We start from the raw sequence: 260,093 nt of genomic DNA, 5'->3' as shown, positions 1-260,093 counted from the left end.
TTCAAAGACAAAAAGGCAAAGAACTCCATATCATAAGAACACCAATTGAAGCATTGCAATAGATTTCTATAGCAAAATAAAAGGAGGAAAAAATTGAAATTCCAAAATTCAGATCCATATACAAAGTTCCAAATAATATAACCACAGAAACAACATCAGCAATATGGTACATGTGAATAGAACTGCCAAATATTGTCATACTATAGCCTAACCGAAAAAGTCCTTGCCAAACCATTGATAGCAACTAGAAGCTCATGGAAAGTGAGGAGGAAATCCTAGTGACATAAAGCTTATACTAACCACTCTCAACCTGATTTAATCTATAAGTCAATAATTGGATTGAGTCATACACTAAGTTAAGTGAATCATTCAAATCCATTTCATTTGTTATATATGGTAACCATATATTTGAGGTGTGCTAGACACACAACACTGCAACTAACCAAACTCAACCTAACTTTATCTATAAATAAATCGTCAGTTGAGTAATTCACCAAGTTAAGTTACTCGCATTTCATATGATCAATATACAAAATTAATTTATTATTTACAATAAACACATTCAAGAGGTCCTAGTTATACTTCACTGCTCCTAAATAATGACACAGATTACAAGACTAGCATAACGTCTATTCTATCACATCTGACAATAATGGAAGTTGTGATGTAGGACACTTATGGATAAGCCACCTGCAGTTTGTAGGTCGTAGGACCAAAATTGTCCAATGATTTCTAACAATGATCACAAATCAGATATTAATTCAGAAAATAAATATGTCACAATCAATAATGCGGCAAAAGTTAATTAAGGCTAAACAAGCATGTATGTAATACAATAAACAAACAAACTTAACAACTAATAGATTGTGGAATATCCAAATTCTTTACGACCACTAGTGATGTAGATTCTGGCCAGAGGAAGAGACAAAGGACCAGGCCCTCCTTTGGGCCAGAAATGGACCAATTCGAGTTAGCCTAGCAGGGCCAACTCGAGCCAGCCAAGCAGGGGTCCAAGATGCCCCATGATTATTACAAGGATCCCCCCTTGTCCAGTCAAAGATGCTCTCCAGTTTTGAGAGAAAGATGCTCCACGATTTTGGTAGGATCCTCCTTTGACCAGTCAGCTGGATTTGGTGCACCTTAGTAGTTTCCATATTTATTAGTTTTTAATTTGTGGCTGAAGTATAAGCCAAGTAATTTTAATTTAGTTAGGATTTGGACTAGGTTTCTATTTTAGATTAGTTTATTTTTGGGAAGTTTCTATTCTATTGTAAGCTTGCCTAAGCTATTAAAAGGCATCACTTCTTAATGAAAAAAAATAAGAATTTTAGAGAAAAGAATCTCAGGCCAATTTAGCCATCGAGTATGGGAGTTTTCCCTGTGTTACGACAGCTAAGATAGCTGTGGGTGAGAGGCCCAGGCTGAGAAAGCCATTCCCCCTACCCCCTTCTTCTATCTTCTCTTCTCCCCCTCTTCATTACCCTGTTCGAGCTTCTTTAGTGCTGCTACCACTAATCTGTGTGATGCAGGGAGAAATTGGCTCACAAGGTTAATTGATGTAGATAAGTCACATAATAGGCTTATTTTATTGGAAATAAACCTTTGGTGGGGTTATGTATGCATTGGGCCTTTGATTCCATGTGTTTTATTTGTAATAGACCACTTTCTGGGCCTCAAATTTGGGTACCAAGAAGGCATACGGGATTAGGCTTAGTAGTGCTTATTTTCATATTTCCTAAGTTTATTTAAGTATCTTTTCATATATCTAGGTAGTTAAGTACTTAAGTGTCTTTTTATATTCCTAGGCAGATTTATTGTTTCTAGTTCCTAGGTTCTTGTTTATTGTTCCTAGATGCATGGGGGGATGTTTTCTATGGAATGGGTACTCCACTAAGTTGGGAATACCAACAGTCCATTAACTAATTACATGTATCTAAGGGGTTTTTGGAACTTCTTCCTCCCCTATAAATTCAAATCGTGGAAGGCTACTTTGGCCCTTCCAGAATTCTTCAAAAAAAAACTTAAGTCTTCTTTCTCTTTTGAGAACATGCTTGTGAGTTTATCAAGTGGCCTAGGTGGGACTCCTATGGTGAGACACACTCTAGTTGTCTGATTTATTTATCCTTCTAGTATTTCAGTTTTAAGGCTATCAAGTACAGCAGTCCATCTTCAAGTAAGTTCTTCAAGCTATCCTTTAATCAGTCCTTACACCCTCTTCCATTTGTAAACCTTTTCTGCCTTTAAAACCCCATCCATACCCCTTTAGTCATGGGCCACATGGCCCTTCTTACCTTCCATTAGAACCAGCAATCAACCACCCTAATCAACCCTAGCCTAATCAAACCAAGCTCAGTTCAAAACCCTATTCCCTACCAGTTTTCAATCTTGGCATACTAGACTTTTAGGTCTGCACCACTGTGACTGCAATAGTTGCTGCTGCTTCCCCTTAGATCAACATAGTTGCTGAGAAGATCCATTGAAGACTACTGCTGCTAATGCACCCATTCGAGTGAGGCTGCTGCTGCTGCTCCTGAGGCTTGATTTCTGCAACATCAAGGCTGTGAATCTCCACTCCCCTTCATCTAAACCTGCAGAGTTTTGGAACATCATCTGATGCAGATCCTAGCCTCCTCGAATTGAAGAAGCCACCCTAAACCTAGGGTTTTAGTAGGAGCCTTAGTTTAGTTTAGTTTACTTCCATACTTAGTTTTTATTTTGTGTTTTTAATTGAACCGGGTTAAATTGGTTGCATCCAATTGGTTCAATTGGTCTAATTTAAGTGAAGTGATCCTATTGGCTAAGAGGTTCTTATATCCTATTGGCTAGTAGGGAATCTTCTTTATTTTAAGTAGTTTAAGTTGTTTTTAAGTCATTAGGGGTAGATGAGTCTTTTCTTTTAAGTTTTTTATTTGTTTTTAAATTGGTCCATCTCTCCACGATTTAAGTGGGAGATTTAAATTGTAATAGATTTAGGAATAGGCCTTTTGGCCTCTTATTTAATAAGAAATGTGGGAGAGGCTCCCCCACCAGTTTTATGTTTTAAAAAAATCGTTTCTTACTGTTAGCCTTTGCTGCTGCTGCTGCTTCTTCTCTCTTCAGAGACTGTCTTGTGTCATATCAAGACCCCTTGTGAGTCGTATCAAGGGTTAGGGCTGGTGGACTCCGGCAACTCCTTGCATCTTGTAGATCGGGAGGTCCTTCTTCTTCTCCAATCAAGTTTCTCCAAGCTGCCATCGAAGAACCTGCATATTCTAGTAAGTATTTTACAGTTTATTCATCCCCTTCTTCTCCTAATCCTCTACAGCCTACCCTAACATCCCCCCTTCTATTTTATTTGAATTTTCTGAACCCTAGTTCACTTACAGCCTTAACCCTCCATCAAAATCCATTTAAATTTTGATCACAGCAGCTGTGTATCCATCCCTACACTCGATCTCAGTTGCAGCCCCAGTTATCCATAAAAAACCCTAAATCCCTCCTTCACCATTAAAACCCAACAACCCTAAAACCTGTCTAGACCTAACCAGCCATCAAAATCCAATCAAACTTCAGTCGAACCACCCTCTCACTGCCAGTAAAATTTGACCTGAAGTCCAGCCCTGAAATCCCATCCTAAACCCTAGTTTTCAACCTAGATCTTAAAACCTAAAACCCGAAACCCTAACCCTAGAATTTCAGAATTTTAATTTTCTATTTAAACCTAATTCAACCTATACCATTAGCTTCCTAAAAACCTGCATATCATTACTATATAAAACCCTAACTCAAACTCCTAGTCTTAACCCTAATTTTACCCTAAACAGCCCACACTTATTAACAGTTCCAGAATTCTGATTTTACCTGGTTCCTATTAGGCCTTGCCTATATAGGACTACATTATCATCTCAAAACATCATCCCCCTCCATTCGATTCCCACTTCTACTCCATTCCATTGGCTGGAATCCATCAAGAACTCAAACCTTCTATTTTCATCCCATCTCCATAACTTCACTTCCATCCATCAGAACTTCACCAAAATTGCAGCCAACCCTCCCTTCAATATGCCCTACACTCGATCCAACTTGAGTGCAGTGCTGGTTTTGCAAGTTTTCTCCAAACTTTCTAATCTGGGGTTATCTTCATATCTCAACTGCTAGCCATCAGAATTGGCTAAAATTTGGAGTGCAGCCCCTCTTCAACCTCCTCTCCACTCGACCTGACTTCGGAGACTTTCTACAGACTGGTTTGGTTTCCACACCTAATTCTTTTACTTTTTAATTTGGTGACCCATTGTTTCTGGTCATTCAGATCAGTCCCTGTTCTCAGGGTTTGCTGAGCATTCTCAGCCTTCCATCCGGCCCTAGTTACAGTCCCTTTTAAGTGGCTGAAAGTTGTGTTTAATCTGAATCCTAAGTCCTATTTTCGGGCCTGGTTTGTACCCTGGTGTAGGGTTAATGCTGGTGGATTTCTGTGACTTATTATGGGTTAGTTGGGGCTAATTCTGACCTAGATTTAGTCTTACATTAACTAGATTATTGAATAACTAAATTCTTAGACACTAAATAAATCAACTCATAAGATAAAACTAGATTCTTCAGAAAGTACAAAAGAAAAAAGGGATAGTTTCTCATCCTTAGTTTTAATAATATTTAAAAAAAAAAACTGAAAGAAGTAAACCAAGCTCCTTGTAGCCTCAATAGGTAGATACAGAGAGAGAGAGAAAGAGAGAGAGAGAGAGAGCGAGAGAAGAAAAATAACTAAACTGAACCTTGTTGCAATTGCTTCCATGATTAAGCCATTTGTTAACTGTAAGTCTGATACTCAAAGACACACCATCTTGATCAACATAAGATGATATGAGCTATGTTTGTTCAAATATTTTACAGGAATTGTGAATAAGGGAATAGGCATTTGTATAGGATTAAGCTAACTACAAGTTATTTATTGAAATGCAAAATATTTATGCTACTCTATTAAGGGAAGGGGGTTCCTACAATTCTGCTTGGTATAGGAACCCAGCTTTTTTTTCCTAATTCCAAAAGCATGTCATATACAAGAGAAAAACATATCTTCTTTATCAAAAAATAAATGGCATCATTCTAATTCCTTAACTACTTGAGGATTAGACAGTCAGTTATATTACTCCCTTCCACACTTCTTTCTCTATGTCACCGTCTGACCTTCCCATTTGCAATGTACTCTCTCTAGTTTTCAGTATATTGAAAGGGAAACAATTGGGCATTAATCACTCAGATTCTCTCTCTCTTTTAGGGCCTTTGAATATTTTGGTATGAACTGTGCTAACACACATAAATGTGAGAGAGACGCAGCTCACATTTCCAACAACTGATTGGCTGTGTGACTCACATTTATGCGAGGTTAGCATTGTCACACATTTTAAAGTTCATGATGTTGTTTCCCCAAAAAAGTGGTGGTATCTTGATGGTTGACACGCTTGGCACCCATCGAAAATATCAACACCATTAAAGCACTTGATTTTTTCCTTTCACTCTGGTCCCAATTCTACCTATAAATGCTTCCATGTCAGGTTCAATAAAAAATGACAAGCAGAAAAATATAAAACTAGTTTTCTAGATACGCTCAAGGGAGATAAAATAAATAAATAAATAAATAAAAGGAAACAAGGTAACAAAGAGGTTATGGAGCTCTTTTTCCCATTCATTGAGGAAGAAGTATGAGGAAAAGAGCAAGAGTTGCATGAGAGAGTGAGAGAGTGAGAGAGAGAGAGAGAGAGAGAGAGAGAGAAATGGTTCAGACTGCAAGCCCCAGCCAATTAGAAGACAGCATTTGAAAATGTCACTGATCGGTCCTACCTAGAAGGGTTTTGTTAGCGTGAACCTATAGTGGCATGGCACCTGTAATCCTCTCACAAAGTTCAGGACATGAGAGAAAAGAGGAAAAGGAAAAGTGGAAAACACTGCATTGATATGAGGTCCTTAAATTCCAAGAGTTATGACAAATGATGGAAACCTATATAATAAATTTGATGAATAATACTAATTTTCTCTAGAAAATATTTTATTTTGAAACAATTGGAGCCTAAGTGTTGATAGGAATTGTGTACCACTGTTGATTCATGATTTCACTTTCATTCCGCTAAACCAGCTGTCACGTTCCATTGATGATCACAAACCTTGTCTTAAGCCTTACACGTAGCTTAGTCAACGTTAAGAAACCTCATTTCTGCTCAACAACGGACGGAAAACAAAAATCCAGAGTGAGAGAGAGAACTGTACCTTGATGAAAAGCTTGAAATTTCTTCATCAAATTATTCTGAGTTTCTGCATGGCAAACGTTTTACTTCAACGAACCAAAAATTTTTCCCTGAACCTCTTCAACGAAATTGGACCCTGGCTTCTGCTGGTACCGTAACTCAACATGGAAAGTGCCTAAATGACTTGCTGGTGAGCAGAGGGTGAAGGGAATGCCGGAATGGGCTTGACCTCATAGCTCCTTACTTCCTGAGAATTAGAAAAGTGGCGGGTCCATATCCTCTGGAACGCCTGTACTTCCTGAGAAATAGGAAATTGGGGGGTTGGTATCCTCTCGAACGCGCGTAATTCTAGAGAAATAGGAAAATGGTGGGTCCATATATACTCTGTAACGCGGATTGTGCTCGATGTCCAATTAAATTCAAGTACAAGATAACTAACCGAAACGCTGCAGAAAAGGGATCATTCACGGACACGTGAAACTCAAATTTAGACAGACCGGTCAACATAGAAAATAGTTGATACACCTTACTGATTCTGGTGGATTCACCTAAAAAGTTGGGAATTTAGGGCTTGGGAAATTTAGGGCTGGGATGGGAAATTGCCCAACAGTTTTTGTTCTATAAGCTCATATCTCTGTATCCTTGAGTTCTGAGGAGACAAGAATATATGACTGCGCAATCAGAATGTTACCTGTGGTACTCCGGATCCAAGTACCCCGGCGTTCCCTGCGGCCCCGTCCACACGAACCCTGACGATTTTGACGACTATGACTCCGTGAACACCAGTAGCCTCGATATCCCAAAGTCCTCCAGTTTGATCTTCATGTCCTTCTCCACGAATATCTTCGACGATGTTTTTCCCTATAAACGAAGCCGAAGTCCAAACTGAAAACAAAGAAGCCATCGGAAACCAATTACCCAAAGTTCCACGCCTTTCCTCCATATCGTTCTCTTTCTCTTGGTAATGTCTCCCCCCCCCCCCAACTCGACTCAGACACTCAAATTTAGGGCATCGAATGAACAGAATTCAGATTCCAAGTCCGACTCTCCGACTCAGTCCTCACTCCTCACTCCTCACTCCTCACTTATTTTACGGCCAAACAAACGGAACAACCCGCTTTGTCCCCGCCGACTCCCTGCCATGCGTATATTTAGCAATAGAACATATACTTGAGGAAAGGGCAGTTTTGTAAATTGTGTGCAAATGTATTTAAATATTACTATTATTTAATATTTAAATTTTAAAAATGATTTGTAAGTGTTATTGCCAATCAATTGTTGAGATTCTTTGTATTAGGTACTTCGATGGATTAGGGTTATCGCTAATTGAATTTTTCTTACTTAAAAATACATTATGCGATGTTGCTAAAGTGAAAAAGACTTAAAGTGATGTTTTCTATCACTATAGAGTTTACTAGTAGATGAAAATTATACTCAACTTGTGCAACCTTAGTGCTTATAGAGTAACACTATTTTGTTGGCACACTTGGCATGGGAGACTGTTTAATAGCAACCTACAAATACATAGTTAGGGAAGAGAGAGAAAAACTTTCTCACTAGTATTCAGCTTTCCTCTTCCAATTATTCTTTCTCATCTCTCTTCAAATTTTGAGAGTTAGGATTTGTGAAACCCTAATTCAAGAAGAACATTTGTGTTAATCTCTGTTGTCTGTGCAACGTAGCTAGTCCAAGTATTGCAATCTTCGAAGAACCTGTACTTGTGGGTTTTGAGGTAATCCTAACCTCATTGTATATTCTCTTTCAAACATGTATTACATGCTTCTCGATATAGAAAGCAAAATTTTGGTCAGACATTCCCACTTCCAACAAGTGATATCAAAGTCTGGTATTGTAATATAAGCTTGAGTATGTCATTGATTTGTTTTTAATAAGCAATGTGTACATCAACAAAAAAAAAAAGGGCCAAACCTACAAGAATTGCAAGTCGACATGGCAAATTTTTTTTGTTATTTTAATAGTTTTTTTATATTAAAGAAAAAAAATAAAAGAATATGGCAATAACAGGCACCCAAAGAATTGAGCATAAAGTTTTTAACTTACCAATTAAACCCCCGCCCCCCAAAAAAAAGAAAAAAATCTTGGTTGCATCTTATGGCCCCACAATGGAGAGCAATACTCTTGTCATTCTCTAAAGTATAAAATATGAAACTGCCTATTACATGACATCCCATGAATCCGAGCTACATAAAGGACTAATCTCCATCAAACTAAGATGCATACTTATTTCTTGGTTTAAATATGATCCTCATGTATCAAATTTGAACCATTATATTTTTTTTCCTACCAAAAAAAAAAACCATTATATTTTTTAGCAACTGAACCTAAGGTCTGTATTGAACCTTGGCTTATTAGGCAGTTGAATCAACCGGATTGGTGACTATCATTCCTTTTGGGGTTGGCCTCTTTTAAATTTAGAGCTCCAATATCTAGTTTTTTTTTTTTTTTTAAATCAAAGAAAGTGGAGAAACTCCTCGATTTATGTTTGCTTTTAATAATTATTATTATTTTTTTAATCTTAATTGTTTGTTCCCACTCGGAGTTGGAATAATGCGAAATAATGTCTAAGAGTACTGGTATATACAATACATGCATGGACATATACAAAATGGAGTATTTGATTTAATTAGACTTTAAAATTCTAAGATTAACTGTATGGTATTTTGAACATGTCTGTCTTATTTTTTATTAAACGTGTTTCCAAGAATGGTTAACTGTATTAACGGTCAATCATTCAATGACTTTTTAAACTAATAAAATAATATATTTTTTTTTGATAAACTAATAAAATAATGGAAAAATGTTTTTCAGGGTGTAGGCTATGCCCAGACACATGGGGTGGGCAAAATGACCACCCTACCTCCTGAATGGCTAAAATAATATCCACAAACACTAAAAACTGACGTTGGTGAAATACGACCGTTAATTTTAAGATCAATTTCCTATACCAATAACGCCCTAGAAGGAAGAACAGCTCGAATTTTAAATACAATCTTCAAAATAAAAAAAGGGTTTTTTACAAATGCCCCTGAAAATGTTCATTTGTCCAAATGTCTCTTTACAAATTTTCTAATTGTAAATTCCCCCCTTTTTTCAACAAATTATAGCATTTTGGTCCAGTCCGTTAATTTGATACATTAGACATTAGTTTTAGGGAATGTAATGATCAAAATACCCTTGTGACAAAAATCAACAAAAATTAAAAAATAAAGTGACCAAATTGCCCTCATCTTCCCCAAATGGTTTAGGGTTTGAAACTGAAAATCAAACCCTAAACCATTTGGGGAAGATGAACCCTAAAATCAGATACATCTGGCACTTGATACTTCCAGTCTGCTTGCATTTTATGATTTTTAATTCAATAAACCAACCAGGAACTTTTCTAAATGTAGAAGAAATTAACTGCTATCTTGATTCATCTGCTTAAGCCATGGTGGATCCAAAGAGAAACCATTGGTTTCCTTTATGATTTTATTAACCAATTGGTCGTTCATGACTATTATCACAGAGGACCTTAAGAGGGACAGACCACAAAGGGTGAACACGCCACATCCAGCCCAACCATTTGGGGAAGATGAACCAAAAAAGCAGATACTGGAATGGAATGAATGAAAAACATTTGAGGAAGATGAACCCTAAAATGAATGAACAAATATTTGGGCTGCGAGTTGTGTGCGACCAGGTTGGTCAATCCCTCCCAATCTCACATCTTAGTCCCTCTTTTCCTTTCTTCGTTCTTGTCCATCGTAATGGTTCTTTTCCCCAATTCTTTGTGTCTGCGGTATTTGCTTGTTTGAGAAGGTTGTTGAAATCCCATCAATCTCTCTCTTCCTTCTCTCTTTCTCTCTAATACTATGGGTGTGAGTATCTTTGACTTAAGCGACTATAACCCTAGAGCCGGCCTTGCTATAAGCTGCTTTGTTGAGAGGAATCCAGTTGAAATCGAGACCCACTCTACTGTTACCGCTTCTCTAGGTTTCAGAAAGCCATTGACGACATAAGTTTTCAGATTTGGGGATCTTGTGGGTCGTAATCAAGGGGTCTGTCGATGTGAACCTTCTCTTAAAATTTCCATTAATTTAGATGCTTGGAAGGATAGTTCAATAGATCTCCTGATTCTGATCTCTGTGCGTAGGGTTGAGGAGTTGTGAAGGTCTTCGATTTTTCGATTTGCAGAAAAAATTACGATTGGATTGATGGGTGCTTATAGGGTTTGATTTTAGGGTTCATCTTCCCCAAATGGTTTAGGGTTTGATTTTCAGTTTCAAACCCTAAACCATTCGGGGAAGATGAGGGCAATTTGGTCATTTAATTTTTTTAATTTTTGTTGGTGTTTGTCACAAGTGTATTTTGGTCATTATATTCCCTAAAACTAACGTCTAACATCCCAAATTAACAGACTAGATCAACATGCTACGATTTGTTGAAAGTAAGGGGAGTTTACAATTAGAAAAATTGTAAAGAGGCATTTGGACAAATAGGCATTTTCAAGGGGGCATTTGTAAAAAACCCATAAAAGAGAGAGAGAGAGATATCTGAGTTCAGAGTTCTTAATCTTAACAAACCCATATACCAATAACGCCCAAGAAGGAAGAAAAGCTCGAATTTTAAACCGACTCTTCAAAAAGAGAGAGAGAGAGATCTGAGTTCAGAGTTGTTAATCTTAACAAACCCATATACCAATAACGCCCAAGAAGGAAGAACAGCTCGAATTTTAAATTGACCCTTAAAAAGAGAGAGAGAGAGAGAGAACTGAGTTCAGAGTTCTTCATCTTAACAAGCCCATATACCAATAACGCCCAAGAAGGAAGAACAGCTCGAATTTTAATCTGACTCTTCAAAAAGAGAGAGAGAGAGAGAGATCTGAGTTCAGAGTTCTTCGTCTTAACAAACCCATATACCAATAACGCCCAAGAAGGAAGAACAGCTCGAATTTTAAACTGACTCTTCAAAAAAAAAAAAATAGAGAGAGAGAGAGAGAGAAACCGACAGGCAGAGAAGGAAGAGCAAGAAGTGAGAAATGGTGGATTTGCAGAAGGGTTTTCCTCTTCTAATTCAGCAATACAAAGCCCTGCTAAAGAAGAATTTCATCCTGGCATGGAGACACAGGAGATCTACGTTGATACAACTCTTCTCTTCCCTCTTCTTCATCTTTCTTCTCTTCAGCATTAATCTAATTTCTAAATCTAGTTCCAAGATCAACTACGATGATCCGGAACCCCTCATCTCTCCCCCAATCCCTCCCTGCGAGGATAAGTTCTTCATTATGACTCCCTGCTACGATTTCGTTTGGAGTGGCAACGGAAGCGCCAGGATACGATCAGTTGTGTCCAATATCATGGCTAATAACCCAGGAAGGCCTATTTCTCCCAATAGGGTACGCATTTGGATTCAAATTTTGGTTTTGTGAGGGTTTTTATGCTTCTCTTATTACGAAATAGTGTCAATGTGGGTTTATTTAATTGAATGAATTGAAAACTTAGGGTTCATAGACTAGAATTGGAGATGCATTATGTCCTGTAATTTGATTATGACCTCTTACTTGCATTGTGCATTATTTGTTCGTTTTATTCGTCTTTTTTATTTTTATTTTATTTTTTTTAATTAAGAAGTCTTAATGTTACTTCCTCGTTTCTTAAATTGCATGACAAGTTTTTGCCTTTTACAAACCACTGAATGATCATGTTATTCTCCCTGTTTATATAGGTCAAATCGTTTAGAACACCCGAGGAAGTAGATGACTGGCTTTTCAGGGATCCTATGCGTAGTCCTGGAGCTCTGCATTTCCTTGAAAGAAGTCCTGCTGTAATCAGCTATGGTATTCAGACTAACTCTACCCCTGTAACCAAGCGAGGCCGATATGAGGACCCTACTTTTAAATTTCAAGTACCACTCCAAATCGCTGCAGAACGCGAAATTGCTAGGTCTTTGATTGGAGGTGCTCAACTTGTTTTATTCTCTCTCTATCTCTCAAACAAATTTGAGAAACCAATGATACTCAAATACCTTGTTCTGTTTTTTCTCTTCCCACTATTTTTTTTTTGGGGTGGGGGTCGTTCCATGTACAGATCCAAAATTTAGCTGGGACGTCGGGCTCAAGGCATTTGTACATCCTTCCGGAGAGAAATTTTCTACTATGGAGACTATTGGACCAACATTTTTCCTTGCCATTGCAATGTTTGGTTTTGTCTTTCAAATGAGTTCTTTGGTCACAGAGAAAGAACTCAAACTTCGCCTGGTATTATATCCTCTGGACTTTTCATCATTCATCAAAATTAGTATGTAAGGCCTTGCATCATTGTTTACAGCCTATTCATAAGTACTTCTGAAACTGCAGGCAATGAATATAATGGGTGTCTATGAATGTGCATATTGGTTTTCGTGGCTCACTTGGGAAGCCTTGATTACATTTCTCTCAGCACTTTTCACTGTTCTATTTGGAATGATGTTCCGGTTGGACTTTTTCCTGCACAATAGTTTTGCAGTTGTGTTCCTCTTGTTCTTTTTATTCCAATTAAATATGGTAAGTTTCTTCCTGCAGTGGACATCCTGATCCTGATTCCCATTGCCAGTATACACATGGAAGCCTCATATTGTTCTTAATAAAGCAAGCCCAATTTTGAACTTATTCTTCTTTTAATATTGTCTTCTGGAAAATGATAGGTTTCTTTTTCCTTCTTGCTGTCGGCTTTCATTAGCAAATCATCATCATCCACGATTGTGGGTTTCTGCATATTTATCATTGGCTTCGTGACTCAGGCAAGATTCCCCTGTAAATTTTCTTGATAGCCAGTCTATATGCAGTCAATTCACAGTTCTCTTTTTTGTTGCAGCTCGTTACAGCATTTGGATTTCCCTACAGTAGTGTCCATCCTAAAAAATATAGGATCCTTTGGTCTTTATTCCCTCCTAATCTCCTCGCCCAAGCACTTTCTCTGCTTTCAACAGCTACAGAAACTCCTGAAGATGATGGGATCAGCTGGAGTGCACGGGCAAAGTGTCCACCATCATCGCCAGATTGTGTGTTGAATATTGTATGGTTACACCTTTACAGCTTAGAGTACCTAAAATAAATGGTTCAGTCCATCAATATGGTCTACCTTGTACTCACCTCCACTTACCTGTTCTTTTCCCAGATAAGATAAAATGATTAAGTCACATTTTTACTCATAATATGTCTCTGTCAGGATGGTGTATATAGATGGCTTTTGTCAACATTCATTCTGTGGTTTTTTTTGGCTATCTACTTCGACAATATAATCCCAAATTCAGCAGGTGTGAGGAAATCATTATTTTACTTTCTGAAGCCTGGGTACTGGACAGGAAAAGGTGGAGACAAGGTTGAAGGTAAGTGAGTCTCTGGATTCAATTAAAATCCATTCATTGTTCTGTGCCCGAATTTATGACCATTATTTTTGTATTGTTTCTTCCAGAGAGTGGCATTTGTAGTTGCACTGGTTCAACTCCACCAGTGGAACCTTTTACTCCAGATGATCAAGACGTTCTTGAAGAGGAAAATATTGTAAAGAAACAATTCAATGAAGGTACAGTTGATCCCAATGTTGCAGTTCAGTTACGTGGTCTTGAAAAGACATATCCTGGGACAACAAATATTGGTTGCTGTAAATGCAAAAAGACTCCACCTTACCATGCTGTCAAGGTAAAGAACCATTTTGCCTTCAGATATTGAAGAATGCCTCTCCAGTATGAGAAGCAGAAGCCACTGTTCCTACCTCATCTGTTCTTACAAACCACCCTCATGTAGGGGCATCAAGCCAGGATGAGGTCTCACTGGAAAGTGGACAATCTCAGTGTTCCAGTTTTAAATTGTTACAACTGAAATGATGTGATGAATTAATCATACATGTAAATGGATAGATAGCCACGATTATCCATTCTGATGACTTCATGGGGTTTGAATTCTCATCCTATTCGTATGTGAGACGCTAGCTAGCAAGTGGTGGGCCACTGCATTCAATCATGTGCCTAGTTTTACACATGGATAAATTTCTAGTGTTTTAGTTCTCTTAGACATGGAATATTGCAATTCATTTCAGTCATCACTTAGTTATAGGTGAATGTTAGTTTAGACACTTGAAAGAAAGAAGGGGGACGTTTGATTATAGTATAGGGTTGCTTCTTGTTATGATTATTGCTGCTATTTTTAAAATTACTTCCAGGGTCTGTGGATGAACCTTGCAAAGAATCAACTATTTTGTCTTCTTGGACCTAATGGTGCTGGAAAAACTACTACAATTAGTTGTTTAACAGGCATTGCACCAGTGACAGGCGGAGATGGTAATACCGTCAGCTTCAGGTTCTTAGGCTGTACATACAGTATGGGTTTCTTAATCACTTCATAAACTGCTTTGTTTGCAGCACTGATTTATGGACATTCTATTCGAAGTGCTGTTGGTATGTCAACTATCCGAAAAATGATAGGACTTTGTCCTCAGGTATACTATTTTTCCCCTTCATTTTTCATTGGAAGACATTAATGAATCTCGTGTGGCATTTTGCAGCAATCGAGGCAGAAATGGAGAAACTAAGTTTTGTTTCTACTTTATGTTTTTCTCTTTTGTAGTTTGACATTCTTTGGGATTCCTTAACTGCTGAAGAGCACCTCCATCTCTTTGCTGGCATCAAAGGCCTACCCCCTGATTCAATCAACTCGGTACGTGCTAGTCAGGCCTCAAAAGAATTGTATGCCAAGATGGATGAGTTGCTGTTTCTTATTGCATCATGCTGAATAACAAAATAAACTGAAAATTTTTTAAACTTACAAAATTGGTATATTTCATAAAAATAAATAAATGTGAATATATCAACACTTGGCCATACCTTAGCTAAAATTCCAAGTTTTCATCTGAAATCAGCCACGATGGATGATAATTTGATTTCATCTTATCCATATCTGCTCTTAGAAAAAATTTATTTTACTGGCTTTCCAGGTTGTTCAGGATTTACTAGAACACGTGAAACTTGCTCAAGCGGCCAAAAGGAGAGCTGGGAGTTATAGTGGAGGAATGAAGCGCCGGGTTAGTGTTGCAATAGCCCTCATTGGTGATCCAAAATTGGTTATCTTAGACGAGCCGGTATGCACACTGCACAATATTCCTAACCTTGCTTCTGTTGTTTGGCTATTTCATTGTGTACTTGAAGCCTCTTTTTTGCATGCAGACGACTGGCATGGATCCAATCACCAGGAGGCATGTATGGGATATCATAGAGGATGCAAAGAAAGGGCGGGCCATTGTCCTAACAACTCACTCAATGGAAGAAGCTGACATTTTAAGTGACCGCATAGCAATCATGGCAAAAGGATGGCTTCGTTGCATAGGTACCTCAATCAGATTGAAGTCGCGGTTTGGAACAGGTTTTATTGCTAATGTGAGCTTCCGTGGGAGTACTCCTGGGCATAATGTTAATGGGGATGCAGTTGATATGATCGAACCTCATCATAAGGCTGTGAAGAATTTTTTCAAAGAAGTATATCAGATAAACTTAGCTCTTAAATCTTTTTAACTAAAAGGTTTGTTGTCTGACTCAATGGATTTATTTGACAGCATTTGAATGTGGTGCCCAAAGAGGAGAACCAGGCCTTCCTGACTTTTGTTATTCCTCATGAAAAAGAGGAAATGTTGGCAGTAAATACTCATCCCACTTTTTGTTTCATTATTATCTGTGCATGTGGACATACATTGACACTATATTGCAATGGCATGGTTTAATGGATTTTAATAGACCTATCTGTTTTTTATTTTACTGGTTTGGTACATGACCCTATAAAAACAGTGGTACCATGATCGTAATTAATTTTCAAGATTTTTATTTTTTATTTTATTTACTGAACATCTTCAATGCAACATAAAATATTTCTGATCACAGTTCTCATTTTGAATTTATATATATTATGCCAATAAGATTTTTCTTGCTTATAAGATGTGTTTCTGTTATTCCTTGCAATCATATTGCTGTGCAGGATTTCTTTGCAGAGCTTCAAGATAGAGAAAGCGAATTTGGCATATCAGACATTCAACTTGGCCTTACAACTCTAGAAGAAGTGTTTCTGAATATTGCAAAGGAGGCAGAACTAGAAAGTGCTATTGCTGAAGGGGCCTTGGTAACTCTGACATTAACTTCTGGACTCTTAATTGAGGTAGGTTCGATAAATCTATATTGATTACAGGGAATTATCAAAATTGCTTTATCAAAATTGTGACCTTCATGATGGTTATGCAGATACCCAAAGGAAGCAGATTTGTTGGGATCCCTGGAACAGAATCTGCAGAGAATCCTAGAGGTTTGATGGTTGAAGTATACTGGGCTCAAGATGATTCAGGCAACCTATGCATTTCTGGTCACTCACCTGAAACTCCAATACCACCAAATGTTCAACCTATGTTGGTCCATTCTACAACCCCTTCCGATTCAACTTCTGGCAGAATTGAACCCATACTTGGATATATTATTGATCATAATCAAATTGATCGGCCAATTCTATATGGAAAGATCTGAAAGGATGTCCAAAAAAAGATGCAATGGCTTAATAAAATCCCTACTATTCAGCATTCTGATCTACGAGGAAATCTCTTCAACCAAATGACCTCTATCATGCATGGGTTTTTTATTTTTATTTTTATTTTTTTTAAACAGTCCCTACTAGTCACACAGTTCCACGAAAATTTGGCATTTTCAAATTTTTTTTTTTTTTGTTTTTTGGTAAGAGATTTTCAAATAATAATGGCATGTGAAGAAGTTAAGACTGTTTTGAAATCTAAGACATGACCAAGAGATGGAGTGGAAAACATGTCCATTAAATATGACACCTTATGGTTTCAGAAAATGGTTGGAGTTTATCTGAAAAATTAAGTTTTAAAATTGGTACTAGTTTTGATAAATTAAAATCCTCGATTTTCTAAAGATAAAAAAAAAAGGGCAAAATAAGGGGGCTGAAGTTCTCTGTGCCGCAGTGCAGCCCTTGCCCAGACACATGGGCTGGGTATTCCTGCCATTCAGGGGGCAGGGTGGTCATTTTGCCCACTCCCCATTTGTCTAGCCGCACAGTCTACGCTCCAATGCAGAGAACACTTGGTCATAAGATAACTAGAATCGTTATCCTCTCTTGTAACTGCACGGTGCGGTACTGCATCATGCGACGCAGCAGAGGTCATGTGGCACAACAGGCCTCACATGGTGCACATGGCCTCTGCAACCGCCGCATGATGCAGTACTGCACCGTGCAGTAACTGCATATGATAAAAATTCAGATGACTAAGGTTTGGAACATTTAAAAAAAAGGGAAAAAGTACTTTATCAAGAAATGTGGCCAACGCCACCATTCTCATGAGTCTATCTCTCTCCTCCCCATATGAAAAGACACCTCTACCTCCATTGTTTTGAAGAGGAGAGAGACAGACACATGGAAATGCTGCCATAGGCCATTCCCTGATAGAAAACTTTGAACCGGACTTTTATTTTTAAAATCAGTTGGTGTTATTTTAATTATAATAGTCTTAGACTCTTAGCAGTTTTACATCAAAACCGAACCAAAAACAAAAAAAAGGGGTAGCTGCCGTAGCTCGAAAGTTACCCGACCAAACATTTTAGGACGAAAATGTCCACGAGAATTGCAAATTGATTTAAGAAGATGAGGAAGTAGAAAGATTTGAACTTTGAGAACGGCCCGATAGGACCATTTTGCCACTCAAAATACCAATACAGCGGTTTTTGGACTATTTTGCCAAGAGGCTATACCTGTTCTGAGTTCGGACACCCACAGACAAAGTATCGATTAGGTATCAGTATTAGCCATCGGCCCAATCCGATCCCGATACCTAAAACCATGTTAATTGGTACTCAAATATTTGGGAAATATTGTCAACTTCAGCCTGGTGAGTTTCATCTCAACTCATGTATGTACTCCCATGATCCCATCCCCATTGGTCATACCTATCAGTTGCTTAAAGCTTTATCCACATGGACTTCACCCCTCTGTTTCGTTAAAGGGAAGGGCCCTTACCCAACCTTATAGGGCAAGCCGGTATGGGTTAAGGCCCTCCAAGCTCCTTAAAGAAAGACCATAGGTCTTCTAAGCCTATCATCCCCATTACTAGTCCTAGCAGTCATATATGGAACAGGTTTTCAAAAAGGCCTGAGACTCCCTGCTTACATTCAAACTTCTGCAAAATAATTAGGAAGCAATGGACAACTTAAAATATAAATGGAACATGCCATATGCCCTTGACTTGAAATACTTTTTGACTCAATCCCCACAATCAATTGGAGCCCTTCTCCCTTCCTATATAAAATCTCCATTAAAGTTGACGTTCCAAATAGCAGGCTAAACCAAAAGGCATTAACTGATCTTATGGACACAAATATGTACACAGATTAAACCAAAGAACTATGGTCACAAGCCAAACATTCAACTATCGGTGAGAAACTGTATAACAATAGTTTATGGCTCTTACACGGTTGGCATTCCTATTATAAGTAAATCTGGGAGAGGGAAAAAAACACAAACAAACCCTAAACGAAATCAAACCAGACTATACAGACCCTGAAATACAACAGTAATAAGAGAGTAGAGCACTCCAGGCACACCACACACCAGTTACTCCTCAAGTCCAGCTTCAAGTTTTACAACTGAATTTTATACCACGAGAAAATATCCCTTAAAAAATGCTGGCAACTAGTCACGTTTACCTCCTTGAGGTAACCTTTCTCCTTGAAACCCAAATTTCTGCAAAATCACCTCCTCCACTCTGCTTGCACAACTTTATCTGAAAATTCCATATACAAGACATTAGACACACAAACAAATAACAAAAACACAATGAATTTTGGAAAAGGATAAAACCAGTTATGATTTTGAGAAAAGGAAATGTATCCCATGACTCAACTATGAAGCCCAACATGGCAATTTGACTTCGTTTGACCATGTTTTCATCACCAGTCCCTTGGTCGCCAAATCTAGACCAAAGCATGCCCAATTTCATGAGTCAACTCATTCAATCATACCCATCTAAATAGCTGTTTTGTCAATTGAAATTTCAGAAATGGAGCATCTTGTTGTCACCAAGGTGGTGAAGTTAGAAGTTCTAACCTTCTTTTGATTGCCCCTTGTCTTATTCCCAAAAGTTATTTAAGTCAAGGGTAAGAAGATAATTTCAAAATAAGATGAAAGTGACTTATCATTATGTCATTTTCAATAGTTATCATTCTCCATGTGAAATGACATGATTTACCCTCAAAGAAAAAAGAAGTGTTATACTACAAGGGCAAAAAAATAAAGTTCAATCTTGTTGTAACCAATCTTGGTTAAGAAAATAGATGGGCATGATTTCATGAGTCAAATCACAAGAAAATGTAAGTTTATTTATTTCGATGATCAGGTTTCTTAGCCTGAGTTCTAGACCAACAAAAAAGGAACATTCTAAAAGAGAAGGGGTCGTAGCCAATTTATCAGAAACAGTAAGATTAATAGCTGTCCAGTGGAACCAAATTCCCTCCCCAGTCAACCTAAATCCTATGCAGTCAGCCATGTCAGAAGACTAAATTGCAAAAACCACAGTTAAGCAACTAGAACAGTAAATACCCAATTAACAATGAATCATCATCCAGAAAAGAAAAACTAAGTCTATCAATATAATCAGAAGTCATAGAGAATATATTAATATCTAAGAGATTTCTGCATAGAATTTCATAATGCTTCAGAAGTAAAATGCAACCCAACAATGAAGATCAACCACTTTTCACACACCCACAACACACAGAGATCAGGCAAACCATAAGGTTTTAGGTTTATTACCATTACCATTACCATCCCCCGAAGACAACAGTGATCTGTCTCTAACTCCACCTTTTCCACTTCCATGAACCAGTCTCTGTGTCCGTGGTGAAAGTGAGTTCAATTTCCCATTGGTAGAAGAAGGCAGAGAATGCCGCCTTGTTAAACCATCCTTCTCAACCCCATCTTGACTAAACCTAGGGGAACCCTGCGCTCTGAGCTTCGCCTTTGCAGATGCAGTTGCTGCCATATAACTTGGCAATGTTGGTGTGTTTTGTATGCCATTCTCGGGATATTCCTGCTTTGCTGGAAAGGAAGCTCTCCTCTTGCTGCTTTTCTGGTTTCCATTGCTAGTGGGATCTTCCTTTGAGTTTAATTCCCCATTTGCTGCAGGAATATTCTCACCTAGCACACTTCTCTCCAAAGCTGGCATATCCCCTTCATCATGATTTGTCACAGTATTATTCTCAACTGGCTCACCTGAGGTCAATGGTGTTTGAGTTGCTTCCACATCAGGTATCTTTGGTGCCTCTACTATTGGATCTTTCCTTATCTTCTCAGAAGAATTCCCCATGCCTTGGTCTGAAGTATCAGCAGCTGCAGGGCTTGACACTTTTCGGAGAACACGCTTTGGCTTCTCAATCTCAGCCTCCACCCGATCAGAAGCCTCAGCTGTGGAGGTAGAAACTTTTCTTAGAGTGCGCTTAACCTTTTCAAGCTCAATTTGGGGATGTTCCTGCGCTGACTCTACAGGATGGCTTGTAACTTTCCTCTGGCCACGTTTGGGTTTTTCAGATTCAGAAGTAGAATGGATTGATCCATTGTCAACATTTGCAGCAGGGACCTTCCTGACACTACGTTTTGATCGACCTGGTTCACTGTCTGCACTTTGATGATAACGCTGCCTTGCCTGAGGTTTAGCATCAGCACTCTTCTTTGCTTGTGGAAGTGGTCCCCAAAAATGGGTAGAAGTCCAACGCTCAAGCCAGTTCCAAGCTGAATTAGGTTCACCCGGGCCATATTGAAGACGAACAGGCATTGCAGTGGATATAGAAGCAAGAAGCTAAAATCAAAGTAGAAAGCATACTCACATCCCCAGTATAAGTAACCAGCCAAAATAAACAAAATGAACAGAAAGCAGCACAGAATTGCAAGTGGAATCAAAGAACGTCCAAATTCAGTAAAAACCAAACAAATCATTTTTACGATTGTTTATCAAAATGCGGTGTTAATAAAAAGATCAGCATAGTAGGGAAAGCATGGGACAAAGCTGTCCTAGATACATGTATGACTGTGAGAAGACATTCCATAGGTTACATCAAAGAGATTTGCTAGCTCAAGAGTCAACAAAACAAGATGTTTGTAATCCTTAAATAACTCAGATATGTATCCACACTGTTCCATTCTCACTCCCACTAATTATACATAACAATGCACTAGGCAGAAGTAGGCTACTAATAGGGCATTTTGACTCATGAGCTCCAATAAATTGAAGACAAGGAGCCAGCTGAAGGGTTGCTCCCAAAACCTTCTTGAAGCTAAAAAATACAGCATGAGAAAGGAGTTGCTCCAACATCACAATCCTCACATGCATACTCCTAAGACCTATTGTAAAGCACGTTTTTATTATCCTTCACAAAGTATGGAGAGGAAAAATGCTTTAGTGTTTGTGTCTCATCAATAATCTGTTAAAGCAATGAAGTAACAACACCTATAGGTCCAAACTAATCATCTCACTGGGTAAAACTACAAAGTCAGTTCATTCATGCATTTCCAAGGGAATAACTGCTTATCCATGAATATCATTATTTAAAGTTTGTGTATAAACCAGGTCTGAAAATAATAACCAAGATAATCATCTCAACATCTTCCCTCTCCCTAATGAAAGAGGTAAAATTAACAGAATGATGATGGAATAAAACCCTTTTTAATCTTAAGATGCAGAATGCGCTGCCTCTGTTTTAGTTTTCCTATGAAAAATCCTAACAGCAGTGGATTCATCCTCTCCTTCGGTTTACTTTTAAGAGACCCTTAGCCAGAAAGATGAGTTATGAGGTGTATCTAAAATTCAGTCCGACAGAAGCCAATTGGACGAACGGTTTGGACAATACCAACTGCCCGACTTGGTTTCCCCCCCCCCCCCCCTCCATTTACTGCATTCCTGGCTTGATATAGAAATGGACATTTTTTCCAAGTAGTATGTATTTACCAGTTTGATATTGAAATACTGATCCAAGTCAGATTATGTGCACATTTCAAGGCCAGGCTTTGTTCCCATCAATCCCAAGCATGGAAATGAAGGAACTTTGAGATCAAGGTGGCCCTAATGAATAATGCCATTGCAAAAAAATACATAGTTTGAGCTTCCTTGTATGCAATTCACACATTTATACATAAAGACAAGTCCGTCCTTCTGAAGAACCATATCTAAGGCAGTGCAAGAAATAACTTACCTTACTATTAAAAGCACTTGCTAACAGCTTCTCTGTACGTCGATCTATATTCACTCTAATTGGTTCCAAGTGCTTAGCCTCCTGATGGAAAATGCAGGCATATTATCCATTTAAATACAGGGTAAGGAACAGAACAGCTAGTAAAACAATTCATTGAAGAAGCAATGACATTTTCTGAAAGGAATGATCAAACAGTGGGAGCACACCACCTTTCTCGCTGGATGTAGCATAAGTGCATAGGTGGAGCCCAGCACTTTTTCAAATCCAGCGGTTGTGAAAGGTTCCCCCGGGAAAAGAACTCAAAAGATTTAACATATCTAGCAGTAAATATATCCAAATATATGAAAAAGAAATGATGGAGTAAAGTGAAATAGATTCACACTACAAAAAGAAGAGTGCAAACAGTAAAAAATGATTTCAGAATAAATTAAAGCATTAGAATATCTTCCGGAAAATTGCCAAAACATCCTCCGTTGCAGGCTGATATCAACTTAAACAATCCTAATTTCTACAAATCTATTTCTTACTTGAAATATTTAGGGAAGAGAAAAACTAGCACAGAGTTTTCCATTCATAAGCACAATGGTAGCCAAGATTATGACTACAATGAAACTACCAGGCAGTACTTCAAATTACCAGAGTTTTTATCTCATTGCATTTGCTGTGCACCTCAAGACCAGTATCAGAAATTCTGACTCTTCGACCACGAACTACTGCCTGAAACCTTACAATCCCCTTCATACAGCGTAAAGTAGCAACAGCTTGCCTCCTCACAAGGTGCCCTCGGATAAGTGCCTGCAGCCTTATGATGCCCTTTAAAGCTCGAAATGCCCGACGAGCCTTCACAATACATTGCTTACATGAGTACAAATCATATAATTGCCCAAATTGTAGAATTATACAGAAACTGAGTTGAAAGCAAAAGGTGTAGAGGAAGGGAGTACTAAGGAATTGGCAATTATTTACTTTATAACAAAAAACCGATAAAGCTTCAAAAAAATAAATAGAATAATATTATAAAAGCTCATTAATTTTATATCAACTCAATAGACAAGGTCCGCAGCCAAAGCTGGAGATTGATGTCTGATTGTCACTTGACTCCAAAAGAAGGGCAAGCAAGGGAGATGAAAGGAGAATTTCTATAAACGATTCGTGCTCAGAGGACAAACTTTGGTACTAAGACCAGTGGTCCAACCAAGCTATGCCTTCATGCTACATGCATATTAGTCTTCACTACTTTCAGAACCAATTATGCTTAGTCTATTCTAAATTTTAAATTTGAGAATTTTCATAATTACTTTATGGGCTGATGTTCTCTGTGCCGCAGCGCAGCTTGCGCCCAAACACATGGGCCTGCCATTCAGGGGGGCAGGGTGATCATTTCGCCCACCCCCATGTGTCTGGGCGCAGCCTGCGCCCCTGGCACAGAGAACATTTGGCCTTACTTTATTTAATTTTTAAGGCTTACACCTCAAGTTTTGCAAAACTCAGGTCGGGTCCATCATGGACTAGGCTTAGTCTCATGATAGACCAATAATGCAGAAAGCACAAGGAACTTGAGTCAGTCATCGAATGCAAATACACAATCTCAATCCAAAATGACTCAGTGGGCCTCAACATAATGAAATAAGAAAAAGGTGGGTCGGGGAGTATAAAGAAAAATAAAATAGTTATTTTCCTTAATATATAAAGAATAGTACTTACACTCACAACCCAAGGATCCCGAAAGAAAAGCAAGAGTCACCAACCCCAAACCTTTTGGCCCTCAATCACAAACCAAGAACAAAACTTACTTCGAAAGAAAACAAGTATTCCTTTCCAGTTTTTGCATCCATATCACCTCAATTCCCTCATGATAATATATATATATATATATATATATGTCATCTTCTGTTTCCCTAAGACGTTGGTTCTACTATATAAGACAAGTTTAATAAATTCTAAAATTGTATTTCTTCCTAAAGGATTCTATGACTGAAAATGGTGTATATAAAGAAGACTTTTGTCTTTCTTCAAAAAAGTAAGATAGTAGATCGAGAAACCTCCGCCTCATACAATCACATATATTCATTTATTGATTCACTTAAAAAAACGCATATGCTCTTTATTTTGTTTTAACTTGGGATTCAACATTTCAATGAGCCTAGCCTAAAAACATATATGTTATCTATTTTCTTTTAACTTGGAATTCAACATTTCAATGAGCCTAGCCTACACTAGCAAACTAAATCTCATGCAGCTAAACAATCTATGCCAATGCTTGAGGGCTCAGCTCATCCCACAAGACATTGCCAATCTTCAGATGCATGGTTAAAGAAACAAGTGCTAGTCAAAGCCTCCAAACAGTAGTTTCATGAATTTCATGTAGCAGTGAAATACATGAAATGCCGCTACCAGAATCGAATGTCAAATGAGAGGTTGTAGAAGAACCGAACTGGAAGCATAGTTCAAAAACTCATATTTCAGTGTCGTTCGGTTAGACGGAAATTAACGAAATTTACAACCGAAACAATGCATTTTTTCCGTGAGTTTTGCTTGGCCATTTCGGGGGCAAACGGATGAAATGACCAAAATGGTCAAAATTTCAACAAAACAGTGCATTTTGGTGATTGAAATTAGTGAAATTTTGGCCACAATTAGTGAAATTTCGACCAAAATTATGCTGCTTCTGGGTTTCGCAGCCTGTTTCGTCTCAGGCATTTCAAAACTAGCGAAATTCAGCCGAGATTGCGGCGAAGTTTTGAACTATGGCTAGAAGTTACCAAGAAAAAAGCAAAAATTACCAAATAACCCTTTAATGCAGAAACAGTAAATTACCAAATAACCCCTAAAAGCAGCCTGTGCCTTTGTGGCCGCTTGTTCTTGCCTGACTCTTTCTGGATCATTTGCTGCCTCAGGACCTGCGGTTCTGTGGGAATCTGGATCCTGATTTCCGGGCAATACCTCAGCATCACACTGTAAATTGGAAGGCACCCCCTTTTCCAATGTCGAGTTTCCCCCATTTCCGTCAGTTGTACCAGGTGTCACATGTGAAATCAATGGAGGATCCACAGCTGCTTCAACTCCTGAGGCCTTGGCAGCAACCCAAGACCCATTCTCATTTGCAGTTTGCTTCACATAATAATAAAGTACAATTAGAAATGTCACATTCTCAGTCAAAGTATTACTAATCATACACAACGAAGAACATCAGTCAAACTGAACGCAAAAGCTTGATTTAAACAACATTATTTGACAAGAAAAGCAACAGGTAACCAATGGAAACTAGTCACAGCTGAATGAGAAACGAGTTGGCAAAAATGTGCAGAACCTCAATACTTCAGCCCCCAAAAAAATTATTCAGGATACCACTGTTTCTGGTAATTCAAATTAACGGTTGACATAAAATTAGTCTATTAAAAGGCATAGATAAAAGCTTCAGCTCAACAATATATTCAATATTGTCACTATCATCAATGTGGGATAGCATAACCTTTACAGTAGTCATCCAGGAACTTGTCAGGCAATGCCATAACAAAATGAACTGAGGAGTTTTCACCGGGTAACAAAATGAACCCGTGATTGCATCACCATTACTGCTACACAAGGTTTTTGAATTGATTGTCCGACAATGAGAAACGAACATCTGTTGTCCATTAAACAGGATCTATCAACTATCAAATAGGAGTTATCAGACCTGAGACCACCATATGTTTGGTGCACCATCCTAATGGGTGTCCACCACTTGGTCTAAATTGATGCATCAGCAGACAAATGTACGATGTAGAATGAAAGCACAACCCATATCACTTGCTCAGTATTACAACCACTTATCCCAAAAGCTCAAGCTGTAAGGGAAATAACGATGTATATCAACACACAACAACACTCAAGTACTCAACACATCCCTGCAACTTACACTGCCGACTGCTCTCTAAAGATATATATAACACATAAACTTCCTCAGTGAACATCACAATCCACAAGAATAGAGAGTGAACATATGTGTGTATGTGTGTGTGTGTGTGTGTGTGTGTGTGTGAGAGAGAGAGAGAGAGAGAGAGCATCTCTTGACCACATCCAAGATGGCAGTAGTAAAATCAGTAGTCCAATAGGATGGCCAAACAAGAAACATCAAAATAAAGGCTTGATAGAAATTCACTTATATCACATCTAATCAACTTTACAGGCGAAGTTGCAGTGTAGAAAACACAACAATCAGTATTGTAATATATGAGACGAAAACAATAAATGTAAGACTTTCAGGAGTTTGAATCATATTTCTCAAGAACAAGTACATATACTTTAAAAAAGTAAGTGCATATAAGAATTCACCAACTTCTCAATATTCCTTAATTCCATTAGATGGGCCACAAATTAGCTCTTTATGTAATATATCATCCCTAACAAAATGTAAGTTGTTCAGGAGTCGAATCTTACTCGATAACAAGTGCATATACTTCAAAAAATGGCACAAAAAAGAAGTCGCCAACTTCTCAAAATTCCTTAATTCCATTAGATGGGCCACAAATTAGTCATTTATATAATAAATTATTCCCTTATTCAGCAAGGACCTCTCTCAAACCGCACAAGTGACAAGCTTTATAAAAGCATGGTAATTCACAGCAAGGGGGGGAAACGGAGACTAGCAGTACTAGTAGAAGCAGCAGTACAAATTAACAATGATGACGACAAGCAGCAGATGAAAGAACTTACCAAAACCTCCCGTCCTTTTGACAAACTAGACTTTGATGCTTTCTTTCCAAATAGAAGGGTCTTGATCCATTTCCCCGGGGACTTACCCATTGCAAGTAGCTGAGATACAGAACTTTTAAAACCTGATTTTCAAGCCCTGCATGGTGTCACATAAATTAAAGCTCAGGAGTTCCATTACTACAAACAGGCTACACAACAACCTCTGACTTTTATAGCAAATCGCCTTGATCCAATCTAATCATGTTGGCTACCACAACCATGATATCACATACAATCTCTTTCAAAACATCAAAAGTCCCACCCAATGAAATTTTCCATTCTTTTATTCTTTTGGGAACTCTCACCCAAGGAAATTACTAGTCATAAACCGGACATTTTAAATATCTTTACACCAGCTTGAAAACTCCCCCCAAAAAAATTAAATAAAAAAACCCTCAAGACCAAACAGTCCACCGAACAGAAATCTCCTGTACACACCTTGAGATCGAGTAAAAACTTGCCCATTGATTAATGAACAGAAGGAAACCCAATCACAAGTAAAACCAGCTACTTGCAGGCACCATCATGTAAAATAACACTTAGAATATCAAAAATTAATAAATAAATTCATTAAACTTTAGTAAAGTCTAAAACAAACACACCCACATTCCACTTAAGACAAAATGCAGGGCTAGGGAAATCCCTAGCTATGAACAAGCGCCCAAAACAAATAGACAGATTACTCCCAAACTCCAAATTGACCACAAGACAATTCACGGCCATTATGATCATACTCACCGGACTTAAAAGTGAAATTTTAAAACAAAAAGCACCCCCCCCCCCCACCCCCAAATTTTCTTTACACAAGCTATAAAAAGAAGGGCTAAAACATTTCAAAATCCCGCCGACATCAGTTCAATAAAAAAAATTTGGGTTAATGTACTATTGAACAAAACCAAAGGATTAAAACTCAAACTAGAAAGAGATTCGCTCCGACCAAAATCAACAAATCTTCCACCAAAACCAGGAAGGAAAAAAATCAAAAATCAGAGGAAGAAAAGGAAATTGAAGCATCAAAGAAAGAAGGTAACAGAAAGCGCACCAGATCTGAAACTTACCAGACAAATGAACTCCTTCGAAGCTGTAAATCTATCATTCCTGGACTCCAAACCAACATAAGAAATGCAGAGGGAACAGAACAAACATTGTTATTAAGAGATCTGAAGAACATGTTACCAAATATTACGAGCAAAAAAACAAACACAACGAAAACAGATTTCTCCGAGTGTCCCTGTTTTATGTGTGAGTGCGTGTGAGAGACACAGAGAGAGAGAGAGAGAGAGAAAGAGGTTTTGGTTTGAGATGGAAGCGAAGTAAATGTACCATTAATATTGTATTAGCATGCAACCGGGGAAGAAGGGATGGATGGACCACTCAGTACTCACTCACTCCATCGCTCCTTCTCACCGCTTCACTTAACTCTCCTCTCACTGTCTCACCCCCGCCCACCCTCCACTGACAATGATGAAAGACCCAACAAAAAAAGCGCGTGGATCCTACGCCCAGCTACATGTGGTGTAGCAACGCTTACCAACATGGGTTTTTTAATTCATTCTCTTAAAGAAAGAAAAAAAAAAAAATTCAACAGAATGTTGCTTACTCACATAGTTACATGCAAATTTTCTGTTTTTTTTTTTTGTTTGCAAAATACTCACATGCATAGTTGGAAAATCAGGTTTTCTAACCCACTTGTCGTTTAGAATAATCTGGTTACTTGGTCTTGTCAAACTCAGTCAAAGTGTGTCACATTATTTTTTATTTTTTAATACAATAAATATGTATAAATTAGTAAAAAATCAGAAAATATGAGAAAATCAGAAGAAAAAAAAAAGTAAAAATCAAATAATCATAGTTCAATGCATTTTAAGTTTATAGTATTGAACAACAAAAGGAAATTGAAGAGTTGAGGGTTTTTTACTGTTTTAGAATATAGATTTACCATTTTACTCAACTCAATTTTTAAGTGAACTTTAGTGAAGGGTTTTATGATTTTTTGAAAAGTGACTAAAGCCAAATTTGTCCTGACTATTTGGCTCAAAGGATATTTGACCAAGTCTCACCATTTTTTACTCTAGCGGGCCTAGCTTAGTCTATACTACTCTTGACCAAGGTTTCCAAAATTTTGACTTGACTCAAGTGATTTACCCTAATCAAAACTCGATTTTCCAACTATGGTCACATGGCCTTTGTGCCACATGTCCACCATGCATTGGACAAATTGGACACACGATCATCATGCAAAAATCAAGGAATTAAGCTACAAGATGAATCAGGATTGGGATCTGATTCGACAAGGTGACAATTGAATTCGACTAGAATTGACAATCCAATTCCAATTCCTCGAACCATTACTACAATAGAAAGCTCAAAAACTAAGCGTGGTGATCCAAGTACATATGCTAACTGCTGCATAATCCAATTCGAACCGTTGGATGTTCGAATTGTTAGATGTCGACATCTCTACCCCGAACTACCGCTGCACATTTTTAGGGAATTGAAGGGGATTAAAATCCATTTGGCTTTCATCGTTAGTAGCCTATGGGCCCTCATTATAATCTGACAAAATAAAAAATCTTCTCTAGCCCTCATCAAATACAAATTACATGATTTGTCAACATCACCTTATCACCCCGTTAGTCCTTTTCAATCCCAATTCTCAACCCCCCATGATATCCTAATTTATCTACAGAATTCTGCATCTCCTTTAATTAGGTTCCAAACATGAAAATGAGAGAGAGACAGAGACACCTAACAACACTTGGATCTTTAGTGTCAAATAGAACTTAAATTAAACTTGTTACCAAACTTACTTTCACTAGTGTTCTTGATGCATACTAGTATTGTCTAAATCTAAACATTTAAAACCTAGACTATCTGTTTTTTCAATTCTTGCTATTTGATTTTTAATTAAATCGTTTTTAACGTATCGTACCGAACAAATTTTTTTCCATTTCCGTTTTACCTAACTATGGGTAGAAATGTAACATGAAACAGGATTAGCAAATCAGATCCTTTATTTTGTAATTAATTTTCTTACTCATTTATTTTGTAAATCATTTTCTTATCTTGCATATCTAGATAATTTAGCCCATTTTTTGGTGGGGTGGATCCTCAACTAAATGGGAAACAAGAGGTTTCGAGCGACCTCTTGAGGGCTAGGCTCTGCACTAGCCTCAAACCAGCTGCACTAGCAATTGCGCTCAGTCTAGTTGTTTGATTGTTTCGTTCCACTAGTGAATTGTATTCTCTACTTCATTGCCTCCTATGTGACTCATTTCCGTATCAATGTCATCCCTTGTACAGTTGTACATGGTTGCATATCATGACTTCATTAGAATTTAGTATCATTAACATGCCTTGTGTATCCATAAACCTAAAATTGTTATTCTTTTTCCAAAATTTTCAATTGTTTACAGTTGTGCGTACAAAAGATGCCAACAAATTTTATCTACTTATTTTTTATAAGTTTAATTTAAAAAAAAAAAATTCCCATCCGTAGCCATCAAGTCGTTAAAGTATCAATTTATAATTAAGAATGTTAGTAAATTTTTTATTTTTTTTTGGGTAGAATTATGAATGTTAGTATTGAATTGGACAATATCTAAGTATCTAACTGGGACATGGATGTGAGTAATGAAAAATTGTAATGTAATCGTTTGGTAAATTGGATCGAGGGTTGCCATCCATGTTTGAAACAATGGAAAAGTGGTAGTTATGAGGGGTATTATATATTAGGTTTCACTCTCATTGCAGTATATAAAAGGATATTAAGTTTATAATTGTATCCTTGGAAGAAAGAAAAAAAATAGAAACATCAGATATAGAAATAGAAATAAGAAAGAAAAACCAAGATTTTCTATCAAATGAAGAAAAAGGTGTCCTGATAGATTTGGAAAAATAACAAAAGACCTTTGACAATAATATTTCACTTTAGGGTGCAAGTTTGGCTTTGCCGACTCGAATCCATCTTGAGTTCGAACAGGGTTTGGACTGAGATTTAAATATCTTTTATTAGTTGGCAGTCAACTAATTACTTAATTTCACGACCATGAGTTGGGGATTAAAGACAATTTATTTTCCTACAATCTACGCTTGAATCTCGTTATATTTACAAATGTAAGGTTGAACATACTTTTCTTTACTTATATATTTATTTATTTAACACACATCTATTCGAAAAAGGAAGAAAAAAATTTGTTATCTCAAAATATTGAAACTGTTCATGAATGTGCATATAACTTGCTGTTGCTGATGGTGACTTGTGGAACCCACAAGGCTGTGGCATTTTACCCGGATTTTAGTGTCATTCTCCTACTCCAATTCATAAAATAGGCAAGAGATTGCTGCCTGGTCTCCTACACTATTATAGGGTCAAAGAAAGTGTATACCGGCCATTAAAATGAATAAGATCTTTGATTTTAGAGGGGGTGGAGTGGTAATTTCAAGTACTCCTATGTTTGAGCATAGGAATTATAGACCAAGCAATGCTTTTTTCCCTAAAAAATGTGTCTTTTATGACACATCAATGACGATAAAAAAATAATAATTCCATTTACATAAGGCGTACATGATCATGGTAAGACCATAAGGGAGAAAAAACAATAGAAGAAAAACTCGGTGAGAAGGTGATATTAACAATAATGTGGTGGAACATTTTCCTAAAAATAATAAAAATTTTAATTCTTCAATAAACAAAGTTTAAAGACCAGTTGGTTTTAGGAGACCGAATCTCGTCGAGACGCACAAACAATTCCAAATGGTAGTTTTCCCACAATCCAAATAGCTTTCGCAAGCCACATGTTACAGCAGTGCTTTGAAAAGCTTATTATTATTAAAGGGGAAGCTGATTTGTCAGTAGCATCTTCCATATTACAATAAAGAGGTATTATCATATGATCGCATAAAATATTGTAACCGGATTATTCGTTATATTAAACAAAGAGTACTATGACATCCGCTTTATTAAGGATTAAAATTAACCTAGAGCTGTATATGGATCGGATTCGACTCGGATAGTGCTATATCCGCATTCGCATCTGATTAGCTATCGGACGGATTCGGATAGTGCTAAACAGATACGAACACGGATATGGATCAGATATTTTATCTGTTTACATGTAAATATAGCTTTTCGGATAGCTATAGCCTATCTGTATCCGCATCCATTTAGCTTTCGGACGGATTCGGATAGTGCTAAACAGATACGAAAACGGATTTCGGTTATTCATTTACACCCCTAAAATTAGGACAAGAGGGTCGTGTAGCACCTGCATCAGCATGAGGCCATTGAGAGTGCACATATGAGTATCAATATAAATGAAACTTTTTATTTTAGAATAGGCTAAGCAGTAATTTCGAGCACTCCTATATCTAAGTGTAGAAGCCATGTTAGCATTAAGAATTGAGAGTTTGAGGACAAATATTTTAGAAAAAGGTTGATCCAAGCTTCATCTACCAATCACAAGTCAATTAATCTAGCAAAGTAAAGAGTTTAATGGCCTCCTTTTTCATCTTCCCCCTATCCAATGGATTTGGACCCTCCAGCTATCGCCACGGTTGGAGAAGAGCCAATTGTAAATTTTTACCTGGGAGTGTTTTCTTTCTGGGTCAAGGATGAAAGTACAAAATAATGCCACATGGACTACAACTAGAATACTTACAGGGGAGCTACAACTTTAAGGGGGAAGAAGCAAGGATGATCCCATTCGGAGGTGAATAGAAACTCTTCGCATCAAATGACTGGCTTGCAACAACATCTACATTGCCTCGCTAGTGTAGAGAGTTAGTCTTCACTACAATCAGATGTGAGAATTTCTAAGCAAATTAAGTCTTTTGAGGTGCATGAATCCGGACTTGCTTTGATGCTACAAGCCACCTGAGTAAAGAGCCATTGGCTTTACAAGTTTCTTCATTTAAGAAAATGATTGCGTATGAGCTTCTAGCTCAGTGGAGGTGGCCAACTAGTGATATTGGCGTAAGGCTAGGGATGTCGAGTGATCGAGTCGTACCCCGCACCATGTAAGATATGCTATCCCCCATCCCCTTGGGCCCTGTCGCCCTATAGGCGCCCAATCCCTCTCGGGGGCCACCACAATGGTGTGTGGAATGTTTAGTGGAAATTCTTATCCAAACGTGAGTCTGGATCGTTGTCTCCTCCAATTCTCTGCCTAACCCAGTTCCCCAGCATTCCATTCTATGTTATTATCAAAATTGACATTGTACATTTTTTGAGGATACATGTGAAATGATAGTTTTATCTTCTTTAAAAAATATATATATATTATACTAAAAGGATTTTTTTAAAAAAATACAATTTTATTGACACCATAAGGGTTGTCAATAAGAAAACCCTTTGTTTGTTTATTTAAAAGACCCTAATAGACTCCAATTATTATGTATTTACACAAATGACCCTCAAATTCCTATCCAAGTCGAGCCCCCTACGGCTACAAGTTCATCCAATTGTGAGTGTCCAGCACCTTACTTGCAAGTGTAGAGTCCAATGTGTGCACGCTAGCATACGGTCTCTTCCTTTCTAGCCCCACGGGTTGCTCTCACCATGTCTCATTTGCTATACGTTTGTAACAAATAAACGTCAACAGTCAAGAGTTGACCACCTCTGAACTCGTAGAGTGGATGTCCCCCTATAAGATGAGCTTAAGTGAACAAAAAAAAAAGGGGTAATTCTGCATCAATACTATATATAAAACAATCCCACCTCACCTAATGCTTATTTTTCTTCTTTTTTTCAACCTGCCATGTGAGCAGGTATTGCTGATGATATAGGAGAATATTTGTGCTTTATTCCATTTCCATCTTTAGTTCCTCTTCTTCTCTCCATCTTCAATCCTTAAAAATATCTTTCTACCAAAAAAAAAAAAAAAAAATCCTTAAAAATATCACATATCTCTCTCCCATCTACGAATTATTCAATTGAGTTTATGACATGGTTCTCCAATTTCACTCTCTCTCGTTCTCTGTCTCATCGTGTTGTCACTTGATTTTGATCACGTTGAAGTGGATGACTTGTAGGAAAGATAGAAAATGGTCGGACAAAACCGAGGTAAACTTGTGGTAACTCTGATGATTAAATTATAATCAGGCAACGGTAAACATAAGTAAAATACAATAAGAGTAATAAATGTCAATATCTACCTCTGTCAGACACTGTTCCTTCTATAGTTCGGATCGATTTGTATCACGATCATCTTGAGGGAATGATGAGTTGTTATAGCCGACTGAGTTAGATCGATCGTATTGAATCATCCTGGAAGAAATTAGAAGACTTGATACTTTAAATACATTAATGATGGGAAACACACATGGTCTTATGTAATCAAAAGACCTTTCTATCATACTACCACCTATACAGGTGTTGCGTCAAAAAATCGTCGAACGGTCCTGCGAGTGCCGTCACCTGCAAGTGGACCAAGGGGTCAACAGAGAGAACCGGTGTGGTTCCGGCCTAGGGCTCTCCGATGCCAAAATTAGATCTCCTGAGCAAACAGATGAATAGTGATTATTCAATATGAGTTCAGATGTCCGTTTTAAGGGTGGTGTACCTTTCCTTTTATAGTAGTGTATGACAGTGTGGAGAGTCCCAGTTTGATGGCGAGTGTGCCGTTGAGTGGATAGAGGCCCTGGGTAGTATGACTCAATCCTGATTAGTCATCTCCCCGGAGGAAGGAGTGTCCTGGTGGTATCAAGATCCTTGGCGGATAGATACTTGCGTGTGATGATAACGTCATTGGTGCTTGAATCCGTCTGGGTAACGTGACCTCTAAGCGGTGGCCTTGAGTCCTGGTGGTGGCATAAGTCTATAGTGACACGATTGGGTCATAGATGAGCGGCCTCGGTGTCCGTGTAGTGTACATCACTTCTGCGTCCACGATGCCGCGCCTGGGTGAGGCTGCGCCTAGGTGAGAGGCCACGCCTGGGGGTGAGGCCACGCCTAGGTGAGGCCGCGCCTGGGTGAGACAACGCCTGGGTGAGGCCTGCGCCTGGGTGAGGCCGACTCCTGGGTGAGGTCGTGCCTGGGTGAGGCCGACGCTTGGGTGAGGCCGACGCCTGGGTGCAGGCCGCCACCTTGGTGAGGCCGTGTCTGGGTGAGGCCGGTGCCTGGGTGAGGCCCGCACCTGGGTGAGGCCACGCCCGGGTGGGACCCCCAGTTGGTTCTCCTTGGTTCTGAAGCGGGTCGCTTTATGACACGTGGCAGCCGCTGACTGGTTCGATAAATCTTGGATGTATCAACAAGTATATTTTTATGTATACCACACCACATCCTTTATTTTTTCCACTGGAATCTATTGGTTCCTCTCTCACTCTCACTCTCACTCTCATTGTCCCCCATCCTATGTCTCTATCTATCTATAGAGCAGTGTCAATCTTTCACCTTCCTTACTCTCACATCCCCTTTCTCTCGGGGCCCTCTCTCTCTCTCTCTCACACATAGATAATGATCACTTAGATATTTTTTCTAGTAAGCAAGTGGAATTTAATGCCAGTGATGGCGTTCAAGTGTTGAACATTGGCAAAAGGAATCAATACATCAAAGACTAGCTGTAATGTGAGGAAATGATTGGTGGTTTTATTTGTTAAATAAATGCTATAAGCTAATAAGCATAATGATTAAATACAAAAATTATTTATTCTTATGCTTATTATTTCTCTTTTTCTTTGATGTTTAATATTTAATATTATAAACTAAATAAAAAAGGCGAAATTTCAAGTCTTCCAAATTAAAAATTTTGAAGTATAATTGTGTAAAATATGGGTGGCATTGTGGTAAATTTATCAACATACAAGGTCATTTGTTTGGAATTTGTGATGTAATTCAACCAGATCTTCTCAATTTTTTTTTTCACTAGTGTCATGGTTCATGAACCATATGTGACCCCGAGGAAGAAAAAGAAAAATTGGATGTCACCCCTAACCCTGTGGCAGGTATGGTTAATTAAAATAGCATAAGCTAAAGCCACCGACAATGCAGAATTTAGAAAACAACTTTCAATCAAACTTTTGGATCAATGGAGAATGTCACCCTCATTTTATATTTTGGACTTTCCCAGACTTCCTTGTCAATAAATAGAAGTAGATGCCTTTGTTTTCTTTTTTACCGTAAAAAATAAAATATTTTGTTTTATTAGAGAGAGGGTTTTTCTCGTTGCCCAGCATGGGAAGGAATCTGCATAGTACACCACTTAGAAGGGAAAAAGGTATCATGCATGTGGAACTCATATTTTCAAAATAAATAAATAAATAAAATTTATATGAATGGAACACTAACTTCTCGTGAGAGGGTGTGCAAAAGAATCCACACACAAACAATATGTGAATTTTTTTTCTTTTCTTTTTTTATTTAATAAATTTTTATGAAGCTTTGAACAAGTAAAACTTGGGGGTAGGGAGGCAACAACACCAACAAAGACAATTCTACGTAAAATAAGAGAAAATGAACTTTGCCCAGTCACCTTGCCCCTGCACTAGCGCAGGCTCAGGCATCGGCGAAATTGGGATTTTTCATTTTATAGAGGGAGGGGAGTCATTTTAGGCATGCGACCAATCAGTATTCTTCTTTTCATTAAAAAAAAAAAAAGGAATATGCTCAAAGAATTTCATGTAAGTTGATAAGAGGTGATTGGCATTGATATGAACCTCAAGGTATTTAAACATTTGTTCTTAGAACTTCCAGAATCAAATCCACGGGTCCATAAAGTAACTGTTTCCTTAGAAAGCTTCGTATAAAAAGTTCTCAAACCCGTTCTAACGGACCAGAATCCTCTACAGTACCGGCGGGGCAGCGGTACACATCCTACGGCACAGCAGAGGCCAAGTGGCACACATGGTCTCTGCTGTGCCTTTGGATGTGCACCGCCGCCCCGCCAGTACTACAGAGGATTTTAATACTGTTCCAACTGGGCATAAACTAGTGTTGCCAAGACCTTAACCCAAGCCCATAACAAAGGGACCTAAGTTTTTTTTATTTTTTAATAGCCTAAGCCAAAACCCAAAAGGCCAGCCCAAAAACAGTCAGATCAATGCGACAAAGGCATTAAGGGTACCTAGAAGCAAGGGTGTTAAATGGTTCGGTTTCGATTAAACGGTTTGGTTCAAATCATTTAAATAGACATGCGCATTTTTTTTACACCATAAGCGAACCATTTGTCAAACGGTTTCATGGTTTTGATTTTAAATGGTTCGGTTCGATTCGGTAAATGGTTTTGTTTAAATTTGGCACATTTATGTACAATTAATGGTGTTGAACGGTTTATTTGGTTCAAACCGTTTAACTAAACGGCCTCAATTTTGTAATCACAAATTCATTTTTTGGTTTAAAAGGTTTCGGTTTGATTTTGACACCCTTACTTAGAAAATGTATTAAACTGAATAATTCTAAATAAATTGGATGAATTTTTTTTTTTAATTTTATCGATTTCAGTTCCAATGAATCAATCCTAGAACCTTTATGTTTACAAACCGTCCAAAAATTAGGATCCAATCTCATTTTAACAGCGGGATTCCAATTCTTTAAACTATTAGAGGCATTCAACGTCTCAAACACTCAAAATGTCCAAAATTCATAGTTATACAAATATTTTTCACACATACAAATAATTGAGTACATATTCCTAATACAACTAATCAAAATCAATTCTTAAGCAAACAAACACTCATATAAGTCCAAAATTCCACACTTCCATACCACCAAATAAGTAAATATGCATGTTAGACACGTCTTAGGGTTTTGGACCAGTTGGGAAGCCATCCATCCGTTTAACATTTTATCTTAAAACAAACTCCAACAACCAGGTTTTAAAACACGGAATTGGGGATGGAATCAATCATTAACGATTCCAATCTAGATTGGAATCAGTCCGGTGCTCAAGAACCCCAGAATCACTCCTAAGATCCAAAAACAAGGAATTTCTATGGGTTTTAGGTGTAAACGAGTCAAATTGATGGAAATTAAGATCAATCGATAATAGCCGTTTTTTTTTTTTTTTTTGGGTGGTAAAAAATCATTTTATTCAAACTCACGGTAAACATTTACAATAGCATCCTATTGACACAACTCCAAGGTGGAAATAGGCCATTCAATCTTATTTGCCAAAGAAATGGCCTTCCTAGCTAGAACATCAACGGTACAGTTCGTTTTCCTAGAAATCCAAACAACTGAAGAAATACTAAGGCGACGCATAAGGTCCCGTATATCGTGCAAAATATTGACAACAGCTAAAGGGGGGTGAAGTGAAGTGTTGTTGAGCAGGTCTACCAGTCCAGAATTATCACTTTCAACTTCGAGGCTTGAACAACCCAGATCCAGAGCCGGTGCAGGCCGATTCAATGATCGGGAATTCGGGACTCCTTCATATTGTGGGTCCCAAGGTACGTGTATGAGAAACGGAAGAAGATTGAGGGGGCATGATATAAGCCTCCCATCAAGAGATTCTTTTCCATCAGACGGCCTGGAATCACCTAAGAGATGGCAAACTTAGAAAAAGTGGACCCAACAGTCAATACCATGGTTTGAAATTTGAAATTCGAATTTGGTTGGATTAAGTGGGACCCAAGAGGGACCCAAGACGCGGGAAGCGCTCAACATTATAAGTTATTTTTTTCGGTAACCACTTACTTAGAAAAAGTTAAAAAATATATATATTTTTCCTAATCGTCTACCTATTTTTAGTCGTTTTTGGACCGTTGATATAGTGGGGTACCAATCTCTCTTTAGTTTGAGTTTGTTTTCCCGCCCAAAGTACATCTGGCGAAACCACCGTTTTCCTCTCTAAAAACTCGTAACTTACTACTCTTTCTGTATTTATTCTCGTTTCCACTCTGTATCTCCCCATTCTCTCATTTTTTCCTCTGTGTTTCCTTTTTCCATCAGAGCAGAACCATGGACGCTACTAAAGCCCAATCTTCTTCCACTTCTGGTAAAATTTTAGGCTCCACTCTCTCTCCCTCTATCTTTATTCATTTACGTTTCTTAAACATTTTTTGGTTTTATAGTCTCAGGAAATACTTCGTCGAAGTCGAAACTTCGATATCCTCTACGATCTGCAAGCAAATCTAAGGATGAAAAGCCAGCCATGGCGGAAATATCGAGCGCATCTGTTCCCAAGAGGTACCTTCCTTACCTTACCTTATTCCCTTTTGTGTATCCTTTCACTTGCTGCTACAGTTCACGCTATGCTTTTTTTCTTTTTCTGTTTTGTATTTTCATACTACAATGTAATTCATCCTGTCGACGAATGGAGATTAAAATTCAATTCTGAGAGGCGATCAAATTGGTTTTCTGATTATTCTTTTTAATTGATTTATTGTGATTCACTATGTAATTTTCTGGAAACCCTAAGAATTGAAAGGGGGAAAGTTGAGGAATTAACTACGAAGAATAACAGAAAGAGTACTTAAATTGTAGTAAATCTACTAACCCAAATGAAGTCTATTTTTTCTTTTTCTAATTTTATAGAGATTCTACACTCATAATGGGTGGGTTTTTTTTTATATTAATTTAGACACTTTCATTTTTTTTTAACCAAGATAAGTACAAGAGTAGTTCAATTTTACTCCTGGCGTATTATGGGAGCATGTGGTATGGGTTCGAAATCTGGATTGATAGAATGGGCAATTTTATTTAGTTTTGTTGTGTGAAACTGTGAATGGCCAACCACGGGTACAATTTGTACAATTGAGTTGTGATAAGAGTGAATTGGAAGTATGTAAACTTCATGGCGATGGGATGCAGTCCTCAAAAATTAAAACCCTAATCACGTTGTCATTATTATGAAAGTGTATGAGTGTTGTTTATGAGTTTGAGATTGCTAATTAATCTAATTTCCGGTCTTACTGAAGTTAAAATTTTTGGTAAACCATAAATTTCCAATGAACATATACTGTTTAACTGTAGAGAGTAGCTTTGAAATGCTTGAGGGAAAGATGAACATCTATTAAGAATTGAAACATCGGTATAGGATAGGAGATTGGGAGGCTTTTATCTCGTTTGATAAAGCATGAAGGAGAATTAAGTTCTCATTAGGATTTCATTATTCAGTTTCTAAATGTAAAAACCACAATAATTCAGATAAATCAGGCATAAACAGAACATACCAAGCAAAGGAGTAAAACGTCAGGGTGAAGGGTATGCAAGGATATTGTATGTTTTATGTTATTACAGGTTCACGATCAAATTTTCAGGCAAGCCTTTCATGTTATAATCATTTTTCAGGCTCATCTTTCCCGTTTAATATATAAAATGCAATACTCTCATTTTCTTCCAACAAGAACCATGACACTATTATTCTCTGAAAGCACTTGTAATTTACTTTTTGTGAGAATGTATATTTTCAGAGGGAGACCTGCATCCAATGTGAGTAAAAGTGTGAGTGTTCTTGATCTTTCTGGGAAGGAAAAATCTGCCAAACCAGCTAGAAGGCTCTCCATTCCTGCTAAGTCTGCTATCAGTCCTCTTCCAAGACCAGCAGGAACCATAACGCCAATATATGAGAGCAGGGCAAAGAGATTGGGTAATAGCAAAGGGAAAAGTGAAACACCAGTTTCTGAAGTTTCCAAATCTTTGAACCGAAAGAAGTTCAGTGTTTTATCCTCAGCTTCATATTGGTTATCACAGATTAAGCTATCTGAATCGGCTGCTAAGCATTCCATTTCACTTGGCTTCTTCAAGCTTGCTTTAGAGGCTGGGTGCGAGGTAACCTTATTTATCTGCCTCCCTCTCTCCCCTGAAATTGCAATCCATTGCCTATTTTGAATGTCTCAAGCTATGAATATATGTAGGTGTACAGCACTGATAGCTCAGATTCTTTGCTTATTTCAATATGTTATGAATATATGTGGGCATGTAGCACTATCCATATTTATTATTCAATAAGCAATGGCTGCAAAGATTGGAAAAAATAAAAAATTCTTTTCAATATGCTTATTTCTCTCAAATTTGCAGCCTCTGCAACGTATGCGAGATGAGTTGAAATCCTATAAGTGTCGACACAACCTTGGTGAACTTGGAGAATTTGTGAAAGAGCTACTTGGAAGCTATGATATCCGGGAAGATTTTGAGCAGTTACAGGTATCAGGGACCTGTTCTCAGGTGCCCGAAGAGGGGACTCGGTCCTCTGATGAAGATGCACACAGCTCTGTTTCTAGTACAGGAGCTCGGAAACCAAGACCCAAGTCCTTGAACCCCAGAAATGTTCAAGCTGCCAAAGATGAAGAAGCAATAAAGGACAGTACTTTGAAGAGATCTCATGCTAGCAAGAACAGGGCATCATTGAACCGAAATTCTGCAAATTTAAGTTCTGTTACCAACATAGATTCTGGCAATGCACAGAAGAAGAAATCCCAGAGGCCAAATAGGCAAGCATTTACCAAAAAGGAGAAAATAAAAAACCAAGCAAAGCAGGGAGCTCCTGAAAAAGGTGAATACTCATGGAATACAATGGATTGTGTCAGAGCCTTTTACTTTGTTCTTTAATAGGCCTTGGTAGAAGTCTTTTATGATCCTCTAGACTTCGGTTTCCAGTCCTTTATTAATTACTTGTATACATTAACGCTGTTAAATTTTGGCTAGTAACTCCAAATTTGTGAGGTGATCACGAACATTGGGTTATAATATTTGGGAAAGTGAATAATTCATATTCGTGTTTATTTTTTCCAGATGTAGCTGATCCATTGCCTACTGAGGGGACACTGCAAGAAGATAAAGAAAACATGGTAAAGTACTTTATCCTAACTCGCTATGGAGAAAATATTATGTTTCAAATTATTTGGATGCTCAATATCCTTGGATATTTTTAAGTATTCATTGTTCATTTGAAATAAATCTGTTAAATGGTTGAGGAGGAGATGGTTACAATATACTAAGGAAACTTTTGTTCAAGGCATCTTCTACCATGACCAAACAATTTTATCCTTTGATGGGAATTTTGACTGAACTTTGTTTTTAACGAAAAAACAAAGAAACTTGCAGATTTTCTTTCATATTGAATTTTAGTTATTGTAATAATTCTGGTATATTTGTCTGTTTCTTATTTTAGGAGGCCCAACAGATGGAAGAAATCAACTTGACCGAAGAAGTACATTAAAGGATCATGCGCAAGAAAAAGAAAAAAAATTACAAAATCAAATTGATATAGATGTTTGCATACTTCATTGGCATTTTTTTCAGTGGGGATTTTGCTTGTAGGAGATATTTACTAAAGAGTTTGAGCTTGGTTTGACTGTCATTTACCATCTTTGTGGTCTGTTTCTTCCCCATTTTTCTTCTTTTGCTGGGCCAACTGGGTTAACTTGCTGTCTGGTTGAATTAAAATGATGTGGTTGCAGAATTATTATTGTAATATATTCGTGTTATAAACATTTATTATTGTATTATATTTGTGTTATCAAAATATCATTTTTCTCCCCCCTCCCGCACTTCTTTCTAGTTAATGTGTATATATATGTCAGTCATTTCTCTTAGATTGACAGACACCCTTCTTCCATGCTGAGTTACAGAACAGACAGTCTTATGAGAGAAATTCAGCAGTGATGGTTCTCTAAGCAGGCAGCTTGGAAAGGAATCTCCAAATGGTATTTGATTGAATTAGGTTTTTAAATTTGACACATGGCCAATCGATTTCTCATCCATGTATAAACTCAGCTGCCTGCTTGGATGAACATTTCCCTTGAGATGTTTTTCATTTCACTATTTTAATTACTTCTCAACAGAGATACCAAGGAATATATGTCCCAGTGAGTATTATATTGCGTCAGGCTCGTCTTTAATGAGAAATCTGCCCAATGAGGCAGGGATGTGTGCCAGCCAGTCCAACCGTTGGATGCCTCATTGCCCATTCCCTGGGCAAAGGGCTCAGTGGAGGGGAGCAATCATTATTACGTCTAGATATGACTAACTCTTGCAATCATAAAGAAGCTAAATAATTGAGGATCTTCTAAGTTTCTTTGGGTCTGGCGTTTCCAGAGACTGGTAATTCTGCACATGATTTGGCACTGAATAAATTTTGTACCTAAGTTTTTAAACCTTCTGTATTGAAGAGTTTTCTAGCTACCTGTTCGGTGGTGACTTGATGCCTCAAATTGAGCAGGCGGCAAGTCTTTCAGGAATGAAATCACTGATTTAATTCCAGAAAATTATTGTACAAAAGACAGGGGAACAATCATTTTTGTGGAGCATAATGGTACGTACTACTTGTAAGGTTTTGTTTGGGTTTTTATTGTTAAAGCTAAGGTTATGTATGGTGGGTTGTGTGGATGTGGGACGCTTTCTGTAAAAGCATCCAAGCATAACGGAGTGAAAACGCCGAGCAATAAGCCGACAGCTAGTGCAAGTCATGTGGTCGACCAAACACAGCCTAGCAATTCAAGGCCTTCCATATGAGCCAAACCAGAATAGGATAAGTGACCAGAGATTTTAAAAGGGAAGTAGTGCGGATGGGGCCAGCTAAGCAAGGACCATAAACGTCACTAAATTACTGTTTTAGTTTATGGATTAAGGAGCCCACACTTATTTTATATTTATTTGTTCACATTTCTAGGTAATGCAACTGCATGTGTTGACTTGTTATTCTAGTCTCGCTACGTAAGTGCTTCGTTGTCTCACACTTCTTTCCAAGAACTTTAATGCTACAGCTTCACCGACACAATTACCCATAACCAAGACCAATAGTACAGATCAACTAAAAGGGTTGATTTGGTAATTTCAAATAAGATTCAAATGATTCAAATGATTCAAATCATTCAATTCCATGATTTTTCCCCTTATTAGTTTCATCAATTAAATTTGTCTTCGCCCTTTATTCGATCTGAACCGTCCACCCCGTCTTCTTCATAATAGGCTTAGGATAACCGCTCGATTGAATTACTCGGCAATTCAGGGAATGCACGTGCAATGGGGCACGTGATTTTGTAATGCTTGCTGGGGTTTACCTTGTTATTGTCAATGCCGTGGTTTTCGATTACACGGACCACGGTGCTCGAAGTTTTTAATTAATTGATGCTGGAGCAGCAAGCAAGCACTCAAAACATCCTCTGATCAGGATAGATCAACGGTTCCCAATACTCGGAGCAATTTCCAATGATAGTCTGTAGCTACTAAATCAGATCCTTTCCTCTTCTTTGTTTCCCTCTTCTCTGATAACACTCTCTGAAGTCTAGAGATAGAGATCTCTCTATACTCTGCAATCTTTGCTGCTTCATCTCTTTACATTCTCAAACATCATTCCATAATGAGTATTTTTTTTTCCTGTGAAGGACTCAATCCATATTTTATCTTCGCATATCTCCTCTCTAAATTGTTACATGTAGACATTATTTGAAGATGGGAACTGAAATTTGAACAGTTTCAGTTTCAGTTTCAGAGTTCTTCATTTTCTTTGACACTTGACAGAAAGCTAGAAACTGAAATCTGAAAATTCATCATCTTCGGTTTCTTTGACCTGTCAGTTATCTTTATGAGAGCTTCAGGTGGAATCATGGTTGGTTTGTTTCTTCCTCCACTCCATTAATGGCAGTAATAATTTCACTTTCCATTCTTATGTGGAAGTAATTACTTGCAGAATTAGCCTTTAAGAAGCAGTTTAAGCTGTTTCATCTCTTCCTAGTGCAAAACTTGGAAACCAAACCAGAGCTGGTTTTTGAGTTTCTACTTCTTAAACAATGGATCGTCACAGGTTCTTTTTCTTGTTTCCAATCTTCATATTAGTTTTGATTCCCCTTCACTCCTTCGCTCAATTGTCGCCCTCTGAAAACCGAATCCTTTTTGAAATTCAACAAATCCTAGAGTTCCCACCTTCCCTTGAGGGATGGAACAACTGGACCAACTTCTGCTATCTCCCTCCTTCCCAGTCTCTCCAAATCGTCTGCTCAGGTAACCATATAACCCAGTTGACTATCGTCGGCAACAAAAGCTCCCCTTCTCGGTCCCCACAATCTGCTCGAGGAAAGTTTGCTGTTTCTCAGCAAACTCTGTCTGAAGCATTCTCCATCGATACGTTCTTCACTGTTCTTACCAAGCTTTCCAGCTTGAATGTGCTGTCACTAGTATCCTTGGGCTTGTGGGGTTCACTACCTCGCAAGATCACTCGTTTCCAGTCACTTGAGGTTCTCAACATGAGTTCAAATTTCTTGTACGGAGAGATCCCTGCAGGGATTGCTTCCTTAAAAAATATCAGGAGTATTGTATTGGCTGATAATTTGTTAAATGGAACGGTTCCTGATCTCTCCAGCTTAATAGCACTAGAAGAAGTAGATCTGAGTGACAATCTTCTAGGACCCAAATTTCCTTCTCTTGGAAACAAGCTTGTGAGCATTGTATTAAGAAACAACAGTTTTCTGTCTGGGATTCCTTTGGAGTTCAAGACCTTCAATCAGTTGCAGAGATTGGACATCTCCTCCAACAAGTTGGTTGGACCGATCCCATCTGCTCTGTTTTCTCTGCCATCGATCCAGTACCTCAACTTGGCCATGAATAGACTTAGTGGAGCTCTTCCAAGGAATGTATCTTGTAACCATGGGCTTGCGTCTGTGGATCTTTCTCACAACCTTTTAACTGGAAGATTGCCCTGGTGCATTGGATCTAATTCTTCAGACTTGGTTGTGTTTTACTCATGGAATTGTTTGGCAAGTGGGAGCTCGAAGTACCAACACCCTTTCTCCTTTTGTGATAATGCAGCATTGGCTGTCAAGCCTCCGACTGAGAACCAGAACAGTGAGCCTAGAAGCAAATTAGGCCTCATAATTGGTATTGCAGTGGGTACCGTGGTAGGTGGTATTGCAATGGTGGTTGTGTTCTTGTTAATTTTTATGTGGGCTGGAGTGAGAACATCTGCAGACAATAAATTTGAGAAGTCTAGAACTGGAAAACCATTTTTTCGCAGCTCTACGGTACTCCTTACTGATACAAGTAAGGCCTTCTTTCTATTCCTTATGTAACCAATCTAAACTCCTATTTTTTCCTTATTTTAGCTTGATTAACAAACCACAATTCTTCTATCTGCAGGGCATGTGTCCCATGCAATGAGGATGGGAGCTTTTGGGCTCCCCCCATATCATGAGTTCACCTTGGAGGAAATAGAAGAAGCTACAAATAACTTTGACCCAGCAAATTTGATGGGACAAGGATCTAAGGGACAGGTAACGCAATTGGTCACTATCACAGGTTTGAGAATTCTTACTCAGGAAGGGAGAGAGAGAGAAAGAGGGGAAAAGGGGAAGAAAGCTTCATAATTCACCTAGTTTAGGTCATAATTCATGTCATAGTTCCAGTCAAAGAACCAAAACAGGATTCAATGTTTCAGTGTCTTCAACTCTTCTCAGGATCTCTGCGTTTTTTAGGTCGAACAATATATCGCATTTTTGAGGTTCTAAACATGGTCATACTTCGTTTTTTTTCAGTAAAACATAATTAATACTTTGCTAAGGAGGTGTTTAAAAAATTATTTTGTAACCGATATGTATTCAATTGGTTTGTGCCAACACTACTACCTGAGTGGGTTATTCAGATGGTAGGGGTTGGTATCTTTGAAGAACACAGTAAGTTTTAGCTCACTTGACAAAGGGATGGTCATCTGTGTATTTGGCCATGATCCCTCGTTGATCCTTGTGTAACTTATGCTTGATGTTTTCAGCTATACAAAGGTTGGCTCAGAGACGGTTCCTTGGTTGTGGTAAGATGTTTGAAATTGAAGCAAAGGCATTCACCTCAGAGCTTACTCCAGCAAATGGAAGTAATTTCTAAGCTCAGGCATCGGCATTTGGTTGGTCTTCTTGGGCACTGCATTGTCACATACCAAGATCACCCCAATGTGTCTAATACCGTCTTTCTAGTCCTTGAGTATGTTTCAAAAGGGACGCTGAGGAGTCATCTTACTGGTACAGAAAATAGTTGTGATCATTTTGCTTTCTCAAACATTAATTTCTAAGAGATTATAGGACCAATTCTTGATTACCTCTGATTTTGCAGACTGGAGGAAACGAGAAATATTGAAATGGCCACAAAGAGTAGCAATTACTGTTGGTATCACTAGGGGAATCCAATTCTTGCACACAGGAATTGCACCTGGCATTTTCGGAAATGATTTAAAGATTGAGAATATTTTGTTGGATGAGAATCTTACTGCAAAAATTAGTGGCTACAATCTTCCCTTGCCAGTCAGGGTGGGTTCAAATTAAGTTGAAGATTTCTGGGTTTTACCCAAAGGTGCTTTTTATTTGAATTGGACCTTTTTCATTAATTCTCTCGCAATTCTTGAATCTTCCAGGTAGGTTCAGAGAGCGCTTCCACTGGAGGAGAAGCTCTTGATCATCATGGCAGGTAAGTCTTTCCTATTGATCTAATTTGATAGCTGGATCTGAGCCTCATGCCCAGATGGCTATAACTAAGCTACAGCTTTGTTCAACATTAACATCATGATGTGAATCATAACACAGAGAGCCAAAGCTAAACATATTAAAACTAGTCAACCACTTGACCCATGGCCTTACAAGCAAAGAAGGGATTGATTATGTTCATTCACATAACAATCAATCATCATTTCGAGTGTTTTATGATTTTAGTTTTACATGCAGTGTTAAAAATTCAGAGAAGGATGATGTTTATCATCTGGGTGTCATTCTACTAGAGGTAATCACTGGTAAACAAGTCAAGTCCGAGGACGATGTGAATGTGCTGAAACTTCAGGTATATATTCATCATCTTCCTAACTCTTTGTTTTATCTATTAAATTGTTCATCCCTTGAGCCTTCTATAATACAAAAATCTTTAGAATTATGTGGAGTAAATTTTAGTTGATTGTACTGTATTGGTCCACAGCTTGAGGAAAGTTTAATGGACATTCCATCAAAACTACGAGGTGCAACAGATCCTTCCATGCGGGGCACCTTTGCATACGAGTCTTTAAAAACAACAGTTGAAATAACCCTCAACTGTCTATCCAAAGAACCTAGCCAGCGTCCATCGATAGATGATGTTCTCTGGAATTTGCAGTATTCAGTTCAAGTTCAAGATGGATGGAACGGCAGTGGAAAACTTAGTGGAAATCTCAGCGGTAAACTTAGTGGTTTCCTTGGTGGGAGACTTAGTGGGAGCTTTAATACTCAATGATAAGGTTTCAGTTAGCACTCTTCTTGGTCTTCTTAAATCTTGCTGCAACTTCAATACATGTTAATTCTTTGTTTATCTTGATGCTTTGTTTTTTAAAAGGTTTTTTTTTTTAATAATAAAAATGCTTGTGAAGTTTATGTCCATTCCAATAAAACCCAAATTCAAGAGCATCCTTATTAACAGATTCTTAATGGAGTTTATATTCATGTTCTTTTCAGCATGGTCACAGATCAACTGTTAACCATTTTAAATGTAAGAACTATCAATTCAAACTATAACCTCTCACTTCAAACTAACTTCCTCCACCTTCTCCTCTCCCCCCCCCCCCCCCCAAAAAAAAAGGAAACAGGTTTCCTACAGGGTTAGTGGAGGAAAATTTTTCCTTATGGACATCTTTATGTCCAGATTGGTCTGTTTTCAATATAGATGGCATGTTGTTTGCATCATCCTCTATTTGTTTGTCACATTTCAATTTGAATAGACTGTACATATGTCTAAATAAAGTTTCAAAAAAGTTCAGAAATTAGTTTTGCCAAAAGTTTTCCTACATTGACAGGTTAAGGGTTTCTAAATTGGCACCTAGTTTTGTCATGTGGCAATTTCAACTATTTGGAAATCAAGAAAATAGTTTAGATTGGCAATGCTAAATTTCAGACTCATATTCAACCATATGTCCTCTCATGAATTGGTATATTCCCTTGTATTCTCAGTTGCCTATTTCTTTCCAGAAAAGTGTGTTTTTTTCTATTGAATTTTTAAAGTTTTATTTTGTCAAATACCCAACTTCATTTTGGTGACATATACTACTTGTCCACAAAATTGCAGTTCGATCCAACGTGCAACATCGCAAATATTTGGGCCGGTTGATAAAGATATTGATATCTTTTAGGGCAAAACTTGAACTAAAACCCTGATTATAACAGCCAAAAAAGGTCGCCAAAATGTATGACATGGACCACTAAAGCACTCAATTGATCAATAAGTAGAGCCATGCGTTCACTCCCAACTTTTTGTGCAAAGATGGAGAAAACTTTAAAACTCATGGATACAGAGAGCAGAAGCAGGCTGTAAAGATGGAAATCACTTTAATACATCGATACCTGGAAATCCCCACCCCAGTGGATCGAGAATCGGACTAATAAGACTACTAGAAAAAGCCATTATTGCATGGCCAAGTTATGGGCCATATCACTGTTCAAGTGGCGGGACAGACAAGCCAAATACACAGTTCTTAAATATTGCTGCCACATGGATCTCTACAACTAAATAGACTTCAATGAAATTCCAAGCGTCACTTCACAGGTGACCTTTTTACGAAACCATAGCAATCAGTAGCGCTTCTTTTAATGGGAGGGCACGATCACCCAGGTAAGAACACGGAGCTTGGTTAGTTAATGCATGCACCATTAGTACCAATACATTCTTCTCAGCTATTTACGCCCAAATCTACCTCCGTTTGTGTTTGATGAGCGAATTCCATCAGATTCGCTGAATCTTAAGTTTAAGAAAGGGAGGAGGTTTTACCCAACGTCAGAGTGGGAATGGATAGGTTTCATTAATAAGGGCAAAGAGAGACTGCGTGTCAGAAAGGATAGACCATGATGGGGGAAAGGATAGAGAAGCGAATTTGGATGTGGAATTATTGTACATAACATTACCTTATCTTTTAAGGGACGTTATCGTCGATTCATTTCAAATCAGAATCTTTTCTAGGCAGCTCTATCCTATTCCAAGATTTTTTCCGGCGACAGATAACCCTTTCCTAGTGGTTTGCACTCTTGCACCAAGTCGCCCCCTCCCGAATAGTCAACCACAAAAGAATGGATCAATGAAAATACCAATTGATACAATTGGAAGAACTCACCCTCATCAACCGGTCTATAGGGGGAGGAAACCCAATATTATATTTGCACACATCCAAGCACGTACAGGATTCCAATGTGCTTATATACTGTATTTTGAAGATATCAAGGCAAGCAATTGGATGAGACATGTGTACCAGAATCGATTTCTTTTTTTCTTAAATGATACAATCCATTTGATCATTTTTATAGTTGTTCCTTTCAAGATTTTAGCTTAAAATCCAAACAGCGTTTGTATTTTTTTTTGACAATGTCCAAACAGCGTTTGTAGAGAGAGCTACTTGGAGGCAAGTTTGGAGAAGAAGTTCCAGCAGTGTGTAATTTTTACTTTTTTAATTCTCGATCACCTTCGTGGATGTAGTCCATGGTATTGGCTCAAGTATCGGTAACCAGTCATACCAATACTGATACACATCAATCGAATTGGGCTAACACTGAATAAAAACTAAAAAGTCATTTTTTTAAACCCAAAAATCTAGTGTTGAAGACGATTTACCAATTCAGCGAATACCGATTCTTAAAACCATGATATTCATTGCATTGGCAAGCAGTTATAGTCTCCTAGACATGCCAAAAAAATCTTTTCCACGGCCGGGCACCATTCATGCTAGGTTTTATCATCAAGAACAAAATCAATTTGACTCAGAAGTTTAACTAAAGATGTAAAAGAACTGGCCAGAACAACAGCCAATGATGGAGAGATCTCAAATAGGACATCAATAACCTAAACTAGACCAAATTCTTACCTAAATGGAGAGAGGTTAAAGTTAACTCTACCCATCAAGATCTTTCCTTTTATCCTCCCTAGTCACAATGCCCAAATTTCTCTTCATTTCCTTTTCTTTTTTCTCCTGATCACAATGGCTAACTTGTTTCCCTCTTGTGTAAATAATAGTAAAACCACCACAGCCTACACCCAAGTGACCAAGTCTAGAATCTGTCGTTCCTGTTGTGAAGGGATGATGCTAACAGCTAAACATAGTCAACCAGCCCACTTCTTCAAAATTCAAGACTGCAGATTAACATATCGACCCACTATAGCAGTCCAAGGCCCCAAAATTACTTTTGTTAGCACTGAGTTTTCCAGTTGCACAACTTCACAACCATTCCACCACGAAGATTATGTCCAATTGCATTTACAATTGACCAATCACGTTACGATGTTGCATATTAACTATTAAGGAGTTTTCCCAGGTCAAGCGATACAAGGAATGGTATATACATGAACTGGAGAACACGTGCAATGCAATGCGTTTTTGGCAAATATAGATAAGGAATGAAACATCCATCCCTCTGGGGTAGCAGACTGATAATAAGTTTATCTTAAAGAAGTTTATGATGCAACAGTCTTTTAAGTGACAAAATTACTCCAACAGTCCCCCCAAACTTCCAGAAAAATTCAAGGCATCCTACCATGAGAGTTAGTCTGCTGTCCAGCTCTGCTCAACAATTTCACGTACTCTCCTGTTGTATTCACGCTTGTTCTCACTAAACATCCGTGCTGCTTCTGAATTTGCAGGTGAGTTTGGGTTTGGATCACATAGCAATGACTGCAATTAGAAAGATAGCATAGAACCATAGTGAGGATTGGTGTAGGAATAAACATTATTATATTTACTTACCAATCATGTAGTCAGAGAAATCCTCATAATCCATCAATGGATCTATAATGACTCATAAAATGACAACTTCGAATATTAGCTAGAAATACTTATCATTGGGAGAACAAGCAATCTTAACTAAATAATAGCAAGGAAATACTAATCGCCTACAGATCAATCTAACAACTCAAATTAAAGAGGCAGACAGAATGAATCTCATAGACAACAAGAAAATCTGACAAGTTATTACCTTACTCCAACCTAACGTCTGAGAACACAAATTATATCATTTTTACAATGAATTATCATACAATTTTAGAGTCTTCCTTACAATTTTAGAGTCTTCCTTCCCAAGAACAGTATATGATTTAGAATGTTTCGGACGTCCCTAAAACACAATTGGGATTATTTTAATGGATATAAGCTTTGGGTTGGGTTATATATGTGTTGGGCCTATGATCCAGTGTTTTCATTGTAATGGGCCTAATATGGGTAGAAGCTAGGCCTACGAAATTAGTGCTTAGTTGCTTTTACTTTTAAGTTGTTTTATATTTTTTAGTCTTATCTTGGAGAACTCCTTTACCTTGCGTGGGGGGGTTTCCTTTGAGGTTACCTTTTAGTTTTTGATTCCCTAGTTGAGTTGCTATTGTGAGTGGACAGTTTCCTACATTGTTTTGGAGTTTTTCACATAGCTTGTCAGGGCCTTGCCCACGATTTTATGAAGTTTAAAGAATTTGGCTTTTATGCCTTTACTGCTGAGAGAATCAGTGAGCTGTGAGAGACTGTGAGGGAGTGAGGAACTCTGTTTGATTGGAGAGAATCTGATCCAGGCCTTTGGTGAGAGATCAAGGTCATATCCCATTGTTATTGCTCTATTTTAATGCAAGTAAGTTTCTGTTTACCTCTTCCATCGATTGGCACTGCTGTATTGTGATATTAATCCTCAAGTTATCAACTGATATTCACAGCAGATCCGTAAGTGACTGCCATATATCAGAAACTCTATAAGAATTACCCAGCGGATGCTCTGTTTTGGGGCATATTTGGGCAGAATCGATATTCATCATAGAGGGAGATACTTTGGGGCAATAAAGTACTTCCCTAGACTTATCTTCAACCAGGGTATTGAGCAGATCAGAGCTTCTGATCTGTTGATACATAAAATCACCTAAATGACGAAATCTGGAATTTTATTTTTTTGATTCTGAAGCTTTAATTACTGTTTTAAATCCAGTGGCTGGGAGACTCAGCTTTGTTAACCAAGTGGATGCTACAGGGAGGTGTAAGGGAGGAGGTTTGCTTATCTGTTTAGGTTGTTAGTTCTTTTATTATTCACTTGTTTGAGACTCTCCAACAGCAGGCAATGATTGGGGAGTTTAAGACAGTTTAAAATCTATTTTATTTCACTTTTCCGTTCAGTTTTACTTAAACATGTAAAGGCTATTAGCCCCCAACGATTTGATATGAATGACACAGTTTGGCTTTACCTTGGGTTCTGTGTTGATTCAGAGCTCCTGCTGAGGTCATTTAGTAGGACGCCTGGTGGTGATTCCAATCTGAGGATCAGGTGTTGATTCCTGATTCATCTTCCTTCCCTTCTTTTCTGATCTTTCTTATCCTGCACATGTTTTACTCCTCTTTAAGATTCTTTTTCTGTTAGTTAGGTTCCTGCCTTGGATGATCTCAGTTTATTGTTCAACTATTTAGTGGCTGTTTTCTGTTTTCAAATCCCTAAATTTCCAGTCGATTCCAAGAGTCCTAATTGCTGTCAACTACTTCCAAATCTCGTTCTCATGGACTGATTTCTCTGCTTCTGATTTCTGAATACTGATTCTGGTTTGAGTGTGTGCTAATCATTAATTTCAATACATAATTTGACCTGAGATTTAAATCCTTAAACCCTTTATCGAATTCTTTGTTTTGGCCTGGGTCTGAGTTTCCTTATGCTGGTAGGATTCTCCAGTATTTTAAAATCACACCGTTGGATAGCTGTTTAATGCTGAACTGTTCTCCACAAACAGATCATTCAACTAGTTTTTTTGGTCTCGACCATATATGATATACTTTTACTGCATTAACTAGTTTTCTCCTGAATTGGGTTCCTTACTTTCCTGCGATTCTGGACTTTTTTGGGATTGCGGACCTAAACCCTTGGGTGATTAGAATCTCCATTATCTTTGCGCAAGGAGAGAAGCTCTAAACTGAAGACAATAACTGAATCATTGATCATCTCTTCCAGAATAATATTTAGGAAATACCTACCAACAATGATTTCTTTTTACCAATCATGGGTATTAATGCTGAAATCCTTGTATTGACTTGTTTAATCCTTTTGAGCTTTCACTACAACAACATCATCATCATAGCCTTATCCCAACTTAATGGGGTAGGCTACATGGATCTAAGAAGAGACAGTAGAATAATAATAAAGAAGTAAAGGGAGGGGGGCATCATAGTTGTCAAGGCGTCGCCTGGGCGTCCAGGTGCTTTGGTCGACTTGGGCGCCTTGGTCGCCTACTTGGTGTCGCCTTGGATTTTTACCCTCTCCACCGCCTTGGGTCACCTAACCACCATGACAACTATGGGGGCATACAACATCAACACAAACTCAAGGGCATCGACCCTTCTTAGCTACGTACCACTTCTTAACTGCCCAACATTATGTTCTAGGCCTTGAAATGGAGTTTAAACAGTGTAATACAAAAACAACATCACAGCATCATAGTCCAACTAAATGGAGTTGACCGCATGGATCTTTGTTCCTCAATCAGCTCTATTTGAGGTCATTCACCTAACCGCCGTGACAACTATGGGGGCATACAACATCAACACAAACTCAAGGGCATCGACCCTTCTTAGCTACGTACCACTTCTTAACCGCCCAACATTATGTTCTAGACCTCGAAATGGAGTTTAAACAATGTAATACAAAAACAACATCACAGCATCATAGTCCAACTAAATGGAGTTGACCGCATGGATCTTTGTTCCCCAATCAGCTCTATTTGAGGTCATACTAGGAACAAGGCCTAAGCTAAGCATCATAGTCCAACTTTCACGGCGTATCTCATTTGATTTCTTGCCTCTGGGGCATGCGTATCAGTGTTCCCAAATTGGTACCACAAGCTCTACCCTCCTTATTTGCCTTTTTGATGACGACAAGGGGGGGGGGGGGGGGGAGGAAATAGAGAGTAAAGATGGTATCCAATGGTATCCTGAAAAAGCCAGTGGCAGTGGTTTCTACTTTCTAGAGACCAATGACAATGGTATCTAGAAGATGGACACCTACGGAATCATCAAGTAGTATGCATGTATTTTTGAAAACTGGGTAGGTTAAGCAGTAGGACCGGTAGGCAACCCACATGTCTCTTTTGAACATAGATGGTAATACATTTGGTAACAACAGTCATTATCCTATATCCGTAGGCAACAGTCATTACCGTTTCGAGCCTCGGCGCAATGGGAAGTTTGCTCTATTGCAATCTGATGATCATGGGTTCGAACAAGGGAACAGACTCTCACAAAAAGTGGGGGAAGGATGCGTACATATGCTGATATGCCCCTCCCCAGACCCTGCAATAGCAGGAGCCTCATGCACTGGGTGCGTCCTTTCTATATCCTATCAATACAAAATTTTCATTCAGCCAACAGATGAGATAATGAATCCAAATTTTCATCCAATAGAGGTCACCAGAACAACTCTATAGTCCATGTCAAAACCCATACCCAGTCAAGTGTTGAGAACAGAAGTCACTAAATTATTTTCTATTTATAAATAAAACAGGGCTTTCCTTGTAGACATGGTAGAGGCCTCGGGAATGTCATGACAAGATGTAAGGGCGCACCTCAGGTTTGCCCATGAGAAATTACGGCTCTTTTAGAATTAAAGTGGGCAGGGCTTTGGGCTTAGTCCTTCTCAAAATCCAACAATTGCTCAACCCAGCCTGGCCAAGTTGCACCCCTAGCAAAACATGTTACTGAAAGTAAAATTTACCATACTTTATGAGACAAAATAACCGAAGAGTATTCATATACAAAATATAAGTTGGAAAACATATTCAAATAATGACAGCTTAAAAATGATTATTTATGCTAGAATATTTAACTAATTCAATTAGTATGTTTCATAAGACAGTCATGTCCCCATCTGGTTTTGGAGAATTATTATACCTAACAATCCAACATAGAGAACAGAACAAATACATCATAATTCATAGGGACTATCAATCTTAATTCACTCTCATAAAATTCCAAATGCATCATTATAAATGGAAGCAACAACTATACCTGGATAGATGTAAGTATAGCAGCCACATCATAGATGGGACTCCACTGGTTCTGCAGAATATCCAAGCAAATGCTTCCATCTGCATAAACTGGCAACGTTCAAAGAGAAGGATGTTAGAAGTTGGAAGATCTGACAAGCTATCCCATCATAACCTTTATTATTAAAAATGAATTAAATTTTTTCAACACCAAGGAAGGTGGGGGGGGGGGGGCAGGGGTAGAGAGAGAGAGGTTATGCAAGTCAGTGAGGATCAACATGAAGTTGACATAATTCCAGGAGCATGCAAGCCCAGTTGCAAGCTCTCACCTACAGCCTCCCCTTCTACACTAATTTTAAGGATTTAAAATGGATAAACTGCAAAGATATTTAAGTGCTATCTCAATCTATAACAGAAAAAATGAAATATAAAAAGCAATCAATTTAAAAGTATAATTTTTCTACCACTATAGTTTCTGATATGAGAATTTCTATTTTTCTATCCTGCTTTTCTCTGCCCCAAAAATATTATTATGCAGGGATCAAACTAACTTAAAAACAAGAATATTCACAAAAGAATAAAACCCAAAAATAACAATTATTTTTAAATTTTCACATTTTCTGTACCCAGAGAAAACATACCTACTTCCTAACAACTTCTTCCCCCCCCCCCTCCCCCCTCCCAATTCAAGATTTTATCAAAGCCCTTCAATTCTATTCCTTAAGCTTTCCAATTATCTCCAGTTGTTAGAGCACGTAAATGGCTGGGCACACCTCCATGATCACAATTTAGAGGCTGTTCAAGGAGGTACTCCCCCCCCCCCCCCATTTCGTAAGCTTTGAAGGTTGGAGAGCTGTAAGAAAGAGGTTGGTTTTCTCTTTCGTGGTTTGTTTGTGTGCTGCATCCAAACTACAGAATTGTTTTTACCTTTTCGGATATAATGTTTTTTTTAAATATTTGTGTTCCCATATAATCTTCTCAAAACTACAATTTCGGTAGCAATTGCAACTTACTGTTTGGATGGAACATTCGAGAAACGAACCGCACTGTTGGTGGCTTATTTGGATAATCCTCTGTAAACTGAAGTGTCAACTTAAATGTACCTGAAGGACTCAAAAGAGATTCAAAATGTCCGGTTGGATAAAAAATGGTGGTAAATGTAAAATTAAACAAATAAAGGCATTTGTTTTACATAGACAATAAATTTTGAGTTATACAAATTGGCTAAAAGAACACAGATACCTCTATTATACACTTCAAGAGATTTTTTGCCAACTGGTGGGGGAAAAAATGCCACTTATATCTGGGAATGTGAAGTAGGTCACCACAGAGTTTCAAAAGTATGATGAAATCAATCTAACAACTGAACTCTTATCGACATGTTACGGATATGGCATCATTTCTATGAGGAATTTAATAGATATATTACTAAATAGATTGATCTCATTATGCAGTATCAAATCCATGATGAGTACTGGTGTCACAAGTCATCTCTTACATGTAAAGGTTGAGTAAGACCTCTAACCATTACACACAGGAATATTTTTCTATGCAACAAATGCACTCACAAACATGGAGTACTTACAAACATCTGACACACATTATCCACATAAGACAATGGAGTATAGTGACCGGAGCTGAAAGTTCTCATAACAGTGAAATGTGGCAAGTTACTCATGTGTGTTATTCAAGTATGCAATTGAACTGAAAGATTTAACCCAAGAAAAGAACACAAGGAATAACTCCTACGAACAAATCTACAGAAAATAAGTAAACATAGAACACACTGAACCACAAATAAAATAAATTTTCAATGAGATCAATCTATCCACTATAAATAATCAAATTGTGGGGTAAAGTAAACTAAAATCAAAAGAACAATTTAAACATGACTTAACCATCTCACAGGTTGTAAGAATTAGCTTACCTCCGTCCCAGGGGGTGTCATCAGGACTGCAATCCAAAGCCAGAAAAGAGTGTTAAGACCAGTCCAGACCTATACTGTCCCACAACAAAACATACCAGGTGGAGAAAATTTTCAACCTGTAACTTACCCAAATATGACAGCATTCCAAAGCGTTATATTATTGTCTTGGGGTGCGCCACTGATACCTGCAGGAGGATCCTGTTGCAACCTCTTGAAATCCCTCATCAGTCTTTTCCTTGCAGGAGTCGACATCCTCACTGCCTTCACATTCAAGCAAATGCCAATCAAAACAGAACTGAATCATTATTAATCTTCTCCAAATATACTAATAATCAGAGTTGGATTTTAGTCCAATGATTCAGACCAACTAAAATGAAGACACAATTACAGTTCAAACCATTCTAATTTCACTGACACAAGAGCTCCAATATCCACAGAAACAACAAATAAAATAATTACTGGGTTCCCACTTCAATGCGGCTACTGATAAAGCCTATTTATCAAAAATCCACATTAACAATTGAAATTTAAGCCCAAGAACAATTACTTACAATTCATCGGCCCAATTAAGTCCATGGTTACAACAACAATCTATCTTGTAGGTATTTTTTTTTTCCCGAGAAGTAACTAAACTCCTCTCATTGGAAACAATATATATCAGCTAGTTTTGGAGTTACATCCCCAACAAAAAAAACAAAAAAAAAAAAAAAAAACTTTGCACTCAACTGGTTCTGAAATCAAATAATATTAAAATTTCTTCTCTTTTTCCTTTTGGGGGGGAAGGGGGAAGGGGGAATTGGGGAGCGGTGGGAGGACGAACTGGGACTGTAAACTGTTTAACTATCATACAATGATGATTTAAAATCCAAGAGTCAATGTAACATAACCCATGAGTATTAATTCATGTTAAGCCCACAAAACATTCAAAGAACCGGTGATCACATAATCAGTATATACTACAAAAAAATGCTGACGCTGATGCTGACGTCGATGATGATGATAATGGCAGACTACAGGTTACAGTCCATTCTATATTCCATGAGGATGACATGCCAATAACACACAAAAATCACGCAGAGAATTGGAATTAATTTCTCAAAATGGCCAGACTAGGTAGCACAAAATCCTAGCATGTTATCTACTCTGCGCTTTTTCCATAAACTAATCTGTTAAATCTGGAGGAAAAGAAACATACTAATCGGAGTCAGGAAATCCGAAACCTCATCACAGCCCAATGGCCTTTGAGCAAGATTATTCCTCTAATTGGCACCAAACTCACAAAATTCAAGATCGGCAACTGAAGTCCCTTACCCAATCTAACCAACATATACAATAGCTAATATCTGCCCATAATTCATTCAAAAATCTGAATTTAACATTACTGTGTTCGTATTTCTTCAATTTTTTTCCCAACTAAACTACAAGGCAAAGCCCAAAGATATATATATATATATATAAAAGAAAGGAAAAAGTCTCGAATTTCTTTTAACGAGATCCATGCAAAATTAAATCAAGCAATAGAGAAAAGGCGTACATAAAAATAAGAAACACCCCCCTCCCCGGCCGGGGAATGGGGAAGAAAAGTAAAGTACAGAAACCAATCGATAAGATGTCTCACCCAAAATTAGACGCGGCAAGAAGCCCTAATTCTTCAAGGGTTTCAGAATCTCTGTAAGAGCTAGGGCTCTAGTTTCTGAGCAGTTTTGAGCTATCAATTTTAACGCAGAGAGGGCAATTAGATACAAGCAGAGAAACCAGAGGAAACCTCCTACGACAGATGATCTACGGCGCGGAGAGAGAGAGAGAGTTAGGGTTTGGAATTCATGGAGAAGTCACCACGGCTTTTACTGGACAGCCTTTCCCTGCTGTGGTGAGCTTGCTTCTGTTAGCCCCTTTCTCTTTCTCTGGTGAGTTGATGATGACGACAAATCCCCCATCTCCCCTCCCACTCGCGGTTTGCCGGATATTTATATGTATCATCAACGTATCAATAATCAATAATATATATATGGCGTTTAATATTTATGCATCACTGAATGGGCTTATGGGCTAATTTTTTGCATGGTTTGTTCGTCTGACTCGCGTTACGCAGGAGCATGACTCACTCATGCTCATGCACTTGTCTTCATGTGAGGCCGATCTCTGACACTTGCGAAGCTGGAAGCGAATGACGCACATGCAGTGCAGCCCACCTCTGTTTTTTGGGGAATGACCCCCCGCATGGGACTATATTGATAAGGGTCGGTGTTATCTTTGGGGGGAGCGTGGCCTTGGATCTGTTTATACAAGGCCAATGAGAGTGCTTGCGTTGGCATCTTGATGAATGCGGCAATTCAAGAATACAGTCACATGTGATAGGTCAACAAGGTGAGCTGATAAGAGGGCCGAAGTAATGACAAAAGCCCCACCCACCACAACAGATAAGACGATGAAGTGATCAGTAGCAATCAAATGGAGTTTCTTCCTTAGATTAAGGATCATACAACCAACACCCATAGTCTTGGGCCGAGTAGCTGAGGCCACATCAGTGAAGATGTGGAAGGATTCACCGATGTGGGCAGGGGGGCCGGAAGGGAAATTGGCCAGTGCACTAGCGCATGCATGCCCAAAAGAAGAACCTGGAATCAGAGAGATGGCCTCCTCCACATTTCTGTTAACCACGTACTGTCACCCAAGAACTAAAAGAGAGGATGGAAACTTTCAAAACTCTTGCATTTCTCAACTTCCAAATTTTCAAAACAGTTACCACATGAATAGTAAAGAAAATATGTTGATACTTCTTGATACAAGTCTCCCCGCTTGACAATATATACATTAAAGGAAAATGTAAGACAATAATAAAAATAGAGAATACCACCTTATCAAATACATAACCCACCTTTGTTTTACAAAATATATACATATACATATCTCTTGCAACTCCCCCTATATGTTTCCACCATAATTATTCTTGTTTTTTTTTTTGTGTAAACATTATTACTGTTTCAAGTGTGAAGAATAGATAATCCTCGTCAAACCTAGTCAAGACTAGTGATCATTTTTTATTTTTTATTTTTTAATACAATAAATATGTATAAATTAGTAAAAAATCAGAAAACGATATGCATAAAAACGATCCAGTTATGGTTGTTTGACATGTGGCTTGAGGTCTAGTTAAAGTGGAAATTTAAGGTGAATATTTCTATCATCCATTTAAGCATAAGCCTTTGGGTCATATAACCGCCACTGGGACAAGAGACCTTACACGGGGGAACTTACTTTACTTCATTGACATGATACCCAATTCTACAAACATACATTCTATATATGAGGGCTTTGTACAAGGTAATAGGATGCTTAATCGCATTTATTACTCTTACCTAACTACTCACTTAGTTCCAAAATCTTTTATTGTTGTAGCTTAGATTACTGATTTTAGCATCGAAGAATCCACTTTAGAGCCAGCTCCGACACTTTCTCTTGCTCTATATTTATCTTGTGGTGTGTAGTAGGTCTCCCCACTTATGTGGTAGATCAGATTCTGGCGGCAACAGAAACATACAGGAAAAAAAAAAAAAGGGGAACAGCAGGGGAAAACAAAATTCAAGGACAGAGCAAAACCTGGTTATATATACGACGTTCTGGCCCAAATCAAGAGGTCGAAAGCCGGCCCAGGCCCATACTATTTCCACTCGCATGCATCTGCGAGACTGCGACTCGCATAGATAGTTATCAGACTTCAGGGCAACACTAACGCAGACATCTCAATTTGCAATCCAGAGTTCAGCCGAGCCTTCTCTTTAGTCTTTACCCAAAAGCTTTCCTCTTAAACTTCACAAATGCAACTCCACGGAAACCCTAAATCATCACCTGGCTAAGGTCTCGTGGAAATCAACAGATGGGGTTTTTGAATCGAACTTCAAGGACACTGCGACCGCTGGGGCTCTCGTCGTTGTTATATGGTTCCTCTGCTTTTAGTCCATTGTCTGATACATTTAGAGGAAATTTCTATGGGTCTAAGTTAGATTGGCGCTATCTTGGTTGTTGGCGTGCCTTTTGTTCTCATTCCCGCCGAACTTCCAAGGAGAATAACGTGGATTTGATTCAGTATCCTTCTGAAAGGATTCGGAATTTTTCTATCATTGCCCACGTTGATCATGGGAAGTCTACACTCGCTGATCGTCTTTTGGAGCTCACGGGCACGATTAAGAGAGGTCACGGTCAGCCGCAGTACCTCGATAAATTGCAGGTATACCGCGCCCAAACCGCTCCCCCCCCCCCCCCAAAAAAAAAAAAAAAAAAAAAAAAAAAACCTTTTTCTTGGTCGAACTGGAAGCTGAGAGATTTGATATATGATGTTTCCTTCGTAGCCAAATGAAAAGGGTCATGGTTGGTTTTCTTATTGCTTCAAGTAGAACCTGCTTAAAGGGAAGATGGTTCCTTCTTATTTAAAGGGAAGATGATTTTTTTGAGAATCGTGTTTCTATAGCTCTGTACGACAGCTAATTTATTTGTGAGTGTCCATTTGTTGGAATGACGAAATGAAATATCAAAGGAGAACTGTAGTAATCCTTGTAAAGTGTTTTCTATATTTTCATTTAGGCATCATCATTATTATTGTTATTGTAATTGTTAATTTTTGCAGCCTTAAGTGTTAATACATTAACACTTAACTCTTAAAATTTTAATTTGTAAAAAATGGAACTCATTGATTCATCTCTCTCCAATAAATATTTCTTTCAGAAAAAAATAGAAAAGGCAAAGGAGTTCTTTGATGTGACTTTAAGTAGCGCAAGGATGCAGAAGTACAAGCCTTTTGTGATGTGTATGATATGTATTTGTCCTGATACAAAACTGTGCAACAAGGACACTTCATTTTTCTTTTTATAAATTCTGCTTTGTCAGATAACCCATATCAATATCCATGCTGAGCACCAACACTTCTGTTTTCTGTATGGAGCCCTATATAATTTTCCCAGCAGGTGCCATTTTGTATACCGGTATCCTTGTTACCTAGATATAAACTAGAGAAAATAGAAGCAGCCAGCAGAACTTGTTCTTCGATCATCAATTGCAACAGATGACCAGATAGCTCCAAAAAGAGGCTTTATAAGCTGTAAAATGGCCAAAAGCTCTGTCTCTATCCTCCCACCCTCTCTTTTAATTGGCCAAAAGCACCATTCTCCACAAAATTTGACCTTGGGGTGGAAAAAAGATCAGAAGCATCAAGCAAGAAGTAGACTACATCCATGTGTCTTGAGGAAGTACCCAAAAAACTCCAAATAGTCCAATATATATTAATTCCAGATATGCTTTCCACCTGCAATGCAAAAGTTATATGATCATTCTTGTGCTCAATTTCATGCATAAGGCATTGCATGAAAGGTCACCAGCCAGTATCAGCTGCACGTCTTAACCTATTCCACAGAAAACCAGGAGCCTGTCTGTCGGTCTTGGGCTTTTTTTTGTGTGTGTGTGTGTGTGTGATGGTTCTGGGGGTTCTGTCTTTAATAAACCAAGTGAAGTTGAAGCATTAAGAGGCAGCTAATCTATTAATTTGTTGTGATAAATAATAGCTGTAAAGGCCATCCGCCCTATTGTTGTACAGTTTTTCCTTTTCTTCTTGCTCACTTTGATTTGTTTCATCATCCACAACCTACAAAGTTTCCTTTCACATATTCCAACTAAAGTCTCCTCTCCATTCCTTTCTGCATTGCGGCCATACCCTGTAATTAACAACCATCCAAACCTTAGTCTTTCTCATAGTCTTAATTAAAACAACTCATCTCATTGTTTCACTAATCCACTGTAAGTCTGTAACAAAGGTTTTAGGACTAGGAGCTGTTAACTCATAAGCACTCACTTAAACCCAGGTCATCTTCAGCCTGACCCTTGTCCTTCTACTACCTTCGGTTTAACCTTTTATCTGTGGTCTTTGTTCTGCATGCCCGGATCATCTTAATTAACCTTCCTTCATCCTCGTCTATTGGTGCACTTCTTAAGTTTTCTCGAACAAATTCATTTCTATTTCTATACTTCCTTGGCTTGCCACTACCCGTCTCAACATTTTAATCTGTACTGCACTTAGTTTATGTGGCAGAGATTATGAGTTAGTTATAATTTCCATATGTGATCTCTCTTAATACATTAAATGATCATCTTGCTTAATATCCTATTTTCTCTATCTCATCTCATTTACTTGCTTATATAATGACTCTTGGATTATCTTCTAACACTTGTAGGTAGAGAGGGAACGGGGAATCACAGTTAAAGCTCAGACTGCAACTATGTTCTATAAGCATAATTTTCAATGTCCTCTGAATACTGATGCACAAGATTCACCATATTTCTTACTAAACCTAATTGACACACCTGGTCATGTGGATTTTAGCTATGAAGTATCAAGATCTCTTGCAGCTTGCCAGGGTGCTCTTTTGGTTGTTGATGCTGCTCAAGGTGTTCAGGCTCAGACGGTTGCTAACTTCTATCTTGCTTTCGAGTCTAACCTGACCATAATTCCCGTTATAAATAAAATTGACCAGCCAACCGCTGACCCTGATCGGATTAAGGCCCAGCTGAAATCCATGTTTGATCTTGACCCTGAAGCTGCTCTTTTGACTTCTGCAAAAACTGGTCAAGGTCTGGAGTATGTTCTTCCTGCTGTCATAGAGCGGATACCTCCACCTCCTGGGAAGAGTAGTTTACCTCTAAGGATGCTTTTACTGGATTCTTATTATGATGAGTACAAAGGAGTAATCTGCCATGTTGCAGTTGTTGATGGTGCTTTGCGTAAGGGGGATAAGATTTCATCTGCAGCAACTGGACAAGCTTATGAAGTACTGGATGTCGGGATTATGCATCCCGAACTCACATCTACTGGGGTGCTTCTGACTGGACAAGTGGGTTATGTTGTTAGTGGTATGCGTTCAACCAAAGAGGCACGTGTTGGAGATACTCTTTGTCACACTCGAAATGTTGTAGAGCCTCTTCCAGGTATACCTATTACTATTTTTAACTGCATTGCAACAACAACAACAACTCAGCCTTATCCCTAGTAAATGGTGTCGGCGTATTTTTAACTGCATTGCAGTGTTCAATTATAATGTTCAAGGTTTGAATGTGATTTGGGAGCTGGAGTCTGGAGCTACATCATCTAATTGGTTTATTTTATTTCGTTTCTTTTTATAAGACTGAAAGGATTGAGCAGTTGAAGCAGTGGAAGCTTAGGAGGCAACCTGTCACTGGCTTTGCTGTTCATCCTTCTCCCTCTGGTTTCTTAACATGCTTCCACATGCTGTTTATTATTTACCAAATAAAATTCAACTTGCATTTCCTAATGGTTTCCTTGAGCAGACTGGAAACTCATGAAGTTTCAAGTTAGATTTCATCAAATCCATTACATAATGAAAGTAAAAGTTGCACTGGATGTCTTGCATCTCATTGATACAGGTTGGGGCCATCCCAACTTTTTTCTAGCATAGTCCTCAACTGTATTGGGTTATGTTAGTACATGGAAGCTTGATTCCAAAATATATTTTCTTTTCATATTGATCAATGGTCTACATTTTCGAGTGACGAAAGAATGTGCTCTCTTCTGAATCTGAAATGAACTTAAAATGCTTGTCTTAGATTTGGACCGTGAACTCTTTCAAGGGATTCCATGACTTCCAGTGGAGGTCAAATGGCAGGGATTCTTCAGTCACGTAAATTTTGGAGCTTGATTTTGTGTTTTCATTTTTGATGAGGTATGGTAACCTGAAACAAATCAACACTAGCAAACCTACAGAAAACAGAATTGCAGTGAACCTAGAAGTTGCCCACGATGAGACCCTTAGTTGCTGGAATATTGATGGGCAGGGAATAAAAGAGGAAACACAAGAGAGGAGAGGAAGAAAGGAAGAAGAAGATGTTACCAATAGGTTTCACCACCTATGGCCTCCGGTTGGGTTTCACCACACTCCCTCCTAGGCTTCACCACCTAGGTTGTGACTGTATCACCACAGTTCACCACTCTCATAGAGCAAGAAATAGCTTCAACCCAAATTGTGGGCTCTTGTGGCCCTTCCACTTTATTTATAATGAGCATAAAAACATTACAAGAATAGAAAATCCCTATGGCGTGGGGTGTAGATTGGCTGCCAAGCATAGTTGTCAAGGTGTCGACTAGGCGATGCCTAGACGTCCAGGCGCCTAGGACGCCTTGGTCGCCTAGGGCGCTTTGGTCACCTAGTTGGTGTCGCCTGAAATTTGGACCCTCTCCACCGCCTTGGTTCGCCGAGACACCGTGACAACTATGCTGCCAAGCAAGTTTGATTGAAAAAAAAATTAAACAAGGGAAATAGAAACTCCTACTTAGCCTAGCTAATAACTAAGTAGCAAACATGGAAATAGAAACTAATGGAAATAGCAACTAGATAAATAGAAACTCAAAGATCTTGGCAGCTCCCAACTTTCCCACGCCACCTGTCCATATGGGGCCCTCACTAGGCCATGCGAGCATCAAATCTGGTCCACACAGCCTGGCCTAGTTAAGGACCAGAACCAGAACCATGGCTACTGTTGTGGCCTTGTGGGCCTGGTTCTAGCCTAGGACCTTAACCATGGTCTGCTGGCCTGCCTTCTTCCTCCTGTACTTGATCAGCTCTCCCCATCTTGAAAAAACTCGTCCACGAGTTTAAGTCTAGGAATAAGTTTGGTGTGGTGCACGTCCAACTTTAGCCTATACAAATACTCTGGCAGCTCACGATAGTTAGGGATGTAGTCCTCAAGACATGGTTTCCTCTCCTCGAAGAACATGGGTGGAATTACAAATTCGATGTGTTCTACTTCTGGCTCGGTTTCGATTGTGAAGGGTGTTTCCGTAGAATCTTCCGGAACTATAGCGTCAACCTCCATCACAATCTCTCTAATGGTACCAAGCTCCTTGCCTTCTTTAATGTCGCTTTCTTCCTTAGTATTAGTGGTAGTGTCAAGAAATATAAGATTGACACCTTGAATGTCCTCGTCACAATCGTTAGCATCATCATTAAGTGGATATGGCTTGGTTACCGCCACTTCATCGTCCTCCTCAATAGTGTTAGTAACCACTGCATTCAATTGTTGTTTCAAAGGGCAGAATTTTGAGACATGTCCAAACTGACAATGGAAACATCGGGTCTTGCTACCCCTGATCATGGGGGCCTTTCCCTTGTTATCAGTGTGATGGGATGTAATAGCGGGGAATGGTCGATCTGAGGGCCTATCAATTATAGGGTCCCTTCTACCTCCCTAGCTTGAAAACCAAACTGCGTAGTTGAAGACTTCAACAATTTCTTTGACCATAGTGCTTTCTGGAAACAGTCCTGCAAATCAAATACGTCAGCAACCCAATTCTGTCCCGAATGTCCGGTCTCAATCCCAACCTGAAATGAGATTTCAGCTGGCTCATCATGGTCCTCAACTCCTGTCCGTGAAACGAGGGTGTCAAGCTGATCCATGTACTCAGCTACTGACATGGCAGTATGGCACCTTGTCAAAGGGAGTTCAGCTTGTCACGTAACTGTGCCTTAGAATTTTGGAATAAGTATCTGTCTTTCGAGGCCTCTTTCATCTCTCCCCATGTAGTGATGGTAGCATCAAGTCTTTGCATTTTCCTTTCTTGGTTCCTCCACCATTCACAAGCGGGACCGATCGACTTAGCATGAGGAAGTTGTAACTTCCTGGGCTTTGTCAAACTAAACCAGTCAAATTAACCCTCTAAACAACACAACCAGTCATAGAATACCTGAGGATCGTGTCGATCATTGTGTTCTTTCAACTCTAACTTTGTGGTAGTCATCCATGATATGTCGGTTGGGAGTGCCCACCTCAAAGTAGGCACACACATGGTCCTCAAAAGTAGGCTGCGGCTGTGGAGGAGGTGGCTGTACTACTATCTTTTGAGGTTCTCGTTGTGTCCTTGTGAAGGTATTTGCTTTAGAATACACATGTGCATCATCTCGAGGTCTAGCACTAACATTATTAGGCTCCATACACTGCTTCTCTATGTTAGTGACACGTTTTGTAAGTTGTGTTATCATCTCTATGAGGTGATTGAAATTGTCATCAACACTAAAGGGCTGGGAGGGCTGTGGATCACTACTGCCCATAGCTCTAATACCAATTGATGAGGTATGGTAGGGTGAAACAAATCAAGACTAGTAAACCTACAGAAAACAGGATCATAGTGAACCTAGAAGTTGCCCATGATGAGACCCTTAGTTGCTGGAATATTGATGAACAGGGAATAAAACAGAAAACACAAGAGAGAAGAGGAAGAAAGGAAAAAGAAGATATGACCAATAGGTTTCACCACCTATGGCCTGCAGTTTGGTTTCCACCACCCTCCCTCCTAGGCTTCACCACCTTGGTTAGGACTGAATCACCACAGTTCACCACTCTCATAGAGCAAGAAATAGCTTCAACCAAAATCATGGGCTCTTGTGGCCCTTCCACTTTATTTATAATGAGCATACGAACATTACAACAATCAAAACTCCCTATGGTGTTGGGAGTGGGTTGGCTGCAAAGCAAGTTTAAAAAAATAAAACTAAACAAGAGAAATAGAAAGTACATGGAAATAGAAACTCCTACTTAGCCTAGCTAATAACCATGTAGCAATACTTGAAAATAGAAACTAATGGAAATAGTAACTTGATAAATAGAAACTCAAAGATCTTGGCAGTTCCCATCTTTCCCACACCACCTGTCTATATGGGGCCCACACTAGGTCATGCGAGAGTCAAACCTGGTCCACACGGCCTGGCCTAGTTAAGGACCAGAACCAGAGCCAGAACCATGGCCACTGTTGTGGGCCTGGTTCTGGCCTAGGACCTTAACCATGGTCTGCTGGCCTGCCTTCTTCCTCCTACATGCATATTTGTACTGCATCAATTTTCTTATATCTCTTTCATCTTGGAGTGTGTACTCTCAACTTAACTAGCAATGTAGATTCTATCATGCATATGAGCATAACTTAGCAAGAGTTTGTTTTTTTACTCCGGTTGTGCAGCCTTGTATTTGATTAGATGTCTGACTATCCACTGGAGGCAACAAATGGGCTGAGTTCCATTAGTTTACAACAACTTAAGTTTACAACTTTGTCTCCTTGATTTTCTATTTGTCTCTGTTGCGTTTGAATGATTCCATTGGTGAGGGCTCTGTATTGGGAGCTTATTTTAGTGGTTGGCTATCCATTTCTTTCTTGGCAGCACCTAACCTATGTATAAAGAACATTTTTAGAGTGAGTGTATTTCCTTGAATATGGTTGTTGGCCATTGGTTTAAGACTGGTTAAGTTGTTGTGTCTTGGCGCTAATACAATCTCATGTGTACCTCCAGGTAATGGAAGTTATGGCATTGGTAGTGTTTCAAACAATTACTTTGTAACTAACTACCATCTGCGTGCTGCGTCATTAATTCTATACATTTTCTCCAAAGAGAGAGAATTTACATAATTACATGACATCTGGATGACTCGTTATTGATTTTCATAAATGTGACGTGGTTATGGAACCAATTTTCAATACTTTTATTTGGTTGTTGCTGCTTTGTGGACCAATAACGATGAGCAGTTGGTCCTAAAACTGTCACTTCCATGGCATTTTCTATGTGGTTTATATGCACTTGTAATATTTCAGGTTTCAAGCCTGCAAAACATATGGTTTTTTCTGGTCTTTATCCTGTGGATGGATCTGATTTTGAAGCTCTTAACCACGCAATAGAGAGACTCACATGCAATGATGCCAGTGTCTCTGTTACTAAAGAGAGTAGCACAGCACTCGGCCTGGGTTTCAGGTATGAATGGCTGCTTATGATGGAACCTAGCTTTAATTATTTCAAAATTTCAACCTGTTTTCATTTGAAAGAGCTGAGGATTGATTAGGCTTACTGGCATATCCTCTGCAGGTGTGGTTTCTTAGGGTTACTTCATATGGATGTCTTTCATCAGCGGCTTGAACAAGTATTCACTATCTTTTCTCTTGCATTTGAATTTATAATTCTGTTCAGATGATTAGATAATTGTAGCTATCCAGCAGTATGCTGAGTGGTCAGAATATGTTGGTCGTTTAAATCATGTGATAACTTTGGCCCACAAGATCTTCTTGGTTTCAACACTTAATGGATCCTGGTCCCTGTATTGTGGTAACTGATGCCAAGGATTCTCAAGCAAGCTTTTTCTTTTTTGATAATTAGCAATTTATTGATGAAAGGATATGGACAGTACAATATACTGTTGCAACAACATAAGTTAAACAAAGCCAAAGTCCCCAGACTCTAAACCCTACAACTATAAATGAATCAGAGTACAAAGGAATATCCTCCGCAAAACATGAAGGACATATAACCCCTTGTATGTCAGTCAATAAATTTGGTGACAAGATAGTTGGGCTCAATCAACTTACAGTATTCAAGATCATGCTCTTTAATTTCTACATGGTGCAAGATTTTGGGGTCTGAGACTCTGAAAGTGGCTGGTAGATATAAAATGTAGTAAAAGCTGAACTATTACAATCTAATGGACATTCATAATTTTGATTAGTTTGAACTCATAACCTATGGCTTTGAGAACCCTTTTTTTTCCTTGGCTACTGATCTCAATGCTCATGTTATGGAATGATAGGAATATGGAGCTAGTGTCATTTCTACTGTTCCAACTGTACCATATATATTCGAGTATTCAGATGGAAGGTATGCCGATGGATAATTTTGTTTACTCTTTTGTAATGATAAGGCTGAATTCTGCTTCATTTAACAATACAAATTTGGGACCCTTGCTTAGCAAAGTGCAAGTACAGAATCCAGCTGCTCTGTTATCCAATCCTGGTAAACGTGTAACGGCATGTTGGGAACCAACTGTTATGGCCACCATTATTTTTCCTAGTGAGTAAGCTCTTTCACCTTTCTGTTTGACATACTCATTTAGAGCAATACGCAAAGACTCCTTTATTCACCCCTCATTTGTTATCTGCTTAAAGGTATGTGGGACCAGTTATTACCCTTTGCTCTGAACGGAGAGGAGAGCAATTGGAGTATTCATTCATTGATAGGTACAACTTAACAATTGATACTTCTTTTTAATGTCAAATATTGTAGACATTGCAGTTTCTAGACAAATTATGGATACTTGTGATGTGATATGTACGGGGTCCTGATGCACCATTTGATGGTTTCACTCATCTGTTCTACCTCTCTCTGGACTACATTCCACGTTTTTGACTAAGGAAGATCAGATATTTGGGATATTTCGATGTCATGAACTCTAGGCTTAGTTAAGTTGATGTCATCTGATTTCTTATTTTTGGGAGATTGCCTGTTGGAGCCCATTCAGTGGTGGAACATGATCCTTGCATGTACACCTTGTTTCCAGATTTTTTTTTTTTAGGAAGGAACTATTGTCTGTATAACACCTTTGCCATATCTTTATGCTTTTGTAGACTGTAAGATGACCACCATTTTGATCTTATCCGAGTTTCATTATGCAGTCAGCGGGCTTTCATGAAGTATCGGCTACCATTGAGGGAAATTGTTGTGGATTTCTACAATGAATTGAAGAGTATAACATCTGGATATGCATCATTCGATTATGAGGATGCAGAGTAAGTGTTATCTCTCTCTCTCAGGTCTCTGTCAATGCACACACATACCGCATGTCAGTAAGTTTCAAATACTGAAAGTGTAGTAACATAACAATGGACTACTCTAGATGAATGTGGTGGTTGAACTAAGAGGCATACGGTTTGGGTTCTAACAGTTATGAAAGTGATGCCTTCTGATCTTCCTTGGGTTTTCATGTGACGACTCAAACCCCTGAGGTAGATTTCCTTTATGTGATATTTCAGAGGCAGCATTAACTGTTGGTCTCCAATGAAAACCAGGGAGGACTATGCATTTGAAATGTTCAAATGTGTACTTAGATTTCTGTATCTGCTGACTTTGAACCTTGTTTTCAGTGGTCATTTTTTTTTCTGTGAACACTCAAGTTGACACTAAGTTTGTCAATGTAATGTTTAACAGGTATTTAAAGTCTGATCTGGTGAAGCTTGATATCCTCTTGAATGGACAACCTGTTGACGCTATGGCCACCATTGTTCACAATCTGAAAGCACAGCGAGTTGGTCGTGAGCTGGTGGAAAAACTGAAGAAATTTATAGACAGGTTTAGCATGGCTATGCCAAGTCAAAGTGGAAGCTTTACACTTTTCACTTACTCTTTAGTAGATTCTTTTGGTGAAACATAATTTCTTCTGATATTTATAGTTTTGAAAAACAGGCAAATGTTTGAGATTACAATACAAGCTGCTATTGGATCAAAGATTGTAGCAAGGGAAACGTAAGTCTTTAGTTTTCTGGAAAAGCTTGGAGTAAGCTCTATCTTCACAGTTGGATTTAATTATGTTGTTCAACAAGAAATTTAGAACAACTATTCTGTAGATTGTAAATATGGTCTTGCAATGGCAAAACCCACCTTGAAAATCTACACCAAATTTGAGTTGTTTGGCAGATTTTTATTTTGACAGTCACCATTGATGTCTTTAAGACCTTTTCCATTATTGTCAGTGTTGAAAGAATGCGCTTTATTTGATGGTTATGATCAACTGTTTGCTCCCAGGTATCATGCATAAGCCAGTGGGTCTCACCACCCCCTGCATTTACTTCACATCTATGGTTCCTTCGTTTGGCTAATGATCTTTACTGTCTACAAGATGGTAGCTTAGACTTTTTTTCTTTTTTTGTAATTTTCTATGGATTAATTTGGATCTGTTCTTTCAGAACTGGATGTAATGGTTAATTAGCTTATGCAATTTTTGTTGGCTTGCTTGCGAATCAATTAAAGTAAATTTGTAGATGAATTTTCCATGTGTTCAAAAAGGTGCTTCGTTATGCTTCGCATGGTGAGGACCCATAAATTACTGGTCAGAGAGGATGCAGAAGCTATCTGATGCATACAAAATACTTTCAACAGAAATAAATAAAACAGACCTAGGAAAAAGAGGGGGGCGGGGTTGGGCACAATTATACCCAGGTCTGAAATGTGGATGCTTAGACAGCAGATTATTAAATTTTAAGCACAAAATGATCAAACAAAGGATGAGATAAGAACAAATTAGGTCCTGTTCTTTATGAGATAAGAACACCTTGTTGATAAAGAGATGTTTTGATGTTGGAATTGAATAACAAATGATGTTAAACTAAAAATTAGGTAAAACTAGAAATATGAACTGTCCGAGAAAATCCAAAAGAAAATGATGGGGAAGTGTTGAGTGATATATTCCTTCGGAATATAGATTGAAGTAAAGGTGCTGTTTTGACCTATGAATGATATTAATCTCCTCCCTCCCCTAGGAAAAAACAGAAGAGATCACTGATGAGAAAATGAAGTGGCTTTAGCATATTAAATAATGTCCACATGCTACGTTAGGGGAGGATGGATTCTAAGTTTGCTGCCTTGAAACCATAGGAAATTTGAAATTGTGACGAGAGAGCTGGTCCAACTGAGGATATTGAGGGTATAGTTTCTCTCTGATGGGGTAGAAATGGACCGGAAATTTCTAGAGATGTCTCTCTGTGCTTCTTATACCTAACAGTTACTCTGCTTGAAGAATGGCTGCTGCCAATCACAAGAATGAAACTAGATGGAAAGATGGCATGAACCATTTCTCACCAGACAGAGCCTCCTTGTGCTTTCTATTTGCTTCTGTGGTAGCTGACGATATATGGTGAGTACCTGGAGATACATGTAGAGCTTGAGTATATTGATCTCCATCTTTGCTGATGTGGACTCAAAACATAATCTTCCTTCTTTTATGACCGAACTCTTCTGAAGTAGTGTAGGAAGCAGGTGATGAGTGTGTGCTTTCAGTACTCAGAAACCAGAAAGAATTCATAATTGTCTTTAAAGGAATTGAAATTCTGGAGCAAGACTTTCTGAATCCAGGCCCGAAAGCATACACACATGGGTACACACACATGCACTGAAGCAGGCAATATTCGTGCTATTTATTTCAAGAAAAACTAAGGCTGGAGAACATAGACCATGTGTCCACCAATTTTTTGTAGCAAATCTGGATTCAGTTGCTTTCATGGACATTGGAATTGTAACAAATATATACTTAATGTTGATTAGTTCTGTTATATTCTGGATTCAGTTGCTTTCATGAACAATGGAATTGTAACATAGCTCCTCTTGTTTTCCAGGATATCGGCAATGAGGAAGAATGTTCTTGCAAAGTGCTATGGTGGTGATGTTACTCGAAAGAGGAAACTGCTGGAGAAGCAGAAGGAAGGAAAGAAGCGCATGAAACGTGTAGGGTCTGTTGATATACCACAGGAGGCTTTTCACGAGCTTCTAAAAGTGTCCTGAGTAGAAACTATCAAAGTAGTGTCTTTTGCAGAGGTACCCGAAGGGATTGTCAAATTTTTAACTGATCTAATTTTTAGTAATTTCTGATTCTTTTTTGTTTATTGCTCTATTCATAAAGGCTATTGTATTTAATACATTGTTCCTAAGCCGCCTTCCCCCGTCCTTTTGATGAGGGTATTCAACAGAGGATTTAGTTATTGTGCCAAGAACTACTATTCGTTTAAGCAGTGGAATTCACAGAATCCATTTTCTTCATACTCTAGATAAATGTATAGAAGGTTTTTGCTTCCTGATCTCCAGAGAATCACTCTCGTTGTTCTCTCAATTGCACTCTGCTGACAATTTCACATATCCCTCTCTCCTCAAAGCCTGTGAATTATGGAAAGCTCAACACTGCCACTCTCAGGGACATGTACATGAACCTTCACCTCTCGGTAGATGCTATCATGGTGTTCAAAGAATTGTCTCAAAGGATTTGGCTTTCCTAAACGCTATCAAATTTGGATTTTTTTTTTACACAAAAATGAGTATTTGAGAGAAGCGTTATGGTGAACCGTGGTGCGCTTCATACCCATGCTCACTAGGGGGTCTTGAGTTCGAGTCTCCTGGCTGATACCTTTCCCCCTCTCTATCCCCCCTCCCCCCTTGTAAAAAACGAAGTGTTTCACTATACTTGATGTGGATTACCTTTGAAACCATGGAGCATAGCGTGCAAATCCGTTGTCCTGGCTATGAGGATGTTCAATGGGTTTCCTTATAAGAATGTTGCGAGATTCAATTTTCTGATGTCAGGTCTCCTGCAGGTGGGCTGACTCGTATAGTCCTCAATGTGTTTAAGAAAATGAGGGAATCCTGGGCATGGAATCTAGTCCATTTACTTTTGTTTGCATTCTCTTAGTTTGTTCAGACCTTTCAGAACACCGATTAGGTAGGCAGGTTTCATTGTCTCCCATGGGGAAAAAGATCCATGGACACATAATCAGGACTGGTGTCAACGGTGATCTGATGAAATGACCTGCACTGCCCTAAGTGATACATATGTACATGAAAAGTGGCTGTTCTTCTGGGCTCAATATTTTTGATCAGGTAGGAAGAACTGATGATCCAAGCATCATACACTACAAAAAATATGATTTTTCGCGACGGTAATAAACCGTCGTCAAAAATAGTTTTCTGTCGCTAAAAATATTGGCGACGGTAATTTTAACCGTCGCCAGTCCGTCGGCTAAAGTGATGTCGGGGAAAATAACGACGGTAAAACTGCTCCCGTCTAGCAATATTATTTTTGGCGACGCTTTACGTTTCCGTCACTAAAAATATCTTTTTGGCGACGTTTAGTGTTTCTGTCGCTAAAAATATATTTTTGGCGACACATACTTTTCCGTCGCTAAAAATTTATGTTTTACGACGGTTTTAATCGTCACTATAAATGTAAATATTAGGTGACAGTCTTTGGTATACCGTCAGGAAAAATCTAATTTATATGACGGACATTTAAATAACCGTCGGTAAAAATGAATCTTTAGCGACGGTCATATGTTTACCGTCGCCAAAAAGCCTCTTTTTTTTTTTCCCCCCTATTTATTATAGGGTATTCATTGCTTGTAATTCAGAAAGGGAAATTTTCACCTGTAATCTACATCTATATATAATATTCATTCCCTAAAAGAAAAACCATTAACTACAAAATCCATATAAACATTGCATTAATGCATTGCTTTCCATTAACACAAACTCAAAAGGATTCCTTTAAAATTCACTTTCAATCAACTCTCCACCAATGTTGTTATAACCAAAACACCAACAAAAAACAACCCAAAGAGAAAAAGTTTCTAGCCAAAGGAACATAATAATCTAATACTCCTTCCAATAAAATACTTCATCACCGTTGCTCTCCACACTGCAGATCAAGAACATCATAATCTAGTCCTCCTTCCAATCTCCATCCTTTCGAATTTCATAGTTGGAACTTTCTAACTTCTAACTTCATTGCACCTGAAGGAAACATAGATGAACAAATTACAAATAAGTTAAAATCCTTTGAAGGACTAAAATAAACAAAAAGGGATCATCTTGACAAGTCATCATCTTGACACTAAGAAGTGGCAAACCATATCCACCTATGAAAGGGCTTCATATTCCTAAGATCTGAGAAGGGACAAGTAAGGGAGGAGAAAGATCAAAATTAAAATAAGGGTACTGTTAGTACCACTACAACAGAGTAGGGTTGAAGAAAGAAGAAGAATAGAACAGCTAAGATGGCTAGAGAAGAAGGAGAAGGCAGCCACACAGCCAGTAGATGCACCACACCAAAATTCTATCTTTCAAAAAACTGCAACTTTCATTGGTTACAACCTTGTATTTAAATAGGAAAATAAAGACTCATATCTAGACTAAAAATGAAACAAACACTAAATCAAACTCTACCACTGCCTAAAGTAAAACAAAAGATGACAAGAAATCCAAATGATAAATCTAGATCTACATAAATAAATAAACTTTGATATCCTACTAAATGAAAACTAAATTTGGACCCGATTCATCTCCATCTGGGCTCCCCATCGAGTTTGGGCTAGTCCAAGGAAGTGTTCCTGCATCAGATATCCTCTACAAACACTCACCAACAATCTACGATATATAGATACACAAGCACTCAAGCAGCCATCCTCTCATGTAATAAACAAACCACAAACTAAAATAAAAATATCTACAAGCTACATATGTCACTATTTTGTTAATAGAAAGGTCAGCATATTAAACCATCAACAATCATCAATAAGACATGAGAGTGCGGATCAAAATCCTCACAACAAAAAGAATGGAACAGTTCCTAACCCACCTCTCTGCATGTTTTGAGTAATTCACTTTCGTCCAGCCTATCTACTTTAACTAATGCCTCAACATATTCAGCAAGTGCGGAGGGATTGGAATGTAGTGAAGGTTGACTTTCAAATAGTCTTATCACTCCTTCTGGATCACTTCGGCGGTAAAGCTCTTTAAGTAGTTTGGCATCAGTTGCTCCATCTGCTTCACGTGCTCTCCAAGCTAAAGTGCCAACATAGCTTGACAAACGCCTTTGATGCACATCCAAAAGTCTACTCTCTGCAGGCAAAAGGAAAAAATATGATGAACAAGAAATCAACAAAATAACCAACTATTAAAATAAAAACCAAAGCGACAGCTGCAAATATGCATGGTTTGCTTTGTACAGAAAGAGTCATGAACATCTCTGCCTGTTAAGAAGTTTAGCAACTATTTACTATTCAGTCACAGCAGGCAACCATATAAAGGTTGGTAACCCAAGCAAGAATATTAGTATCAATAAATTGTTGTGGAGTCGGTCTCTCTGTAGGTGGATTCCTATTTCCTAGGCATTATCTCTTTTCTGCTTATCTTGCACTTCTAGTTTCTATTTACCATTATGGCAACCTAATCTAGGTTCCCAATAACATAATCAACCATCATTCCCCATGTTGTCTCCATCAAACCACTATGCAACAAAACCCCTAACCTGCTCACATCAACCTTAGACACCGATTGGAGTGTTTTTCACCTATTTATTTTCTAAAACCCAGTTCATGAAATTATTCAAGTCCCCTAAACCATTGTTGTTATTCACCTAAAGCTCTAGTTCTACCATCCAAACTTACCCATCACCCATCATTAATTCCAACCCTAGCACTAAACTAATCCTACAACCCTCAAGCTACTAGTCTTCCCCTGCAAAACAGCGCAGCTTTAGAATATTTTTACCTAATCGACTACCTAGTTTGGTCGAGGCTGCATTAGTTGCAACTATTGGAGATACTACCATTGTGGCACCCTATTATTAGATCAAATTTCTATCAAATTTGGGTATCCTGTGATTGTCCTACATATGGTCAACACAGAACAAGGTTTGGGCAACAGAATATAGTAAGACTTTAATTTTTCTTTCCCTCTATATATTTGCTGATGTTATTATATAATAAATCACATTAAATGAATTAAGACATGCCAGAACTGACATTCAACCATACCAAAGAAGTGGCTCACTGCAGGCTAACAAGCTTACTAATCACACAGTACATTCACCCACTGCGATAATAAAATTGAATTTAACTATGCAATTAAAAATGGTATATCAGTAATCATACCTTCCCAAGGCCCACATGCACAATGGCAGTTTTGTCAATTTTAAAATCAATACGACCACGTCTCACCTTCTTGCACGCCCCAAGAATATCACCGGTCACCGAAACTAGCTATGTAGCAGGAAGAAAATAATTAAGGGCATTGCGATCGATCCATATGTTTACATCCATTCAATATCAACAAGTGGATAACTCACTTTGGGGTTTGGCATCAAACCACGTGGTCCAAGAATTCTTGCTATCTGTAACAGGAAGATCAAAACCTTTATTTGAAGAGAAGTACTAGTTGATTTGGTTATACATAATATAAATAGTATAAAAAATCCCATACCTTTCCAAGACGGGGCATGAAAATGGGCATCCCAATACACTTATCAAAATTGAGTTTCCACCACCTGCAAGAATCCAAGTTGAGAAGTTTTATAAGTTAAGATATAGTTCAAATTAGAGAAAATATTATATAGTGAGATAACATGATAAGTAACAGTGACTTGGTGATAGCCAAAAAACAGCAAATTTTGTTTTCTCTCTACATGGTCTCAATTCTCATTCTAGATCCTACTGGTATGATATCGTTTATCGTAAGGATGTAAATAATAGTGTTAAAAAATTAAGGCAAGGTATTATGACAGTCATAATATATAAATTGAAAGGGAAAGTTCTCCCTCTCAGTTCTCAGTGGTTTATTTATCAGAGATCAGAGATTTCATATATTGGAGTATGCAAATTACTATTTTTGATTCCCTCAATAAGCTCATCTGCTCCAACTATATCAACCCTTGCAGCTCTAGCTTCATCTGCAGCTGCTCCTTTAGCAAACACAGCTATCCGGACAATCTAATAAGCAATATATTTCCTTTTAATGAACAAAGGAAAATTGAAGGTCACCTGTCCAGTACCATGTGGCAGACTTGCAGCACCATGCACCATCTATGGCCAAGTCAGATACAATCAAAGTGTAAATGCAAGTTGAATATCCAATCAATTTAAACACTGAAAATTCTAGTAGCAATAGTTGAAAGACATTAGAATTAAAATAGTTTCATACAACTTGAAACAACAAACAACTTGAATAGAACTTTTGATTTCCCATCTCACAAATATAGGGTTGAATGTGCCGCTATAAGAGCTACAACTTATGCCTGGCTTGTATTTCTTTTGGATAAAAGAGAAGAAAAAAGCAGCATATTACATAACTGCACAGAAAATTTGATAAAGCTTGTCACTCAAAGCACTCCAGGGTAATGAAAATTGGCAAGCATAACTGTCATTCAAATAGGATTTGATTTTCTGTGAACAGAGTTTTATGAAATCTATAAAATGCATTAAAATCTGGAATATGAGAAAAAGATTAAAGGAGACACATAGACACCAAAGTATCTCAGATGATCAAAGAACAAATATAGCGCAAAAGATTTCCCCAGAACTCCGTCTCTCAGATGATGAAATCGCAAAATGCAGAGTGAGGCTGAAATCTCCAACTCTCACAGCGTCGGTTCCTCGTCTCCTTCTTCCCCTGATGATGAATAACAAGACATTAGCTATTCAAAGTCTTCTACTCTTCTACTCTCCTCTTTTACACGGGCGATGAAAATGGGATTAAAAATAATACCTGGTACCGATGCATTCAACTTCAAGCCCGCCGGTTCCGTCGTTATCTCCTTATCCTGGTGGAGCGGTGGAGCAATGGAATAGAGATTGAAAGAGGATTAGAGCGATTGAGAAAGATTTGAGAGAGATTGAGTGAATAATAGAGCACAGGGATTTTCAATAGAGGGGGAAAATAGGGTTCTGAACTTCTGATTATGGCTATAGAGATATTAGGGTTTGAGAGATTGAGTAGTGAGAGAGCGTAAGTTCGGGGGGAGAGTGATAGGAGAGAATGGCGGGATTTTGTGAGGGAATAATGGGTGTTGTTTGGGTTTAAGAGAAAGAAAAGCGGGAAGAGGAAAATTGCCAAGTTAAAAGCTACTCCTCGACGACGGTAAGAATCCAACCGTAGTCTAAATTCTATTTTCCACGACGGATAACTAAAAAACGTCGTCCAAAATATATTTTCAACGATTTTTTTTTTTTGGTAACGTATTTTCAACGATGGATAGGTATAAAGCGTCGCCCATATTCAATTTCAACGATGAATAGTTATAAAACGTTGCCCCCATTATATTTTCGACGACGGTTAATCCGTGAACGTCGCCCCAATTCCATTTTCGCCGACGGTTAAATGTAAACCGTCGCCCAATATTATATTTTGCTACAAAAAATTATAAACCGTCGCTTAATTTTATTTTTACCGACGAATAAATATAAACCGTCGTTCTATTATATTTTTCACGACGGAAAATTGTACACCGCCGCCCAAATTATATAGGGCGACGGTAATAAACTAACCGTCATCGAAAATCATATTTGGCCACGAAACTCTATTTCTACCGTCGGCAAAAATCATATTTCTTGTAGTGATATGCAATGATTTCTGGGTAATGAGAGGAATGGGAAATAGAATCTGCACTTAAAATATTCAACATGATGAAAGAAGTGGTTTTGGAACCAAATTTGGCTACTTTAACTAGAATTATATGCAGCCCCAATAGCCGTGTTGGTGAGGACGCAAAATCTTTAGGACCATCAGTAGGGATTATGGTTTGAGCCTGACTACCATACATTTTAGTTCCATGATTGATCTTTTGGGTCAAACAGGGCGACGTGATGAAGGTAGAAACTTGATACAAGAATTGCCAGAACAACCTCCTGTTTTTGCTTCTCGGCTTGCTGCTGCTGCTTCTTGTCACTCAGAAACTAAACTGAGTGAAGAAATCAGTCTAATGCTTTCAGAATTAGAGCCCAGGAACCATACTCCTTTCGAAAGGAAGCTGGGCATATCTAGAAAGGATAACAGAGATTATGACGAGTGAACATTGGATAAGGAAACTTCAAGGTAATTGTTTGTTATGATTGAAAGAAACTAGATGCAGATAATACACTCACGAAACAATTGAAGTATAACACCTTCCCCTGTCTTTCAACCACAGTTATTATTGACCCAAAATATATAAGTATTACTGGTTCAGCATTTCTTTGGCAGAAAACCCAAAGTAATCCTCAAAATAGCTAGGAGGTTCAAAGATGAAGCAAGAAATCACGTCCCTGAGAGTAATGACACCGACAACTGCATCGTCCTCGGCAGCCACCACATAAACCCTGTGAACTGCTTTGGAAGCAAGAATTTCAATCACATTACCGAGGAGAGCATCAGGCTTGCATGTTATTGGTGTGACAACATTCCCAGATTCTTGTGTTGAAGTGAGGGTGTTAATGAAGTCCTTTGCAGTGAGTTGCCTGCAATAAAAGCAAGCAAAAAAGGTAATCAATATTTACACACAACAATAGCAAGTAATGATAACAAGCACATTCACAAAGAAATGGTGAGTGGAACCATAATGCTTCGTGATTTCAGATAGCTATTGATGGTTCCACAAGATTAACTTCTGTGATAGGAAAATTTTCTTACTCAATCTGAGTGTTATAATCGAACTATACAGTTCGGCAGGACAAGACAATATAATTTCAAAGTGTGTTAAATATCCCACTTGTTGCCTGAAATGAGTACCTGAAATTGGAGAAAAGTCCAGGTTTGAGCAATAGGTGCCTGATGTCTCTAATGCTAACATTCCCCACGATCTTCCTTTGAGGGCCCTCAATGACAGGAAGTCCACCAACTTGGTTGTCTTTCATGCGCTTAAAAGCTTCCAGAATCAGCTCATCACTCTCGACGGTAATAACCTGACCACCATAATAGAAAACATCCTTTTTTTTTTTAATTCCATATCCGATGGCAAAGCTGAAAAATGTTTTCCACTATATGGCATCCCCAAACATTTCTTTACACTCATCTCGGGTAGATATGAAATGGAGAAATAGTTTAAGGAAAATTGTCAGTGTTCAGTACATCTTTCCTTGTGTTTGAAGAACAAGATAAGAGAGAACTACAAAATAATGATGCAATTATGCCTTGTGTAAAGAACTAAGGACAGAAGTCACAAAAAAAGTTAAGAATAATACCAGATAAATATCATGGCAAGATTTACCAAGACCCCCCCCCCCCCACTACACACACACCCACCCAAACAAAAAAAAAAAACAAGTCTTCTTCATTAGAGGTTTAGAGTTACTTTTCCAAGAAAAGTGGGTTGGGTTGTTTGCTGATGGTAGCAGGTTTAACCACTACAGTTAAAGCAATTTGGCTTTTTTTGTTTTGTTTTGTTTTTAGGGGGGAGGGGGGGATGTGAATATAACACCATATTATATATCTGTACAAGAGATGGCAATCTCACCTCATTATAAGACATGAAAGGAAGTCCAAAATCAGAGATTGGACGTCCAGAAATGCAATCAAACCAATCTCTTCCCTTGCACTCTTTAAGGCCATGTATAACTGCTGATTGAGTAATGAAATTCTTCATATACGGCTTGCCAGTTTCAATTACAGGTACATTCCTCATTCTGTATTTTGAAAGCAGCAATAACACGCTCAACATGGAACTATGAGTTGCAACAGGAAGAAAAGGAGCCCAACGGAAGGATTTGAGTATTGATCTCACCTGAAACAAGAGGTCAAACCAAAGGTAAACTTACTTAGTTTCAAGAACAAAAGCTGGGACCAGCATGAATGAGGTAGCTACTAGAATATATTCATAGCAGACAAGCAGGAAACTCGGTAAATTCTATTTATCAGCCTATAAAAATGGATCTGTAGATGGAAGATGCTTTCCTTCATACAGGTTCTGCCCACCTACTACATATCAAGTTCATATATCAGTGAAGCCCATTCAGCGGAACCCAGACCCCATTTGTAGTGCAAAGGTACAGAGATCTTTCTTCAACTCTCTTGCAGTGATGTGAGTTTAAGTGCCACTATTACATGACATTTGTAAATGAGGATGAAATGACAGAAAAATTTCTAAAAATGGCTCCTAGCTTACTTTTGTTGATTTAAAGGGTTCTTCTTGAAGTAAAACTTTGTAAAAGTCCTCTCCCAGAGCATCAGCAGCAGTGGAAGCATCCTTTCCCATCCCCTTATCAGCAGCAATACCACCAGCCACTGCAGCCCCAACAGCAGCAACAGTGAGCCCTGCAACAGCCGCAGGACCAGTTGCACCCAAGGCCACTGCTCCAAGAGCTCCAACAGCACCAGCACCTACACCAGTGGCAGTTGCAGAACCTGTTGATAAAGCAACTGCCGCGAGTTCTGCGGTCTCTAAAACCCAGAGAATGATTGCAGAATAGTCTACAATTCCTAAATAACAATTCCTCCAATCAAGACTACCCTCAGCATCTGGGTTTGTCACAGGAGCAGACAAAATGTTGCATTCAGATAAAATCTTGACAGCATCACCAATGGAAGTATCAGCCGGAATTTCGACCACTGCAGAAATTAAAGAACAGATTATAAATGGAACAGAGCAATGATCTGATGGGGTCATGATCAAGAAAGTAAAAATCACAAGAGAGGAATCACCTTTACCCCCTGGAACCTCTGGGAAGGATGAAACAGGAATCCTTGCAAATGCAGCGGTTAGAGACTCCTGTAACGAATAGGGCAATTTCTTCCTGGACTGGATTGTCTCAAAATAATCATCGCAATTTGCAAGTTTCGAACTTCCCTTTTCTTCTTGTACTTGTGCCATAACCTACACGGTTTACGGTTATACATTAGATTCACAGCAGAGATTTGCAAATGTGGAACTGATCCATCATTCTCTGTTCATCAATATACAGAAATCTAAAGAACTTATGCCATTGATGAAGAAAACCCAGATGAAATATTTGGATCCATGATCATGATCATGATCATCATTGAAAATCAAACATATCTAAACATTAATTTCTGTGTACCCATTAAGATTTTAAAATAGATAAAAATGTCTATCAAGAGAAAACGAAAGATGGTGATCTAGTACCTCTTTCGTTCAGATACTGAGGATTTCAGTCGATTCAACAACAAAGACACAGACAAAGACGGGCTTGTTTGTGTGAGAGATAGCTTTATTCCACTTTGAAGAACAGCTGGTGTGGGTATCCGTAACTTCTGGCTTCTGGGTTGCCAAGTGTAAGTGAATGAAGAGTTATCTTCCACAAGCATCGAGTTCCAAAGCAACACGTGGCATTCCAAAAAGAGACACGTCCTTTTACTGTTTACGGTCTCCATTCTCTACACTCCACACTCCACACTCCCACTCCCGCGCCCAAGTTTCGAATAATCGACTCACTTGTCGATGATCTGGTCCGAGTGGATGAGAGATCCGGTTCCATGGCTCTTATGGGTCTATATGGGTTGTGGGTTTTATATGGGCCTGAAGTTTGCTTGGTTTTTACCTAAAAATGGGCCTGGGAGAATTAAACTGATTTCCTTTTAGAGGAGAAAGTTCCATGGCTTTTGTTTTAGCTTCCATTCATAAGGTTATGCCGGTGTTGAGGATAAGAAGATGATAATTTAGGAAAAGATTACGTCACCCGCAGGTGATCACCCATCCACTCAAGTGAGCATAGTAGGGCTGTAAATGGATAGCTGAAAATTCAAATTCGATCCACATCCGTATCCGTTTAGGGGCATCCGTATTCGATTAGAGATATCCGGAAAAAAATCCGAATCCGAATACTTAATTTTAAAAAATTAAGTAAATAGCGATCTTGAGGGTTTTTGAAGATTCAACAGGTTCTAGAATATGAGGAGAAGAGAATCATGATCTAAAACTACGGATTGAGAGTGAATTGTATCCACTAGGGGGAGGAAGGTTCGGGTTACACAAGGCAGAGGTGTAAACGGATGGTCGAAAATCGAAAATCCAAATTCGATCGGCATCCGAATCTGTTTAGAGGTATCCGTATTCGATCAGGGAATATCCGAATTCGATTACATCCGATCTGTATCCGAGCCTAATCCGATCCGTTTACAGGCCTACATAAAAGGTATTTCGTATTGGCATAAATATGTCGAAAATTCATTTAATATGATCCCATATGGGTGGTCCAATCATTGTCCTATTATATTTTTGAAAGAGGGTTCTCTGGGCAAGCAGCATAGAGGAGCACACCAATGACATGCGACATAACGATTTCATACATAGGAAGGCAGTGAGGTCATTTCATAGTCTGTGAGAGAGAACCTCGATCTAAAAGCAGCATATAGTAGAAAGATATTACAACCTTGACGTCTTTGCACATACGGGCGCACTGGGCCGAGCCTTTTTCTATTTAACATACTTTTATTACATGGGCCTTGGTCGCTTGGGCTTTTCTTTTTGATGGGCTATTTGAGCTTATTCTTAATTGTAAAGGATAGGTTCCTTCAATATAGATATATCTTTTTAAAAATACATGTCCATACAAAAGGATGTGTTGAAAATCACAGATTTTCGAATCCTTTCCATTAGATTTAATCCATGCCGTTGAAGTCCATACATTAGATGCATCATAACTAATTCCTCATTTGTTTCTCTCTCTCCTACCCCTGCTCTGCAATAGTATTTTTTATTTATTCTCTTAATTCTTCCCATCGAGTTCTTCAAATTGTGTTCAACCCAAGGTATCTTGACAGGGCCTAGTCAGTGAGTGCGCGTGGACTAGTGGGCCTATAAGGGCTATTTTATCTTTGAAGACTAGTTCACACCAACCCAGTTGCACCAGTAAGGGCAACTAAGATTTTAAAGAGACTGATCGATGCACGAGTCAGTCCCACCATTTTTTTCTCCTACCATTGTCCGAATTCTATTATTGTTAATGAAGGACGTGATACACAAAACAATGAAGGACGTGACAAACATACGAGTGCTTCATCAACATTGAGTTACAGTGGTAGTCATCAACAAAAAAAAAAAATAAAAAAAATCAAGTCTGTATTCTATTTGAATATCATTATTACATGTACGCATAACCTCTTTTGTATATCCAGGTATTCTGCGGTAGTCGTCCTTAATTTTTTTCATTGCTTTGTTTGGCCACTTGGTAAACTTTGATTTGATTGAAACTCGAGATCTGAACAGAAAGCCTTTGGATTCATCTAAAGTAAAAAAATTCAGCCTCACCTAAACTAACATTAAATAAAATGTAAATCTGAACAACCATGATAGGTGAAAGAAACATATCATATAGGCAAAGACCTACCTAAGCAATATCACACGCCGGGAAAAGAGATCAAGTTTGTATCTATTCAAGGCATGAGACGGTTAATGATACCTTCTAATTGGACCACACTATAAGAGTTTTATTTTAATTTATTATATCCTCATGCATCACCACTATCCAACGTCCGAGGTATCATTAATTTAATAACATAAGTTTCATCATCTCTTGTTCTTAAACCATTGGTTTTAAGCTTTCATCTTCAAATGGAAACCTTAATTAATCATTAATCATTAAAAAAAAGGCTGTAATTGACTCATCAAATGTCACCATTGACTACCCAAACCAATTGAATTAGGAGATTGAGATTTTGACCTCTTTTACCATGACGTTTACTTAATTTAGAGTTTAGATTACACAATCTTCTTTGATTAATCAAATTAATGGCATTTAAATGAAGATGGGTGATGTAGATATTGGCCGGTGATGATGGAAGTAGGGGAAAAAAATTAATAAAATTTTTGTGTTTATTTATATTTTTTGGCTGATGCCCTAGACTTATAGAGTCTGGACAAGGCAAGCAAACAAATATCAATAGAGAAGGCTGACGAGAATCTTATCTTAATATGTTTACCGACTAAATGAGAAGCCTCCACCCATCGTGGACCCTTTTTTATTTTTATTTTTTATAGATAATGACTTTATTAGAAAGAAAGAACAAAGACAAAAGATCACTTGGTCACGTATATATATACTATGAATCACAATTACATGGACAAGAAAAAATATCTAAAGGTAGATTGAAAATTTGGATTGAGATCATTGTCTGGTTGCGTGGTCAGTACTGTACCAGTGTGGGGCCAATGAGAACACTCACAAGAGCATTAACATGGATGAAATTTTTTATTTTATAGGGATGAGATGGTAATTTTGCATGCTCCTATGTCTGGATGCATGTGTCAAACGACTAGGCAGCGATCCTTTTCCCTTGAAAATTACATCCTAGGGAAAAAGAGTCCCATGGAGTCACTACACTATTACCTTTACACATGGGTTCTCTCATTGTTTGCTCTCAATCTTTTGCCTCAACCATACGGATTTCATGTGGATGATACTCTTCTCCATGCCACCAGTAGCGTGACGTGGGAGATTCCTCCCCCCACATTGGTGTCGTGGGTAATCCTCTTCCTTATATTTATCCCCCTTGTAAAGTATTCACATTGATACCCCTAATAAGGTTTTTCATATTGAATTGATGGCGGTGTAGTTGGGTATTGGGTCAAACATCCTCCACACAAGCATTCGTAGTGAAGGTAATTTTTTAATGAAGAGAGGTGCCAATTAGGACTTGGAAGAACCAAAAAACGATAGGCGATGTGAAAGAGTTTTGTGAATGGGAAATTTGTCTAGATCTATTAGATAAGAAAATAAATTATCTAAATAAATCTAAGAAATCGTCTCATTTGTGAACTCAGGAGATAATATTGTGAGAAAAGGTTCTATGAGCCTGGCAAAGTATGCTAACAGCTTGATCTGCGTCTATCTCTCTCTTCCTCAAATAAAATGATCTCGTTATCTTCCATGTAGGTATCATTTTGTCACACCTCATCGATGCATTCCCTTACGCTGCTAGCTTAGAAAACTCTCTCTCTAATTTTTAATAATTCCCATGCATCACAAACAGGTTTGATGTCTCGATTAATTCTAACGGACCCAACTGTATGATGAAAGTCAAGACTACTTACAACTCAACAACGATATAATTAAGCCTTTGATTGCAAAATTAACCCATTAATCAAAGGCTATCACCGTCTTTAATTCATTGTTTATTATTAACTTTTAACTTTTATGGGTTCATTAATTAAAAAGTGAGAAACAAAAAAAAAAAAAAAAAACCTCTATAAATTGACTTTGTCCTTTTCCATTTGTACAAAAACATCCTTATCATACATTAATTCATAACCTTGATTACACTATTATAGGCTAAGAAAAAGACTATATCCAATGATCAAAAAGAGCTTAATTTCAATGGCTTCATAGCCAAGTCAACCTATTCCTTAAAACCCATTTTATCCACACACAACTAAAAAAAAAAAAAAAAAAAAAAAACCCCTAAAACTTCCAAGAAGGTCTCTTGCTTGCTATTCCCTCCATCAGTTGATGTGATCTCTATTATCAGCTGGAGAAGAAGAAGGACTCTTAGATGAGGTAGAAAATGGCAATGGAGGTGGAAGAAACATCAAACTTCCTTGTTGAGCATTAGAAGATGATCTAGTACTCAAGTAGCTAGTTGCACAACCATTCCCATTTGCAGTTGATGAGAAGGGAGGAACGGCAGTTAAGTTCTGATTGAAATTCTCACCATTACTACCTTTGTTTACGATCGACGTGATTGCGGCTTCTAGTACTGATCTGAAGCTTGGATCTGATGTAATGGCCTTGGTTGCAGCCACAATGGTTTCAGATAAAGATTGTTGTGGAGCAAGAGGAGGAGGAGGAGCTATTGAATTGTTCTTTTGCATGTAAGGTTGGTAGAAATGTTCTTGAGGTTGTCTTCCAAGAGTTAAAGACCCAATTTGGCTTCTGTTGTAGGTTTGATTTCCATAGCTTTGATACCCATTGCTCCAAGATGTTGGTAGGGCATTGGATTCAGAGGAAGAAAAATTGAAATTTGTTGAATATCTTGGGGTAGTGGTATGGAAACCTGAATTTAGCCTGTTGAATTGGGATGAGGAGGAGGAGGTTGACGACGACGAAGGCGGTGCAGTAAGGTCGAGAGTGATGGTTGGGTATGAGGGTGAAGATGAAATTGAGGAGTTTGGTAGGTAGAATTGCCTTGATCTTGTGTTATCTGTGAAGTTGAAGTTTAGTCCATGGAGATCAGCAGAGGTAGTGTTGGTAGCTGATGGCCCAAGTGCTGATCCAGAGTTTGATGAGCCAGACATGAGCATGGAAGCAGCTGCAGATGTAGTGGAAGCCATGGCTGTGGCTGAAATTGGTAGAGGGTGGTTGTGGGATCCTTCATAGGTGGTGATCAAGATAGACATGTCCTCTGCACATCTTTGCACCTGAAATTCGAGACAAACAATGTAGAGTTAGGTCAAAGAAATTAAGTGAGGAAAGCTAAGGATTCCTGATCTGAAAAGTGGAAATCGAGAAACTAAAACGATGCAGAAAAGAATGGGAATCGCAAACAAACAGTCACACAATCGAATACAAGGATTTATGTGATTTGACAAGATTGCCTCCGTCCATAGTGAGATGAGATATGCTTCACTATCAATGGAGAATAGGGTAACAACCGCTTGTCCTCACTCCTCACACCTCTCTCAGATTGCTTACAACCCTGACCGCCACAAATTTTAGTGAAACCTATACAGATAATTTACCGAAATACCCATATAGCCCTAACAAATATTCTCAGGGGCTGCCACCCCGAACCCCCTTGCATGCATGGACCCACTAGTAACGAAGATAACACGCAACGTGGGCCAATACCTCTAGGCCTTGAAGCCTATGGCCCTTTCAAAATCAGCCCACTTATGCAAACGACAGAATACAAGACATCGTATCTGAACATTAGAGTGCACTAAAATTAGGTTTCTTAACTACCACCTTAGAACTTCATTTGAAGTCTAAGAGAGGAGAATAGGGAAAAGCTCAGATCAATGTTCTTTGCTGAGGTGTTTAGGTCTGGCCTCCATAACCATTTCTTATGGTATTTGTTGATGTTGTTCACCTAGGTATCCAATTCAAATTCACAAGTGACCCAGACATTAAATATATTAGACTTGGGAAGAAATTAATCCGATGAGATATACCTGCTTTCTTACTGGGCATGCAGGTGCAACTGTGCATCGATAGTATGCTCTAGGGCATGGATTGCCTTTCGCAATTTTCTGTCCATATTTCCTCCACTGGCAACCATCGTTCATCTATAAATACACAAATAACCTATATTAATCTCACATTTTTTCAAAGAAAACCCATTTAAATTAAGAAGAGAAGAGATGGATAGTAAAATTAAAATTTTGATACTAACCGTGGGGGTATCACATCTTGCTCTAACAGAAACTCTTGCTTTCTTCACATTGTTCAGTTGTGAAGCTTCATCTTCTCCACTTCTCACAGTCTTGAGAATTTTACTAGGTGGCCATGTTTCACCAGCTTCTTCTTCTTTAGGTTCTTCAAAGCTAGTTTCAGGGCTAGGGTTCGAAGACCCTTCAAATTTGCAGTCCAACCGAAGTGCCAAACCTTCTTTTAATTCTTCATCCTCTTTATCTTTGCTGATGGAGTTGTTATTCTTTTCATCCTTCTTGGGCTCACTCGAATTTCTTCCAAGGCTAAGTGAAAAATCTGGTTCTTCCATTTCTTGATTGGTAGGAACTGTATCTGTAGATTTCTTGGTTTCTTCTTGTTGAACCATGTTTGTGAGATGCATCTGTAGGGATTGGTATTCTTTCATAATTTGTGATAAAGTTAACTTCAATATTTCATTTTCTTCTTTCACTTTCCCCATTTCAGCCCTGGCAGATTCAAGCAGATCCACCTAGATATCAACAAAACCAAAATCAGAAAATTTAAGAGGAACTGAGAAATTCTAAATTTATAATATATTTCTTGAAGAAGCAAATGAAAGGAATTCTAAATTACCTGATCTGTTTTTATAGCAGATAATGCTTTTGAAGTGCTGTCCATAGATGCTCTTTCAACCACTGCTGGTATCTGCAAATTAGGGCTTTATCAGCTTTTCTTCTTTCTTTCTTTCTTTCTAACAATCAAATAAGTTTCATCAGGGTTGTCAAGTGGCACAATTGATGGCAGCCCAGATTGACTTTGTGGGCCTATGGCAGGAGTCATGGCTGAAAGTCAACCTTTTTTTGGTCAACAAAAGAAAAAAAAAAAGATGCCATTTTGGACCAATACCCAAAAGATTGATGACCATGAACTTTCATCCATTAATGATTTGGACTTTGGATCTATCATCACTTACTGCAAATTTCTTCATTGCAAACTATTTCTATAAAGTTGTAAACTTTGGTGACCTAAATTTTGATACAATAACAAAAGAAAGAAGTTGTAGAGAAAATCATGAAATCCTTTGTTGTTTAGCTAGTGGATGTATTATCAGAGAATAATACCAAAGAATTTTTTTTAAAAAAAAACAATTACTAAATAAAGTAAATTTGCTTACATCTTAATCTGTAAATTCTTAGCTGTTTACCTGTTTGTTCATGTTTGTATCCTTTTGATTAGGTGAGGATGGCTTTGAACTGATATCATCATGGATTTGTCTTCCATTTCCAACCTGAAACACAATAAATAACAAAATTAGTTGAGCTTTGATGAAGATTAAAGGGAAAAGAAACTTGAGGGGAGGATTAAGAATTAAATCTGCAGAAAGCCAATTAATTAATTGGTTCATATGAGCTTCAATTCTAAAGAATAAACAGAAATTAATGGAAGAGAAAGAAAAGAAAGAAAAAAAAGGTTCTCAATCCAGAAGTATAGGAAAAGAAACAAGACAAGCTTTACCTTTCCAGTTTCTCCTGAGCTTTCACCATCAACACTAGATTTCTTCACTCTTCTTCCTTCTTCCTTAACCATAAGGGGTCTTTTCAACTTAGCCTCCATGGATCTCTTTGTTTGCTCTTCTAAAGCTTGTTGTGTTTGAGATCTCTGTTATACTGTGTACTTATAAGGGGTTGGTTGGCCTTCTCTTTCTAGTTTCTGACTTTTAATTTTTAAAACAAATTCAAAAACCCAAGTGGTATATCTTTAGCCCATTACAAATCCACACACTCATAAATATGTCAACAGCTAGCCCACCAAGTTCATTCTGACAAGCAAACCAAACCTTTCTTTTATTTTATTCATTTTTTGTCAAATAAATAGAAATAAAAAGTAGAGAAGAGGAGAAGAAGAATTCAACTTCAACGCTTGAGAACTATTTTTATAAATACATAAATGGAGGTCTTTTCTGTCTTCACCCAAGCAAGAAAGAGAGAGAGAGAGGGGTTTAAGGCGCATTAGGCGGTCCACACTAGTAGATAGGATCGTTGAAGGTTCGTACGTACAGGGTGATCAACGTCACATGGAAATTAACCGGTTTACCTGTCAAAATTGCTACCGCCGACGTACCTGAGTTGCCTGATTCCGGTGATGAGAACCTCTTACTACTAGAATCTGGTGCCGTCATTCCGCTTTCATACTTATTAATGATGCCAACGATACCGGTCAAAGCCGGTGTTTCAATAATAGGGATTGGGGGTTGTCGTTGCCATTGACTTCATCACCTCCCCAATCCAATTGCTTGTTTTTAAACCAAACAAAACGATTCCCTCTTATCTGCCCTCTCTCTTTCTCTCTCTCTCTCTCGGGGTGTTGGGGGTACGGATATAGGGTTTCCTGGAATTTTGATAGATTATTTATATAGGGTTTCGTTATATATTTGTATCAAGGATTCTTCCTCTTCCTGTAAGCAATTTGTGAGAACAAGCTGCTATAACCTCTTTTTTTTTAATAGGTTCTGCTCTATTCCATAGTTGGAAAATCGGGTTTTGATTGGGGTCGGTTGCCCGAGGGTTGATTCAAAATTTTAGAAAATCTGGTCAAGTGTCATGTAGACTAGATCATGGTAAAAAATGACGAAATTGGTATATTCAGGTTTTTCTGAAAGACGAGTTGAGTTAAAAAACCTGATTTTCCAAGTATGCTCTATTCTATTCTAAGGGGAAGGGAAGGTGTGAATCAGGAGGCCTGAACCCAAGACCTCCCGGTAGCAATGGGCTTTTACGCACCACAAGCTATCAAGTGTGCTAAGCACTTGTTCATAAGCGGCTATAACCTTATTCTCCATTGATAGTGGAACAGATCTCATCTCACCGTCGACGTAGACAATTTTGCAGAACCATGTAAATTCTTTGTGTGGTGCGTTGTGTGTGATTATTTATTCTCGATTTTCATTATTATCTACATCGTTTTAAGTTCTCGTTTTCTACATGGGGTTTATAGAATGAGAAAAGGCTTATGTTTAGCACCCTGCCCGGGCTGCATGTGCAGCGCCGGACTTGGTGAGGCGTGACAAGACCACCTCACCCCTTCTCGGGCAAGGCACTCGGGCAGGAGTGAGGCGATCTTTTCATGACTCACTGTGTCCGACGCTGCACATGCAACCCAGGCAGGGTGCTGGACAGGAGCCAAGTCGTATAGAATGACCCATCCAAAAATCTATTATGGAAAGCCATAAGTCATAACTATTGACCTTAATCCGTGGTGCTTTGTATATATCATATAATTTCGTACATGGACAATAATAATACGTTAGCAATACTGTGTCGGGAAACTCTCCACATTTATTGTTGAAATTGAAAGACATTTTGGATCTGTTGGATAATAATAATATAATATGGATCAATATTATTAACATGTTTTAGGGAGGGGAGCAGGATGAGGGCATGATACATGGTGTTCCTAAGTTTAAACCTTCTTCATAAGAACATGTAGCTCATACCTTCAAATACTACCCGTATAGTATTTATCATGTGGAATAATGTACCTACGTCATATGAACAGCTTGTGTTTCAACTTTCCACCACAACAACTCAACATTATCCTGACTAAATGAGGACAGCTATATGGATCCGTATCCTCCAATCAGTTCTGTTTGAGGTCATACTTGATACAAGATCTATGCGGATCTTTGTCCCCTTCAGTTTCCTCTCCGGCCCAGTTCCCCCAGTGCCTGCATTAAGGGGGAGGGCAATGACCACCCTACTCCTATCCGAACACTCCGTCCGGGTGGGGCCCACCCCCTGGGGGAACTAGGCCAGGCAGGGAACTGCAGGGGACCCCAAGCTCTTTCAATTCCTTAATTTAATCCGAATCAAATCATTCCTCCGTACTAAAGCATCTAAAGGCCTCCGTTACATATGACCATGACATCTCAAACGACTTTTTAGTAGTTTATCATGTACCAAAGCTACTCCCAAATTTGCTTTAATTTGATCATTCTTGTTTTATCCTTCCTAGTTTTGCCACACATCCATCTCAACATCCACACCATACATCATAGCCAGTCATATTATTGTCCTATAAATTTTTTTCTTTAATTTTGAAAAGAATACGTTGATCAAACAACACTCCAAATGCACCTCTCCACTGCATCCATCCTTTCTCTATGAGACATCATCCTCTGTGTCATCCTATTAATTTATGATCGAGCCCCAATACGTAAAACAACCACTTTAAGGAAACAACCACTTTAAGGAATTTTTCTCTGATCAATATCCATCACCTCATTATTTGTCTTAGTCTAACTAAATTTACACACCATATACTCTGTATTTGTTCTACTTATCTTATTACCTTTTAATTCCAATGTTGATCTCCATAACTCCAACTTGAAGTTAATCCCTATTTTGGTCTCATCCGTCAAAACAATATCATCAGCAAAAAGCATACACTAAGGAATTTGGTCTTAAATATCTCTGATTAAATAATTTATAATAAACGCAAACAAATCAGGACTTAAAGTTAATCATTGATATGAGAATTCACTACCTTGACTTTCACAATTCTTACATTAGTTACCACACTATTATACATATCTTTAACCATATCCACATTAAACTACTAATTAGAATTAGCAAACAATTGAAATGTTCCTGAAAAAACCTTGCACCAAACCGATCCGTCTACCTTGGAACCAAACCATTTAACACCCTTAGGGCTATCCAATCCGTTTACCTTTTCAATCAAAGTAACCTATTGGAAACAAAATTTGAAGTGGACGTACGGTATTTACTAAGTAGGGCTGACGTGGAAGAAGCCGCACTCGAAACGCAACCAACCAACTAAACCTAGTTTTTATCAAAAAAATAAAAACCAACTAAACCTAGTGGGACCCGTTCGTGCCTTTTACGGCTCAATTTTAATCTATAAGACACCGTGGTAGGAAAAAGCATATCTCCCCCATAAAACTGTAGAAAGTGAACAGACCAAAAGTTCGATTTCATCAAGAAGAGACCAGAAGTTATATTTGAAAACTCCAATATACATTTGGCATGATATGTATTCAACAATTTCAGACTTCTCCTGGTCAGATATTCAAAATTTTATTTGAATTTGGAATTAGGGTTGGAATAATATTCACTTAATTAAAACATTCCCAAGTCAAGGATTTTCTCCTACTGTTTAGTTACAAGGAAAGTGGGAAAAGGACTTGAAGAAAAATATTATTTGCCTTTTTTTATAAAATATATTTTACTTTCTATGAAAATATCTATATTTCCCTTACAACCAAACGGAGCCTACTTTTTTTCGTATACTGATCACTCTGCAATTAACCTAATAACCCTTTTATGGTTTTCTAAATAAATATAGGTCCTAACCTTTGTAGGCCATGTTTGCTACAAACCCATCACATGGTTCTTTGTGCTAATATTCCCCTAACAATGAATCTGACTAGAAAACTTTCAAAACCTTGTAAGATGAACATTGCACGCTTATATGGATTTCAAACCTTTCTCGAAGTTGAATAGAGAAAAATGATTCATGTAGCCGACCTCATTGAGTTGAGATAAGACCGAGTTGGATTGAATTGAATTGAATTATATTGTGTGACCACAAACTTAATGGATCCACAATATGGACTTGATTAATTGGATCCCACTTTTACTTCTATCATTATATTGCTATCACATGGATGCTTTGATTGTCTAGCAAGGTCAACTGATCATCACAACCATGGACCACATTGATGCATCCAAACACATACAATCCCTCACAAACCTACATAATAATGATCAATCCATCTTGACTTCCATCACACTAATGAGAAGAGCAAGAATAAATTATATTACTTTTATTGTTCAAACTTATTTTCAAAAATAAATTATTTCTTATTTTTTGACATGATTAATATTTTAAAATAAGATGGTTTCAAGGGTCGGTTTGTTTTAATATAAAATATATTAAGAATTTTTCAAAAATTTGTTAATTATTCGTTTTTTAATTTCAAAATGATGTGTAGTTGAATATTAGGACTGTTATAAGTTTTCTTTTTACAAGTAATGACATGTTCAGTAAAATTAATAGAATAAAACCAGTTGGCTTACAAATCATATTTTATTCACAACGCTGAGTGTTATTTAATACAGTATTTAATGCATAAGGGTTTTCAAAAATTAAAAGTTATTTAATGTAATTTTTATGTGAAATGACTGAATTTATCCTCATTGAAAAAAAAAACGTATTATACTAAAAAAGCAAAAAAGTAAGATTACAATCTTGTAACCAACTTTGGTTACAACAAAATTATATATATACTTTGTTTATTTGTGGAAATTATTTTCAACATGTCATTAAAATAAAGAAAGATAAATGTCATTTCGAATTCGGTATTTGAGCTCAAACTCATAGATTAGATTTGACCCAACTCTAGGTCCTTAGTTCAAATATAACCTTCAAAAAATAATAATTAATCTTGTCTTTATAACATGCCATATAGTTGGCTTATTTCAATAATAAAAGAATCAAGTTTCTTTTAACCAATTGTGAAGGGAGAATCCCTTGCCCATGGTCATTGACACCATTAGATGATCGAAGTGAAAGGGTATTTTCATCAATAGGAGTGAGAGTTGTTAATGGGACAAAAATCTCATCCTATGGTCACATCAGCAATAGACAAGGGATTCTTCCCACTCGATGGCTGAAGAAAATTTGTTTACAATAATAAAAAGCCGGGTTACAGTATTTTCAAGATTTCATTTTCAGTAATTTCAGCAAAGTTGAAATGTCTACAACTGTTGGTGATATTAAAGTCATATATAGGTCAATAAATAAATTGTAAACACCAAATTAATGCTAATTAGGGTACTTAATTGGTTGAACTTAAAAGCAATAAATTAAGTTAGTTTTCAAAGTAGCTGTCTTGGCTACCCAAAAGACATTTTGCCCATTTGGAGACAAAGTAATAGTTAGTAGGTCAAAATTTGAAGGGAAATGTTATGTGTTTAATGGGGCCCAATCTATTGTATGGCTGTTAGATTGAACCAGCCTAGAATGAAATAAATTAAAGGATTTGATTTAACGCGTTCCATCAGCTCTGAAGCTTTTAGTGTATCGATCAAGTATCTAACAAAAAACTCTTAATGCAAACTTGCAAAAATTCCTAAGAAGAGAAATAAAATAAGCATCCAGAGATGAAACGTGATCCAAGTCGTCATAGAGTCTGCAAATTGTGTTCTTGGAGGAGACTGCTTCTCACCTCACCATTGCATGTGAATCTCGAGGTGTAGAAGAGTAGAAATTTTGGACCAATCAGACTTGGTGAGGAAGGTTTTTCTTTCTTTACTTTTCTAATTGGATTTCAAAGTTTGACGAAACCAATGACTTGAACCATATAAATATTATGGAATCCCAGTCTATATTCCCCTGTAATTATATTTTTTCCCTTTTTCAACAGGGTTCATGTGCTTGTTAATTGTGCCATGGAATAGGACCCATGTTACAGTGGGACTTACTTAAGTAGTATTTAATTAAGGTGCAAAGGGATAATTAGAGATAAACATCTCCCTCCTGCATTCAATCCTCGCACGATTATCATTTAATTAGACTTGGAAGGGAAGTTTTTTTTTTTTTTTTTTTTTTTTTGAATAATAAGGGGTGAGAGTTTATGATGATATAGGAATCCAATCAAAAGGTCAAATAAAAATGGTGAACGGATTTTTTCTTCTACACGGGTGAAGGAAAAACTTTCATTATAGACATTTAGATGCTTAATTAAACATACGAAGATCTAAGCATGGACTAAGTCTATCTAGTGCAACCAAACGGAGAATCCCACCCTCCATCGATTGTAGATGATAATTTTTTTTTGGTTTAAGATCATAAATGATATGAGAACTATATAGCTCTCATCTTTGGGCCATTTTTCTTGGTTCAAGGTTATGCATGTATTCAAAAAAGCAAACAAGATAACAAATTGTTTTTGATCTGGTGAATTTTGACATTTGAGAAGTCCCTTGTCTTAGGCCTTAGTTTTGTAACCCTCTATGTACCCTTTCTCCCTCCCCCCCCCATACCTCTACCGCCCCAAAAAATAAATAAATAAAAACAATTTATATTGGACTCAATTTCTCTTCAACCATTGGATCTGATTCTATTATTAGACTAAGAAAAGATATTTTCAACCTCATCTAATGGAAGGGGAGACTTAATAATAACATTCATGTGGTCAAGTGCCTAGTGCATTTGGTAGCTAGTGGTGCGTAAAGGCCCATTGCTACCAGGAGGTCTTGAGTTCAAGTCTCCTTGTTTACATCCTACGTCCCCCCTTACCTATAAAAAAAAATAATAATAATAACATTCATCCTTCGCAGAGTCCAAGCATAATATAAAGTCACAAATATTCTCTTTTCACCATAGGCTGTATCCATCAAACACACATGAATATCAATTAACTAATGGAATAGTTTCAAACATCAACCCTATTGACTTTAAAATAAAAAAATAAAAAAAATCAACCCTCATGGATATTTTAACACTGAGGTTGCCTGGTTGATGAATGCCGCCAAACCAACCGAATTTTTATTTATTTATTATTATTATTATTATTAATTTTAAATGTCTGCGCAATGTTTAATTATCATGTAAATCACAAAGGATTATTTTTTAAGACTGAATGAGATGTTGAGGGGATGGTGTGGTGTTAGTTTAGTTTTTTTCTATTGAAGGAAGGAGAGAAAGAGAAAGAGAAAATTAAACAAGGGTAGGAAATGGTCACTTGGTCTCCTCATGTCCTTTTTATTTAAGACTTATGAAGCTTATGTACCATGTGATTAAGGTAAGCTTTCAATAGCAATCTTCACATTACAGATCCACTTGGTGTGGAGAGACATAGACAGGCTTTTTGACCTTAAATATTTATGTTAATTATTTGCCCCCTTATTCCATGTTCCAAGATCATTGAAATAGACAACAATTAATATTTTATTTTATCAAGAAAAAATGGAATTGGAAGTACTTACAAATGACATATATAAGTGAGACTCTAAAGAGCCCGAGTACAAAAGTAAACCCACCAAACAAGGAAAGTCACAAAAAAAATAAGAAGAAATAAAAAGAAACGCGGAGCAATACAATACAGACATGAAGAACAAAGGTAAAGTTAACAGGCAAATCTTCCAGGTGATGTTGATGAAGATGACTCCATTGTTGTTGATCTAGTTGAAAAAAGATGTTGAGCCGAGAGACTTACAGGAAGCCCACAGTGGGTGGAACCAAAGTAACCAATTCCCATATTATAGAGAAGTGTTGTTTTTTTTTTTTTTTGGTAAAATTTATCGTAACTTGTTAATTGTACTAAAAAGTCTAATACGTATGTATATTTTAATGTGTTGTTTTGGCTTACTTAAGATTTTTTTTTTCGCAATTAGTCGTGATTAAGAACATGGGGTATAGTATGCATCATAGATATATATATGATATTACAAATAATCAATGATATTATGACCCAAATGTTTTAGATTAGGAAGGAAAATGCGCTTTTAAAAAAATTTCACAACCTTGAGACTTCCGCTAGATTTTATTAAATTAACCCAAGTAGTACCTAGTTTACTGAATTAGGTCAATGCTTTTGATCAAGCATTGAATTGAGTTGATATATATATATAGTTGAGATGTATGTTATTCTATTTTTTCTGTAAACTCCATACTAAACAACTTCAAGTAAGATTTGGTTTCTTGTGGGAATAAAAGATTAATCATCAGCTTCCTCAAATGAGACACCTAGGCATGTTAGTTTTTTAAAATTCTAAGTCACCTACAAGCTTAGCTAATTGGTTTATCAAGTTAACTATATTAGTTATAGGAGAGAGTTTCCCACGACGCCAGTGTATGAAAGAATTTGCACATTACATTAAAGATGGCCCACATGGGACGTCTACATGGTCAGAATATGAAAGAAAATGTTAATGTGGGCCCCATTATTTATCATGTGAGAAGAGTATATATATTAGAATATGCATAAGAGCAACACATGCTTTCTTTTCCCATTAGTTATATATTGTGTTATCATTAAATTTTTATATGGCAATCTCAAGAAGTCTACTCTCTATTATTTTGGAATCAATATCTTTACATTATCTGATTAATGAATTTGCAATAAAACATAGCAGTAGATATTTTAACCGTGACTTAATAATAAATAAGCAAGTTCATTATAGAGAGAGAGAGAGAGAGAGCATATAACATTGCAAAAGGTGGGAGTCTCCTAATAGGCTTTGTTCTTGTATCTGTATGGGTATGCTTAGACGTTAAATCTTGTACTGTTCTTCGTTCTTTTTAATACAATCTAACTTTCTAGCATTAAAAAGAGAAAAAAAAAGAGACAGAGAGAAAGAGCAAATCTAAACACATTCATGAACACTATTTACATATCAAGTGCGACTTGTGACCTAAAGATGTTATATTAATAAAATGCATTTGTACATCTAAATATGTTCTTCTGCACTGACTTGTGACCCAAAGATGGTAAAGAAGTAGGAGCTTAATAAGTGTTATTTATTTGTTTATTGGTATACAAGTCTAATGGGTATTTTACTAATTTAGATGTAAGGGTGGCAATTAGTGCATTTAATTAAAAAAAAAAAGAAATGTTAAATTAATTAATTCAATTAAGTTTGGGCCCTAAAAACAAAAACTTTTATTTAACTTGTTTATCTGAGTCGAGAAAATCTAAGATAAAAGGCCAAACTTGGAAGACCAGCCATTATATAAAAACAAATTGTCTTAACAAATTCAAAAAGTTTAGCTAAAGAATGATTTAAAAATAATCTCAAGTCAGCGAATTAGATCTTGCTTTGGAAGGCAACTAGTAACCACATGATTAGGTGCTGTTTAGATTTTAGAATATTAACTTGTGAATAAGTCAATTTCTCCCCAAATGAAACCTAGTAGAAATAATTTTATTTCAGTTTCAGAAATAAAAATTGTAGAACTACAATGGTTGAGTCCATGTTCTAAAATAATTTTAGAATTTTATACACATTTCGTGTAATATGGGCTATGAAAAATTAGAAATTTTTATAAAATTTGTCAACTGATCTCAATCGTACGGCCACCATTATGAGACTTTCTAATTTGTTTTTTCCATAATTCCTGTACTGCTCCTTGTACCAAACTAAGTTTTTTAGACTATGTTGACTTGTCATCTTTGATTGCATCATTATTAATATACGAGATGTCCATGAGGGGTTTTTTTTTGTTGCCCTTTTTGTCCCATTTGTAAGTCATGGATAAGGTGGAAATTAAAATAAAGCATTGAGAAATCCAAAACTAGTAAGAGTATACTCACCAATACTTGGACTAGATGCATGCCAATGTGGGGAGAATACATATATATGATTGAATTTGAGGTTGTGTTTGGTATGCTTTCTTGGAATAGATTCTAGGTCTAAAATCTATAATAAAATTCAATTTTCTTTATTTTTTAGATTGAAAATATCGTTTTAGACTCGGAATCTTTTCCGAGAATGCATATCAAAGTATGAGTCTGAAATTTTAGATATGGCTAATTGAAACCATTCTAAGATATCTAATAGTCAAAATTCCTCCATCACCCTTCCATGTGGTACAACTTGGTGTGCAATCCAAAGATTCTATAATAGATTGATAACGTAGGAAATCTCTACCATTTAATAGAACCTCCTAATTATGCTAAGGGGTGCTAAAACCCGACAAAACCAGGTAACCCAACACGAACACAATTTGATAGTTCTTTTGGATCATGTCCCTAGATGCAGGAGCGACTGAAATTACCACCTGCCTCCAGTGAAATAAAAAAAGGCGGCGGACCCTGAATTGTCGACTTCGGACTAGTTTTTTATACTAAAACCAACAGCAAGGCCGGTGGGTTGTGGTGGCGGGTGGGGAAGGAGAAGAGAACTCATAAATTTCATAAAGGGCAAGAGATTATTGCCCGGTCACGTAGCTCCTACACCAGCGTAGGCGAACAATGAGTGCATACATAAGAGCATCAACATGGATGAGATTGTCATTTTTAACTCCACAAATAATGACTAGACTTAATTTCTTAGGTCTATACATTTATAAAAAGATTTTGTGAGAATTTTTTGGCTATTCATTTTAGTTTGATGAAAAATGCTATTCCAAAGGAAGAGCTTAACCAAATAATCTGCTATAAGGATTGACCCCCTGGAAGCACTGAATGATTTTCCAGTTAATGAAGGATAAAAATGATTGCAAATAATTCCAATCTTGTTTCACAAACCACGGGACATAATTGGGTTGGACTGAAACTAGCTACTGAAGCATAATAATATTCAATCTAAAGCTTGACATTACCCAACTCCATGGCTTTAAAAATGCCACACATGAGGGTCGCAAACTCCGCTTCATAGTTTGTGCTATGACCAAGAAATTCTTTAAAAGACGATAGGACATTGCCCTCATGGTTCTTGAAAATACATCCCACACTAACCCTGCCTAGGTTCCCCTAAGAGCATCCATCTATATTCAATTTGCACTAAAATATTCAAATTTCACCAAACCCACCAACCTAGGACTCAAGTCCCTTTAGATCATGGATCACCACGGAATAGATGAGATTTGCATGTCTCCCCTTCCCTTCAAACCGCAAATTATACGGAATAGTGCTATTCTAGGCCAAGTTTCGGTTGGGGGGAATGAAAGAATTCGGTTATCAATTCCTATGCTTGCAAGCTACTTATTCTTCGTCACCAACCATTTCCGGTTATTCAAGCATAGCATCTCTCCCCAAGCCCTTGTCATTGCCAGGATCGGCAGTTCCATCTCCTCCGTCCAGTTCTGCTTCGTATCCCATCGATACCTCAGGCAGGCATAGGAGAGTAGTCGATTAACCCCTACCTAAAAGTAGCCTTGGAATGGGAGCAAACGTAGCTGGGTCGGATTACTCCTCTCTCTCCCTTGAATAACAACTATCTGGGCCTGAGTCTGGGCCTACTTAAAATGTTAGTCCATGGATAGCCATATATATACCACCTGGATTGGCCACTTGGCATGACACGTGGCTAAAATCTGAAAACCAATCGTTACATTTCCTCTCTAACACCTCCATTTTACCCATTTTGTATTTGCTGCTAATTGAATTAGTCTAGATAGAGCTATCGTTAGAAATGTCTATTATGATAGGTATGGATTATGGACAGCATGGACTATATGGGCTGGGTCTTTGCGGCCGTTCAACTTCTTCGGCCTTGACTTGGAGTTGAGCAACTCTTCAAAATTTGTACCTAGTTGAATCTAAGGAGAATCTAAGTCTGGACCTTAATTCTGAATTATGAATGGTGAGGGCTATGGGTGGAGGGAGATGCGTGTGGGATTGGTTTGCCAATTAGAGATAAACCGTAGCTTTACGAGGAGATGATAATTAGTCAGAGCTTCCACTACTCTAATAAAGAAATTATAAACCCTCACACACATTTCCTTGGGAGATTTGACCAATTACAATATAGAGAAACCCTAATTACAGAAACTTAATAACTTCCCCATTAAAAAAGTCAAGTTGAGGAAGAGTGAATAGTACCTTCTAAATTATATTGAGATTAGACCTCACCGATAACACATTTCCCTCACCAATATCATTATTCTTCCTTTGACCAAAATTGAATGAAATCCAAAATACCTTTAGCACTATTCCAAAAGTCCAATCTTGGATTAAGAGATTTCTCTTCACTAAGGGTGAGGGAAAACTCAAATGAGAAAAAAAAAATTGTGCCTACTCCCTCCATGCCAAGGTGAGTAAGACGAGTAATCAAGGAAAATTTATTAAGAGGGTAGAAGTGTTACATGTGCTCCACCCGTCTAGTTAACCGGGCAAGGTTTCCTCACCCTTACCCTCCCCATCAAGGGTCAGGTAAGGCAGGTAAAGTCGGGAATCGGGGAAAATCGCTAGCCCTACTCAAAATCGGGTTCAAAGTGACAAAAATAACATACAAACTACTTAGATTTCATAATAGTGAAATGACATTCTTGTAATTTTATAGAACTCTGAAAACATTAATTTTTTATCAATTCTCATACTTGTTTTAAGTTGAAATTTAACTTAATGGATGGGTATAGGGTTATGAGGTTATCTATCACTTGGACCCGCCAACATTCATCTATATGCATGTGGTAAGTGATGAAAAAATCTAAATGTCACTATTATTTGGTGATACCTAGATTTCCCGTTGATGCTAATCTCATTATTGATAGGGCTATGGGCCTATGGCGCTATGGTCTATAGTGGAACATAAAGCCCATGGGCTAGTATAGCTTCTTTGGGCAGATACCCACCCGACCCACACGATATACTACGTGGCCCTCACATTAATAGGCCTCGACACCGGATTTTTTATTTTTTTATTGTGATTCATATGGTTTTTTGTATTTCTAATTAATAACTGAGAATATTGTTTACAAAGCCCCACGAAGATAACCTTATCTCTTCTTTTTTTTGTGGGTCTTTGTAAAAGATAACCTTATCTTGGGTTGTTCATACATAGTATTTTTTTTTCTTGGACAGATCCTATCGAGGGCCCATAGGCCACTAGGAGTTGGCTTCCCAACTCAAGGAAGGGCGACTAGGGGTGGGGGCGGGGGGGTTGTGGAAGGGAGGGGGAGTTGAACGGATCAGGATTGTCTCTAGGGAGCAGGGAATGCCCAGGGCGCTGCTAGCCGTTGGGCTGTGCCGCACACATCCCTAGGCATGCGTCGAGATGTGCGGGGCACAGCTCAACCGCTAGATGCCCCCTGACAGCACCCTGGGCGCATGCCTCCCTGGAGACGAGCTAAATACGAGTTGAACAAGCAATCTCTCCTTAGACTTAGCCCAACGCTCTACTACTGGCAACTACCACCATGCTAATAGGGGCTTCCCCTGAACTTTGCCCTCCCTCATATTTTTAACAATGAAATCAGCAAAGGGCTGATGTGGCACTTGTAGTTGTTGGATGGATAGCCATATCTAGAATTTGAAATCAATCTCAAATCACATGACCGACTATGTACACAACTTTTTTCCTAAGACGATTGTTTGGTCAATTGGTTAGTGTCTTGTCATTAGAGTACAGTCTCCCATGAGGTCATGGGTTTGACTCTCCAATCATCACCTTATGCTTGAAGACACCCCCCCCCCCCACTCTTATATTTGTAGTTAAAGTCCCATGGAGCAAGATGGATAGGTAGACAAAAAAATTTCCCTATGCATCATCAACCATCCAATCTTTACCTAAATTGGCATCTTGCTTGTGTTACATGGTTTTTGAAAGAAACTCATCACAATAATCGAAGATGAAGCTATCCCAACCCAACCTTAAGGCAGAGCCTAGCCCGACCCAATTGCACCCCCCACATGGACCTTCTTGGTAGACCCAAGATATTTTTTAGCTGACCCTGGCCCGGCCCAAGAACACACACTTTTAGAAGTCCTACATAGTCAATTCTATTGTTTTATCACTTCGACAATTCTATTTGGATGAAACTTAACCTGTGAACAAGGGACCTTGGGATCATCTGTCCACAAGATTTCAACACTAATTCAAAGATACCCTTTGTGATGGTACACACGAAGCAAGACAGTTCTCTTATTTTTAAGAGGGTATCATAGTTTAGGCCAAGTAGAGAGAGTTAGAAAAGAAAATATTACATATAATATTATTCTTAGAAAGTAGAATAAAGGTTACCCACATTTGTTTTTTATTTTTCTTTCTAACTTTCTCTATTTTGATATTATTTTTAGAAAATAGGAAATATGGATGAACATGCATTCAACTACCACTTCCCCAAAACATAAGATTTGAAGGATATTTTTTCAAAAATGATAAGGGGACCATTTCCAAATGAGTCACGAAGGATATGCATTGTATTGGGATCAAGGACAATTAAAAAAGCTTTCCTTGATTCCAACATAATTTAGGTATTTTGGGGACCATTCCTTAAAAATGGTTCCTCAATATCACTCACTATAAAATAGAGACCGTTGAATTAAACGTTTTAAATCGAATCAGATCGTTTAATCAGAATAAACCGTTCAGCACATTTATATTACACAAATGTGCTAAAAGGAAACATAAACCATTAACCAAAATCGAATCTAACCATTTAAAAAATAGTTTAGTTATGGTTTCAGAATTGAACCTGTTCAATTAATTGAAACTGGATCGTTTAACACCCTTGAGAGAGATAAGCAACAGACAGAGATGCAAAGAATTCGGATCCCCTCCCCTGCAGGTAACCACCCTATCCTATCTCACACCGTCAATAGAGTGTGAAACCCAACTCAGATGCAAAGAGGGGGAGACAAGGGGGGGTGGGGAGGGAAGGGAGGGGAAGTAGCAAGGTGGGTTGCAAGAGCAGGAGAGAAGGGTATAGAGAGGGTGCAATTGTTGTAGACAGTACGATTTATGACAATGAATGAATTGAACAACTAAGATGCAAAAAAAAGACTTTAGCAATAAAGTATGGCCCCAGGGGATGTGGAAGATTCCACCCCAACCCATGGGTAGAATTAGGAGTGTCAAAACTTATCCATAACCTGAATTGAAACGGTATGAGCTTATTGGATCATGTTCTGGATTAGGGTTTTGTGACATCGAATTTAAATCGAACTGCATCGAAACCAATAAGACACCAAAGTGAACTAAAAAAATCGACCTGAAACCGATATAAGTTGACAAGAAATCGATGCCAACCTAAAATTCATAACAATTACATTTTTTTTCATACCTTTCAATATATTTACATGGTAAATCAAAACCAAACCGGTAAAAGAAATTAATAAGAAATCAAAACCAAATCGATTACAAATCAATTAGAGAAACTGATAAGAAATCGAAACCAAATCAAATCCAAACTGAAATCAATGCACCTTTCTTGGATCATGTTTTGGACTCACTCATTCTCACATCGAAACCGATGAAACCGAATCAAATGCACCTTTATTTGCTCATGTTTTGGACTCACTCATTCTCACACCTAAACTGATGAAACCAATTCAATTTTGATCGTTTCAATTTGATTACATTGGTTCTAGGTAACCAATAAGATAAACTAATAAGAAATCGAAACCAAACCGATAAGAGAAACTAAAAAGAAATCGAAACCAAACCAAATCTAAATTAATTAGCGAAATTAATAAGAAATCGAATCCAACCTGAAATCGATACATACTTATTGGCTCATGTTTCAGAGTCACTTTTGAAACAGAATGGTTGCCATACGTACCCTTATTCTCATACCTAAACTGGTAACTAAACCGAAACCCATTCAAAGTTACTGATTGACACTTATAAGAACCTTTTCCCTTTTCATAAATAACGTTAGACGTCTTTTTCTGTCATTTTCAATAGAAAATAAAAACTTTTTCTTTCATTTAATTTTAATTTGATCTAGGGAGAGACACCTATGAGTGACACAATCGCTGCCCTTTTATATGTTTATATCTTTCAGTTGTTTAACTTTAAGGATAGAAGCAAGGGAGGGATGGGCAGTACCCGGGATCAGACATAAAGTAGTTTGTTTGTTTGCTTGCTTGGGCTTTTTTTTTTTGGGAGGGGGGCGTGGGGGCGCGGGGGTTAACACATAAACTAGGGACTCGGCTCTTATGCAGCATCTTGTCCTGGCTGTACGTGTAGCGCTAAACACAGTGAGGCATGAAGAGATCGCCTTACCTTTGCCTGAACAGGGGTGAGGCGATCTTTTCATGTCTCGCTATGTTCGACGCTACACGTGCAGCCCGAGTAGAGTGCTGCACAAGATCCTTTTGCATAAATTAATAAATAGTATAAGGATCTTTATCATCTCCATTTATCCACCCTTCCATTTCCTCTATTACATCTCATAGGGGTGACAGAAATGACTCCTATCCCGTATCCGAACACACTATTCGAGTGGAATCCAATCCCCCTATTAGATGTAATGAAAGAAATGGAAGAGGAGATAATTGAAGACGATAAATTCTCTCTCTCTAAAATCATTTTATTAATAAAACGGAAAGTGCAGATCGGGGGTACTTTACCTTCCTTAAGCCTTAAGGGCCCACCAATTGTGATGCGGATAACCTGCAATGTGGGCTACACGCCTGCCCCTCGTCCTTATCAAGTTACAAACACCTCCTTAGCCGGAGTCAAAATTTTAAGATCAAATGGTCAAAATCGATTGCTAATGGAGAAGATACACAGTCTCAATAACCCATCTTATCGCATCTACCAATTGAGAATAAAAAATTCGTTCTTGAATGGAAACATGACATGGCAGGTAGTTGCAGATCCCACACCTCTCGTGGTTTTATCGGCGGGACTAGAGTGGATTGGGCTGAGCTGGGCACCTCTTTGACACTGTCGTTATTCCAAAAACCAACTCACCTCAATCTCCATGCTATGTTGCCTGCGAAAAAAGAGGGATATTTAGCTATATACACTTACCAATCGTCTAGTAGTTCTTGTTTATGCTCTGGAGAAAGGATTTTAGGGTTCATAGCAGTCACTGTGAAGTGCTGACGCTATGCATAGGTTTACAGTTTGTAGGGAGATGAGAGCCAGTGCTCCTAAATTGGCTTTCAATTGGTTTATCTCTTCATACCATCTCTCCAGGTACGAAGTAATTGCATTGATTGATTTTGCAACTTTACTAGATTTTCTTTAATGTGTTAGTTGTTGTTATAAACACAATCTCAAATGGTTTTTGATCTATTTGTTAAGATCATCAGCAACTGATGATGATCTTGGCCTTCTTCTATTCTCTATTCTCCTCTTTGATGTTAGAAATGTGAGCTGATCAGTTTCAGTAGATAAGATGCTGCCATACTTGTCGTTTCTAGATTGGCGCTTTTTTAGTGCTATAGTTGGTTGAGATCAGCCTAATATGGGATTTCTCTATATCTGGAGACGATCACTGTTTCATTTGGTGGAATAAATTCTCCTGTGGGCAATATTTTCCCTGTGTGTTGAGTTGATCTTATCGGTTCAACAGTTCAATATGATCTGCTTTTTTGGGGAAAAAAGAAGTAGAAGATTACATTCTAGAAAGGTGATAAATTGTAGTTAGTTGATGTTAGCTGCTCATGGGATTCACTATTTTTTATTGCAGTACAGGCTGTAAACTTCGCTAAATACAAAGCTTACAGTTTATACTGCTTGCTCATTGCTTTTTTCAGAGGATGGTCTGCTTCATGTTGAAAATTTGGATTATAAAATTTCTTATATGCTACTGTTTCACTTCGGATAGAAGCTGCTGGGCCTATCTGTGTTCCTCCATCATGCTAATTAATTCAGAATCGGTGTTATTGCATTTTCTAACTGTTATTAAGAATCAGAGAAAACCTAAATTAAAACATTCAGACCAATTCCTGTTTTACCTTCTTATCCAAAAGAGATTCCTCAAAATTCAATGGTCCAAATTGTTCATTGGGATGTATATGCCTAATTGTTTTGCTCATTTAAGTAATACATTGGTTTAAAGGAGATGTCAGAATGGTTGAAGCATATAGTTACCATTTCTTATTTGTGTTTGATATTTTTACATCTTAATAGGTGTATTGGTTATTCTCATACTCATGATTCTGTTTTAACACCTTTCTTTTTTTCAATCACTGTAGATCTGTACATTCGCTGACTTTTGCTACTCTAGAAGCTGAACGAATCTCAGGATCCCAACCTGCTGAAGTACAGAACTTGGGTAGGTATTGCAACCAGAGTAACATTTGTTGTCTATGGTATGCATTGTTAGATACTTGGGGGATCCAAGGTTTACACTATAGCAAAACAAAGGTAAAAAGAAAATACAGTTATTATCTTCATAGGACTTTTATATATTTTTAAAAACTTCTCTACACTTTGCGACTTTATTTGTTTTAGGATATTAAAGAATATTTATGTCTATTTAATGTAAAATATTATTTTATGTTTACTGTATTGGATTTGACTAATAAAAGACGTACCCAGTGCACAAGCGGCTCTTGCCACTGCAGGGTCTGGGGAGGATCATAATGTATGCAGCCTTACCTCCGCTTAGCGGAGAGGCTGTTTCCTGACTTGAACCCATAACCACTAGGTCTCAATGGAGCAACCTTACCGTTGCAACAAGGCCCTTTGTATTGGGTCTGACTAATATTAGGTATTTAAACTTAGTTTGGTTTCCACAATATCTTAAGAGTTACCCCCTTAATTAATGGTGTTTTTTGGGAGGTGTTCTGGTTTTAGGCTCGTTGTTTTTGGCAATGCACCACAAATTCAAGTAATTATATAACTTGGGATTTTGGTTACTTTTAGTGCAGGGTAGGTGGACAAAAGCGTCCACTTGGAATACAGTTGTGGATCCATTAAATGGAGAACCATTTATTAAAGTTGCCGAAGTAGATGAAGCAGGGATAGAGGTATATATTGTGCATTTACTAAACATGGTTTTTCTTTCATCTTCTTCATATGGTTTACCTGTATCTTGGTTGCAAAAAACATGAATTAAATGTTTACTTTTGTCATATTTCACATGGGACTGCTCACCAAATTCTCATTTATTTCCGCTCTAGCTTTCCTTACAATACAAAAGTTGGCAACATTACATAAGTCTGTCTTCTCTTAATGGTATATGCCTCTGAATAGTTTTCCATTTACATTTTATGTAGCCTTTTGTGGAGAGCTTGTCCAAGTGTCCAAAATCTGGTCTTCATAATCCTTTTAAAGCACCAGAGAGGTTTGGTTTTCTCATATCCAGCTCCCCCCTTAGGTTTTTTTTTCGTATTATGAAATCTTAAAAACCATTTAAATTGCTCTCCATGTTTATACCATGATGGAACTATATCTGCATATTTATTATGTGTCCAGTCTAATTTCTGTGATTTCTGTCGTTTAATTTGATTTTAATATTTTAAGAAATTCCATATAAATTGAATGATTGTGCCTCAGATATCTTATGTATGGTGACATATCTACGAGGGCTGCACATATACTTTCTCAACCTGAGGTAATGTGCCAGGGAAGGGAAAGATTAATATCCCCCCCCCCCCAATTCTCATATTCTGAAGGTAGCAGCGGGAACTAATTTATTACCATATTATATCTCCATGTTCCTAGTTTACAATAATCTAGCCTTTGTCAGGTTTCGGATTTCTTCACAAAGCTAATTCAAAGGGTCTCTCCAAAGAGTTATCAACAGGCCCAAGCTGAGGTTTATGTAAGCCGCAAATTTTTGGAGAATTTCTGCTGTGATCAGGTAGAAAAATATATTTAAATCTATATGATGATGTTTATAATAATGCATTGATATTTGTAGAGATAAAAATAGTATGGAGGATAAGAGGGAATCTCTGAGTCATTGCCCTGCAATGATACATTCTATGAACAATAAATCCTAACGAATCTCTTCTCCTCATCTTTTACATTATGGCTGTATTCATTTGGCATTCAAATGTAATGGCCATACTGATGAATGGTCATGAAACATTATCTCCTCATGTTACAATTCTCAGGGAGTAAGAAAAATTACTCTATTTTCCATGTCTTTATAAATATAGAGTGCTTGCATGCACAACCAGTTGAGGCTTTACAGCTGACAACATATAATGAATATAGGCTTGGAGAAAACTTGTTATAGTTTCCCATTTTGTCTTAGGTTCTAATTTCTATTGATGTTACTTGAACACACCAAAATAGGTGCAACACCTTTGTCTGACATTTATGGATACAAAGCAGGCGCCACACCTTTATAGTTTCCCATCTTTCTCTTCTCAGTTAGGACTTTGGTTGAGGTTATTCAACAAAATGAATGAACTGGATTACTATCTTTTCAAGGTAACTTTTCTTATATGTGTGTTATGAAGTAATCTTCATCTTTTTTGCCCTACTTGTCTGGCAGGTCCGTTTCCTAGCAAGGTCTTTTGCTGTACCTGGGAATCATCTTGGACAACAAAGTCATGGTTTCCGGTGGCCATATGGTCCTGTAAGACCTCTATCTTTCTATGTACTTCCAAAGTAACTGCGATGGGCCCAAAAGTATTACCATGCACCAACTTTATCTACTAGCATTTCCATTGCAAGACCTTGAAGTTGTGCTCTCTCTCTCAATCCTTGGAATAATCGATGCTCAAATTTATACAAATTGAAAAATCCAAAGTCTACTTCATGCATAGGAGTCTGGTCAGATGTTTATCATCAATTCCTTTTTTTTTTTTATGGGTGAATAAAAATGCATTACCAAAAGGAGAGAAAGATACAAGGAGCCCCAGGAAACGCAAAACAAGGAAGAACCAGGACCAACCCTCAGATAGTGGGGAGGGGGGCTGAAGCAAAGATAGAGGGACACCCCAGGATAGAACAATAAGCTTGTTCCTTGGGGTGTCGGCACACCGAGAGGAGACCAAAGAGGCCTTTCTTCTAACATCAAAAACTATAGACTCCCAAATCTTGCGTACACACCGAGATATTGTAGCTTCTTTTGTATCGTCCAACCTATTGATGGAAGAACGATCGTCAAGAACATATAAAACACATAGAGAGGGTAAGAGTGAAATGAGAGAGAGAAAGGAGGAAGAGTAGTGGAAGTGGATGATCGATCGATGCTGGGTTGCCTATTTGTATATCTTGATTACTGCTGTTTTTAATTAATTTGACTCTTCTTTAATCCCTTTTTTTTTCTGTTTAAACTTTTGAAATCCCAAAAAATTATAAGATGCATTGTTTAATCCTATTAATTTAGCTTCCTAGCTCTTTCTATTTCTTTTTCTTTTTAAATAGGATTATATATTTATTTTTTAATCTCTATTTTATTTCCTTCTTCCAATTCTTGCATGCATGGGAGTTCCTTTTGATTGATATATAATAGTTTGCTTAAATATATATTAATTTATACCTTATTATGACAGTTTATATATAAGGTATAAATTACACATTGGAGGTTTAGAGACTTGATTATCATAATAAGATTTTCTTTTTCTCTGTTTGAAATTTGGGTTTTGGCAAACACAATACAACAAACACAACATCTTTAATGCCATGGCCTAGCATCATTACTGGGTTGGATCATATGGTGAAGCATCATCATACATATAGCGACCCATTGTATGTTTCCTAGAGAAAGGGAAAACAGTAAAATGAGGTGGTACCAGGGTCCGAGACAGTGATCACTTTCTTGATTCCTTGACACTTTGACAGTGACCTTGTTTCCATACTAGCACTATTACTCTCAGCCAACCAAAGGGGTCATCTGGCAAGAGACAATGGTGGGGTTTTGCTCTTATCAACATAATCAATGCCAACGGCTTCAAGGATCTGCCCTTTGAAAAATCAGCGATGCAAGTATTGGTCATGACAGGGATGATGACAGCCTGCCTAATGTTCATGATGAGGCCAGGTTTCTTGGCCATTTCCACCAGTATGAGAAAGAATGGAGCTTCTTAGGGGAGTGGAGGAATGAGTGATGGAATAATTAGGTTACCCCAGTAGCCACCCTAACTAAGGTTGGTTCTCCTCTTCCGCCCAAGAGTTCCTTTTTTGGGAAGGGAGGGACAGATGTTCCCAACGGATTTGTCACACTCCTCTTTTATGCATTTGACAGTCAATAGTGATGCAGTAGCCATCAATTTCCCTCCCTGCAACTTTGAGACCTCATCTCAGAATACTTCCCTTCTCCTAACCGGCCCTCCACCAAATATTTTTTTGGCCCCTATCATACGTGTTAAAGGCCCATGCAAAAACAGCTTTTCTGTATTATCCATTTTTTATATTTTATTTGGAGTTTGATCATTATTGTAGGAGAAAACAATGAATAGACAGACGTTTCTTTTATGGTATGGAGAAACAGAAAAAACACTGGAAAAAAACATATCCAAATCCTGCCTAGTTTCATTTGTTTGCTTTTCTTATTACGGTTACATCAGAAGTTGTTATAATGGATACCTTATCTAAATTGTAAAATTTAGGCATATCTTTAGATGACGCTGAATGCACTATGTACAGCGACATAGCCCTGTCAACATTGGGAAGCAAAGCTTGTAGGCTTAGCCTATTTTATCTGTTATTGATGCTTAAAACTCTGTATTGAATTAGTGAATTATATTCAAAATGTTGAAGTTTTATCAAGTAGACAAGTAGTTGGGATCAGATTCTGTTGAGCTGAATTGATTTTAGGATATTAACATATGTAAAACACGCACACTATCTGTTTGTGTTCATGCGCATCTCTTTCTTTCTCTCTCTCTCTCTCTCTGGGGAGGGGGGGGCATGTTTTACATAACTATTTACCTTTTCCATACATTTGCAAATCCGTATTGAAAAGGTCATTTTTGCAGGTGGCAATAATCACTCCCTTCAATTTTCCTCTAGAGATCCCTATACTGCAAATGATGGGTGCACTTTATATGGGCAATAAGCCTGTTGTTAAAGTTGATAGCAAGGTATGCTTGTGGAAGTGTTAGCCATTGTGAAGTATGAATTTCATTTTCCCTTGACGTCAACTTATAAAATGGTTCATAAGGCACTATAAATCCTTGGTTGCAAAAGGGTGCTGATTTATTTTGATAAATTTCAATTGTGGCTATTTCTGTACTATAACAACAACAACAACTCAGCCTTATCTCAACTAAATGTAGCTATTTCTGTACTACTGGGATATAAAGGAACTGCCGCAGATTTTGGTCAGAGAGATCTAGTATTGGTTCAATGTACACTGTTGGTGGATAAACCAAAATATACACTGTTGGTGTGTAAGCCAACAGTGAAGCTCCATTTTAGCTTCAGAAATAGGAAGGATAATGTTAAAAACATGAACATATATTATTTCAAAATGATGGTTTTGAGCTATTTTCCATTTGTAATTTTGTATTGTCACATCTATTTCAAATCATCATTCTTTCCCCCCCCCCTCTAACTGACTAAAAGGTATTTGTAGGTCAGCATTGTAATGGAGCAAATGCTTCGGCTGCTTCATGATTGTGGCTTACCGAGGGAGGATGTTGACTTCATCAATTCTGATGGGAAGACAATGAACAAGCTGTTATTAGAGGTTGACTCTTTTCTGAAGAATAATATGACTTCTCTATGGATTAAATCTTCAGTATTTATTCTAATCGATGGTGTCATCTGATGGTTTCTTTTTATTTAATTTTTTAAACCCCCTCTCTTTTTTCTATTAATTCGTTTAACAGGCAGAACCAAGAATGACTCTTTTTACTGGAAGCTCTCGAGTAGCAGATAAGTTGGCTGTGGACCTTAAGGGACGAATTAAATTGGAAGATGCAGGTTTTGACTGGAAGGTTCTAGGTCCTGATGTGCAAGAGGTCTCTCAGATAATATCTATCTTGTATCGCAAATAAACATTCAGATACTCGTTTTAGAACAAATGTTGACCTAACAGACTGGTTTCTGAAAATGCAGGTCGATTATGTTGCCTGGGTCTGTGATCAGGATGCATATGCATGCAGTGGTCAAAAATGCTCAGCGGAATCAATTCTGTTCATGCATGAGGTTAGTTGCTCCTTATTTCAATTTAAGATTCTATATAGATTGTTTTCTGCTACCGATTTTCTATATAATCACCCAATATTTTTGTCAGATCTATGCATGAGTAATGAGTTATCACTCATTACTCATGCATATCCTAGGATGGGAGATATAACAAACTTAAAAATAGGATAAGCAATATTAGACTTTGAATGCAAGTTCAAATACCTTTATGAAGTGCAATTGGCAAGTCAATGGAGAAAGAATCCCCAGGCAAAGAGTCTGATGAAGTAGAGGGCAGTAACAAAGGATCAGCTGGAACCGTTTATGTCGACTTGGGACGATGCTTGTATCATAGTTTTCAAGGCGTCGCCTAGGCGTTCAGGCACCTTTCTCTCGCCTTATTTTCTGGTGTCGCCTTGGAATTTAGACATAAATACCCCTGCGTTTGTGAACACAACTTAACACTTATAACATACCAATAATCAAATTACGAATAAGGACTGATACACTTATAACATACCAATAAACAAATTACGTCCAGGCACCTTTCTCTCGCCTTATTATAATATACCAATGCCATAATAAAGACTTAACATAAACTCTCCTATGCTATACTGTTTGACAATGATAAAATAGGCGGAAGTGAATAGGGAAAAGGAATGTAAAAAGTTTGTCTAAGATTTTTTCCATCAGAAAAGGAGCCCACTTTCCAAACACTAAAAAAAGTAAGGTGGGTAAAATATTTCCCCTAGTTTATTTTGTTGGGGCCTTATGGGCGTCGGTGAAGCATAGTTATCAAGGCGGGAAAGCGACCATGGCGTTTTAGAGGGGCAAAATTCAAGGCAACATTGCCATGGCGGCAAGGCGCCCGCCATGGCGCCCAAGGCATCCAAGGCGATCAAGGAACCTAGACGCCATGGCGACGCCTTGATAACTATGCGGTGAAGGGGGGCAAGGTTTCTCTGTTGTGTTGTTTCTTGGGTGGGAAATTTGGGGACAGGTCGGCCCTTGGCACGTGCACAGGCTGTTGGGCCTGTTCCTGTATTTCTCCCCATCTATTGGCCTTTTCTTTTAATATATTCTCTTTCTTGTTGTTGCTGATTTAAAAGATAAAAATAAAAAATAAAATCTGTTCCACAAGTTAGCCAGAACTTGTCTTCACAAATCATGAATTTGACATCACAAAAGTTGACTTTTGTTATCATGAAGTTTTTTGCCTGCTCTTCTCCAATGCTGTTATTTTTTAGAGACATATCACATTTTACGAGGGATTTAACTTTTGAATACATCTCGTGCCTTATTTATCTTCTTACGCTGATACTTTCTATATCCTTGTGCAGAACTGGGCTAAAAGTTCACTTCTTTCCAAGATGAAAGATCTCGCTGAGAGAAGAAAGCTTGAGGATTTAACCATTGGCCCTGTTCTTACTGTAAGCAAGTTACTTTTTTGTTGTGGTCATGCATTTTCTCATTCTGCTATAATACAACAAAACGTATCTCCAGGGCCAGATTGTTTCAGCCTTTAGTTCGTTGGTGGTAAATATCCACTCTATTACAATCTCTATATTAAAAGACATACAGTGCTAAGGAGAAAGAGAAACATGGGGGGTACAAGTACAACACTTAGATTGTATCAAACATTTTAGGTTACATCTTCAGATGCAAACCATGACATTATGGAATTCTTTTTTTTAAAGTAATTCTGTATAGCATACATCTCTTTTATACATACTCCAATAAAAATTTTGTCTCAGTATCCTAAATAATAATTCAGTTTTGAGGTTTATTCAATTATTGTTTCTCTATTTTGGCAGTTCACAACTGAAGCAATGCTAGAGCACATGAATAAACTTCTTCAGATACCAGGATCAAAGCTACTCTTTGGTGGTGAAGCTTTAGAAAACCATTCTATTCCAAATATATATGGTGCTATAAAACCAACTGCTGTTTATATTCCTATTGAAGAAATACTGAAGGACAAGAACTATGAGCTCATCACAACGGAAATCTTTGGACCATTCCAGGTAAAGAAGCAGAGCCATATCTCAAATCTTGTCCCATTGAGGATGTTAGAGGATATATCCAATAAATTTTCACTCGTTCTAGAAGGATTTGCTTGCAAGAAAAGACCCACTTACAGTTCTAGCATAGTTTGATAAATCTAAAACTGGGTTGTGTTTGATTCTAAAGTCAATAAATATTCCCTTGTCAAAAAGGAAAAAGTCCATGATTATCAGTTGACACAGAATCTAGACCTCCTCTGTTATGTTAAATGAAGTAACAAAATATTTTCTTGATTCTTGAAGTTGACAGTCCAATAGTTGTAAAACATCTGAGAGGAAAAAATCATTAAGTGTAGATTTTTAATCATCATTGACTATTTGAGGAAAAAAGGTGCAAAAAGGTAACTAACACAATGGCAACTTACTGAAAGTGAAGTTTTCAGTTCTAATTATACCTCTTTCTCATTAGTTTTTTCATAGCTGGGAACTAAAAATCTGCTACTGATGGTTTTGTGCTTGGTCGTAGGTTATTACAGAGTATAAACAGGATCAGCTACCAATGGTGTTGGCTGCTCTAGAGAGGATGCATGCACATTTAACAGCTGCAGTGGTTTCAAATGATCCCTTGTTTCTACAGGCAAGAGTCCACAATCATGATCCTTTCGCTTTAGTTCAGTCTTCCATTCTTGTCTCCTCTTACTGTTGAATAGCTTTTGGACAATATCTCATGATAGAGTTTGTAGATGCAAACCTTCACCTTGACTTTGCGTCCATTGCCATGGCTCTTGGGTTTAACCACACGTCTTGTTGATGGGGAGGGGCATATTCATCAGTTAAAAGCTTGAGAGGATAGTTTACCACATGGTGTAACAAAATTGTCAAAATAGGTGTAGAACTTTCATCAATTCTCTTCAAACATTTAGGGAAGATTGGGACTAAAATAATGGCAAGACAATAAACTATCCCTGGTATTATTTTTTAAGTTGGAAAAGCAAAGTGGCAATTGGCCATGCGCTATTTGAACTTCAATACATGGATCTCTAACAAAAAGCTCAAAATATTTAGTATGATACAATAATCGAAGAAGGACCTCTTCCACATGTCCAACAGTCTCAAAATTATGAAAACTCCTTTCGCAGAAAGTGATTTTTTTTTTTTTTGGGTGTATTTGTAGGAAGTAATTGGGAATTCTGTGAATGGGACTACATATGCTGGACTTCGGGCACGAACCACAGGAGCTCCACAGAATCATTGGTAAGAAAATGTCAGTGCTGATGATTTCCAGAGGTGTTCTAAAATTTCAAGTAATATGACATTAAATTGATGAGTGTGCAACAGGTTTGGACCATGTGGAGACCCCCGTGGTGCGGGAATTGGGACCCCAGAAGCAATAAGGCTTGTCTGGTCTTGCCATAGAGAAATCATATATGATGTTGGTCCCCTGCCTCAACATTGGGAGACCCCACCATCCACCTAACAAGGAGTAAAGGCTGGTAACACCAATTTTTCATAATTTTCCCTCTGTTTGAATTTAATTTTTGGAAAGAGATTCCTTAATTACTTTCCTTCAAATAATTATGAAGCAAAGAAAACAATATTGTATGTGAGAAAGAGAAGGAGGTGGGTTTTCTAGCTGTCAAGTTTCATATCTCAATGTTTCTTATATGTAGCAGGTCAACAGGCAGAAGCTGAGATGGAGTCCCTAAGCCCTCATGGTCTTTACTCATTGTAGACAGAAATGCTAATGTGACCACTTCATCTGGCCCCTTGATCTGCCTTTGTATAGCACAAGTTCAGTTCTAGGGTAACTCTCTGGGATTTGTAATTGTCACAGATTAATTGCTGGGTGGTCTAAGAATGAAGGGCGATCATAGTTTCAAAAATAAATTACAATAAAAGAAGGGTGGTCTCCCTGGGACTCTAGTAAATTTTAGTAGATACCGAAAAACAGATCTTTCCTTGGTTTCCTTTAATTTGAGAAATCGAAAGGCTGCTTTTCAAGGTTAGATTGTTATCAATATCCCTCCACCTTCATAAGCTTGAGTATCTTTTGAAACTGCTCTGAACTTTCACTAGGAAAATTAGTGTTTTCCTTGGTTCATAAATTAGGGATCTAAAAGACAATATGTGATCTACATGCTATCTGAGTGGAATGAACAACTGAGGGAAGACAACTTTCCCAAGTCCAATGTGACATGCGATGTGACGAGAAAAAATTGCATTTCACATTGTTTGCTGTTGTTCATTGCAAACAGGGAATGGAATTTTGCAAGATGGTATTTAACAAGGATGGCATCATGTCTTAATCTCTATAAAAAACATTATGAACTTTGGGTGGATATGTAGTTTCCATAAGAATTTCCACCATCTGATTGGTAGCTGCCTGTTTTGACCTGAGTTCATATGTGACTGGTTTTGAAGATACTTCGATGTCAATTTGGTGGAGAAAATTACAAATGGGAATAGATTGCACCGCCATTTATCTACCCCAGAGGAGAGGGGGATATTGGAGATGGTTTGGGCAGTGGGGAGGGGAAGGTGATTTAGGAGAAGGTTTGTGTTCCATTGGAGGGAATCAGTGAAGTGGGAGATTTTTTGGTTGGGGTTGAAAAGGGATCGACATTTGATGGATGAAATTAATGGTTTTTGTTGAAACCAGGGATCAATCCAGAAGAAAGTGTCATTTCCGAAGGTTATCTTTCGAGAAACCAGATTTTTCAGAATGGGTAGGATGCTTGCAATGCGGTTCCATGTCCAAGATCTTCTTTTGATGGTGTTTGATGGTGTATGGGTCAACTAGAGATCTGTTGTGAGAGTGCTTTGGCTCTCAAGCATTTGGTCCAGAGGGATTCGGTGTCATTGAGGAGCCTCTAGCCCTCTTTTAGAAGAAGGGTTTTATTTTGGGTGGTAGAGCTACGTAGCCCTAGACCTCCCTGTGCCTTGGGGTAGCAAATCCATTCGCACGAAATGAGATGCGTTCTCCATTTCAAAATCTCAAACAAATGGAGTCAATAGCTTTACAAATTCTATTAGGAAAGGCAAATCAAGACATAATAAGATAATTATGAATTATTGAAATACTGACGGAGTTAAAATCTTACGTCCTGCATTGGATAAAAGTTTAGTTTTCCAATCTGTAAATCTGTTTTTGACTCGAAGGATAATATGCTGGAGACTTGCCAATTTGGATTTGTTATGGAATAGGTTAGTGCCCAAATAAATTGCCTTCTTGGACATTTCCTTAATGCCGAGAATCTTGAAAAATCTTCTGCGATCCTCAGTTGGAATATTTCTACTAAAACATACACCACTTTTTTCTAAGAAGGCATCCTTGTCTGATTTCTCTTGAGGGGTCAATGAAATTAAAGGAGCTTCCTTCTAATTCTATGTTTTTTTTAAAACCCTTTTATATCCTTATCTTAAAAAATTTTTGAGAATAAAACAAAAGATAATTAAAAAAAAAAATACTGTCAAGTTCTAAATATATTCATAAAAAAAAAATAATTCTAAATACATAGGTGTCAGCCAGACACTCCCTTTAAATAAATCCATATAACATGAATTAGAGTGAGTGATGCATCCATTAATATTAACAATATGTGATATCTCAATATATAAATTGTGAATCAAAATCAAGACACTGAAGAATCTTAAATAGTAAAAGATTGACATGGTTTTATTGTAATAGAAAATTGAAAATCTAAGTGAACACTAATTTTCCAAGGGGGAAACAAGATATAAAGAAAGACCCTACAAACTTCTTTTTCTTTTCTTTTTTTTTTTTTTCCTTACAGTTATGAACAAAAGAACAGTTGATAAAAAGAAAAAAAATAGATGGGACAAGCCCATACCCATGCCACAAGACAATGCTGCAGCAGCAGCAGCTATGTATATAATTGGATTGGAGGGGGAAAAGGTAGCAAGAAGAAAGATGGGGAAGAAAATGAAGACGCAGAAAGTATAATCAGTTCTCCACAATTTTGGGGCCTCTATACAAAGCTCCCATAACGACAAAGTCCTCAGGTTTTTCTCTCTCTTGAAGCCATTCGTATCCTTCCCTTTCATCTTCAGGTACCAAATCAGTATCACCTGAAGTGAAAAAGTTAGTTAATATATAAAAACACTATTTTTTAACTGTTTCTTGAAGAGTAATTCTTCTTCTTCTTCTATAATCAGAATCCAACAACGACAAATGATCCAACAAATCCCAACATATAAACCTACCCCCCTTCCCCCTCTTCTACAGAACAGTCCCTTGTTCCCACAAACACATATCCATCATTAATAAGTATAAAAACAAACACTGGTCCCACATAAGAAGGCAAAACTATAACAAGGGTCTGTTTGAATCTTGCAAGGACTCCGATTTTAATATTAGATGGATTGGTGGAGCTGCCTGACATTTCGGGAATCGACTTCCCATATCCGAATTAATAAGAGTTGAGCTTCTCTACACGTATGAATTAGGTATAACACCTATCTACATTTGATGCCATTTAAAGGATGAAGAAGGTATTTATGAAAGCAAAAGGGAAAATGTTGGCACCTGACCCATATGTGTAGAAAAACTGGACTATCATTAATAAACACCATCGGAAAATGCTGGAAAAGTTTCAATTCCCACCATCCAAATAAGAGTACGGCTCAGCTCCCCATGTGGTATGGTTTTAATGCACAGGATGAGTATCGATCACCTTTGAAATTAATACAATACTGATATGGCCTTGACCGTAACGGGTGATCTGATATCACTACCTCAAACCATGGCACGTGAGTACCCTCCTCTAATGAGTGATCAGATACTGATACCTCAAACCATGCCACATGGGTACCCTCCCCTTGGATCTCACACCGTCCATAGGATGGGGATCCCGCACTCTAAAAATGGGTTACACACTCCATGTACAATATAAGATACAGGGGAAGGGTACCCACGTGGGGAGAGGATCCGAACTCAACCAATATTGCCTAGAATGAATGACGTAGCATTACTTAGAATATAAAAGGTAAAGTAGAACCCCACCAGAATAACTTAGTTAAGATTATCAGTCATAATAAAGAGGTCATGAGTTATTCTCTTGAAGCCTATCTATTAACCAACAAAAAAAAGGAAAAAGAAGGCTTACAAGTTGTGTGTCTACTGTGCCCAAACACAGAAAGGGAGAAATGACCGCCACACTACCGTGAAATAAAAAAATCCCATCCCCATTAGATGTCGCCACATGCTCTCATTGGCCTAGCACTAATGCAGTGGCCATGCAGCCTAACAACAACCCCTCTCCTCCCAATTAAGGGTGTCAAAACCAAACCAAATCGAAACCGTTTACCAAAACCAAATCGAACCATTTAAACCGAAACTGGTAGACCGTTTGGTTAAATGGTTCGGTTATGATTTTAAAAATGACACCCTTTATTTAATCGGTTTGATTCGATTTAGATCGATTAATCCAACGATTTCAAACCGTGTAATCCAATTAAAATCGATTATAACCAAACCGTCTAACCATTTAAAAACCTAACAAACTATTTTTTTATAAACAAAACTTCAAAACTTAGCAAGTAGCAACTACTTAACAATCACGTATCTTCATTAATGATTTCCTTTTTACAAAAAAAAAAACTTAGTAATAAGTAATAACTATTAACAAATAACTAGTACTAGTAAATAGAGTAATAAATGTGTATAGAACCGTCTAACCAAAACCGTATAAAATCGTATAGAACCATTTAATCGAAACCGTTAACCAAACGGTCCAGGTTTTGATTATGAGACCGTTTAGTTAAATGGTCTAGTTACGATTTCTACCCTCAAACAGTCAAAATCGAACTAAACCGAACCGTTTAACACCTTTACTCCCAATGGACTATTAAATTTTCTTTTTTACCTTTCTTTGGAAAAATTCAAATTTACGGTTTTAACAAAATTTCAGCATTTCAACTCCACCCAATCCATGAAACTTGCACCTTTTTTTTGGGGTGCAAGAGGGGAGAGGGAGGTTATAGCAAGCATATTTGACAATGGGAATGGCCTCCACTGATTCCGATCAAATTAGAATCGACTAGAATTGGCTGGAACCCTAGGTGGGCTGCTTTGGGGGAGGGGGAGTTGCTCCTATGGTTTATCTAGACTTTCTATCGACTGTGGGACTAATATCTCCCTGATACCGTTAATGTCAAATTACTCTTTGGGAGAATGTTTCCTGTCCCGTGGCATGGCTATCTTTATCCCCTGCGGTTCCCTGCCCAGTACAGTTCCTACAATTCCTCTCACAGGGGTGGAAATGATCATCTTACCTCCTGCCCGAACACACTGCCCGGGTGGGATCCACCCCCTCTTATTAGAAACACTAGGGAACTGTACCGGACAGAGAACCGCATGAGATCATTTCCTCCCCTTTCTCCCTATCTCTCTTCTCCCCCAAATGAAATAACCTCTCTGCCCTTTATTGATTGAACTGACAGCCGACCAGGTGGGAACACCCTCCCTTACGAAACGGTCAGCATCGATTTCAATCCAAATCCGTCAAAAATCGGGATCTATGACCACCGATTCCCATCTGAATTGGGGGACTTGGGGGATTCGATCCAATTCACCAATTCTTGAAAGCATGCTCTTTATACATTGCATCAGCCTCTACCCAATCCCTAATGGATAAAAATCCTCTGCAGTACTGCCGGGTGTGCACTGCATGTCCTGCGGCAGAGCAGAAGCCATGTGTGCCGTGGTCCATCCCTAATCCCCAAGAACTTGGACATACACACAAAAATAGAATTCCAAGAGAGTCCAGTCCGTACCTGAGAAGTTGGCATAAGGGAAATCTCTATAGTATTGACAGTGCCGGCCTTCAGCATCAGAATACGGTGGGCCCAGCACATCCAGCACAGCACACGATGTTACCGCAGTGAAACAGTGCATGTTTCCTCCTGCAGCTGGGTAAAGTATGGATGTGTTGCATGGCACAGTAAAGATTGAGTCATTCTTTATCTTTACCAATCGGATCCCAGAAGAACACTGGACTGCAACCATCATCATCATATTTCACACACAAAAAAAAAAAAAAAAAACAGTTTGTGATTAGAGAATTCTTACTACCAAACTACTAAAGCAAATACTCCTAACTTAACACACAAATGACTTTCCAGGGAAGCATTGCAGCTTTGCTATCTCAACCATATGGTTTAAGATAATGGAAATCGCTTCCATGGACCCCGATTTCAATTCCAATTCAGCTGGAATCGGCCAGGGATCAGCCTGAACCCTAGAAACTTGTTGATGTTCTTCTCTTTATCTGTAATTAGGTCTCAATATCACTCCCTCAATGTGGGTTTACAACAAATTACACAACTTCTAGCTCCCAAGTCCCAAATCCCAGGAATTCTTCCAACATGAGAACTTCAAAAGTACTATGAATCACAAGAAACCCTGGGTAAAGCAGGGGCGTTTTAGTAAGTACAACAAACACCCAGAAATGTTACTTCCCTTCCACATAGCTAGTCCCCTAAAGACAGTTCCTACAAGCTGGGTCCTTGAGGATCCGAAAAACCAGAAAGCTAGCACTGATCAGGACAATGCCCACAGTAAGTGCACAAAAAAAGTACTTACAATGAGAAGGATTGAGATTCTCACTTGTGTTGTGGGAGACATCAGTTACCCAGTCGTATGATTTGATGTGCATAGACCCAAAGAGGAGCTTACTGAAAACAGTCATGCCTGGATGATTATGAAGAGGAATAACACCAGATTTCGGCAAACAGAATATCCCAATCTGCAACAATGCAAGTGAGAAAATCCCACACAAGAAACAATAAAAACAGAGTTTGTCACAAGTTATAGTTCTTAATGTTTCCACTTTCTATGATAGGAACAGATCACCTAATGTTTGCTCATACATTATCTTCACCTTCCCAGAGAAGCTAACATACCGAGAATCTGTCACACTCATAGAGGTGTAGGTATGTTATTGGAGGGGTGCCTTCACAGTCACTCGTCCTAAACCAAGGCATGTCTTCACTCAAGCCAACATCCTCTGGTTTCATGCCATCTACATGAAAATTTCATATTATTACAGGATGAACACAAAACTAAACAAACAACGGAAATACACAAATCTATCAAATTCTAATGCATCATATTTTAGAAGTTCAACTCATCTTTAAAAGCTAGCCATTAAGTAGAGGGTGCCAAGTGCTTATAGGGAGGAGATGTATGAATTGAGATCTTCGATTTTTTTCAATCCTCAAAGGCACAACGGAATTGTCACGGGTTAGGACTCGGGTAGAACTCACCCTTAAAAGCCATCCATTAAGGAGAGGGTGCCCAAGTCCTTATATGCCTCCATACCGGGCAATTCACATCCCATGTGGGATAATTGCTTTCACATGGAACCTAAACAGTCTAGAAATGGAGATTATGATGGAGTATGAGAACATGGTGGTGAGTTCTTTACTCTTCAGTTTACTTACAGGACTCTGAACTCGATAAGAAACTAAATTGGATCCACAAGGCCAGAAAATAACTGTTTCCACAGAAATGAGATTGAAGGCCAACTATTTAAGAGGATGGAATTCATTACCCCAAAGTTAAAGAACACTTCGTGATCAGGGAGTGTAATTTTGACCATTAAGATCAGATTAAACATTGACATGAATGAGAAAGCACAAGCGCCAATGGGTGCATTGTGAGGTTCATGTTTGGGTCTACATACAATTAACACGTGATGGGTACGTGCACATACATAATACAGTACATCTGCCTCAACCCAAGAAGCACAAAACAGAATAAAAGAAAAGCACAAACGCCAGAGAATGTTAATAAAACAAGAAAAACTAGACAACAACAGAAGTACTATAAAACAGTCATAGGAAAAGGTAAGAGAACTCCATTGTTACTTGCCAAGTACACTGACTAGAAAAAAATGAAGAGGTTAAATTATTTATGAGGAGGGAAAAAAGAGAAAGATTCTTCGATTGAATTTCCAGGAAGAACCATGGGAAATTTGCTAAGCTCAACCAAATCATTTCAATCCAGTACCGAATGCTTTAAGGAAATTAAAACCCATATGGAAACCCAAAGTTCTTATTCCGACCTGGGAACACCAAAATTCAATACGAATCGAAATTTGGAAATTGGAGTTCGATACTCTTCAGCAAAAAGCTTTTGTTCAAGATTGGAAAAAACCCAGATTGGAAGGGGAAAAAAAGAAAACACTAACAAGGCATAGGTGTCAAACCATCCAATTCAAATTATTACAGCAAAAACCAGAAGAACAAGAAAGGAAACAACATACCAAGTTCCGAGCGGAGACGTTCGATATCACCAGGGGATGGAACAACCCCAGCACCACCGGTGGCGAACACTTCCTTGCAAGTCTCAAAAAGCTTCTGGACAACGTTTGCCATTGATTTCTTATTACGTTTCCGGTTTTTCTTGTTCTTGTTGGACTTCTCCCTTGGCAATTCGCAAATATCCTGCCCTTTTCGATCTACCAAACCCGATTTAACCCTCATTCAGACAAATCCACTGATTCGTAGATGGGTATCTACAAAAATTTGCAGAGTTACGAGATGAGTATGGAGGAAACAAAGAGGAAAATCACCGTCTGCACATGCAAGGGAGATGGGTTTCCTCTGTGTGTTGCAGCGAGAGAAGATTGTTAATATATTTTTTGATTTTCCTTTCCTACATTAAAATTTTTGGCTCGTAGTTGTGGAAAAAGAGAGAAGGAAAGAGACGTAAGGATTTGATTTTGTTCCTCTAACCCCTGTTGAAGGTGAAGAAGTGGTATAAAAGGAGACCAACGGGCAGGGTTTTGCTTGAGAAAATATTTGTTTTTTGGGAACGAAAACCAGGGGCCTTGCAAAAGTTTCCAATGGGCTCTCCAAACAGCGGATTTCATATCTTCCTTTTTCTTCCATTCCCTCCTTCTTCGCTCTCCCCTCTGACCCCTGACCCACTCTGGAAAAGAAGCTCTGGTTGACCGTTGTAGGTCCCACCCAATTGTCCTACGTGTCTTTCCACATGTTCGTCTCTCAGACTCTGAATTCCAATCCAACGATGGATAATAATGTCTGCCTAAAAGGTCAAGGAGGGTAGAGAGACAACTGGGTCCATCTGTCTCCAAGGGGAGGGCCCACCGAGATCTCTGAAACTTGACAGTTAACACCTTCGCCATGGAGAACGAAATCTACGCGGCGCGTGGGCTGGGGAGTAGGGGACCGGGGAGGTGGGGGAGAACGGGAGACCACTCTGGTTTTGAAATGTGAGGTTTCGTGACGAATACCAAACGTCACCAACAACTATTATCTAAAAACCATTTTTAACTTGGGTTGGTCACTTCACCTAACTCTTCTTCCACATGGTTGTTACCATTTTTGTTCTGAGTTTTTGACCTTTCAATCTCTGGTGAATTTTTAGTCAACGTTCTTTGGGTGCACAAACAAATCTGGAAAATAGATGATTTTAATGTATTCTTAATTTTTTATACTAAAAAAATAAATGGAAAAAAGATCTCTATTTGGTGGTGTTTCCTATGCCCTCTCACATGGCACTATGAGATGACGCCTCTGCCCCTGGGTAGATACCTAACCGTACTCTCCTATTGGCCTAGACGCTTGTGTAGAGACCATGCGATCAAGTAGATTATTTATATTTCCATGATAAGAAATATATCTTATGGGGAAAGAATGTTACGCGGTCAAGCTCTAGGCATCCAGGCGCCCCAAGATGATTATTTATCTAGACATGGTCGCTACGCCTAATGCACGATTGGGTAGCGTTGTATTCCCTTGATCTTCTTTTTGTGTAATGTAAATTAGTTACTAAATTAAAGAAAAATTGTCCTCTTGGTGCGCTCGCGCGGGGGGGGAGTGCACAGGCCATGTAGACCTGGCTTTCCTCCAACCATGGCAGGAGAGGAACCGAATACGATAACCTTTAATGCTTTTATATATTATTAATTGAGCCTCTTCACCTTAAAGCTTAAAAATAAATGATACCATAACAAAGTAAGTATTAAAATCCTCTGCAGTGCCGTCGGATGTGCACCTCCTCTGCAGTACCGCCGGGTGTTCGGTGTACATCCAACAGCACAATAGAGACCATGTGTACCATGTGTGCCACGTGGCCTCTGCTATGCCGCAGGATGTGAACCGCACACCCGGTGGTACTGCAGAAGATCTTGGTCCGCAAAGAAAACAACCAAATGGACCACAAGACTAGAATTTGTACAAACAAAACAGCTTGAATTATTTCAACCTATGAAAATATAATGATTAAAAGACAAATGTACAATTCTTCAATAATCTTCCAAGGACAATCCTCTTTGTCGAGAGGAGTTTTAATTTCTTCTTTAAGAAAGTGTTATTGCCTTAATAGGTGCTATATACTAATTATAATATCTAATTAAATAGAATGCAACAATGCATGGTTCATGATAGTTATAATTCTACAAGGAATGCTAACACCATGCGCCTGGTAGGAGCATGAAGGCCTAATTAAAGCTTATAAAGACTAGTTTGGCAATTTATTCCTCTTTCTATATTTTCATGATTAGTTTTCTAGAAATCACTTTCACTGTAAGCTTTATATTCACTACGGCGTCAATCATAAATTTGATTACATCGCATTCAGTTCGAACTAGGCGATGAAAAGTTCGCCTTTAATTTTTATAGTAAAACAGACTAGCAGTGGACTCTTTCATTAGAGAAGGGAAGAAGGGGCCTAAGCACGACAGATACCATAAAATTGAATGGCAAAGGAAAGCGAGACCATACCTCTTTTTCCTTTAAAGATCCAGACTGTGCCCTATTTTGTTTACAAAGAAAAAGGTAAAATATTTAATGATACACATACAAATCCATCCTTATCGGTTTATCCTTCTTTTAAGATATCTTCATTGAAGGAACCTTAAAATACTTGCAAGCTATATAGTAGGATGGCTTACAAACAAATCAAGAGATGATATGTGTGTCATTTCATTTTCATGAAATGGAGAATCAAATGGGAGATTGCATGCTTAATTTAATAGCTTAAAAGTTCATTGGATTAGGCACTATACCATCAAATGATACGATTTGATCTACGTAGTTTAAACCAATTTTCTCTCCAACCTAATCCAGTCTTATCCCAATCAAATGAGGCCGGTTACGTAAATTATTTTTCTCCAATCAATTCTATTAGAAGCCATACTTGTAAGTAACCCTAAGTTTGTTTATATGTTTTTTTTTTTTTACTGACAACATTCAATTCTATACATCATTGCTAGTTGTAAATCTGCTATATAAATTTTTTTTTTTCTGCTTCTTTTAGTGTTAAAGGAATATGTCGATTAAATAGCACTCCAGGTGCAACCCCTTTATTTATTATTATATTTTTTTTTATTTGAGTAACACCATCCTCTTTCTTTATTTATGATTAAACCTAAATACTTAAATGGTTGATGTTCTCTGTGCCACAATGTAGTCTCCACCCAGACACATGGGCTGGCCATTCAGGGGGCAAGGTGGTCATTTTGCACAACCCCATGTGTCTAGGCCTAGTCTGTACACTGGACATAGAGAACATTTGGCCATACTTAAATTTCATTTAAACAGATCCTTTTATATGCATTTTCATTGGCCCTGCACTAGTCTTTCAAAGTTCTATTTTACCACCTGACTAACTCTATTTAAGCTAAAATTTGAAATGTGAGCAAAGAACCTTGGGGGTCTACCCATTCGTAAAATTTAGGCCCCACCTGTCATATAACAAATATTTAGATGGCTAAAAAATCTCTTTTAGGTGGATTGTGCAAGTCCACACACTCTTTCTATCTTATCCTGTACAGTTATTCTAACGAGAAGTATTCTGGCCACACATATATGAATCTCCAAACTGGTCTTTTATTTTTTTTCCCTTTCTTTTTTACTCATTGAAATATTTTTTTAAGCAAATCTGTTATATTTTGGTCCTAAGAATCACATCTCCAATTTTACCAAAAAATATATATTTTTTTGTTTTTATTTTTATTTGATTCATGTGTTTGGACTTCTATGAGAGATTTATGAAAGTTGGTGCCACACTGCCACATGGTGTTTCTGCTAACAAAACCCATTAAATTAAGCACTCTCCCAACAAGATCAATTCTAAATTTTTAATTTTATTTGGGGAACTTGCCTGTTTCAAACTAAATATTTTGATTCTTGTGAAAGAAAAAAAATATTCTGATTTGGTCAAAAAAATGTTAGAAATTGCTGTGGAAGGAAAAAAAAAAGGGTAATGAGTAAAGTTCGTACAAAGATTCCATGAAAGCATGCGCAGTGGTTGATCGTTCCTTACCAACCATTTTAATTAACATTATCTTTGTTTTTTAATTAACTCTTCTTAGGCACGATTACGAATAATAAGACTCGTGTACATAGCAAGTATGTGGCCACGTAGCAAACATGAAGAGTTAATAATAACCACTTAAATGATGATTAGGAAAGCAAACACCTACTTGTCGTATCTTATTATCTTATGTGATTGTTATGTATTTTATGTGTGTTCCTTTTGCTAAAACACCTACCTAATTCCTATAATAAACAAACAAGAATGAGAGAAACAATATATATAGGGATTCAGCTTCAGTAGGGCCTAGAGGGAAGGCCTACCGTACCTGATGGCGTTCGGGGCTCCAACAATGCATTTGAAAAACAATTTTTTAAAAGAGAAAAGAATGTTAATTGATCGCATGGTTCTTGCACCCAGATACAAGATCGCATGATTTAACTATTCGGTTTCAAGTGAAATAAAAAATCTCACTTAAACAGATCCTTTTATATGCGTTTTCATTGCCCCCGCACTATTCTTGGCACTACATGATCAGACAAAGATCTCTTCCCTTTTTTTTATTAATTATTCTTAGAGACGACCTGTAAAGATCAATCGCCATGTTATGTCTATGTATAAAGGACGGTGATCAAACGTTAAATTAAGATATTTACCAAAAAATGTTATTTAATTAAGATTATATTTTTGTAAAGAAATTAAGATATTAAAAGCAATCAAAACACTTCATACGTTGTGATCTTATTCTTGTGATAAATTTTTTTTGGTAAACATTTTTTGGGGTAATTACTATCACTCGGGCAGAGGTGAGGAGGCAGTCATTGCACGCCTCGCTGTGTCTGGATAACATGATCCTACCGAACAGGTCGGCAATAGAGGATCCAAATTGCTATATGTTTACTCAAACCCCCTACCCAATATATGTGGCACAAACTGATATAATAGTGATACTGTAACATATTTGGTGCTCATGTATATAGAACAACAACATTAATTTTATCCATATATATAAGCAAAAGATTCCATGGACAATTGTACACCGTGCAAGATCCTATCTCTCCTCTCACAAGAGAGTGCCAAAATGATAAAAAGCCACCCTATTAATGAATTCACAATCCCTTTCCCCTCACACGGCCGTATGGAGCCAATGAGAGTGCATGCAAGGACATTGATATAGATGTGATTTTATATTTCATGGGGGCATGATGATACTTTTGCACACTCTTATGTTTGGGTGCAGGAGCCATGTGGTCAAGTAGCATTCTTTTTCCCACATGCATGTATGCGTGTGCGTGTTGGGGGGAGGGATCTTGTTGTAACACAAATGGGTTGAAAAAAAAATCGTAACCTTACTTTTTTGTCTTTTAGTATAACACATTTTTTTCAATGAGGGTAAATTCTATCACTTCACATAAGGGAAAAAGAACACCACCTAATTGCATAGCCAGCGTGATTGTAGACACAGTACTACCCTGCCCCCATGAAAAGACAAAAATTCCACCCATGTCAATGCTTGCACGTGCGCTCCCATTGGCCAGCACGAGCACTAGAGGCCCAATCAGCGTTCTCTCCCCTTCACGTGCATAAATACTACATTAAATACTGCATTAAATGACTTTATAAAAAATTGAATAAAATAAGTGGTAAAAAAGTAAATGATGAAAACCATAAGCAAATGATGAAGGATTTAAAAGTCAAAAACATGTAGAAGGTATTTGTTTACATTGGATTAATTTGGATATCTCTCACTCTCTTTAATGGAAAAGGGACGCTTTACTTTGAATTCCTCCACACAAAAGAAATAAATTCTTTCTCATATGCGTTCTTCGTCCATAATTGAATGAAAGAAAATTTTCGTTAATAGCTAAAGAAAGGGAGATATGTCACATTAACACACTTTTTTTTATCACTTTCTCCATAATAAGAGACACGGATTAGACACAAGTAATGTCTTATTAAGACATGCAAAACCACTTGCTTCTCTGTGAGAGTGAGAGAGACACTCTTGAGTTTCAACTTTCAATTATTAAGCAAGTCTTGTTAGCTAGCTTAAATTGGATTATGGATATTATGATTTCATGTCTCACTTTTGATCAAAGCTGCGCTTGATGACAAAGATGCACTTAATTATATTATAATCATGATTCAAGTAGTGGATTGGGTTCGGTTTAAACAGATTCCGATTCGTCTGGAATTGGTCGGAAATCAATCAAATCGGCCTGAACCCTAGAAACAAGTACCAATCAATCAATTTGAATCGGAATCCTCCGATTTCAATTCATCAATGGCTCAAACCATGCTTTAGAATGCTTACATCTTGATTCCTAACCTGCCAACGAGGTTGGTCATTGGGATAAGAAGCTCTTAACTAAAATCCTTGTGATAATTACTATTATAAGACCCTTTCACATACAAACTTGGTTACTGGTACCAAATAAAAATTAGAGTGTAAGGCACTTCTTTTAGTCTTGATGATTGGGATTAATGTCATTTCTTTTAATCTTGGACTTCAATAAACCTCGGAGAATATGTGCATGTAAGACTGGTTGCTCACAATCGAGCACGATATATGGGTTAATCCATGTGATAAAAGATCCCACATACATCTCAGTGGCCAAATGCATATCAAGATTCAAGATTAGGGACCATAACTTGCCCGGGCAAGCCCGAGCCCAGCCTGAGTTTGGGTCTGTCTATCCTTAAGTAGATGGGCTGGGTTCAATAAAAACTTATATTTATAGTTGAAGTGAAGTTTGTTTTCAATCATAAATTGACCCAGCCCAAGCCCACCTCTGTGGAATTAGGCATGGCCCAAATTGGTTTTCCTAAAACTGCACTATATCTTAACTTTCTTTTTTTTGGGGCGGTGGGGGGGCTACCAAGTCGTGTGCCACGAGTGATCCCTTCGCTGAGACACAGGGCCACACGAAATGATCACCATATCCTCAGAAATTTCCGCTTTTCCATCGGGGCTCATCAATCATTTCACGCAGCCCTATGACTCGCCACAGGGCCCATATGTCATTAGGGGTTGGCCTCCCAACTCAAGGAAAGGCAGCCAAAGGTGGGGGGAGGGGGGACAGTCAAACAAGCGACCTTTCCTTGGACTTAGGCCAACACTCTACTGCAGTGACAGCCACCACCATACCCAAAGGCGCTTCCCCATTATATAATAATTCTAATATGTTGATGTGAATATTAGCTTTGTTCACTTTTATTATTAAAAAAGAACGCCCTTCTCATTCTATTTGGGCCCAGAAGGTCAAAAACCAAGACTGTCCCAAAATTGAATTTGCGGGTCTAAGTTAGGACCCATGTCTTTAAGTCCAATAGCCCAAGTCCATACCTACAGGCCCATGAATCCATAAAAGCCAAATGTCAACTATATTCTCCTATGTCTAAATCTATAAAATTTTCCTACACAAACACTGTAGAATGGGCTCCTAAACTCATGCCACGTGAGCAAAGTAAGATATAAGTGTGGAAATGGCTTCCCACACTACTGGTGTAGGAAACCCACTCCATACATTTAAACCTTTCCCACTAAAATGATGGGAATAAATATCTCTAAGGTCTATAAATATGTGGACCACAAAGAGATAAGCTCTCTTTCTACCCAAAAAAAACAAAAAAAAAAAGACTTAAGCAATACAAGCAGATCAAGTCATATATAAGTCTCCCTCCAAGTTATTCTTCACTAGTAAATTTGAATATTCCAACCGTTTCAACATAATCGATTCATTAGAAATAGTGCAACTCGTGCTGGTCCTGGTCCTGGTTCATGTCCCATGATATAAATTTAAGCTAAAAAAATATCATAAAAATATATCCAATAATCAAGCCCAGTCCAACAGAAAGTTAATGTCATTAACCCAATACATCAGGCCCAGCTCGACAGAAAGTTAATGTTATAAACAGATTTTGGTCAATAAATCAAACAGGGCCCAAGCCCATAGAAAAGTTTACAAGTTAAAGGGTCAGACTAGGTCGGGCTGTAACCGGTCGGACTAGGTTAGACCTGAAATCGGTCAGTCCGTTCAGGCGCCCGCCAAGTTAGGACCATACACTGGGATCACCTAGTTAGTAAATGTGCCAGACCGGACTTTATTTGGACGGGCTCAATCGGGTCTGCCAGGCCGGACCTGAAATTGACACCCCTACTACAAGGTATGATGACGTCGTTTTAGGCTTGACCAGAAAAAAAGGTTGTTTTAGGAGGAAAGCCCTTCCGTTTGTGTTGGGTCAGTAAATCGGGTCAGACTTCCGGACCATGGACCCACACCGTTAACCGTTAGTTACGTGCGTAGGAGCAGCCGTTGAATAGAGGACTTAACCGTCATTTATAGAAAGATGAGGGTTATCTTCGTGATTGTAGGAATAAAAAATTGCCCAAGAGATCTCTCCCTCTACGTTGCAATGAGTTTAATCTCTGACGGATGCTCTATCTGTCCATTCCCCCTTCGTTGCTGTGACCCTGCATTTTGCTTCTCTGCATCATTGGGGTTTTAATCGGAGGGGTTCTCTTCAGATCTCTGTCGCATTTCTGCGTCATCATTTCATTTGCCTTAGATCGCCTGGTCTCTTGCGATCCTTTTACTCTTTCTTGTATTCGTTGATCTTCGAATCCACCTGAGAAAATGTACGGATTCGAAGCTCTCACTTTCAACGTTCATGGCGGATATCTTGAAGCAATTGTCCGAGGTCACAGATCTGGCCTTCTCACAGCTGCCGATTACAACAATCTTTGCCAATGCGAAACCCTAGACGATATCAAGATGCATCTCTCCGCCACTGAGTACGGTCCTTATCTGCAGAACGGTGAGTCTGTCTTGTCCGCTCTTTGATTTGAATTTTGTTTTCTGAAATACATGTATTTTCTAATTTGATGTGGTTGAAATTCTGTTGGAGACTTGGAACTTTATATTCAATTCCATGGAATTCTCTCGTTTTTGCTGTATATGATATGACCTAATTGGATTACGGGAGTTCTCTAACCGAATTATGAAATAATTTACCTTGTTTTTTTCTCTTTAGATACTTCATTTCTTAGTGACTAAGGAAGTGGGAATTTAACTTGAATTACACCTTTGCGTCTCTCTATGAGTTGATTCCGTTGTCAATCCAGTCTATTGATTTTTACTTAATTTTCCGTCTTGAACATCTCTCTTACACATATTCCAGGGGCTTTTGTTTGTGGATGCAGTTAGGGACAATATAGAAGACTAATTAAATGTATTAAAAGAAGGTCAATTTCCAGCCTCATTGATTTTGGCAGCACGTGTGTGAGAGATTGACGAGACCTTGATGTTAATGTTGAATATTTGAATAAGAGAAAGCTAGTAATCTCTAATCTATATTGGAAGTTGTGTATAATGATGTGTTAAAGTTTAGCTACATAATGTGCTCATAATCACTTAGAGGAACTTGATTAATCTGTGACTTTTTAATTAACCTGATCATGTTGGATAAAATCAGTATCTCCTGGGTCCCTAGTCCATACATTCATGGATCTTGCTACAATTATAAAGCCTCCTGAAGTGATTCCTGAATCTAGTACACTTAAGTTAAAGCCTACCCAAACTTAACATGATTGCTTTTAATAACTCCTACAACTTCTATGTGTATAAATCTTATTATCATTATTCATTAGGTTTATAAACATCTTAGCTTCCCTTTTGCTCATATAAATCACAAAATAAACATTATTTCTTTATTAGAATTTTAAATTATGTGACTTTTAGTTTACTTATGTTTTAAATATGAGTTCTTTTTTTAATACATCCGTACAGCATGTCCAGATTTTGGTCCCTACCTTTTGGACTGTGAATTGCATCCATAAGGGTGGGCAAACTCTACTCTGACATACACCTTGCAGAGTTCCATTTTGAGAGTGAAACAACCTTTTCTCCCCCCCCCCCCCCAAAATAAAGAAAAACTATTTAGGTAATCACCTTTTAATCATTTGTATAGTAGACCCTGCAGTAGCGGGACGCTCGCGCACTGTGGTGATGCTCTTTATTTTTTTCAAGGCAGATTTGTCTTTCATTCCCAAAATCTCAGCCGATTTGTTGTATTTTGAACTGTACATAATGGTGCAATTCTTGTAAAACATACTTGTCTTACATTCATATTAAAAAGGGCATACTCAGTGCACGAGATAAATAGGCAATAGCATTGAAGAAAAAAGGGCAATATTGCTTCCAAGCATTACCAAGTGACTACAGATTGGTTTGTAGATAAATGAACTTGTTAACTTTAGTTCCAACGGATTTTGATATTATTTGTTAACACACTTTCAAATACCGAAGGCACCCACAATTGGTCATATTTTCCCATTCTAGTGTATTTGATATCACATTTTGGCTGTTGTATACTTCTTACACCATCTAATACTCACAGATGTTTCTTAGAACCTTTTACCTATGTTCAGTGTGTTCAGGTATGGGTATGTTCAAGGAGTTGGATCCACTTGTCTCCCATAACCTAGACCATGGGATATGTGTTAAAAAACGGGTATAGGTGTGTGACTCGGAAAAAATGTGTCAAGAAGGAGGGTTAATGTGTCAAAAGAAGGGAGCTATGCCCAATTGTCCTATTTGGGGGTTCTTTTCGTTCAATTATTCCCTGCCCACATCCATGTCATGTTGTGTCAGCAGGGTAACTGTGGGGTACATGAACTGTCCATGTGAAAGAGATTTTTTAGATTTAGACACATGCTATTTAAGCCTATTGGTTTTCTTTAAATCTTCTTGCAGAGCCTTCACCCCTGCATACAACTACTATTGTGGAGAAATGTACCCTTAAATTGGTTGATGAGTACAAGCACATGTTATGCCAAGCCACTGAGCCTTTATCAACCTTTCTAGAATATATCACGTATGCCTCTCTCTCTCTCTCTGAGGGTTCAAATCTCTGGGTTTTTTTTTGGGGACATCTAGTCTTGATCATCCAACTTTTAAAGGTTTTATAAGCTTGGATCGATTACAGACTGAACTCTGATTTGTACGATGAATTTAGTTTTTTGTTGTTCCTTGCAGGTATGGTCACATGATTGACAATGTTGTCCTTATTGTTACTGGTACCTTGCATGAGAGAGACGTGCAGGAACTATTAGAGAAATGCCATCCTTTGGGTATGTTTGATAGGTAATATCTCTGTCCTGCTGTTTGTTTACTTGTGATGCTTTAATGTTTCATATGAACATTTTGCCTTATACGTTTCCCTTCTCAGTATTGCTACACTTGCAGTTGCGCAGAATATGCGTGAGCTTTACAGATTGGTGCTTGTTGACACACCATTGGCTCCATACTTCTCTGAATGCATTACGTCTGAGGTGCTGACATTATCGACTGCCTTCTTTTCTAGCGTGAATTTTTTCTGGCAGATTAGCCATGTGATTCTGATACCAGAAAAAAAAAACTTCATTTCAACTGCCTCTGTTTTTTTACCAGAAAATTAGAGTCTTACATCTATGGAAGGATGACACTATTTCTAATTGGCTCCATACTTCTCTGAATACGTATAGGCAGATTATTTGCATATTTTTGTTTGATGTAATATTCAGAAATTAAAATATTTTCAATTGAAGCCTTCTTATCAGGTTTTCTTCACTAGTTTTGCTTATTGTCTTGCTATCATGACTCCATTCATTAAATGTTTGGAATCTGCTATCGCACATTGTAATGAATGCCATGCTTATTTCCTATTTTGTTTGGGAGAGGATTTTGTTACTTCAACAACCTTGAGTCCTTACAAGTAGTTTGTATTTTTATTGTGATGTTTCTTGATTGTCTTTCATTTGTGCTTCTTAGGACTTGGACGACATGAATATTGAAATTATGAGGAACACTCTTTACAAGGCTTATCTTGAGGATTTCTACAGGTTTTGTCAAGTGAGTTTTAATAGCTCTCTCTCTCTCTCTCTCTCTCTCATTCATGCAGTTTAGACTGCTCTATTGGGCTTAGAAAGTCCAGATTTTGGGCCATGGATAGGTTCTATGGGCCTTGGACTACTTGTTTATGGGTTATTTGGTGTAATGGACCTAATTTATAAGGCCCATATATGGGGGGATTAAGTATGCATACAGGAATAGTAGTAGAAAGAGTCTTGGTTTGCTAAGTTAAAAGACTTGGATTTTGGTTAGGATACTTATTAGCTAGATAGAGTTTTGTTTTGACTCCATTAAATCAGTTTCAAAGAGTGATTATGAGTCCTTTTATGGGTTAGTTTAGGAAATTTAAATGGTTATACATGTATGCAAACCCCCCCCCCCCTGTTGAATTGGACTTGATTTGATAATAGCGATTGAAGTTTTTCAAGAGTTTTAGAGTTGTTGAGCTGTGCATACGGGATTGGTATTCTAGATCTGATCTCCGTCCTCTTAGTTTTATTCATCTTTTTTCTTAGGTGCGACCATTCCTTCCTCTCCTCTTTCACTATTCTTCTTCCTCCTACTTCTGATTATTTACTTCTTCTAATCTGTGGTTCCCTTATTTTCTTTTAAGGTTGTTTTCTCATCTCTTCATACATTGATCTGTTTTACTTCAAATTTCACACACTGGCTTTTGATTTCATTCTCCCTCTGATCAATACTCAGCTCTAGTTCTGCTACTTGTTTACCTAGTAGCACTAGGACTTCTGCATAACTTGTTATTCTCTATTATCAGAATAGACCACTCAACCAGGTTTCTAGACCATTCTGAATATTCTGTTCTAAGATATACACTTCTTCTGCTGTTCTGTTTCTATGCTATTTAGTGATTTTGTAAGTGCTAGTCTCTTGATGGATATTCTGGTTTGGGATTTGCCTACATTACTCTCTTTCTCACAGTTTAACATGACATTTTCAAATAGAAACTTGGGGGTGCTACCGGTGAGATCATGTCTGACCTCCTAGCTTTTGAAGCTGATCGAAGAGCTGTTAATATCACAATCAACAGGTAAAATCATTTTATGGTATTTTTTTTGTGTGGTTAGTTTCTGATATTGTTCTCTTGTAATGTTGCCTTATTGTGTTTGGATACCTCCTTGTGTTGGTAAATTCTTCCCTGTCATCTCATGTGGTTTTATAATTTGTGCAGTATCGGCACCGAACTGACACGAGATGATCGCAGGAAGCTTTACTCTAGCTTTGGTTTACTGTATACACTTCTTTTAGTTCCCCATTCAACGGTTGATTTGCTTCTTCTTTTCCTTTTTTCCCCCTTGAAATACCTTTCTGATGATCGTAGTTTTGATTTACAGCTACCCCTACGGCCATGAGGAACTTGCTGTATGTGAGGACATCGACCAGGTAAGTTTCTTTAATTAAATTGGAAAAGTTAATCATTGCACATTCTGTGTTTCGAATCTTGTGAGGGATGTACTACTGCTTGATGAAACTAAGTGTTTGCAATTGCAACCATGGTTGTTTTCCTAAATTTGACTGGGTATGTTACCTGTCATTCAGCATTGCACTTGATACCAATTTGACTAATTGTGAGTAGTTGAACTCTAATTTAAAGGAAACAGAAGGAAAGGTTACATTCTTAATGTGTATGTGTTCATGATTATATTAGAAGGCTTTATTTCCTTTGTCTTTACTACCATATTGGTGGTTCTGTCAATAGTCAACACAGGTTGATTTTAATATATTTCACAATGAAATCTTCATCTAAATAATATTGTACCAAGTGCTCTGCATCACATTTTTAGAGCTTTTTCTTTTGGGAAAAGCTACATTTCACCATGCCTAGTGAAGCATTATGCTTGTCAATATGTACTAAGTGCTCTGCATCATATTTTTAGAGAGCTTTTTCTTTTAGGAAAAACTGCATTTCACTATGTCCAGTGAAGCATTACGCTTGTCTATATGCAACATGGCGGTACTTGGGTGGGTCCACTTGATGAAGAGCCAGGTGGCCATCTCATTGGTACAATTTCAGCTCAAAATAAGTAGAGAAGTAGCTAAAATTACAAAGATGTCATTTTGTATTTTTATAGGGGAGGGGTCTACGGTGGCGTGTAATGGAATCCCCACACCCAACCAATTGGGGCATGGAGGGGGCACCTACAGTTCGTCAACATGGGGCCCACGTGTCAGGGAGGAGAGTGTGTCAGGAGGAGAGAGAATGTGATTGGGTGGTAACCCATTTTTTATATTTTTCTTGTGTAAATTTTATAATGTTATTGAAACTTTGAATCAGAATTTGAGCCAATTCTTACTTATTCTAGGCAAAAATATATCACTGAGATGAGTATATGGTCCTCTATCACATGGATCCGCTCATGTACCGTCAGGTGAAAAATAGTGAAGTGTAATGCTTCACTAGGCACTATGAATTCTAGAAGGACCCTTTTGGTAACCTGAAACAAGACAGAATGGAATAATTAACTAGAAAATATTACCAAGATATTCTATTCATAGTAGGATGAAAGAATTATGGGTAGAATTAGTGTAACAGTAATATCAGACTACACCTTTGGAAGGCAGATTATCTTATTTTTATGATTTTGGAGGAGGTAGCACTGAGCACTTATAGTCAATGGCATACCTCCATCCCCCCCCCCCACACCCCCCCCAAAAAAAAAAAAAAAAAAAAAAAACCTACCGATATGCATGTGTTTGTGTCTATCCTATTAACCAACGACCTCAATTCTGAATAAAACAATCTTGACTTGTTAGATATATAGCTGTGTCATCTTCCCCCCTCCCCCCTCCCCAATACAAAAGAAACAGAAGGATGTTGTGTGTAATGTTTCTGGCTCATTTCTTTGTGTGTTTCTATTGTAGGTTCGCGCTGTCATGGAGAAATATCCCCCTTACCAGTCTATATTTGCTAAAATGTCTTACGGGGAGAGCCAAATGTTGGACAAGGCCTTCTACGAGGAAGAGGTGAAAAGGCTCTGCTTGGCATTTGAACAACAGGTATGTATTTCAGACATCAACCATCCAATTCCATTCCCACCATAGTTGTCATGGCTTCTAGGTGACCCAATGCTTTGGAGTGGGTCTGGACGCTTCGGTGCCTAGGTGACACCTAGATAACTATGATTCCCACTTTTGAAATGCAAATGTATGCTTCGCTGTGCAGCAGCACTTTAAAGGGTGTAGACCTAGGACTACCAGATTCATGAGGACTCTCCTCTTCTAGGGGATTGCCTATCAACGACGCTGCATTCAAGATGAGGGTAACACTGAAAAAGCCCCGGGATTGCCCTGATCCTGAATGCAGGCAGTTCATGAGGCTGTCAATAATGAATGCAATCTCTGCAGCATTTGTTGTTTAATCATTCGACCATCACATTGGAAATAACTTTACATTCTAAGGAAGTCGAAACCCTTTCAATGTTTAGTGGGCAAGACCCAGGATCGAATTCCTCTTCACCCCTGCGCAATATGTTCTTTCCTCCCCTCTCCCCACCGGTGTGTAGATTGCCTGTGATGGTTGTGTAAAGCCAATTATATATAATGCATGAAAGGCATAAAATAAATAAATGTGATAAATTAGTCTTGGTTGAAGCAAATTAAAAAATGAAAATTTAGAGTAGGGGGCTATTGATTCCCATATAACCAATGGGAACCCTGTTTTCTACTAATATACGAGGCCAGCACCCTTGGTATATCGTGTGGTACTCTCCTTGACATGTGAGCCTCTAAGGTCATACCCTGAGGTATTCTCCCCAAGCCCCTCACATGCTTTCTGAATAACAGAACATCAATTCATAGTTTGTGAACTTAAAACTCTAGGGTTGTTGATCATTCTACAATAATTATGGGACACTACATAAATTGCTGTTTCTATTATATTTTTATAATATAGAATAGAAGTCTGTAAAAGAGACCTAAGGCAAAATTTCAAACCTAAAAGGGAAATTTTTTTAATTATTACCCTACATGATTGTATGAATTGCTTAATTTTTTTTACCATATTTAGTAATGATCCTTATTAGATGTAATTTTTAATTTACTTTTCAAATCCAAGAATTTGGATGCTAAGGAAAGTGGAAGTTAATAGCTGAAAATGGAATGACTTGGAGTTAGTGAAATAATCATGTGGGTTTATAATTACTAAATTTTATTTTTTAGTTTTGAATTAAATTTCACTTCCCTTCCCTTTACTTTCCCTTACAACCAAAACAAAGCCTAAGGGGAAAGAGTTCAGTAGAACGGATTTCCATGCAAATAAGAAGCTTTTTTTTCTTATTCACATACAAAGTATTTCTTCATTGTGATTGGAAGTTTGTACTCTTTTCAATATGCAGTTCCACTATGGTGTTTTCTTTGCATACATGAGGTTGCGGGAGCAGGAGATCAGGAATCTGATGTGGATCTCTGAATGTGTGGCTCAGAACCAGAAGTCTAGAGTTCATGACAGTGTTGTGTTTATATTTTAGTTGCTAGACAGCCCTTAAGGACAAATCACATGGCATTTTCCATATCTTGTATACATTTTTTCTTATTTATTTCTCATTCTCTGTTGATTGTTGTAATTTGCAGATATTGTGCCCCTGCTGTCCCCCTCCCTTCCTTGATTCTCAATCAGTTGTAGAGGCTGATAAATAATTACATTTCCATATTTTTTTTAGGGGAAGAAATTCAGTGGAAATAATATATATCAGTCTACTAGAGTTTGCTTTGCATATGGATTCATGATGTGTCAACTTATTTCTTGTCGAAGTAATTTGTGGAAAATTGCTCATTTGTCTGGCTGCAGATTCCACTCAACCTAATAGAGATCTTTTCTTATTTTATTTTTATTTTTTCCAAAAGAAAAATTAATTAACCCGAAAGAGAACATACAAATAGTTTACTGAGATAAATAGCGAACAAACCCCACAACTGAATTGTCACATTTCTTAATAACAAAGTTTTGAAAATCAGTGCTACACAAGTGAACCTTAAACATAACTTTAAAACAATCCCAATGCCAAGGAACATCCTCAAGATTCGGAGTAAGCTTGATTTCTCTCTTCGAATCTGTCTATGCCTCTATCCAGTGGTGTGTCCCAATTGCAAACTAGCTTTGAACTCTTGAAGAAGACCCATGTTTTTTGTCTTGATCTTGCCTCCTATAACCACCATTTCCAAACCCCACAAAGAATACTGAGGCATTGGTAGTCTAGTCTATGTTGTTCAACGTGGCTTGCATTTGATTTAGATATCCCATAAGGTGTTCGCTGCCCATTGAAAACACATAAAATAGGAGTTGCAAAAAGCAATTGGAAGAACATTTGACAAATGATTGGGCAATAATATCATTCTCTCTTTTCGGTGGGATGTTGAAAGAATTGAGCTCTTCTTCAGGGAGCCCAGCACGCCGAGGAAGTATCCAACCGTTGGGCGCATACATCCTAGGGAGCTTAGGGTCTCATACGCCCTGAACCGTACATATGCAATTCACTCACTCTCTTAAGACCATTTTCTTCATACCGACTATTGTGTTCTAATCGATTTTTGGCATTGTCGATGAAAAAACTTGCTCCATTTCCGTGCCCGTGGGCGGCGGGTCGTTGTTGTCCTCTTTCCGGTACTGGTCTGTTTACCGAGCCTGAGGTACTGAACACATCACCCTCTACTGGGATCAACTAGTTGACCTCATCCCTCATTCTCTGGGAAAAAAAAAAAGAGTGGTCTCCTCCTCCAATCTTCATTTACCAAACCATGATGCTTCAACCCAAAAACCCCTACCCCACCTTGAAGGCCACCATCACCAGCTTCACCGTACTGTTCTTGCTCCTCCTCACATTCTTCTTCCCCACCACCATTTCATCTCTCTCCATCATAGGTCTCGACTCCTTCCTCACCCAACAATCCCGTCTCGATCCACAAGCCTTCAACGACTCCTTCCTTTCTCTCTCCTCTTCCGTCAAGAAATCCCTATCCCAACAATCCTTTACTCATGTCTCCTCTCTCATCTCCTCCCTTCTTTCCCTGGAAATCTCAGTTCCCGTCACCATCAAGCTCGTCGGCTCTTTCTCCCCAAATTCTCAGTCCCTCCTCTCTTCTTTCATTTCAGCCACTCACTTCTCTGATCAATTCCATGTCATAAGCTCCTCCGACCCTCATCATCTCACCATCAAACACTCCCTTCATCTCGATGTTTCTCCTTCTTCCTCCCTCGCTTCCTTAATATCCGAATCAATTCGCTTCGAGATCGAACGATCTGCCTCCAGCCTCCGACATTCTCTTCACTCGGTTCCTTACTCCGTCGTCGATCGAATTGTTAAACAGGATTTCGAGAAGGAGAAGCCCGTTCAAGGGGTTTATATTTACTTGCTCAATTTGAATCCTCAACTCAAGCCCTACGCCTACACGTATGGGCTTGGGGACTCTTCCCCTGCTTTTACTAGGTGTTTGGGCAGTATTTGGACTGGGAAGGATCGGTACTTGTGGATTGATTTAGCTGCTGGACCGGTTGATTACGGGCCTGCTTTGTCTGGTGATGGTGTCCTGCCAAGGGGCGAGTTTCATCCATTGGCGGTCTTGCACGGCAGTCCCAAGTCTCAGCAAGCATTGCTTGCGGATTTGGCGTCTTTGGTTTGGAGTGCCTATCAGGTTCTGTTGGTTCCTTCTTTGAGGATTCCGGTTCCATTTGAGAATTCGCTTATAGTGCAGTTCATCCATGTTCATGGGTCTGAAGGTAAGGACATGCATGGTCTGGACTGGAAATCGATTGAGAGAACGTTTATGGATGAGGTTAATGATGGGGGTTTGTTGTTGGGGGATCAGTCATTGAGGTTTAGAACTTACGAAGTCATGTTCTCGGAATGTCCAATCTGTTCATTTGCAATTTCACGCTCGATGAATTCATACACTTCGAGGTTCTTGTTTGAGAATTATACATTGATAGTCAGCGAGTCTTTGGACTCGAAGCGTTTGCATCAGATACTATCGGATTCTGCGGATCAATTGAGGAGTGCCGCAGGAGTTCCGGATGAGGATTTCGGTAGGGTTCTTCCGGTGTATATTTTTGATTTGGACATCAATAGGTTGATGTTGCTTGATCGGTACCACCAGTCGGTTGCTTTTAATGATATGGTCATTGCAGTGAGGACAAGGAGTACTCAGACGGTGGGTGATTATGGCTGTAATGGCCGTCATGTGATCACGCAGACAAGGGAACTTGAGAGACCCCTTGTTGGCTCGATTCTCCAGAGTATGTGGGGAGTGTCACCAACCCATCTGTTATGGAGCCCCAGACATAACAGCACTCTGGTGGATTATACCTGGAGTGTTGGCCAGACTCCATTTGGGCCATTTTCAGAGATTTCATCTTTGTCATTCGTGCAGAAGGATGCTGCCCGGAGAAATGTCCTCCTGACATCTCTGAATTACAGTATCACTAGTGCACTTGAGGTGCTTGATTCAATATCTGCACATGGTGCGGACAGAAACCTGCTAAAACAGAATCAACATGTTGAGTTCGTGCAAAGGTGGAATTTGTTCAAGTACAAATTGGATAAAGCTGTTTCTGCACTATCTCATTTGGACTTTGAGATGGCTTTATATTACTTGAGGTCTTCTGACCATGACTTGTATGCAATCCACTCGCTTCTTTATCATGCATCACAAGAACTGGAGGCCTCTCTTGTTTGCTTCAAGGATCCTCCATTTCCATGGGCTTCAGTATCAGTAGGTGGACTATGTTTCTGTTCAATCATATATGTGTACTCCAAAAGAGAAAAGCTCTTTAAAAGCAAAAGAAAGCAGTTTTGATTCATCTAAAGAGTGAGTTTGTACCAATTGGACATTTTATGACCATGTCATCTTGTAACAGAGGTATATTATCAATTAAAAAACAAGTACTTAGTTTGGTCATTATATGGATTTTAACTGGGATTTTCCCTCATTTTTGTGTTTTTCCTTACATTTGTTTTCGTGCTCCTGTTTTCCTTTTGGTAAGTTTTTTTATATTCTGCTGGTGCTGGTAATACTCTATTGGTTGATTATATTGGAAGCTGTGCAATTCTGTCATCCTGATTTGTTCTGTTGACCAACTTTTGTTCAAAACCTTGTTGCACTAAATATAGTTTCCAGGAGTTCTGTGGCAACTTTCTTGGATGTTCTGCTAATGCTTCTCATTCCTGCTCTGTTCAATAGGTTGGCTGTTTTGCAGTATGATCTTTGTTCTGAACACATTATTCTTATGATTGTATTCCAAACCAAGAGATATTAATGATTGGAAGAGTTTCTTTTTGTAAAGAAAATGGTTCGTAATTTCTTAGAAATTTGGAAGATAAGGTCATGCTCATGGCAGAACAGAATTTTGTAGCCAAACCAAGTAGTTGCGAGATTGAGTTGAGTTGGGAGGAAATTTGGCTCAGAGCTGGCTTAATATAGCATATTATGAGAAGTCTCATCTGGTGTAGTATATTTTGTTATAAGAAAGCCTTGTGCAATGTTTTTTAGGCAATAAATTGTCAGTTTCATCATCATTGATGTCAATCTCAATATTGACGTAGGTGAACATCCCCCCTCCACCCGTCTTTCCTTTCTCCAAGTTGTTGAAACTTTCATGTTAAATGCAGTGTTCAAGCACATGGGACACTTTTCTCTTGGATTCCTCTTTTCTTTAAAACAAGTGAGCTCCATGCTCACCATGTACTGATGTGGGAAAAATGGTATACAACTCTATGTTATCCCTTGAGCAAACCTTGACAAGGTGTGTTTTAGTTATGCCAGTTCTCATGCTAATATGATTACCTAAACGTCGAGATTTAATTTGTAGACATCTAGTTACAATAAGAATTTCATTAACTTATCAATCTTGCTAGGAACTGATAGTATCTTTATTATCAATCTCTGGTATTTTCAGTGTATGTTTTTTATTCAGTTCAATTGAGTATGGCCATGTGAATTTGGAAATAGTGATATTGTAAGATTTTGTGTTGACATACTTGATCGTCCAATGAGAATGCAAACCTGGACTGACAGGGAAAGAATAGGATCAGCATTGCTAAACTAGGTTAATTTTTAGGGCAAGTGATGAGGACATCACTCAAGGATTCAGGAATTATCAGAGGAGACACAGACACATTCAGCCACATGTCACTTCACTATGACTAGATGACCAATATTATACGTAGTTCTTTTATTATTTGTTGTATTTTTATTTGGGGCCAGACTATTATTCTATTATGTTGTAATGTTAAGTGGTGGGAATAGTTATATGGGTAGTTATTTTACAAAATAACTGTTTAGAGGTTTAATTTGTATTTATATGGGTAGTTATCTTAGGAAATAACTGTTTTTTGTTGTGTAATGTTATGATGCCCTTTGTATTCATTATTGAAAGAAAATGTAAGTATTGGACCAACAACTGCCTAGCTCAGTTGGTGAGCCGTGGTGCGCTTCATGCCAATGCTCACCAAGTGGTCTCGAGTTTGAGTCTCCTGGCTGGTACCTTACCCCCTCCCCGGTTCGATCCCCCCCCTCTATACAAAATATAGCTCTCAATTCCCCCCCCCCCTAAAAAAAAAGAGGATTGGGAACTTGTGAGATTACTCTCTTTTTCTGCAGCATGAGTAAATTCAAGATGGTGCGAAGCCAAGATACACATCTATGTTCTTCTTTCAGATGGCGTGAAGCCAAGATACAAATCTAATCTTCTTCTTCCTCTTCTTCAAAATCTATATCTACAACAACCCATCCCTGTTCGACCCCCCAAATTTTTTGTTGTTTGTTCCATCATATTTCTTCCAACCTCCATTTTCATTTCTCAAGTGTCTTCCATTTGTTCTTTCAACTACAGAGCAGCCCATAAACCCCAATAAATCATACATGTTGGCTGGAATAGGACTGACTGTGATGAAAGATGTGGTATCCCAAATTCCCTTGACCCTCCTTAGCCAAATCTTCTAGAAACCCAATTTTCCCTTCTTGCCTAGACTTGATTATTGCTAAATTTCTTACTAGTTCTTGTATCAGTTCCAAATTGTCCAATTTTTGTCTGAACTTCAGCCCCCAAATACCTTGGATATTTTTCTAACAACAAGAAGGAGACCTTGAGGACACATTCTGTGGAGTTAAGTAGTGATTTAGCACATATTCACAGCATTCTAACCGTCTACCCGTGGGACAGCAAAAGAAGGTACTGATCTATCATGTTTCTTTCGTTAAATTTTCCTTTGCATACTTAGCATGAAATTCTGCACATATGATTTGTTTGATTCTTTATTTATGGTTGTACTTGTTGAGAGTTTCTGCATGTATGCTGAGATATATGAGTTGGATGCCCTTCTCAGCCTTCCTACCTTTCAGTTAGGATAATTTTCTAGGTTTCCCAAACCTGTCCTATTGTCCTACGCCAAGAAAATATTGAGATTATGAAAATTTTATATTGGCTGGTGGAAATCAATGTGTAATTTTCACCTCCCCATATGGCTTGGTCATTCATGAAGAGCGCTAGGGTATTACCAGGGTAAGAGAGTCCAAAGAGTTAGATTCTCCCTACCAATTAGTTTGGCAGATTGTATTTATAAAATTATCACTGTTTTCTGGTGCTCGAGGAGCTAATGGAACAAATACTTGGAGCTTTGCTAGGAATGCCCGTGAAAAGGGCAAATGCTCAGCCTGCCCTTGCCTTTAATGAGTCCCGTGCCTTAAAAAAGAATCAGAGGAGAAATCATTCGTAGGCTCTGTATGGGAGAACTACTGATCATGTAAATTGGATTTTGATTACTCTAAATGGAGAACTTTGTTTAACTAGTTGTGAATTGGATATGGGTGTGAATCTCTGTGTTTATGTTTGCGATTATATTCAATAAATGAGGCTCCTAATTTCTAATCAAAGTAACCAAATCATGTCATGAAACCAGAATGTGGTGTTAGTGTAGAGCATTGGAGCATCAATTTCAAAAGCTCCCAAATTTTGGAGCATTTTATGTATGGAGTATTCATGTATGTATGCCTCTCTGTGGGTGTTGACCCCTATGTTTCATGGGACCACTGACCAAGGTTCAAGGTTTCATGAACTGCATCTCTATACTTTTGGGGTTCGTTTCTGCAGTTCCATTCTGAAGCAGCTGATCCATGGTTTTTAGGTGGAGCCTCAGGGTGAAATCCTGTGAAGAGATTCATCATTTCATCCTAAGCTCTGGTGCAATCAAATGTCTCCCCGTGCCCCGCCCTTCGTTTTTCTTGGTTTTCTTTTTCTACATTTATTGCTTCAGTGCATCTCTTTTACCATCTTTAGATGTCTATTTGCTGCGACCTCGTTAGTGATCAACCAAGATCTCACTTGCCATCCATTGATTAGGCAATGGCTTTGACCGCTCTGGGCTTGAGCGACTTGAAGGTTTTCACCAAAATTCCTCTTGATTTGGTGATATAGTTGGCGATGTGTAGGAATTCATGGTAAAACTGGTCGTATCTGTTCATTATAGGTTCGGGCATATGAGAGGCACGAATTGGGAGTAATCCTGGAAAATGGGGATAAGTGTTGGTGAGGTCTTTGACGCTCTGAGTGGTCTGGTTGTGGATGGTTGGGAAGTAGAGAAGAACGGCGAGGCCAGGGGCACCGGAGGTGAAGAAGTAGTAAGTAGGGATATTGAGGATGGAGGAGACTTGGAGAGCGGCGGTATTCGAACAACAAGAAGAGTGTTCTTCCTTATCTCACTTGGTTCCCATATTATTAGTGAAAGGTAATCTTGGAATATCACATTATATCAGGGTAGGACCAAGAGAACCATCTTCTTCATGTCTCTCCTGCATTGTGGGCTAGCCATATTTATAGGATGACTGGTGTCAAATGAGGAAACAAATATTCATTAACAATTTTCTACCCAAAAAAAATATATATATTCATTAACAATTATTGCAAGATTTCATCAAACCCATGCTCATAATAAGTTCTGAACGACAATAAAACAGATACATATACGTACAGCAACAAGTAACAACCCTCATAAGAATAAAATCCACTCGAGTAAGCTCAGTAGTCCTTGCAAAACTTTGAAACCCAATAAGCTAGAAAATATGCACAGAATCATATTCCAGACTTAATCATGGCAAAGCAAACATCACCATTTACTCAGAGAAGGATTACAGTTAAGATTCTCATTCCTGCATTTTTGCCCAACTAATGAACTTGCCGAAAGATGGGTTTTAAATTACAGTCCCGTAAGGCTTTGTAAGCGCACAAGGAGAGAGGGTTTTCTCTGTTTCTAACTATTTCCGCAGGTTGCTCCCAGGTGCTTTGGGGCTTTCACAAACTCTAGCCGGTTTACAATCTCATCTGCCTATTTTTGGCCACTTTCTGCTCTTGACCCCTCAAGGGACGGCCCCTCGTGACCCGATATGTTTTGGGTCACGCTTTGGGGCCTTAAAATTGATTCCTAAAATAAAGTTTTTTCTTTGGCGAGGCTGTCTAGAAGCTCTTGTTGTTAATAGTTATCTTCTTCGTCGAAATCTCTCCGCAACAGACTTATGCTCTAGATGTAAAAATGGTACTGAAACTGTGTTGCATGCTTTGGTGCACTGTCCATTTGTGGCCAGATCAGGATCGTTTCCAGGGAGCAGGGAATGCCCAGGGCGCTGTCAGCCATTGGGCTGCATCGCACACATCCCTAGGCATGCACTGAGATGTGTGCGGCAAAGCTCAACCGCTGGATGCTCCCTGATAGCACCCTGGGCGCACGCCTCCTTGGAGACGAGCTAAATTCCAATGTTGGAGAGCATCTCCCCCTCCGGATGGACTCTTCTATCTTTGGAGGCTCTTCCTTGATCGATTGGATTACTTTCCTACAAAACTTGTCGTCTGGGCTTCCATGTACCCATGTTGATCGTTATCCTCTCTTGTTACAGCACGATGCTGTACTGCATCGTGCAGCGTTGTAGAGGCCATGTGGCACAGTGGGCCCCACATGACGCACATGACCTCTGTAGTGCCGCATGATGCAGTACAACACCGTGCAATTACAACATAGGATAAAAATTCATACCCATGGGACTATCATACCATGTGTTAGTGTGGTAGGGTGTAGTGCTCCATCTATGCTTAATTTAGGATCTGAAAATCTCATCCTAAGAAACTTGGTTTTAGTGTACACTTAATTATTTTTATCATCCGAAATGCGAAATCGACTTAGAATGCATTCCAAGAAGAATACATACCAAATACTCTTTAAATTCACAGACCACAATTGGAATAACATATATTTTTAAGGGTAAATTACATATGCCTCCCCTGTACTTTGTCCTAATTACACATTCCTCCCCTTGATTTTCCCACCTTACATACGATTCCCCTATAGTTTTCAAAAAATTACTAATTCCTCCCCTGTCGTTAGCATCCGTCTGTTATGTGCTGACATGGCATAATTAGATTTTTTATAATGCCCAAACTAACCCTTGGTCCTTGTGAGATGACCCATTTACCCTTTTGATAAAAACCAAAATAAGAAGGAAAAATTTGCCCTTTCTCCTCTCCCAACTTCATCTTCAACCTCTGAACCTTGTAATCGCCGGCAACGATACCCCTACCAAGGTCGAGTATTTATGCTCACAAGGACCATTGCTCGTCATTCGATTGTTTCGGGTTCTAAAAGATTCCTTCCCAAACCGGTTTCTTTTTCTTTCTTTTACAATTATTAGAAGCCCTTCTCCATTCTTGTATTATAGGATTCAGTTTCTAGTTTTAAGTTTCAGGGCAGCCAGCCCCCATTCTTGTATTTGTGGCTTGTTAACGCAGGAGAGAGAGAGAGAGAGAGAGAGAGAGACAGAGAGAGAGAATGAATGGAGTTACTTCTTCTTCTTCTACTATCGAAACCCATTCCCACCTTCAGGCCTCAATTTCACCAACTTCTCTTCATTCCATACGGTTCTCTGCTACAAGGTATGCTCTCTTTGTGTGTGATTTCTGTACACCTTGAAAAAGCCTGGATTTATGAATTACCAGCAGTAAAGGAAACAAAAATTCCATTGAAAAGAGTGATAAAAAAAACTACCAATTATGTTGGTGGAAGTGAATCTTTGGTGCTATTTTGGGTGAGAAGGGAATCAAACAGCGAAAATGCCTGTTAGAATTCAAGAAGGAAAGACATAAAAGCACTGCCGAAATAAGAAGCAGAAAGAAAATAATCAGATCTTTCATCTTATCTCATCTATTGACAGATAAAAATTCAAAAGCTGATAAACAAATAAAACAAAAAGAAAATTTAAATACAGAATCTCTGCAATCGCATTGAATTCCGTCTTCTCCTTCAATCTCTCTCTTTCTCTCTAGTCTCTCCTTCCCGAAATTGATTGCCCTCTGGTCGGAGAAACCAAAGGGCTCCTTCGCCTCTCTGTTTCTTCTTCTTTCTTATTTTTCTCTGGCAATTATGGAGAAGATGATTTAGATGAAAGACATAAATATAAACGTGGCGAACCGAGGTTCACAGGTGTTTTTTCTTATGTGAGCGGGACGAGGTTGCGTACTGGTTCGGTTTCTAATGTTTTAGTCCTACCTGCAGCAACCTTTGGTGATCTTTTACCAATCGGTATCCCTTCTTTCTCCTCTAATCTCTTCTTATTTGTTTGTGGTGGAGGCGGCGGCGGCTGCAGTGGTGGCGGTGATGGAGGCAGCGGCAGCGGCAGTGGTGGCGGTGGTGGTGGTGCTGGCAATGGAGTAGGAAAGATATGAGTGTTTTAGGTTGAAGATGATGAGAAAGGTAGAATTGAAAATGCAGTTTTAATTTGTTATTCTGTGATTCCTACGTGATAGAACAAGAGATGCTCCAGCGTGTTCAAGCGAGCACTGGAAGATTGAAATCAACACCTTCTGCGTGCTCTTCACGCGTAATGGAAGCTATGATGATGAACCCATCTCATTGCTCGGTCTTTGCAGTGCGGAATTTAAAGTTTTAGGGAATAAGAGTTCGAGGAGGAGGAGGCGGCAGCGACAGTGGTGGCGATGGAGAAGGAGGCAGCGGCTGTGGTGGTGGTGGTGGTGGTGGCGGCGGTGGAGGAGGAAAGAAATGAGTGTTTTAAGGTTGAAGATGATGAAAAGGGTGTCATTGTAATTCAACTTGTGTTGTTTTAGAACAAGGGTAATATTGTCTTTTCAAATCATTAACTTACAGCAAACTAACACCGTCAGCCATAAGGGGTCAAAATGTAAGGTGGAAAAATCAAGGGGTGGAACGTGTAATTAGGGCAAAGTACAGGGGAGGCATATGTAATTTACCCTATTTTTAATGAAAGTACGATAAGTATCTCGTAAACATTAATTGAGAGTGTGCAACAGGTGCCACGTTCTATTATTATGTAATAGGGAAGCAATTTTCTGTACGGGAGTGTGGCCTACGTCAGCACTCCCATATGTCTATCTCTTTCCTCCTTCAAACAAGGGGGCAGAGGTGTCTTTTCACATGGGGTAGAGAGAGATAGACTTATGGGAGTGCTGGCGTAGGCCATACTCCTGGATAGAGAACTTTTTCCCTATGTAATAATACACCCAAACAAATATCGAATACAATTATAAAAATAAAAAAAAAAGAAGGGAAATTTACACATACCACCCCTGAGGTTTGACGAAAGGATATTTTCACCCCTCAATTTTGGAAAATTCTACATAACCCCCTGAGGTTTGCAAACGGTAACAAATAAGCCCATTCCGTCAGTTCATGACTAACACTGTTAAAAATTTAAAGTGAACTGATGGAATTGCCCTTGCAAGAAACCAAAAACAAAATACCTGCAACTCGTCTTCCCCAACTGGGGAAGACGAGTTGCAGGTAGGGAACATCATAAATTCCAGATTTGTTGTCGCCTAGGACTGCTGGATTGATCCAAATCGATTACACCATCACCGAACAACAACCCTGGATCATAATATACGCAATCTTATCTCCAATTCACGAAGAGCCTGTTTCCCAACTTGAAAAAACAACCATCCGCCCTCTAAGTAGTTCATACAGTTAATAAAAACAAAAAAGAAAATTCTGATAATTGGTAATATTCAATAATTGATGCTAAATACATCTCTTCTGTCTCTCCTAGGATTTTCCCCATGGCAAACTTTGAATAAAATTTCATCTTGACAAACACTTCAGAGCTAAACATATGAGCAATTTGCGTTCAGAAAATGAAATGAAATCAAAATTGTTTTCGAGAGAAACATTCAGAAGTATCGAAGCAACAACAGAAGCAGAGGAGAAGAAGAAGATGAAACAGTAACATAGGCGAACTTTTTTTTCCCTTCTGCAATCGCATCTGGAAAAGGCTATAATGTGAATCTGATTGAAAATATACTCAGTCAATCTCCTTGGAAACCCTAACCCTACTTTCTCCCTCCAAATCAAGCCTCAAGTCGGCGATTTTTCTCTCAAGAAAAAAACCCTCTCTGCTTCTAGTTCTACATCTATCAACGTCAACGATAATTCTAAGGAGAATGGTGGAACTCATATCATTGGATTTGCTCGGAGAGACTTGAGTGAATTTCATGGCCGCCCAGATGGGTTTTTGTCTGGGGTTGCAGTGATGGCGAAGACGATTTTCCGGTGACCAAACGGACTGTAGTTAGATTCCGGTGGGGTGTGAATTTTCCCTTTGATTTAGGGCTGGTTAGGTGTAAATTGATTTCCCATACCTGGAAATCATCTTCCCCAGTCGATTTTGGGAAAGATGAGTTGCAGGACTGAGCAAGATGACCGTTCAGGAGAAGAGAATGCTGCCTGAGTTCAAGAGTAAGCATACCCAGTTCGTGAACAACGAGGATGACGAGATTGAAGGAGCAGAGGAGGTCTGTCTTTCCGCTATTTCACCTGGAGTCCTGCGTTTGAAGGGTTTGCCCACTCCGGCAGGGAACGGAGGATTGATTGATGATGGAGGCAGAACTTCTTATTCTGTTGTTGCAACCTCTTTAATATAAAAGTTCCAAAAAAAAAAAATTAGCAAGGATCGTGGAAGGATTTTGAAAGATTGGGAAAGGATTTTTTTTTTCTTTGTATGGGCAATTTTGTCATTTCATCCCATGTTTTTAACACCGTTAATCATGAATTAACAGAATGGGCTTATTTGTTATCGTTTGCAAACCTCAGGGGGGTACGCAGAATTTTCCAAAACGGGGAGGTGAAAATATCCTTTCGTCAAACCTTAGGGGTGCTATGTGTAAATTTCCCAAAAAAGAAAGCAGCAACATTGAATTATATGTTAGCTTGCTGTCAAACTTTACAGTTTGATGGACTAAATTCTGTTGGGCCTATACAGTTAGTGTTTCCTTGCGACTACTCAAGGACTAATCGTCTACTCTACATACGGAAATAAAGTTGTGCCATCAGTACTATCAATTGAATTTATTGTGGCAATAAGCGCAACCAAAGTCACAGGTTTGAGTCACTCGGCCAACGTTGAGGGAGAATTGTTGGGCGACAAAGGTGTCTCCTTGCAACTCAAGAACCATCAATTGATTTTAGTGTAGCGATAAACATTTCATCCAAAAAATAAGTAAATAGATTGAAAATTTTTCTCATAGTATTATGATGAGCCTTACTAGCTAATGAAGCAACAGAAGATCAAATCAAGTAGAATCTGTTTTGTTTTGTGTTTTTTGTGCCAAAAAAAAAAAAAACTGAAAAAGAAAGGGAGAAAAGGAATATGTCCAAGAGTGTAGCTCCTACGCTCATACTCACGCGACCAGGCAGAGTTCTTTTTCCTGTTTTGAAACTAAACCATCCCCCAATGGTTTAAGTGTTCAACCATCGACAAAAGTCCCCAAACAGGAAAACCCTCCAAAAAACCCTAAGCCATCGTAGTCGTCTTCCGTCGGCTTCCTTATTTTTTCGTTTTTGCACAGCGGCACAGTCCTAAAACACATCCTTTTCCCTCCTCGTGCAGCTCCTCTCTCCCAGCGGTGCCTGGCGCTGGTATCCAGAGAAACGGAAGGTAGGCAGCGCAGCACAAAAACCAGACGTGTGCGTGTCCGGAGAAGCAGCAACCTATTGCAGCACCGGCGCCAGAGGAGGTACTCTCTCTCTCTCTCCCTCCCCCCTTCGCCCTCAACATTTGAAGTTGAACGTTCTCCTGGCAGGAAAACAATGGTTACTCCCATAACTAATTGGGTGTTTGGTTTTCTTTTGGTTCCTAAGTTCTTCTCGCTCTCTGATTATTGTCCACAAATTTTTTTTTCCCTTCTTTAGTTACTCCCATAACTTACCATGGTCTCGACGCATTTGCTTTGTAATTTTGGTTCCAGTTTCTCATTTTCTATCTCGGGTGCTCATGACGTTACTCGAACAAGTCACGAAGGTTGCGGCCGATCCCTCAGGCCACATCGTTCAATCGCAATATCCCATAATATTAAATGCGGATGATATATTATGCAATTTGAAACCCAAAAATGAAGATTCCAATGATTTTTCTTTGTTCAAACGCGTTGGCGGATGGCAGATTTCAGCAACTGATTCAGAAATCATTGCATTAGGGAGCCGATTTTGCAAAAAATTGAAAAAGAATCTCAGTAAACATAAATCTTTTGATAAAGAAGAGTATCTAGGGCTTCTGAATTCATTTATGGAGAAAATGATGAAGAAGGTTGGTATCTCTTGTGGTGTTGGTCCTTCTGATTCGAATTACACCCGTGTAATGATTGAAAAGTTAGGATTTTTCATTTCTCGAGATGTTGCACGTTCGGTTTTAGAGGCTTGTTGACTGCTGGAACTCTGGGAGTTGCTGGAAACTTTAATTAGTCAAGGGCTTGTTGGTCATTCATCATCTACACAAGTGCTTCAGTCTCTCATTGATGCGAAGAGATCAGATTTGATTTGTCTCTGTATCAAGGCAAGCACTTTTCTGACTTTCAGTCATCATATCTTCTTTCTGATTGAAATTCTTTCTGTCCCCACCAAAAGAAGCGTAAGGTAGTATGGTCAAGGTTAAGAACTGACATTGTCTTCTTCTCTCAGTAGATTGGACGGTTCAGAGATGTTAAGTTTGATTCGGTACATGGGGAAGTGGTTGAGGAAGTACCAGAGGTTTCCCCAGGCAGGCCTGTGTCCATCAGCAGCATTGGTTTTGGGTTTGAAAGCCTGTGACTGGGTGCCATCCCTTGAGTCCATTGTGAAGTATCTTGGATTGGTGCTGGATGAGCATTTCTCTTCCTTGGTATTGTACTCAGAAATTTATGAAGAGCTGAGATCGATGGAGGTGATCGTGAAGTCTTTAGCTTTGGAAGCTAGTTTATGTTGTTCGGTAGCTAATGTGATTGAGAATTTGAGAACAGAAGTTGGACAGCATGAAGTTGCATAGGCTAAACCGGTTGGTATTGCATTGATATTTGTATTTTGTGCTTCATGATTCTGTAACATCTGTGACAATACATTTCTAGATGAATGGTTATAAGTTATTTAACTAAAAAATTTTGGACTTCATGTTTTTTCATTATTGATGTGAACTGTGGTAATACTTCTATCTCCACGAGGAATCCCCTCAACTACACATTTGAGTCGTAGAATTAGGAGAAAGTTTTCCTCCACCCATAGGAGTTGGGTTCACTCACCCATTTAGAGTCATTATTATTTGGCCCCCTTTAGCAAGAAATCGATAATGTCATCCCATCTGTTTCCGATACCCATATCCATCCAAAGGCATAAAAATCCATGGGTAAGGGAATTCCCCATTCAATTCAATGTGGGTGTGGGGAAACGCCTCCTAAAAATTATGACAACATTTTATGGAAAAACAATGAACATCCTCCCCACCTCTCCCTTCAAAAAAAAAAGTGGACCAATTGTCTGTGTTGGTTGGATGGGAAAGCTGTGTCAATCCTGCCTAATGCTGGAGAGATTGAAGTTTCAGTTTAGAGCTTGGCTCGCGCGAGTCACTGTTTGTTCACTTTATTAGATCTATTGATTCTACATGAATATGATCATCGTCAGGGCTTGATCAAGTCCAACATTGAAGTTAATAAAAAGAGAAAAGGTGATTGATCCCACTAAAATGAATTATTGTTGTCGCAAAGATCTGTTAGTTTACCAAATGTTACAAAGCATCTATTCTACTATGTGGACGAACATTATGTCCATTCCGATTGTTGGATAGAAAGGATATGGTCTAGATTAACCACATCAAATTTTAGAATCTAATTCAATCAAATACCTCTTTTTGTATTGACACACATCCTGTGTATGTTCATGCATGTATACCAATAATCTAAATATTACTATGCACCTCTTCCAACTTTGAGTAGGAATAGACGGTTTAGATTAAAACAACATAAAAATGGATAACTCCGACTTGAATTGTGGTTTTCAAAACCGTCACCTTCCATTTTTACATGGATAACTATCCATGATTCTTGGGAGTGTAGATGATGCTGATATGCCAATAATCATTTGGCTTGAAACAAAATGAGAAATGATAAATTTAGCAGGCTCTTTGCCAAACAAAGCTGTTTGCGTCCCTTAAAAATTTAAAGCATGGCATACATAACGTTCCAAGCATGATTTGAACAAACATTATGTAACATGACCAATCATCACTTCACTCGATCGATCAGCCAAAACACAAATTCCTCAGTGAGAGCTGAACTCTGTATCAGACAAAATCTGAGACAAGCTCTCCACAACAGGTACAATTTTTTATGAAGTCAGTAAATCAAATAATTTGCTGTCCTGTGAAGTGAAAATTCATTAAGCCTTCACTCTACCTTCTCTCATCCAAACAGAAACTTGGACCTATCTGCTCCACTCAAAATCAGCCCCATAACGGGGATTGGTGTTGTTGATACGGCCAGGGTCATCTGGTTTCATGGAATACACAAAAGCATGCCAACCAAGAAGGAATGGAATTATAAACTGCATACATACACCACCAGACCAAAACCATTTAGTCAAGAAAGGGTAGTTGGATTGCATGGATAAAACAAGTTCACTCATAATAGTAAGCAGAGTTTCAATGGCAAATTCCATGTACTGACTACAAGATAAACTTCGAAACCCAGTGAAATATCATGTGTTCAAGGGAATAATTATCACCTCCAATTCGTGGACACCTCCAATTCATCCAATTCCTCTAATAGGGGGGGAGTGGATCTCATCTTAGGCAATGTTTTCGGGCAGGGGATAGGGTGATCATTTCCACCCCCATGTGAGGAATTGAAGAGGATAACGATTCGTGTTCAAGGGCATTCTGAAGCGAGAAAAAATAGAGAAAAATCGGATTTCAGAATGCATTCTAGACTTAGAATCTACTCCAAGAATGCAGAAAACCCATTAAACAAAAAACCCAACAGATATGTAACCCAGCCCAAGGCTAATTTTAAATAAAATAAACCCGCTTCTGTGTTTTGTCATCATAAACATAACGATCCAGATCTTCAACGATGCACGCGCTGCCCACACCGGCCTGAGCGGACCAGACACTGAGGCACGCGCATTGACGGCCTTACCCCCGCATCAACAATTATAAGGGTAAACTATCGTTTCCAGTACCAAAAAATCATAATACAAATAAGAATGGCCAACGAAAACTCTGGAGCTCTGAGCTCAACTGTTAGAACTGCCTGACCAACGAAAACTCTCGGAGGCAAAGCTGCAACCAGACAAACAGAGTACCTAGTAAGATCAACTTAAAACTAGAGAAAGAGAGAAAGGAGAGTGAGAAACTGCCATTTCATCTCCTGTAAACTGCGGAGAGGAATTGTCTGCAGGTCCGTTGGACTTCTTCTGTTGTTGTCCGAAGTAGTCTGGACGGCGGCATTCCTCAGAGAGCTTCTTAAGAGCGACTGCAGAGAGGCGAGAGCGGATTGGATTTGGAATAAAGCTGCAGTTTCTGAGGAATGCTTGCGAGTGCAAGAAGATAGGGTTCTGAAGGAAAACACCGGAAGGAGACGAAGACGAAGGTGATGACATGAGGTTCATCTTTCGTCTTCTTTTTCTATCTTCTCAGGCACTCCTTCGGAATCGGGCTCCGGAGGTCGGTGACTCAGTCAGGTCTTCTGTGGGACCATAAGCAACATTTTCCAAGAGGGAAAATCTTACACGTTTACACTCCATTGGCCCTCACGCCCACACCTTCAGGTCCTCCACACTCTACCTCCCGGAATCCCTACCTCGCCTCTCTGCTTTCATTTAGTGGCCTTGTCCAATGACTGGAGAGGAGCTTTGATATGCCTGCAGTACGTACTTGCTTTGGATTGCATTTGTTCTGTGGAACTGTTCGATTTCCCGCTTTCATATGTGGATTATCTTAAAATGTTCTCTCTCACTCCATCGCTTCGGCTTTTGGTTCCTCAATGGAGACGAAGAAACGGCAACCTATGGATTTTTCTCCGTTCCACTCGGAAGATTGGATTCGTTTCTTGTGTAAATTCTTCTTCCATAAACGATGATTCAGTCTCAGTGCCAAAGCAAGCCCAGGCATGTTCTTTTATTATCTATTGGAATTCCATAATTCTTATACGTTATTCATTGGCTTTACTCGACTAACTCTTCTATTGGTATGTCGTTTGGTGCGTGTTCGTGTTGTTTCGTTTGAATGTGGAGTGTTATCGAATATATTTATTGTCATTTTCGTGCGTTTTCTTGAAGCTGCGAACGAAAAAAAAAACCGAATGACATTTTTTCTCTAATTTACATGATTGACAGCTTGATTATGATCCTTCCGAAGAGATTTTTGGACTCGAAGTCGGTTCGCAGCCAAGGTTTCAGTTTTTTCATTTACATGGACAAATTGCGGTGCTTGCCCATACACATACAGTATTTTCAGTACTAAATTAGATAGGATTTATCAATTTATAGTTGTCACTGGGGTGAATTCGCCAATAGACTGCAACATTTCAAATCGAGGCTTGGCAATTGTTGACAAGCTTCCGCCACTGGCTAATTTGTAACTTGTTCACTGCTCTTCTAGGTTCTTATAGTTCGAGAGGTTTCTGCATTTTTGAGACATCCGTTTCAACTGGCTCGTATTCAATAATATGAATGATACTTCCATCAACCCTCTTGCAAGCTGTTTTAATTTTTAAGAGGATTCCCAGAGGACATTCAGTTATTAATTCATGTTGAAATGCCAAATGTATGCCAGAAAAAGTGCAGCCTCAGGTTTTGTCTGGGTGTGTGTGTCTTGTGTGTTTTAGGTTGCTGTTGAAGGGTAAGAGCCAAGTCCTCGAAACAAACATAACCCCTAAGTCTTTGTTATCTTTGCATTAGCTGTTGTAAATTTACTTTCATATCACCTTCTTTCCCTACTTAGGATGGCATATGTTTATCTTTAAAAAAGTAACTCCAATGTCATTGTTCAGGAATGCTGCTGCTGAAGCATACAAGCCAAGGTCCTGGTTTGGTCCCAATGGCCAATATATCAGAGAGTTGCCATGCCCAAGTTGTAGGGGCAGGGGCTATACACCATGTACAGAATGTGGAATAGAAAGATCTAGATTAGATTGTTCACAGTGTAATGGAAAGGTACTTTTGTGCAGGGACCTACCTAAAACAGCATAAATTTTAGCTTACATTTTGCACTAGGGTACAAGTTAGTGAAGTTATGTTTGACTTGCATATATTTACTTTGCCTCAATGGTAACAGGGAATAATGACTTGTCAAAAGTGCTTTGGAGAATGTGTAATATGGGAAGAGTCAATTGACGAGCAGCCATGGGAGAAAGCTCGCTCTAAGTAAATCTTCAACATGCTTTCTTTTTTCATCTTTTATAGTCTGTTTGCCGAATTGAGATTTATAAGTTTATTCATTACTCTTTAATACCTACTGTATGTTTCCTATTTTTATGTGTTTCATTTTGGTCTCACATGTACTCTCAGTTGGGCTTAAAGAGATAAGAAGAGCAAAGCAGAAGAAAACTTAGAGAAGTGTAATAGTTAAAAATTGGATATTCTTATCTTATAGTAATTAAACTTTAGGTACATGATTGTGATTCAGGTCAAGCACATATGTCCTGCTAGCTTGCTCAAGGATATTCCCTCACATTTCCCATCAATTTGATGAGATTAAGGTGGGAAATCGTCTTGAGTGTTGGACGAGGGTGTGGTAGGGAGACATAACTTTAAGCATTTTTACCTTATTTTGGTGTAACAATAAGAATATAGAGGTCTATCTTCCAGGTAGGCTTGAGTTGGGACTTGGAGCCTTACAGGGTACATGGGATTTTGGCACAGAAAACTGGAATCTCTTTGATTACATCCAAGAGGTCTTTATAAGTGAACCCTGGACTCAGGGTGTGATCTATGGAATTTAGTGGTGTACTCTCTTATTTCTACCTACTATTTCTTCCCATTTTTATCCAAAATTATCTGATAATTGATTCATTTCCTGAGAAGTTTTTTCTGGAAATCTCTGCTTTTCCCAAACACAAGGTTGTTATCTTTGGTGATTTAATTTGACATACACTTTACTACAATTACTTTTCAAGATTGGGAAATGAGGAGTCCAAATGTGTCTGTCATGTACTTATTAATGTAAAAAGAAAGATGAAATTGACATACATCAGTTAGTGAAATTTTTAATCTCCTAGAATAGTTTGATAAATGATGGCCTCTATGTTTCATAAATTAGGGACTCGGGTTAATCGATGGCAGTGAAGTAGTTGTAAAGTATACACACTCTAATGCTTAATAGCCTTTTGCAGATCTCAGTTCAAAGTGAAGGAAGACGATGAAGTAGACAATCTGGATATAAATTTAGACGTGACAAGAAAATCAAAGCGTGTGTACCAATCACCTCCCCCTGAAGTTGGATTAAAGATCAGCCGATCACTACGGGTTAGCTGTCTACCTGGACATTTTTAATACTGCCATGTCACCATTCCCCTATTATATTTATATTTTTATATTTTTATATGTACTTTGTGTTCTTTTCAGATGCATTTTTCTTTCATCTTTCTCTTCTTTGGCAAGTAATGGAATGTGCAACCACGCTAAACGTGTTCCTTATTATGTTTTACACAATGTATAGCCATGCAACTTGAGACTAAGGGTGTAGATCAGTTGGGTTTGGCTGATTTCTGTCAGTCTCTATTCAGTCTCGGTTTTAGTCTTATTAGGCCAAGTCCAAGACTGACTGATTAACTAATCAGTTCTCGGGTGACAAACCGACACCATATATCAATTGGTTGATCGTTCTCAGTCCATAGTCGGTATTGGTCAATCAGTCTGTATTCAGACTAAGGACCAATTGATTAAGCCATCTTTAGTCAATATTTTGGTGTAAGATTAATTGATCCTTAATCGGTCTAGATTGGTTGTGTTTGTAGCTTTGGTCCTAAATCGGTCAGTGCAGTCGGTTGGGTTTGACAGAGACCGACAGATTACTTAATAGGTCTTCATCCACAAACCAAGACAGCTAACTTATTAAATGGTTGGTCAGCACCAGTCAGGTTTGTCGGTTTGGGCTGGGGTTTGACACCCTTAAGGCCTTAACTGAGACACTAAATGGAAGCACCCAATTTTGCAGAATCTTTGAACCAGTCACAACACTGATCAACTCAAGCCAGGTTAGGTCCCATTGATCAAATTGAGATCCATAAAATGGACCCAAATAAATCACTTCAAACCAGTCTTCATCTAAACTGCCCCTTGGAGGAGCAGCCACTTAAATGCAGAAACAAGTACTGGCAATGCAAATTACTGTTAGCAGCACTGTGATTGCTGCTGCATGATTTTTTGATAAAAATGTAGCGTTTGCAACACTTTCGTTGATGATTATGTCTTGAAAGGTACGTTAGGACGTTGCGTGGCTTCTGTACATACGACATACAAAAAGAACAAATGGCGACGAGAATCGGCTGTATCAATGATTCTCAATGGAGGATCGGGGGGTTTTTGACCAAAATTGTTCAAGTCCAAAAAAAATCCGTTCGAGAAACAAGAAGATCAATTTCGGGTTGAACCAACAACCAGATTGCATAGTTATTATAGATGCAGATAGAAAGTCCTTGGTCATACTTGAAGCTGATTGATTACAAATACCTATTGTATCTTTAGTGGATTCGAATATCCCATTGGGATCCTATAAAAGAATCATATATCCCATCCAGCAAATGATCCTATACAGTTTATTGCCTTGTGTTGAGTCTCCTTTGTTCTAGCAAAAAAGGTGATGGATCTTCTAAGAGGATGAAACATTTCCGTTCCAAATCATGGGAGTTTCATGTGGAAGCTGCCGCCACATACCATCTGTTGTTACCCGTGTTTATAAAAAAATTGATGTATTTACATCACCAAAAAGAACTCCATGAAAACACCGATTAACAATCCCATCTTTTCCTTATTAGTGATTTACATTGAGATTTACAATCCTGAATTTATTAAAAGTTACTGCTTTGTCACCATTTTATATCCCAAAGGACTATGGATCCATAAATTGGGAAAATTTACTAGTACTTTGCTTCATCGGTTAAGAGGTCTGGTGCAGGTTTGGAGTTTAGATATCATTAAATGGATAATACAAGTTCATGCATCTTTCATAGAATTTCCACACCAGTAGTCCCACTCCTTTTCTTGATTCAATACAGTTGTGATGCGTCAAATTTGTTTACAAAGGTTATTTTGAAGAAAGCATCACAAATCAAATATCGTTTTTAAGTTCTGGGTTTTACATAAAGCATATATTCTGCATCTATAACCAAATCCTAAAATTAATTTCCTTTTTAGTTGGATGCTTGCAGAGTCTCAATGCGAAAACAGGATTATTTAGTAAACGCATGAAAATTATCCATCGTGACCCAAAACTTCATGCACAAAGGGTGGCTGCAATCAAGGTATGGAATCTGAAGAATCATTATCTTCACTGGCCATATGTTATTGTTATGAAGGGCAGTGTGTAAGGATCCTATATTATATTAAATGATGGTTAACATGCACATTTTATTTATTACTATTAGTGTAATTGTTTAACTAATGCAGAACCTATCTAGGAAAGGGCTCACTAGGGTGAATATTTGATCTAGGCTTTGAATTTTCATATACAACGATACAAGTGCTATTAGGGAAGGATTTTATGAATTGAAATTAATAGATGTTTGTTGGGTTTAGATTTAGGATAGTGTGTACAAATTCAGATTAATGATTAATGGTTAGGGTTGAAATTTCTAGCCTTGGAATATATATTTCATCAAAGAAAGAGTAAAAATTCTAAAGAGGATAAGAAGAGAATAATGATAGACTCTACTATCGTCACACTAGTAGCACTCCAGGAATCATGCCCTGAGAGAATTGAGAGCTTCACAAATTCAGGGGATTTGGAGGGAAAGACCAAATCAGTTGTGAAAGCATAGTAACTTTTAATTTACTTTTTGGGTTGAATAATCAATCACAAGAAACTATATAGATCTCCTACACTTACAGCCTTTGTGCTACTCCTGCTTTAACTGAAAATTCTAGAGCACAATGTAGAACTAAAATAAGCACTGGTAAACTGACAGCCTAAAATAACTTTAGAATCAGAAATGAAGCTGAATGGACTCAATTCCAACACCACAAACAAGGAATGGAAACTGGTGTAGGACAGGTTTGGGAAATCCTAACTGAAAGTAATGTAGTTCTAGATAGGGTAAAGCCCTACTAGAATCCAAACCAGGACCAATAACAAGGAACAAAGGGGCCGCTGGTTCTGCAGTTTCAGTAGGACAGAATTGCAGTTTTAGGTCAAATCTAGGGCTTAGGTTAGGATAATGGAAGGGGGGCTTAGGGGCTATGGCTAGGCAGGTTTGTAGGACTCTAATAATGTAGGTATTATAGAGTTTTAAGTGTTTTGAAAATTCTGTAAAACTGGGCAGCAAGAACTAGGGTTTAATGGAGTTAGGGTTTATGGGATTCAAACAAAAAATAAAGGGGATCAATTGGGGGAAAGGATTAGAGGGTTAGAAGAAGAAATTGGGTGTCAAACTTACTGGAGATTCCACTGGCAGCAGCTTGAACAGATGTGAAGGATAGAACCACCTTCGAATTGAAGAAGATCCTCCTAGCCGTCACGGCGTAAAGAGTCAACCGGATTCCACCAGTCCCTTTCCACCTTGATAGAACCACAAGGATGCACACTCAACAGAGCAACACTCAACAGAGCAAGGCCGTAACTATGGCAGCAAACAAAAAGCTTTTCATTAATCAAATTCGTGTTCAAGGCTTTGCCCCCTTACAACCTTATATAAAAGACTCAAAAATAGACTTCTACTCTAAAAAGGAAAGGCCTAACCCAATCCCTAACCTTTTAGGTAACTTAAACTGACTAGGAAACTAAAATAGACTCAAAGTAGAGTCCTAATGACTTAAAAACAACTTAAACTACTTAAAATAAAGAAGATTCCCTACTAGCCAATAGGATATAAGAACCTCTTAGCCAATAGGATCACTTCACTTAAATTAGACCAATTGAACCAATTAGATGCAACCAATTTAAACCGGTTCAATTAAAAACTTAAAAATAGACTAAATATTGGGCTAATCCCGTGTGCAACCAATGTACCCCTCTTTTAGGCCCATAAAAGTGGCCTATTACATAGAAAACCCATGAGATCAAAGGCCCAACATACATATAACCCAACCCTAGACTTATTTCTAAAGAAATAAGCCCATTTCGGTGACGAATCTACATCAGAAAGGTAGGAAAGCTGGGATGGGTATCCAACTCATTTATCTCAGCACACATGCAGAAATTCTTAACAAATACAGCCATAAATAAAGAAACAAACAAATGATATGTGCAGAATTTCATGCTAAGTATGCAAAGGAAAATTTAATAAAAGAAACATGATAGATCAGTACCTTCCTTTGCTATCCCAGGGGTTAGAATGCTGTGAATAAGTGTTAAATGACTTAAATCACTACCTAACTCCACAGAATGTGTCATCAAGGCCTCCTTGTTGATGGTATAAGAATATCCAAGGTATTTGGGGGCTGACGGTGAGACAAAAATTGGAAAATTTGGGATCAAGGCTAAGTTAGAAAGCGCTTGGTAATCAAGACTTGGTGCTAGTGCTGCCCGGCTGCTGACAGTGCCTAGATACAAGAACTGGTAAGAAATTTAGCAATAATCAAGTCTAGGCAATAAGGGAAAATTGGGTTTCTTGGAGATTTGGCTAAGGAGGTCAATGGAATTTGGGATACCACATGTTTCATCACAATCAGTCCTATTCCAGCCAAACATGTGTGATTTATTGGGGTTTATGGGCTGTTGTCGACACCATGTAGCTTTGATTCTCCTGATTTGCTGGGCTATCCTCTTTCCTCTTACTTTCATCTTTCATTTTTCATTTTTCATTTCTCACTTTTTTTATCTCATTTCTTCATTCCTCTTGCTTTCCTTTTCCTTTGTTTTGATCTCTGCTTTACTTATTTTTTCTGAATGGATCCATGTAGCCGACCCCATTTAGTTGGGATAAGGCTCAGTTTGTTGTTGTTGTTGTTGTATGGCCTGTTGTAGTAATGGAAGCTCTTAAGAAATGAAGATGGAGGTTGGGAGATATATGATGGAGTAAACAACAATAGATTTGGGGAATCAAACATAGATGGTTTGCTGTAGATATAGAGTTTGAAAGAGAGGAGGAGTGGATACAAGAAGAAGAAGAAGATAGATTTGTATCTTGGCTTCACACCATCTTGGATTCACTCCAAGAATTGCATAGAGTCACTCATGCTGCAGAAAAAGAGAGTAATTTCACAAGTTCCTAGAATTCTTTTCATTACCTCCAATAATGAGTCCAAAGGGCCTCATAACATTACACAACAAAAAACAGTTATTTCCTAAAATAATTACTCATATAACTACACACTAAACTTCTAAACAGTTATTTCCTAAATAACTACCCATATAACTACTCCCACCACTTAACACTACAACATAATAAGATAAAATCTTCTTTCTACCAAAAAAAAAAAAAAGATTAAAGTCTCCTAACCCCCCAAAAAAAAAAATAATGGCCACTGGCCCCAAATAAAAGTACAACAAAGTAATAAAAATAACTACAGATAATACTAGTCATCTAGCCATAATGAAGTGACATGTGGCTGCATGTGTATGTCTCCTCTGATAAGTCCTAAATCCTTGAGTGATGTCCTCATCAGAAACAGTATTCAAGCTTCCACCGTGACCTCAAATAGGATATATGGATCCTATGTCATGTAAAATGGTGGATCATGACTTAGTGTTTGTGTTTTTCATCAATTTGGTAGTTCAAATACAATGATGCAGAACCTACCTAGAAAACAGTTCCAGTAAGTGAATCTTGTGTTAGGGACTTCGGGTTTTGGAAATTTCAAATACTGGGTTTACTGAATTTCATGAGTTAGTGATGGGATATGTTGTATTTAAAGTAAGAGGAATAGGTATTTGATGGTGGCCTCTTCTATGTTGTGCTATGTTCCACTGACACTTCAAATTATGAGACATACCTATGTCTGACATCATGTAAGGCAATGCAAATGCAGGAAATACAAACTTTTCCGTACCCAAGCTGTACCCTTTGCCATGTTCAGTAACATAGATGGTGTGGTGATTGGTAATTGGCTTGGGTTGAGATTGGGAATGGAGATTTAGGAATGTGGTGTGAATTTTTCCAAATAAAGATTAAAATTTAAGGAGGATAGATGGAGAGGTTATACTAGCTTCACACCAATAGAGCTCCAGGAATCATTTCCAGAGAAACCTGAAAATGCTTCACTGCTGCAGGGGAATTGGGGTGAGAGCCAGACCACCTGCCAATAAGAGCATAGAGCATCATAACCCCAAACCTTCACCACCTTCTTGTCTATGGTCGACAGGGTTCATTACAACTTCCTGCTGGATGATTACTGGTCATATTTAGATCCTGTTTGACTGAATCTTTTCTGCCTTTCCAGCATTCACACTTTTCATTAACTTCTGGTTAAAAAAAAGGTGGGTGGGGGAGTTCGTCTAAGCTGCTCACTTGGAAAGGAATCTCCAAGAGAATGCTTCGTTTTTGCCACATAGAAGATTGGTATGACCATTCTGACTGTTGGATATCTAGAGAATGGTGAGGCTTGGCAATGTGTCAAATTTCACATGGAAGATTATATGACCATTCTGACTCTTGGATATCTACAAAATGGTGAGGATTGGTAACGTGTCAAATTTCGGAGCCTAATTCAATCAAATACCCTCCCCGTATATTGGCATGCATTTACATGTATGTCCATGCACGCCTACGGTTACTCCAACCACTACTGTGCACTTTCCGATAGTCCTGAGTTTTTCATAGCTTTATTTTCCCTCATGGAAAATTCCGATTGCGCTTAAACTTTACATGTAAGCAAGAGGACCTTGGGGTCCACCTGTGATGCAGGAGCAATCTTTTTGGACCGGCCCAAACCCGTTGGGGGACCTATATGAAGACGAACCAGATCCAATTGGGTTTATGGGTTTAGTATGATATCTTAGTTTATTTATTTATTTAGATTTTTATTAGTTGGATGGATTTATCTTGTTTTCTATTTTTAGTTTTATTAGGCTAATTAGTGATAAAGTCTATGTAGGAGTTTGTGAATCCCATTTAGAGTGAAGTATAATTTCAGCTTTAGATTATAATTAAGAGTCTTTATTTTCTTCTTTAAATACTAGTTTGTAACCACGCAAGATTCAGCTTTGAAAGAAAGATTTTATTTGAGTTTGTGCCAGATTGGTACAAATCAGTCATGTGATCATCTTCTTCCGTCTCTCTCGTTCCAATTACTGTTCTTCTTTCTTCCCTTCTTCTTCTCTTATTCCTCCTTTCTTCTTTTCTTTATTTATTATAATGCTAGACTGTTTTCTCTCTGCTGAGCGATAATACCAGATTTAGAAGAAAGTCTCACTGAATCACTCATCCAAGTCGATTGTTCTAAGATTTTGGGAATAGGTTCCTTACCAGTAGGCGACCTAACCCTCATAGTTTGACTGCTTAATAATTAGTAGGCTCTGAGAATCGAGATTGCAACCCTTTTGAGTTTTACTCTTCCGCTGAATTCTATTTAAGCATCTCTTATCTCGTTGTTAGGCTGCTGAATCCACTGTTTGCTGGTTGGAATTGATAAGAGTTTAAAGTCAGCAACCTTTGCTTGCAATCTCCGAACCAATTGAGTTCACATATGAAAGTTCTCTCCATTGAAGCTTGCTGGTTTTCTGCCATGGATTGTGTTGCAGGAGGTTGAAGACAACTCCCAAACCCCAAGTCGTGGCTTTGCTTTAAAGCCCTTATTTCCTTAATTTCCTTTAATGCCCCTCAACACTTCTAAACCTTTCCAAGATTATCCCTGTAACCTCATACGTGACTTTTCCCTTTTGTTGCTTTTTTTTGTGATTTAGACTCCCAATAAATTACCAGATTGCAATTGGATCTTATATTTGAGCCATTTAGAGATTGGGCGGGCCCATAAGCAATCTGAACAGGGTTTCGAGACCTCGTATCCGCATCAACCTGTCCACAGAATTTGGATCCCCCCTGAACTTCCATTTGGCAGCTAAAATCCACTTGGAGATTCCTTTCCTAGCGGGCCACTTTTAGAAGCCTTTCCCAATAAAGGTCCTACACATATCCAGCCTTCCCCAATAATGGTCTTACACATATCCAGCATTGTTGCTACTCTCCCTTATAATTGAGCTTTGAAGAATGAAGACAAATGAGAAATAAAATTATTCAAATCCATACCAAGTTTGGACAAAAGCCAACAACCCTTGGGTCTCAGATTGGTTTTTCTTTTTAGTAGTCAAGATAGTGTGATGGCTAAGAGTCGGACATTACTTAATAGCAAGCATCAATCCCCTTTACTGCCACACTGTTCTACTTTTCAGTACAAATAAGAGATTTTTTTGAAAATCTCAAAATTTCAATATCTTATGGAGGCCTTTCTTTCAACCGCCTCTATAAATTTCCATGTTGTAGACATTCATTGGTCCAATGTCCATTAGACCCATTAGTGCCAAAGTGGAATGTGAAAATCAACTTCCAGGCCGAAGCTCTGGACTTGACCATTCTTTGTTCTTTTGGTCCTTTTAGATTTATTCACCTAGTTCAAAACTACACAAGTAGAATATACGATATGTATATGATATGTATGATAAGTGTATTATATTAGACCCTATGATTGGAGATGGATTGTTTCTAAGAGCATTCACATCTCACAGATTTCTCTATTTATTGAAATCCAATTAAAAATGAGGCTGCATAGGTCCTTGCATATCCCTGGGAATTGTCTACTTTTGCCCTCATATGTTGTTTGGTTTCTTGTCTTCCACAAAGAAATATTTCACAAATGGTATTGTCTCCATTGAATCCTACCACTTGTCTTTATCCAAAATGATCATCGTAACATGGAAATAAAATACTGCTAAGAGAAAATGATAACCATATGAGCCCCAAATGGTGGAAAATAAGTAGACAATGCCGATACAAGCTTCAGTTTAAATCCATATTGTCAGACCCCACTTTGGTCAATCTTCAGACTTCAGTTTAAACCCTGAATAAAAGTATGAGTTGAGCTAAATACAAGCACGTCATCCATGTGGAAATTTTTTAATGGTAGACACTTCAAGGCTTTACTTTGTTGTCACCTGGAATTAAAAAGCATTTAGTCCAGCATAGCATCTGAGTGTCTATCACCTTTACAAAACACTGAATTCATTTCCATTCACTGCCAGAGTTCTGATCATGTCTTTAACTCTCAACAATAACAGGTTAAAGGGCGTACCCAGTGCACGAGGCTCCCGCCACTGCGGAGTCTAGAGAGGGTCATAATGTACACAGCCTAACCCCTGTTTCACAGAGAGGCTGTTTCCAGACTCGAACCTGTGACCACTTGGTCACAATGGAGCAACCTTACCGTTGCACCAAGCCCCGCCCTCCAACAAACACAGATTATTATTAAAAAAAAAGAGTGACTCAAGTGCACTTCCAAACATCACCTTATGCGTATAAATGTCATTCCAGCAGCAACCTAACACATCCCAGTCTCATTATTCATTAATCAAAATGCATGATGGCACTTAGGGACTATGAATCACTATTAATGTGCATTTTCATTCCCTAATGTCGGATGCAATATTTCTTTTCAGAGAGCTAAAGGGACTCCTGCAGCAAGGAAACAGGCATCTGAAGCTTTGAAAGCTTTCTTTCGTGATCCAGAGAACCGCCGTAAAAGAAGCATTTCCATGAAAGGTCGGTGTACCAGTTGTGTTGAATTGCATTAGCGGTATGACTTACTACTATACTATAACCTTGGCTTCCAAGTGGTATATCTTTTGTTTGTTAATCTTGAATTGCTGTGTGAGTAACTGCACTAGGAACTAATGTGGAAATGTAATCCAACTCTATTCAACTAGGAATTTTTTAAGGTTTAGACTTGACCTTTTGGAAGTTAGGACGTTTTTTTTGCTTGAAAAAGAGAGAATATTGACTATGTTTTTCGTAATTATGTTCCCTCAAAAGGGTTTCAATATGAGGAAATCGAAAAGAATGGAACACGGCAATCCAAGTTCAGAGACTGAGGCTATGTTTGGTTGGCAAGAAATGGATAGAAAAGAAAAGAAAAAATTCAATTTTTTTTGAATTTGAGAGAGACACAAATCAATCATTGTGTCATCGTGGTCTTGTCTTATTTGGAGAGAGATAGACACATAAGTCAATCATTCTGTAAATGGCTTAGGGCTTTTGGGAATCGATTAAAGTTTACGTAAGTACTTGGATTTATCTTGAAATATGTTGTTTGGGAAGGTTGCAGGGAGCATTTTAGGTGGGATGAGTATCCGGCGACAAATTTTATGGGTTTAAGTGTCCCACCCCCTTTCTCAAATGGTCAGCATATCTATTAAGCATCAAGCCTCAATGGTAAAACATAATTTACAACAGATTCCACCTCTTATGGGAGGGAAAAATTCAGAAAACATAATCTGGATGATGGGTAGGTTGGATGTTGAGGTTTTGGGGTAATCCCTGATTTTGCGAGAAACTTGAAGCATATCTGATGGCATGAATGGTGCCAGCCGGAGACTTGGTGATGTAAGGCAGCAGTTGCTGTCGGTCGCCATTGGAGTTCTTGATGCTGTTTACAATTTCTGTTTGTAAAAGGTTACGAAAAAGATAAACCCCCCAAAAAATGAGGCGGATACAATTGCCATTTATGGTGCCCCCCGCCCCCCTCTCATATGGCTGGATCTTTTCCTCATTAAACCATTCCCAGATATGCTTCCTTGTCATGTACAATCAAATATAAGTTTTTCTGTTGAATCAAATGAAACCTTAAGCAACAGCATTGATGATTTGATGAGACATTAGGTGCCAAAGCACTTGGTTTTTTCACATGAGACATGAAATTTAATTCTCTGCCTTTTTAGGAAACAATAAAACCCTGTGTTTGCTATTCTGTTAATTTTGGCTTCTCCCACGTCCAATAAAACAACAACAACAACTCAACCTTATCCCAACTAAATGGGATTGGCTAGATGAAATTTTAATTCTCTGCCTTTTTAGGAAACAATAAAACCCTGTGTTTGCTATTCTGTTAATTTTGGCTTTTCTCACATCCAATAAAACAACAACAACAACTCAACCTTGTCCCAACTAAATGGGATCGGCTAGATGGATCCATGCCCTCCAATCAGCTCTATTCGAGGTCATAGTTGATACAAGGCCTACGCTATGCATGTCTTTCCTCACCACTTCTCCTAGGGTCATTTTAGGTCTGCCCCTGGCTCTTTTGGTTCCTTCAATCTGAATCAAATCACTCGTCTATACTGGAGCATCCAAAAGCCTCCGTGGAACATGGCCATGCCACCTCAAATAACTTTCTCATAGCTCATCATGTATTGGAGCTACTCCCAAATCAGCTCTAAGATGATCATTTCTTACTTTATCCTTCCTAGTTTTGCCACTCATCTATCTCAACATCCTCATCTCCGCTACACTGAGTTTATCTATATGATGCTTCTTAACTGCCCAACATTCTGCACCATACATCATATTCGATCGTGTAATTGTTCTATAATAGTTTTAAAGGAATAGGTCGATCACACAACACACCGGACGCTCCTCCCCACTTCATCCATCCTATTTTAATTCTCTGTGAAACTTCATTTTCTGTATCCCCTTCTTTGTTTATGACTGAGCCCAGATACCTAAAATAATCACTTTGTGGAATCTACCTCTTATCAATTTTCATCACCTCTTTATCCATCCTAGTGTTACTAAAGAAGCATACAATATACTTTGTCTTTGTTATCTCAAAACCTTTTGATTCCAAGGTTGATCCCCATAACTCCAACTTGACATTAATCCCTGCTTTTTGTCTCATCCACCAAAACAACATCATTAGCAAAAAGCATACATCAAAGAACCTCATCTTGAATACAACAACAACCATAACCTTATCCCAACTAAATGGGGTCTGTTACATGGATCCGATAGATGCTATGATAGTAATGGAAGCAAGAGAAATAAAAAGAGTAAAAAGGAGTTAGAAGAAAATAAGTAAAGGTATAAGTCGAAGCAGTAGTCAAAGCAGCATCCTGGGAACAATCCCCTATAAGGGGTCGGCTACATGGGTCTTTGTCTTCCAAACAACTCTATCTGCGGTCATACTAGGATCGAGCCCTACCACATGCATATCCTTTCTTACCACTTCTCCAATAGTCATTTTAGGTCTGCCCCTACCTCTTTTAGCTCCGTCAAGCTGAATCTGGTTACTCTTTCTTACTGGTGCATCCATGGGTCTCCGTTGGACATGACCATACCACCGCAACCGGCTCTCACGGAGTTTGTCCTGTATTGATGCAACTCCCAAATTGGTTCTAATACAATCATTCCTTACTCTATCTCTCCTGGTCTTGCCGCACATCCACCTCAACATCCTCATCTCCGCTACACTCATCTTGTCTATATTACTCTTCTTTATTGCCCAACATTCCGCCCCATAAGGCATAGCTGGTCTTATTACTGTTTTGTAGAATTTTCCCTTAAGCTTAATGGGTATGCGTTTGTCACATAACACTCCTAATGCACCTCTCCACTTCATCCACTCAACTTTAATTCTGTGGGACACATCATCCTGTATATCCCCCTCTTTGTTAATGATTGACAACAAATAGGAAGATTGTTGTCCACATATTTACTTGAAACACTTCTCATCTTTAGTACTTGCTAGATTAACTCTCTAGGAACTTTGTCATAAGCTTTTTCTAGATCAATAAAGACCATATGGAGATCGTTCTTGTAATCTCTAAATCTTTCCATGAGTCTCCTAAATAAGTAAATAGCTTTTGTCGTGGATCTTCCTAGCATAAAACCAAATTGGTTCACCCTAATAGTAGTTTCTTGTCTCATGTGGGTTTCAATAACCCTCTACCATAACTTCAATGGGAGATTATTCTGGGTAATTTGACCAACAATACATCCATCCATTGCTATCTATCTCTGTACAATGCTTCTCTTCCCTTTCCAACCTCGCCAAAATATGGCTGGAAACATGACATCTTTAGCTAATGTTCTTCCTGTCTGTTTCTCTTCAGAGTTGGCTCTAGAGAGCTAGGTTTGAAGAATCAGTATGCACTGGAGTATCAAAAGGTCAAGTTTAGGAGATAATATGGATACAATGTATAGTGTATGCAAGGAAAACTATTTGAAGAAATAGATGGTACTTAACAGTATTTAATAATGTAAAATTTTTCCAAGAAAAGCAGTGGGGGAGTGCTAGGATGTTAGATGACAGTTATCTTTGATTCAAAGTAGCTACCCTATGCCTACTTCAAGTCTTCAATCCAGTTCAAACCACAATAGTTGTTTGTTGGCTGAAGAACATAATAGAAAAGCAGAGTAGAAAGGGAAGGGATGGGGAAAAATCAGGTTAATAGTTGTTATGAGCCGCAGTCAGATGAAATACTTGTGTATTGAATGGAATCAACCGATGGAAATTCTGATATTGTTTCTGCCAAATGAACTTTTGATTTTCCCTGTTAGTATTTAATTCATAGTCGGAATATAAATACATTGCAGCATTTTAAAGGACAGGTGGATTCCTTTAACACCCACACACAGAAAGAAAGAGAGAGATAGAGAGAGGAGAATAATCATAACGAGGTAGAAGATGCAACTGCGAAAGGGCACTTGGGATTGAGGAAAATGAGAGGTTTATATACTTAATGATGTTGAACTTTGAATTGTGGTAGTTTCTTGATGGTTTCCCTGTCTATTTGCTATTTCTATTGTTCTTATCTGTTTGGCATCAAAGAAGTTCTTCTTTATTTCAGGAGTGAAATTTTATTGCAGTAACTGTGGAAGGGAAGGGCATAGAAAACACTACTGCCCGGAACTGGATAGCTTTGTAGATAAGAGATACAGATGTCAGTTGTGTGGAAAAAGAGGCCACAACCGTAGAACTTGTCAGAAGTCCGGGACAGGTGAACCGGAGAGTGGGAATCATCCAAGACATCACCACTGTAAGGTTTGTGGTCGAAGTGGCCATAATCGTAGGACATGTCCCCAAGTGACTGGGGCTGGTTCATCAAAGAAAGGGTTGCTGACCTCAAGGACCGGATCTTACACCTGTAGTTTATGTCTAAGAAAAGGGCACAATATTAGGACATGTCCTACTAGAAAGGACTCACAGGATGGCTTAACCACCAAAAGTTCTTAACATATGGGGAACACTAAACAATGATCTTTCTTGTGCAATAGAGACTGCATATTTGTAAAATTACTATTTTGTTGAATTAATACTTGTGAAATTACTGTTGTGACAGGTAATCACAAGAATGAAAAGCCGTTTAGCATCTGGATGCATTCATGGGCATACGAACCTCCATTCTATCATTCAGACTCGGATCATTGCTGAAGGCACACTTTATTAATACATTTATTTCGATCTTCTTATTAATTCACTTACTTTAGAATTGGCTAAAAAGATCTAAAATCAATTTCGATCTGAGTAGCCAATCTTGATCCAAATTGGCCAATCCAACCCCGATTTTTTGAACCATTCATATTGGGTAAAATCTGGTGCATAGGTAGACCCTAAAAATGCTTTTCATTATCAAGGCCAAATCTCTTATTAGAAAGTACTTTTGACCCATGAGTACTTTTTTCCAAGTCTAATTCACAGAGAGTAATTACAGGGAGTACATTGACGTGTGGTAACTTAGTGCTTCCGGAATAGGAAAACATAACTGAATGGAGTTCATCAGGGGCAAACTAAAAGCAATGGATTACGATTACCAATTTTTTTTTTTTTTGGTAATTAATTACGATTATCAAAATGATGCATGGGCATATATGAGAAGATAGATGATTGATCTTTGGGATTGAAAATTTGGTATGCGATAAAATTAAATAATTTTTATTAGAATTGTCATATCATCATTTTGCATCACACAAATAGATGAGTGCAAGAGCGGGTGGATCACTCTTCATATCCAGGAGAAGAAAAAGTGTCTGAGAGGAGAGAGTGTGTGGGAGGGCGTGTGAAGCCTCCTTTCCTATAATAATTTTAGGATTAAGTTTCTCTTCACTCATTGGTGAAAACCAATGGTCATGTAAGTGTCACTCTATGATTAAACTCTAGGTTTATCGTTAACTCCCATCTCTTATTATTTATGGTTTGAAATATGTTATCCAGTTCAATCAGAAATGAGATCCCATGATTGAAGAAGATTCTTAATTCAAGTGAATTCTAGGTCTCTCTGGCATCTGAATTAAGTGTCACTCGGCCTTGATGGTCTCTTACTTCAACCTAATATCTTTGGCAAGATTGGCTGCTCTCCAACCTCTACTATCTAATATTAGAATGACGATTATCCATTGTTTTAGGGAATCCAATCGTGTGGCAGATTTTTTATCCAAGGAAGTTGCAACTTTAGGTATATCCGACTTTGTCAATAATTTTCCTTATCATATAAAGGAAGAGATCATAAAGGATTATCTAGGACTGCCCAGATATCACTTTATTAATTAGTTTATTTCCCTTTTGTGGTAGGTCGGTCCTGTTGATGGCAATGTTGAAGGTGGTGGGGTTCGACCTTCTTTCTTTTTGTTCTTGTATCTCTCATTTTTTGTAATTCTTTCTGATCGTTAGTGAAAAAAAAAAAAAAGAGAAAAAAAAAAGGGAAAAGATTCTCTTAGACGACACGATAAATTATGCTTACACCTTTGTGTTTCTCTCTTTCCTCCTCACATGAATGGCCTTCCTACTCTCCAATGAGTGATACTATTTTATCACATTTCATTGGTATGTTCCCACTTTCTTAGAGGACTGCTCCTATAAAGAAAAATCCGATTTCAAAATGCATTCTAAGAAGATATACCAAACACAGCCTAGACCTATGTGCCGCAACCCTGAACAAAGGCACTATGGGTCTATGCACTTCACGGATACTTTTAAATGGCGGCAAACTTCCCTGTGAAACTCATAACTTGTCTTGGGATTCTTTCGCGCCATAAGCTCTATGCGCAATACGCACCAAGCTAGTCTCGAGTCTCAACCTATATAACCGTCTCCCGTTCCCTGTTTCGGGTCTATATTTTATTTTTCTGTAATTTGTGAGCAGTCTGTCTCCGTTGGTGTTCGTATTGAAGTTCTCTGAGACTTTCAATAATGACGGATGGTCATCTCTTCAGTAACATCCTTCTTGGTGGTCGTGGTGGCACGGTGAGCTCTTTCTCTCTCCGTTTGTACATCCTTGGGGTTTCCGCTATTCTAGTTTCTACCTGAATGGTTTGTGTTTTTTAAAAAAAAAAAAAATTCGGTTCGATTGGTTTTTGAAACCCTATTATCTGCCATTGTAAAGTTCCTAGAGCTTCTTCACTGAGATGTGAGTTGATCAGGGATTGCAGAGTTGAAACATTTTCAATTCTTGGGCTTGGGTGCTGGAGATTGCGTATCTGCTCTGCATTGCTAGGGTTTTCTTTTGTTCCCGTATTGGTTTTACTAGTAATGGGAGACTCGAATTAGTTTGGAGGCTTGTTTTAGCTTCTTAGGGTTTTCGAATTTTGATTTTTTTATCCCCAGTTCTATGTTGTATATATTGGAATTTGGGAAGAATCGAAATTCATAACCCTTTGAATTCGAATGTTGACCACGAATCATAAGATTGTAGCGACACACCACATGCCACGACGAACTTCCTTTTTTTTGGGACGGGGGGGGGGGGGGGGGTTGGGTTTGGTCGCCGTCGGTGTCTATGGGTGCTTGAAACCGTAATCCTCAGCGTGTGGAAGAAAGCTTTCTTCATCTCCCCCCCCCCCCAACCCAAAAAAAAAAAAAAAAAAAAAAACGAAAGGAAAAAAGGTTGAACTTTGAGACTTAATTGCCAAAATGGAAGAAAGTTGTGGGAACACTTTAGCTTTCTAGGGCTTCAGATTTTATTATTTCTCTACGGTTACAGTATATTTACTGAAAAATTGTAGACTTTCTGTTTCAAGACTTTTCTTTGGTTTCCTATTACGGTCATTCTCGGGCTCCTCATGGAACCAAAACTTATGATTTTTTTGAAAAAATGATGGGAACTGCAGAACCCTGGGCAGCTGAGGGTTCATTCTGGAGGGATTATATGGAAGAAGCAGGGAGGTGGGAAGGCTGTTGAAGTTGACAAGGCGGACATTGTTGGTCTGACCTGGATGAAGGTCCCTAGAACTTATCAGCTTGGGGTTCGGATTAAGGATGGTCTTTACTACAAGTTCACAGGTTTCCGAGACCCGGTAATTCATCCATCTTACTCACATGCAGACACACACACACACACAACACTTGCTGGTGTTGAATATTTAATGTTGGTGATGGCTTTTTGTAACTTGTCCTGTGAAGTAGGGTTTTGATTAACTACTTGAAGAGAGTAAGATCCATTTGTGATAAATTATGGAAATTATTAACGTCTCTCTGTCTTTGTGAAAGAGTCTTTACTTTGTTCTCTTGCCACCCAAAAAGAATTCTCTCACTCTCTGAAATGGATTTCTGGGTGAACTTGAATGGCTGAAGCTTGAAAGTCAATTAGAGTGTTTCCAGATGTTTCTTGGATTTTGTATGAAGCATCTATTTGATGGATGTGGTTTCCTTTCTCAACTGACCTGATTGGAAATTTCGTCTACATGGCGTTGTCAAACTTGAACCTTTGATTTATGTTCTGATCAATTTCTTTATGCAGTCTGTCTGGGTTGCAGGATTTTGTTTTCATTTATTTTATGTGCATTTTATTTATTCGTTTACTTCCTGTATATTTGTTTGCTTCATTACTCATTTACCATTGAGACTTGGTATCTCCGCAATATGTTTTTGAATTGTTCCATGGGCTTCAGGGCTATTCTGAGATGATGTATTCTGCTTATGCCATGAGAAAAGTTCAACTAATGCCACTCTTCTGAATATCTCTTCGTGTTCGGCTTAATGCAACTACCAATGTTTACTATGCCCAATCTTCATTGGAAATATTTGATAGATAAATGATGAGTTGCATGGGAAATATTTTAACCAATACTGACACCCTCCCTAAGTGCGAGTTTTCTACTCTCAATGGACCAGAGTTTTTCTGACATCCAATTCTTTTTTACTTGCTCATTCTTTTCTTCAGTGTGTTTCTGACATCCAGTTCTTGTTTACTTGCTCATTATTTTCTTCTGGATGATCTGTTCTTATATGTAGGATGTTAGTAGCTTGACGAACTTCATTCAAAACTCTATTGGAGTAACACCTGAAGAGAAGCAACTTTCTGTTAGTGGCCGGAATTGGGGAGAAATTGATCTGAATGGTTAGCGACCTTTTTCCTCTTAATGCTTGTATGCTTATTAGTTTCGATCTTCTCTTGCTTACTTTCTTAACCATTCTACTCAGAGAACTACATCCTTTCCCCAAAATATCTGAATGGTTAGTGTAGTGACCTTTGCTTGCTTGTTTGTTTAAATAGTTAGCATAACATAACCCCAAACAATCTCTTGGGAGGACTTGTACTCGGTGTTATGCTTACCCTTTGATGTTGGCATATGTAGGGGGAGGGGTTTCCTCTGGCTCCAAAATCCCTTTCCATTTTCACTCCTTCACATGTGTTGATTATGGAATGAATTTTACTTGGTGTGTAATCTTGGTTCTTGTTGAGGTTGAATATTATGGTGTTTTTCTGCCATCAGCTTCTAGTGTTCTGTTTCCCTTCTGAGGTAAGTAAATAAAGAAATAAGTAATCAATTAAGGAAAGAAAAAAAAAGGAAAAAAAAATGAAGGAAAAGAGCATTTTATGGTTTTAGAAGTTGATCAACTTGCAGTGAGAAGTACTTGGGTGTTTATGATTTGCAAAGTTAACATGTTAGTTTAACAGATTTGGTGCCTTTTTTTTTTAAACTTCAATTGGGTCTGTTAAGTTTTTTTGTATTTTCTCAAAGCTATCTTGTGCATTGCAGGAAATATGCTGACTTTTCTGGTAGGTGCCAAACAGGCATTTGAAATATCTTTAGCAGATGTCTCCCAAACACAACTTCAAGGAAAAAATGAAGTTTCCTTGGAGTTCCATTTGGATGATACAACTGGGGCTAATGAGGTGAGTTGTTGTTTTTTGTTTAACCACCTTGTAGCTTTAAGTTTTCTGTTTCTCATGAATGGGTATCTGCCTGGTGCAGCCCTCCTTCCCCTTCTGTTGTCCTTTATTTCTCTAAGGGTCTATTGTACTAGCTGAGATGGACGTCTAGGTTGTCATGTCAGTCTAGGTTTAAGCAAGTATAATGGTTTGATTCTGGCATAAGATGTCTCTTCCTCCTACAGAGTCAATATAAGATACCATTTAGGTTTTCCTTTAGGATTCATTATTCATTTCCGGTTGCATATATATTATGATTGCAGAAAGATTCTTTGGTGGAGATGAGTTTTCATATACCAAATTCCAATACCCAATTTGTTGGTGATGAAAATCGACCTCCAGCACAGGTGAGTATTTTCCTGGGCTTGATCTGATTTGTTTGACTAGGTAAATAGCTGATGTGTAATTACTCATCAGGTAATAACTTATTATTTTTAGGTTTTCCGTGACAAAATTATGTCAATGGCGGATGTTGGTCCTTCGGGCGAAGATGCCGTTGTTACGTTTGACTCGATTGCCATTCTTACACCTAGGTATGTAGTATATTGCTATTCAACTATTTATCTTCAGTCAACCATCATCTGTTCTTGTAGTCCCTGTGATTTCTTCTGCTTAAAAAGTAATGTTTGATTTTCCTACCTGCTTCTTTAGTGCTCTAACTCGTTAAGAAACTGAGGAAACATTTTTTTGTCCAGGGGTCGGTACAGTGTCGAACTACATCTTTCATTCTTGCGACTCCAAGGACAAGCTAACGATTTTAAAATCCAGTACAGCAGTGTTGTTCGCCTTTTTTTACTGCCAAAGGTTAGGTTTTTAGCCCATCTTCTTGAAGCACTGTTGTTGTAGATGTTGAACATTTCTTCACCAAATTAGGTCAAGCATATTGGTCCTTTTTTGTGCTTGAACAAACTGATTTGTTTGCAGCTTTTCTCTTCTCTAGTATGATCGCTTCTGGGTGTTTTGTAGAGTCTGGAATTTTCTTTTAATTGTTTGGAGGCACTAACCCTATTTTTTTTATGCACAGTCTAATCAACCACATACCTTTGTTGTTGTTACACTTGACCCACCAATCCGTAAAGGTCAAACATTGTATCCACATATTGTATTACAGGTAAATATTATTACTTCTGCTGGTTCAATCTTAACTTACTATTTTTTAATATATTTCTATGCTGACTTTTCCTTTTTCTTGCTCTGCCTTGTGTTACAGTTTGAGACAGATAATGTGGTTGAGAGTCAGCTGTCAATGAATGAAGATCTCTTGAATACAAAGTATAAGGATAAGTTAGAACTTTCATATAAGGTAATATATATTTTGTACTCATGATCTTTATTTATATATGTATCCTGTCATTGGACTTTAATCTGTTGGAACTCTAGTCTTGACTTTATGTATTTCATCTACATGCATGATCATTCTATTTTTGTGGAAACTCAGGGGCTCATCCATGAAGTCTTCACTATGATATTACGTGGCTTATCTGGTGCCAAGGTTACTAGACCCGGTAAATTCCGGAGTTGTCAAGGTGGTTATGCAGTGAAGTCTTCATTGAAAGCTGAAGATGGGGTCTTATATCCACTAGAGAAAAGCTTCTTCTTTCTACCTAAACCTCCTACTCTCATTCTCCATGATGAGGTATTGTTCCTCTTACTAACAAAGACATTTATTAGATATCATTTATCTATGACGGACAACATTAAAATTTTGATAATATCCAAATGGAGGTCCAACACCACAACCATTTTCTTTTGTTTTTATAGATTGATTATGTTGAATTTGAGCGGCATGGTGCTGGTGGTACAAGTATGCACTACTTTGATCTTCTTGTGAAGCTCAAGAGTGAGCAGGAACATCTTTTTAGGAACATCCAGAGAAATGAATACCATAATCTTTTTGACTTCATTAGGTGGGTCTCTGTGAACCATACACAAGAACCATAATAACATGTATTAATTGACCTAATCAGAAGTCATTGATTTGTTTGTGCAGTGGCAAGGGTTTGAAAATATTGAACCTTGGGGATCTCAAAGTTACTGATGGTGTTGCTGCTGTTCTTGGGGATGAGGATGATGATGCTGTTGATCCACATCTTGAGCGGATTAGGAATGCAGCTGGTGGTGAGAGTGATGAAGAGGTAAACCTCAGCTGGCTTGCATGTAGATGGCCCTATAGTAATTTTACAAATTTTTTCATTAATGATTTGATGACTTATATTATCTCAGGAGGAACTAGATTAGAAACTTAATTACCTGTGAGATCTTTAATGCGTAGAGTAAATTTCTGATCTCTGTGTGTGTGTGTGTGTGAAGCCCTTGAAATTTTTTTTTAGGGTTTGAAATTTCTCTAAACTCTCTGTGTGAAGCCCTTGAATAAATTTTTTAAGGCTTTGAAATTTCTCTAAATTTTTTATTTATGTACTTAAAATGTAATGTGACCCTATGTTTCCCTCATCTATTTTGTTTTTCCAATGTCAATAGGATGAAGATTTTGTTGCAGAGAAGGATGATGGAGGCTCTCCAACTGATGATTCTGGGGGGGAGGATTCTGATGCTAGTGAAAGTGGTGATGAAAAAGAGGTATAAATGATTTGCTTCTCTTTGGTGTACACACACACACACACACACACTCCTAGCCTCATAAAATGATCTGATATTTTTTTTCTGATTTCAGAAGCCTGCCAAAAAGGAGGCCAAGCAAGATCCTTCCGCTTCAAAGGCATCTTCATCTAAGAGGAAATCCAAGGATGGAGATGAAAATGGTGTGAAAAAGAGAAAACAGAAGAAGAAAAAAGATCCAAATTTGCCAAAAAGGGCAATGTCTGGCTTCATGTTTTTCTCACAAATGGAGAGAGAAGTAAGTCATCTTAAATAAGTTGTTTATCTGCTGCTTGTTTGGGTTGATTCTTAAGTTCTGCATTAATGCCTAAAAGATGTTATCCTGTCCGTTATGATGGGATTGCTGTTCATTTATTATCTTTTTTGTTAGTAAGGCGAAACCATCTGCCTCCGAAGCTCATTCCTTTTTGAAAATTTCTTAATCATTTCTTGTGTTTCTTTGGTGTATTGTTCTATTTGTATAATTTTTATGGACATTTATGACCCATTTGATTTTATTTTTGCAGAACATAAAGAAAGATAATCCTGGAATACCATTTACTGACGTGGCAAGAGTTCTTGGAGAAAGGTGGAAAAAGATGACAGGTATACTATTTTTAATCATACCTTCTGCTTAGTTCATTAATTGCTCAGGTCAACATTTGGGCTCTATTTGGATGGTTGAAGTCGAAACTCCTTTCATTTTTGGAGGTATGTTTAATAAGTTAAGATGATATTTAGCTTCAGATGCTAGACAAGGTTCTAAGTTTGGATCCCCCCATCCCTACCCACCCACCCACACCTGAGATAAAACTGGGTGTAATCCCCTATCATCTTGATCTCCTCCATCTGATCAAATGTAAGATTGAGATTTTGACACTGTAAATTAAGGTTTTCTTTAAAACTAGGGTTGGGTTCCTGTGCCTTTGTACCAATTTTTTTTAAATTTATACTCGGGGGGGGAAAAACATCTTAGAGAAACATGGAAGCATGCAATGGTTACTTCGATCTCTTAGATTTACATATGAATTTTGACTTAGAATCAATAGTGCTATATGAGAAGCATAGTTATCAGATCCATTTCAAGTCATTCCTCTCTCCTCCCCCCCCCCCCCCAAGACAAAAAATGGTGTGACTTAATCAACCTTCCATTTAGGGTGTTTCCATTCACTTTTTATTTTGTCATCGCCTATAGGAATTGCCACACTGCTGCTTTATAATGACCATCTTTGCTTAATTTGTGTTGAAAATTTGTTCCTACAGCTGAAGAGAAAGAGCCCTATGAAGCAAAGGCTCGGGTGGATCAGAAGCGCTACAAGGATGCCATGGCTGACTACAAGAACCCTACAAACATAGATTCAGGGAACGAATCTGATACTGAGTAGTCTAGCAAAAATGTAGCCTTATTTTATGGATAAACATATAATGGCATGTGGTAATTTTGATGCTTCAATCTATGTTTTGGTCGACTACAATGTGTAGGATGATTCCAGAAGTTAAGGGAGTTTGTTGGCCATGGAGCTATTTCAGTACTTTGTTTAACATACAATTATGTATTAACTTGGAATGATTTGTACTTAGAATTGTTGATAATGGGTTTATGGGGTTTGCACACAATCTTGCTTTGAAGGTTTTTTCAGACATTTTGTACTACTGGGAGGAATAATAATTCCATTTACATGGTGTGTTGTTTTAGACCACTCGCTTGGTTAGTGGAGCAGAAAACATTTTGCCATGTGCATGGTTGTCAAGGTCGTTTAGCGTCCATGCGGATTTTCTATGGTCTAGACGACTACCACCTTAGTGGTAAAGAATGCATTAATGGTAACCTTTATTTATGCCAAACATCATTTAAGTAAATGAAACATATACTTAAGATATTATTCATAAATAAACAAATACTCTCCTATTTGAATCTAGATGGTTAAAACATAATTAGTTTTCCCACGGTAGTGAACTTTTCAACCTTTTAATGTTGAGGTTTTACTCAAGTCTAAATATTCCATAGATCTTAATAATTAATATGGTAAAACATTAATAAAAACCAAAAGAGCGGTATACTATTTATTTATTTTGATAGTTAAAAACATACTTCCTTTCAGAACAAAAATATTTTCATTCAGAACGATTTTGACAGCGTTCATGCACACCAAATAAGGTTTGATTGTAACATAATCTTTTAAATCTAAATCAGATTTAAGTAAACTTAGATTTGTTGGAAAATTGGTTTTATATTCTTATCCTAATACAAAATGTTTCATTCTAAAATAAAATCATTTGACCAGTCAAACTTCTTAGATAGTAAGAATTTTTTTTTAGATCGAGAGCAATTTAATTACTTATAGATAAGATCATATTTTTTTAAAATAATATAAACCAAATGTGAGACTAGGTATACTAGGACAATGACCAATTCCAAGAACAATATAAATCAAATGTATATTATGATTATTTCAAACTTCCAATAATTTGTGCTTCACTTCTGTTGTCTTCAGGTTCTACGTTGATTTTTGATGACTTGATGTGGTTTAATATTTATTTTTGATGATTTGATATGAGTTTATGTTAATTTTTTTATGACTTGATGTGACTTAATGTTGTTTTTTGATGATAGAAGGTATATATTTATACTAAATAATGTTGAAAAAGAGGAAAAATAAAAAGTAACACACAGGCATTGCCTAGGAGGGCGTGTCTTGTCGCTTAAGCACTTAGACACCCCTCCATTGCCTTAACTATGACCATGTGTAAGGATTAAAGATATCATTCATAATGTTTTGGCATTATGAAGGGGTACTTTTTTTAGCCCAAACAACATGACATTCTTTTCATAATGTCCATATTATATTGGCATTTAACACATGCCAACGGGGAGGGAAAGAGTGCATTTTGGTGGGTGTTGGTTTGTCATATTAGGAAGAAACGTTATTATTAAGGAGAGAGAGAGAGAGGAAGAATGTATCAATGATTGTGAGAGAGCATGTACTGTAGGCGGTGTGCCCACCCTTTCCGATGATGTAATAACTATCCCTTTGTTAAGTAATATCTTTCAAATTTGCATTATTTTGTATAACCCATGTAGAAAGGGTATTCTTTACGATCCAAAGGCCCAAATAACTATCACATGGTAGTTTGGATGAGGTCCAAAATTTGTGCTTAGGCACAATTCAATTTCGCTGCTCATATGTTAAATTTTAGCATAGGCCAATAAAATTTTGAAGATTCAAGACCAGTAGATCATGTGGACAAGAAGACCGTTGATTGGAGTATCATACCAATATAAATGAGAGTATTTTGATAGGTGTCGGTTATAAAATTTGACAGGTGACTAATTTAGACTATGTATGTACTCTCTGCCCAACTGTTAAATATGCCACATCATTATTCCACATGGCACAATAAAGGTGGGTCATAGAGGAAGCCCATCACTTATATTTTGGCCTTTAATGTTTTTTTTTTGGGTAGAATATGAACTTATTTATTGAAAAAGCATGTAAAATGCAAGGTGTCTGAGTTACAAACTTCAGATAACCAAGGAGTGGTTAAAGGCCAAGATGTCTCATACGTACAAAACAAGGCCATCCAAGCTAGGGAGTCAGCCACACTATTAATCTCCTTGAGAATATAGATGAATATAACAGAATCAAAATAAGAATAGACAAAGCTGTTAATATCTTCAACCAATGGAACCACCTCAAAAGGAAGCAAGAGAGGATTTTTGCCTTTAAATTAAATCTGTGAATTTAGGGGGGAGGGGGGTTTCCTAGATTGTTGAGGTAGAAACAAATTCCTACCATGTCGTTTTTGGCTGGAATCATGTGGATGGGAAGACCTCAATGTCCCGTCATCACATGTTAAGTTCCAGCCTCTTTCAAGTTTAAAGTACCAAAACAAAGAATTGATATAAAAAAGAGAGAAATGTAGTGATCGAAGTATCAATCGTTGTATATAGAAATACACATGAATGCATGTTAAGTAATTGAAGGGTATTTGATTATAGGTTAGAGGTATTGGCATGGCCTACATCAACACTCCTATCTTTTTCCGGATCAAAGCACATGGGAGCATTAATGACATAGCTCACACTATTTTTTTTCTTCCTTTTAGTTAGATTAAGTTTTGAGATTTAATATGTGGCTAATTTTTTTTTTTTGGGTAGGATATGTGGTTAATTCAGACTATGTCCAATGGTCGAAATGGCCATATCATCACATCATCGTCGCCTTCCCATGTGGTATGAATAGGTGTGCTAGGGAACCCCGGAATGAAAAAGCATAAGCCTTGCTTTGAATGGAGCTATATTCTGACCCAATAAGAGATGGGAGACTTGGAAAGAGAAGCCTGTCTGAGAACATGGTTCCTATGCTCAAACACAACCCTCCATATAACAACCATCCCACCCCTATTAAAGGTGGAAATTCCACCCCTATTGATGCTTCCAAGCACTCCCATTGGCCCTGCGTTGGCGTAGGGGCCATGGGACAGAGTTTTCTCTCCTCCAGGTTCCAACCCCCGAAAATATATATAATGAAAAAGATCTCTTCCTATGGTGTTCCCCATATATATATATATATATATATATATATATATATATATATATATATATATATATATATATATATATATATATATATATATATATATATAGGGAGAATGTTCTCTGTGCCGCAGTGCAACCTGCGCCTAAGCACATGGGCAGCCTATGCAGGGGCAGGGTGATCATTGCGCCCACCCCTATGTGCCTGGGTGCAGGCTGCGCTGCAACACAGAGAACACCGCCCCATATATATATATTTTTGATAAGGCCCATATATATATATACAAAATAAAAAAAATAACTTGAGGAAAGGACAGAAGCTCAAATAGCAAAAAAAGACATGTAAGGAGATAGCCAAGGTCTCCATTGCAGCCCACTAGAAAGTCGAAACTTGCTCTGGAGTCCAGAGTATACTCTTCCTCCGTCTGTGACTCTCTTCTGCAAGTACGTGAGAGCGTGTGTGTGTGGAGGAGTAGGTGTCTCTCATGGCAGCGGCAGCTCGATCCATTGTAGGGTTAACGGCTCCGGAGCTAGTCATGAAGTGTTGTTTCTCAGCCTCTCCAGTTTCAACACGTTACTCTGTTCCTTCACCTCCTCATCAAGTAAGCATTAAACAACCCATTTCTTGTCCTCTTCAATTGCTATCCCCCCTCTTTCTCCTTCTACCCTTTCTTCCTTTCATCTGTATTTCATCAATTTCTCTCTCTCCAAATCTAAATGGCAATGGAATGTGAATTACTGTTATTCATTTCTAATTTCCTTATCTGTGCATATATGAAGAGATTTTGAATTTCACCAACTGGGTTTTGTATTGAACTGTTGTTTTAGAGATATGATCAGAATAATAATGGATTTTTGCTGACCATGAACGGGTGCGAGGGAGACCCAAGAACCCCTGTTGGAACAATCGAGACTCGCACTTTCCTAGCCGTTCCAACCCCTGCATTGGCCATGGATCACCTCAACTCGGCCATATCCGAGTTAAAATCCGATCCTCCTACTTCTACTTCCGGAATTATCCGTCTCCAGGTACTATTTTCCCTCTCTTCTTCGTCCCTGCTCTTCTGGGGAGAGTTCTTTCTCTTTCTCTTTCTCTTTCTCTTTCTCTTCAGTTTACTGCCTTATCAGTTATCACCTCATTAAAGTTAAACTCAAATCATTTAATTAAACAAAGTTAATAATAGTTAATTAGTGATAACAGTCGGTTTTCTGCACTCATCATCATTCGTAAGAAATAGTAAAAGTCCAAAATTGCCCTTATGTTATGGTCACTTGGCAGGTTCAAATTTGTCCACGTTTTTGATTGAGATAGAACCACATAAACACCCCTCTTGTTCGATGTCTTATCCGGATTCACAGCTTTCGAAGGTCTTCAAAAGATCCTGTTTCCAGAATCCGGATTGGCTTGCTATCTCATATGCTCATCCACTCTGACCTCTCTCATCGTATCCTATCTGCTATTCGGATTACTATCCGGATTTCTGGATTAGGATTGGACGGTGGCTCCTCAGTCATCGTTCTCATGTCCGCTTGGGGTCCATCAGGCTTTTTAAATTCAATCAATGGCCCACGAATATTTCTCCTCTCAGGTTCCCTGTATGATCAGATTCGTAGGTTCCTCTCATAGGGAGGGCGGAAATGACGACCTCATCCCAGCCGGGCAGTGTGTTCGGGCAGGGGGTGAGATCGTCATTTCCAGTCCCCTATGAGAGGAACCTACGAATCTGACCGAGAAGGGAACCTAAGTGGAGTTAGATTCCATCTAAACATTGCAGAGAAGTTGCGGCTTTGTTTAGTGGGTTGTGATACACCACGATAGGCTTTGTTAATTTCACTATTCAATGGGCGATCAGGGCCAATCAAGACCGGGTCAAACCGAGCTTGGAAAAACCTTGTCAGGATTAGGCTGTATTGAGAGTATATTTGACCCCAACAGGGTCGGGCTGGGCTTGGGTTTAAATTGAGGCTCTTAGGGTTGGGCTAGGGTTAAGGCCAAGCCCGGCCATTGACATTCCAGTGGCTGTGACTATATCTCAGATTCTAGGTCGGACGGCCAGACAACTACAAGTCTACTTAGACAGTTGGGCTTGGCCGCTTGGGTCCCACGCTACCCTGTTTCCCGATGTGATCATTCCCGCGCTGATCGTATTTTGAAGTAGTTTTCTGTTTCAGAAACCCATTTAAAGTAGCGAGTTAACCATAATTTTTACAAACCGATTCATCTTTTCACTGCTCATATCATCGAATCTTGAATTCTGAAAGAAGAAAACAATACCAATTGTTCAATCTAAGATGTACCGGATCTTTAGGTCCCAATTCTTGAGCAGTTCAAAGCCATCGGTTGGCTCCATGCGCAGCACCAACTTCCTCGTTGTTACTTCTCTGCCAGAAGTCAGAGCTCCAAGCTCGATCTCTTCTCCGACTCCACCAATGGGGAGTGCCAGAGTTCTGAGAAGAAGTTGGTTAGTATCGCTGGTGTGGGATCCGCAGTCTACTTCCGGGACTTACATCCCTTCTCGAAGGATGATTGGAAGTGTATAAAGAGGTATCACAAATTAGATTTATTTTTATATATTTTGCTTTCATGACTTGTAATTCTGATATGAATTTCTGCTATTTCTTTTCGTTTAATGATGAAAGGTTCCTCTCTAAGGATTGCCCATTGATTCGTGCTTATGGGGCTATCCGGTTTGATGCAATGGCTAATATTTCTCACGAATGGGAAGGTTTTGGTTCATTTTACTTTATGATTCCTCAGGTAGCCCTAACTGCTGTTTTGTATTTCAGTTTTTAAAGCAGTTTCTGATTTCACAATACTTGAAGAACAATAATTTCAGTTTATTTTTCAACTTGGTATTTAAAATACGTGTTGCAAGGACCTAAATGACAGGTTGAGTTTGATGAGCTTGAAGGAAGTTCCATTCTTGCTATAAATATTGCTTGGGACGAAACATTCTTGTGGTCTTGGAGAAAAGCAGTAGATTTGCTTCAAGCTACGATGTGCCAGGTCCTGACCTGATGATGGATACCAGTTAATTAATCATGTCTTCAGCATATTTCTGAATTGAAATGGCTTAATTTACGTGGATCCTTTCTCTGTTTTTATCTTTGATAATTCAGGTCTCTTCTGTTGTTGCCAAATTACAAACAGAAGTCCCAATAGCATTCATCCTTCACAACAATCACATTCCCAGGAAGGCTTCTTGGGATGTCACTGTAAACAGAGCTTTACAAATGATAAACAGAAGTGGTTCAGGACTAACGAAGGTAGTGGAGTAAACTCTCTCTTTCATTTGCATGTTCTGTTTTTCTAACACATCATGTAATACCCCAAGGCTTTCCAGACTCTCATTGCATAATTGGATTCCTTAAATTTGTGATGAAAATTTAGGTTGTACTTGCACGCAGTACTAGAGTGGTTGGTAATAATGATATTGATCCTCTAGCATGGTTAGCTTGTTTACAGGTACTGTTTTCTTTATCCTATTTCATATTCAACAATCATTCTCTATGTGGAGTTCAGATTCAATTTAAAATTCTGTACGTCCAATGAAATATGTGCAGGTGGAAGGACAAAATGCCTATCAATTTTGTATTCAGCCACCTGATGCACCGGCATTTATTGGAAACACTGTATGTGTAATCAGATGTCAGGAAATATATGCCCTCCTTGCATAGACTCGCATGCTTTTGTTATTTGCAATGGAACAATTGCACTTTGTTGCTCTTTTTTACTTGCAATTTCTGCTGATATTTTCAACTGAAATATTTGTTGTTATGGTCTTCAATGACCAAGTCTGGAAAGTATTCTAAGGTCCATCAATAGAGAACATATATCCCAGTGTAATTTCAAGCAGTCCTAAGGCACAATGCAATAATCCTTTGACCCATTTTATTGCCTAATTTAACATCTTGATATTTTAGGGAAAAATATTTGGTGTTTAAATCCCAAAAGAATGGTTCCAATGACTAGATGGCTCTTATTACTTATTAGGTACAACTTCCAAGATGATCCACAGTGAATCACTTCACTGAAAGTCTGAAACTGACATATGAAATGAAAGAACACCAATTGATAGTTATATCTTATTCAGAACCTCTGCCTGCTATGTTGTGACTTCAATGTTGTACCTAAATCCCAAGAAATCTGTGGTCCAAACACTAATTGATCAAGGGAACAACCTTTTAGATTTTGTTCCACTGGAGATTTTGAGCACTTGCAATTTTTCTTGTTATTCATAATTTATACTTGGGCTCCTAGGTATTAGTGTTACTGATGGATCTACACTTATTTTAATGGATTCGCTGATTAAATAGAGAATTTTGCTACTATATGTAAACCTAAGGTTATTATTTTACCTTACTCTGTTCCAAACAAGAGACTTAACCATCAGCGTAGTTCGAGTACGGAGTATCCATAGCATGACATTTACACTGCCAACATGAATGTTGGTTATGAACCATGGAAGAGAAGTGCTTCTCTGGTGGAAAAAATAAGATATAGTCAGTGGATTCTTTATTTCGTAGCATTGTGTTGATACCACGGCTTTGGTTCTGGAGCTGATCTAACCCAATTATCATCAACTGAAAACCAGCACAACATACATTGACCAACCCCCCCCCCCCTCCCAAAAAAAAAAAGCCTCAAATAAGATGGGAAAGATACAGACGCGGCCTGCAATGTCGATGTGGAGATAACAATAGTTAAAGCTAGCCATAGAATGGCTCCTCTGATTGCCAGATTGGTAAAAGTTGTGTCTTGCTACCAGAAATTTGGCCTGGAATCCATCCTTACTCATTTGTGTACTGAACCAACCATCCAGAAAAATGTAATGAAGTTTGTAATTCAAAGATGCTGGCCTAATGTCTATTTTCCTGTAATACTTGACTGAAAAATTCACTCGAACTTGAGGAGCAAAGCAGGGACATAACATTAGGGTGGAAACTACAGGGTTAAGAATCTAAAATTATAAATTGTAGTCAGTAAACCTTCCACGCTTTTGAGAATACTTCTAATGAAACTGTCTTGTTACCAGTCATGCCCATTTGTAAAAATCTTGATAAACTCCGTTGTGATTTTTCCTGTATCATTACATATGCTGTTCAGTTATGCTTTCTTTTTGTCTTGTTCATGATTCAATATTTCTAATACAAAAGTAGGATATATTTTTCTTAATAATTGGAGTACTTGTTGTGAGAGCTTCATTTTTGCAAAAGACATTGCTAATATGTACAATAGGTAGATTGTACAAACATGGAAACATCTTCTAGTCTTCCTTTCCCTGCCATCTTTGATGGAAGTTTCTGTAGATTAGAATTTTCTTATGTATGGCAAGTATAGACAGTTATGAACTAGATGTTGCATGTTGTAAGATATTTTGTAAATAATGGGATAATACTGCTGAAATATGTTCAATAGAAATCAAATTTGAGCTTTGATTAAGTGACTGCCCTAAGTAATTACTTGTCTGAACATTTTAATAGCCAGAGCAACTATTTCATCGGAAAAACTGTAGCGTTTGCAGTGAGGCTTTAGCTGGAACTCGTGCAAGAGGTGCATTGGTGGCTCTAGATCTTCAGATAGAACGTGATTTACTTTCCAGGTTTGTTTTCTATCTTTCAACATACCGAAAATTGGTCTACCAATCAGATATTAGAAATAATTCCATTTGCTTATTCCAAATTAAAAGCCATCCTGAAAAATTTATTGTTGACCCTCTCTTATTTACAGTCCTAAGGACCATGTTGAGTTTATAATTGTACGAGAGAGCATTAGAAGAAAGCTAGAGGCAAGTTGACTTCGATACCCTTCTGCAGACACCTCTAGTTCTGTATATTGTAATGCCAGATGCATGGCAATTTGGTAGTACTTAGGTCCATCTTGTCACATCTTTTATTCGGTGCTACATCTTGTAGTTATTCTATTTTATTGATATTATAGGTAAATTGTTTTGGAAGAAGACCCTTCCATGCCTCTATTCATTTCTGAAAATATGCAGTGCAGGTTATCTGCAATATGGTCTTGGTAGAACCTAAAAAAGCAATTAGAAAATTCCCAAGAGTACAACACCTCTATGCTGGATTGTCAGGCAGGTTAAGAAGTGAAGATGATGAGGTAAACTGTCTCCGGAAAGATGTAGATCTATCTCCTTAAATATCATTGCACGAGTTCTCTTTAATCCATATGCTCAGCCTGTCAATGACTTTCTTACATGGATCTCATATTTTTTCTATTTCTTCCATGTAGAGTTTTTTAGTTTTGAAATTAATTAGGATTCTTGTGTATATGCTCTTGTTAATGTTTAGATTAGATTGTTTCAGAACTATGAGTTTTAGAAAGTTTCATGTTTCTGGAAGTTGTTATTACCAAGGAAGAAGCCCATGGAGCCTTTACATACCTTATAAACAAAACCCTGTGTGGTGAGGGAAGTCTGCAAGAAAATGGAAATTGTAAGAATTCGATTGCAATTCAGAAACTACTAGTCTAATTTTATGTTCTTCTATATTTTTCACCATTGTTTGGCGATATGAAAATAACTAATATTATCTCTCCTGCTTAATTTCCGTCGTGTATAGGATTCTGTTAATTCTTGGCAAGTTTGACTATTGTATCACCTGAACTTTTATTTTGGAATGGTTTTGATATTTGCTTTATTTTATTTTTCCAGTTTGACATCTTGTCTTCTCTTCACCCTACTCCAGCAGTTTGTGGATTTCCAACAGAAGAGGCTCGGCGGTTTATTGCAGAAACTGGTGAGTACAGGAATTGTATTACCTATGATTTACAATACATGCAACAAGAACATAATCGTCGGGCTTAGGCTCGGCGGTTTATTGCAGAAACTGGTGAGTACAGGAATTGTATTACCTATGATTTACAATACATGCAACAAGAACATAATCGTCGGGCTTTTGGTCCTTCTCTTTTCTTTTTTTTTTGGTCCTTCTCAGTCCTAATGTTCAATTGTTTTTTGAGTTCGAAGAACAAAAATTTCAGGGAGGGGGGGGGGGGAAGGAGGCGTCGGATATTTCTTATTCCCCCTCATTCCTCTTTAGTTATCATTGTTGTTCTGTATAATGACTGGTGACTATACAATCTAGGTAGATCCACAGCTCCTGCTGAGGTGTGCAAGTTTCTTTTGAGACCACCTTACAACACAATACTTTAAGTGCATTGATTCTCTTAATAGCTTTGTTTTTCTTGATGAATAGGCTATATGAGATAGATCAGTTTATTCCTGAGCTAATTTAAGGTTGTTTAGGCAAATGGAACCTAAATGTAAGATAATAGCTGGATTCTTTTTGATAAATGGATTCGACGATATGAATTATCACTGTTGCATTTAAAGGTTTTTCAAATTTATGGAACGTAACTGCAAGAAATTCTTTCTGGATGCTATTTCAAGTGAAAGTGTCTTTATCCTTTAATCTCAGTATCTTATTGTTGTTCAGAAATGTTTGATCGTGGAATGTATGCTGGCCCAGTTGGTTGGTTTGGTGGAAGGGAGACTGAATTTGCTGTTGGGATTAGATCCGCCCTGGTAGGAAAGGTTAGATTATTTTCCCCTATTTAAGCACCTTTGGGGATACTTTTAGAATGTCGTGGTTATGTATCACATCCATGAACATTCTTTAGCATTTATGACAGACCTACACATCTTAGATATTTAATGTTGACTAAGTTGGGTGTTAGGGTATTGATGCATTAATTTATGCTGGAGCTGGGATAGTTGAAGGGACTAATTCATCTTTAGAGTGGGAAGAACTGGAATTGAAGACATCCCAGGTCTCTCTCTCTCTCTCTCTCTCTCTCTCTCTCTACGTACTTAATTTTATGTGTACTTATATAATAATATCAATTTAATATAGAGAGCATTCACTTTGTACAATTCTTATATGACCATTGTCTGCGAAAGGCCATGGCCATTTTTTATACTGGTATCTCTTCTTGGCAGTTCTCCAAGTTGATACAGCGTGAGGTGCCTCTCTCTTAGTACAGAAGTGAAAACATGGGGGAAATCGAATGGAAAGGTTAGCAGTTCCGAGTATGGCTTTATGCTTTAAAAACTATTGTTTCAGGATTTTATACATTTCTTCTTTGCTTGGGGGGAGCTTAATTCAATAATGCATAATCTCTAATACCGAATACTTCAAAGTGGCCACAATGCCAGTATACTTGTTCAGTTCTCAGGGTTGTTCAGTAAACTGTTTGATCTTGAATATTCAACTCTCTAAACAGTGTTATGGTGTCTTTGTGCATGTGTGGAACATTTTGTTTATCTGCTTTCAGGTTGTATGACAGGAGTGACCATAGTATTTGTGGCTTTGTACTAGGTCCTGAAGATGTTTCTGGACTTTTTTCAGTTAGTAGTCAGTATCTTAAGATAAGAGAGATAAACTAGATGGTTTAGAAAAAGAAAAATGGAGTGTTCTGTTTCCAGAGTTGCAGCACATTAAGAATTTAAATTTGATCATGTAACCCTTTTGCTTAAAGAGATGAGTTTGCTTGGTGGCAGATAATCACAACAAAGAAAACATAAAGCTCCATCAAAGAGGAAGGCATCCAAATCAATCAGCTTACGTGCATATTCTGGACTGAACCCTCACCATGGTTGGCCCCATTTTATACGGTCTTCAGTCAAACCTCTTATTTTTTTAATTGAATTCATAAACCCTTGTTGGGACATGTTTGATGGCAAGAAGGAATAATTATCAGGGAATAAATTTATACTAGTTACTTTGCTTTTTCACTTGAATCTTGTACCTCCCCCCCCCCCCTCCCTCTCCCCTATCAGTTAAAATACATCCGGATCCATCATCCCCAATGTGCATAGAAGCAGCAGAGCTACTAGCAAGCAAACCGGCTCAGATATATTTTATAAGCAGTAATGGCTGTCACTCTGGGCAAGATGCATGCCAATCATTGTAATGGATGTAAAATGATGAGCCAAGTTGCAAGCTAAGCACTGGATGTTGTGATATGCAGCCTCTTTCGTCGATTCTATGAGAGGAACTGATGAAGTACTAAGTTATGATCGTATAACATGACTCAAGCATTGATATGTGCAGGTGCGTGCAGACTAACAAATCTATGCTCCTTGGAAAACCTTGTATGCCAAACAACAATCTACTCCAGATGATCGAGGCCATCCAAACAAGTGGACCATTTCTGAACGAAAGGTTAGTTCGAGGTGGGGAAGTTATTGTTCTTCGCTCTCAGTTTTCACTTGTTCCAAAGTCTTTATTTCTTTAATGTCCATGGCTCCAAGCCTTTCACCTCTGGCTTTTGGTTTTCACTCTGTAGCCATGGGCTGCACTGGCCTTCAATAATTGAAGGCAGCCCCAAAACTATACATACAATTATCTTGTCGCATGGCCCTTGACTGAAGAATACCATTCATCTTTGCTGTTTCTTATTATGTGTTTAAGCAACAGAGGAAATCATTGAAGATGCCTATTGTCCTTGTTTCACTGTTTCTCTGTTATGTGTGCGGTAATCCTTAGTTCTTTAGTGGGGGGCCGGGTGGTGGTGGGACTGGAAGAAAAGGAGAGATAGAGAGAGTAAAGAAGAAAATAGTAGTAATATATTACCAATAAATTGAATCAGTAGCTAATACAAATCTATATATATGAACATTCTCTTCACCCTCTTGTTTCCGTTTTTATTTCTCTACTTTTTAATTTTTTTCCTTAGAAACTAAAACCAAAGAAGAAGAAGCACACCCTCAATGGGCTAAAGGTGCTGATCTTATCCCTGACCTACACGCCTACACAGTTGCTCTTTGTTTAAGCACGGTAGGCTACTAAGGTGAAGTGTCTGAAGAAGAAGAACCAATTTAGCAAGGCTTGCCAATCTTGCAGTTGAGTGCACCAGCAAAGCGAGTAAGCCTGGTGACAAAGGTGCCGGGCTTTGGGCTGATGCTGTCCTTGTTGGAGAAGGACTTTTTCTTTAATGGGGATCCAGATTGGACGAAGAAGGCACCATTCATCATCAGATCACCCTCAGATCTCCACACCCAGTTCTTCCACACGTCCTCGGTTGCGTAATCCCTCTTGGTAACCTCCTTGGCTGTCAATGTAGTTGGAGCGATGAAGCGGTTGCCCTGACTGACGATGGTTGGGTGTGAGCTGCCACCAATGGCGTACATTTCCCAGTGGGTGTAATCGTTGTTTACTACATGGACGAATCCATATCGTACCCTGGGCATCCTCTGTACTAATCCCGTCCCGAAGTGGTTGAATGCTACAGTTATTTGCATCTTCTCGTCAGCGGAGTAGCTGTCACTTGCTCCGAACAGCATCGCCTATTAACATAATAATAATAATGCACCAGCATCAGTGAGTCGACTTGGAAAGAAACTCGGCCGATTTCTAGTTAGTTATATTAAGTTCGTTAGAGAAATCATCTAGTATCGTCACCTCGTTGTGGGTGGTGAAGTGGTTATTGGAGATGGTAATGGCGGTGGAACTCATGATGGCATCGATGAGTCCATCCGCGCAGCGGGACATGGACACATGGTCGATCCAAATGTTGGTGGCGCTGAAGAGGGAAATGCCATCACCGTCGCTGCGGGTGCGCATGCCGTAGTGGTCGACGGAGTCACGGATAAGGCCGCCGCTGCCGGAGTAGATGTTGTGGATGTGGAGGTTAGTGATGATGATATCATCGACGTACTGGAGGGTTATGCCAGAGCCGTAGGCGATGTGAATGTTGGAGCCACGGCCGTCGATGGTCTTGTAGGAGGACATAATGAGCTCCTCGCTGAGGCGGATGTTCATGTCGTGGGCAAAGATGATCCAGAGTGGCTCCTTCTGGATGACGGCGTAACGGAGGGTGCCGGGCTTTGGGTTGACCATGTCGCTGTCGGAGGGGTCAGTGACGACGTAGATACGGCCGTTCTTGCCACCCTTAGTCTTCTTGCCGAAGCCCAGCACGCACTTGGCGTACTTCTTTCGATTCTTGGCCCAGTTGGCCTGGCACCTCCAGCACCTGTCTATTGGGTTCGTTGCCAGGCATGGCCCTCCGCCTCTCAGCAACGTCCTTCTCGTGTTGTTACTCGAAGCTTTCTTCAACGCCCTGTACCCATCCATCATGTAGGTAAATTCCAGTTCTATCCCCGTAAGTAAGAAGCATATCCAAATTTCCTATATATAGTATAAAAGATAAAATCCAAGTTTATGAAGGTAAAAATTGAGAAGACTAAGGGGGAGGGGGAGGGGGAGGGGGGGGGGGGGGTGGGGGACCCACTTGTCGACATGTGAGTTGAATCGAGTGGTGACTGCCTCAGGATCGGATTCGTAGCTGTCATTGGTGCGCTTCTCGGCCTCCTTGGCTCGCTGCTGCCACACCTCATCAAAGTCCGCTATATGGGCCTTCACGGCATAGGTGAACAAGAAGAAGAAGAAGAAAAAGAAGATGCTGGGCTTATTAGCTAACTCCATTTTATTATCTGTTTGTTTATCTTGTGTGTTTAGAACTTCAGATTTTGATAACCGTGATATTGGATGAGAGCGATAGCGAAAGGTAAAGATAGATTCAGAGATAAAAGAGTAGCTAGACCCGGGTCAAAACCAACGAATAGAACCCACGCTTACTTCTTTACACCATTCTTGATATTGTCTCGGTTGACGTGGGTTGTGAAACCATTTGTCTCTTTACTTTATATATATTGCAACGGATACCCCAAAAACAGAGAAAAACCTGAGGGTGAGAAATGGGGCGACAAGGTAGGCCTTCCACTTGACCAATAACCGTTTCATCTCTTGTTTTGTGTTTTTTTTTTTCCCCCCCTTTCTTAATTCTTCATTTTAGCTGGTCAACGGGGTTGAAAGATTCAACCCTCCACCATATCTATTCACTGCCTCATTATAGCATTAGATTTTTAAATTTTGGGAGGGGAGGGTTCTTGAGCAAGCAAGTACTCTCCATCCTCTCACACTATTTTCTTTTCTAATTTTTTTTTAAAATATTATCCATGCAGTGTACTGCCTTAGGCTCAGAGAGCCTTTTTCCCTTAAAATTTTAAGGATGTTGTGGTTCACGGTTCAGGTAAATAACTAAAGGGAGAGGGTTTCTATGAGGGCAGTGTAAGAAGGAATCTATACACTATAACCAATGAGGGGTTGGAAAACGATATCACTCATATGGTTCCCATATGATTAAAATAAGTGAGAAACGTCAGTGCAGATTTCAACACTTCCCCTTGCATGTTGGTAGAATGGGGCAATACCAAATACATGAAATGATGGACTGGGGAGGAATAAGAATCTTGGACTTTGATACCAAATTGGAGGGTCCAACCCAAAAGCCTAGACTCACGCAAAGGAGGAACAGAAATCATGGGCTATAATATTTTGGGCTTGATCCCCAAGCTTCAACATGGTAATAGAGTCATCTCTTGGTCGCCTTTCCCTAATCTGTCACATATCGATTGTCTAAGACCTTGAATGTGTCTTCATGTGCTTGTTGGTCCCTTCACCTTGTAGTTTGAGATTTTAAATTGGAATCTAACAAGCTTAATTTGTAGACGAGAACAGTAAATGCATATTTATGCTACTCTCAGGTGGGTTGCTCCAATCACTACAAAAGAGAGTTTTAGAACTTCTAATGAGTAATGGAAGGCTTACCCAATTGAAGAGTTAAGACCCCTATGACTCAAGACACTGGTGGTACTCTCCCCAGAGCATAGATTTTGCTTGGAATGGTCTCCTCATAGTTAGATTAGGCTCCTCTCCAGAGAGCATCCAGCGTTGGGCTGTGCAGCACACATCCCTAGGTGTGCACCAAGATGTGTGCGGCACAACCCAACCCTTGGATGCCCCCTAGACGTGCCCTGGGCTCTGAGCTCCCTGGAGAGGAGTCGGATCCATAGACTAGTGCTATGAAATCTATACTCTTTCAAACTTTGATTCTCTTTGTCAATTCCTTTCAAGATGGTGGCGAGTTTTGTAAGTTGGATTCATTGGAAATGCTGAAAAATAAATTTAGTTATCTAATCTCATTAGCCCTAAGTTCATCCCTCACGTAGGTAGGTATAGGTAACAACTCATAGAAAGGGAAAATAAATATCTTGAACACCATAATTGCGGTGCCTCCTATGAAACTTAGCTTTTTTTTTTCTTTTTTTTTGAGGTGAAAGAAACTTAGCTATTTCACAACCTAGTAATATAAGGGATTTTTTTACCCAAAAAAAAGAGAAAAACCATAAGGGATTTCATGTCACGAACACTCCGGCAAGACTTGCATGATCATTAAGGAGAGGTTCACCTTAACTCACTCAATCCTAAGGTTCAAAACCTTGATCTCACTGTTTAGGAGAGAAGAAAGGGAAGCAACACAAAAATAGGGTAGTAAAAACCCTAAAAAATATAGGGGAGAGAGACAAAGAGGAGTGCTAGCTGAAGTGGGCGACCATTCCTTCCCATGTCCTTTCTTTATTGGGGATTATAATCTAGTTTCCTAATTTAAAATGGGGGAAAAGAACGCTACCTAATCGTGTGGCCCTTGTGGCTAAACACAAGTGGATGCAAAATAACCGCTTTGCCCCCATAAAAAGGCGGAAATCCTACTCCCCATGATACTTGCATGCATGCTCCCATTGACCCCGTGTTGGCACAAGGGCCATTGGATCAGGACACCAGGTAGCATTCGCTTGCCCTTTAAAATGACTTCTAAGTTTCTTAATAGGATAATGCTATTACAAAGACAACCCCATTAATCAATTTGGACCACTGTTAGCAAAAATGCGTTTAATGTGTTCTCATTTTTTATTGTTTTAAAAAACGGCAAACGGCAAGCATTCCCGTTTTAAACTTGTTTAAAATATGTTTTCGTTTTTTTGACGTTTTTTAAGACCTTGGACTTAAGTGACCATTTCTCTCCCAAACTGTGTTCGGGCTGATTCTTTCACCAACGTAAAGATGACTCGAATGGCTACATTTTTCATGATACCACCTTCAACTCAAGGTCAATGCACGGATATAGAAATTAGAAGCATGTATTTCAATAAAAATTCCTTAATTTATATGAGAATAGTGCCATTTTTCGTTCTGTTTTTTTTTTTTTAAATATAAATGTTTAAAACCTGTACCGTTCGTTTTCCGTTTTTTATCATTCTCTGTTTTTTTGACCATTTTATTTGATCGTTCGTTTGTAAATTTTTACCGTTTAAAACCCATACAATAATACTCCATTTTTTTGCCGTTCCCATTTTTACTAGCTATGATCTGGACACATTTCCAACATCGCCTCCACCATATAAATGAATAGTACTTTAGTAGTTTGGTCTCTCACTAGAGTTTTCTCAGCTCAACTTGTGAGTGCAAGATCACTGTGTAGGGGAGTAATCACCCTTCAAGAATGGCCACAGTCTCTATTTAAAACAAAAAAAAAAAGAAAAAAAGTATGGCTCAATATAACTGACAGTCCAAGTAAACCTTAAAATAAAAACTTAGAACTTGACATGGAAATTAATCCTTTATATTATTCCAAAAAACCTTAGTTTAAATTCGTATACCACTTGAACTTATTCTTTTCATAATAAAAATTCAATACGCTGGTAAATACGTAATGTGCAAAGCAGGTCAGCCGCCAGCCTGAGACTAACTCCAGGGCCAAGGCATAACCTTTATTTGTTTAAGCTCAACATTCAACAAAGCTGTGGCTTGCAGTGATTAAAAAACCAGACCGCATTGGTCGATTCTTGTCAAACCAGATTAGAATTGGTCGAGGCCGTTCTGGATTGGATCGATCCTAATTGAACCGGTAGTCTCTTAATATTTATAAGCTAAGGACTGATCCAAATCCCGATTCCGGGTCTTTAAACCTTGATAGCTTGAGTTGCATCCGTTGATGTAAACATTAATGTTGTCCTTTCTTAACAATTCGAACTTTTAGGTGAAACGATAGCAAACATGATATTACAGCAGGGACATAAAGTGTTCCCTAACAGTCTTGGACCTTTTTTTTTTGTTTTTTTTGATGAAAGTGTAATCACACAAACCACACACCAATCCCTAAAGCTTAACAGTCCTGAACGTTATAGTAAATTGCGCTGGTTGGATGAATCATAGCTTTATGTCATGATTAATCTGGTAGTCACATAAATAAGGGCTCATGTTCTCTATGCCGCAGCGCAGGCTATGCCCAGACACATGGGCCTGTCACTCAGGGGGAAGGATGGTCATTGTGCCCACCCCCATGTGTTTGGGCCCAACTTGCGCCCCTGGCACAGAGAATATTCTCCCCATAAATAAATACAGAATTGCATGACACAATATACACACGTGTCTTATGGATGGATGGATGGATGGATGGATTGGATGTACCCAACTTATGCATGTAGACCCTAACACTGAAGTAGTCTTTTGAATCTAATTTAAACGTGGGAAAGGTAAAGAATATTAGCTTTCCCTCCAGTAGTGTCTACAGGGAAGAGAGGCCACCACCCCTTCCTAGACAGAAAGTTTGGAATAAGCATTTTATGATTCCTCAAGAGAAGCTATTGAAAGTTGAGACGGGAGTTTCACGTTTTCATTGTTTCTTCAAGAAGTCTATACATTATATGAAGGATTAAACTGAATCCATTCAAGATCAACTCTAAACCAAGTAGTTCAAACTGCAAAGTCTTGAGCTTTTAGTTCATCAATCAATCAATCAATCAATCAATCAATCAATCAATCAATCATGGAGAACATGAGAGGAAGAAGAGGGATTGCAGAAAGACCCTCCACGCGTCAGCTTGTGTATGAAGACTTCCAACCAATTGCTGATTGGACCAATGATTCAAATAGCCATGTCCTCCTTGTTGATCTTCCAGGTATCTAATTTCATTATCTTCTAAGGAATTTTGAATAAAGAGGGAAATGTCAAATTCTTATAATTTGGAAGCTTAATCGTTGTTTTGTGGTTTTGATCCAAGGTTTCAAGAAAGAAGAGGTGAAGCTAGAAGTGAACAGCAACAGTATTGTAACGATCAGTGGAGAGAGGCAGTTGAGCGAAAACATATATAAACGTTTCAAAGAGAATTATAGCTTACCCGTAGATTCAGATATTGATAAAATCAGTGGTAAATTTGATGGTGGCCTCCTCTTCGTAATCATACCAAAGAAAGTATATGAGATAGAGGAAGAACCAAAGGAGCAGCATCTCATCGCAGACAGAATTGCGGAACAGAACAAACAAGAAACTTGCAAAATTGAAGAGAAACCAAAGAAAGATGGTAAAGACACTAATGATCATAAAAGTGATCACGGCAATGGCATTCCTGAAGAAGGGAAAAGAGAAGTGAGTAAGAAAACTGAGGGAAAAGGTGGATTAAATCAAGATAGAGGAAAGAAGTATGAGATAGGGATTAAGATTGGTTCTGTAGGAACTGCAATTGAGATGATTGGTAGGAACAAAGGGATAGTTTTAGCTGCTGTTTTAGGATTTTCAGTTGGAATGTATTTATCTCATAAACTCAGATGAACTAATTAACCTGTGAACAATCCTTTTACCCCCTACTTGTTTCTCTTGTCAAGTACCAAAAAGAATGTGGCTGGGGGTGGAGGAAGATGATTTGTCCTCATTGTTGTAAGTTCGTCACTGACGTGTCGATCTCTCTCTAATTAACATGTCCCACTTGTGATTGTATGAAATAATGACTTTGTACACATAAAAGCTGCTTCTTTGGAAGATTTCTATTTCCTTGCTTTTCCCCCTTCTCAGGTCCTTATAGAATAGTGCTTCTTCAAGGTATAGTAATATTACTAATGGAGCATAACAAACCAGTAACATATGTTAGAAGGTAGCGTACTCTGCCCTGGCGGTTCAGAGAACCTTTTCCAAATATTAAAACTGAAGAACTAAATGTGCCCCTCATCCCTGGCCCTTAGGATTAACTGGCCAAAGATACACAGGTCAAGGAAGAGTGGCAAATAAGAGTGGTTTCCAAAGCATCTCTTTAATCTGGATTCACATGAAATGTCAATAACTAACCAAGTACTTTGATGATAATATCCCCAGCCACCACTTTATTTCAGATACTGTAACCAACTGAAAATAGTTTATTTGACAGTTTATTTCTGATGAAATGGAGCAGAACTCTCTTTGATACACTGTGCTCCTGACCTGGACCACTCCAGCTGGACTAACAAATTCGACAAACAAACCAGTGATTATATTTTTTTGTAAGTTGCAAAATAGTCAATACCAATAGAATAGAGACATTATCAAAAACAGAAATAGGAATGGTGCTATTTCGCAATCTTGTTTTGTCCAAACAATAAAGCAAATTTCAAAAGTAGGGAGTTATATACATTTATAGGGAAGAAAAGAGTAAATACCATCCCTTTTCCTTCTAAGTTTTTTTAATATCAATTCAGTACATAAGTTTGGAAAAATATCATCCTCTTCCCTTATTTTATAAAATTACTATCAACCGTACCCTAATCGTTAAAAAACATCATTAATTGATGACGTAGACATGTCCAATTTTTTTAAGACCCCAAATTACCCTTAATCTTCTACGAAAAAAAAACCCCCTTAATCTTTTTTAATATCGTTTTTCCCTGAAAATCAAAACCCATTTTCATCGTTCTTCTTCTTCTTCTTCTCTTCTTCTGAAGCTGAAGCTGAAACTGAAAAAAAAAATTTGACTATAGAATGCCCCCTAAGATCGTGGCGAATCATGTTTATGTTTGATCTTCTGTTTTAGCCATTGTTTCCCTCTTTTAGTTGGTAAAATAGCAGTAAATCAATTAAATTTATCTATTGTAGCAAGATCTGCAATTTATTGAATAAGAAACTCCAAATTGAAGTCATTGATTTGAGTGGAAACAAAGAATGGACAAATACCAAAATCGATTTCTCAAATCTCTTTTCTTCAACACCTTGATCTGACCTCCAACGATTTTAGTGGCATTCTATTGTTGTGATTCCATCATCGATCGCCTTCTGGTCAGGGGTTCTGCCTCCCATAGGAGCTAAGAAGAATTCAGAGATGATAGGTGTAACAGCAGGGGTGTATTGCTGCGATTCCACTTCAATCCATACCCCTACCATGGCTTCTTCCTTCAAATTTTCCCCTTTAAATCCCAGCAAATCCTCACTTGATCCTTGTATTTCTTCGACAAGTACATTGTTATCGGTCTAGATTCGAATAGTTTTAGATCTCCGTCTTCCAGTACCGGAATCACACCGAATGGGTGCAACAATTATCAACACCAGATCACCGCCAGCACCACCACTACCAACTTCTGAAGCAAGTTGCCCAGATGAACCAAAATTCGAGTTCCTACATTTGGATTCTCTAATGTTGCAACTCCACATGATTCGGTCAACACATAACGCTGTTGAAAGACCAGATCAAAAATTCATATGAAAACCGAATTCCCCCTTTTAAATCAGTGGCGAATCATGTTTATGTTTGATCTTCTGTTTTAGCCATTGTTTCCCTCTTTTAGTTGGTAAAATAGCAGTAAATCAATTAAATTTATCTATTGTAGACTATAGAAATCCCCAGTCAATCTTTTTATTTTTATTTTTATTTTTATAGGGCAGGTTCTGTAAACAAAGACGAAGAAATAATCAAGAAAGCAAGGTTTTTCACAAGATTTTTATATTGGGTTCGGTGAGTGGGTTCCAGAAATGGGAGAAGAGAGTGGGTTTCAAAAAATTGGACAAAGAGATGGGTTCGGCTGGGTTGAGATTTTAGAAAACAAAAAAAAAATATATCAGTTAGAGATGGAGTAGAAGGTGGGTTTCGGTTGGGGAAGAAGGAGAATGCGAGTGAAGAGATGGAGCTCGTCGTGGTGGTGGCGGAGGTTTTTACCGTCGATGAGCTCCATGTAAGGGAGAAAAATTGCAGATTTACCACTGCCGCAACTGCTTTGAGGTTTTCGCCTGTGGAGGCCGTTGGGGTTGCAGAGGAGGAAGAAGAAGAAGAAGAGGGGGGTGATTTTGTCTTTTCAAATTTTTTTTTAACAGCATTAGACAGTTAGGGTACGGTTGATAGTAACTTTATAAAATAGGGGAAGAGGATGATATTTTTCTAAACTTGGGTATTGAATTGATATTAAGAAAACTTAGAGGGGAGAGAGATGATATTTACCCGGAAGAAAATTATCTCTGCAATATAACAATAAGGGAAAATATCATCCCCCTGCCCTCTAAGTATTCATAACATCAATCTAGTCCCCAAATTTTAGATATTTTTTACATGTCACATCATCACCTAATGACATTTTTTAACGATTAGGTACAATTGATAGAATCTTAGAATAGGAGGGAAGAGCATTATCATTATTCAAAATTTAGGGATTGAATTGATATTATGGATACTTAGAGGGGAGGAGGATGATATTTTTCCGGAAGAAAACTATTTCTACAATATAACAATAAGGAAAGATATCATCCCCCTCCTCTAAGTATCCATAACATCAACCTAATCCTCAAATTTTGAATAATGATAACGCTCTCTTCTACTATTCTAATATTCTATCAATTGTACCTAATCGTTAAAAAATTTCATTAAGTGATGATGTGACATGTACAAAATATCTAAAACCCCAAAATACCCTTAATATTATTGTATTCCTTTTTAGCCCTCCCCTACTTTCCTTTTTGCATCGTCTTCTCCCATTTCCTCTTCTTCCTCTGTGCTGCTGCTTCTTCTTCTTCTTCCTCCTTCGCCAGCAAATCGACTGATCCTTATGCTGAAATTAGGGTTAAGGCATGTTCCGGTCAATTTCTCACTGACCTTGATCATATTGGAATCAAGCTGACTAATCCAGATTTCGATTCAGGATCACATTCTAAGGGTTGATAAAGGAATCGCATCAATTCGAAGTTTTTAACTTTTAAACCATGGGGATTGAAGAAGAAAATGTGGAGTCCTAATGGAGCAAGTGGGAGCGTAAGGAAAATTTGAGGGAAACATGTATTGAATCGATTCATAAAAAAGATGAGGCGAAAACAAAAACCACACTGAAACCCATTTCCATCCATTCCATTTTTATTCTTCATTCCTTCTTCCTATTCCCCATTTCCATCTAGTCGAACCTGAAACCTTTGCAACCAATCTCTGTTTCCTATGTCTTGAAACCCATTTTGATTCCACTACCATCGACCCACTTTCTCCTTCATTTTTCTATTTTGTCTTTCTGTTTTTCTAAAAAAATCCCACCTAAACCCCACCGAACCCTCTCCCATTTTCTATATTCTTCTTCTATTTTCCAGCTGTTATCATATCCCATTCTATTTCTTCTTTTTTTTTTTCTACTGAAATCACTTCTCCCACTTTCTCTTCCCATCCCGGTTTTTTTTTCTTTCTTCCATCTTCTCCAGCTCTATCGAGCAAAACCCTTAACCAATTTCTCTTCATATCCCAACCACGACATAACCAATTCCTTCTTCTCTGTCACCGCCAACAACCGCTTCACTCTGCTCCACAACTTCAGCGCCTCATCGCCAGCGTATCAACATTACTGAAAACAGAACATTACCTATAAACAAGAACAGAGAAAGTAAAGGAAAATTTGGGGGAAACAAGTATTGGATCGATTCATAAAAAATATGTTAGAAGATAATCCGCATCAGTTCCTCACACATAAGCGCATACACACACACACACACACACAGAAGATTTGTGTTCGTAAGAGACGCCACAGGGTTTTAGGGCTTTATGAAGGAATGAATGAGGAAGGAAAGGGGGAGCGGGTTGTCTATTATACATATGAGCTAGGGTTAGGTTTTCCAAATTCTTAGATCAACTTCCCACTTTTGCCCCGTGGTGGTGGTGGCGGTGGAAGAGGATCGGAGGCAGCAGTGGTGGCGATGATGGTGGTGCTGGTGGAAGAAGGTGAAGATGAAGCACAGAGGAAGAAGACCACGCAAAAGAGAAAGTATGGGAGGGCAAAAAGGGAATAGAATTTTAAGGGGTTTTTTTTTATAAGCATATTAAGGGTATTTTGGGGTTTTAGAAATTTTATACATGCCACATCATCACTTAATGGCTTTTTTTTAACAGTTAGGGTAGGTTGATAGAATCTTGGGAAAGTAGGGGAGGGCATTATGATTATTCAAAACTTGAGGATTGGGTTGATATTATGGATACTTAGAGGGGAGGGGGATGATATTTTCCCTAACAATAATAATACGTTTATGCATCCTTTATTTAAAAAATGCTTCCACAAATGCAAAGTTTTCACCTTACTTTACATTTCTAGGAAACATATTACACTCATCAGCTTTTTTACATGCAACCCTTCTTGTCATGTTGCTGAGATCCAGTCAAGCCTCCACCTACAAGTTGTGAGATGTAGAAGATTACATGTCCAAGCATAACTGTTGTATTCGATGTGTAACTCGTGCTTATTTTCTTGAAAGTGTTGGTGGAACTCGACGAACATATGGTGCCATTTTTTATCTTCATGATGCTTCCCAAACCTTATAATCATTCCCCTGAAGAGCCAAAGCCCATTTCTGCGGACCACTAGGTGGCTCATAATGCCCAGGTCCAATCTTCATTGCTAATTTCTCATTAATGATGGCAGCATACACATCATGTTCTGCCTTCGCTATCTGAACCTGGATCACACCATAAAAATAAAATTGAACAATTTGTGAATCAAAAGATGAGGCCCTTGACTGTGTGTGTGTATATAGTGTAGATTTGCAGTTTTCAAAAAGAGAACTCAAGAGGAGAATAAATGAGAGAATCATTTTCATAATCTGTTCCAATGCATAAAAAACTGGGAGGCAGAGAATATGGAATTTGTTAGGAAATGGATGCTATTCAGTGACGTCCCAATAGAATGCTCTTGATGGCATAGTAACTTCCAACTTCTTATAAAGCACTGTGGGTTAAAGGTGCTCCACCGAAATCCCAATTCTTCGTTTAAACAGCGATATCATTTGGTTTCAGTAGGTATTAAAATTTTGAACATTTGTGCCATGTGCTCCAGCAAGGAGGAAACAGTTCGATGTTAATTTACAGCCCTTATAAAGGGCGTACCCTATGCACGAGGCTCCCGCCACTGCAGGGTCTGGAGAGGGTCATAATGTATGCAACCTTACCCCTGCTTTGCAGATAGACTGTTTCCAGACTCGCACCCGTGACCACTAGGTTGCAATGGAGCAACCTAACCAGTGCACCAAGGCCCACCGCCCTCTAATCTACAGCCTTATGCTAAAGATATATATGGGACTCCATCCTAGATGATAGGGAGTGGTCTCAAACACAAAAGGGACATTCAAGGAAGTATTCGAGCAGGCGAAGGATGAAGCTTTGGCCATTAACTCCAGCTGCCATTTCTCAACTAATATGCTTTGAAAGAAACTAAAGGTTTCCAACAATCAAACAGAGCCAGCCCACAGGATTGCACTCAAGGTGAAGGACCTCACTCTTTTTATTTGGTTGTATTATAAAGAATTCAAGGATGTAGAATACAGTATATACAACCAATTACGGAATCTTTTTCAGTACATAATTTAAAGTCTTCTTCGATGGTCTCTTTCAGGTTTGCTGAGGTCAATGAAATCCACTATAGTAAAGTTTATTGAGTTATCCCCCAACCCAAAACCAAACAAAAAAAACCAAAAAACAAAAGAAAGTTGGAGGCTTCTCAGACCAACATCTACCTATTGGACACCCCTAAGCCAAAACAGTTAACAGTATATGTATGTGAGAGAGAGAGCGTAATGCCCCACATTTCTAGTATAATACTTTAATATTGATTTGGTCATTCGTTATTATTTTAGTATCTATTGAATTGTTTTATTTATTTATGATGAATAGTGCAAGCATGAGGCGGCATGCTTATATTAATCTTAGTAATTAAATATTGATTAGTATTTGATTAATATGATTAATTAAGTTAATCCTATTATTAAAGGAATTAATGAGGGATTAGAGGTGGCATAGCATGATTGGACCATGTGTCCTACTTCAGGGCTGCCACATGGTGCATAGAGAGGATGAGGTGGTGGCATGGTTAGTAGCCACTTTGTTTGACCAAGTCTAAACAGCCACCATTTGCATGTCCTAGCTTGAGGTGACAATGGAAGGAGGAGGTGGCTTGGTGGTCAAAGCCACCTTGCCCATGACAAGAAGGAGGTGTCTTGGTGGACTTAGCCACTTAACACATGCAAGGAGGAGCTGGCCTAGGCTGGGATTTGACCAAGTCTTTCCTAACTAGGCTAAGTGACTCAATCGCTGAGTCATTGTTGTGCTATTGAATCATTGAAGAATCTAGTAATCAGTTGGTTGTGGTTGTGTGGACTGTGGAATCATTGAAGAGTGAAGTGATGTTTCTGGAATTTATGTTTAATTGAAGCAAGAAGGAAATCAAAACAGAGAATTTTATTTGAAGAAGGAGTGCTCAAACATCAAAGAGTGTATACTTGTGTTGTTGATTGCCAAGGTGATTAACCCAAGTGGAATAGAGGTGAGGGATCATATACTGTAATGTACAATATTTGTGTGAATATGTTGTTATTTATTTAAGAGAAAATATTAAATGAATAAAATGTATAATGCTGTTTCAAATGATTTAATAGCTTTACGTTGAGAAGGTGAGGAAATAATACTAGCATCTCTATATGATGTATATTGGAATATATTAGCATGGTCATGTGTTTTATGATGTGTAATGTAGTGTATCAGCAGGATAATGAATGTTTGTTGTGTGTATGAGCTGTGAATGAGATCGATTTGTAAATGAAATGCTTTTAAGTGATATGACTCTAAGGTGAATAATATGAAGTGTAGTCATAATGAGATGCTACATGACCAATTGTATGAGTATGTGTTTGTATACAAGTGAAATGAGCATGAGAAAGAGATATGCAAATGTGTATTGAGTTATGTGAACAAGAGTACGAGTTATGCGAATCAATATGAGATTTGGTAAGCGCAGTATTAAGAGAATATGACTCTGTGAATACCGTCTCTTTCTAGTAGGGGGTTAGGTATTAGATGAGGTTTCTTATAAGTTGTCCTTCGGGACTACAAGAATACGAGCTATCCTTCGAGACTACGAGAACATGATACGCTCATGGGTTGCAGTACTAGGATAAAGAGTTGAATAGATGATACGAGGCTAAGCTAACCTCAACTGTTATGTGCACAATCGGTATTTCACAATAATAACTAAAGATCTAACTTAACTAATAAAACATTTTATGCTTATTTGTACACTGTTAATGAAACACATGAGCACTTAATTGTATTATAATATGTTTTCCTCATTGAGCTGTTGGCTCATCCCTGTTATAAATATTCTTTTCAAATGATAAATTCAGAGGAGAGGTGTGTATAGCTCCAGACTCTTTGGATTGTGAGTGTACATGATACACCAACCTAGGGAATAGGATTGAGAGAAGTGTCTGTGAACAGTAGGAGTTATGATGTGAGAAAGACAAAGAACATGTTTTGCAATAAAGTTTAAATTCACAGAGCTTTGTAATACTTGTTCAATTGCCACCAGTGTTATATATATATGTCATGTATTAGTGTTAATCCCAACTCCAGTAGTGTCAAGTCTTCCACTATGTATGTATGAATTCTATGGGAGTTGGGTTATTTATACAAATGTGAAAGGTAATTTCTGATCAATGCCCGTGAGGGCAAACTTTTTACCCTGTCCAGGTTTGAGGTCGTTGCAGAGAGAGTCAAAAGAAGTTCTACAACAGATTACTACAACCATCAATTTGGGCAATCTCTCAAGTCTCAAAAAATCAAATTTCAGCTCAGGGCTTAAGTAGAAATTTCTAATTATATCAGCAAACCAATAAAGGATGTGTAGTTTGTGGACAAATAAATGCCTTTTGATGCTTGGATGGGGCATGCAGACAAAGTTTACAACAAGAGAATGCTTGGGTGGAAGTGTGGCACATTCATCAGGTCTACAACCAGCTGGTCCACAGATCTGCCCTCGATTACAGCAAAAGCCAGATAATGAAGATGCACAAATCCTAACCCAATTTTTGAAAATAGGGTAATAGAATCTGCTACTATGGCCAGCACTAAAGAGATTATCTGCAGAACTGAGAAGAGATTTGGTAATGTGTGGTAGAGGTACAGAACTAAATTGAATAGCAAACCAGGTACTCAAAATTTTAGACTTAAAAAGGCTGAAAATAAGTTTCAGAACAGAGGAACAGATTAAGGCAGATTGAGGAGAAAAGATAAAATTCCCCCAAAAAATCAAAATTAGGATCAAATGAGAGAATCTCGACATGTCAAATTTTACTGATCCAAGCTCGAGTATACTCCAATGGAGTGCTCCTTAGATCTGATCTATCAATTAAACCAGAAATTACAAATTTCTCTTATATAATAAAGGGTGCAATTGGAACTAGCAGAAGAGGGCAGGGTATGAATCTGAGGTTAATGGACAGGTATGAACTTAATTGCAGAAATCAGATTTGAAGGATTATGATAGGAGAAACTTAGCTATGAGTTTTGGAAGCAAACTGATATCTAAGCTACCAGAGACGATTAATAGAAATTCAGAAAAACAAGCCTAGAAAACAGGGTATCAGAGGGATTGAGACAGCAACAAGAAACAAACCTGTGAGGGAGAAAACCTGAGCTGGAAGAGAAGGATTAATGAACAGAATTAGAAGAGGGGTATAAAGCTAAAATATCCAGATTGTGACCCTAGGAAATCTCCACAAACCACACTAGTGCTACCAGAGACGATTAATAGAAATTCAGAAAAACAAGCCTAGAAAACAGGGTGTCAGAGGGATTGAGACAGCAACAAGAAACTGAACTGTGAGGGAGAAAACCTGAGCTGGAAGAGAAGGATTAATGAACAGAATTAGAACAGGGGTATAAAGCTAAAATATCCAGATTGTGACCCTAAGAAATCTCCACAAACCATGCTAGAGCTTAGCCAAACTCAAAAACCAGTTCCCTATTCAATATAAAAAACCATGAGGTACATGAGAGGGGCCAACCTTTATTTATAATGGAAAAAAAAATCCAAAACAACTCTAATTTAAACTTTAACTACCAACTCAAATTATACTAACCAATTGGAGTAGGACTCAATAAAGACTCTTTTAACTTAAACTACTAGTTATTCTCGCATAGAACGATAACCCCCTAGATTTGGGATTGCTTTTAGGGCCCATTGCAAAATATTCCCCGTAGACTCAAGGTCCAATGCACATATAACCTAGACCAGCTTGAAAATGGTCCTAATTGGATCTAAGTCTCTCAATAGTCAATATAAGCCCAAGCACTTGGCTATTAAACCCAGGCCTCTTGTGTAGTGGGACATAAATCGCACAAGACCTGTTAATCTCCAAGACCACTTGCTCTCCTGCATCACCAAATTATCATAACGACATAACCTATATAAGTGGACTTCAGTACAGTCCAGAAAAAAAAGTGCATTTATCAGACCAAGAACATCATGTAAAATAAAGAGCCCACAATTGAATGTTATTACGCCAAGGGTGATAAATGGTCATGTAATAATAGGATGAATGAAATTCCAAAATCCCATGAAAGAGATGAAAATTGCCTCTCAATCTTCTGCATCTGATAGTTTCAAACTAAAATATCCATTGTACTCATAATAATCTAGAAAATAATTGGAAACTGAAATGAAAGTTATAGAATACATACTGTACTGCGACAATGAATCTTCAATCGATGTCGAAAAGATAAAAGCGCTGAAATTTCAGACCGGTAATGAGAGAAAAGGTGATCATAAAAGATAGCTGGTGTTCCAGGGTGTGTCAGGATGTAGGCATATCCTTGCATTTCCTTCCCACCAGGGAATCTCCAATGACCCTTCATAGAAAATAAAATGCCTAAGTTAGCATTTTGTTTTATAGTGTACTAATTAGGCATTAATAGTATTGAAATCTCAACAGAATTTTCTATCAGTATAATTGATGAGCACTTTAACATAAAATTTGGTATCAGGAAAACATGATCAGAAACCAACCAGGCCAGACCATGCAAGGCATAACCAATTAAAGACGAATCTCTCATAGACTAGTTACATCCAACAATAGCACTACATTTCTATACTTAACAGCATAACATGCTTTGTCCTGGTCCCTATCGATCTGCATGTCATGCTTAAGGATCAATCTAAACTGTTCAATCAGTAAGGCTAATCTTTCACAACTCCTCAACTAAACTCAACTAAGCCTTTCGCCACTAAACAGAGTTGGCTACACAGATATGCCTACATTAACAAACTTGGCTTTGATTGTATGACAGTGTACTATCACCAAGTAACAGCTGGCCAAGTAAATCCAGGATCAACTCGTAGACAGGTCAATTTCACAGATGACATGGTGGACAAATTTGTGCCCATTGAGATGGAAAACATCCATTCCTTGAGCAATTATGACAATTTTAGATGAATTGGCAATGCCATGTATTATCTGATAAATAGCGACCTTTTATTCTTAAAATATAATTTTATCCTGTTAATAGGAAATCACATAGAAAGCCTCTTGGTCTTACACATTCATCAACAATGCTCCTACCAGCTACCGTTTAACAGTAAAAATTTAGAGCTCACGGTATTTTCGATTCAAGTAATGTATACAGCAATCTATAGGAAAACAAATTCACTTTCATTTGGGGAGGATAGAAATTGTTAGTATCCACAAAATTTCAAAAGCTTATATGCCCCCTAATTGTAATAACACCCCAATTGACCAAGAACACATCCCCACCCCAAACAGAAAAAGCTTAATTGCTTTGTCAGTGTGTACTGGTCTTCCTCTGGGTTGGGAAAAACTGGATAGGGGGAAAATGATCCACAATAGAGCATCCATTTTTTTGACGAGGTATTAGTTTTTTGTTTCTTGTAGCTATTCGGACATTGAACAAGAAAATAAGAGAAAGTGTGAATTTTGTGGCATACAAAGTGTAAATTAGTCCAAACCTGAGTTGAGCCTGTATCATGGTTCTCTATAAAGGTAACAGCACGTGATGGCCACCACCCAACAACACCAGGAGGTTTTCCCTTCTGATCTGATAATCGCCAATATTGACATCTCCCTAGAGCCTATTTGAAAGAAGGAATACTTTGTAAGTGCAAATTTTAAGTTGATGGAAAATTTCAAATATCAGAATGTCTATTTCAATCGTATAGATCTGCTGAACATAGAATGCCCCAAAACAACGCATGCAAATCACAAAATTTGCTTTTACCAATTAAAGTTACATCATGCATAAGAAGATGTAAGCAAGGATTATTCAATAAATAATGATAAAATTGCCCCACAAACTACAGCCAAAAGAGAAAGGAAAATCGAGGCACAAGTATCGATGTGACAGATCCAAAGAGAGAAGCCATGTGCATGCACCAAAGTGAGTGTTCACACTTCAATCACCTTTTGGGGCTAGTTATTCTATCTAAAGAAAGGAGAGTGGGAGGAGCCCAGCAAAGATTGAAATGAATACTGGAAAGGTGTTGAAGTAGCTAACATACTCAACAATGCCATGGATATAAATAGAGGCTTAGTAGCCATCAGATTGGTTCAGCTTGCTTGTGCAGCAAGGTTTGTTAGTCCCTATTAAGCATCCATTTAAGTTTCAGGTCAATCCATATTGTTTCGACTAGTTTCTTGAAATTTCTCCCAGTTTTGGGGTCATTACCCTGGGCTTTTTGATCTCCATGCATCAACTGTTAGAAGAATTTGGGCAAAGTGAATAAAGCTTTTTGTTTAATTTGGCCTGGAGGACATGGATGTGCTTTTAATACTATTTTTTCTTTGGAATTGAGATCATGGGGTTCAAATTTAATTTTAATCTTGTTTTTTTGGGAGTGCGGGAGGGGGTAGAGTGTGGTGGAGGGCTAGACATTCTGTTAGGTTGGTATGGTACATTGCACCTTCTCTTCTCTCAGCTCTGTCTCTGCTTCATTCCTTTTCCTTCTCGAGTATAGATGTCTTGTTGTTGCAGATCCAAAAAAAGGAAACAAAAATCATTAAGGAACAAGTCAATTATTTTTCGTGACTGATTGAACAGGAAAATGAAATTAATCCACCTACTGATGTAGATCAAAATATGAAGAAAACAAGACCAGAACACTGTTCACGGTACTGTTCACGTGAACAGTGTCACAGCCCATATTTGCCTTGTGTGGGCATGCTTTTAAGAAGATCTTGTGGGCCCATCAAGTGGCGAAAGATTCTATCCTAATGCTGCCATAGTTTAGTTTGCATTTTCAGGTTTATAAAGTATATTTTATTTCATTTAGGTAGCTTCTAATTTCAGTTTGTTACTATTTTTGTTTTTAGAAGTTTCTATTTTGATGTATGGCAGCTAGATTTATAGGAAGTTTCTATATTGGTTGTAAGCTACTTGGAAACAAACACTTCCTATTTTGGGCTCAACCCGTGAGTCTGTATAATGTAATGCCCTTAGAGGCCTCCAAAGGTTGAAGATTGAAGAAATAGAGGGCAATGGCTTGAAGCTGTGAGAGGCAGCAGCTGTGGGATGCAGTAACGGTAAGAGGCCGTGGATGAGAGACCCTGGACTGAGAGTCCCTTATCCCCCTTCCATATTCCCTTCTTCTTCTTCTTCCATACCTTTTTATGTTCTTATTTCATATGTAAAAGAAGAGAAATAAAAAAAAAAAAATTCAGTTATTCAATTTTGTTCTCCCTTATTTTATTAATCCTGCTGCAATCGATCTCCCACTGGTTTTTCCCTGGTTCGAGTTCGAGTTGCATTACCTAGTGAAAGATAAAGGAAACTTGAGAAATCCATCTAGCTAGAATCTTACATCATGAAGAATGCCTTTTGTAGTAACATCAAATGCCCCAGCTGTCCCATTAGTAGCATTAATCCAGTCAACAATCCTCTGTCGATGTGCATCTTGATTGTGATCCAATTCACCATAAGTGTAACTGAGAGAATCCCAGTATTCACCTACTGCAAAGTAGGGCTCACTCGCTTGCATGTAATCCTTTACATAACCACCCCAGAATCCTCGAACAAAATCAAGCCTCCACCCGTCATACCCAATTTCTTTCCTGCATTGACATGTTAGCAGCAAGCATAGTACAATTGTATTTAGTACAAGAACTTGTCTAAAGAAACATAAAGAAAAGCCTGGAACATAAAATAAGAGTAGATAAATAGGATGAAGAGGAGTTTCCCCCCTCCCCCATGAATTTCAGAATTGCAAATGCAAATACAACAGGAGATGGTGAAGTTGGAATTTTCTCTTTTTCTCTATGAGCTTGAGCATAGCTCGATATTTTGGTGAACTGAATTTTCTTTGTTTTATATGGCTTATTAAGGTGTAGCAGTATCATGAAGTTTCCTGAAGATCACAAATAGCTCAAAAACAACAAAAGATTTGTGCAATAAAATTCCAAAAAAATTGCATACAGGGTCAATAAATGGGGGTGTTAAAAGAGGAGAACTTGAGTTAGCTTGTAGCCTTAACTTAGCAAGAAGAAAGAAGATGGAAAAGTAGGAGGAGGAGTGGAGGAGAAGAAGAACCGAACGAAAAGCATAGTTCGAGGTTTCACTGACATCTAGGTATTTTTTTTGGTTTTTCTAGCCACCGAAATGAAAATGGCTGCGAAAATTAAGGTTTACCAGGTTTTGGTCAAAATTTCGGTTTTTTGCCGAAATTTCGGCCGAAACGGTACATTCCATGCTTTATATATACACTGTTTCGACGAGTTGGGTCGAAATTTCGACCAGTCTCGCATGTTTTGCCCTGGCTTCACAAAATTTCCAGAAACAGCCCTAATATATACTAAATATCTTAAGATATTATAATAAGCAAATACCCCCTATTTAAATCCAATAAAATAGTTAAAAAATCAAATTCCAATAGGATTAAAAGTCAACCCCCCAGTTCAAGAACACAAACTGAATTTTCAGTTGTAGGGGCGATTTTTGGTTGTGGTGGTCATGAGAAAAACGGTCGGTGGTTAATTGAAGCATCACTGATGGTCAGTGTGGTGCGACATGCAAAGAGAAAATGTTCAGTCAACCTTGCTTACCATGGGAGGCCGAAGCCTCAGCGGCAATGGTGGAGAACTCCTTCAGCGGTGAAAAAAAGAAAAAAATACCGAAAAAGGATTGGGCTCTGATACCAAGTTGAGAAGAAGAAGCTTAGGGAGAATAGATTGGCTTGTCAAACAGTGACAGAGGCCCTTATTATTTATAGGTTGCATACGGATTACAAATAAGGTATGCTGAGTCAAAATACAATCACCCTACATACATTGAATCTAGACGGGTACGTAACCCTTATCCTTAACAGTTATGCATATGAATTTTATGATAATGGAACTCAGGAGATGCTCTGAGATGTTAGGATGCTTGATACGTTAGGATGTGATTGGCCTGTTTTGAGGTGGAATCAGGATTCCCAATTTTACCTCAATTCTAATTATTACGAGGGTGGACCTTGGTGCAACGGTTAGGTTGCTCCATTGTGACCAAGTGGTCACAGGCTCGAGTCTCTGGAAACAGCCTCTCTGCAAAGCAGGGGTAAGGTTGCATACATTATGACCCTCCCCAGACCCCACAGTGGAGGGAGCCTCGTGCACTAGGTACACTCTTTTCTAATTATTACATCTCTCTAGGTGTCGGGATCTGGCTCCGGAGAGGCTGGAAGTCTTTCCAGCTCTTTTGACTATGTCATGAAGCTGTTTCTATATATGGAAACTGGGTAGACATTTTTTTTTGGATGAATAAAAAATTTATTACCAAAGGGAAAGAGAAGGGGGGGAGAGCATAAAAATAACAAGGCCATGCCTTTACAAAAGGAGAGGCAAGGGCCTGCTAAGGGGAAGGGGGCCTAAACTCAACCAAACAAAAATAATCTTCAAGAGAGCCCATTTTGGTCTAACAAATTGTCTCGGCAAAGGACATGGTTACGAATATATAAGGAATAGTCCCTAGGGGGCACTTCTTGGAAAAAGGAGGAGAGCTTGTGTCGTGACGCTGGTAAACACGGAGGGGAAGATGAGGGGTAGCAGAGGGTGGGAGGGGACCTGGTCATTGGCCTGGGGATCAGATTGAATCAACTCAAGGGTAGCAAGAGGGGGCCGGATTGAGTGGGCCAAAGAGGGCTGGCCCGAGTGCAATGGGTCAGGGGGAACCGTGGGATGGGACGGGATAAGAGTGGTAAGACTAGAAGCAGTGGGGCAAGCTTGGGAGAAGAAGGATTGACCGAGCCCACCAGAATGCAAACCGGTGGAACCAACTTGGATGGGGGTGGGTTGAGGAGTGGGGAGCAGCCCAGGATCTCGGTGTATAGAGGGAAGAGGGATACTTGAATGGTTAACAGGTAAGTGGACTCTCACACAGTTAGATGGCCTAAAAGGCCCACTAGGGGATGGGCCAAGGGGGTTAGGAACTACCGGGAGAGAAGAAGGCTCAAGAGAGTTCTAGGAAGAGCTGGGGTTCTTGGGAGAGCTACACGTGCAAACAAAAAGGGTAGCTGGCTGGGACCCACAGGAGAAGACGAATCTGGAAGAGAGAATCGCGAGGCTTGGGGGGGTTGACGACAAAGTCAAGAAGACACGTAAATGGCAAGGAAGATCTGTCCATGTCGCTATAGAGGGGCAAACTTTAGAGGAGTTGTACACAGAAGCAGAGAGACCATCAGGGGCCGTGAAGAGGTCTGCGGCTTCATCAAACTACATGGGGCAAAAGGGTTTTGCCCAACGATTGCTGGGGACAAATGGACAATTGGGTTGGACTGATCATTAACGAAGAGGTCCCTTGGAGACCCAAATGTCAGAATCCCTTGGACACGCTGTCTTCTGCGGCGGTGAGTTTTGGGCCGGCCACGGCTAGGAGAGGGCATGCCAGGGATAACGGGATGAGGGGAAGGAGGAGGGTAGCAGATGGAATGGAGTAGCATGGGAGGATGGATGTTGGTTGTGGTGGTAGATGGGAGGTCGCCCACAACATCTGGAACGAGCTTGGGCTCATAGAGCTTCATATCATGACCAAAAAGCTTGCAGATCAAACAATGGGGGGCTTTAGTCATAGATGATGTTCTGCTGGAAGGAGAAATCTTCCCCATCCTTCATCATGATGGAAGTAGGTAGAGGATATCAACGCATATGCAAACGAAGGTGAGGCGGTCCTTTCTCCTAGTACGAGCATCAGAGAAGAGTAGGGTACCGAGGACAGAGCCAACGACACTGAGACCCACCATGCACTAAAAGTGGAGGGGAAGGCCACGAAGAGAAATCTACATGGGTATAAAGGTCAAGTCGAGGCGATAAAGTAAGAGCGGACAGTTCCATTGATGGAGAAAGATGGGTTTTCGACCAACTTGCCATGGTCCTCCTTCAAGGATTCGAAGCTTGTCGTGTTCATCAACAAATTTGAAGATAAAGACACCATTGTCCATGAAGTAAGTTTCCACATTTCCTTGTAATCTCCATTGTTTTGTAAGGGATAGCTTTACTATGTGAAACAGAGGACGGCCATGAAGGAAATGGCCCACTAGGGAGTTCTCCCAAAGACTGGCCTCATCTTCGAGCAAACCAAAGGGGCAGTGGGCAATTTTTGAGTTTCCAACAGTGGATAGAACAATAAAATGGAGGGATAGGCCATCTCTAGAAGGAGGAGGGACTTGACTGAATAGTATGCTCCATGCTGAACCAATCAGAAGAGGGGAGGAGGAAGGAGAGGAACCAGTGGTAGGAGGGGAGAGGGAACTAGGAGGCAACACCCCACCAGAGAGACCAGCCATGGAGGCGAGGTAAAGGACAGAGAAGGGGAACATGCTCCAACAGTTCCTTGTCGTGACAATCTTTGTTTAGTATCGAGCGGACATGTTATCCGCTGGGTTAATTTCTGTCCAATCCAGCTTTGCTATGTATCAATATAGTATTTGGAAATTGTGTAAGTCAATGTTTAAAGAACAAGGATGGTAAACAAAAAAGCCCTAAACACGGTGGGCCATACAGTTGAGAAGGCGACAAATTTGACGTGTGGCCTATCCAGGTAATTCCCCCATACATCAAATGGTCAGAATGACCAATTCATGTTTCTACATGGCAAAATAGATGAAGGAAGGCTTCTGGCCCTCCTGGAGCCCAGGTCCCATCTTCTTTTCTTTTCCTTTCTTTTTTTAAATATATTACCTTTTCTTGCATTTTAATTAAATTTTTCACGATGTCACACTGGTGCCAAAGGTTGATGTGGACTATATGGCCAACTTCTGACTCATGAACTGGCCCCTCAACCAGCCAATAAACAATCTAACTCTGAAAACAGTCCTTGACGTATTTTAACATTGTAGATTGAGAAAAGAAAAATGAGTACAAAATAAATAGGCAAAAGGTTTGTTCATGGCCGTTGCTTCAGCCTTCCCCCCACCCTACTGGATGAAGGGCCGAAGCGTCGGCTGTTTACATACCGTACACAAAAACCGGACCAAAATATATATGTAGTTCACAGGGATTTCCATAGAAATGAAATAAGAGAAAACTTTGACAAACCTCAGCCAGAAGAGCCACTCTTTTAGATCATTCCTTACAAAATCTTGTGAATGATCAATGTTTGGAGCAGCATGAAAGCTATCCCCACTACTTTTATTGCCCCCGCCCTGTCAGACAGAAAGAGTGTAATTTAGTGATACCAAAATGAATATGTAAATTAAAAAATGTAGAGATACTGGATGTGCCAAATTTGAGCATTGTATATATATACATATATATGTATAGAGAGAGAGTGAAAATGTGTTGCCGTTAATTATCCTTTTTAATCCAAATAATATCTATGACAGTATTGACTGCTTATAAGAATGAGGATGCATTGTACACATGGTGTAACTTATTGCGTACAAGCAATCCAAAAGGTGCCCATGAAGTCAGTAAGGCAATTCATAAAATATATTCAATATTGGTAGACATGAAAAGGGGATGATGTCCTAGAAGCTATGAAACTGAATTTATAGAAGTAATAAAATAAACAAGAGAAATTTATTAAAGGGTGTACCCAGTGCACAAGGCTCCCGTCTGGGGAGGGTCATAATGTACAGAGTCTTTCCCCCACTTCGTAGAGAAATTTATTAAAAAATGAAAAATTAGAGATTACTGGAAGCATTTAAAAATGTATATATCAAGCTGCAGTGACAAGTCATAGATCCAACAGAAAATTAGAATACTCAAAACATTACATTGTCCACTGGGGAGCTTAGAATCACCCATTACAACAGAAAAAGGTGAGATACCAGCACTATAACCAAGAATAATAGTATGGGGACCAAATACTCAAAACCGCAGAAACAAGACCAAATCCCAATCGAGAGAAATAATGTATCAGCAAATTCAGCAGTCTGAAATCCATCAAACCTTGATCGAGTCCCTCTTATACTCAGCAAAAATAAATCCCAAAGTATGATACCAAAATAATGGAGTTGATCTGATCTTTCAGCAGGTTCCAGAAATTAACTCCAATCACAGGTTACCAAAATAACCATATTCAGAATAAATTTGAGAACTCAATCCACAAGCCTGATCTTCCTCAAATTGGCTAGAATATCCCATTCAATCAATAGAATGAATCCCCAGAATATCTTGATGATCCAACGGTTGGATTAGATAAACAATCTAATCTTCAGATGCAGCAACAGACCCTAAAAACAGGGTTGCTGCAAGGTATATTAACAGAAGAAATCTTCCCCCAAAACTGGGGTACTGAAGGTGGTATTAGAATCAGAAAATCAGGGACGCTATGAAGAGTATATCTTTACCAACGTAATGTCCACAAAGGGAATACACCAGAAGCAACATAACTGAGATAAAGAAGACCCAAAACAGGTAAAAACATCCAAAAAAATTGATCAAATTAGTGATGCCATGAGGAGACAGATTACTCTTTATAACAGAGATGTCGCAGGGATTATTCTTCAATAATATCCAGAAAAGAAGAGAGACAAAGGATTCTTCATAATAAGGGCAGCAACTGAGAAGAAGTCAAGAGAGTTTCATGCGCAGAAACAGTGGTGCCGCAGCCTCCAGCCAACTCAACAGCACTTTACATATTCAGCATCACTAATCATCATATGAAAATTCTATTTCTTGATGATCCTTCTCCAGGGTTTAATAAAAATACTGCAGCATTGGTTGCTGCTAACCAAAGGAGAAAGGAACCTTAAAGAAACTCTCAAAATAAAGGAGAAGAGTGTACAAGTTCTGATCAGACCTGCTCTGTTACCATGTGAGAAAACTAAACCAGGTTAGATCAGTACCTGTACATGAAGAAGAGAAGAGATAAAAGAGTGATGGAGAAGAGAGAAAGAGACAAGAGAAGAACCTAATAGACAAACCATGAGCTATGTGTAGTATTATATAATAAGGTGACTCCTTAAAGTCATGTTTGAATACAACTCAATCACTAATAGACTTCCCCCACAGTACGTATTAACTAAGTAGCATAAACAAAACCACAAACAATAAACAAAACCACACTTAAACATCGTCACACTTACTAAACAGCACCATGACTTGAACACTTAACAATGGACACAGGAGAGAGAGCCCACAAATAACTCTTACATGAACCAATTCAAGGTATCATGAGAAAGACAAGGATACCACATCACTACAATAGCAAATGAACACCGAAAGCCAAAATCTACCGAGGACGGAATGATAGTAAATCTGATTCCTCAACATTTAAAATAGAACCTCAAAGGTGAGTGGCAGACTAAGATCTACCAAACAACAGAGAATAGACAAGCAAAAATAGATTGAGATACATATTACCAGAAAGTTCAGTTTTAACAGAAAATAAGGGCAATTGAATAACTCAACAGAGGCTTGTCTGATGGGACCTAAAACCATCCTGGTCGAGTATCCCCTGTGCTGGTAAAAGTTGATAGAAATCAGGAAATGGAAAGGTGGTGAGAGGAGGAAGTCCTAGTGCTACTAGGATTTGTGAATTGCGTACTAAAAGTGAGGTTATGAAGGATATGAAGAGAACTTCAGAGAACTACTAATTTAAGACTTTTAGTGAAATTTTAGACTAAGTAGGATATGATAGAGAAAAATATAAGAGAGAAAACTACTAGAAAACAGGGGAACCACAGGTAGCTGAAGGTTGAAATGACTGACCTGAAAAATAATAAAAATGGATATAGAAGATAAGTACAGGAATGCACCTGTGATCAGCCCATGGAATCCATCAAGCCACCTGACAATCCACTCAAGCACTCACAGTATATCTCTCACAGAAGAACAATTAAAAAAATGAAAATATAGTAATCAAACTCGTAAGCCTGAATGACCCATAATGAAGATATATAGACTCCCAGAAACCGACTCCTTTCAACATGAGTAAAAAGTAAAAACAGCCAAAACCAACTACTAACCAAACTATCTACTTAATTGACCAATAAATAACTAAAAACAATTCCTATTCTAACTAGGTGTCATTAGAACCTAACATAAACTGAAAACCAAAACGCAACCAGCTTTCCTAATAATTCTCACACTTGACATCGCTAACTTCTACTTGGGACTAAATTCATCCTACATGACTAATCTCGTATTCCTAGCTCCTAGCCTCCTACCTCATATTCTAGGCCCAGTACAGTAGCCTATTACAATGAAAAATCCCTTGGACCAAAGGCCCAATATATGTGTAACCCGAACCAAAGCTTATTTCACTAAATAAAACTTCAGTGATTTTCCTGCATCACAGAACATTCCTCAAGTCACATTTAAGAAGATGCACATGGCAAGAATATTCAAAACACACAGCTAGCCATATGACTGGATTTCTAAAAGATGCTAAAATTGGTCTAATTTCGAAATGCTGAACAAATGCATCAGCTAATATCATCTGATTATTTATGATAAAATACTGATATGTCCCAAAATTTTCATACCTGGAAATGTGGATCATCTGCAACGACTGCACGGTCATCCCAATTCAACTTGCCACCAAAAATATTCCAAACACCATTTTTGTTCTGATAGTGGGCACACCGGTGATTTAAGACAACATCTCCCAGAACTTTAATGCCAACTTGGTGGAAACTGTTCACAAGGATCTTTAGTTCTTCCATACTTCCATATCTGATGACAAAGAGAAGTCAATATGAGGTTCCAAACAACGCAATAGTGTCCACATCTTAGAATGGTATGAACAATTTTTTCAGTTCCATAAAAACAGAAAGGGTAATGAAGGAATTATAAGGACAATCCATTGTCAACTTACCATTTTGAATTTTGAAACAAGATTGTTGACTCAAACATCACTGATAGTAAAAAAGGTACAAATTTGTGCTTAGCATGTACCATATCAGGGTTTAATAACACGGAATCAGGATCCGGATCGGTCCCGGCTGATTCCAATCCAAATCGGCTCTGAATCAGTCAGATCGGTGAGAAATCGGTCAGAATTGGCCCAAAATTTTCCCTAACTCTAGATTTTGGAATGGGATCGGCTGATCCGGGGATCTGCCTTGGCTGATTCAGCCGATCCGTTCCCAGTTTCTAAAACCCTGTACCATATAGGGAAGTCTTGATGGAGATAATCTTTAGCAAGAAAGCAGGCATCTCAAAATAGTACTAGTTTGACGTAAATGGGAGGACGAACTTAAAAAACAGATAAATAATACAGATTTTAACTAAAGACAAACCAATAACCAGTCAACAATCAATGCTTGAAGACGAAAGAGAGAGAGAGAGAGAAAGACGATGGAAGAAGAACAGGAAAGACAACTGAACCATGATAGATTCAGATCATATTCTATCATGGTCCTCCCTCCTTTATTTATAATACTAGTTAATAGCTAACTGACTCTAAGTAGGTATCCTATTGAGTACAATTCTAGTTACAAACTAATAAGAAAACATAAACACATCACGATAGTGACACTCCCCTATCGTGGACAACAACAGCAAACCTAATCGCCAATAGAGTAGAGCAGGGTCTGGACAACAATACCCCTGCTGTACATGTACATAATTTAACACTCCCCCTCAAGCTGGGGCATATAAATCACCCATGCCCAGCTTGGAATAGTTTTTCAGAAAAGCAAGACTAAACAGAGGCTTGGTAAACATATCCTCTAGATGATCTGTAGAAGAAATAAATGGAGTAACAATCAACTTCCTCATAACTGCTATGAAAGAAGTTAAGTTAATTGAAGCTTAGTATTTAGTAAATAAATTCTACAAAGGCTAGTATTTTAAAGGGATGAAGCTAGGTGAAATTAGAAAAGGTAATTAGGTATTTAGGTTCTAATGTGGGATCAATCAGAAGATCAAGGCTGCTGATCTGGGGCCACTAACCTGGTCTAACATATCAAAATTCATGAATAGCAGTTTACTTTCACCAAAAGAGGATCTTACCCAAAGATACCATGACAAATTACAATACTTGCACCTTTCAGTGACTTATAATCTTAAATTTTAAGTTATGAATGGAAAAGTTGAGATAAATTCTGATATCAAACTTTCATATAGGTGATCGTACAATGCTGGCAAGCATGGCATATACAGAATTAATTTTGACTACTGATGCTATCTATATGAAAACCACTAAGACAAAAAAAAAAAGTTGATAATCATCTAAGAGTACCTGGAATTTAAGTTATACAGATCCTTTGGCATGTAGCCCTCAGGTGACACAGATTCTGTGGGCGGTGGTAACCATATTACTGTGAAACCAAGCGAAGCTAATTCATTGACTTTCTCTTTGAAGTCCAAGTACCATCTACCAGATTTATGAGATTCCCAGTTAAATCCCTGGCAAAGTATTTCATATCCTGTACCTGTCCCTGAGCATACTTTTGCTGGGGGTTTAAGTGTCTCAGTTTCTGGAGTAGACTCCTCCACAAATGTGGGACTGGAGTCTCTAAAGATGCTATAGGCTTCTGCAGCCAACTTCTCAATTTCTTGAAGGATGTTTTCCTGCCATTCTTTGGATTTTGTTTTGCTACTACTCCTTTCAGAGTGTATGTCACTTACCAAATTCCTTATTTCACTGATAATTCCATGAGTGTAAGCGGCTTGAGAAACTGTCTTACTTGCCTCTGTTGTCTCCCCAGATACACCAACAGAACTTGATCCAGGGCCATCATGAATGGAAGTCTTTGCAAGGCTACCAGAATTTGAAAGCGGAATATAGAAGTCACTACCCATATAGTTCAGCCATGTCTTTTCATTTAGATTAAGCACAAAAAGAAATCCCATAAGCTCCTTATCTAAATAGAATAATCCCCAACTTCCATGACCATCCTCTTTAGGCTGCAGAAACAGTATCTTGTTAAATAATGGGTAATGTCAAGGAAAATAAAAATCCTCAACAATTGCAACAAAGTTCCAAAACTCAAATCAAAGTATAAAGACAAATCCAATAAGTGATCCAAACATATAGCACAAGTAGAAGACTAACGATATCAGAACTAAAATTAATAATGAGAAAAGAAATGAAGGAACAAAAGAAATGTCGCAAAGCCAGAAACTTATTTATGATCTACAACCAGATATAATACACGAGTTCGACAAAAGGTAGTTTCAGTTCATCTTACAGATCCAAACGCTACCTCATCATCTGTAAAGATAAGTTTGGATATCAAGATAAGTTTGGATATCAAGCCATGCTACCTCACAGACGATAATCTTCTTAGAAAGTAAAAAATCTTCCTATGACACCCATTACATGTTGACTAACAAATTTGGATTAACTAAGCAAACTTGGGTATCAATTCAGCAGTGAACTCGCAGAATTAACTTCGGCCATCTCCTCTTTTGTAGAGTACAACAACAACAACAAACTCAGCCTTATCCCAACTTAATAGGGTCGGCTACATGGATCCAAACAAAACAAAGTAGGGAAAACTGAGGCCTAAACAAAAAAAGGGGGAATGAAGAAATGGGAAAAGAGAGATGGGAAATGAAATGAAAAATGGAAAATGACAAATGAAAGATGTAAAATAAAAAGAAAAATTAAAGATGAAGGATGAAAGAAAGAGGAAAGAGGCACAGCCCAGCAAGTCAAGAGAATCTCAGCTAAAAGGGGTCTGCTACATGGATCCTTGCCCTCCAATAGGATAGATCCAACGTCATACTTGGTACAAGACCTAGACTATGCAAGTCCTTCCTCACAACTTCTCCTATGGTCATTTTAGGCCTGCCCCTAGCTATTTTAGCTCCTTCAATCGGGATCATATCACTCCTCCTTACTGGGGCGTCCCTTGGTCTCCGTTGAACATGACCATACCACCTCAAACAACTCTCTTGGAGCAACTCCCAAGTTAGCTCTAATACACTCATTCCTTATTTTATCCTCCTAGTTTTTTCGCACATCCATCTTAACATCCTCATCTCTGCTACACATATCTTCTCAATATGACACTTCTTAACTACCCAACATTCTGCCTCATACATCATAGATAGTCGTACGATAGTCCTATAGAACTTTCCTTTAAGCTTTAAAGGAATATGTCGGTCACACAGCAGTCTGGACACACCTCTCCACTTCATCCATCCCACTTTAATTCTTTGTGAAACATAATGTAGGACAGGAATGATGATTCAACCAGTCCCAAAACAGGATTTGAAATCAGGGACAAACTCTTCTTGTTGCAAGGCAAGACATAGTCTCTGAAGATTTTAATGCAAGGTTTCAATGGATCCAGATGAAAAGAAAGATGCTAGTTGAAGGGGAGATGACAGCAAGTGAACAATGGAGAGATAAGAATCAATTAGTAATTGGGAAGGTTATGCTGTCCAAGTTCATATGGGCGGGGTACCGTTGGCCATCCAACAAATAGTTCAACCGGATTGCAAAGAGTATGGACAACTCAAACATATATAGGTAGTCGGTTGGTAGGTACAGTCAGATTTTCCAATAGCATGAACTTGGGTAGTGGGGTAAGTCCAAATCAAATGGTGGCCTGAAATTTCAAATTTTTTATTGATGCCCATGTGACCACATGCACACTCCTTCCCTATTTCTATCTTATGTAGCTCCCAACAGAAATTAGTCCAAGCAAACTACAAACCACTTATTGATATTGATATAACTTGAGCCCTCTCTCCCGCACCGCACATGCCTCTGCAAGGCGCAACATAATCTTCTGTAGTTATGCACAAACAGTTGTGCCAATCAACATAAAATTTTTGGAAAAGCAGAGTCTAAGCTTCGTTAGAATCTAATTTCCTTGTTCCATTGCAACTTTCAGAAGAATATGTAAAAAAATATACTAAATTAGCATCTGTATCACTACAATAAAATTTGAGGAATTGTAAACTACTAATATATAATTTAGTATCAAATACAGGGGAAATATTACTTTACTTCAATACCTGTAATAAAGTCTGCAAAGCCATTTTCTTATGGATTTTGGTTTCCGGTGGATGAGGGCCTGCTGGAATTTCCCACTTTTTATCATTATCTCTGCATACTCCCCAGTGAACAACAGTATCTCCAGGTAGATCAGTTTCTAACCGAACAATATTTTTATCTTTCTCAGGGCTTTTTGTAACAGAAACAGTCATAAAGTTTTCAACTGGAGTTCCTTTTACAATAGAATGTTCTTCATAGAATCCTTCAAGACTCCTATTTTGCTGCTTGGGATCCATTTGTTCACTGATGTCATCTTGATCCTTAGTTTGAGATCTTTCTGGTTCGAGATGCATCGTCGATAATTTGCCAAGAGCTCCTGGATTTCATGAAAAATGACAATGTTATTGATCTGTCATTCATAACATACTAAAAAGTTCAGTGTCCATGACCAGCACAATACTCTTTCTATCCTAAATCTTAGACATGGTCCAGCAGAGGCCAAATCCCCTACCATCACTTTCTCTGTCACCTCCTTGTGGCCCCCATACATGGGCAGAGAAAGGAATTTCATAGGTATTTGGTAAAATGAAGGGTAAATTAAACTTTTAAAGAATTGCACATATATATATATATTTTTTCCTTCTTTTGGCATTCCCTTCTCTTTTTCAACCAAGTATGACTAATAACTTTTAGTTTGGTATCGATGCTTCACTAGGCATGACTTGGCACTCTGGCTTCACCTCATGGTAGCCCCATTCATGCTCAAGACATCAGCATTTTTCCCACCATTCCCTTCAGTAGATGACTCTTAGTCATGAAAGTTTAATTGTACAAGTTTTCTCAAATATAAATACTTGATAGGATAAGATTGGATGTTAAAGATCCTTCCAAAGACTTTTGGAGCACCAAAGCAAGGACCAGATGATTGATCAACAAATTGATGAGAAAATGAATTGCCAAATTAGAATTGACCAAAGCAGTGTATATCATGCATACAACCTGGCCAGAAACCAAAGCTTTTTTTGGTGCCTATAATATTGCAATCTTCATGAAGGTAGTCCATGAGGGGCACTTTGAAATCTCTCCCTCTGTGCTGACACCAAGCTCCAGTTTCCTCGTCCTTCACACCAAAATCCAAATGCAAAACATGAAAATAAAACATTACCACAAAGGGTTCCAAAATGTGCAAGTACATACATGCCCCACTGTAAAGAATCAAGGTTTTAAACTGCAAATAGTGAAAAATTGGAACCTTTAGGACAAAATTTATAGCTGCAATTGAACTGTTGGTGTTAAAATTGATCTGCACTTCATGGAATGTCTTCCCCTCTGAAGTTGATGGCAAGTTCTTCAAAGGAGTCTCTATTGCGTAGTCCTAAAAATACCAAAAATGATGTTCATTTTCACATACAAACACATGGAGACTCAACCAACCAATATGTGAATCGAACAGTACTAGATGAATTACCTTAATGGGAACAGAGCCAGGGGGTCTCATTTCAGGTGGGGGTTGATCCCATTCACTGCAAATTTTTAAAACATAATTGCTTCAAGAGGGAAGATCGATAAGGTGGAAAAAAAACCCAAAAGAGATGACATAAAACAAAGTAATTAGATTAAAAGACCAAAAGTACAGATTCAAAGAATATTAGTGTAGAAAACCAAACCTGCTGACTTCATCAATATAATTTATACCCCAATGCAAAACCCATTTCCCTGGAAGATCGCATCCTACCGTAAGCCGCCAATTCTCTTCATCCTCCCCCTGCTCCAACCTCACAGAAATTTTTCCTTCCACCTACAGGCCCTTTCTTCAAGAATAAAAATTCGCAATAAACAAAAAAAGAAGGGAAAAACGAGATAATTTTTGAAACTACCGTTTGAGTTCGTTTCAACGTGAAAGTCTCCTGAAACGTGACCTCGGACACATCAGAAGTTTCCGTGGTAGTTGTAACAGTAGAACTAGCTCTAATAGCAGGAACGGAGAGTGACTTGAAGTTGCAGAAACTCCCGCCATTGAAGACTAGCTTGAGAGGAGAGTAATTGAAATAGGATAGCTTAGTTTTCTTTGATTCAGAACGAAATCTCAGGTTGTCCCTGAGACACTGATGGAAACGAGGCTCTAGCCTAACGGTAGTCATTGTCAACCAACTAACCGATCAAGATTCAGTGGAGAGGAACCTAGATAGATTCATTGCAGAAAACATTAACCTCTTCTGATCTGCAAAGAGAGAGGATTATTAATACTACTCATTGGGACTCGAGAGCTAGAGGGAAAGAACGAGTGTTCGTTACTCTTTTTTTTTTTTTTTTTTTTTTTTTTTGGGTGGTGGGAAGAATTTTTTTAGTGGGGGGCGGAGATCCAGGTGTAGCGAGGTTCATGGATAGGACAGAATCATCGATCATTCACGGATACTTCATCCATTGGAACTCCCAGACGTTCCAACTTCCGTGTGAAAGCAGTTAAATCCTATTAACTGCTGGTGATCATCATCAATCGCCATGGGTGTGAGTCTGTGTGTGTGTTGGCCTGTTGAGACTGGTGGGTAATGGGAGATGAAGATTAGATTAAAACAAGTTGGATTTGTCGGGTGGATTCTCTGTGTAAAAGATGTGCTATTAAACTATTAAATTCATGCATTCCGTTTCATGGTTTTGTCTGGATCTCCATGAGTCCATGTCCAATCTGGCTGGAGGTGGTCAGCTCATCAGTTGCTCGACTAATTCCGATACTTATCAAATTAACCTTATCTTGATTAAATCCATTTAGTATTATCCGTATCCTAAGTATTTTACCTTTCTTTTTTTGGAAATGATCCATTTATTAGTACTCAACGGGATTGCCTTCATTTTTTTATTTAATTATTCCCAATTTAGTCTAGCAGCATATCTAACATTAGTTTCATATAATATGTGATCAATATTTAAAAGGGAAAAGGTTGGGCATGCCGCCCACATGTCGATCGCTAACATGTATTGTGTTTATCTTTCTTCTTCTCCTTTTGAAATGATCTTCGTCCCTCCTTAATGATAATCATCCCACACTCTCACGTAGCCATTGGTGCTGCCTTCTAGCATTTTATAACAAGTGATCAGCATGTCTGTCTCTCTCCAAAAAAATAGTAAAGGAGAGAGGAGTATAATTTAACAGTATTTTTCATGAACTAGTTGCAGTTGATAGAATCTTTTCATTTGTCATTAGTCAATACGCAAGGCAGGGAAGTGCCTTTCAAGTGAAGTACAAGGGAAGGGAGTATAATTTTCTTAAAATATAAATGAGAAAAAAATCTCTGTCTGGGAGTGTGGCCTATACCAGCGCTCCCATGAATCTATCTCTCTCTTCCTTATGTGAAAAGACACTTCTACCCCCCTTATTTTATGGAGGAGAGAGATTGACACATGGGAGTGCTGGCGTAGGCCACACCCCTGTACAGAAAACTGCTTCCCAAAATAAATATACCACTTAACTTGCCTTGTTTCATTTTAGAGGTTTATGGCAGTTCCCCAATCCAATCATGGGACTCAAGGTGCCACCCTTGACTGGGCGGTAAGGCACTAAGGTCTCTAGATGTTGATAGTGGATATACTAGGGATCGAATCTTGATTCATGTAATTACCCAAAAAAAATCTTGATTCATGTGAGGGGTGGGGTTGCATTGGTGGTTATGAGGGGAAATTATCTTTGTACATTTGTACCCAACTCAAGAAAGAAAAAAAAAAAAAGAGAGGTAGGGAGCTTTTTGTCTTTTTCCTAAGAATTGATCTTTAAAATCAAATCAGTCGCCCGTTTTCTTTTTCTTCTTCAAATCGAAAATCTAGCTTCATGCTAGAAAATCTGAGTAATAACTAATAACTCTTTTCTTTTTTGTTTAATGATATGGTCAAAGATTTCATACAAGGCCGTGCAAGCATGCATGGTAGTGTCTCCTCTCACTCTCACAAAGAGTTGGAAAAATCATAAACCCCCACCCATATTTAATGCCTTGAAATTCCCACCCTCTCACATGCACGGTTTACACAATCATGTATGAAAACTCTCCCCAATATAATATCACACAAACCACAGTCCAATCCCAAAAGGTTAACCGACTTATCTCATTTAGAAAGCTAATTTGCTTCCCAAGTTCTATGTTTTTTATGAAAATTATTAAATGAAGGATTAATTAACAACAAAAAACAAAGTGTGTTGTTTTCTTAAAGTTTATGATACATATGTTTTTTCTGCACATGAAAAAGAAACATAATGACATTGTTTTGGTCATATGAGTTCTCAAAAAGAATTTGGGTAGCAAGGTTTTTTGAAGATGAGGTCCGAATACCTCCAGGCTCAGTCCTTGCTTCATTTAATGGAACGCATTGTAATATCACCTTCATTTAGTAGGAAGGAAGGATGTCCTGTTTTTTTATCGATCTATTTTTTTCCGTTACATGATACTTCATTTGGAATGCTAGGAACCAATGTATTGCTTCAAAATCTCTTTCTAAACTTGTGTGTCTATTTTAGGGAACATCAATAAATGGGTCTATGATTTAAACCTTCTCCATTTTCCTCAAAATACTATCATTTGTGATGGAGTTATTAGTTATATTAAGGAAACAGGTGAAATAGGATGGGCTTCAATTATTGTTTATGACAAATCTTTTGTTGCTAATTCTATGGATTTTCGGTTATTTAGGGAGATTTTCATAGTTCTTCACCAACTCATCTACTGCAACAATCAAACTTGAAGATGTTAGGAGAAAAAGATGGGGATGAGTAGTGGAATTTAAAACCTGTATGTGCAAGTGCTCGTATATGTGAGAGACCACCTGTCCTATTATTGCCATTTACAAGGTGGGGAAAGGTATTTATGAAAACAAAAGGGACATGTGATTGTCTTTCACATATAAGTACACATCTACATGTACATGGAGATGATCCAATTTTTGAATCGTATCACGGGTCACTCTCCTTAAAACTATAGAAATCCCTACGTTGCAATCAAGGTAATTTGAATCAGCCACCAAGATGAAATAGCTCCCAACAAGGGTTTCCAGTAGTCGTAAAGGGGGAGAGTGCCAAGAGCATCTTATCGGCATAATACAGAAGTTCCTTAAACCTTAATCTACTTGTTTGGTAAATGACGTAGTGACAGTTGGCCACTCACCCTCTCGTTTCTCGAATCCACCACCACGGCCTGGCCCGACTTGCGCGCTATGTCGGGCAAACTACAAACTCAAAGTCAAATTAACAGATCGATCGATGCATGCCTTCAAAGTTGAAACCCAGGTACAGGCACCGCACCACACCACACCGCACAAGAGAAGCTGCATTGGAAGGCGAGCCCAGGCTAAAAGTGATGTTCACAATGATCCAAAAGTTCGTGGGGTTGCCTTGTCAAATGCCAACTATCACCACCACCGTAACAAGGATTTTCAGCTGCTTAAGAAAAGATAAAAACAGAAGAGAAATGAGATTTTAGCCGCAAGGAAAGGAATATAGAGGAATATATAGGAAGCTTTGAGGTTATTAAATAAAGGTGATGATGCTTCTTTAGCTTTTATTGAATTTGTGGTCGGTGCTTTTGAGAAGAAAAAAAAAAAGGGGTAAGAAGAGAAGGAGTATTCTTGTTGGGGAGCAGAATCATATTCTCTATTGTGGTGAGGATGGAGGGGCATCTTTCATCTTAGCTGATCGATGTGTTGGTGCAGATGTAAGTGTGAGGGTGTGTGCCTAGCTGAGCTATGTATGTATTGTTTGGCTTTCTTCAATCTTTGCCATTATCTTCTTCATACGTTGACATCTAATGTACTTTCTCGCAGGGAGATCGTATACCACAAACAAGAGATGCCCTTTTATGTGTAAGTGGGATGCCATTTGTGACTTTGAAGTTTTCTATCTGCTTTGGTGAATGGTGATTCTTTTGTTGAGTCTTGTTTCAATTTCAAATTCAAAAACTTAATTGGGAAGCCATATCTGCTTACCATATAGATTCTCTGTAAGATAAACCAGGAAAGAGATTTAGAGTTGTGATATTCCCTTTTAACTAATCTTGCACTCTCACTGCAGCCATGTCAATTGGACCACAGAGAGAGAGAGAGAGAGTGAAAATAGGAGAAAAGGAATGCAAAGGTCACAAAAAGGTCATCCTTTTTTCCCCCATATCTTTCTATTCCTTTTTTTTTAATATATATGTTTTGATTTTGGTATTAGGCTTAAGTGATGGACAAGATGGCTTTTGACTAATCTATGACTCCCTAAGCTTCCCTAAACTGGAAGGGGATAATCATTTTACATCTTTAATTGATGAAATACAATAAATCCTTATAACATTGACTGTAGAATTAGATAAGAAAGGAAAAATGTAATCTCCCATCTCAAGGGGAAAATTGTTTGGGTATAAAATCTTGGATATGAACAAATCGATGTACTCCCAACATCTCAATACTCTTCCTCAGTCATCACGTGTAGCATCGGTATACCTGACTTTATCCGTGGATAGACATTTTAAGGAAGATAAGAAAGGAATATAAGTTTTGATACTATATTGGAGGGTCCAACCTGGAACCTTAAAGCATTAGGCGGAGAGAATAACTCTTTTAAGTATCTAAGTATATGAAGGCACCAAAGACTTGAACAAACTGATGAAGAACCACAGATCTATAACTTCCGACATCCTAACACTTCTTCTTACATGTAGCATTGACATATCTAATTGTACCAATGGACAGACAACTTAGATAGGATAAAAGGAACATGAACTTTGATACCGTGTTGGGGAGTCCAATCCAAAACCTCGAGGAATTAAGTGGAGAAAATTCCTCAAGTACACGAAGACATCAAAGACAAGAACAAATCAATGTGAGATGTTTATATATTCATCCAAAAAAAAATGTGAGACTATAGATCTATAACTGTCAATGTCTCAATACATCAACCCCTAATTAATAAAAAAAATCTTATCTAGAATTTAGGGCACTACATGACACAATGACAAAATAAAGTCATCTTCCTTAGTAATTTTTGTTAAGAAGAAAAAGCTCTTCACCATAGAATATAACCCTACCTAGGATGGATATTTCAAACCTTTGTCAGTAGCGAGTAGGAGTTAACAATGAGACTCATTGTTCCGGGCGCTCATGTGGAAGTCATTCAGTCCTTTTTTTTCTTCTTCTTCTTCTTATAGGGTCATATATATATATATATATATTCATAGATCATAAGTTTGGTTTATAACTAAGCAAAACCCTAGAATTTTTTTTATGTTGTCTTCAATATTAACCTTTTTTTCTTCTTCTCATTGTGAAACGACCATGTCCTCAATCCTTCCTCACTCTAAGACTTAGTAAGTACACATATAAATACGTGTATAAATCAAAGAAATGTCTTTTTATGTATTAAACCTTTGATACGTTAAAAAAACAAGTAGATTTCTAGCCTACCATGCCTAGAGAACCAAATACTGGAATTGTAGATTTCGAGGGAGAAGGATCCTATTATTAATTGCTTCTGCCTCCAAAGTTGAAGTAGAAAAACCCGTACCATGTCTAGAGATGTGAAAAATTTTTGCTGCTACCCAGGTTTTTTATTTGGAATTGGGAGCTTTTATATATATATCTTACTTTTGAGGGGAGGAAGGAAAGTACCAGCCAGGAGACTCGAACTCAAGACCTCCAATTGAGCATGGGCATGAAGCGCACCACAGCTCATCAACTACACCAAGCAATTGTTGGTACTATTGTTACCCAAGTTGCAAGAATGTTCCTGTTACATGGGCTTGCAACCAAAAAAATGGAATAATTTACTTCCCCTTAGGGTTTACAAATACGCTCATAGGTTATAGTATTTTCCAAAATACCCTTTTTTAATCCATTTCCTTGGCTATCAACCGGGTAGCAGACTAGCAGATACATTCCTGCAACCTAGGTAGCAGAAAATTTTCGTTCCTAGAGATGGCAGCTGAAAACTACCCATGCTGATTATGAATAACCTACCAAGACTACCATAGGATTGCCTCGATGACCAGGCTCCATCAGCAAAGGTAAAAAAATGTAATCAAACAAAGGGGCCAGGGTCACAGGAAACAATTTCTTCGTAAAGTAAGGGTATGGCTGCGTACATTATGACCATATTAGACCCTGTACTAAGAGGAACCTCCTGCACTAGATACACCCTGTAAACGAAGGGGCAAGGGCCAAGGGCCAAGGGCCAAGGGAGGTGAGATAACAGATAGTACAATGGGACCAATAATTAATTGTTGAGATGAGCTATCAAACGCAAGACGCCTCAAAAACTTTCATGGGAACAAGATCGGAGTAGAATTCCAAACACTGCATTTTCCCTTGTTTTGGGCTGACTAGGGAGCGCTCAGGTAAACGTGTGCATGAGGTTTTGAACAGGACATTCTGGAAATTGGCCCAACTCAGTCCGAACCTCCCACAATTTGGACTGCTTAAGATAAGTTTAACTTAAAGGCAAGAGAGAGAGAGAGAGAGAGGAAAGGGAAGGGAAGAAATCGCATTCTTATTTCGAATTCTCTACTTTCCTTTTCCCATGCAAAGTGCAAACGCAACTAACCTTCGCGAGAAGGAATGGAATCTAATCTCTCCCACAGGCCATAGCTGCACCCACCCAATCAACATTTCCAAAAACATTCTCTCAACAAAAATCGGAAGATGTTAAAAAGCAATCTCTTCTATAAAGGCAAAAAAAAATTGAAATAAACTAAAAGGAGGCAAAAGAAGCGTAACTTCCGCCACCTCACTCCCTCTTCCTTCTTCTCTAATCCTCTTTTGCATCCTTCGCCGCTGAACCGGCGTTTCAGTTTTCACACTCGGAAAAGTGATTTTCCGACAAAGATGAAGCGAAGATGACTACAACATCGACCATTCACCTTTTACAGACGACACGGAAGCTAGTAGTTGAAGTCATCGACGCTCGCGATCTTCTCCCCAAAGACGGCCAAGGCAGCTCCAGCCCTTACGTCATTGCAGATTTTGATGGGCAGAGGAAGCGGACTTCCACCAAATTCAGAGATCTGAATCCATTATGGAACGAGAAGCTCGAGTTCATCGTCACCGATCCCAAGACTATGGATGCCGAAGAGTTAGAAATCGATGTCTTCAACGACAAGAAGATGGGGAGCGGCGGTGGAAGCTCCCGCAAGAACCACTTCCTCGGTCGAGTGAAGCTCTATGGGACTCAGTTCGTCAAGAGAGGGGAAGAAGGTCTAATATACTTTCCTTTGGAGAAGAAAAGCGTCTTCAGTTGGATTAAAGGCGAAATCGGGTTGAGAATTTACTATTACGATGAGATTGACGAACAGAAAACAGAGGGAGAACCACCGCAGGAGAAGGAGGCGGTAACCCAAGTAGTGGAAGCCAAGAGATCGCCGGTGATGATGGTGCGGGAGGAGGATAGGTACTCGCCTGAGATTCCAATGCCTTCGGAAACGGCTCAAGAAATGGCAGAGCCACCGCCGATCGTCATAATTGAAGAGTCGCCTCCCCCGGCAACCGTACAAGTTGAGCACCGCCACAACATACCACCGAATGAGTCTTTCCCGCCGGCAGGACCAACACAGACGGAACCATCACATTTCCCTCCGGAAGTACGAAAGATGCAGACCTGTGGAGTAGGGAGTGGGGAGCGAGTTACCACCGAACGAGTTAGGGTTCTGAGGAGATCAAATGGGGAATACGCACCGAGGGTGATCACCGCCAAGTTCACCGGCGAAAATGAGCGGATTTCAGCTTACGATCTGGTTGAGCCAATGCAGTATCTGTTTATCCGAATCGTGAAGGCTCGTGGCCTTTTAGCGAACGAAAGTCCTTACGTGAAGATTCACACTGGTAGCTACAATGTCAGATCGAAACATGCGACTCACAGGCCCGGCGAACCTTCTGGGAATCCTGAGTGGCACCAGGTCTTCGCTCTTGGCTACAATAGGCCGGATACTGCGAGCGTCACGTTGGAGATCGCTGTCTGGGACGGAGCGTCTGAAGCCTTTCTCGGTGGCGTTTGTTTCGATTTATCCGACGTTCCGGTGAGGGATCCACCGGACAGTCCTTTGGCTCCGCAATGGTACCGTCTAGAAGGTGGCGGCGAGGATCAGCATTCCGGCAGGGTCTCCGGCGACATTCAGCTATCGGTCTGGATCGGCACTCAGGCCGACGACGCGTTCCCCGAGTCATGGAGCTCGGACTCTCCGTACGTGAGCCACACTCGCTCGAAAGTATACCAGTCGCCGAAGCTATGGTACCTAAGGGTTACAGTCATCGAAGCTCAAGACCTGCACTTCTCTTCACAACCTCCTCCCCCGGCAACAGTTCCAGATGTACGGATGAAAGCACAGTTAGGGTTTCAGTCCATACGAACACGACGCGCCACCAGCAATCACGGCTCATCCTTCTTCTGGAACGAAGACTACGTCTTCGTTGCAAGCGAGCCCCTGGAAGACGAATTGATCATACTAGTAGAGGACCGGACGAGCAAAGAGGCCGTGCTTCTCGGGCACGTCGTCGTGGCGTTGAATTCCATCGAACAGCGTGTAGACGAGCGTCCCGTGGCTTCCAAGTGGCTCGTGTTGGAAGGCGGCGGCGGAGGTGGAGGTGGTGGTGGTGGGTCCTATTGCGGCAGGATTAATTTGCGGCTCTGCTTGGAAGGTGGTTATCACGTGCTCGACGAAGCGGCGCACCTGAGTAGCGATTTCCGTCCGACGGCGAAGCAACTGTGGAAGCCGCCAATCGGAATTTTAGAGCTGGGGATTCTCGGGGCCCGTGGGTTGCTTCCGATGAAGACAAAAAGTGGGGGCAAAGGCGCCACAGATGCTTACTGTGTGGCCAAGTATGGGAAAAAGTGGGTTCGGACCAGGACCGTCACTGACAGTTTCGATCCCCGATGGAATGAACAGTACACGTGGCAGGTCTACGATCCCTGCACGGTGCTGACAATTGGAGTGTTTGACAACTGGCGTATGTTCGCTGATATCACGGAAGAAAAGCCCGACCGCCGTATCGGCAAGGTACGTATACGCGTGTCGACGTTGGAGAGCAACAAGGTGTATACCAACTCGTATCCCTTACTGGTGCTTCTGAGATCAGGATTGAAGAAGATGGGCGAGATAGAGGTTGCGGTGAGGTTCGCTTGTCCTTCCTTACTGCCCGACACATGTGCGATTTATGGGCAACCGTTGCTCCCTCGAATGCACTACCTCCGCCCACTCGGGGTGGCTCAGCAGGAAGCACTGCGTGGGGCTGCCATAAAGATGGTGGCAGCGTGGCTTGGACGGTCCGAACCACCACTGGGTCAAGAGGTTGTAAAGTGCATGCTCGATGCGGATTCACACACGTGGAGTATGAGGAAAAGCAAGGCGAATTGGTTCAGGATCATGGCGGTGCTTGGATGGGCCGTAGGATTGGCGAGATGGCTGGATGACATCCGACGGTGGAGGAATTCCGTCACTACAGTGTTAGTGCACGTGCTGTACTTGGTGCTGGTGTGGTTCCCAGAACTGATAGTGCCGACGGGATTCTTGTACGTGTTCCTTGTCGGGGTCTGGTATTATCGGTTCCGGCCAAAGATTCCGGCCGGAATGGATATTCGGCTCTCGCAGGCCGAAATGGTTGACCCGGATGAGCTGGACGAGGAGTTGGATACGATGCCGAGTACAATGCCAGCAGATATTATAAGAGCCCGATATGATAGGCTAAGGACGTTGGCAGCAAGGATACAGACGGTGTTGGGGGACTTCGCGACACAAGGGGAGAGATTGCAGGCGTTGGTGAGTTGGCGGGACCCAAGGGCCACGCGACTGTTCATTGGAGTGTGCTTGATGGTGGCGGTGGTGTTGTACGTGGTCCCACACAAGATGGTGGCAGTAGCTCTTGGTTTCTATTTCTTAAGGCATCCAATGTTTAGAGAGCCGATGCCGCCGGCGAGTTTAAACTTTTTCCGGCGCCTTCCAAGTTTGTCCGACCGATTGATTTAGGTTACAAGGTAGAGGCAGAGCAGGGTCTGCGTAATTTCGTTGATTACCGCTGTGGATACATTAATAATAACATCATAAATTCTGGGGGAAGGAGAGAGAGAGAGAGAGAGAGGGGGATGGGTTTTGAAGGTAACTGACCTGTTCTTTGTTCCCATTTTTATATGTTATTGTTTCACTTTCTTACCTCCCTTCGCTATTCTTTCTCTAATAATGGATTGATTGATTAATTGATTGATTGATTGATTGATTGATTGATTTGACAACGGCAACAAGAAAAGAAGTGGAGGAGGCAGAAGCAATTTGGTCATTGGTGATGACTGAAAAGAGCAGAAGAAGAGCGGGAAAATCTAGAACATGGCGAGAGAATTAATTAGAATGAGTGTATTGGGATTACAAATTTACAATTTGGTACTGTTCGTACGACAATGGCTCTGATAAGTAATTAAGTGTTCATGTGGACATGGCAGGTAGGCCAACATGTGAATCGAGCACTTTATTCATGTGGAAAGTGCCAAACATATTTCGCCTTTGTGACAGATAAAGCTTAGAAAAATGGTCTAGAAGTCAAATATTTTTTAGGAAAGATTGGTCCATCACTAGAAAAGAAGAACAAGGGAAGGATAAAAGTCTAATAATAAATGCCCGTTTATTAAGCAGAGATGGAGTCCAACTGGTTGATTGATTCGCAATTGTCTCTCTCATAGACAAATTGGTTTCAATGGGTTGGGAAGTTTTAACTTTACAGTAGCAAAGTATATCCAATCTGGTTTTAGATTTCATTCTTACTTAAGCTAGGCCTGGATGAATCACATAGAACTCAACCATATTGAAGGTGCTTTATCATAATTTTTAATTGCTAAAGCTGTATTTTGTCATGCAATGCTACTACAGAAGTGAGCAAACCAAAATACAAAAAGGAAAAAAAATCTATACTTGTTTTCTATGCTTTCACACGAGGCACCGTGAGATGATACCTTTGTCCCATGAATTTAGCTTGTCTTCGGGAAGCCTAGCACACCCACGATGCTGCCAGCCATTGGGATGTGATGCACACATCTCTAGACATTTGCTGAGATGTGTGTAGCACAGCTCAACCATTGGATACCTACCCCCTGGGCACTGGGTTTCCTGGAGATGATCCTGATCCTTTGTCCCATGGGTAGATACCCAGGCGTGTTCATCCATTGGCCTAAATACTTGTATAGAAACCATGCGATCAAGTAGAGATCTCTTGCCCCAAAAACAAAAACAAAAACAAAAACAAAAACAAAAAAAAAATTCTGTATCTATTGCACTTGCTCATAAATGTATTATGAATTATGACAACAAAACCAAACTTGGATCCTGCAAACTACTCTGGCCATAAGGATATGGTTTTCCGTTCCGGTTTACTTGAAGCAATAGTGCTGTGATAATCTAATAGTTGAGTTTGATAATAAGGATCACCCATCTTCACAAGAACTCTTCCAATTCCCTTTTGGAGATAAAGATCAATCCTAGAAGATATTTTATACTTATCTTCACATTTTGTCTTGTAATTTTCAATTTATTCTAAAAAAGATTAATAGCTTGACTGACTCTCTGGCAAGGTGGATACATGATGAATATCTTTATAAAGTCTTTTCTACCCAAAAAAATTCTGCCAATAAACATTCGGATAACAGTTTTCAGTTCTGGATGTCCAAAGTTTTCCAGATATCCATAGTGGTTCACAGAGACATTGACGGCTGAGATATTCTCTTCTCATCTTGGACAAAATTTTGTTTTGGCAAAATTTCATATTTTAAAAGCAAATTCTGCACCACATATTCTCGCACTTTTGGCCAATTATAGCCCAAAAAAATTTCCTTGCCCACTGAATCTCACTTCCCTTGCAATTCACACCTTTATTTGGTTGTTCCTCCCCCTCCACCCGATACAAAGTTCACTTGCAATAAGGTTTTAAAACTTGGAATTGGGAATCAGATCAATTTCCATAAATTGATTCCAATTCAAATTTGTTGACAATTCATTGAGATTGGCTGGCTGGAGGAAAATAGAATCAGAGAGGAGGATAGATCTGTTCAAATCTTAGATGTTTGGAATTTTAGTACCAAAAAACTTGTAGAGTTAGGCAAAAAAGTATGTTTTCTTTACCTTCATGTGTTTTCGTGTGTTATATTAATGAATTTACAAGTGCAAATAAGTTCCAAAATATCTTTTTTGGTTTCCCTTGTTTTTGTCTCCTCTTGCAAGATTTGAATCCAAGATCTTGTTAATGTTGCTTCTTGTAAAGCAAAATAGAAGAAAATTTTAAATCCCACATTACTTATGAAAGAGAGTAGATTGAGGTTCATATTATAATGAAAACTAAACTCTCTATATTGCACTTTGAGATGACTATGATCTTAAGGAGATTGATTAGTGGCACAACTCAGCCCTACCTATAGATCTCCACCCCAACCACCCACCACTAGCACACATTCCCTTCTTTATTTATTTATTATTATTTTAAAATTTTAAATTTCCTCAGAAGAAAAGAATTAGATAGGTATTAAATAAAAAGAGACCAAAGAACAAAATTGGAAAGGAACTAATTGACCTAAGGTGGAAAAACATAGCATTAAGCTTTCATTAAATTAATAATAGAATCTTCCCATGCTTTCTACAGCTACCATCTCCAAAAGTATGCATGCCATGCAGATGAACACAAGGCATATTTTTCAACCAAGCCTGAAGAGAATGTTCCTTCAAATATAAGGTCGGTGTGGATGGCAAAACAGACATATATATGATCAACTCAAGTCTTCATCTGATAATCAACCTATTCACCACTAATTAGCACCTCCCTACATCAAATCTTTTACTTTTCTATTTTGTTTTTTGGGGAGAGGGGTGGAGATGGAGGTGGATGCTTTTCTACCAATACTGGGAAGAAATTGCATTTGTCCCTCAATTTGTTTGCAAGGATTTTCGTAGAATGGGAATAAAAGGGTGGGAAACTTGTCAAATTTCTCAAAAAACATGGGAAAGTGAGGTGTTTGGATTGCAGGGATGGGAAAGTTCTCAGACAACTTCTTAGAGTCGGGTTTTCCTGTCAACTAGGTGTCTTCTTCATCCCACCCCTTTCAAAGTTCCACCAAAATAAGCAGCACACTTGCATTGTAGGTATTAAAAAGCTGTTCTGGAAGCATTTACTCCATTAAAAAAGATTCGGTGCCAGTCGTGCCTTCCTGCAACCCACCAACAGTTCTTATAGGGAACAACTCAATAGAAATCCCCAAGTTGTCATAACTCCCTCTTAACAGCAGGTGACATGATTTCCCTAGCTGATGTCTACCTTGTTTTGAAAGCAACAATCCTCCTATATGTTGCCATGTTCTTAGCCTACCTGTCTGCAAAATGGTGGAACCTCTTCACCTTGGATCAGTGCTCAGGCATTAACAAGCTTGTGGCAAAATTCTCCATCCCACTTCTATGATCTCAACCCCTTTGTGCAAACTCCCAACTTGAGAGGATGAATCATGAATGTCACAGCATGAACATAAAGGGATTTGGCCAAAAGACAACATATGAAAAAGCATTTTATGGACAAAGAGACAACATACTAAAATTAACATGAATAATTCAATGGTATGTCAGTCTTGCCAAAGATTTACAAGGAAAAACAGTATGGCATAACAAGAACCAAGAAATTTACATCAAATTGTTACTATTGGGAGATCTGATGATAATTATCGTCAGAATAAACCTTGAAACCTTGAAACCCTATGGCATATTCCATTTCTTTTGTTTGAGACCAAAATAAATTAGAAATTCTGGGGCATCAACTATGCAGACCTCTTATTGAACATGTGGTAGATGGTGGGTGAGTTACCTTTTTTTGGGGCCTAGCTCAAACAAGTTGTGTGACTCCAAATATTCATTCTTCCAGACCTCCCTCAGCTTCACAGAATCTGTGTACCACTGGCTGAAAAATAGATCAACAGCATGAATACATCAACAGTAAGGTTAGGATAGAAAAACTAGTATTTGAAATCTCCACGGAGATAACTCAGATTGAGAGTCTTTCAAAGTTTTACATTTTAAGGTGTTCTGTTTATCGACACCAAGCAAACACACAAACCATCAATCTATGAAACCAATGAATGACATGGTGAAGTCACTGAATATACCGAGAAAACCCTTTTTTTTTTTAAATTTCAATATATGGGACAAATACAAAATAATACAAAAGCATGCAAATCGAGCTTGATCCATAATCACCAAACAATTCACGTCACTCCCTTGCAAAACATATCTACAGTAGTCATAGTGGAAAATGCATATTCATAAGCTAAATAGTCGGAATTCTATTCATATATAGTGAACCTTCCACTAGATCTGTCTGATGACACCGAATAGAGGCAATTTACCTTCCCGCTTAAACTGTATGTTGCAATTGGTTCCCCTTGAGCATTTAGTATTTTCCTCTCATCATTGTATTGTTGTTTTCCCTCTCATCAATCATCAGTGTATACTTTACTCTGCAATTGCTGATCTTCAACAGGTAATACCTTCCCTTTTTTCTTTCCTTCTATGGACGAGTCCAAAATTAACCAATTTGATTCCATCAGACATAATGATACCCTCTGCTAACTACTAAAGAAACAGTAATTTTGAATTCAAATTCTGCGAATAAGGATTTTACAGCATGGTCCCCAACCCCAAGTAAACAAGATGTCCTGCAGGAAGAATTCCCACTTTTTCTACAAAAGCATTAGAAGATAAGGTACAATTGGTTTTCTTCTGGTCGCTATGGTTCTCATCATCTATGGGACAATGAACTTGATTATTTATAGCCTATACTCCTTTTTATTTTACTTTCTCACATTCTTTTTGGGTTACTCTCACCATCTCCTACCCCATTCAAACCCACTCTGTCTCTCTCTTACCATTGCCAGGCCCAGTTGAAGGCCAGGGTAAGCTTCAGGCTGAGTTTAGAGTCAGTTGCATCAATGTTTATAACCTGCTTCCAAAACTAGATAATAGCATATTCATTGAAGGGATATTTTTTTTTTTTGGGGGTGAAAAAGCAAAGAAAATATATGCTTGAAGGGTGTAATAAATATCTTTTGATCAGGAACCTCCCAAAAAAAAAATTATAGAAAACTCGAATCTCTAATAGTTCTGATACTTGATATTTTAATTCCAAGACAATGATAGTTGTTTGAGGGTTATTTGTGGTCAAAGCATTCAGGCAATGGTGGCCTCTCCCTACGCAAGGAATTACCTAGATGATATTGAAGAAATTAAAAATGTTTATTGGATTAGGACCTCCTGTAGAGTTTGGACCATGTGAAGGTTACGGGTAGGTTCATTGTTCATAAAGAAGGCGGTGGCAATGGCATACCTGATCCTTTCTCTAACTAATTCGTTCCATGATTTCCCATACCTGCTCAGGAAAGTTTCCTCTAAGCAACCAAATAGATGGACATGGCTCCACAACTTTCTCCCCCGATCTCTAACCTTTCTACCCTGTTTTTCAGAAACAGATCTCCTTCCACAGGGCATTTAACTGCCCTTGGGAGGAATATCCTATATCCCAAGGTAAAGTAATTGTAAGAACTTCATTTCCCAGAAGCAAAAGAATTTTTTCAGAGACTATAGCTGTTCTGGGTTGGCTCCATTTTTTTCTGCCCACCAGGTCCATTACTAATTTCGTTCCTCCCTCAATTAGTAATTTAGTATAGGGCAGTTAGGTTCGCCTGAGCCGTTGGGGACTTGAGGTTTAAAGTAAAAAATGAGAAAATTTGAGAAGAGAAACAGATCACACATACCAGATCATTTGCTGGTGAGCTTATCGTCTTCATGGGTTCATCAGATTTCACGCTCGAACCTGCTCTTGTCGCCATTAGGTTTAGTCGCCTTGTTGGCATGAGTTGGATTTAATTTATGATAGCAAGAGGAGGGTTTAGGACTTTGGATCTAAACAGTTATATAAAGGCTTACGTTTTTCAGAGACGAACTGCGTCTATATTTAGGATCCCAGGTTTGTTCCATTTCAATGATTCTACTGCTAAAGCTGATGAAACCTTGAATTCTTGTGTCATGATCACGAACTGCATTCAGCCGAAGAGAGAAGCTGTTACTGATCGAGGGAACACTCAAATGGAGGAAACGAAGATAGAAAAAGGAGCTTCAAAAAAGGATAAGAAGAAGAAGAAGAAGAAGGACAAGGATTGTGTGGATCATGAAGACAAAGATAAGAAAGACCAAGAAAAGCTAAGGCAAAAGCAGGGAAATCTTAAAGAAGAAGATCAAAATGCCGCGAATATATTGAGGGTGCATCATGCTTGGAGGTTTGATAGGGATTTTATGTAGAGGGAATGTTATTCATGCTTTCTTGATTGATGCCTTGGTTTTTTGTTTTTTTTTTTTTGATAAAGATAAAATTATTAATTTGAGTGACAACAACTCATGACATCCAAATTACATAGATGGATAAGCCATGGGGTGGAGATCGATCAATTCGTCGCACACTCAGTAGACGAGGCCTTCCTGGCCAAGGCATCAGCTACTTTATTGATGTACCTTGGAATATAAGTGAAACAACAACTTTCTACCGATGGGATAAGAAAACGAATGTCCTTCACTATCGACTGGATCTCAGTGGGGGCAAGCCTAATAGTAGAGGAGAGGATATCTATCAACTCCTTGCAGTCCGACTCAATAATCAGCTTGATGTCCTTTTGGGACTTTGTTGTGTTTGTTGTATATATTGGCAATTAAAAAGGTTTCTTGGAGGGTTCCATCCATAAAGCATCTATGGGTGTGACTCACTTAGTTGTGTCATGTGGATTGGTGATTTGGCAATTTGACTACTGAATGTATACACATTTATATACCTTTTTATTTATTGTTGCGCACCATAATCCTGGGTGTTTTTTTTATTGAACTTTGATTTGTCACTTGGTCAATTCCAATTGAACTGAAACTTGATGTATGAAAATAAAATATTTAGGTCCACCTCTCTAATATATTTTCTTCTCAAAAAAATCTAGGGTCCTTCTAGGTGTCACTATGCCTAATGAAGCATAATGCGTCACTATTTGTCACTAAGCAGTACATGGATTAGTCTTGTGATAGAGGACTTCATATACATCTCAATGGCCAAATTTTAGTCCAAAGGAAAGAAAGTTGTTTAAATTCTGATTCGAAGTTTTTTGTAAAATTACTAAAATGTCATCAAATTGAGATGAATATAAAATACAACATTACATTTTTGTGATTTGAACTACTTCCTGACCTCATTTTAAGATGAAATTGTACCAATGAGATGCTTGTCTGGTGCTCTATCACTTGAATTAACCCATGTAATGCAATATGGCAAATAGAAGCATTATACTTCACTAGGCATAGTGATCAAGAAGAAAACCCAAAAATCTAATATATTAGGTTTCTTATATGTATAATATTTAGAATGAGAATTTTTCATGTGTACCTACTAATCTTTTTTTTTTTGTTAGAACCTACTAATCATTGACATGTGTAACACATGATATGTTATTGACGCCTAAAACTTGAACATTATCTAAATAACTTCAAGTGATAGAAACTTTCATTATGTTTCTAGTCTTTCTACTTATTAACATCATATGGAAATGACACCATCAAAAATCGTAATCCGTCGGACAACCAGTATCAAAGAGTCTTAACTGGTGATTAAACATAAAATTTTCAAAACACTTTTGAAATATAATAATATTTGAAAAACATTTTATAAATAATTTAAAACACTGACACCGGTACCCAAAATTCCATCAAATCACAACGGATCATTTACAAACTATATAACAAAAAAAAATTGACAAATCAAAATGAATCCGATAAAAAAAACCATATAATCGAAACCAATTAGAAGTCGATTAGTAATTTGTTTTGATTTGGAAACTTGAAACCGATTAATAATTGATTCTATTTGATTTATGTCCATTACAACATGAACCGAACAATTTAAACCGAAACCAAATCGATTTATATCTTAATTATTGTTTTAATCTAATTGATAAATTGTCTCCTTTCCTTTTGGTACAAAAATCTTGGATTAGCTTCAGCTTTGACATTTCCTCCCTCTCTCAATCAGTAGGGCGTTTAGGTCAACCTAAGCTATTGAGAACTTCATGAGTTTAAAAGTAAAAACATATGAGAAAACTGAGGCGGAACACATCAAGGAATTGTTTTTATCATCTGAGAATGTGAAATCGACCTAGAATGTATTCCAAGAATACATACCAAACGCAGCCTAAATTAACATCCCGGATCGTTCGCTGGTGACCTTATTATCGTCATGGGTTTATCAGATTTCACGCTCCAACTTGCTTTTATCGCCATTAATTAGTCGTCTTCTTAGAGTTCGCTGGATATAAAGGCTTATTAAGTCTTCCAAAGACACATATCCAACAATTCTCTACAAATTAAGCCAGATTTGTTCCATTTCGATGATTCTACAGTTCATTCTGAGGAAACCTATAATTCTTTGTTTCATGATCATGAACTGCTTCTCTCTAATACAACTCGTAAATTTTCGTTACTAGGAGATATATTCAGGTGGGAGAGAACTTTATTAGCAGCTACTACTGGTTGAGATAAATTTACAGTATTCAAATGGGGGAAACAAAGCCAGAAAATGACGATTCAAACAAGGTGGAAAAGAAAGAGAAGAACAAAGATGAAAAGAAGACCAAGGAGGAGGAGGAGTTGGGAGAAGAGAAAACAAAGGACGACAAGAAGAAGAAAAAGAAGAAGGAGAAGGATGGTGATGAGGATCATGAAGAAAACAAAGAATGTGATGGCACAGGTAAGGATAAGGAGGAGGAGAAGAAGAAGAAGAAGAACCCTGAAGATAAGAAGGATCCAACAAAGTTAAAGCAAAAGCTGGCAAAGATAGAAGTCAAGATAAAAGAATTGGCTGCAAAGAGAGAAGAGATCTTGAAATTGATTAAAGAAGCTGAACAAAATTCCGGGAACTCAGCGGCGACGGCGGCTGCCGGAGATGCTTCAGCTGCTGCTGCTGCACCCAGTTCTTGATGAACTAGATCTTCTTGTTAAGAAAGTAGATTGATCATTCATGGTGTAATATGTAATTCTCTTTTTTTTTTTTTTGGTGGTTGTTCCCATGGTATATGGGAATTATGAACAATTATGGTGTATAAATTTAATGGGGGAGAATGTTTTCTGCGTGGGACGCAGGGGCCACACCCACGCACAACAGGGGCCGGAATGATCGCCATGGCCCCCATGTATGGCGGAAATTCCGTCCCCTTTTGTGCCACCGTGTGCGTTCTCATTTACTAGAGCACGGCGTGGCCCTGCGTCCCACCCAGAAACAACGCCTCAAATTTAATTTTAGATGAATCCATCTGAAAAGTGATTAATATTTACAGAAATTTTAGTTTATTTTTTCGTTTTTTTTTTTTGGGGGGGGGGGAAAGGGATGGGGGAAGTGTTCGCTGTCTGAGGGGGGGGGGGGCAATGGGAGAGTGCACTGAGGCATCAAGTGGGGATCGAGTTTTTTGAACATTTCATGGGGGCAGGGTGGTCATTTCACCCCAAATATGTCTAGGCATAGGGCGGTGTATGTACACTCCTTGACAGAGTTCTTTTTCCCTTTTCTTTGATAGGTAGAATCAATTTATTGCAAAAAAGAAAAACCAAATACAAACTCAAAGGCAGCCTGACTAGGCATCAAGGGCACGACACCGAACCTCAAAAAGGCACCAAAACCCAAAACAAGCTAAGAGAGCACTTCAACAATTCTACTGAAACTCTACATGAACAAGAGATGGAACAAAACAAAAACTAACCGCAGACACCCAGAACCAATCACCTCATCACCCAGATTGAATGCACCCTCCATCTCTCAACCAAGAAGAGGTTCTTGGAAGATTTCATCCTCTTAGGGATATCAAATCTATATTTGCATGCCCTCCATATCCACTTAGATATCACTAATGATAGATACAAATGTTATTGATTCCATGGATTCAATACTAATGGTAGCATATTATAAGATGTCAACCCCAAAAGATTTTACCAAAAAAATAAACCCCCAAAAAATCATGTAACAATAGAGATTGATTTCTTATGGATATCCATCAGATTCACACACAAAGGCAACAATAAATGAGTTACAAAGGATTAATAAATAACTGAACTTGGATTAATAACAATTCTATATTTCTGTTCGACATAGGGTATAAAAAGATAGAAAGAAAGAAAACTAGCAACAAAAGAGAAAATGAGAAATTACCTCTTACATTATAGTAATTTAGTTAATTTGAAATAGATAAACAAGTTGCGAGGAATGAAGCCTAGTCCGAGATTAAAGCCGGCCGATTGGATAGAGCGGGAAGGCTGTCAGACCAAACTTTATTCCACTCAACTGTTATCATTGTTGCCTTCATCAAGGGATGTATGGGAGTTTCAGTTATAGAACAGAATGAGCATATTTTTTGCTTATCAGTGAATCCTCTCTTATAACTTAGAAGAACATTAAATCATGAGGGATATTATCTTGTTGCATGCATCAATGTTCATCTTCACTACCACTAATGTCATACATGTACTGATGGCTTGATTGGACTTAAACGTGAAGCATAAAGTATTAATAATGCTTGATATGTAATGAGGACTTGTACCACAGCATAGAAAGTTAGTCCATTCCATGAAATATTAAGTTTTTACAGCACCTACATCTTTACATTATTTTTTATTTTGGGAGAATGATCTTTGTGCCGCAGTGTAGGTTGCACCTAGGCAAATGGGCAGCCTGTGTAGGGGGGTAGGGTGGTCATTGCGCCCACCCCCATGTGCTTGGGCGTAGCCTGTGCTGCGGCACAGAGAACTGTGACCCTTTTATTTTTTATGCAATTTTCAAAGTTGAAGTGATATCTCCAAGGACTCAATTTCTCTTCAGATCAAATCTCTTTTATGGAAGTTATGTGTCCAAGGTGTTGCATCTGGTGAGAACATTTTAAAACGTACACTAGCTGTTAATTGACCGAAGTTGTAAACGGTGTGGTATAGCAGTTAAGACAAGCGACCATCTTCTATTGGATTGTCCGCCGTATGGTTCAGAAGTGACCTCTCCTTCATTGTTCTTAGTGATGGCATTCCAAGCTTGTCTCGATTGCTATTAATTTGGGATCAATTCAACTTCCTATCTAAGAAAAAGGGAGAGGTAAGGTTCTTAGTCTTTTCTCCTTTGTTTGTTGGCAATTGTGGCTTCCAAGAAATGATCTTGTCTTTAACCACAAATTTCAGACTTCCATTGAAGTCTTCTCCAAAGCTCAACAGACATTCCAAGATTTTAATTCGGTTCACTTCGGAGAAACCACGTACTCATGCTAGATCGTTGTTGTCCTCTCCCCAAATTTAAATTTGGTTGCCTTCCATGGAAGGAGTCTGGAGTCTTGACATAGCCTCTTTGTGAAATCAAGGGGAAGGCTGAGTACATTATGACCTCCCTAGACCCCGCAATGGTGGGTGCCTCGTGCAATGGGTACACAATAAACCGCAAGGTCCCTTGCTTATGTGTCAAGTTTATTGCTCAATTTGTGTTTGCCACATGTTACAAAATATAACATGTGAAAACTATGAACGACGATAACAAGGCTGCGTTTGGTAACGGCCTGAACAAAGAATGCACGTTCTTGACTAAGAATGTTCTTTTGCGTTCTTGGTCTGGAACGACGTTCTGAGACAAAAAATGAGCGTTTGGTAACGATCTCAAGAACATGTTTAGAACAAAAATGGTGTTTGGTAAAACCTGTTCTTTCAAATTTGATTTTAATTACAATAATGTCATTTCCTTCTAAATTATACCAAAAAATACTTGCAAAATCATTTTCTCTCTTACCAACCTTAGCATAAAATTGAAATATCTCATTAACATAACTAAAGTAATAAAAATATGTCAAATTTCAAAGATGCCATTAAAAATTGGGTTCTTGTGTGGATTAGTGCCATAACTGACTATGCTATGAACAATTGACTAAAAAGGGCCTTGGTGGATTTGAACCACCATCCCCTTGGAACATGCTCATATTCCAAGTGCTCTACCAATTTGAGCTAAAGACCCATCAAGAACTCATTGATTAGGGGGAGGGGGAGTTGCCAATGGTGTAGGTGTGTTGTAGGTGGTTGGGGCTGCCAATGGTGGCCTCCCTCCTGTGTGTGTGTGTGTGTGTGTGTGTGTTGTAGGTGATTTTCATTGTCAATGGTGGCCTCAGCCACTGTTGTGTATAAAAAAATAAAGTGAAATAGAAGAGACCAATCTATTCTACCACATCCATGGAAGCATGTGGAATAACAACTTCTAAAAAACTATCAAAATTACCATAGAGGACTCTTGCGAAAAATTTTTGGATGATGGAGTTACTACGTCAAGAAACTATGTAGGTTTATAAAGATGTTCCATCATCATTCTTTGAAAAAGAAATACAATTAGGTGAAGACGAAGAATAAGAACTCAAAGGAGGAGCTATGCCACACATCAACCAAAGCCCTTCAAAACAACTACCTAAGGATGGAACAGTGATAAAGATGATTTGAGTATGGATCCATGATTCTGCTCCTAATGCATACACAGCCAATCAGAAGCTTAAAACAAGCATCAGAAGGGTATCTTATGATGAATACATGGATATATTGGATTGTTAGTACAGAACAAAGAGTCATCTTTTTTTCACAATTCTAAACCAAACCTCACATCTATGCTTCATAACATAAATAAATGGATTTCTGATTTGCACCTATATATGAATGCAAATTCCTATATATTTTCGCTGATTGGCGTGTGTGATTCAATCTTCCAACTACTGAATGTTCATGAGATATTTTGACTAAGTACCACAAATATTTACACAACCTAGAGATAGAATCTCCCAACATTTCAATGTATCTAGTTAACCTTTCTCCATTTAAAATGAAAATAAAATCCAAGGGGGAAAACCCAATTCACCATTTCGAAATAGATGAAGAGGGACACAAGAACCATGCAAATATTTCTTAGCTCACTGAATGAAAAGAAATTGAGATGGATGGATCTATTTTGAGTCCATTAAAATTTGCAGGTATGTTGCTGTGGGCAATGAACCCTTCCTCGAGGTTGGGCTTGGAAACCGTATCAAAGCAACTGTTCCATTCAATGCTGATATCTACAATTCCCCTGTTTCAAAGCCAATCCCTACTGCTGGTGACTTCAGGTCAGACATACGTGAACTTACAATTGAAATAGTTCAGTACCTCAATGAGAATGATGCCCCTTTCACTGTTAATATCTACCCATTCCTTAGCCTCTATGGCAAGGAATACTTCCCTGTGGACTATGCTTTCCTTGAGGGGTCAAACAATGGAAACTAGTCCACTGTGGACAGAAAATATCCATTAGCAATGACTGCATCACATGCTTCTTAGACATTTCAGGATGTTCAGGACAATTACCAATTCTGGAATTGATATAAATGATGAATCAATTGTAGGAGTTATAATGATGGTTTCTTATTTAATGTTATTTCTCTAGGTCTCTGGAACATGTGGTAAAAAATACAGTAGCAGAAATAATAGCAATAAAAATGGAAAAAGAAATCCTAACAAATTAATAACAAAAAAAAAAAAAAAATGCAAGTCAAAAGATGAGTGGCAAAACTATTCAACCAACTGTCCCAACTTATGATTCAATCTGCAAAACTATTCCCCATGAAAAGCTATAGTGCAAGCAATTCCTGCACCTTGAATTTACTGATCAAAGACAGAAGAGAGTAAACCAGAAAACTCCAACTTCACAAAATTTACCATGGAATCATCTAGAGGCATACCAACTTGTAAAATCATACGTTTACATTGCTTCATCATGGAATCATCTAGAGGCATACCAACTTGTAAAATCAAAACCATTTTTATTTGTCATCCATATTGTAATGCATCAAAATGGGAAGCAAAGGGGAAGCAAAGGGGTGCTGATCCGTTACAGCAGGGAAAAAAATTTAATGAGAGTGGGTGATTATGAAATGTTTCTCCATTATTGCCACATGAAGTTTATGTTACAAAATCCTACTAAGTAAGAGGGCCTAATTGCAAACCTTTACCCTACTATTACACAATTATTTATGAGACAGTGGGTGATTATGAAATGTTTCTCCATTATTGCCACATGAAGTTTATGTTACATTACCTGATGCTTCTTATGGCCAAATATATATATCTTGGTCTAATCAGTAGCAAGGTTGAGCCATGATTTTCAGCCCATGGCTCTGCTCATAGTTTTTTGGTAATGCAAGGAAACACCCCACTCACACCCCACTCCATGACCCCCTCCCCTAAAACCCAATAACCCCATCTGAGGTAGGACTTGATCTTAAGTCTCCTCAGTCTCTACTACATGAAGTACCAACAACAGAGACTTACCACCAGGCTAACAATTTTCACCCCATGATTCACCTCCCTCCCAAAAAAAAACAAAAGAAGAAGAAAAGAGTTCTGCCTCCTGTGGCTGTATGGCTGCATGCAAATGTGGCACTAACAGGCCCTAATTGGTTAGCATTGAACACCTTGATACAACTAAGCAATCAATCTCAACTCTCTTAATGACAGTTCCCCAACCCTCAGAAAAAGGAAGCAGCAGCAACTGATAAACCTCACAATATCTTCTTCTTCAAAGCCTAATAATCACTACTACATCTACAGAAAAACGAAGCAGCAGCAGGTACAGTCAGTAAGTAAGAAAGATAGAGCATGGCTTTCCTTCTCGACTATCTCAGTGCTATTAATAAGGGGCCCTGCTGCAGCTTCTGCTCAACTACTACATCTACATACTGTGGTGGTGGTACCAATAACAGGGAGCCCAAACAAATCGGTTTACTCAAATTGAAAAAAGGGAATAGAGAGATCTGATTACCAAATCAAATCAAACTTTCACAACACACATATGTATGATGAGTAAGGAGGTGCAACATCAAATTTACAAAACAAAAAATTAATACCTAGAGCAGAGAATAAAATCCATAAATTGTATACCTAGAACAGAGAATACCTAAAACCAATTTTTCTCAAAAAAATCCCTGAAGCCCAGACCTTTTTGGTTGAGGAGTGCTGATTAAAGGGGTGCTAGTCCTATTCCTGAGACAAAAATGGGGGAAAATTGCATAAATAGTCAGAGAGAGCGACACAAAGACAGTGAGAGGGAGAGTATGAGAGGGAGAGAGAGAGACAGAGAGACAGAGAGAGGGAAAGAGCGAGAGAGAGTTGCAGAGAATGAGAGAGAGAGAGAGAGAGAGAGAGGGAAACAACGCAAGAGAGATGCAGACTACGAGAGATAGAGAGGGAGAGAGAGAGATCTCAGCTGAAGGGTTGCAGATCGAGCTCTGGTTCTTCTTCTCCAAACTTCCACGGCCAAAGAGACCCCTTCCTTCCACACTTCTCCTCACGGGTTTTGTCTCGCAAAATCACGGGTTTCCAAATTTTGTCCCCTTCCAGTCGTTCTTGTTCTTTACAGACCGTCTCTGAGACGGTTTGCAAAGAACGTTCTTTTGGTGCTCCAGACCTCCGGTTCGTTCTAAAAGAACGAAAAAATGAACCGCAAAACCAAACACTTTTTCATGTTTTTTTGTTTTTTTTTAACAAAAGAACTGTTCAGAACACTGTTCTGAACGTTACCAAACGCACTCTGAAATGATGCATAAACATAGGGTGTCAATCGCTCAGTTCGGTCTAGTTTAGATCGGGAGTTGAATTGGTTTCGGTTTGATATACTAGGCTAAACCAAAATAAAAACATCAAGACAAAGTTGAATTTTGATCCAGTTTGGCTCGATCTTTTATCGGGTTGAGTTAATGGAAAATACATTAAAAAGAATAAGAAAACATGTTTCTTTACAATGTTTTT

General features: G+C 38.5%; 21 protein-coding genes across 46 annotated transcripts; 14 read left to right on the top strand and 7 right to left on the bottom strand.

The window, feature by feature from the left end:
* The first annotated feature begins 11,218 nt into the window (after positions 1-11,218).
* On the top strand, positions 11,219-16,751 carry LOC122654240 (ABC transporter A family member 2-like). The gene is made up of 16 exons (XM_043848234.1): positions 11,219-11,610; positions 11,940-12,171; positions 12,302-12,471; positions 12,571-12,756; positions 12,897-12,992; positions 13,067-13,267; positions 13,421-13,580; positions 13,667-13,893; positions 14,414-14,531; positions 14,613-14,689; positions 14,818-14,907; positions 15,185-15,328; positions 15,414-15,722; positions 15,800-15,880; positions 16,216-16,392; positions 16,476-16,751. Exons 1-16 carry the CDS (start codon positions 11,254-11,256, stop codon positions 16,749-16,751), a joined length of 2,901 nt encoding a protein of 966 aa, XP_043704169.1. The 5' UTR covers positions 11,219-11,253.
* A 1,896-nt stretch (positions 16,752-18,647) lies between these two features.
* Positions 18,648-28,589, bottom strand: LOC122654580 (protein IQ-DOMAIN 31-like). 5 transcript variants are annotated; one of them, XM_043848736.1, is made up of 8 exons: positions 28,536-28,589; positions 28,271-28,310; positions 27,174-27,309; positions 25,296-25,589; positions 23,115-23,318; positions 22,479-22,559; positions 20,053-21,088; positions 18,648-19,018 (listed from the first exon to the last, which is right to left on the bottom strand). In XM_043848736.1, the coding sequence occupies exons 3-8, from the start codon at positions 27,261-27,263 to the stop codon at positions 18,987-18,989; spliced, it is 1,737 nt and encodes a 578-aa protein (XP_043704671.1). In that variant the 5' UTR covers positions 27,264-27,309; positions 28,271-28,310; positions 28,536-28,589; the 3' UTR covers positions 18,648-18,986. The 5 variants fall into 5 exon arrangements, with proteins under 5 accessions (XP_043704671.1, XP_043704670.1, XP_043704672.1 ...); XM_043848735.1 differs by lacking the exon at positions 28,536-28,589 and having other exon boundaries at positions 28,271-28,503; XM_043848737.1 differs by lacking the exon at positions 28,536-28,589 and having other exon boundaries at positions 22,479-22,556; positions 23,127-23,318; positions 28,271-28,503.
* A 10,396-nt stretch (positions 28,590-38,985) lies between these two features.
* LOC122654586 lies at positions 38,986-42,336 on the top strand. 2 transcript variants are annotated; one of them, XM_043848749.1, is made up of 6 exons: positions 38,986-39,145; positions 39,228-39,336; positions 40,563-40,920; positions 41,170-41,644; positions 41,884-41,939; positions 42,263-42,336. In XM_043848749.1, exons 1-6 carry the CDS (start codon positions 39,109-39,111, stop codon positions 42,308-42,310), a joined length of 1,083 nt encoding a protein of 360 aa, XP_043704684.1. In that variant the 5' UTR covers positions 38,986-39,108; the 3' UTR covers positions 42,311-42,336. The 2 variants fall into 2 exon arrangements, with proteins under 2 accessions (XP_043704684.1, XP_043704683.1); XM_043848748.1 differs by having other exon boundaries at positions 38,990-39,145; positions 39,222-39,336.
* A 2,504-nt stretch (positions 42,337-44,840) lies between these two features.
* Positions 44,841-48,570, top strand: LOC122656490 (probable LRR receptor-like serine/threonine-protein kinase At1g14390). Its single transcript, XM_043851030.1, has 7 exons — positions 44,841-46,128; positions 46,225-46,358; positions 46,853-47,096; positions 47,188-47,381; positions 47,486-47,538; positions 47,793-47,904; positions 48,037-48,570. Exons 1-7 carry the CDS (start codon positions 44,883-44,885, stop codon positions 48,325-48,327), a joined length of 2,274 nt encoding a protein of 757 aa, XP_043706965.1. The 5' UTR covers positions 44,841-44,882; the 3' UTR covers positions 48,328-48,570.
* Positions 48,571-51,366: 2,796 nt separating this feature from the next.
* LOC122656420 (ubiquitin-conjugating enzyme E2 2) lies at positions 51,367-59,738 on the bottom strand. Of its 3 annotated transcripts, none has more exons than XM_043850925.1 (6): positions 59,598-59,738; positions 58,110-58,240; positions 57,983-58,008; positions 57,069-57,158; positions 56,078-56,166; positions 51,367-51,739 (listed from the first exon to the last, which is right to left on the bottom strand). In XM_043850925.1, exons 2-6 carry the CDS (start codon positions 58,232-58,234, stop codon positions 51,611-51,613), a joined length of 459 nt encoding a protein of 152 aa, XP_043706860.1. In that variant the 5' UTR covers positions 58,235-58,240; positions 59,598-59,738; the 3' UTR covers positions 51,367-51,610. The 3 variants fall into 3 exon arrangements, with proteins under 3 accessions (XP_043706860.1, XP_043706861.1, XP_043706862.1); XM_043850926.1 differs by having other exon boundaries at positions 58,110-58,243; positions 59,601-59,708; XM_043850927.1 differs by lacking the exon at positions 59,598-59,738 and having other exon boundaries at positions 58,110-58,258.
* Positions 59,739-61,694: 1,956 nt separating this feature from the next.
* Positions 61,695-74,637, top strand: LOC122656215 (translation factor GUF1 homolog, mitochondrial). 2 transcript variants are annotated; one of them, XM_043850690.1, is made up of 12 exons: positions 61,695-61,740; positions 61,775-62,210; positions 64,204-64,954; positions 69,618-69,774; positions 69,886-69,940; positions 70,601-70,668; positions 70,760-70,864; positions 70,956-71,027; positions 71,463-71,576; positions 71,995-72,135; positions 72,250-72,309; positions 74,175-74,637. In XM_043850690.1, the coding sequence occupies exons 2-12, from the start codon at positions 61,860-61,862 to the stop codon at positions 74,338-74,340; spliced, it is 2,040 nt and encodes a 679-aa protein (XP_043706625.1). In that variant the 5' UTR covers positions 61,695-61,740; positions 61,775-61,859; the 3' UTR covers positions 74,341-74,637. The 2 variants fall into 2 exon arrangements, with proteins under 2 accessions (XP_043706625.1, XP_043706626.1); XM_043850691.1 differs by lacking the exons at positions 72,250-72,309; positions 74,175-74,637 and having other exon boundaries at positions 71,463-71,579; positions 72,000-72,130.
* A 6,852-nt stretch (positions 74,638-81,489) lies between these two features.
* LOC122657040 (SNF1-related protein kinase regulatory subunit gamma-1-like) lies at positions 81,490-84,204 on the bottom strand. The gene is made up of 5 exons (XM_043851788.1): positions 83,992-84,204; positions 83,456-83,898; positions 82,808-83,074; positions 82,084-82,256; positions 81,490-81,812 (listed from the first exon to the last, which is right to left on the bottom strand). Exons 1-5 carry the CDS (start codon positions 84,158-84,160, stop codon positions 81,533-81,535), a joined length of 1,332 nt encoding a protein of 443 aa, XP_043707723.1. The 5' UTR covers positions 84,161-84,204; the 3' UTR covers positions 81,490-81,532.
* A 4,314-nt stretch (positions 84,205-88,518) lies between these two features.
* On the bottom strand, positions 88,519-92,215 carry LOC122656347 (WRKY transcription factor 72A-like). The gene is made up of 5 exons (XM_043850822.1): positions 92,130-92,215; positions 91,248-91,319; positions 90,637-91,143; positions 90,416-90,529; positions 88,519-89,662 (listed from the first exon to the last, which is right to left on the bottom strand). Exons 1-5 carry the CDS (start codon positions 92,199-92,201, stop codon positions 88,748-88,750), a joined length of 1,680 nt encoding a protein of 559 aa, XP_043706757.1. The 5' UTR covers positions 92,202-92,215; the 3' UTR covers positions 88,519-88,747.
* A 16,866-nt stretch (positions 92,216-109,081) lies between these two features.
* On the top strand, positions 109,082-137,828 carry LOC122654399 (delta-1-pyrroline-5-carboxylate dehydrogenase 12A1, mitochondrial-like). Of its 5 annotated transcripts, none has more exons than XR_006331904.1 (18): positions 109,082-109,231; positions 110,236-110,315; positions 110,909-111,012; positions 111,262-111,329; positions 111,542-111,599; positions 111,735-111,848; positions 112,491-112,574; positions 114,922-115,026; positions 115,521-115,634; positions 115,777-115,908; positions 116,006-116,095; positions 117,415-117,504; positions 117,889-118,098; positions 118,604-118,714; positions 119,252-119,331; positions 119,416-119,560; positions 119,751-119,857; positions 137,823-137,828. XR_006331904.1 is itself a non-coding variant. In XM_043848472.1 (17 exons), exons 1-16 carry the CDS (start codon positions 109,143-109,145, stop codon positions 119,552-119,554), a joined length of 1,668 nt encoding a protein of 555 aa, XP_043704407.1. In that variant the 5' UTR covers positions 109,082-109,142; the 3' UTR covers positions 119,555-119,560; positions 119,751-120,013. The 5 variants fall into 5 exon arrangements, 3 of the variants coding, with proteins under 3 accessions (XP_043704407.1, XP_043704409.1, XP_043704408.1); XR_006331903.1 differs by having other exon boundaries at positions 119,748-119,857; XM_043848472.1 differs by lacking the exon at positions 137,823-137,828 and having other exon boundaries at positions 119,751-120,013.
* LOC122654401 (plant cysteine oxidase 2) lies at positions 121,992-127,616 on the bottom strand. Its single transcript, XM_043848476.1, has 5 exons — positions 127,365-127,616; positions 126,001-126,119; positions 125,681-125,843; positions 124,873-125,094; positions 121,992-122,166 (listed from the first exon to the last, which is right to left on the bottom strand). Exons 1-5 carry the CDS (start codon positions 127,582-127,584, stop codon positions 122,042-122,044), a joined length of 849 nt encoding a protein of 282 aa, XP_043704411.1. The 5' UTR covers positions 127,585-127,616; the 3' UTR covers positions 121,992-122,041.
* LOC122654400 (V-type proton ATPase subunit d2-like) lies at positions 135,818-144,005 on the top strand. Its single transcript, XM_043848475.1, has 10 exons — positions 135,818-136,201; positions 138,139-138,259; positions 138,421-138,528; positions 138,614-138,716; positions 139,195-139,275; positions 140,238-140,323; positions 140,465-140,524; positions 140,628-140,676; positions 142,156-142,290; positions 143,628-144,005. The coding sequence occupies exons 1-10, from the start codon at positions 136,021-136,023 to the stop codon at positions 143,757-143,759; spliced, it is 1,056 nt and encodes a 351-aa protein (XP_043704410.1). The 5' UTR covers positions 135,818-136,020; the 3' UTR covers positions 143,760-144,005.
* Positions 144,006-145,026: 1,021 nt separating this feature from the next.
* On the top strand, positions 145,027-147,186 carry LOC122654237. Its single transcript, XM_043848227.1, has one exon. It carries the CDS (start codon positions 145,027-145,029, stop codon positions 147,079-147,081), a length of 2,055 nt encoding a protein of 684 aa, XP_043704162.1. The 3' UTR covers positions 147,082-147,186.
* Positions 147,187-153,570: 6,384 nt separating this feature from the next.
* Positions 153,571-195,327, top strand: LOC122656806 (FACT complex subunit SSRP1). Of its 3 annotated transcripts, XM_043851458.1 has the most exons (18): positions 153,571-153,587; positions 157,313-157,323; positions 179,847-179,918; positions 180,782-180,967; positions 181,905-182,010; positions 182,654-182,790; positions 183,090-183,173; positions 183,265-183,359; positions 183,522-183,630; positions 183,851-183,937; positions 184,037-184,129; positions 184,265-184,462; positions 184,588-184,733; positions 184,817-184,961; positions 185,305-185,403; positions 185,498-185,680; positions 185,949-186,027; positions 186,685-186,887. In XM_043851458.1, the coding sequence occupies exons 3-18, from the start codon at positions 179,865-179,867 to the stop codon at positions 186,804-186,806; spliced, it is 1,923 nt and encodes a 640-aa protein (XP_043707393.1). In that variant the 5' UTR covers positions 153,571-153,587; positions 157,313-157,323; positions 179,847-179,864; the 3' UTR covers positions 186,807-186,887. The 3 variants fall into 3 exon arrangements, with proteins under 3 accessions (XP_043707393.1, XP_043707394.1, XP_043707395.1); XM_043851459.1 differs by lacking the exon at positions 153,571-153,587 and having other exon boundaries at positions 157,316-157,329; XM_043851460.1 differs by lacking the exons at positions 153,571-153,587; positions 157,313-157,323; positions 186,685-186,887 and adding an exon at positions 195,315-195,327 and having other exon boundaries at positions 179,681-179,918; positions 185,949-186,075.
* LOC122654236 lies at positions 157,567-157,995 on the top strand. The gene has a single exon (XM_043848226.1). The coding sequence runs from the start codon at positions 157,567-157,569 to the stop codon at positions 157,993-157,995; it is 429 nt and encodes a 142-aa protein (XP_043704161.1).
* LOC122656808 lies at positions 161,457-177,967 on the top strand. Its single transcript, XM_043851469.1, has 8 exons — positions 161,457-161,702; positions 161,931-161,986; positions 162,587-162,749; positions 162,871-162,959; positions 163,928-164,060; positions 165,965-166,057; positions 173,341-173,443; positions 177,526-177,967. Exons 1-8 carry the CDS (start codon positions 161,538-161,540, stop codon positions 177,909-177,911), a joined length of 1,188 nt encoding a protein of 395 aa, XP_043707404.1. The 5' UTR covers positions 161,457-161,537; the 3' UTR covers positions 177,912-177,967.
* Positions 190,385-198,714, top strand: LOC122656807 (isochorismate synthase, chloroplastic-like). 11 transcript variants are annotated; one of them, XR_006332172.1, is made up of 16 exons: positions 190,385-190,560; positions 190,787-190,987; positions 192,268-192,503; positions 192,599-192,716; positions 192,849-192,965; positions 193,079-193,225; positions 193,350-193,424; positions 193,523-193,591; positions 195,443-195,561; positions 195,690-195,747; positions 195,963-196,073; positions 196,627-196,711; positions 197,411-197,508; positions 197,652-197,744; positions 197,914-198,005; positions 198,478-198,595. XR_006332172.1 is itself a non-coding variant. In XM_043851467.1 (16 exons), exons 1-15 carry the CDS (start codon positions 190,444-190,446, stop codon positions 197,950-197,952), a joined length of 1,683 nt encoding a protein of 560 aa, XP_043707402.1. In that variant the 5' UTR covers positions 190,385-190,443; the 3' UTR covers positions 197,953-197,991; positions 198,478-198,608. The 11 variants fall into 11 exon arrangements, 7 of the variants coding, with proteins under 7 accessions (XP_043707402.1, XP_043707403.1, XP_043707398.1 ...); XR_006332171.1 differs by lacking the exon at positions 198,478-198,595 and adding an exon at positions 198,249-198,263 and having other exon boundaries at positions 197,914-198,196; XM_043851467.1 differs by having other exon boundaries at positions 197,914-197,991; positions 198,478-198,608.
* Positions 198,715-199,523: 809 nt separating this feature from the next.
* Positions 199,524-201,416, bottom strand: LOC122653794 (pectate lyase-like). Its single transcript, XM_043847733.1, has 3 exons — positions 201,207-201,416; positions 200,378-201,035; positions 199,524-200,262 (listed from the first exon to the last, which is right to left on the bottom strand). Exons 1-3 carry the CDS (start codon positions 201,398-201,400, stop codon positions 199,795-199,797), a joined length of 1,320 nt encoding a protein of 439 aa, XP_043703668.1. The 5' UTR covers positions 201,401-201,416; the 3' UTR covers positions 199,524-199,794.
* A 4,218-nt stretch (positions 201,417-205,634) lies between these two features.
* Positions 205,635-206,611, top strand: LOC122653795 (inactive protein RESTRICTED TEV MOVEMENT 2-like). The gene is made up of 2 exons (XM_043847734.1): positions 205,635-205,776; positions 205,879-206,611. The coding sequence occupies exons 1-2, from the start codon at positions 205,644-205,646 to the stop codon at positions 206,424-206,426; spliced, it is 681 nt and encodes a 226-aa protein (XP_043703669.1). The 5' UTR covers positions 205,635-205,643; the 3' UTR covers positions 206,427-206,611.
* Positions 206,612-211,085: 4,474 nt separating this feature from the next.
* On the bottom strand, positions 211,086-234,395 carry LOC122654624 (alpha-amylase 3, chloroplastic-like). 2 transcript variants are annotated; one of them, XM_043848796.1, is made up of 14 exons: positions 234,099-234,395; positions 233,889-234,019; positions 233,690-233,747; positions 233,474-233,596; positions 233,221-233,341; positions 232,242-232,597; positions 229,510-230,177; positions 227,810-227,999; positions 224,415-224,521; positions 219,710-219,959; positions 217,862-217,984; positions 216,580-216,747; positions 211,352-211,526; positions 211,086-211,232 (listed from the first exon to the last, which is right to left on the bottom strand). In XM_043848796.1, exons 1-13 carry the CDS (start codon positions 234,360-234,362, stop codon positions 211,368-211,370), a joined length of 2,718 nt encoding a protein of 905 aa, XP_043704731.1. In that variant the 5' UTR covers positions 234,363-234,395; the 3' UTR covers positions 211,086-211,232; positions 211,352-211,367. The 2 variants fall into 2 exon arrangements, with proteins under 2 accessions (XP_043704731.1, XP_043704732.1); XM_043848797.1 differs by having other exon boundaries at positions 233,690-233,744.
* A 6,506-nt stretch (positions 234,396-240,901) lies between these two features.
* LOC122656660 (protein QUIRKY) lies at positions 240,902-244,197 on the top strand. Its single transcript, XM_043851271.1, has one exon. The coding sequence runs from the start codon at positions 241,071-241,073 to the stop codon at positions 244,188-244,190; it is 3,120 nt and encodes a 1,039-aa protein (XP_043707206.1). The 5' UTR covers positions 240,902-241,070; the 3' UTR covers positions 244,191-244,197.
* An 8,414-nt stretch (positions 244,198-252,611) lies between these two features.
* Positions 252,612-253,238, top strand: LOC122654233 (protein PXR1). Its single transcript, XM_043848220.1, has 2 exons — positions 252,612-252,752; positions 252,789-253,238. Exon 2 carries the CDS (start codon positions 252,816-252,818, stop codon positions 253,236-253,238), a length of 423 nt encoding a protein of 140 aa, XP_043704155.1. The 5' UTR covers positions 252,612-252,752; positions 252,789-252,815.
* Positions 253,239-260,093: the final 6,855 nt, after the last annotated feature.

This window comes from Telopea speciosissima, chromosome 3 (assembly GCF_018873765.1).
Source record: "Telopea speciosissima isolate NSW1024214 ecotype Mountain lineage chromosome 3, Tspe_v1, whole genome shotgun sequence".
Lineage (NCBI taxonomy): Eukaryota > Viridiplantae > Streptophyta > Magnoliopsida > Proteales > Proteaceae > Telopea > Telopea speciosissima.
The sequence above is the reverse complement of the archived record's forward strand: the minus strand, read 5'-3'. Positions and strand labels throughout refer to the sequence as shown.

Excerpts from the sequence above, each read along its gene's own strand:
- LOC122656420 (XM_043850925.1), bottom strand. The coding sequence starts at position 58,234 with ATGTCGACTCCTGCAAGGAAAAGACTGATGAGGGATTTCAAGAGGTTG. Across the intron at positions 58,009-58,109 it reads TGGAATGCTGTCATATTTGG|TCCTGATGACACCCCCTGGG; the intron begins GTAAGTTACAGG and ends TTTGGATTGCAG. Across the intron at positions 57,159-57,982 it reads TGACACCCCCTGGGACGGAG|GTACATTTAAGTTGACACTT; the intron begins GTAAGCTAATTC and ends TGAGTCCTTCAG.
- LOC122653794 (XM_043847733.1), bottom strand. The coding sequence starts at position 201,400 with ATGGAGTTAGCTAATAAGCCCAGCATCTTCTTTTTCTTCTTCTTCTTC. Across the intron at positions 201,036-201,206 it reads TTCAACTCACATGTCGACAA|GGCGTTGAAGAAAGCTTCGA; the intron begins GTGGGTCCCCCA and ends GGATGGGTACAG. Across the intron at positions 200,263-200,377 it reads ACTTCACCACCCACAACGAG|GCGATGCTGTTCGGAGCAAG; the intron begins GTGACGATACTA and ends TTATGTTAATAG.
- LOC122654233 (XM_043848220.1), top strand. The coding sequence starts at position 252,816 with ATGGGGGAAACAAAGCCAGAAAATGACGATTCAAACAAGGTGGAAAAG.
- LOC122654237 (XM_043848227.1), top strand. The coding sequence starts at position 145,027 with ATGATGCTTCAACCCAAAAACCCCTACCCCACCTTGAAGGCCACCATC.
- LOC122654624 (XM_043848796.1), bottom strand. The coding sequence starts at position 234,362 with ATGACTACCGTTAGGCTAGAGCCTCGTTTCCATCAGTGTCTCAGGGAC. Across the intron at positions 232,598-233,220 it reads AAGCTTTGGTTTCTGGCCAG|GAGCTCTTGGCAAATTATCG; the intron begins GTTGTATGCATG and ends CATGAAATCCAG. Across the intron at positions 211,527-216,579 it reads AGATTCATTGTCGCAGTACA|GTTCAGATAGCGAAGGCAGA; the intron begins GTATGTATTCTA and ends GGTGTGATCCAG.
- LOC122654236 (XM_043848226.1), top strand. The coding sequence starts at position 157,567 with ATGACGTTACTCGAACAAGTCACGAAGGTTGCGGCCGATCCCTCAGGC.
- LOC122654400 (XM_043848475.1), top strand. The coding sequence starts at position 136,021 with ATGTACGGATTCGAAGCTCTCACTTTCAACGTTCATGGCGGATATCTT. Across the intron at positions 138,260-138,420 it reads ACCTTTCTAGAATATATCAC|GTATGGTCACATGATTGACA; the intron begins GTATGCCTCTCT and ends TGTTCCTTGCAG. Across the intron at positions 139,276-140,237 it reads ATTTCTACAGGTTTTGTCAA|AAACTTGGGGGTGCTACCGG; the intron begins GTGAGTTTTAAT and ends ATTTTCAAATAG.
- LOC122657040 (XM_043851788.1), bottom strand. The coding sequence starts at position 84,160 with ATGGCACAAGTACAAGAAGAAAAGGGAAGTTCGAAACTTGCAAATTGC. Across the intron at positions 83,899-83,991 it reads AGAGGTTCCAGGGGGTAAAG|TGGTCGAAATTCCGGCTGAT; the intron begins GTGATTCCTCTC and ends TAATTTCTGCAG. Across the intron at positions 83,075-83,455 it reads AACCCTTTAAATCAACAAAA|GTGAGATCAATACTCAAATC; the intron begins GTAAGCTAGGAG and ends CTCTTGTTTCAG.
- LOC122656215 (XM_043850690.1), top strand. The coding sequence starts at position 61,860 with ATGGGGTTTTTGAATCGAACTTCAAGGACACTGCGACCGCTGGGGCTC. Across the intron at positions 70,865-70,955 it reads ACCATTATTTTTCCTAGTGA|GTATGTGGGACCAGTTATTA; the intron begins GTAAGCTCTTTC and ends ATCTGCTTAAAG. Across the intron at positions 71,577-71,994 it reads TTCGATTATGAGGATGCAGA|GTATTTAAAGTCTGATCTGG; the intron begins GTAAGTGTTATC and ends AATGTTTAACAG.
- LOC122656347 (XM_043850822.1), bottom strand. The coding sequence starts at position 92,201 with ATGGTTAAGGAAGAAGGAAGAAGAGTGAAGAAATCTAGTGTTGATGGT. Across the intron at positions 91,320-92,129 it reads GCTCAGGAGAAACTGGAAAG|ATACCAGCAGTGGTTGAAAG; the intron begins GTAAAGCTTGTC and ends CCTAATTTGCAG. Across the intron at positions 90,530-90,636 it reads CAAGATGTGATACCCCCACG|ATGAACGATGGTTGCCAGTG; the intron begins GTTAGTATCAAA and ends GTGTATTTATAG.
- LOC122654399 (XM_043848472.1), top strand. The coding sequence starts at position 109,143 with ATGCATAGGTTTACAGTTTGTAGGGAGATGAGAGCCAGTGCTCCTAAA. Across the intron at positions 109,232-110,235 it reads TCTTCATACCATCTCTCCAG|ATCTGTACATTCGCTGACTT; the intron begins GTACGAAGTAAT and ends CAATCACTGTAG. Across the intron at positions 112,575-114,921 it reads TCCGGTGGCCATATGGTCCT|GTGGCAATAATCACTCCCTT; the intron begins GTAAGACCTCTA and ends TCATTTTTGCAG.
- LOC122654240 (XM_043848234.1), top strand. The coding sequence starts at position 11,254 with ATGGTGGATTTGCAGAAGGGTTTTCCTCTTCTAATTCAGCAATACAAA. Across the intron at positions 12,757-12,896 it reads TTTTATTCCAATTAAATATG|GTTTCTTTTTCCTTCTTGCT; the intron begins GTAAGTTTCTTC and ends GGAAAATGATAG. Across the intron at positions 13,894-14,413 it reads CACCTTACCATGCTGTCAAG|GGTCTGTGGATGAACCTTGC; the intron begins GTAAAGAACCAT and ends AATTACTTCCAG.
- LOC122654586 (XM_043848748.1), top strand. The coding sequence starts at position 39,109 with ATGGACGCTACTAAAGCCCAATCTTCTTCCACTTCTG. Across the intron at positions 39,337-40,562 it reads AGCGCATCTGTTCCCAAGAG|AGGGAGACCTGCATCCAATG; the intron begins GTACCTTCCTTA and ends GTATATTTTCAG. Across the intron at positions 41,645-41,883 it reads GCAGGGAGCTCCTGAAAAAG|ATGTAGCTGATCCATTGCCT; the intron begins GTGAATACTCAT and ends TATTTTTTCCAG.
- LOC122656808 (XM_043851469.1), top strand. The coding sequence starts at position 161,538 with ATGTTCTCTCTCACTCCATCGCTTCGGCTTTTGGTTCCTCAATGGAGA. Across the intron at positions 162,750-162,870 it reads GTTCACAGTGTAATGGAAAG|GGAATAATGACTTGTCAAAA; the intron begins GTACTTTTGTGC and ends CAATGGTAACAG. Across the intron at positions 162,960-163,927 it reads TGGGAGAAAGCTCGCTCTAA|ATCTCAGTTCAAAGTGAAGG; the intron begins GTAAATCTTCAA and ends AGCCTTTTGCAG.
- LOC122654580 (XM_043848736.1), bottom strand. The coding sequence starts at position 27,263 with ATGGGTAAGTCCCCGGGGAAATGGATCAAGACCCTTCTATTTGGAAAG. Across the intron at positions 25,590-27,173 it reads CAAAAGGACGGGAGGTTTTG|CAAACTGCAAATGAGAATGG; the intron begins GTAAGTTCTTTC and ends TATTATGTGAAG. Across the intron at positions 23,319-25,295 it reads CTGCTTTTAGGGGTTATTTG|GCTCGTCGGGCATTTCGAGC; the intron begins GTAATTTACTGT and ends TGTATTGTGAAG.
- LOC122656490 (XM_043851030.1), top strand. The coding sequence starts at position 44,883 with ATGGATCGTCACAGGTTCTTTTTCTTGTTTCCAATCTTCATATTAGTT. Across the intron at positions 46,129-46,224 it reads GGTACTCCTTACTGATACAA|GGCATGTGTCCCATGCAATG; the intron begins GTAAGGCCTTCT and ends TTCTATCTGCAG. Across the intron at positions 47,097-47,187 it reads GCTGAGGAGTCATCTTACTG|ACTGGAGGAAACGAGAAATA; the intron begins GTACAGAAAATA and ends CTGATTTTGCAG.
- LOC122653795 (XM_043847734.1), top strand. The coding sequence starts at position 205,644 with ATGGAGAACATGAGAGGAAGAAGAGGGATTGCAGAAAGACCCTCCACG. Across the intron at positions 205,777-205,878 it reads CCTCCTTGTTGATCTTCCAG|GTTTCAAGAAAGAAGAGGTG; the intron begins GTATCTAATTTC and ends TTTTGATCCAAG.
- LOC122656807 (XM_043851462.1), top strand. The coding sequence starts at position 190,444 with ATGGCAGCGGCAGCTCGATCCATTGTAGGGTTAACGGCTCCGGAGCTA. Across the intron at positions 193,226-193,349 it reads GTGGTTCAGGACTAACGAAG|GTTGTACTTGCACGCAGTAC; the intron begins GTAGTGGAGTAA and ends ATGAAAATTTAG. Across the intron at positions 193,425-193,522 it reads CATGGTTAGCTTGTTTACAG|GTGGAAGGACAAAATGCCTA; the intron begins GTACTGTTTTCT and ends AAATATGTGCAG.
- LOC122656806 (XM_043851458.1), top strand. The coding sequence starts at position 179,865 with ATGACGGATGGTCATCTCTTCAGTAACATCCTTCTTGGTGGTCGTGGT. Across the intron at positions 183,360-183,521 it reads ATTGCCATTCTTACACCTAG|GGGTCGGTACAGTGTCGAAC; the intron begins GTATGTAGTATA and ends TTTTTTGTCCAG. Across the intron at positions 186,028-186,684 it reads AAGGTGGAAAAAGATGACAG|CTGAAGAGAAAGAGCCCTAT; the intron begins GTATACTATTTT and ends TTGTTCCTACAG.
- LOC122654401 (XM_043848476.1), bottom strand. The coding sequence starts at position 127,584 with ATGAGGGTTAAATCGGGTTTGGTAGATCGAAAAGGGCAGGATATTTGC. Across the intron at positions 126,120-127,364 it reads ACGTCTCCGCTCGGAACTTG|ATGGCATGAAACCAGAGGAT; the intron begins GTATGTTGTTTC and ends ATTTTCATGTAG. Across the intron at positions 125,095-125,680 it reads GAATCTCAATCCTTCTCATT|TCCAGTGTTCTTCTGGGATC; the intron begins GTAAGTACTTTT and ends TGATGGTTGCAG.
- LOC122656660 (XM_043851271.1), top strand. The coding sequence starts at position 241,071 with ATGACTACAACATCGACCATTCACCTTTTACAGACGACACGGAAGCTA.